This window comes from Lagopus muta, chromosome 1, assembly GCF_023343835.1.
Source record: "Lagopus muta isolate bLagMut1 chromosome 1, bLagMut1 primary, whole genome shotgun sequence".
Classification (NCBI taxonomy): domain Eukaryota; kingdom Metazoa; phylum Chordata; class Aves; order Galliformes; family Phasianidae; genus Lagopus; species Lagopus muta.
The window spans coordinates 186,953,150-187,189,669 of record NC_064433.1 but is presented as its reverse complement, the minus strand read 5'-3'; the positions used below and the strand labels follow the sequence as shown (position 1 = coordinate 187,189,669).

Here is a 236,520-nt window from a genome sequence, read left to right as displayed (position 1 = left end):
GTTTCAACTCACAGCAGCATGTAGCACTCTGGGCAGATGACCGGGCTGATGGGGGCTGAGTGTGCTATCAGGGCTATCAGGGAGGGCTGAGGCTGCAGCATGTTGGGAAGGCACTAAGTGGTTTCTGTTTGTAGCTCATTGTGCCTGTAGGCAATTTCAGCTTTACAGTCAAATATTGTATCATCAAAGGAAGCTAAAGAAAAGAAACCCTCCTCCAGGAACCTGAAAGTGATGTCTAAGTGCATGCCAAGTGGGAATGCAGGGCAAGCTTTGCCTCCCAAACTGTGCCCCAGTTACTGTGCTTTAAATGAACGCATTTTTGTTTGACTTCTGTTCCTAAAAAAACCAACCAAACAAACAAAAAAAACCCAGCTGTTTTGTTTCGAGTCTAATCTCCAAATGAGTTGAAAGTAATCATCAATGACATAGAAAGCTATCTGTGCATTGACGACTTTGCATGCAGGATACGTTAGCGCTCTTCCAGGACTAGTGTGGGATCTTTCTGCCTGTTTGGTCAGGAAGGATGGCTTCAAACCAGTGAACAGCTTTGCTTTGCTGCTCAGGTAACACAACAGCAAAGTTCTGAAATGAGGACGGCGTCTGGGATAAATGTGGTTGTAAGGCGTGGGCATCTCCGCAGCGTGCTGGCCCTGTATCTCTGTGTGGTACCAGGGTGTTTCCACTGCTCGGGCTGCCCCCTGCGCTGACGGTTTGCAAAGTCTTTTAGCTCAGTCCCCTGGTTGAGAAAGCAGGGGCAGTGCAGCCCAAAGAGGGGGGATAGCAAATCCCTTCCGTTTGTCTTGTTGTTTTCTAATGTATGCGACCTCTCTGGGTGGTTTAAGCGGTTTAGGTACTTTCTATAAAAGGGATCTTTTAATGACAAAACTAATGTGATTATCTTACCGAGTGTGAGAGGCGTATTCAAGGTTTAAAGAAAATCTGTTAGAATAGCTGAATGTATCTGCTTAATCCTTTCTCTAATGTGAGTGGACAATGCTCTGGGAAGCAATTGGTCTTTTTTTCTTGGAGTAAATGCCTGATCTCCAGAGGTAGGAACTGTTTGCAGCTTTTATACCCTTATGCTTCACCTTCCAGAGAACACAAAGGCGCAGGAGAGAGGCAGGGAGCTCACAGAGGCAAAGATTTTCCTCCAATAGCCAGGGGTGTAACCAACCCTGGGCCCATCCTGCAGGCTGCTGAGCACCCTCTGTTCCCTTTCACAGAATATGAGAAATGCAATGACTGCAATGTGAATGGAGGGCCCTCCTTTTGCCAACCTGCAAAACCCAATTTCTGCAACACAAAATGCAGGAGGGGTTGCTGAGCACTTGGGGAAGCTGAATTGCAGTTATCTTGTTTTGTGTCACGGAGCAGCACTTTCCATGCAGAGCCATTGGCTTTGGGGAATTCTCCAAAGGTCATTTTTTCTACATCATCTCTTTGGAAAGGTTTAGACTTGTGCAGGGGGAATGTGGCTGTGATGGACAAGGACAGCATGGAGGGGTGATGCTGCAGGATGCAGGAGGGTTTGACTGGTACCAACCTGGCATCACTCAGCTGCTCTGCCCTCCATAGAGTAGTGCTTCCCTACGTTCAAGGGCTTTGTGTGCAGTCTGCAAATTAGGCTGTGTCTTAGCATGAATCTTCTGAATGAAGGGAGAGCAGTTCGTAAAAAGAGGCCTTGGCATCTCCTCAGCAGGCTGCTGTGTGATCAGTAACTGTAGGATGGTTCAGGCTAGGGAAAACTCAGGACCCAACTTCCTGCTCACAGCAGGGCCAGACCAGGTTGCTCAGGGATGTGACCAGCTGTCTTCTGAAATCCTAGAAGGATGGAGCCTGCACAGCCTCCCTGGGCAACCTGCTCCATATGGTGGAAAACGTTGACATCCAGTCTGAACCTCTTGTTGCTGCTTGTGTGTTCTCATCTTTTCACCACGTACCTCACTGGATTTCCTGACTCTGTTCCTTGAGCTTGGTCTCTTTGCTGCCAGAATTCACAGCAAGCCCCAGAATAGCTGGTTGTCCATCAGAAATCCAGGATCTTCTTCACAGAGCTGCTGCTCATCCAATTGGTGCCCAGCTGCATCACTGCAATGAGTTATTCCTTCCCAGGGAAGAACTCTGTGCTTAGTTTTATTGATTTCATGAGCTTCTGTTGTCTCTTTCCTTCAGATTGTCTGAATGGAGCCCTTTCTTGAGGGTATTCACCGTTCCCTCCAACTCAGTGTCATCTATAAGACTAAGAAAAGCTGGAGAACATGAAGCCTGTGAAAAATGGCCTGGTCTGGTGGTTGGTGATCCTACACATAGCAGGAGAGTTGAAACTAGATGATCACTGTGGTCCTTTTCAACCCAGGCCATTCTGTGATTCTTCTCAGTTACAGACTGTAGCTTGGACTGTTCCTAAAAGCTCTTGCTTTTTGAAGTATTTGCAACATTGAGATGAGGCTGAGTGCATTCTTTTCTGACTAGCTTCAGCTGGTAAGACAAGGCAGGACAGCCCTACACTTCTCCACTCTCAGGACGCTGATGTCCAGAAGTTGTAGTGATGAGTTTTAGAAGTGTCATTCAGTCAGCACAGTCTTGGTGTTGTGATGAAAACAAACCCAGCAATTTCTACAAGGGTCTGTGGACCAGCTTTAACAGTTAAGGAAAAACCTGGAATGGAGAAGAAAAACTGCCTATGTTACCTCCTTGTAAGCAGCAAAGAATTTATTTTTGGGAGGATCGTAGAACCATATAAATGTTTGGGTTGGAAGGGACCTTGAATATCATCTAGTTCCTTCTGCTGTAGGTAGGACGCATTGCACTAAACTAGGATGGTTCTTATGTTTAAATGAGTCTTTAGAGAACTGTACCACCATTACTGTATCAGAGGTGCAATGCAACCATTTACTAATCGAGGAATTTGAACCAGAATAAGTCCAGAGAGATCTTAATTTCTTTCTTCAGGAGGAATGCTTATCTTGTGTTCTGTTGCTGCCCAAGTGAGTTGAGTGGTGCTCCGGGGCTGCTCAGTGCTCCCAGGGAAGTTACCAGTGCGTGTGGCCTCATGCTGGGGGACTTTCAGGAATGATGGCAGGCATGGTCCTATGGACTGCTATTTCCATCGCTGGTTCCTCGAGGACCCAGAGCCTTATTTCCATACATGCATGCACATCAGTTTGATAGGAAGCAACCCAACCTCTTGCTGTGTCAGATCCCTGTTGGTGTTCCTCCCAGCATCCCGCAGATCTGCTGCCCAAAGCTTCCCGGCTGAGGCAGGCTCTGGTGCCGTATCACTTTGGTCCAAGGGCAGAATGGTGCCCTCAGCTCTATGAAATGTGTATGCATGTGCAAATGTGCATGGGAAAAATAGGATTCATCCCAGAAAAAAAAGGAGTGACGTTTTCCTGGCAGCCTGCTGTTATGTCTGACCTTGAAGACTGGGGTCCTCAGTGTTCTACTGCGTGACCCAAGAGACTGGGAAAGGAAGCAAGGGATGTTATTTCCTTGCAAGGAGCAGTCCCCCTTCTCGATTACCGTGAACACAGCCACTAAAAAGGCCAGGCCCTTCTGGGACAGGCTAGAGGACAGCGAAGGCTCCTGCTTTTCCTCCCAGCAGATGAAGTCAGCACTTGCTACGCAAACTAGACTAATAAATGTCGGAACAGCGGGAGGTGAGTGCAATCAAGTGCGAGAGCCTGAGTTATAGCAGTAGCCTGCTGAATTCCTGGGTCACAAAGTAATTTACAGAACAACCCAAATGTCATTCAATAATTATTCAGGCAGCCCGGAGCCCAGGGGGCACAGCCTCCTGCTGGGTGTATTATTAATACCATCAACAAGCAGCAGGATGTTGGTGTGAAGAAAAGAACCACAACACGAGCGTGTGAACCTACGGAACAAATGGAAGCCAGTATTAATAGGGTATTGTACTGCTCCCTAACGAGTGAAAAATCTCTCTATCTTGCCCTAGCAAGTTGTTCAGCAAAATCTGAGTGTTTCCACTTCTGACAGTGAAATTGCTCTCGGCGGTTTGCAGCAGAAGGGAGGAAAATTGGTGTGCTGGTGGCCACCTGTTTGTATCTCCCGACCTCTGAGATAGTCTCCATGGAGACTGATGGGGGAGGTGGTTTCCAAGCACCCCAGAATAATTTAAATTAATATCCAGTGGACAATGTAAACCTTCTCTTTGACGTGGCGTGGGAATAAGCGATCACAGAGCTCGAACTGGGTCAGCTGAGAAGGAAGGTGGTGCCCCAGCCCAGGGTGTGATCAGTGCCAGGGGCTCAACCTCTGCTATCTCCCTCCTTCCCTCTCGCCCCCATTCTTCAAAACCCCCACAGTTGGCTGCAAAGGTGAAGTGAGATGTATGGGAAAAGTCTGAAGTGAATTGAGTCTGAATCATAGAGTGGAATCCTAGGATGGCTTGGGTTGGAAGGGACCTTAAAGCCCATCCCAACCCCCCGCCATGGCAGGGACACCTCTCACCAAATCAGACTGCCCAGGCCTCCATCCATGCATATGGGACAGAGGTTTTTACTGGTGACTGGGAAGTGCCCTGGGCATTGAGCACTCCTGGAGCATTGCTGAGGTTGTGATGGGATCAGTACGTCACTTTGACTTGGGATACGTGGACTCGATAATTCTCTTTGGTCCTTAAAAGTGCAGAATGAGTAAAGGCAAACACTGGCACAGGTTGCCCACAGAGGTTGTGGAGTCTCTTCCCTTGGAGACCTCCAAAAGCTGCCTGGACATGGCCCAGGGCTCCATGCTCTGAGTGCCCCTGCTGGAGTGGGGGTTGGGCCAATGGACCCAGAGGTCCCTTCTAAGCCCAATGAGTATGGGATTCTTGAAATCTCAACAGAACTGTGCAGCAAATTGAAGCTGGCCACGTAGAGCTGCCCAAAATGGGCCAGCTCATCCTCCACTGGGTGAACCTGCAAGGTCACCAGACCAAATTGCCCCAAAGGTCCATCAGGAGGGCACTGAATGTATTCAGGGCACACAGGCATAGGCAGGAACATACGTGGATGGGATTTCTGTGTGGAAGCTGGGAGCACGAGAGTTCTGTCCTGCAGCCACAGCCTGAGAAGACGCTCAGCCATACAACCTGTTTCAGTGGACAGGAATGGCTTGTGACTTTTCTTGATCTTTTTCAATGTTTGCCCATTTTTTGAAGATGGCTTTTTTTTGCTTTGCTTTACTCTGCCTGTGTAGAGACAATGCACAGAGGGCTCTGATGTTGCTCCTTTACAGTGGCCCTTCACCTCGTCAACAGCTTGCCAATGCATTGCTTGTAACATCCATTGCCCACACATCTCCCTCCTTGACTTCCTCATCCCAACACACACCATGTCCAGCAGTCACTGCCATTTTGTGCCTGTGCTGTTGGAGGGACCCAGGAAGAAGCAGCAAAGTATATAATTTTCTGATGTTAGCACCTAAGAACAGGATCACCAAAAACACCTTGATTTTCCTTTTTGTGCTTATGTACAGATGTTGCTGCTGATATTCAGAATCACTAATTCATACTCTCTGGACCCCCACTGAAAAATAAAGCGTGTTTTATCCTTGTTCCCCAAGTGCCCAATACAAATGCAAATTAGCTCTGGGCGTGGATGTTGGTTTATTTTTTTTCCTGGCTGCCCATCAGCCTGGTGGGGCTTTCCTCACTTGTTTTGCTCAGTCCCTTCCTCCCTGTGTCTGTGGTGAGGGTCACAGACCTGCTCCATTCCCACACCTCTGCCCTCCTCCTGCTGCTGCTGCTGCCTGGTTAAAGCCCCTCTGGTTATTAACCCTTTAAAAGGTTTTCTTCTGCAACAGGGAGAGCTGATGGGCTAAAATCAAACTGGCATCCACTCAAATTTCCTAAAATCATAGAATCACAGAGCATCCTGAGTTGGAAGGATCATCGAGTCCAGCTCCTGGCTCCATGCAGGACCACCCAGAACCCAAACCTGATGTGTAAGAGCGTTGTTCAATGCTTCTTGGGCTCTGGCAGCTCGGGGCTGTGCCCACTGCTCTGGGCAGTCTGTTCCATGCCCACTGCTCTCTAGGACAGAACCTTTTCCTGGTATCCAGCCCAAACCTCACTGTGGTCAGGTGGGCCACTGAGAACATCAGGGTACTTTATATTATTGCTTTGTTGCATCTCTGCCATGCAAAGTTTGGCTCCTAGACAAAACTGGGTAGGAGGCCATGGCAGTGGGTTGCAAGCCAAAGTCTGGATGGAAGAAAGTGGCTCTGAACTTGTGTGTGGCTCTATATAGGTCAGTGCTATTCAGGTAATAAAATAGCTGAATAGGGGACTCCTAAATGTCCCCACAGAGCTCAGAGCAACCAGTGCTTGGCCAAAGCTGCTGTCCAGCCACCTAGTAAATTCATGCTCTCTTCAGACAGGCACAGATTCTCTTTGCTGCTTGGCTTTTTTGAAATAAATGATTTGTAACTGTATTTAAAGCTACAGCTGAAGAGACCCTGATGCTGGTATCAGGTGTACCCAGGATTACTGCAAAGAGAAGTCGCAACCAAAGCCAGTCTGCATCCAGACAGCCCCAGTGAAACAGCAGACCTGTGCTGAACATCACTGCCTGGCATGAGCTGGCTTGGTGCCACCACATCCTTCTGCAATATAATACTGACATATTCCTGCAGTGAGCTCTGGCTAAGCAGGAGGGAAACCCTGGCAGTAGGGCCTGCCCCATCCCACTTTGCAGGGCTCCACCAGGAGGTTCGCACAGACTTTCTGTCCCCATGGTTCTGGCTGCAAGTTGAGGCTCAGTGCTGAGCTATGGTGTGATCTGGGGGCTCAGGGTTATCCTGAGCTGCCTGGGGTGAAAGATAGCTGCTAGGAGCCACCAGACCCTGTGTGCCTCTCTTGTCCCCTTCTCCACCAGCTCAGCACAGAGCATCCTGCTCTGCAGTGGGTGCCGCAGCTCAGCCACTTCCTAAAAAAGACCTCAGAGTTAAAAAATCCATTTGTGTGTGCTTCCTCTTTTCTTTTTTTTTTCTTTTCATCTTCTTTCCTGCTGCTATTCAGTTAGCATGAAATAACCCTCCAAATCAATCCGGAAGAGATGGTTTGAAACTGTTGCTGTTTTCCCATCGCTAATTGCTGCTCTGAAATCCCATTCGAATCGCTCTCAACACACAGCACAGCGTTCTGAAGCTAAGTGCCTACCAGGTATTTTGCTCACAGGCTTTTATTTCCCCACGAAACACAGCCGGGCTCCCGGTTAGCTTTTAGTGGGACAATAGCATCCCCTCAGTACGTCTTGTTTCCGAAGTAGAGCTGTGTTTTGGCAGGAACCGAACGCTGCAGCTTTTCACAGAGCCAATGGCACAGTTTGGGGCTCGTGGACCCAGAGATGAAGCAGTTAATTGCCCTACTGGGAAGGAGGAAATTTCTTGTAAAAATCCAGAATCTGGTTAAACAATGTGGCCTTTTATTTTTCAGGCTTGGAATCAAGCCTGGCTGCCCTTGTAAACAAAGAAAGGAAAGAATCACTGAACCAACCCAACACATAAAAACTGCCCATGTCTGTCTTTGAAGTTCTCTTTATGTTGTTTGGAAAACTTAGGATTATGGAGGTTTTTTTTTTGTCTTTTTTTTTTTTTAAGAAAAAGAGGGATGTGAGTTAAGGGAAACTTTCCTCTTAAGCAGAGCAGAAGTCATTAATTAAGTATCCCATTCAGCCCTGAGGCACCGGCTCATCAATCAGATTTCTTATTAGCATTCTGATGACCCGTGCGACCCCCCGTCTCTGTACTGTCTGCAGGAGGACACGGAAAACCAGACCACACACCAAACACAGGGGGATTATTTGGTGCTTGTCCCTGCTCTGGGGGTCCAAGCAGGGAAGAGGGATGCTGCCAGATGTTGTTGGTTTGGGTCGAGGCGATCATAACGATAACAATAAGGGGTGGCTGGAGGAACTCCCAGGATCTGGGGAGGGGAAATCGGCAGTGTCTCGGCTGGAACATAGGGATGGTGGCATCACATGGTCCTGCCACACCTGCTGTGGTCACAGTAGCACCAGCTGGAGCACAGAGAGGCTGAGCAAGAAGCAATGGTGCGAATCCAGAATGGCTCTGGAGGCAGCGTTCGTGCTCCCAGCTGGGAAGTGATTGAACTGAAAATGTGTTAACAGCTTTGGGCCAACTAAATAGGGATCTCAGTGTCCTCATGAGGAGTGCGGATGCTACACATAATCATAGAATCATTATGAGGTTCACCATGCTTCTGAGAAAGCCAAGCCACAGCAGCCCCTTTGGCACATGGATTTGCACACAGCCAAGGGGACACTGAATGGCCACAGGGCAGGGACACAGGGGACATGATGAGCTCCTGTCATGCCCACAGAGATCTCTGTGCAGCCAGGTTTTGGGAAGAAAGAGCACAGCATGGATGATGCTCCTATGACACTGTGCTGGTCTCCTTTGGCTCTCAGTCCTGCATATCACTACTGTCAGAGCTCATCTCTGAATTTAGGTGATATTCCCTGAACAGGATGGCCAAAGAGATTGTGGATGCCCCATCCCTGGAGGTGTTCAAGGCCAGGTTGGATGGGGCCCTGGGCAGCCTGGTCTAGTATTAGATGTGGAGGTTGGTGGCCCTGCATGTGGCAGGGGGGTTGGAGATTCATGATCCTTGAGGTCCCTTCCAACCCTGGCCATTCTGTGATTCTGTGAACCACACTAGAAAGTGGCAGGGATTCAGCACCTCCAGGGGACCAAGCCCCCAAAGTTTGGCCCAACATTAAGCAAGAAATGTCCCACTAGGCAGGGAATTAAGTCTGATTTTCAGCTCTTGGGATTATTGCTGGACCTTTCTATGTGGCCCTTCATGTCATGTGCAAATCACAGACATCAGACTCATCTCCACACCCTCATCACAGCAGTTTGCTGGTACACCAAAAGGAAATAAACATATGTTACATATTGAAAAAATCAGGGTGTGTTTTAGATATCTGCAGTTTGTCTCATTTTCATGGTCCTTGCTAACCAAAGTAGCACTTTATCTAGTTCCTCCCTCAGATATCCGCTATGGCCCGTGACTGTCACTTGTCTTTGTGTGCTGTGCCATGCTATTCAACACGCAGAGTATTTTGAATTTAGATCAATTAAAATGCCAGACATTTCTCTGATGATGTAATTTTGCCAGCAGAGTAGCCTGGGAAGCAACAAGTATAAAAGACAGGAAGGGAAGAATGTGGTGTATTGGGTAGATAATGCTGCAAAAAAGAAAAGATGGGGAGAAACTTGCTTTGTGGAAGAACAAAAAAATGCTCATTTTTGAGAAAGAAGGCTCAAATCTCTCTCCAGTACAGCAAAGGAGGATGTCAGTCTGTCTGGATGCAAGTTTGGCAGCTGCTGAGCTGGTCCCTGGGCCATCTGATGCAGTGATCAGATGTTGTTTGCAAACACTGCATAAATTAAATTCCGTGTGCACTGAAAAAAATTTAAACAGCATCCCTGGTGCCAGCAGCTCCTCTTATCGCTTTGAAGCCTGTTTGCATTCCCTGGCAGATAATCACCATGACTAACAGTTATCTGCCACAGCCAATTTTACCAACAAAATCTGTCTTCCGACCTTAACTGACTGTTCACCGAAATGACAGCTCCCACCCCCAGCAGCATAAATGCTAACAAAGTTCTCAAGTCTCCCAAGGAAATAGGTGGGTTTGGGGGACACTTTGTGTATTCAGACTAAGATGTAGTGAGTGCTTCAGACAGCTGGATGGAGGGCTGAGTGCCTTTCACTCCTTGCCTCAGTTTTTGTGGCAATTTCCTTCATCTGATTTTTGTCTTTTGTCTCTGTGTGGTGCCTCTTCAAATATAGAAAGATTGTATTCTAATATAGAAAGATATTGCAGCCGGATGGCTAAACTAGAGGAACTGATGCCTTTCCCTGCTGTTTTCCATACTTTGTTTTGTCCCGCTCTGCTCTGCGCTGTGCAGCCTTACCTCGAGCGCTGGGTTCAGGTTTGGGCACCACAATGTAAGAAGGACATAAACTATGAAAGAGCGTTCAAAGGAGGGTTATGGAGATGGAGATGGCGGGACGGCGTCTTCTCAGTCTTTTCACCATGAGGCTGCACATGATGCTGGGAGCTGGGCCTGAGACCTGGAAAGACCAGAAAAGTTGCACGTAGTTCTGCCTGTGGCCACTACACTTTTCATATTTCTAGTCCAACAGGACTCTGCTGCCCAGATCTATACTCTTTTTTGACATGTATTTCCATAGAAGTCCATTCAGATGATGCACTCTTGTGGGACAATAGCCCAGAAGGCACGGAGCACTCTCTGGCTAGATATAGGAACCTTTGGTACACAATGAGTTATTTAAGCACTTGAGAGTTAACATATCTTTCTCAAAAACTGAATTCCTTCATTTGATCTGCCCATCCCTTCCAAAATTCAGTTTGTTTCATGCTTCTAAGGAAAATCCACATAGTGGAATCCAAATAGTGAGTCTGAAGCTGTGTTCTCCCTGCAATGGTCCATATGTAATGGTCCTCATGTGAAGAGCAGAGCAAAAGGCCCAAAACTGTAGTCTTGAAAATGGTCCCTTGTGAAAATAATCACCATCCTCCAAACAGGACTAAACAAATTGCCTCAGTTATTGGAACAAGCTGGCCAGGGAGGCAATTATAAAGCAGGATTCAGCTTCAAAGCAGACCACCAATATTAGAGCAGAAAAGTTATACCGGAGCTGCCTACTCCTCTCCCTCAACAAGAACAGGAGCTGAGATAATCTTACCCAAGGTCTTCCTTGTCAGACACAACCAGTGGTTTCAGGATTTTTTTAGCTGCTCATTGGAATCTGTGTTCAACAACACCTTATGGACTTACAGAGACAAATGAAGGCTTCAGGGATGGCTGTGCGTGTGTGCAGGCTGCAGTAGCTGGGTCCTACTGCAGTTCTCCATAGAGGGAGCACAGAAAACCTTGTGTGGATTGCTTGAGGAGGGTGGGCAGTGTATAAATTGTAGAACAGAATCAGAGAATCATAGATTCATCAAGGTTGGAGAAGACATCTGAGATCACCTTGTCCAGCTGCAGCCCATCCCCACCGTGCCCACTAAACCACATCCCTCAGTGCCACATCTCCACAGTTCTCAAAACACCTCCAGCAACGGTGATTCCATCACCTCCGCGGACAGATGCTCCATTCTCCAGCAAGGATCCCCTCAAGACCTTCGAGAACAGCAGCAACATGCAAAAAGGGAAAAGCCTGAACATCTTGATGGGAACCCAGGCCCCTGCCAAGATCCAGCCGGCACCTCCCGTGAACCCTGACATACGTGGTGGTGTGGACACACTAAGCAGGAGCAGCCATGTTCCCACCACTGGGCCTGCAGAGATATGACAGCACGCCAGAGGGTCTGCAGGGGCTGAGGGGGGTAAAAACCCCCGATGTAGAATTTAAAATGTGCTCTAACCTTTTCTGCAAACTGAAAGCCAGAAAAATGCTCATAAAACTACTCTTTGTGCACAGAAAGACGTCCGTTTTTATACTGTTGCTAAGTTCCTTATTGTTTTCTGGCTGTTTTTTGTGTTTCTGTGGCAGCCTTTTCTGTGGGCCTCTTTCAGTGACTTAGCTATATTGGCCTGCAGATAATTAGATCAGTGCTATCATTTTCACTGTCCTTTTTCCTCTGGGGCGATTTGCATGATAATGGCAGTTTGTGCCACTCTCTGTCTCCCTCTCTCTTTTAACAAGGCACCATTTCTAAACATGAAATAATTCAGGGGACAATCTGTGAGTGGTTCTGTTTAGAAAAGACTGAAAACATCTGGTTAAGAAAGCCTTTCTGGTAACCAAAACGTAACATTTTTTCAGCTACAGCTCTCCAAACGAATTCTTTTTTTACAGTATTTTCAGACCGTGTGTATTATCTGTATGCAAACATCAGGGAATGCTCTCACTCTTGGTATGTACGTGTATATAATGATTTATTATCTATTTGCTTAGGTAATTTATACATAGTTAAGACGTTGCGATTTCTGTCTTAAACACTGACTAATACTATGAACATTCAAAAGGTAGCTCTGTACCACCAAATGGTTTTGAATGTTTTCTGCTGTGAATGAAGACTTCTGCCCAGCAAGATATGCTCAAAACCCAGCCTGAGAATAATCCCATTGAAACCCAACGGTTAACTTAGGTGGCTGACACTCCGTGCTGGCTTCTGTGGTGCTGATTTATGGTCTGGAGCCTTCTGGGTGAGAAAGATGATCCAGTAATGCAGATATCTCATAGCAATTATAACACAACAGAAAAAAAAGAAAAAGTTTTCTTTAGTAAATACCACCATTTCAGTACCTGAGCCCAGCACAGAGTGAAGCAACAGAGCAGTTCCAGAGGTGCTGGAGGTAGCTACATTTCTGCAGATGGCACTGGATGAGCTGTGGCTGTGCCAGGTTTGCTTAAGAGACAAAAAGGACTAAAGATTTATGACAGCATCGCCATGGGCTCAAGTACCTGAGGTCACCTCCAAATTAGGGACTCATCTGCATGGTTGAAGCATTTTCTTAAGCTGGAGAGGGAAGAAGGGCTGAGCCCTGAGGAAGAAAAAGCTCTGATTAGATTCTAGCTACACAGAGAGAAGATGCCATACATCATAGGAAGATTTTGGCATGGAGTTGCATGGTTCAAGAAAATTAGTTATTCCCAAATGGAGGACAAAGAGGTTGGGACTCTCACTGACTCACTCAATGACACTCAATGGCAATGGCTTTACTGGGAGTGTGCCTTCAGTTTCAGTGTCCACTTGGAAATAAATGAAGACTGTCTTTGCATCATTTCCTAAATCCTCGCCTATTGTGTTAAGTAAGCTTCAAGGAGCATCTCTCCTCCCCGAAACCACACAGCACCTTCTGGCAGAACCTCTCAGGGAGCCACGAGGTCCCATGGATGATTATGCAAAATTTAGTAGAAGACTGATACCTTGTAGCTAATTCTCTTCCTGAATGCTCATGTTTTCAGCATGTATGAAAAAATATTGAATCTACTAAAGGTAACTTCAGCGATGACCTGAAAGCTTGCTTCTATCACCTTCACAATTATCACAGAATCATAGAAGCACAGAATTGTAAGGGCTGGAAGGGACCTTTAGAAACCACCCAGTCCAACTTCCCTGCTTCCTTACAGTGGGTCGCACAGGGAAGCGTCCAGGTGGGTCTTGATTATCTCTAAAGAAGGGGGCTCCACAACCTCTCTTCCCATGAGATCGTAGATAAGGTGTGTAACACAGCTGTGGAACAATACCTAGGACTGTTCAGGTGAGGGAGGATGAGATGGCTCTGATGGAAGAGCTGATTCACCACTAAGCAACCCCAGCTACCTGACTGAAATAGGGAATTCCACCCATAAAACCAGGAGGAGAGTCAGGCCCAGCTGAGTGATGGACCATTCTAAGCATCCAGGACGACTAGAACATGTGGGCCATGTTTTGTCTGAGTCCTGCACTCCTCACATGGGCAGAACCACCCAGATGTCTTACACATAACATGATCCCAGAACTGGGCTATGTGGGATTGGACCAGAAAAATCCCACTGTATTCAGGGAGGAATATATTCCAGAAGAACATGAAAAACACAGCGAGGTGAAGAGAAGGAATGGGAAAATGTGGCAAGGGAATCCAGAGGCTGCAAGAGGGAAACAGGGCTTCATCTGCAGGGTGCAAAGTCTGCATTCCCATGTCTGATAATAAGTTAATTTGAAAAGAGCACCTTAGAAAGCTTCTATAATATGTAGTGATTTCAGGCAGATAGGGACCGGGTAAGCCACAGCACCTTGTATCTGTGCACATACACTGAATTTAGGTAGATACAGTCACTCTGCCTGGCTTCTGTGGAATATGCCCTTCAACCCCACTTCTGATTTTACTGAAGATTTTATCATCAGTTTTTCTGTCTTTATTAGCAAAGAAGTAAATTGTTGTCTTTTAACATTTCTCAGCATAAACTTCTTGAAGATTTTATCCTGTTTGCAGAGATTCGGTGAAATGAAGATTTTTTTAGGTCAACATTTTCTTCTGGCAGACTGAGCCTGAAGTGCACTTTATTTCCCTTTAATTTAACAGCTCCAGCAGCTTTTCCAGTTAAATCGACTGTTCATTATTGAGCCCATTTATGAAGGGCTGTGCAGTGCAGTTTAATGAATCCCTGGCACAAAGCTCCCTTTCAGTGTAGGGAAAGAATAGCAGCCTATTTAGGTCCTGTAGGGCTGTATGTCAAAGGCTGCCTATAATACTTGTCAGGGAAGGGCAGAAATTCCCACTGATATAAGAATGTGCAAGAAATCAACTTGCACAACCAACTCGCAGATTACGACAGGATCAGGAAATGAGACAGTAAGTTTTGGATAGTGACACCTGTTTGGGCAGTGAGACTTTACCATACCTTCATAACCATATCGGTCTGTATAAGGGGGCAGGAAAAAAAAAGAATCCTCCCTTCCCTTCTGCAAAGATGTTCCTGCTTTCATGCTGCCTTCCTGATGCTGCGGTGAGAGGAAAAGGAATGCTGGAGAGTGGGGGCTTGGTTTGCCTTCTACCAGAGGAGGTTTGGTGGTAATGGGATGAAGCTTGGGATGCTTCTTGCTCATGTTCTTGGCATGGGATGTTTCCTGTGGGCTGGATTCTACTGCGCATCCCTGGGTCAGGACTCCACAAGCATCGAGAGGGCTTCTGCAAGTGCTTGCAGCTGACACTGTAAAGCTGGGCAAGGCTTACTGCTTTGCTCTGCCCAAGGCAACCTTTCCTGGCCTGCTCAGCCCGCAGGGGTAACAAACTGTTTCCTCACCAGAGGCCGACTGTGTGGCAAGGAGCTGGATCTGCTGTGCCAGCAGGCACCGTGCATCCCTGCCCCCCTTAAGCTTGGGCTGTCAGTGTGCTGCTGGAAAAAGCCAGCTCTGCTGCCTGCACAACCCTGGTTTAATTTTCAGAGTGGCCTGGAGGCACCAGGACATCTTCTCCAAGTACCTCCATGTTTGATCCCAGCTTGGAGATCAGTGCTTGCTGCTGTGCTTAGGCTGAGCAAGCGCAAGCAGAAGACAATCTTTGGCTCGCCTGGCCACTGGGCACGAGAGGTGTTTTGTGGGAATAACCAAACCGCTACTTCCTTGGAAGAAATGAGATCTCTGTGCAAGTTGTTACATCATGTGGCTTAGCAAATTTCCCTCCAGGCGCTGCCCAACTTGAGGTAATCAGCTCTGCTTGAGAGAACATGGAGAATAAGCATGTTTAATGCAATTATGAAGGCTTTCTAAAGCTCCAGACCTGGTCTAGAATATGTAAATTTGGCCGCCTAGCATGACTGAATGCAAACTTTGCTTTGCATGCCTGACAATTGTTTTAATGCTCTCCAATTTTTCGGAGGTAATAAAGTTTCCCACTAAGCCATCTCTGAGCTCTCAAAGCTGTTTAATTGAATGAATTCAGCCTTACAGAAGACAAGCCAGGGCTTTCAGCTTCTTTCTCTGAGCCACCGGATATTTAGCCACTCTGCATACAATGCCACCCCGCCTCATTAGCAAGCCCCTTTAGGGCCGCTGTGAAATGCTGCTGCAGTAATGCCGAAGCAGCTCCCAACCTGAGGACAGTTCAGATGCTGGGTCACGCTGGCCAGGTTAGGAACGGCCCCGAGCTGGGCAGATAGTGATGTCCTATTTTCCAGGCTTTGGTGCAATTTCAAAGGGTCTCAAAGCTGCCCAGTGGAGAATGCAGGGGATGTGTATGTTGTTCTTTACATTTCCCCATCAATGAGGGAGCTCAGAGCAGGCTGCAAAGCTTGACAGGGCTTGACGGACCGAGGGTAGCTAATCCGTGTCGGCTGTACTCGAGCTAAGCAGTTTAAATCCACCTCTTATGTTGCCATTCTTATGTGGAGAGATATACGTTTCCCATAGCTTGTCCTCTGAAACGGGGATCGATCCTCTCCATGCAGAGATTTTGGCTGCAGCCAAACCAGATTGGAAATACACCCTTGGAAACAATCTGAGTGTTCTAATTCTGTGCTGAAACTTGCTGTGAGCAAGCTGCTGCAGCGAGGTGCTGCGTGAGACACTGAGAAAATCAGCACTTTGGTTTTGTAGAGAATGCTGAGCCTTTTTTTTGTCACATGAAATATGTGCTTTCCTCTTTTCTCACTCCAATACTTGTTAGTTCTGCATTCAACCAGTGCTGGAAACCACAGTGGGTGAATTTGGCTGGACTTTCCTTTTTCCCACTAAGCACAGTCTGAGGAAGGAGCCTACCGCCCTTTTCTTCCACACTTCTGCTTTCTGGCTTTTCCATTCTGCTGCATTTCTAATGAATCGGTGCAGATGAAGGAAATTCATTTCAGTCAAAACCAGATATGCCTCTTTATTCATATGTGGACATACAAACCCATACAGACCCTTTCCCTCACCCTCAGCCGCCCTCCCCTGTCACAGCTCCATGCCGTTCCCTCGGGCCCTGTCGCTGTCACAGAGCTCAGAGCTGCCCTCCGCTCCCTGTGGGAGCTGCAGCCGCCATCAGGCCTCCCCTCAGCCTGCTCTGCTCTGGGCTGAGCACACCAGCAGCTCCTCACGCTCCTCGCGCTCAGACCCTTCCCCATCTTTCTCTGTAGCCTTCCTGTGCAGGGACCGCACCGCTTTGGTCCAGGTCGACGTGCACACGTGCTCCGAGGCAGCCAGCCGGTGCAGCGACCCGATTTTGGGGCACAGCGCTGCGGAGGCCCGCGCACCTGCCTCTCCGGGCCACGACCCACCCGCCCCCAGCGCCGTCCCCGCCCGCCCGGCCCCTCGCTGTCGGCGGGAGGCGGGGATGCCCGCGCCCGGCCCCGCGCTGGTCCCTCCTCCTCTCCCGCCCGCCGCTTTTTCCCCACCACCGCCGCCACCTCCGCCGCCCCGGTCCCGGTGCAGCCCTGCGGAGCTCGGCGCCGCGGCGCCCCGCCGCCGGCCATGGCCGTGCCCGCCGCGCTGCTCAGCCCGCACCACCTCCTCTCCTTCTGCTTCCCCGCCGGCGGCCTGCTGGGCTATGCCGACCTGGAGAAGGGCTACGAGGGAGGAGGAGGAGGAGGAGGCGGCGGCGAGGCGGGGGACTTTAAGGAAGCCACCCGGGACCTGCTGAGCTTCATCGACTCTGCCTCCAGCAACATCAAGCTGGCGCTGGACAAGCCGGTGAAATCCAAGCGGAAGGTGAACCACAGGAAATACCTGCAGAAGCAGATCAAGCGCTGCACCGGCATCATCGCCCCGCCGCCCGCCGCCCCGCCGCCCCCCGCCTGCCCCAAACCGCCGCCGCCGCCGCGCCGGGAGGGTTCGCAGGCGGGCAGCAGCCTGCAGAGCCGCAGCCTGGCCGCCCTCTTCGGCTCCCTGCAGCCGGGCCGGGGCTCGGCGGGCTCGGACGGCGGAGGGGCGGCGGGAGGCGGCCCGCGGAAGGTGCCGCTGCGGGACCGCAACCTGCCGCCCTCCTTCTTCACCGAGCCGGGCGCCAAGGAGACGGAGAAGGGAGGCGGGCCGGAGGCGGCCGAGTTCTTCGAGCTGCTGGGCCCCGACTACGGCGCGCTGCTGCCCGAGCACGCGGCCCCGCCGCAGGACGCCTTCCCCGCCGCCCGCCCGCCCGCCGAGCTGGGGCTGGAGCACGGGCTGTACGAGGCCGCGCCGCTGCCCGCCGCTCCGCACCCGCTGCTGGGCGGGCTGCCGTACCCCGAGCCGCCCTGGAGCCCGCCCGGGCCCTGCAGCCCCGCCAAGAAGGCGCCGGCCGCGGCGCTGCGCCCGCTGTACCCGGAGCCGGCCGCCGCCGGCGACGCCTTCGGTCCCTTCTTCCCCGAGTGCCCCCTGCCCGCCCCGCAGATGCCCTACGAGTATGGCGGCGGCTTCCACCGGGCGGCCTACACCGGGCTGTAGGGCGGGGCCGGCCCCGGGCCGCGGGGGACGAAGGAAGGGCGAGGGAGCGGCGCGGGGCCGCGGCCGGGACCCGCGGGGCGGCGAGGAGAGCTGGGCTCGCCCGCCTCGGGCAGGGGCGGGGCTGGCGGACCCCCAGAAGCGGCCCCGGCTCCCGCTGGAAGGGCACCGGCGTCGGGGGCGTCTCCGTGCGCCTCCTTCGGCCGCGTCGCTCCCATAAAACCGGCCCGTCCGATTCCTTCAGGTGTTTTTCTAGCGAGCGTTAGCGTGCGGTAGGGCTGCGTGCCAGTAGGCGGACGGGACGCGACGGACGCGTCCGAAGTGACATCGCGACCGCTTGTAAACGAGTTCGGTTTGGAAGTAAAACTCGAGTCAACGACCTCCGTGCCGTGCTGAGCGCCATCCCCAGCCTTGCGGGCGGCCCCGCTGGATTTGCAGCCGAGGACACAAAGCGGAGCGAGAAGGAAGCAAAAGCGAACCGACACAAACGCCGCTGCCGCAATGTGGGGTGCGCTGAAATCTGACGGTGTCTCGCAGGATCGCGCGAGCAGAATTTAAGTGACAGCGTCGGTTGTGGACAGAAGCGGACCACGGCTGTGCCATCCCTGCAGACGGCTGGATGTCTTTCAGGAATGTGTCAAAGCTCGGAAAGCAACGCGGCTCGCTCTCATTGTGTACAGGAGATTATTTGATAATCGTTTAAGTTATGTAAAAGAGTCTATGATAGGTCCTGTAAAAATAAAGCTACGCAGTAGATCTAAGAGCCGTGCTTCTTAGTGCTGTCGAAATGCAGCGTTGCAGTGTTTTTTTCACCGATTCTCCGTCTCTGTAAGGGTTTCTTGGCAGCAGTTAAGACGGGCGGTGCTTATTGTCTTTCCTAAATCTTTTGAAACGCTGTATTTTATCCGCAGCGCCCCGTGCTTGTTTTGCCTTCATTTGTACCGGCTGTTGCTTTAACTTGGTTGAAAGAAGGGAATGCTAATATGCTAGAAAGCCCGGGGTTGGAAATGGTTACAGTTATGAAAACAGATCAGAATGCTCTGAGGTCTCCCATTGAGATGCGGGTCTTAAAAGGCAGTCCTGCAGCTTGGCTCCCCGCCAGCCCCGAGCCCTGTTTGTTTTTGAAACGGGATTCACATACGGATAAGCCTGAGGTTTCCCTTCGGCGCTGATAAGTCCTCGTGTTGCCTTCTCACTTTTAAAAGTTAGGTGAAGAGTAAAGCCTTTTTTCTTCTCGTTCATTCAGCTGGATTTAAGCCTTAGGAGACTTAGGGTCAGGATCCGGAAATAACTCGTGAGATGATTTGTTTCTGAAATTGCCTTAATCTTACTTTTAAACAGTAAGAACTGTAAGGTAGATGTAACTTAAACCGCCTCTTTCCACCTTAAGTTTGCCAAGGTGTTGTGCAACTCTATGGAGATGAACCACGATGGATGAACGCATTGCTCCTGTGTCCAATTGCTGGGCCGAGCTGCACTCTGTAAAAGAAATATGCTTCTCAAGTTAATTTAAGCTTCACAGTGTGTGTGTGTGCACAGCAGTGGGCTGCCGGTCCAACCAAGGTGGCTACAAATCAGATTAATCCTGCATGGCCACTGCTTTGGGTGCTGGGCAGCATCCTGCCCTGCGAGCTCCGTGTTGCTGCCCTCGCTTTGGCACAGCTGCCTTGGGAGGTTGTGTGTCTGCATGTAGTCCAAGCACAGCTTATGGGTAACAGCGCTTTGGCCACACAAGGGCAGCTGTGGGGTGGTTTTTGTTGGAGAGGTTTTGTTGTTGTTGTTCAGTCACTGCTTCAAGCATGTGAATTTGTAGCATGGTTGGGTGCTGCTGGGAGCGTGTGAGCTCGATGGTGTTGCACTAACAGACCTCAGTGCCCAGCTCTATCACCTGAGCTGGGCGATGTGTATTTATCAGGGATCTCATCCTCAAGACCTTGTGACCGTCCCTGTCTGTCGGCTGCCTTGCAGATTTCAGTGGAATATTGCTCGAAAAAATATCTAATGGAGGTCTTCAGGAGCAGCCTCAAGGATCTGCTGCGTGGAGGCTGCAAACCTGAATGGTTCAGTTCCCCACAGGCCTCACTCACCCTTTTATTTTAAGTAGCAAACGGAGCTGTAGGTGTCCCTGCTCACTGCAGAGGAGTTGGACTAGATGGCTTTTGGGGGTCTCTTCCAGCTCAAATGATTCTATGACTCTATGAAGGAGAGATTTGACCTGAAGGTGCTTCTTGCTTTCAGGTGCTCTGCTGATAGTCCAGAGACCTGCGGTGCTCTGAAGGAGAGCATCATCCTTCTTGGGTCAGATCTTGTCTCAAAGCAGTGGGAGAAGGCTGTCAGTGGGCTGGGCCAGCTTAGAATCACTCAGAGGGGTTCCTCTTTGTGGACTTGACAGAAGTTGCAGCTCCAGGAGTCATAACAGTTCTCAAATGGGGATTTTCAGATTACCGGACCTTATGTTGGGAAAAAAAAAAAAAGTCAGTGTCCTTTGAAGCACTGCTGCATTTCTGCCAGAGGATGCACTGAGGAGTGCCTGCCATGGAGCTGCGCTGCTCCCAGCAGTTTGCCTGCAGCTGAGGCCAAACAGAGGCTCTCTGCCAGCCCTGGGAAGCATTGCCCTCTGCTCTGTGCACTGCACATCACAGCCCCTTGTTCACTTTTTAGTGAGGAAGCTTACCTGTCTTCGATGGTGTTTGATTGATAAATGACAAAGGGTTCACAATGAATAGCTACTGCTGCAGCTCAGTATTTTGTTACTTAAACAGCTTGCGTCTTGTTCAAAGCACCTTCAAGAAAACAGAAGGATTCTCTTATTGTTTGCATGGGCTCGCTAATTTTGAATGACCTGAGTTTAGGATTGCTCTAATACATTATGATCCTTGATAACAAGTCATAGAATCATTAAGGTTGGAACAAACCACTGAGATCAGCTAGTCCAACCATCAGCCCATCCCCACCGTGCCACCGACCACATCAGTGCCACATCTCCACAGTTCTTGAACGCCTCCAGGGACGGTGACTCCACCACCCCTCTGGGCACCCTGTGCCAATGCCTCACCACTCTGAGAAGAAATGTTACCAATAACCAGCTTGAACCTCCCCTGGCACAACTCAAGGCCACTCCCTCTTGTCCTATCACTGTTAGCTGAGGGCAGAAGCCAACACCCAACTCACCACAACCTCCTTTCAGGGCATGTAGAGCACTATCACTTCTGCCCTGAACCTCTTCTTCTCCAGCCTGAAAAGTCCCAGTTCCCTCAGCTGCTCCCCATAAGACTCGTGCTCCAGACCCCTCACAGCTTTGCTGCTCTTCTCTGGACATGCTCATCTTTGATGAGTTGATGTAGTTGTCAAACAAGGTTAGTAAGGAACATAATAAGTTTATTGTGAAGTCTGCTTGCTTTCTGTCTTTGCCAATAAACTGCATTTGTCAGTGGTGCAAAAACTGAAGGTCATTCTGCAATTATTGGCAGCAAGAGAGAAAAAGTAGCTCTGTATTGATGTGCAAGCAACAAAGGTGGATACAGGAATTGTTAATGCCTACAAGTCTGATTTTCTGAAGTAGGGGCTGAGAATGTCACTGCACTGGAGGGCAGGATTCCAACTTTGTACCAATGGGCTCTGGTGCTCCTGTTAGTGCATGTTTCATGTGCCAGGGTGTCTCTTGTTGGTTGTTTAAGACTGCTTTAGTCTTAGCTAATTGTTATTCAGTCTGTGGGCTCGGCTGAACAAATTCTGGCACATGCTGCTGCGGCAGATGAAGAGGTGACTGTCCCCATTTGCTGTGCTGCCTCTTGCCATAGGTGCCGTCCCTTAGCAGTGTGCACTGAGGGGAACTGCACCTCTGTGGGCTCCTGCCTGTGGTCGTTGCCCACATCCATCTTCACAGAGATGTTTGAAGTGAGCTGGAGGTCATTTGACTCAGCGCTGCCAGCCAAAGCTCAGCCAAGCATATTAGTTTGTGTGCTGGGACTGAGTTACAGGATGACAAGAAGAGAATACTGAACAATTACCTTTAGCTAGGGAATACTGCTGGGTTGTTGTTGTTGTTTTTTTGAGTAGAAGAGAAGCATAATTTTGCTCACCTTTATAAAAGTTATAGGACCATTTTTTAAGCCACAGATGTGCCTGCACAGCAGCTAAATTAATCTTTGATTTGATGTTGCCAAGACACTCTTCAAATGTAAAGAATCCTTTCTGAAGCGGTCTGGAATGAAGGATGGCAGCACAGAAGCCGGTGGCCCAGGTTGTTTTGTCTTCCACGTTTCCTTAACTGTGACCTTAATATGCCGTTACGAGGTAAAGAACGAGTTTGTATGAACTGATCCTCTTGATCCCTGCAATATTGATATGTAGTGGACATGGCCCTTTCTGCAAGCAGACGTCCAGACCTGATGGTGAAGAACTTGAGCCTGTGCTGGACGCGTTCTGGTCTGTAATGTAGCTGGGATAATGCTTCAGGTTGGCCTTGAGTCCTGGAACCTCCCTTGGTATGGCATCCATTGGAACAACTCCTTCCCCTCCCATGTCTCTTATATGTTCAACTCATAAGTGATCTGGATGTTCTTTTCTTCAAACATAATCATAGAATATCTCATGGATCATTGGGTCCAACTGCTGGCTGCACACAGGACCATTCCAATCCCAAACCCAATGTCTGACAGCACTGTCCAAACACCCACTGAGCTCCAGCAGCTCGGGCTGTGCTCACAGCCCTGGGCAGGCTGTTCCATGCCCACCACCCTCTGGTTCAGACCCTTTCCCTCACCCCCAGCTGCCCTCCCCATGCCATTCCCTCTGGTTATACAAACAACCTGGATGACTGAGTTGAGCAGGGCAAATCTTGTTTGAATATTACCAGTCAGTGTTGGAAGAGTGTGGTCAAATCTCCTCCCTTCTTTCAGATCCAGTTCCCTGTCATTGGTTCATCAGTTAAATTCGTTAGCTCTGGAGTAAACACGTCTTTTGTTCTCAATATACAAAAAGCAAAGATAGGCAAAATTTGGTGTCAATTATGAATAAAAGTGAAATTCCATCCTCCTGCCACCATTTCTCATCAGCAGGTAACTAACATGGAATCTTTTTTAGCATAGTAACGCTTCACAGTTCAACTAGGCTTTAAGGATTAGCCATAATTGCTTCTGTGCACTCAAATAATTGAATATAAATCAATTACCACCATTTTAGGTATTTTAACAGCCAAGCCTGCTCTACAAAGAAAAACCTTTCTTTCCTGTCTAATAGCCAGACCTTCAGCTTCTTTGTTTATCCTCCTATCTGGGACAAGTGATTCAAAGTCAGTCATTAATTAGTGATTTTATCAAGATTTTCCTCTCAGGACTGGAAGGTCAGCACACCCTTGAAGTGCTAGCAAAGCAAATGTCTCTGATTCACACATGAAGTGTGAGGAAGAAGCCTCATAAAATGACTTTAAGAACAGAGGTTTAATTTGGGGCGACAGCTTTAGGAACATGCCAAGCACCAACGTGATGGTTGGGTAGCTTGAATTTCATCTTAAAAGACTTCAATCCACATTTCTTTAAAGGTTAGATGAGCCCCACAGGCACAGAGCCAGCTGACAAACACCAGGCACAAGGTCTGAAGTAAAAGGAGCACCGAAGGAGCACGGCTCTGAGCTTGATGCCATTTATTTGTGCTGCGTTGCTCAGGGACCCTTTGCTCAGCTGAGTGGTGGGCTGGCTCCTGGGTGCTGGGGAGCAGCTGCTGCTGCTGGCTCGGCTGATGGATGGCCACTGTACTGGAAGGAAGAGTATGTCATCTTATGGGGCAAACTACTTGACTAATCCAGGCCAGTGGACGCAATGTTGTTAAGCAGGAGTGAGGGAACAAAGGGAACAAAAGGGTTTTTCCTGCAGTGGTCCTTTGGATAGCAATCAATTGCTAGGCTTAGCATCACGTTAGGATGCTGCAGCAATCCTTGAAATAGGTATCAACACTGCCACATTCCTGTATTTGTGCCGTTTTTATCACTGGTTTCAAGTCAGAGCATTATTTTTCAAAGAAAGAGAAAAGGAAGAACTGAGGGATAGAGGATTTGTTCTGTTGCTGTTAGAAAAAAGGGGAACAGAGAAATCCAAAGTGATCTGCTACAGATACCCTTGCTTTAGATTAGAGCACAGAACACAAACAGCCAGCAGCTTCAAGTCCCCTGGTATTCAGCTTGTGTTTTTCTCTGACTGATCGGATCTGCTGTACCAGTTAATGCATCCCATGGAGCAGCCACACAGCAAGTTCAGGTTTTGAAGGAGCTTCACTGTACAGGAGTTTGTTCTTATCCAGGAAGAAGCACTCAATGCCACCGCTTAAATCTGAGACAATGTGATGTACTGCTCCCAGTCCGTCTCAACGAGAAAAACACTGCTGTTAGAAGTCCTCTACAGCCCTCAAGTGGTTCCCTGTGAGCCCTGCACACCCAACGATCCACTGCAAATGGTCAAACCAGAGCTATTCATTTTTCTCTACTGCAGTACTCATTTGGCCCCATTTTCCACCTGTGACTGTGCCACCATATACGAAAACTGGTTTGTAGCAAACATACACAAATAGTGCAGCTTCTGTGGTATCTGCTTCATAAAAGAGGCCGTGTCATACAGAGATGCAAAGACGAGAGGGGACCCTATAGCAACACCCCCCTGTTTCTAAGAAGATGCTTCATGACTGATCCAGGTGTGCCATGGTGCACAGTGGATGGACTACAGAGGACAGGCACAGGGAAGGTTCAGAGCTGCTGTCAGGAAAGCTTTTCTGCCCTTAGGACAGGCCAGCACTGTAACTGGGTGGCTACAGAGAGCATGGGGTCTCTGTCCTTGGAGGTTTTGAAGAGCTGATGGACACAACCTGAGCTCTGCCCTGGTCTCAGAACTGATGTTGCTCTGAGCCCTGTTCTTCTCAGAGCAGAAGAGGTGGCTCTACTGCAGCTGCAGAGAACCACAAAGCATCCGTGGCTGCCTGCTGTGGGCTTCTGCAGCATTTCAGACCTGCCTGTGCACTGCTGGAGGGGCGGGAGAGCAGTGGGAATGTACGGCAATGGCAACTGATGGGACACATGTCAGGACCTGTGATGGTGTCCCCCCCAACTCCCCCACCTTATGCCCCCAACTCCCTGCTGTGGCCTGGCCTTGCACACAGGGCCATGCACTGAGACACAGCAACAGTACTGATAACGCTCTCACAAAGACAGATTAGCAGCCACAAATCTGCCTCATGCTACGGGGCTGAAAGAACTCAGCAGACACCTGTTTCAACAGCTAGGAGCCAACTGAGCATGCACCTAAAAAACACGTATGACTATGAGTCAGTTACCTTACCCCATAAACAAAGAGCAGCACAGGGGGCCCCTGAGCTGGCAGTGAGTTGCATGATAGCATTCCCCCATGAGCAGGGATGCCTCTTGAGTTTTTGCACCTGTGGATACTTAAACCTTAATGCCATGATGCCTTCCTGATACAGATCCTCAATAAGTGACTAATTCACCGAGATCACATCTTAGACTGATGGTAAACTTTGTCATCTTGGATTGATTGTGCACATGCAATCCCTTAGGCATACACCTGCTGTCACAGCAGGTCCAGAATCACAGAATCACAGAATCGTAGGGGTTGGAAGGGATCTCAAGAGATCATCGAGTCCAGAGCGCTGGAGAACCTCTCCTATGAGAAAAGATTGAGGGAACTGGGCTTCTTCAGCCTGGAGAGGGGAAGACCAGGTTGGATGGACCTTGGCCAACCTGATCTGGTGGGTGGCAACCAGCCCAAAGCATGGGGATGGAGCTTTAAGTTTCCTCTCAAACCAAACCATTCCTATGGTTCTTTGATTCTCTGACAGGATGGGGCCTGGCAGGGCACAGGGAAACAGTGCCTTCTGCCAGCAGGAGACAAAATTGAGTCTATTGCCTATGCTGGTAATTATGGACTTCTGCTGGACAGAGAAGGGTTTTCTCTTCCATGATCATCCCTTTCCTCGTGGCTCTGGCAGTTGGGCAAGCGGCCTCTGGGGACAGATCTCTGGCCCCAAGGCTCAGACACTTGCTAAGAATGTGGGCAGCTGTAATGTCCAAGTGAGGTGGGATGGCAGGAGGCTCCTTGAGGGGATGGTTTAGGCCTGGAGTTTGGACAGAATCCTTACTGCCCCCTGGGCACCTGAGCCATCAGATTGCTTCGGGCAGTGGTGGAAGAGACTTCAGAGACATCATTTTTTCACATTAGGCAGGGATTTACCAGGTGAAGGTGCTCACTGAGCAGCTTCTGCTGCTTCTAAGGATGGGTTAATGCTAAGGCCAGCAAGCTCTACCCGTGGGAAGTTTTCTGCCTGAGCAGCCCAACCATGTAGTGCCTTTGCTGGCAAGAGAATCCCGTCCTGGCCAAGCTCTCACCCAGGGCTGCCCTCTCATAGAGGCCAAGGACCATGGATTCAGCCACATCTGGCAGAAAAATGCCTTCTCACGGAGTATTTCAGGCTGTGCCATCTTTCCCAAGGACAGAGGTTTGGTGCTGCAGCCCCTGGCTGCCTGGCAGGCACTTGGAGGAGCGGGAGGGGAGGGGTCCCTCAGACTCTGGGTACACTGTGGAGAAGATGGGAGCAGCAGGGATAGAGGAAGACAATGAGAGAACAAGGAACACAAGAGCTGGCTCCTGGCTGTGCCTGTACACACAGCTGTTGCTGTACCTATATAATTGCCTTATCAACCTGCAACTTTTCTCACTGTTACCCATCTGATTCTCTCACCCACTCCACTGCAAGGGAATAGGTGAGCAGCTGTGTGGGTCATCTGCTGGGGCTGACTGACCACAGATGGTGACATCATTCCTGGCTGACCAAAGTTCTCGAAAATACAGCAGTGCTCTGTGAGATTCTTCTTTTTGGTAAGAAGTCATCAAGCATCTCTTGTTGAGAAAATGAGCCACGTGACCACTTTGTGCCTCTGACCTTCCCTGGAAGATTCTGCTTCCTCTTGTGCCTGCCGTTGTACAGCCTAAATGTAGTGTTTTCAAATCTGGAGAGGGAACACCAGCATTCGTGGTGTCTGTGGGGCTTTAAATGATGGCAAAAGCTGCAGTGCAGACTGGGATGGACTGGAAGCATAGCCTCTCTCTCTCTCATCAGGGTACTGACTTCCCAGTGTGGACTCTATTTTGCCCCCTCTTGATATGCTCCCACAAAGAAAAAGCAGTGACAAATAATAAAAAAAAAAGTACTTTGATTCAATTATTTTTATAATCCCACAAGCCTAATATTCATTTATATCAGCAGTGATGTGGACCATGGGAACCGATGGAAAAAATGAGGAAACAGTTCTCACAACCACTTATACATCTTGTGTCTGCATGGCTGCAGCAGGCCACGTGTAATCATCCATAACGAAGGAATCGTAATCAGGACTATAAACAAGCTGTTTCACAAAGGCTTCTTTGTCTGCTGGCTCAGGGTACCAAGAAGCAAGACCGTGCTTGTAGGCCCAGTTAACAATCTGCAAAAAGACAAGCAGTGTGAGCTGATGAAATAACACTGACACATCACGAAGTTGAAACCAACTACAGTTCAGCCCTGGTTGCATCATCCAACTTTATTTTTTTCCCCCTTCAAAATCATATCCTGTTTTGCTTATTATTTTTTTGACCCACAAGCTGGCTGCACTTCATCCCTTGGGAATGCAAGCTGCTTGCAGCTCCTGTGTTGTGCAACTGAGGAAGGTGAGCAGCCCTTCAACCACCTCCACTTGTACTCTCAAGCTCCCAAGTTACAATATGCATCCTCAGTAACTCCTAGCAGGCCAATGTGATTCTCAGTGGGTGTCCCCTGAATGGGAGTTATAAATTTGATGTACACAGAGCACAAATCCCATCATTAGATAACAAGCCTAGATCTGAACGAATATTTAGGTGCTTAGGTCTCTATCAAATTCAAAAGGAGTTGCCAGAATCTTCTGGCAACTTGCTTCATGTTTGATGTCAATCCTAAACCTGATTTTTCAAGTGCTGAGAAGTCTCACAGCTCCAAGCAAAGAAGGAGATATTTGAGAACTGTGAGGCATCCAGAATCAAGAGGTACTTTTCAAATGTGGGTTTTAATGAAAGAAGAGATCAAAGCAGTAATTCTGTCTGGAAGAATTCCTGAGAAACATTGCTTTAGGCTACAGAATAAGATGGATTAAAGAAAACACAAAACAATAACAGTGCCAGGGCTGGTCCTGCCCTCTTTATCACAGTGAAAATAAATGAGCACTTACTTTGACAGCGATTTTGAAAGATACCTCTCTGATGCTGTTCAAGGGGGGATAGAGTCTTCCCTCTGCAAGATTCTGCTCTGTCACCTCAGCAGCAATAGACTAGAAACAAGAGGAAGGCAGGTTATAGAGGTGGTCTCAAGCATGTGCCACTTTTGTTAGGATTATACAAGACATGGTTGAAACCTAAGCAGCAAAGGAGCTGGGGCTGGAACATAACCTGCAGGAACATAACCTGCAAAACTATTCAAAATACATGTGTTATGCACTTCAGTATAGACTTAAAACTGGAGCCCAGGATGATGGAAATGCTGTGCCTGGGCAGGTAATAAACAGAATCACAGACTGATTGAGATCAGAAGATGGGTCTGCGGAGGCCATCTGCTCCAACCCCTCCTTCAGCAGGGATACCCAGGGCAGAGTGCCCAGCACTGTGTCCCAGTGGCTTTTGGAGATCTTCAAGGAGAGACTCCCTGGGTAAAGCTCCTAAAAAGGGGCGCAGCTGTGGGGATGGCGTGTGGATAATGCAATGAGGGGAACCTTATTGTCACTTGTAGATGCAAGATGCAAGGAAGCATGAACTTTTTTGAGACTAGGAACAGCTATGGCTTTTTTTCTGATGCTGTGCAATTTCCCCAGGCCGATTTCTCGAATTGCCCTCAAATAGGTGCATGTGCCCCTTATAGCTTTTTTAAAAAGTGGTCATTAGCCCGTTGGAAACCTGTGCTGTGATGAGGAAGATGTCATCAGAGATGTGCCGGACTCCACAGGCTATGACTCCCAGCGCCACTCCTGGGAAGACGTAGGCATTGTTTCCTTGGCCAGGGAAGAAGGTCTGACCATTGGGCAGGGTAACCTTTGAGAATGGACTCCCACTGGCAAATATTCCCCGGCCCTGAACAAAGAGAGAGAAAGACGCATGAAAATTCAGAAGGGCCATTTTATATTTCTGCTGCTCCCCATGGTGTGTACTCAAGAAAACTCCAGCGATCAGGTAGACAAATCTGTAGGAAAGCCATCCCTCGCCATTGATACTTAGGAAGGTCTGGTCCCAGAGCCACACATAAAGTCATGAACGAGGCCACTGAGCACTGAGCAGGTGTTTGCACTGCCCAACTTCTCTGCAGTTGCTGAGAAAGTGTCTTTCGTCCTATTGCTATCAACCATATATGGAGTAGAGGGATTTATGTATGGGGTGAAGATCTGGGGGCTGTGTAACTACCCCAGCCAGCAGCACTGAGACAAAGAAGCAGCAGGTGGCAGTGGGGGCATAGGGGAGAATGAGACAAGGCCTTCTATCTCACCCCAAATCAATTATTGTGACAGCTCTTCAGTGCTACTGAGCATGAGTTGGCTGACAGAGCTGTTACACAAACAGATATGGTGGCAAAGTGCAGGGGACAGTAGTCTGAGGGACAAGGGCATCTCAGACAGCTTTATAGGCTCACAATGTGTAGGCTCACAATGTAATTCAGGCTGATGGGGACACTAAGGATATCTATAGTCCAAACTTATGGCAGGGTCAGCTGTGAGGTTGGAATAGTGCTCAGGGCTTTATCCAGCCTGGAGCTGAAAATCTGCAAGGACACAGACTACGTGAGCTCTCTGCCCCCTGCTCCTTCTCCTCACAGTCTGAACGTTTTTCTTTATGACCAGCTTGAATCTCTCTTTGTTCTCCTTATACCTACTGCCACTTGTCCTCCCACCATGCCCCCTATGGTCTCCTTGGTACAGCCATATCAGCAGCATGCCTGGAGCACCCATCCTGTGCTGTGACCTGGTACCTCAGTGAGGCGATAGCACTGCTCTGCTGTGCACTCTGCTTTACTCGTGGGGTTGCTCAGGGCAAACACGATGGGCCTCTCGTTGAAAGCTGCCATGTCCTTCAAAATCTTCTCAGTGAAAGCTCCTGCAATGGCTGCGACACCTAAAACAACAGCAGCAGAGTGAGCTGGTGCTTTCTGACATCAGAGCATTGGACCGATCCCTCCTGAATGCCTCTTATACTTAATGAACCATGGGAGAGAGCCAGGATCCATTTCTAGAGATGCAGGTGCAAATGTTTCTTTGTTATGTTCTGAAGAAATCAAAAGCCTGTCTCAAACTGAAGCCCCTTTGCTCCTCCAGGTAGGGAAGTGGAGGCAGTGCTTGGGCTCAGTGCTTTGCCTCACAAAGTCCTGCCTGAGCTGCCTGTTGTCCTCATCCTGCCCTGCTTGCCTGGGCCCCAGATTCTGATGCAGTGGCACCTCCATTTGCAGCCCATCTGGGAGGGCTTTTACAGAGGGGAAGACTCCATCCCACGGCTGAAGGGAACGATGTGGAGAATTCAACTATGGGCAAAAGAAACCCAATAACTTATTGCATTTTGACTCTGAGAACAAAAGGAGGCCCTGGAAGAAAGATAGGAACTCTCCTAAAAATTGAACCAACATGAAAAGGTCGTGTTAAGGGAACTCCACCTATAATTGCTGTCGGCTTCACTTTCTGCACAACCTCTTCTAGTGTGTTCACACTGGGATGGTCCTGGGCAAACATTTCTTTCTCGTGGTTCAGATGGCTCCTGCCCTGCAAGGGAAAAAAAGGAATCGAACTTTAGGGTTTGGCAATAGGTAGAAAGATAACGGAGTAACTCACCAGTTCATTTCACCTTCCTGCCCTTCTTCTAAGTAGGGATGGGGGCAGGTGCCCCAAGGACATGGGTTAGTGGGCATGGTGATGATGGGTTGATGGTTGGACAAGATGATCTTAGTGGTCTTTTCCAATCTTAATGACTCTATGAAGAGCCAGGGAGGGCAGAGCAGGGCTGGTCCAGGCTGGATCACCAAGCTGTTGTGATGTCCCATATAAGTGACATGCACAACTTCCAGCATTACTTGAGTTTGATGCCACTGAGACATCATCCTACAACTTCAGAGGTCTATACCAAAGTGCTGCCTTTGGGACAGCCAGTGCTGCTCATGCTGTTACCATGAGATCCAGCTCTCTGAGCAGGAACAGCTCTGCTGACACCCGTGAAACCACAGCCTTTGTGCCAGAGCTGAGCAGGGTTCAAGGTGTCTGCCTGCTCTGGCCTCTCTTTAACTTGCAGGAGGTGCTGAGGAAGTGGAGGATAGCTTTGGAGATGAATTTACCTTGACTATCAGTCCCTTGGAGTCCACCATCCATATTTTTTTGATGGCATCTGCTCGTGAAATTCCTTCCTTCTCCATGGCCATGAGGATGAGGTGAGCTATGCCCATCGCAGCCTGGAATACAGTAAATAATCATTTAATTGCGGTATCAGCATCTTATGGGAGAAGATTTTAAACAAAAGATGTGTTGGGTCATCCCCCAGCACCACTTAGAGCAGGGAAAATTTCTGCTCTTGTACATATTGTCCATAGGCCTGCAGGTGGGAAACTGCTGAGCTAGGAGCTGAACCAAGTGCACAGTCCAAGCTTTAGGTTTTTCTTCCTCCTCTCTCTTTGTGCAAAGCACCAGACAGGCACTCTGACTTATGCTCTGGAGGCAGTGCAACTGACTGCATAAATTGAGGTCATGTTCTTACAGTTCTTTAAGTCTAACTCCTTTTGACTAAGTCGTTCAAGAGGGTCTGTATTACCTTAAATACAAACCCTGAGGGCCCAAGCCAGCCTCATGGTGCCTCATAAGGGATTTCCCTTGGAGTACTTAAAGTCCTGTTGACACATGGGCAGCCTTGCAGCATCCATACCACTTGAATGCTGACAACTTCTGTGCAGCATCGAAGTCCACCAGTGGGCCCACTCCTGACCAGTGACAAAAATCCTGTTTCTCTGCTTTGTCTTTGGGAAGCCAAACCTTGTAGGGTGTTCCCTGGTTAACTTTATTTCTCACTTAATTTTAATTAGATGGTATTTAGGAGCAAACTCAAGAACATCCTTACCTCTCCAGCTCCCTGGAAGACAAACTTATGGTCGGAGAGCTTGTTCTTTGTGATCCTTAAAGCTGCAAAGAGGCCAGCGACTGCAACAGAAGCAGTGCCTGAAAAGAGAAAACTGTGAGGGTCATCTTGGCGAAGGATTCCCCATCCTACTGACAGAACCATAGAATGTTTTGAGTTGGAAGGGACCTCAAGGATCATCAAGCTCCAACATCAAGCAGGCAGGGCCACCAACCTCCACATTTAATACTAGTCCACACTGCCCAGAGCCCCATCCAACCTGGCCCTGAACACCTCCAGGGATGATACTGATAGCTGTTACAAGCCTTGTGGAAGGAACTGTGCTCTTAAATCTCTGGGTGTTTGGCATTATTTTCTATCTGAGACTCAGTGTCTCTTTGACTCTGGGAAACCAGTATTCTCCTGCCCTGCAGATGTCTTCTGAGCATTAGCATTTCCAAGTAGCAGTGTTCACGTGTAGTGTTAATCTAATGTCCTATCCCAGGTGAAGGCACAACAAGAATTCAAGTAAGGCACAGGCTAGTGAGACTTCAGGCACTGCTGGTGCCTTTCAGGCTAAGAAACCTGCTTTCACCGGTCTTCCAGTGTTTCCTATTATCCTGGCCATTTAATCAGGTTTTTAATCAGCCAGCAGCTGGGAGCAAAAGGAGAGCAGCTCAGGAGCAAAGCATGACCGTGAGCAGTGAAACCAGCAGATGGTGCTGCTGCATCTGTTGAGATTCGAGAAAATGAGCTCTACCTGCTCCTTTTCTTTAGTGCCACAGCCGAAGCAGAAATTTACTGGTACGTCACGGCAGTGGGTAAAGATTTTCTCTCTCATTATTTCCACGTAAACACAAAACCTATTGGGAGCACAGTTATTCTGGAGGAGCAGTAATTTCTATTGACATGAGTAATTTTGCATTAAGCTGCACAGAAAATCCAGAAGTTTTTGTCGGTACCATCATCCCCAAAGTTTTGCTTTTATAGCTCAGTTCAGCACTCCAAAAAGGGGTCACAGCTGCTACCTAACAGTGACTCTGCTTTAGCAGAGGTGGCAATGGCCGCATCCTTGTAGCAAACGACGGCACCATGGTGTCACACACAGGCAGCCAGGTGCAGAACGGCAGCAGCGTTATCTCTTATTTGTGAGGGCACTGCAAGCATCCGTGTGTCAGACATACAATGAACTAATCTCATGGTTTAATGTTACAGACTGTGGTTTCTTAAACCTCTTTCACTGAAACTTGCTTCAGCACTAAGGATGAGGTCCTTTTGTTAGCTCAGAAAACAGTTTATTTCCAGGCTTAGACCAGCTGGGTCCAATTAAAAAAAGGAGATGATGGGGAGGGAACCTGTCACAGAGTGCTCTGCTGCTTCAATATTAACGATTGCCAACTCAGATGACTGAAGGATGTACACGAGGAATTTCCTCTTGCTTTCCCTGCCTCATTAAGCCATATGTACAGTGACATATCCACCAGTGTACAGTGACATATCCACCTGGTAAAATGCCATGCCATCTGAGTAGAAAGACTGCAGGAGAAAACAGTGAGCGGCCAAGGAATTAATAGGAACAACAGATAATGGCATAGTTCTTAGATTTTGCTTTTTTTCTGGGTGTCTCTGTGCTCATTCTCCAGATTCTGGAGGGTCTGCCATCAGCAGAAATGCTCAGCTTCTGTCGTGCCACTGCTAGAGGTGGGACTCCCTGAAGAAACAGGGCTGGACCCATGCTAAAGCAGACCTGAAGTCTGACGAAGTCTCAGAATCATTTGGATTGGAAGGGACCCTTAAAGATCATACAGTGCAACCCCCTGCAATGAACAGGGACACTGCAGCTCCATCAGGTGCTCAGAGCCCCATCCAGCTGACCTTGGGTGTCTCCAAGGATGGGGCACTCATCACCTCTTTGGCAACTTGTGCCAGAGCTTCACTTAGTGCATCCCAGCACTGTCTGTGTCCCCACTGTTTTCAGAGACAAGATAACCCACTCTGGCAGGCTGAACAGCAAAGAAGAGGGGAAAGATCAGGGTCCCACAGCTCTCAGCAATACCAAGCTTGAGATATCTATGAGGATGTGAACACACTCATGCATGCTCATACACTGTATCCCAGGCTCACTTCGAACAGAAATCCCCAAATCGCTGTGTGGGTGATCAGAGGAAAAAGTCCAAGAGTGGAACAATCAGAATGCAGCAGTGTGTCAGGTCAAAGCGTGAGCAGCAACAGATGCCTGGAAAGCATTTAAAAGCAAGAAGCATAACTGGAGAAATATTTTGTTTCTTTTGGTTCTGACACAGGGAAAATTGCTTTCAACTTTGTGATTGCTGAGAAGGGACAAATGGTATTGGCAAAACCATTTAAACAGCAGGAAAATGTTGGTGGGACTTCCAGGAAAGATACTCTCTGTCAAAGAATCATCCAATGGCTTGGGTTGGAAGGGACCCTGAAGATCATGTAGTTCCAACCCCCTGCTGTAGGCAGGGACATTTCTCCTCTAGACCAGGTTGCTCACAGCCCCATCCAGCCTGGCCTTGAATGCTTCCAGGGAGGAGGCATTCACAACCTCACTGGGCAACCTGTTCCAGTGTCTCACCACCCTCACAGTAAAGTGTCCTTTTAAAGGTGCTCCATGCCGGGATTTGAGAAGCAAGGTGTACAGTGGACACTGCTTCAGCTGTATGTTGGGGAGCCTGGTGGGAGAGGGTGTGCCTTTGCTTGTCCCCTGTGCATACACTGCAGAGAGACCAACAGCAGGGCTCTCCTAAGCTCTACTCTTCCTAATCCTCCCTCTCTCTCCCCCCATTGTGCTTCCAGTCCTGCCACATCTTCCAAACTGCATCTCAGCCCCGTTACTCAAGTAACAAAGTTACAGTATCTTGGCCTCAGCTCAATATTTGTCTTTGGTAATTACAATTTCTGAGTATGTAACAATAGAAGCATCTCTATGCAGGCGAGTGCACAGCTGGTTTGCATAAGGAGTTGGCTAACCATAAGGTTGAATCATTAAGGTTGGAAAAGACCTCTAAGATCATGCAGTCCAACCATCAGCCCATCCCCACTGTGTCCAGCGACAGTGTTCCTCAGTGCCACATCTCCACATGTCTTAAACCTCTCCAGGAACTCCACCACCTCCCTGGGCATCCTGTGCCAATGCCTTACCACTCTTTCTGAGAAGAAATGTTTCCTAATATCCAAGCAATCACAGTGCTTCAATTCCAAAAAGACCACAAAGCGAGATGTGGAAAAAAAAAAACAACCCATCACTACAAGTTGTGGCAAGAGAAAACCAAGTAGCCTTCAACACATCAGTCAATCTGTCTTTCAAAGAGATTGAATCCTGCTATTGCAGAAAACTGCTTCCTCAAGTAATTAGCAAGAGCCAGCTTGGCTGGTCTGTATGTGATGTGAGATAGAGAAGGGCACACAGAGGAAAATGCTCACAAAGCATCCTGTCTGTGTGAGGCTCAGTGGGTGATCTGCTCTATATCACAGGCCAGCAAGCAGCCCTCAGGAATCTCTCTGGGGACTCCAGACAAACAAGGCCAGCAAAGGAAAGAGCATCTGAAACTGTGGTGCATTCAGGAAAATGGCTTTCACAGTAGGAATTTATCTCTGACACTCAGGCATGCTGAAAATATTGTCAGCATTAAAGAACCCCTCTCCTGAGGCTGATTTTCTGCTTGTTCTAATGTAAGGCAGAACTAGCCCCATAGATGTCAGTGGAGCTGCACTGGTGCAAACTGGAGGAAAGGATTTGCTCCGCAGCTCAGCAGAGATGGAAAAGGCAGAAGCACCTGGTGATGTTATCCTGCCTCCAGAGCAGGGGCAGCGTACAGAAGTGGCACAGGTGCAATGGGAAAAGTGCTGCCAAGTGCTGATGCCAAGGCATCATGTGCTTGGGCTCTGGGCTGAACCCAGGCATTTGGCAGAAGAAGCGATCGCAGAATCATAGAATCATTACAGTTGGAAAAGACCACTAAGGTAATGGAATAGATGCTATGTAGTCAACTAACAACCCATCACCGTACCACTAAAGCATATCCCTAAGTGATAGCAGTAAGCAGCCACACTGCTGCCCATTTCTCCTTCTGGCATCTCTGTGGATGGCTTTACAGTGATGGAAAGGATGGCCAAATTCAGCCCCATCTTCCCATTTTTACCCTTGCTCTGCCTGCTTATGTTTCTGCCATTAAAACCATGCCAAGTGTTAGGGCCCAGGCAACAGCAAACACCCATTCAACAGCTCCAGTGAAGGGCAGCCAAGAAAATATATTTAAATGTATGGATGCAGAGGAAGCACAGAGCTTTTCCAAATCCTGGTTCACATGATCATTCAGCTTGTTTTTGGAAAGCAGAGCAGAGATTGTCCAGATGCACTCCAAATGCATAATAAAAAGTCAAATACAACAAAGCTGAAGCAAAAAGCTGTTGAAGCATTTGCAGCTCAGTGTTTCACCCTCATGTCTGCTGGCTATTGTTATCCTTCTCCCACAGGGTCTCTGCAAGACATTAAGAAAATAAACCTAGAAATGGCATGGAGCAAGTCATTGAGAACAGCAGTGAAATGCAAAGCATCAGTGCTCAGGGAAATAATTCACATCCTCCATGAACAGATCTTGGATACTGTTGACCCACATCTCTGGAGAGGGTGGTAAGGGTGAAAAGTCACAATCCTCAAAATAATGTAACATAAGGGCCAGATCTTTAGGGCCCTGCATTACAAAGCCCAAGGCACTGAAGTCCATTCCTACCCAGGAGTTTGGACTGTTCTGATCTGGCTTGTTTTGCAGACAACGAGTGATTTGGGATGAAAGATAATGGCCTTAGGATGAGAGGTAACGGCCGTAAGTTGTGCCAGGAGAGATTCGGGTTGGATAGCAGGAAACATTTCTTCTGAGAAAGAGTGGTGAGACACTGGAACAGGCCGTCCAGAAAGGTGGTGGAGTCACCATCTGTGGAGGTGTTCATGAACTGCGGAGATGTGGCACTGAGGGATGTGGTTAGTGGGCATGGTGGTGATGAGCTGATGGTCGTACAAGACTATCTAACTGGTCTTTTCCAACCTTTGTGATTCTATGATTCTATGGTTTTGTTATTCAGACAAAAGTCTTGGAGCTGGCCCTTGAATAGTTAATGTAGTAGCAGCAAGGGAAGATACAGGAGCCTCTTCTGCTGCAGAGCACAGCAGGTCCAAAAGGCCTTGGCAGTGGTGAGCCCCCAGAGGACTGAGAACATCTTCATCTCTATCTTCAGGCTGGGTGAACCCCCATGGGGGGAGCGTGCTGCTCTGGAGCTGCCTGACAGGACACAGTCTGCTTTGTTCTGCATCAAAACTTCATCCAATGCTCCCTTCCTATTGTGCTCCCCCCTCCTTAGTTTCCTGTGATAATTACTGATGCATTTTCCATGCCAGCTGAAACAACAAAGTAAGATACTGCGACATTTTAATCTGCTGAAATTTGTCTTTGCCTTGCCAGAAACTAGCCCAGCTTCTCAAAACACAAGGAAATGTGCAAAATGGGCCCAGATCTTTGAAGTTGCTCACATTTGCACTGCTGGAACATCAGCCTGTTCTCAACCTCAGGTACAGTAGTGAGCAATGTTCCTCCAGGCTGAGGCACTGCTGCCTGAACGGTCCTGGAAGGCTGATGCTATGGGGTGCTTAGAAGGTTAAGAGATACTAAATTCAAGACCAGGTTAGATGGGCATCCTGATCTAGTGCCTGATCTGGTGGTTGGCAGCCCTGCCTGCAGCAGAAGGGTTGGAAGTGGATGATCTTTGAGGTCCCTTCCAACCTAAGCCATTCTATTATTCTGTGTTCCAACAACAAAGGGGAACCATTGCTCCTATGAGTGGGAAAAGATTGAGAAGTTCTCTGGGAAGAAGTCACTGCTGTGCACAGCTTGTAGATCCCTCTAGTTGTGGAGGGACATTAAGGTTGGAAAAGACCTCTAAAATCATCTGGTCCAACCATCAACCCATGCACACCATACCCACTCACCATGTCCCTCAGTGCCACATCTCCATGGCTCTTGAACACCTCCAGGGATGGTGACTCTGCCACTGGGCAGCTTGTGCCAATGCCTCACCACTCTGTCTGAAAAGAAACTTTTTCTAAAATCTAACCTGAACCTTCCCTGACAGAGTTCATGCTTGTTTGCACGACTCAATCAGCCCTGCCCAGAGGAGGGCCATCAGAATCACAGAATCACAGAATCACTGAATCACAAGGTTGGAAACAACCTGCAAGATCACCCAGTCCAACCACCCTGCCATTCCTATCAGTACCACAAGCACTAAACCATCTCTCGCAGCTCCTCATCCAGGCGCCTCTTGAACACTGCCAGGGATGGCGACTCCACCACCTCCCTGGGCAGCCATTCCAGTGCCTGACCACCCTCTGAGAGAAAAAGTTTCTCCTAATGTCCAACGTGACTGAGTTTTATTAAGCTGGAAGAGAATAAAAGAGGGCATCTGATTTCTGTCTAAATCCACCTCCTGGGAGGATGTAGAGAAGGCAGGGTCAGATTCTTAGAAATGCACAGCAAGAGGATGAGGAGCAATGAACACAAGTTTGCACCTAGGGAAACGACGGTTAGATTTTAGGGGAACAATGCACAATGAAGATACATAAACTTTGGAATAGGTAGCTCAAAAAGAATGGAATGGAATGGAATGGAATGGAATGGAATGGAATGGAATGGAATGGAATGGAATGGAATGGAAGAATAGAATAGAATAGAATAGAATAGAATAGAATAGAATAGAATAGAATAGAATAGAATAGAATAGGAGTAGAATAGAGTAGAGTAGAGTAGAGTAGAGTAGAGTAGAGTAGAGTAGAGTAGAATAGAATAGAATAGAATAGAATAGAATAGAATAGAATAGAATAGAATAGAATAGAATAGAATAGAATAGAACAGAATGGAATAGTTCAGGCATCTCAAATCTCCATCCATGGTGATACTGGAACTCATCAGGCCAGGCAAACCTGACCTAAAGTCAAAGTTGGACCTAACTTTGAGGGGTTGGACTGGATGATGTCTAGAAGTGCAATCCAAATTGAACTGTTAAATGGTTTTATTAACTTCCTGTATGAAGCAGGAAAGCAGAGGATGCCTCAGGGTTTCACAGGGCTTGGCACTTCTGTAACAGTTTTCAGTTGCCTACCTTCTGTTTAGAGCTGGGCACAGTTTAGCAGAGCAAAGTAACAAAAGGAGCACAAAGAGCAGGATTCAAAGCAGTCTCACATCCCTCCAATTTCACATGTGCTGCATTGCCTGCCCTGGTACTTCACAGGGAATCGGGGAGAAGGGACAATCAATTTTCTCCCACATAGCTGAAATTGAAGCTGTTGCCCCTTGCATGAACCCAGGCAGAGCTGGGAAAGGACTGATGTCATCACCCCACAGAGGAAGGAGAACCTCTTCCTTAATGGGGAGCCCTTGTGTGCAGGCACTGCAGGCCAGCTCCTGCTAGCCCTCAGGCTTTCAGAATGAAAGCAATCACCTCGTCCCTATTTGTGGTACCTGGCAGGTGTCCCAGTCAGCATCAGCAGGCTTGGGCTGGGTTGAGCTGGGAAGGGTCTGAATCATTGTGACTCTGCTGGGTTACGATAGATTTGGCAATCCAGTCGTTTGTGTGACCAAATATAAAAAAAATTAGGCTTTAATATTTTAAACTGCTTTCTGTTTGTGTAAGGCCCTGGGACAGCAAGAGGGAGGCCTAAGGGAGATGAAGTGGTGTAATTTATCTTTTCTTCCCACATCTTGCCTCTGTGGGTGGGTATTGGCACACTATATTCACAGTCCCACAAACCAATGCATGAGGCCTTCAATTAGTACAGCTCAGGCCTGATTTACCTTGCACTGCTTGCACCTAAGAGGTGTTTTTAAGTGAAAATATACAGTGCCAGCTCAGAAGCTGGGATTATTCAAGCTTCAGGAGGTCTGCTCCTGTCTGACTTGAGCAAAATAAATGCAAGGCTTTGCATAATTCTCATTAATCATTTAAAGCACAGTTTGCTTTTTTTTTTTTTTTGCAAGTCATGAAACACCAGCATGTTAGAAAAGAGAGAGCCTGAAGGAAAAACAAAGAACAGGAGGGTGTAAGAGAGAGAAGGGCACTGGCTGCCTTTCTCTTATCAGCTGAGGATACAGAGTGGTAAATTAGTGTGGGTGAAACAGACTCATCCAAATTCAAGTCCATTAATGTCTGACATGACTCCAAGGCAGTTAACTGAGCAGATCCAAGTTGTATCACCTTCCTAAAGGTCCCCCAGAACTCATTCCTAACCATGCCTCAGTGTTCCCTTTTCTTTCTGACAGCTCCATAAAAAAACCTGAAGCAGTGCCTTGCTTCCCCTGACTCGTTGTGTATCAGCTCAAAGGATCAGGAGGATTTCTTTCCATACCTACTACTGTGAAACCAGTGCCAGCCAGATGCTTTATCTGAGAATACAAGGGGCTTTAGTAAGATGTAAAATCCTACTGTTCCCTCAAGAAGCCTACATCCAGCCCCACAGATCTGCCTCATCACCTGGACTCTCATTAACTCATCATCATTAACATCAGTTAAACTGATGAGTTCTCTTTCACCCACATAGAGAGCAACTAATGCAAAATAAGCTTTTGCACTGTCTGCTTCATATTCTGGGGTTCCTCTGTTCATCTGCTAGAAAGTTTGAGTTCTTGGCACTTTCATTCAAAACTTCCATTCAAAAATGTATGCCCTATATTCTGTTTCTCAGTGCTTCTCTCTCCACTGAAAGCCTTTCTGGGTAGCAAGAACAAATAGCAAGTCTGCTCATACAGGAATATATGCCTCACCTTCTATGAAATGTTTAAACTCTGCATCTAAACGCTCTTCATGAAAGTGTTTTTGAATGGGACACATTCAACCCACACACCCAACCACACCATATTCCCACAATCCAAGTCTCACTCCCAGAAGAACTGGTTATTTTTGTCACTTGGGAAGTTGCTGTCTCTGTTGGATGGGCAAACACAACTTCCAGTGGTTTGAAGCAAAGTGAGCACCAGGCAGGAATGCCACCAATGTACCACCTGCATGTCTCTGCACACTTCAGTAATTCTGCTGACAGCTGAGCCTCCCGTGGCCTGGGAGAGATGCTGCTTCTAACCCCAGCTGTGATGGTGTCATTGCTCTTTGGTGATGATAGAGCAGTGTTAAGCACTCTAGGGATGTTCTCAGATTACCCTGGCGTTAGTATCCACAGTCAGGAAAGAAACTGGTTTTACCTTATCATTTCTGCACGAAATGGGGAAGATAACAATAGAGGAACGTTGCCAGGATCAGCTAATGACCACCTGGAAACTGGAAGGCTTGTGTAACTGCTAGAATGTCAGTATTGTTTTAGATAGATTATAAGAAAATTAATGGGACTCTGTAAGTTATCTTAATAACCTGAAGCACATGATCCATTTTCCCCATAGAACAACACTGCTGCAGAGAACAACTAAATTACCAAAAGCAACGGAGACTCATTTTTCAACTTAGACAGCTGTGCTTTTGTCTTTTTTTTTTAATGCTTGTGTGATAGCTTGATAAGCTAAAGCTTATCACACATCTGAGTATTGTGTAACAAACACTCGTGCGATCTTCATCATTTCCTCATGAGAAGGTGCAGTTTGCATGTTTCTACTGTACTCACCCTGAATATCATCATTGAACATACAGTATCTGTTGCGGTATTTGTTGAGGAGACGAAATGCGTTAGCATTGGCAAAGTCTTCAAACTGGATTAGGCAATTCATGCCGTACCTGCAAGATAAGGGGTAATTAAAAATGCATGAAGATATTTCCACAACCTGGAATAATACATACACCTTTTACTAGATAATGCAACTAGTAGAGACTCAAGTGCTGAGATGAAAGTATAGCAATAGAAATGTACCATGGTGACGTCACACAGGATCACATCCTTTCCAACTTGCACACACACAGAAATACAGAATCTCTAACTACAAGTGAGTTGTATTCATAATTTGCCCACTCACGTCTGTATATGTGTATTATGTGCATTTTTGGACTATTGTTATAACAAATTTTCAGTGGTATCATAGAATCATAGAATCACTTGAGTTGGAAGAGACCATTAAAGGCCATCCAGCCCAACCCCTGCAGTGAACAGCGGTACCTACAGCTCCATCAGGTGCTCAGAGCCCCGTCCAGCCTGACCTTGAGTGTCTCCAGGGATGGGGCACCCACCACCTCTCTGTGCAACCTGTGCCAGTGCCTCACCACCCGCACTGTAAAAGACTTCTTCCAATCTAAATCTCTGCTCTTTACATTTGAAATCAATTTCCCTTGTCCTATCACTACAGACTCCGCTAAAGAGTTTATCTCCTCCTTTCTTATATGGCTCTCCTTTATTATATTTTGGTATTTTTAACAATACTTTTGGTATATTTAGCAATGATCTTCTCAAAGTGTAGGAGATGATCTTTTGCCATGCTTCAATAGAGCAAATTTCACTGCAAAAACAGCCAAGTGCCCACTTAAACTGCAGATGATGAAAAGATGAGAAAACTTGCTTGTAAGATTACATGGAACTGAGCACTTTGTTGTGTGATTTCATAGTCACGTTTTTGTGCTTTGGAAACACATTTCCCTTCACTGCAAACCAGCATGCAATGAGAGCTAGTGACCCGTACAGACCAAAGACAGGAAATTATTGCAAACCAGCCATAATTATCCAGTAATAGCAGAGCAAGTGTGTAGTCTCTAAAAACTGGGAAATACTCAGACTGCTCCTTCCCTACATACTTCCAGCACTTGCATGACACTAGGTTGCATGAAAGCTTTGCTAATAAAATCCAACCAGGCCATAAATAATCTGTTCCTACATAAGCACTGTGGACAGTGGAATGAGCAGAGGGAAGGAGCAATACACCAATGAGCAACCCTTGGGCAGGAGTCCTGCAGAAGGGCTTTCAATAGCTGCACTCTTCTGGGGTCCTGAGCCTCTCTGGGACTGACAGCAGTGCAGAGGCAGCATCACCTTACATCCCTCCCATTCAAATTCAACACTTTACTCCAGTTAATATCCACAAGGGAGATGATTTAGGTTAGATATTAGAAGGAAGTTTCTCACCCAGAGGATGGTGATGCACTGGAACAGGTTGCCCAAGGAGGCTGTGGATGCCCCATCCCTGGAGGCATTCAAGGCCAGGCTGGATGGTGCAGCCTGGTCTGGTGATTGATGATCCTGCACATAGCAGGGGGTTGGAACTGAATGATCACTGTGGGCTTTTCAACCCAGGCCATATGATTCTATGATCATCCCAGAGAAAGTGCTTTTCTTCCCAGTTAACATGAAATACTGTGACCAAGGCCAACTTCAACTTATCTCTTGTGCAGTCTGAGGACCATCCTAGCACCTGGGTACCACCAGAGATGGTCTGCCATGCTCAGTATGTGGTCTCTCCTCTTCTGAAACAGATACAGCACACAGCTTTTGAGGTGGGTCTGTGATTATTGTGAGCTCTTACTTTTGGAGGTACATTTACTCCACACTCTGCAATGTCAGAGTGCAGTGAAACTTTTCTGGGCAGATGGACAAACACGACTAGTCATACTGGCTAGCAAGACAGCAACTTCTTGACTTGCTGGAATGAGCAAGAGAGAGTCCTGTACAACGTCCCTGTTGTGGTTACACCTCTCCTCCCACCCTGGATACATAGATTTAAGCTTGGATTTTCCAGGGCACCAACAAGCTTTGTAAATCAGCAGGATCTAGACACTAAGATGGGGAAATTCCAGCTTGCCATATGTTAAGATGGAAAAATCCTAGACTTCGTGCCATTTTGCATTTCGTCTCCTCAACAAACAGCTCCAATTGGTTTTATGACTCCGAACAGGACAAATTCTTCCCTGCACCCTATGACGGGCTGTGTTATACAGCTCAAAATCATACAGCCATGGAATCACTGAGGTTGGAAAAGACCTCTCAAATCCTCTAGTCCAACTGTCAGCCCATCCCCACCATGCCCACTAACCGTGTTCCTCAGTGCCACATCTCCATGGTTCTTGAACACCTCCTGATATGGTGACCAACCCCTCCCTGGGCAGCCTGTGCCAATGCCTCACCACTCTGAGAAGAGGTTTTTCCTACTATCCAACCTGAACCTCCCCCGGTGCAACTGAAGGCCATCCCCTCGTCCTATGGCTGTCATCTGAAAGGAGAAACATTAAATGGTGCCTATTGAAAACTTGCATAAGATACTCTTTAATTGCCCGCAGTCTCCTGCTAACTACAGTTACACTGAGAATATCTGAGAAACAGACTGCTTATGCACTTTAAGTCTTCTCACTGCAGATTCTGGAAGCTATCAAGGAGTCATCCAGTAGCAAAATTTCTTCTGAAATACTAAGCAACACTAAGAACACTCTGAAGAGCAATGCATGAAGATTCCCCACTCTCTCTCCATGAAGTCTTGGAACTCAAAATGAATGCTTTGAATATCCAAGGATTTGGTGCGAACAAACAATACAAAAAGGACCTCAGAACATCAGTTTTCTGGTGGATGGTAACAGAGAGGAGACACACCATTTAGAACATCTGCAGCCATCTCACAGCAAAGCATTAGCAAATCTTTAAGCAACTTCTGTTGCTATAGAAACTACTTCTCTAATGTCTTATTACATTGAGGAAATAATAAAAAATTGGACTTGGTGAATAAAATCAGTGACCTCAGCCAGCATGAATGTGCATGTGAGCAGCTTTCCAAAGAGCCTAAGGGGAGGTGAGTGGGTTGCCTGGACTAGAGTCATTTTTATTAGAGTATTAATCTCAATATTACTTTCAGATTTGAGTAGAGAATGCCCTCCTTACTTCCTATACCTGCTCTGCAGCATGAGGCAACGCTCTGAATTCAATCTATTTTATCTTTCATCATTTTGATTAAGCAGAGGACCAGGAAAGCATGGTGACCCATGAACATTTCTCTTCGTGCCTCTCAGTATGAAGGGACTTGTGCTGGAAAGCAAAAGCTTTTCATTGAGATATTTTTTGAAGATTATTTTCTTTTTCTCTGCCACCGAAGCTCTTAAAGTGCAAACCACATTTCTGAGCCTTGATTTGTAATGTGAGAACTCAAGTTTTTGTTGATAAAAATTACAAGTTGGTCATGGCAAGATCCCAAGACCTGATACTTTATATGAAATGTGCCCAGTTAAATCATGGATGAAAACTTTGGGATCGTGTTCAAGTTCAGGGCCTCAGGGACTATTCATCTTACTTGGGTTTTGAGAGGATTTTAAAGAAATTGTGCTGCTCTGGGTCACTGAAGTTAAACATGAAGTTACTGAGTTTTGTCTTCAAAACCAACCAGTTCATTCTTACTGCTCTTTCCTAACAGCCCTTGGTGGCTGTGTGCAATGCTCCTTTCTAGGATGAGCTGTTCAGCCTAAAGACAAATTGAGCATGAGCAAAACAACTCTTGGGGCCGTTTGCAATAACATCCTCCCAAGTAGCAACACGGTGAGTCAGTTCTACTGTCTGTTCTTCATGGCACAGCAACTCAAGGCTTGTGTAACCTGCCTCACCCCACAGGAATTTAGAGCACTCTACCAGTAGTATTTGAATAGCATCCAAAAGTAAATCGTAGCCAATTTAGGAATGAGGGACAGAAGTGCTTTAATATGCTATAAAAACATCCAGCTTGGGAGATAACGTGGAGAATAGTTGTTATTACGAAGGGAAAGGGTGGTCAGAGAGCTGCTGCTTGTACAGGAATTCAGCCAAGAAAAAGCAGTGCAGAGTGGGATTTTCTTCACTACCTTTACATAGCTAAAAGTTGGCTGAGTAATGCTCAGCTAGATAATGTCTCAAAGGAGAGAAAGAGGCACATCCAGTAGCAAGTTGTAGAAGCTGATAACAATTCCGGAGATGCTTCTTTTTCCACATGCTGTGTGAACACATTCTAAATTGACCACCTTAAATTTTGATGTCCAGCTTTATTAAACACCTACATTAGGAGATATAACCCTCACCGTGTTATCTAATCACCACTGCTGGGTTGAAAGACCATAAAACTTAGGTCATGGGCTTATCACAATGCTTTGGTTTCCTTCAAAGCCTGTCATTACTTTCTTTATCTCTAAAGAAATTGCCCTGCTATATCTTATGTGTAGGGATATCCAGATGGTGCCCTGTCAGGGTACATGGAAGCACTTTGGGGTGGAATGAAGTACATCAGCCAGTATGTGACCTGCTGTCACATTTTTAAAATGGAAACTGATGAACCTCTGTCAAATTATTGTGTTTCACTTGAAAAGTCGTCATTTCCATTAAGAAACCCAAATTAGTAATTTGTATACGGAGGAATCATTTTTAGAGAGGTATGCTTCTGTTTAACCAGCGAAGTTCTGCTGTTTAACTTGTGTGTTCTGATCTGAAGGCAGCCCCACTTGGGACACATCTGTGCATTTATAACCTGCTCACTGTCCATATGCACAGGATGCTTCTCCATACAAAAAGTGATTGCAACGTGAATGTTTGAACAGGGATTTCTGAAGATCATTTGCCACATGTAAGGATCCTTACATTTGTAGCTACAGCTGGGAGTGGATCTGTAGCAAGATCTTGCAAACTTCTCTATCAGGAAAAAGCTCCTGAGGTCAAACTGTTCAGTTTTTTGCCAGCTTTCATAGGTTCTCCCACACTTCTACCAACACCAATGACTCATCTAATTTCCAGTTCAGAGTCTGGAGAGTCCGAAGCCAAAAGCAGCTGGTCACATCAGGGCTGAATGCTTTCCAGCTAAGGTTGGCTCCCTCCAAGTCCTGACTCTCAGTGACTCATCCCCTTTACAGCATCACTTTGTCTGGGCATCCTGGACATTAGGATTCAAACACCCTTTACATGAAAGAAAAGCTCCAATATCAGGTTATCAGACTGACAACATCCATTGGAATACAACATGTGCCCTCTCCAATACTCTTTCTTCCATCTCCCAGCTCTTTTTCCCCATTCTCAAAAAAGCTTTGATTTTTGACCTCCTGATTGTGGATTCAAATCTGTTCCTGCATGCAGATCCCTTGGGATCTCTGCAGCCCTACCTTCTGGAACTGAAGCACTCCACTTAGCAGGAGTAACCCTTATCTTTTCCAACTGTGGAAAGGGAAGCATGGGCAGTTAATTTCTGCACCTCTCTGACATGAAGGAATTAAGACATACTGGGGATAAATCAAGAGATACTGTAACAGAGTGTTTTATGGACACTACATATTATCCAAGTTGATGTCTTAAGCACCCATGCATTTTTCAGCAAAAATGAGACCTTAGGAGTTACAGCTCTCTCAGATAAAGCACTCAGTCTAATTCCTCTCTAAAAACAGTTCCTCGCTTCTGTCCTCGCTCTGTCACAGCCACAATAGTGTCAACAATGAATCTGGTGACATTACAAGGTCATTATTGATTTCATTTACTATGTCTCTTGCTTCACTGTTGGCTGCCAGAGCACCATGTGTGGACCTGTTCTCTGCCCTCCCTGGAATTCATCTAGCTATGTTTTAGAATTGGAAAGAAGATGTACTTCATCAGTTCTTTGTTAAAATAATAGTGATAATAGTCATCATCATCATAAGTCTTTCACAGTAAATGTTGCTGTCTCATTTGTTTGCATTTTGGGGGGGTTTGTGCCATAGATGACTGTGATCTAAATTCAGGCTTCCTTACCCACACCTTGCAAAAACCTTCCTGTGAAAACAGCCTCACTGAGAAATGGTTTATAGAATGGCCCCACACATTAATTTCTGTTGGCTCTCCAGACCTCGCCAAGTAGATTTTGCACAAAACTGGATTTTTGATGTAATAGTATCCTATTGATCAAAACTATGGGAAGAGATTGTCTCCCTAACAGTGGTACAAGTTTATTGTAAAAATTACCATCTGGAACTGTTTATTAGGAAGTTATTCTATTTCCTGGAACACACGCACAGGATTCATGCAATTGTTCATCGCTGCACTGTTCTGGTGCTGCTATGATCCACCTGCTGGATTTCTGAGCTATGCTAACTCAAAAGATTCTGTTAGTAAAATCTGTATCCCCTGTAGTGGATAACACACATCTCTCCTGGATGAACACAAAGCACGGAAACAAGACAACGTGAATCCCAGAGGTGGGAGGCAGATGTTTTCCTGAAGCCCTTACTTTTAGCTTCATTATTCAAGGGATTGCCTGAACAATCTCATTATGCAACTTGTTTCTTTCATCCCTGCATGTATGTACCTCTTCGAGTTCATCCAGACTCGTTCCAAGCTATGAGGACACAGAAGAAAAAAATAGTGAGGCTGCACCAGTTGCAGTTTGAGAAGCATTTGACTGACTTGCTCAACTCAGAGCTTCAAGGGTGGCCCGACAACCTGTGCAGCACCTTTGCCAACCAAAAGGAAAAGGGCATTTTTGCTCATTGCAACCACAGCAACCAAAGTTCTGATTTCCAAGAAAACTCAAATCGTCTGTAAAAGAGCCCATCATAATAAGAAAATCATGCTTGGGAAGTAATCATAGAATCACAGAGTCATGAAGGCTGTAAAGACCACTAAGATCATCTAGTCCAACCACTGAGCTGATACCATCATGTCCACTAATCCATATCCCTCAGTGCCATGTTTCCTTGAGAATCTCCAGAGATGGTGACTCCACCACCTCCCTGGGCACTCCAGATGGGAAATATTGGTGGTAGGTGGAAAGTTGGAGTAGATGATCTTAGAGGTCTTTCCAACCTTAATGATTCTATGATTCTGTGATTGTCCTTCTGCATTAATAAGAAGCACCGCTGCACCTCTGCAGTGTTACAGGGGCTGCCATGAGCATGGGTAGAAATGGGGGCATCCAGAGAGAGGAAAGGCAAGTCATTTCCACATGGTCTTTGGAAAATGAGTTTTCATGAATAGAATGGTAGAAGACTAGACGCCTATCCCGTGTAATTCCATGGTTGACCTTGACAGAATCAGATATGCATTTATCTGCATTAGAATAAGAGATCGCAACAGCAGTCCTATGTAAACAAGCACTGGTGCCACGCTAAGAGGCTTAGAAGGAAAAAGTATTCTTCAACCCATGTAAAATGGTGCAAAGACCATGATCATTCTTGCTATTCCTTCACTACGAGTCTTCTGGTGGCAGCAGTGCTGTGGGTTCTTTGTAATAACAGGTAGACAAAACTATAAACATGTCCCAGAAGGCTCAGCCTTTTCTAGTGTCATTCATGTCTGGGAAACATCACTTCAGGACTGTAGTGTTTGCATATCTGTGTGTGTTTCTGGCCAGGAAAAGGAAACCCAGATAGATAGAGACAACAGAGAGATAGGTTTACTACTTGGAGGCAGAGGGCCAGGCAGCGTGCTGCTGACTGAGGCAGAGTTTGTCTGCCTGTGGTCTGCAAAACATAGATAGTACATTTAACATAAAAAAAAGCCTTTAACTTTAACATTTCCACATAGCTGAGATGAAGAGAAGTTCTTCCATTTGAAACATTAAAATGAAAACTAAAATTTTGGTGAATTAAAATAAAAGTTGACCTTCTGATTCTGAAACTCTCAGCCAACATTGTGATGTTATTTTACAGCACAAGTTACATCACTCAAAGTAGAGATTAAGAGATAAGTTAGAAAACGCAACCTTCTCTGCTATTTTACTTTGAAATGGAAACAACATGAGTCAGGTTTGTAGACTGTCAAGTTAATTACAGCACAGTGAAAGCTGGACCACATTAAGAGGTCATTAAGCTGGATCCACATTATGAAGCCATGCCTGTTACAGCAGATGAAGCAGTAACGACAGTTATCGCTGTAAAACACAAATGTGGTTGATTTTATGCTGGAACATGAGCCAACAGATGGCAATTTGGCAAAATCAGGCCAGTTGCAGCCAATATAATGTTTAGAGCCCTAAGTCCTGGATTTAGAAATTCCACTCCAGGGAGCTGCATCACAAACCCAACAGGAACTATCTTCTTAGGCTGCACAATATTTCTAACATTAGGTAGGAGTCTCACTAGGTTTTTCCACCAACGTAAAGACAGCCAGCATGCCCTGAGGCACAGAGCCTGCTGTGGATTTGAGTGCTAAATCAATGGAAGTGACCCTTGAAGCACGAAGATAACAGGAAATCCCTGAATGTCCTGGATCTCAGATTACTGGAAGCTGGGGAGTATGCCAAGGATGTACCATTGCATGCATGCCTACTCTTAGCTGTATCCCTGGGCACCTGCTATCAGCTACTGTTAGATGCAGAATATGGAGCAAGGCCGTGGCAAGCCCAATCACAAAGCTCTTGGAAAAAAACTGCTCAAACAGAGGTGGTCTTTGTGGAGCACACTCTGCCTGTTGGAAAGCACAGGTGACCTGAGAGTGTGTTTGTGGGGAAAGCTACTGGAGAGCAACTGGACAAAAAGAATCAGGTATGAAAAAACCAGAACAAACAAAAAAAAACAACAAAGAAAAACTAACTCAGAAGAGCTATTTTCACTCTCCTCCCATTTTGAGAAGCTGAGCACCTGATCTCCTGATGTCTTCTGTGCTGGCCATATGGCAGAGGCTGATAAAGAGAAAGCTGTCTCACCGGTCACCCTGTTAATGAGCACTGATGGGAAAGGAAACAGGAGTGAAGTTAAGACAGCTTAATGAGGCTTCTGGAGTGTGGTGCCTCAGCCTCAGGCTACGTGCTCAGCATCCATCAGCGCACAGCCGAGACCAGCATCAAAAAAGGGGCCAGGAACTGGGGACAGGATGTCCATCACCACCTCCTGCCACTTGGAGCCACCAAGCTGCACTTCTCATGTATGATGGAACTAAAGGAGTGACCAGAATAAGCCCCAGCACAGCAGTATCTCCCATAGAGTATTGATTTCAACCTTAAATTACTCATCACGGAATCATAGTATTGTTTGAGTTGGAAGGGACCTTAAAGGCCATCTAGTCCAACCCCATGCAATGAACAGAGACACCTGCAGCTCCATCAGGTGCTCAGAGCCCCATACAGCCTGATCTTGAGTCTCCAGGGATGGGGCATCCACCACCCCTCTGTGCAACCTGTGCCAGTGCCTCCCACCCTTAGTGTAAAAGACTTCACCTTCCTCACCGTGCTGGCCGCACTGCTTCTGATGCAGCCCAGGATACGGTTGGCTTTCTGGACTGTGAGAGCACAGTGCTGGCTCATGTCCAGCTTCCTATCCACCAGTACCTCCAAGGCCTTTTTGGCAGGGTGGTGCTCCATCATTACATCCTCTAGATTGTACTGTACGGGGAGTTGCTGCAACTCAAGTGCAAGACCTTGCCCTTGGATTTGTTGAACCTCAGATATGTCGGCCTCAGAAATTCTGCGGGTTACTCTGATCTAATCCTTGGACACCATGGGTGAGTATCTATTCCATCCTACAAAAATGTGCCGGTTCAAGAATGAGACTGCCTTACCCTTTACCATGGTAACTACAATCAGAAAACAGAAGTAGTGTATATTCTCCTACAAAGCCTATTAGTTACTGCAAGAGATCAGCAACTTGCCACGCTGTTTCATTCGGTCAGAGGGTGGGCTCAATGGGCAAAGTTTGCTTGTGCTTGCCTCCCAGTAGGGTCGAAAAGCACAATTTGGAGCTGTTATTAGAGAACTCAGCCATTGTATGTATTTTACGTGAAACAGTAATGAATGGAGATTTAGGCACCATGCAGAAATTTATCCAGGTGTTTCAGAAAGGGCTTTTCTTTCTAAAATTGCCCAGAAGCCAAACTTTATTTCAATGTACTGTAAGTGCTAATTCTGAAGCCTCTGACACACTCCTGGTTTCATTATAAAGTGGCTGTAATGAGACCAGGAGCTCTTTCTGCTGACTGCAGTGGTCTCCAGCTCTAGAAATTTGACATCTGCTTAAGATTATTATTCCATTAGGACAGTAAATCTTCAATCCCCTGGCTTTGTTGTGGATTTGGACACATTCCACGTCAGTGACAAACGTCCCTTGAGCCAGCAGTGATTTGGCCATGTGGGCGGCTCTCCTGCAAAGGAACTGACAAATGGTTTCTGTGAGAAGAAGTACCCTTAGGAAACAGAATTTCTCCACGAACACAAAGCTGCAAAGGAGACTTCCAGACTGCAAGAGGTTTGTGGCAATCCAAAAGAGAAGGAGGAAAGACATAACTGGATCCCCAAACAACTGAACTCGCGTGTGGTATCATCGACATGTGGCACAGGCACAACAGACTTTGTTGCAGTCATCCTCAGGTATTCTGAATGCAGCAGGCAGGGCTGTATGGCTGTGTTTACATTCACAGCTGTAGCGCAGGCTGAGAAGAAGCAATTTTGCACAGCTTGTGGGCACCTGCAGCTGGGAGGGGTAATGGACTGGCCTGCTGTCATATGGGGCATGTCTACATCATGGTGCTGAGCAGCAGAGATCACAGAATCACAGATTCTCCCATCCTAACTGCAGCACTGTACGTGCCCAGTGTGCAGCATAATGCTGCAAGGAGCGATGACATCACGATGCCAAAATTCTCCATGATGCACTCAAAATTTGGTTCATTAGCTGTGGCTGATGGTCCTCAGCACTGCAGTCCCTGTTCCCTACATCCAGATGGGCGGTCAGATCGTACGTGAAGATGTGCTTCTCAGTGGATGGGAAGGGGCAGCCATTAGACACTGGGCTTTCTGCCTCCTACCTCAAGGGAGACTTGATGACCTGAGTGCTGATGACACATGTACCACCCACTCCCTTGCATTTATACAGGAATACACATATGCTGCCAGCTGGAAAGACAGAACGAGGGAAGATCAAACATAGCTCCTTTGGCTGTGAAGGAAAGACCCTACAACACACCTACAATACACAGATGAGCAACAGCCAATGAATCAGGCACAGATACAGCTCTGCCATTCCTGACCAGTGTCCTCTGCTGCTTTAGGAAGGGCAGAAGCTGCTCGGGAGCTTGGGGCTTTCCAGTTATTATTTTCTTCTTAAAGAGTAGTTCTCACTTTCTTCCTTATGGTAACCTCTCCACAAAGTCATGCAGATCTTAATGTGTTTTCCCTTTTTCCAGAATGGGGAATCAGTGCAGTGCCAGAGGTGCACACACAGCACTGAGAAGTGACTCTGCTCCTTTCACATCAGACTCCCTGGTACAGCAGAGACCCCACACCCCTGCGATATGATAGGAGTGGAAACATGCATGCAGTCTGTCCCACCATGAAAACGGCAATGCTCGAAACGTGGCCTCATCACGCCATCAGGGAAGCTGATGTTTTTGCTAAGTGACAGGCTGCTTGCAGCTCTCACAGCCACCATCACACTCAGCAGCATGCCATTTCCAATTAGATCTCCCCCATAATGGTGAGAGCTAGAAACTTCCTGTACAAAACATAAACAAAGTGAAGTTTAGATTCTGCCTATGCTGAATGAGTCTCATAAATGCATGATGGAGACCAGATACAGCCCACGGGGCATATGTTTGACACCTCCAGCCTATATGGACAGGAAATGGTTATAAATAGTCAGTCCCATGTCAGTTCTCTGAAGACATAAATAATTTTGATGCAGAGTGCTCAAGCACAAAGAGTCATTTGTAGGCCACCCAGGAGACCTGCATTTAAACGACCCTTCTTTGCCTGCAACCATCCATCACGTTAATGTTTATTTCAAGAGTTGCAACATTTGTTCTTAAATGGAAGCAGCTCAGAGCAGCCATGTATGTAACACCACTTACTTGTTGGTAACCGCCTGCATAAACTCATCAATCAGTTCGTCGTATTGTTTCCCACGGACCCTCTTGTGTTTCAGTCCAATATAGAGTGGATCACTCAGGAGAGCCTAGGACACAAAGCAATCCCGTTGACAGCATCTCATCCATGGCTGGGTGGAGATTTATGGCCCAGCCTATCCAAGGAAGTCTGCCTGTTGTGGTCAAATTACTGTTACTCACTTGGCAGTGAAGACCAGATCACGTAGCTTTTTGTGAGCAGGAAGTGTAAGAAGTCAGCTGTGCTACCAACTGACTTTTCGTGGGAATAAAGCCAGAAAGGTGTGATGCTTCTTAACTGCAGTGGGCAGTGGAGCTCTGCATCCCCCTGGCAGCTCCACCATGACTCCTTGCTGAGGTATCTCATTCCCAGTGAATAAAGCTGACTTGGTGAGAGGAGCGCTTACTGTTCAGTTAGCACTTGATTTTGCACTGGAGGTTACTGGGAAAGATGTTGTGACCATAAATAGTAGTTTGAGCAGTGAAAATCATCTCAAATGATGACTGACCCCAAACGACTCTGGGCAAACTCATCAAACTGTGGATGTTCCTGCTCATTGCAGGGGAGTTGGACTGGATGACCTTTAAAGCTCTAAAGCTCCCTTCCAGCTCTAAGGATTCTAAGATTCTATGGCTTTTGCATGCTAGCCCAGAGCAGACCAGAACCTGTGATGGCATGCTGAGGTGTGCCCAAGCTCCTCACCCAGCTAGCACTCCACTCCAGCTGTCTGCAGTTGTCAAGGCACATGGGATTTTCACAACAGATTCATTCATTTTTTGGTGCTTGTCGTGAATACAAAAGCAGGCTGCTTCTCCAGACCACCATCCAATCCACCTGATGGTAAATGAGGATTCTCAAGCCATCTAAAAAGGACTGACTCAGCGTGAAAATAACAGATGTTTTGGGGAAAATCATGGGGCAGTGGCAGGACACAGGTGGGCCAACATCTCAGTGAGTCACTTGCAAAACAACCCAACTTCCCTTCTGATTTCAGGAACTGAATCATTAATACGAGAAGGGGACAAGCCATTGCAGACCTATTGTCCTGCAGCCATATGGCCCCAAATATTGGCAGGTGGGCTAAAATTAGATCTGCTTTTACAGCCACAGATGTTTCCTTAGAAGGAAAGATGAGAGAGGTACTTAACTCTTTGGGGTCACGAACCAGAGAGACCCATTTGCATTGTTTTCTGATTGTTCTTTTAGGACTATGGGACTGTTCATGGAGTACAGCATTCCCTCAATAGCAAGCTGAGAAAGGCCAAGCTCTGAAAAGACTGATTTGCTGGCAGTCTACAAAGTATTATGGACTGTCAGAAAGATGAGCTGGGAACTGTTGCTAAAAACATAATATGTCTGATGTACTTTCTCTGTTCTACCTGAGGTGCCCCAGGCTTGCTATATAGCAGTAGGCAGAAAAGAACAGGATGAATTCTGACAGGAGGTGGCTATTTCTATACTGATAAATGAGTTTACCTGTGGGACAGGATGTTACTAGAATGTAGTTAGGGTTGGGTTGGGCTGGGTTTATAAGAAAGCTGTGAAATAATTCAATTACTTTTACTGCAAGTGAATACATTGATTATACTGCTGGAAAGCAGTAACTTCTGTATTTTATTCTCAGCTGTGAAAACTGCTTCCACAGAGAATATTTAGGACATACAAACTAAACTTGATCTTAGGCAGAATAAAAGTGCCCAAGAGAGTGATTCAGGTAGTGCCTTTCTCTGACTTCTGGAGATGCCTCAGAAATCAGTGGTGTCATTTAGAATTTTAGTGTCCCTCAGTAGATGCTAAGATTGAAACAGATTGACATGTATGGTCAGAAGCTTCCCATGGGTAAGGAATAAGGAAGCACTTACACCCACGTGCCTCTGGAGGGGAGCTCAGAGCGTGCAGCACTTGGTGGAGTGCAAAGCAAGAGGGAGCAGGATGAGGAAGAAGAGATGAAAGAATCAAGCTGGAATGCACTCCTTTATGGAGTGGGATTGCCAGAAAGTGAGAAGGGTCTGAACTCAGAACTCAGAAGGTCCAAACACAGAGATTCCAATTTTCAGGAATGTGGATCGGGCTGAGATGGGTTACATCCTAAGTTCTACCAGTCTGCGATAGATCACTATGCCAGAGGGGTAAAACAGCCCTGAGACTGAGATCAAAAAGCTAATTGTCAAAAAGCTAACTTAGATGTCATGTGTGGCCATCTGCCATCTTTCTGTTCAAATTCCAGCAAGCACTTCTGAAAATATCAGGCACTCATGCTAGCATCATGGTAGCATCTGTCTTCATAACAAGCTTAAAGCTTTTACACCCCAGATTTCTATTTCTCTCAAGAAACACGTGTTTGGTTTCCTCAGGGTCAGTGAGGCACAAGTACAATTTACATCAGTGAACAAAGCCTGGCCATCACATATAAGGAGAGCATATTCCTTTTAAAAAAGTTATCCTCACTGATGTCCATCCTGGCATTGCTAAAATGTTGCACTTGCTGAGCCAGAGTCAGAAGGCAAAAAATCTGCAAACGGATGCAGTCCTCCTGTCTGGCTATCACGTGTAGCCAAGTGTGCACACTGACAAAACACTGCAATTAATCATTCCCAAACCACCCAGCAGGGATTCCCTGTTTTCTCGAATACCATCATCTCTGTGCAGATGTGGGTATCTGTTTTCTCACAATTACCACAAGAAGAATGAATCTAGATCTTCCTGTCTGAAGTCTTTTAACTCACACGACCATGCTGAAAGGTGGAGCTGATCCTTCAGCTCCAAATGGCAATGCTCTTCTCTCCAGGGGACCACGAGGCTGTTCAGTGTTCATTTCAGTTTCCAATAAAAGCAGAAGTTTCATGAGCATCACACAGCAATGCAACCTGGTCACTTCCCTGCAGTGCTGGTCTAGCCATCATCTCATCGTGGATGTCTCTGGCTTCCACATTTAGGGAACTAGCCTCAGCTGAGCATTAATCTCAATTCCTTCTCCCCCCAGCAGGTTTATGAAAATCTCTAGGTCTTACCTCATTGTCTGTGCCAACATCCAGCAGGACAGGGAGACACTGCTGAGGGTGAACTCCTCCACAAGCGGTGTACAAAGCCAGCTTCCCCACCGGGATACCCATACCATAACTTCCTAGATCTCCCAAACCGAGAATCCTCTCTCCATCTGTCACCACGATAGCCTAGGAAGATCAAAAGACACTGCTGAATGGAGTTGTCAAGGCTCGAACAACAAAGCCAGCACCGTGATTTTCACATCAGTGCCATTTTGCAGTTGTATTGTGCAATGGATATTTGTTCCTTCTACATAACACCACATTATATATATGACAAAAGGTAATGGTCTATAGGATGAGAAGTAATGGTCTTCAGTTGTGCCTGGGGAGGTCTAGATTGGTTAGCAGGAAACATTTCTTATCAGAAGGAGTGGTGAGGCACTGACCCAGGCTGCCCAGGGAAATAGTAGAGTCACCATCCCTGGAGGTGCTCGAGAACTGTGGAGATGTGGCACTGAGGAACATTGTTAGTAGGCATGGTAAGGGTGGGCTGGGGTTGAACTAGATGGTCTTAGAGGCCTGTTCCAACCTTCACGATTCCATGATTCTTTCTTAGCTGTTAGTGATACAGGGCTGTTCATTTTGGGATGGGGATAATGTGGCTATGGGTAACTGCTCTCAGTGTGGGAGAGCAGCAGCTCTGCTTGCCAGCACTTCAGCACTCACATAGCAGAAGCAAACAGGCATGGCTCTTCATGCTCCCCTGTCTGCACAACCAGCAGCTGCACAGAAGAGATCTGGCTTTGACTTTCCTTTTTGCCTCAAAAAAGAGCTCTGCACAAAAGTACTTGTGCTTATGAAATGCCTCTGTGAAGTAACAAGTTCATGCCTGCCCACTCTTGAAGAGTTGCAGTGGAGTAGCCAGCACAAGAAAACGAATGCAAAACTCATTACATCTGGGTCTCTTTGCTACACCAAACTACAAGACAGAAGCCATCAGCATGGGCAAGCAGCATAGGCTGAGGGGATCCCATACATTACATATTTAACACCAGATACTTTTGCCACCCAGCTGGGATTGCCATTTAACTCTTCATGCAGCTGATTTCTTGCATTTCAGCAATAGTGCAATGTGCTCCCTCTTAAGAATCTCTGTTCCCTAACTTCCTGTTTTTCTCATTACTGTATCACTTCTTCGTGACAAGAAAGAGATAAAATAATAAAGATAAAAATAAAAGCATGCTTACTAAGGTCCAAATTAGAAGCCCAAAGCTGACCTATTCAACCTGCCCTGTGCAGCATTGGGGCCTTAGGAAGTAAAGGACCAAGCAGGTTTCACCAAGCTTTATACATTTTAGGCTAATTACTCTATTTGTCGGTTTTGTCCCCAGGCTCTGGCACTTCAGTGGGCAGTTCAGAAACACAGCCAGAATGGGATGACACTGCAGTGCAGTTCCATAGAGGAGAAAAACTGCAAATACCCCAACAGACTTCCACCACTGTCCCAGCACTTGAAAGTGCTCTCATCAAACTGACTGTGGGCAGCTCAAGCCTAGCTTGGATTTCAAAGGAGAAGACTGCAAAGAAGTTTTTAATTGAAGATCTGCAAAGTTAATGTTAAACTGAAGACACATGCGTGTGCTGTATTAAGAAATAGAAAAATGGGCATTAGCTGCTACCTCAACAGATGGACTTCATTTTTTGGGTGGGGATAATACAGATGTGTTGCTTTAATGCTGGGACAGCAAAGCATTTCCTTGTGTAGGAATGGAAAAAACCTTTTGCTGCACTTTTCTATTTCAGGAAGATGCACACTGATTTCTTTCAGTGTCCTTGCCCTGCATATTTCAGATGATTAAAGGGAGAAGCCATGGAAGGACTTAAAGTTGTGCACAATGAACAATCACACTCTTATTCAATGTAAACTATGTGCACCTCCCAAGGCTATTTTCTCCCCCAACCTAAGCCAAGGTTTGTAACAGACCAGAATTACACTACATTGCGTAGTTCAGGAATAAGCCTGAGGATAAACTAAAAATACACAGGAAACATCCATTCTGCTTTTTACATCTATTTTGCCCTTCAGCAAGAAAAGCCACTCAGTTACAGATTGGTTCTGTGCATGACAAATTCCAGGGTTGCAATGCACACAGGAATAGTGACAACCTCTCTGTAATAAGGATTATTTTGAAATCCTACATGCAGAATGCTTGTTGTCTTGTTGCCAGTCCATTGTTAATATGACTTAGAATTCCTAAAAGTAATTGAAAATTCAGTGAAAAGACCATTAAAACTAGAATGACTAAAAAACCTGCTGGGCCAGAGGCTGAACAAGCCCTGCCATGGGAAATTCATGATCATAACAACGATTTGGACATTTACCCCATTTCTGGGACATTTTCCTATTTGTTTTTCCTTCTGAGTCAGTGTGAAGTGTTGGTGATGGGAAAGACTCTTTTTGGGTGGGCTCCATCTGTTTCTGGGTGTGCGTTCACTCCTTCACCACACCCTGGATGCAGTTGGGACCAGAGGGCTGTACTGGGAATAGGGAAGGCAGCAAACACATGCACTGCTACAGGTTCATCCAGAAGCTGATGCAAATTACATTAAAGATTGTGAAAATTCTGACTGTGCAGAAAAGCCTAAGAACGTCTCCCCTGCACTTATATGCTTGTGAAACAGAGAATATTTCTTCTGCGTTAGATGTGCTGCACCAAGAATCTCCAAAGTAACACTGAAAAATACAAGGAAAAATACACTGAAAAATACAAGGAAGGAAGGAAGGAAGGAAGGAAGGAAGGAAGGAAGGAAGGAAGGAAGGAAGGAAGGAAGGGAGGGAGGGAGGGAGGGAGGAAGGGAGGGAGGGAGGGAGGGAGGGAGGGAGGGAGGGAGGGAGGGAGGAAGGATTTAACATTTAACATTTCACACAATTTAACATTTCCCATTGCCACAGTAAATGCTGTTGCCTTAGCAGCACGAAGTATGAAGTGGAATAGCACCTCCAGATGTTTCTTCACAGAAAGGGGCTTAGTGTTGTCAGTGTTCGGTGTGGTCTGAGCCTGTTCAAGCAAACGGGTCTCACCAGGGACTTAGGTACAGTTCAGGTACTTCCCTACTTATCTCAAAATCTCAGGTGTGTAGATGCCTACCAGGTCAGGCGTGGCAAAGTGTGCGTTCAAACATATAAGGAACCCTGCAGTCCAAAACTGATGCTGGTAACTGCCTTCATAGTCTGACAAATTCAGAAAGCAGAGTGTCTGAATCTCCTTCATGGACCACTGCTCTTCCTATGGTGTGTTTTGGGTGCCAGAGAAGGATATTTCAGCAAGAGTCTGATCTCTCCATGCTGGTTTCCCCATCTGCAAAAACATACCTACTGGCCAGAATGAGTTCTGCTCACAGTCCTGATCAGAAACAAACGGAAATATTGATGTTTTTGGACAGAATCTGGACAAAATATCTAGTTTACATTTGTTCATTGTGGTTGCAAAGACAAGGAATAGAATTACCTTTTCTGGAAGCATTTTAAATTCCCCCTCCCCCCCCCCCCCCCCCTTAAAAAAAAAAGGAACATGTTTGCAAGCTTTTCACAGCTTCCCAATCTCTATTCCTGAAAGAAACTGCTGACTGATAGGGAACGGAACCTCTGTTAATAGGGAAATTCTCAGGCATGTATACTTTCAAACCGATGGAAGAAGGTGATTGACATGATCTGTCTTAAACGTTGACTGTATTTTATGCCAGGGACTTGCCCAGCCCCGAGCCTTACTGAAAAATGCTTCAAAAGATTACTTTCTGGGTGGGGTGCCTGTAATTTCTTCAGCTTCTGGATATCAAATGTTACTTGCAAAGTTGGCAATGCTGCATGGTGCATGACTCACTGGGATAGGGAAGGAGTCCTGCAAGCAGCTCAGTTACAGAGATATCCTGAAGAGTTTTGGTACATCTAACAAGTTGTGAATGAGGCACAGCATACTTTGACACTCAAATGCTACATCTTCACTAATGCCTTTCTGCATGAATTTATTATCACGCAGGCTCTTTTTATAGACCAAGGTCCTGCTGGCTTTAATAAAGATGTTCTTGACTACACACACACATGACAGATTACCTCAGGTTCAACACTAGCCTGGAAACTTTCTGAGACTGGGAATACTTCTTAATTGTCTTTTAAAATAGGCAATTATGTAATTATTCCAAAGAGTGCCATCCAACATCCCATTTTACATACAACTGCATTTAATTTCCCAGCCCAAAGAAGACATGACACATACCTTAATGTTCTCCTCAGGCCAAGAGTTTAGCATTGTTGCAATATGGCCTTTGTCATGGATGGTGATAAACAACCCCCTAGGAAAGAAAAAGATTTGTATTAAAATTAGTTACTCCAAGAAAAAAAAACAACACCACAAAACAACAAACAACAGGTGAAACTCAAAAATTCAAAGAAATGAGGTACTGAGCACAACAACAGGGTATTCACTTGCATGGAAATGAGACCTCAAGGGATTACTAGTATCAAGTTCCATCCTCATTCCAAAAACCTAAGGCTCAAGATCGTTAATGCAGGTTCACTCAACAGCCACTGGTGTTGCAGATTTCAGCCTTGTGGAATGTCTTTGTTTTGGGGAGTAAACTTTGCCTTAATCCATAAGAGTTTTCTTGTTAAAATAGTTTTGCTAACTGCAAAGGAGGCTGACAGTTTTACCTCAAGCCTTGTTACGCGTTCTTCGATGAAGAGCTTGCTGGCAGTTCAAGAGGTGAAAAGTGTGATTCTTCTCACCCAGCTACCAATGTTAACAATTTGGAACCATAGAATATCCCAAGTTGGAAGGGACACATGAGCATCACTGAGTCCAATTCCTGCCAGACAACAACCTTGATGGCAAATGCAGAGCTAGATATTTTGGGTCCCCTTTCTAGTCAGTGGAACCCTAAAAACATGGAAACTCTTCAGGAGTTTGATCACCTGACAGATATGAGAGATGGATCCAGGATGGAGCTGAATTGTTTTCCAGAAATGCTTGTATCAACAGGCTGCATCAGGAGGCCAAACAATGTCTTTTGGTAGTAACAGCTCTGCTGTAAACAACTACAGTTAGATCTAGCCTAAAGCAAAGGGCACCTCTCTGGGTCTGGGGTTCTCATCAACCCGTGCCACACGATGCCAGGTGATGTCAGAGAAGTCTGTTTTGCTCCCAGCAGCAGTATCCCCTTTTGCCCTATGTCTCAAGGGACTGTAAACATGGCAAGGAAAGCTTGGCTTGTTCTGCTCATCTAGCCTAAGCTTGTACGTAGCTCTGGCCTTAAGGCTACATCTGCCAATACCCTTAAAAAGGGATCATATTTAAGAAGTGGAAATTCTGGCTGTCTAAAACATGGGCTTGATAAGCATATACAGCTTCACTCTGTAACTCACTGCTGTTCCTCAGCTGTCACTGTAAAATCAGTGGTCACAATGAATCCATGTAATGTGGACACGCTGGTCAGTATTTGCCATGGTGATCACCTGGACAAGTCACTGAGCCTTACACTGCCTTGTTTTTCCTGAATATCTAACACTGATTTTTGACACTTGTATTCAACAAATGCAAAACAAAAGAAAAACATCCAAAATTACGAGAAACAAAACAGGAAGGTAAATGTTTGGATCTTAGTATGAAGTATCTGCACTGGCAATTGCATACCTCACTGCACTAAGACTAAACACATCTCCACATAAAGTTCACCACTGTCTAAATTAAAATGTCTTCTTCTTAATAAAATTGGAACTGGAAGACAGCATTCTAGAAACATATTTTTAGACTCGTGGTTTATTTTTCTGCTCTTTGAAGTTATTACTGAAAACAATATTCACATTGACTGATCTCTGCACAGATATTCTGAGATTTTCTAATGCTCCTTTTTAGCATCTCTAACCCCAGAGCAGCAGTCTCCTCCATATGTCTTGGGGCAAATTGCTTATGCTGCTCATAGTACCCTCTAATTAGCACAAATCAGGGGCTCTAACTTGATGACTCCTCTTGGCAGGCTGAAGCACACATTTTCTTTGCCTTGTTATCTGCTCACAAAAGCAAGACTTGTACTATTGATGGGCATTGCATGTGGAACAATGGAGAAATACATTATTGCTGCTTACATGTCCCTCCTATTGCTCAGCCCTTGAAAGTTCAGATCAGGTCACCGTTTGGGGTTGGTGAAATATTAGCTAGAAAAAGTCATATTTTTAAAGGAGACTGGAAACAGCTTCCATTGTATATCCACGAGTGATGAATAAACAAAAGTAATTGGGCTGCTCTCCCTGGCAAAGACTTATCTCATACAACTCTTTTGGGAGGGCAGATTTCTTCCCACAGTCTGCTGTGGGAATCCTAATGAAGAGGAGGATCACTTTGAAGAGAAGAAAAATGGAAGTGCTGACTTCAACACTGATCAAGATGCGATCACACAAAAAGATCAGAAATGCAAAAAAAAAAAGAAAAAAAAAGAAACGAATGGTTCATTTATTCAGTGTAATTCTTTAAAATGGTGCCCAGTGAGCTAATCACATGCACATGGCCTATCTCAAAAGCATCATTCACAGATGTTAATCTTCATAAGAAGGGGTGCTGTACTGCTGCCATCCACATTTAGAAAGGAGTTACCAACCAAGTTTTGAAAGCACTAATTAGTAACATCATTGCAGATACTCCAAGTTAAGACATGCTTGTAAAAAGAATGGCATTGTTTCAATGCAGCATATTCCATAAATAATAAAGACACCTACCATTGAGTAGTTGTGTGCCTCATAAATTCAAATCCCATTGGTGCTGAAGGATGTCCACCAGCTATTTAATCTTAGAAGAACACTCACTGCTTGCAGTAGAACCTGAAACCCAACTGCCCACCCACCACCAGTCCTGCTGCTGCAGCATACGAAATGCAGAGGGCAGTGGGATGGTCTCCAGACTCTCCAGATATGGGAGAAGAGAGTCTGGATCTTCCGAAATCCATTGACTGCTCTCAAAGCATTGCTTGGGAGTTGAGTTGTGCCCTCAGTGCTATCACCATGGCATGTTCTGCCTGAGGAAGGCCTGGCTTGGCAACAGTAGTGGGGCTGGTGTCTGAGAACCAGGCAGGGAGAGGCATCCCTCTCAGAATTTGCATTCCCTTTCTCAACAATATGGTTAAACAGGACCTTCCATGATGAATTCCACAGATCCTTTTCTGGGAACAAAACGTCCATGGCACAGATTGACTCTGCATCCAGGCTATGACAGTGCACCATGTTTCTAGTTCTAGCTGCTTTTCCCTGCAGTCATAGGCAGGGAGCAGTTCAGATGAAAAACTGCTCAATATTTTCCTCCAAACTAAATTGGATAGCTTAATTTAGACTAAGAATGAATGGGAAAGGGAAACCTCCAGGAGCAAAAAGGGCCATCCATGTGGGTAAGATGATGTCTCTCGTTGACACAGCCACATGAGAACTGGGCACATACTGAATCAGGCCTCTTATTCCCTCAGCGCTGAATCAGAAAGCCAAGAGCCCAGTTTCAACAAAACAAAAGTCTCAAGGCACCCAGCTGGACCTGAACCTGGTCCAGGCACTCTGGACTCCATGAGGTGTTCAGGCATTCAGAAGGTGTCAGACTTTAGCCAAAAAGTTAAAAAGTGACTTGCTGCACTTAGGAGTCCCAGGTCAGTCCCCATGGTCCCCATGAAGGTCGTGCTCTCCCAGCTGGCAGCAGTGATTACCTGCAGAGATGAACTGGCCAACTTTACCCATTGAAATAAGATGCTTAAAATTGGCTGAGGGTAAATCTTTCATAACATCTCTTCTACAAGCCAGGCAGAAGGGAAAAATGAGCTTTGCAAATTGAACTCAGCAAAGGGCTTGCTGTTGACACAACGGGAAAGATTAGCAGCCAAGTTTCTTTCAAGGGCAGATAGCTTGTAGGGAGAGGTAAAAGCTTATTTATACTTTGAAGGACAGCAGGTAGAGCTCTGAATACTGAGAAATACAGGCCAGCAGTAAATAAGAAACATCCAAGTGACAGAAAAATCAATTAACTTGATCTTTTTCTGCAGAAAAGATGCAGGCTAAGCATTCTGAAAAAAGAATGCAACGTAAGCAACAAATTCTGCTTTTATCACCAGGCCTTCTCCATCTCTCTTGGGATGGCATTTGATAAATTGCTTCAGTGAACATAAAGACAGCGAGGCTGCTTTACGTGATCACGCTTGGGACTCAATAAAAACAGCCTGATTAAAATAAAATGCTAAAAATATAAGTGGTTTCAATCGGGTTCCTTAAGATGGACACCGCGTGAGGCGCATGCACAGCCTAGTTTTCTGACCCAGAAAAATCACCTGCCATTCACCTGTATGTCACCTGTACAGCAACCCACCATTCTGCATGCATTTAGCTGCTCTACATCTCCTTTAGTTACGGTGGACTCATAGAATCACAAACAAAGGTCAGATCTCTGCTAACACTGCACGACACCACTGCTGAACAGCAGTGTAGGAGTTGTGAGAAATCCACAGCGAGATACCACATGTTGTAAAGGGCTTTGGTTTGGAAGAGACCTTTGAGGATCATCTAAAGCTCATCCTTGACAGGCATGATCCCTTGAATTTGGTTGCATTATGCCCCAACCCCAGATGACTGTTAAGTATTTTGGGTGCCCACTACTGCAGTGGGGACAAACAGGAGGCAGGGAGCAGTTGATGGCCTTGGCTTTTATTGCATGCCAACCACAGAAAATTGCCCCTGCTTTGCCAGAAGAACACATCAGAAGACCCATTCTGTGGATTCAAGGCCCGTCTGTGCTAAAGATGTGGTAAAAATGTGGTTCTGTTAAAGCCCTACATTTGGATATATTTATTTACACTTTCAAGACAAAATTGACAGCTTGAGCAACGTGAGCTTCTAGAGATACTTCCACCACCTGCACCCTACTGCTGGTTTTTTGGCTCAGTTCACTGTCAGAACAGAAGAGCCTTCAGGAATAACAAACTTTGCTCAGCTCTTTTAGGGAGCTTGAGATTATACCTGCCTGTGGGCTACAGGCTTTGGAGAAACCATGTGTTAGCATGCACTGTTCTGTCTAAATACAGTGCAATTAATCATCACATTGGACAAAATCTATGTGATGATTCATCAGTTATTCTCACAGATTTGCTTATAGTAAAAGCCAGAAACTTTTTGTTGTTTTAAGATAATTTTCTTTGCAAATTATAGGACATTGAACAGCACAACGAGGTTCTGATGAAAATGTAAAAGAAACAAAGCACAATCAACTATTAATGTAATCTACATAGAGATTTATAAGGCAAAATCCCATAATTTTGAGCAGATTTAATTTAGAATAATCATAATCTGTGAGGTTTCATCAGCGTTACAAATGTTCCTAAAGTCATCATCAGGCAGGAAAACCAAAATTCAGAGTGGGAGCCAGAAGATGCAGGCTCCAAGGTACAGTAGTGAAAGAATCACTGCCCATAACAGCCCCCTAAACCCACACAGGGAAACCTCCATGATCCCAAGGGATGGCAAGCAATTTAACCTGTAGAAAACTGCCAAGTATCAGGTCTCAAAGATGTCTGTTCCAATGCCACTTATGGAAATTGCTGTTGATATAAAGGAAAAAGATAACAGGGTTTGTGTCCCCACTTCTTTGGGGAGGGGAACACAACCCTTCCTCTGACAATTATTCCAACAGATTGCCACAGAGATAGCAGCCAGATACAACGTGTGTTGCTTCACACCTCATTCCTGCTGAGCCCTCGCTAGCCCAGCCCTGGCAAAGAGGAAGAAAAAGTTTCCTACAGGGGGAAAAAAAATGAAAAAGAGGATGGATACAGGGGTCTGAGGGTCAAAAATGTATTGATTGGGAAAGAAAAGGAAAGAATCCTTGAAAAACTGGTGAGGGAAGGGGAGAAACACGAGCTGGTGTAGGTGGCTACAGTAGAGCATAGGTGGATATGGAGAAGGGATGAAGGGGCTGTGGAAAGGAACAGAAGGTGCTGCACATAGGAGGTGTAAGGGCATAGCGGACAGAGGTTGAGAGGAATCCTAAATTCATTGGTTTTGCTTGGAAACAGCCTGGAGAATAAATAGTTCTCTCACTCCATGGAACTCTGATGGAGAAAGATCAGGAAAGAAACTACTGGTAGTGGCCACTGTGCAGCAGTATGAGAATGCAGAAGGTTGGCACGCAGTCCTATTCATAATCCAGGGCTGAGGAGGTGAACAGACACAGACTGCTTCTGGTTTATCTCAAACTGCTCATTCCTTCTGGATTCTCAGAACAAAAGGGTTTAAGCAGAGGATTGTCATGTCATAGTGTAACTCAGAATTAAGTCCTGTTTGTATTTCAAAACTTCAAGAGAACAATTATTTCCATGCCATTTTCAAGAGCAATGGTATTTGAGACAAGCTCTGAGGAGGTCTGTGTAAGGATTCAGCCCCTGGAGCCAAGGCTGGGTGGGCTAACCAGGAGAAAGAGATGCTAGGATGTTCTTAACTACTTTGTCATGCATGTGTAAATTTACAGACATGGGTAAAGACCAGGATTTGAGGTGAGAGAGAAGATCCCACCATGCAGGGATCCTAGCCACCAGCAATGTGGGCATGTCTCAAACACAGTATCCTTCACTCCATTTAAGTTCATCGTGCTGAAGTGTCTTGGGACCCAGCTGAAGAACAGCTTCAAATATAGGGAAACCTGACTCAGCCCTGACCTTTTTCTGCCTTTTTGTAGGCTGAGTTCTAAAGTAGCCTGTGTGTTGGATCCTGGCAGTACGTTAGTAATTGAAAGAGTACTGGGTTGCAAAGAGAACCATGTTGAGATGAGTTGCCCAGTGCTGTTGCCCAGAAATGTTCACCAAGGAGTTCTTATCTGTTTGAACTGCTAAACACATAATATAATGTATTCTGTTTTACTTTATAGTCCAGAGGTTAAGGTGGGAACAAAACTCCCTGGGAAGCTAAATTAAATCCTACTCTCATAACATTTCCTTCCTGTGCTGTGAAAATTCTTCCAAGACCCACATTTTGGCTTTTAGAGTACACTGCAGGGAACCCCAAGATTGAACACAAAGTGAGGACAAAGTTTGACAAAGAAAAAAGGTGTTATTTTGACAATATCACATCAATCAGCTTTCAGATGAAATTAAATGTAACCTAGCGCGTTCTGTCTTAATGAATATAGAACCCATCAGCAGCTTTTACAGTAAGTCTTCCACAGCCACAGACTGTGAGTTGCCTGCTGTCAGAACGTGTGTTTTCACACAGGATTTTCTCTTTGCTGTAAGCAGAAAGGCAGTTCTAAAAGCACAGAAAAAAAAACAACAGCCAAGAAGGGTAAGAATGACAGCATCAAAGCACAGAACCCCACACTCTGCAGACCGGTTGAGGAAGTCCTTGGCAGATGCAGAACTGCTCTTGATTTCTCTTTCAGACGTGGATGCCCTGCTGTGAGGAGATGAGGGTGCTACCTCTGGCATGGCCATGATACAGCAGAATGCCAGATGTCTTACAGCTGCTTTGTGGTATTGCATAAAATAAAATCTCAATAAAAAATTGTCAGAAAAATGTATCATTTTTATACATAAATACTCCATAAACTAATGAGGTGAAGAAGTGTTTCTCCTCACTTTATGGGAGGCTTCTCCATAGCCCAGTAAACATTGCTGTCTGTGGTTTTCATGCTGGCTGGTGTTATTTCCCTTCCGGTTTACATCCTGGTATTCATTATTCTAAATAATTCTTCTCCCTCCTCCCTGTCGGGGGCATTTTTTGTTTAAGGTGCGGTTGTTCCTTGTGGCAGCCACACAGATTTATGCCAGATTAAAGTGAACATATTGTCTTGAATTTCCTTCTCCAAGTCACCCTCTTCTTCTGGCCAGCTCCACCTTTCCCTCTGCGCTTCTCCAGCTAAATCAGGGAATTTCAACAAACTCAAACCATCTCTGACAGTAGAGGTATCTCGGCAGGCTGTGCTGCCCTCAGCAGCCCTGGGCTCCCTCTCTGCCAGCTGGTTTTTCCTTACCTCCTCTAGCCATGCTCTTCTTGCTTCACGCTTTGGTCCCATACTTAGGAGTGCCTCTCAGATGCAAGCTCTTCCAGCCTCTCAGGGCTCCCTACATGCTGTCCCCATGACCCCTTTCACAGATCCCTTTCTTAAACCTAATACAAGACCAGGATCCTCACAGTGATGTTACACACACAGGGATTATAAAACACATCCAGCTTCTACACTGCTTTCAGCAGCTCCTGGCAAAAGGCTGAACCTTGCTGCTGGCAAGAAGAGATGTTATGATACTTGATGTTTTTGCAGGAATTAGAGATCACCTAAAAGGATTTCAAAGCACAAGCTTCCAGATAATTCAAAACCCAGTCTTCTCACTTGCTTTTGGTCTGCACTGGTTTACAGAAGAGAGAGTGCAGACAATTCAGTGACCAGTGGCAAGTCTATGAGATTTACTCTGTATGTTCTAACTTCCACATTTCACAGAAGCATAGAACGGTTTGGGTTGGAAGGGACCTTTAAGCCCATCCAGTTGCAACCCCTGCCATGGGCTGGTTGCCCCCCAGAAGCTCAGGCTGCCCAGGGTCCATCCAACCTGGCCTTGAGCACTTCCAGGGATGGGGCACCACAGCTCTCTGGGCAGCTGTGCCAGGGCCTCTCCTCTGCTCTCAGTGAAAAAACATCCTTCTGAAATATGTCTAGAAATGGAAGGTAACTTTCTTTCCTGTCACCCTGATTGCACAACACACACACACACAAAAAAAAAAAAAAAAAAAAAGCCCTGAGCAGAGCCAGATCTGTTGACAAGACAGTTCTGCAGACTGACTGATGTTTCACTTGCTCATTTTTCATCAGGACAAAGATCATTATTCTGTCAGGCTTAATTTTAGCACCATCTGCATCCTGTTAGCTTTCATTCTCTGGGTTCCACTTCATCTCAACGTGTCTTGCATTGTTCTGCAACCAGTCTTTGAGGATATTCAAATCTCCAAAAGGAGAATGAACCTAAGCAAGTTTTGTCTGTGCCCATGGCTCTCCTCTGGTGGTGATGCACCAACATCTTCCAGTCCTGCTATCAGGATGCCAAAAGCTTTTGCAGAGCAGCTGACAACCATATATTTTCAGATATCAGAATGCTCAGGAAGTATCCAGTATCTTGAGAGGCTATGGGTTTATGCCATTATAATAAGCTGTTCCTCACTATTAGGTTATTGTTATGCCCAGAAAGACTGTGGATTTCCCATCCCTGGAGGTATTCAAGATCAGGTTGGATGGGGCCCTGAGTAACCTGGTCTAGTATCTGATCTGAAGGTTGGTGGCCCTGCCTGTGGCAGGGGGGTTGGAACTTGATGATCTTTGGGGTCTCTTCCAACCCAAGCCATTCTAGGATTCCAGGACTCTAGGATTAGACAAGAACTAAAACTCCGATTCCATGCTCTGAGATAAGTTCCCTTCTCTGCTTTCTCTTTGTGAAAAACTATGGAGTCTCTTTTCAGAGATATTGTCATGATTAAAAAACGATCCTCCAAGCTGAAAAAATATCTTTTTGACTGCAATGCATATGTTCAGATCTGTGCTGCATAAGGGCACCCACAGCATTCACTGTGCACATTTTACATTGGAAAAGAATGAAAAAGCAGAAGAGGAAAAGATCATGGTATGACTATGCACTTTCTTCATTCTAAAGTCACAAAGCATGGTCTTAAAGCTTTCAGTCTGGTAGAAGCCTTGACTGTGTTAAGGGGATCAACTAACTGGAACTCCTCCTCCTCTTCCTTCTTTAGTGTCTCAGAAGGTTGCAGGCTCTGCTCCATTACACTTCATTCCCTCCCCCTACCAAATTTTTGATGAGGACAAAGGAACCTCAGGCTTTGAAAAGCAAACACTTCCAAGGCCCATGGTCCTTAGTACTTAACATAGCATCTCCATTCCATCCAGCTACAGAAGGGCATCACAGCTGCTGAACATTAACAAAACTGCCCTCCATGAGCCTTCAGCAGCTTGTTCCATCTTCTGCACATCTCTTTTTCCCTTGCCAGCACAACTCTTGAGAGAATAACCAGGGATGGATGTGTGGCATTGCTTCCTTCAGGTCCTGTGACAGGCTGGCACGTTGGTGACCCACACGCTGTGTGGGGGCCTTGACAGTGGCCTTCACAATGTGAATGCATCTGCATCCCCTCACAGTCTTTCCAGAACTTGCAGACACAAATGTGACTGAAGATTTTCCTAATACAGCTGCAACCCCAAGACCCTGCAACACCAGCTTATAATTATAGAATGGCTTGGGTTGAAAGGGACTTCAAAGATCACATAGTTTCAATCCCCTGCCATGGGCAGGGTTGCCAGCCACTAAATCAGGCACCATCTCGGGCTGCACAGAGCCCCATCCAACCTGGCCTTGAACACCTCCAAGGAAGAGGTAGCCACAGCTTCTTTTTTCTATTGCTAAACAGGGCAAATCTGTGTTTTCAGACTGTCAGCTCAATGGCTTTTCAAGAGAAAGGAAGAGCAAGTGCCAGATGCCACATGGAGCAGGTGATCTGCTGATACCTGCACAGGATGCTGAATGCTGGTGTGGGAGGAGAGCTCCAAATACCAGCCCCATACATGCACAGGTGAAAAAGCTGGTACACAGAGATCAGGAAAGGTAAAAGAGGCACTGAGTTATGACAGCAATGTGCAGTAAACAAAACCTGCAGCTGTGCCAACACTGATAAACACATTCTGATGAGAAAAGCTCTGCTAGACCTTGTAGGAATAACTTGAGATGCTCTTGTACAAGATTTGCCTTGTAAGCAAGTTACTTATGCTTTAATGTTACCACGTTCAGCCTTGAAATATAAAATCAAGCACTAATGGGACTAACAGAGATCTCAACACAGGGAAGAGGCTCATTGCATTCACGGGTCACTAATTTCTGCTGCTGAGGCTGCAAACAGACTGCATAATATTCTGCAGACTTCCCTCCCCCCTATAAGCTTGCTATATACAAGTCAAGTCATGCTGGTGCACCATGGGATATTTTAAGCTGAGATATCTCACATCTCCAGATCAAGAACATTAAATGTGACGGTTTGGATGAAAAGGTAATTGCTGCAGCAAACATTCCAAATTTCCAAAGAGTTGAGCTGGGAGGTTTAGTGAGATTTTGAATCACTGAAGAGGTGATCCAAAACCAACAAGACAAGGTTCCCAGCAGGACACAGAGCAAGAAGAAATGCACAATTATAAAGCTGCATAAATCTGGTGGAGTAATCATAGCAAAGAAAGGATTCATAACGTGTGCTTCAGGAGATACAGAGCCAAAGGGGAGGTGACCTGGGCAGGGCAGCAACAGTCCCAAGCAGGAAAGCTACCAGGCTGAACACTGTTCCAGTTTCCGCTGCAAAAAGGTTATCATAGAGAGGATTGCATCTGCAGACATCATTCAGGTCAGACATTATGGGAAAAATACTGTCTACTTATGAGTATGAGAGTTAAATACTGGAATGGTTTATGTAGAAATGTTTTATTGCAGATTTAAAATAAAGTGTAATCAGCTAATGAACAGGATTATGATGAGGCTTCCTGCGGCAGCAGAGCAAAACTGAGCAGCTTGGAAATTCTCCCCAGCTCTAGCTATAAGAGGGTAGATTTAGATTAGATATAAGGAAAAAGTCTACTGTGAGGGTGGTGAGGCACTGGATCAGGTTGCCCAAAGGTGTGGTTGATGCCCCATTCCCGAAGACTTTGAAAGCAAGGCTGGATCAGGTCCTGGCCAACCTGATTGAGCTGTGGTGTCCCTGTTCATTGCAGGGGAGTTGGACGAGATGGTCTTCAGAGGTCCCTTGCAACTCTAAGGATTCTATGATTCTATGTTGAGCACTTCCTAAAACAACTGTGAGATACATCAGGATGTAAGGTTTATGTGGCGATCATTTTGTTTTAAAAACCTTCTGATGCAAATAAGATTGGGTGAGAAGAATTGCCTTCACGGGCAATCAGTGCAGCGTAGGGGAACTAACATACGAAGAACTAGAAACTCAAACTTCTCTGAATAATTCCTGAGCTCCCCAAATCTGCAGGTCCCAATGATTTGATCAAGAGGTGTTGGCATGCTACCCCGAGCTAAGCTTCTGGCAGGCAAGCTCCTGATGTCCATAATGCACTCCAGGAGAAAAGATATTTGCTGTAAGACAATAAGACACAGCTACAAAATAAGCACGCACGAATGCTTCTCGTTTTAATCTCATCCCTTTGCACGATATAATAGATCTTCACTTTTTGGAACCAAACCTCTAGTTTGCTAAAAAAAATGTTTGATTAAAACCAAACCTGACACTAGGCTGAAATTCACTCACAGTAGGAACTCCTTGCCATAGGAAATTCAGTGTGCTAAGGGTGTGATAGTCTGCCCTTTACTGCAGAAGACACGGCTGCAATCCAGAGCAGCTCCAAGCCCAAATTCAGCAGTAAAACTCTCAAACTGTGAGAACAGATGTTCTTACCGCACTGGTGAAATAATGTGGGTTGAAAACATGATAAAAAAAAGTGAGTTGGAGAAAGGGGAACTCTCCAATAGCAATGAATGCAGAAGGAATTGAGCATACAAAGACTTTCTTCAGGATAGCAGCATGGCTTGGATGGAAAAGAAGCATAGAATCATAGAATCAGAGAATGGCCTGGATTGGAAGGGACCTCAAGGATCATGAATCTCATGAAACATGCAGGGCCACCAACCTCCACATTTAATACTACACCAGACTGCCCAGGGCCCCATCCAACCTGGCCTTGAAGACCTCCAGGAATGGAGCATCCACATCCTCTCTGGGCAGCTGTTCCAGCACCTCACCACTCTCTCTGTAAAGAACTTCCCCCTGACATCCAACCTAAATCTTACCGTCCTCGACTTAAAAAAATTTCCCCTTATCCTGCAGTTATCAACCCTTTCAAAGAGTTGACTCCCCTCCTGTTTGTAGGCTCCCTTTAGGTACTGAAAGGCTGCAATGAGGTCACCCTGCAGCCTTCTTTTCTCCAGGCTGAACAAGCCCAGCTCCCTCAGCCTGTCTTCTTAGGGGAGGTGCTCCAGTCCCCTGATCAACTTTGTGGCTCTCCTCTGGACCCTCTCCAACAGCTCTCTGTCTTTCTTGTATTGGGGGCTCCAAAAGCCATCTATCCCACTACTTTCAGCTGAAACCACAGTTAAATCCCATGCTTGTGAAATACTTTTAAAATAGTATTGCTCCATTCCTTTACTATGTATATTTCCACATCTCAAGCAAAAGTGTTTATCTGCCGCCTGGTACATTTCAAGAACAAAAGGAAAAAAAAGAGTTTGCAAAGAAAACTGAAACTTCCTGCTGAATTTTCAGGATAGATAAAACATATTTTAAAATGCTAATGAGAGGCTTATCTAAACAATAATCGTTAAGAGCAATTATGCAGAGAAGGCCCTCCAACACCGTGCACAGCGTTTAATGTTGCATCAATTACTCAGGAACTGTTTGGAGCAGTGAGGAAGGCACTGATGCAGAGCAGAATCTCCTTTGAAAACGATTTTTGTGGGGTGGCTTGTGGGAAGCGCACAGAGAAAATAAAAATCAGCACAGTGTATCCCGAATGCAGCAATTACTCAAAAGCCAGCACTGCAGAAGGAGCTCTGTGCTCCCAAGACTGCAGCAGGGGAAGGGGTGCAACCATAAATTCAGAGGCATTTGAAGCTGAACTACAGACTGTGCAGTACTGTTGGAGAACAAAACCACTCTGTTCACTGTTTATAAGAAGGCAGAGCTATTCTCAACTCCCCAGCTCATCATCAAGCATACACATGAAGCTGCTTGATAGCCCATCTTTTGATTAGGAATGAAGTTTGAGATGTTTCGGGCCACCCACATCAAGCACAAAAGCAATATTCACATGAAAGAAGGGGCAAGAATGGTCTTTTCACTCACCGTGGTCTCCTGAAAGTCAGTCCATACTGCTGACACGCCAGGCCAACCGTTGGGGTGTAAACGATGGGCATGAACCTCTCAATGTCAGAGGTCAGCACTCGGTAAAACAGCTTCTCATTCCTGTCTTGTAATGTCATAAGAACAATATACCTTGAAAGTAAAATAAAACAGATATATATCAGCACTTATGGATGTTGGCAGTTTCATTAAGAGAAACAGTTGGCTCCCCCTGCACGTACTCAGTTCTGCAAAGCTCCAACCCTCCTAAGTGCTACAGCATGAACAGCGCTACATCATCCTATGATTCTGTGATCATGAACAGACTCTTCAAGCAGAATTTCCCACAGGGCCTGACCAGCTCTACTGACAGCTTATGGGGTCAACAGAGCTGGAAATCAGACCTACGCATATCAGCAGAATTTTTCTGCATTAGAAAACATGCAATGAAAACATGCATTGTTCATCAAAACCTACCTCGCAATCTGTACGGCTGTATGTACCCATAGCCAAATGTAAGCGTGTGCATTTCAGAGCACCATCTTACTGAAAGTATTTCTGCAAAACCTCTCTCCGTTATCCCACTCCCTCAGTCACAAAACACACGATGATAGCTAAATCCAGCATTCCAAAAAGAACTAACACATATACATCAATGCTGTCAATACACATAATTACTTCTGGTTTTGTTATTTTAGACGTTGCTTTTGTTTTTGCTTCTTTTTTTGTTTTCCCTACCATTTGGTTGGTTCTTTCTGCTCTTCCTTCCATCATTTTAGAGAATATCCTAATGAGCATGCAGATGGGTGCATAAAACATGAGAGCTCTGGGTTGCCTTTTTGTTGGGTACTTAAACACAAAGGAGAGCGATCCGCCAGGTTAATGGCACAGCTGTCCAGCAATATGCTAGTAGAAGAAAGCAATAATAGCAGTGCAGTTTTGGGACAGGAATGGCATGCAACTGACAGCAGACAGGCAGGAATAAACATTAAACACTACTGATGGTTGGAGAAAGAGTGACTCTGAAGGAAACCCTTCAAGTCTTCCAATGGACTTCTAAGAACCATGACTTAAAGGGGAAGGAAGGAGGAAATGAGATGTTTTTGACATACTTGTCTAGATCATTCGTTTTGTTCTCGTAGTTTTTCATGACACGGAGAACCTGAACATCTTGGCTCAAGAAGCAGGGAGGCAGGAGGCCATGAATTCCCAGCTGCAGCCTCTCTTTAAGTGTGAAAGCCATTCCCTGGGAAGACAAAAAGGGAAGGCAGGATCAGTCAGCAAATACACACTGGCAGATGCACCCCAATTAGAAAAGCTGAAGGGATCTGCAGAATGTGTCCTTGCACTGTCAAAATGCCCAGTCCCAGACAGTGATTTCCCTCTATGATGGCAGACAGCACCATACCGGTGCAGGTATGTCTCCCAGGAGTGTTCACTCCTCTGAAACACCACAGCTCTTGAACCACCAGAGCTGCAGTCTCCAGGGAGACTCATTGTGTCTTCCTAGTGCTTAAAAGGAGCTTATAAACAGGAGGGAAATCAACTTTTTACATGGGCAGATAGTGACAGACAAGGAGGAATTGCTTCAAAGCAAAAGAGGAGGTTTAGGTTAGATATTAGGAGGAAATTCTTTACTCAGAGGAGAGAGAGGCCCTGGCACAGCTGCCCAGAGAGCTGTGGTGCCTTATCCCTGGAGGTGCTCAAGGCCAGGTTGGATGGGCCCTGGGCAGCATGAGCTGGTGGGGGGGCAACCAGCCCACGGCAGGGGTTGGAACTGAGTGGGCTTTAGGGTCTTTCCAACCCAAAACATTCCATACCTATTCGTTTCAACGACCTGAAAATTCTGCTACTGCAGTTTATCTTTTATAAATATCATGCTTAGATTTAGACACTGAATACTCTTACCAAATTCATCTGCTTCACATAGTTTCTGTGTTTCCATCAGCCATGCATTTCCAGGTCACAACACCTATTAGTGGCATATGAGGAGCATGGAGGACAGACCTGGTGTATAGGATGCTTTCTCAATGCCAATCTCTTTGTCCACCGGCTCACTTTTTGAAGGCACACGCAGGGTTGCCATACATGCTGTAAGGATGCTCATCCTGCCCACAGCTGAAGATCAAACTCTAGATTGCATGGGAAATCCCTGCTTTTAAGGGACAATTTGACCTTTCGTAAGCAGGAGCCTGAGTGTATCCCACTCCTACATGTGTGTTCAGAGGAGCAGCAGCATCCTACAGTGGGCTCAGTCCGCTGAGCAGCAGTGGCAAATGCGTTCTGCAGTCTGGGAAGAAGATTATAAAAGCTCTTAGTCTTTAATTAATAGGATTTCTGCTATTCTTATACCAAATTAGACAGCAGGATAGAAGGAAACATTTTCCGAAGTCTGAAGAGCTTTAATCCTAATGAAAACTTCACTCATAGCTAGCCAACCGAGTTGTATCTTGATGAAGAGCTGGCAGTAAATTATTCAAAATCAGTAATTATTGGTACGTCTACTCAAGCAAACAGAGAAATGCTTGAAAAAAATCCTAATGAGCAGCTTTATGAGTAAATAGCTGTTAAACTGCTGTTTTCCTCAGGGCTCTGGTGTTAATCTACGGCAAGTAGCTGCTATTAGTGCTGCACAAGGCAATCCGAGGATATATCTGGATGAAGTTGTTTCTGGCAGCCTTCCACAGCCTCCTGTTGCTTGTTCCTGTCCCCGTGCCACCCCAACGCGTGTGCCAGCACAAGCTTTTGTGGGGTCGCATGGTTAATGAGGGAGAGGAAGGAGTGGGATTAAAAATAACCAGGTCATTGAGCTGTGAGCAGCACCCCGGGCTGACACACACAGTCAGTCGTGGGAATGGCTGCTGTGAGAGCTGTGTGCTTGTCCATGGCGTGGCTGCTGCTGAGAACATGTGCCAGGCCATCAGCAGGGACACAGCAACCTGGCAGAGGCCACACGTGATGGAGGGAAGGGCCAGAACCGATTCTCCAATTTGCCAGATCCACGGTTTGTACGTAGTGTGACGCTTCTCCTATTGCTAAGTGGTGTGGTAGCACGAGTTAAGAAAAGTTCTTATGGATTTCATACAATCATAAACTAGAGTCATAGAATCATTACGGCAGGAAAAGACCACTAAGATCACCCAGTCCAGCCATTCACCTACCACCAATATTGCCCACGTACATCAAGACTACATCTGCCCTTTCCTTAAACGCCCCCAGGGATGGTGACTCCTCCACCCCCCTGGCAGCCTGTCCAGTGCCTCATCACTCTTTATGAGAAGAATTTTTCCTGATGTCCAACCTGAACCTCCCTTGGTGCAACTTGAGGCCATTCCCTCTCATCCTATCGCTGTTACCTGGGAGAACAGGCCAACCCCACCTCACTGTGGCCTCCCTTCAGGAAGCGATGAGGTCTCCCCTGATCCTCCTCCAGACCAAACAACCCCAGCTCCCTCAGCCACTCACCATGAAACCTGTGCTCCCGATCCCTCACAGCTCCATTGCCCTTCTCTGAACACACTCCCGGGCATTAACGTCTTTCTTGTAGTGAGGGGCCCAAAACTGAAGACAGCACTCGAGGTGAAGCCTCCCCAGGGCCAAGTACAGGGGGAAAGGACATTCAGCCTCTGGGACACCCAAGAAGAAATGTTCCTTATGCCACAAGCCTTTTCTTAATTTTTCTGCTCTGTATCAGGCCAGAACCAAGCACTTCCCAAATCTTTGATGCAGGACCATGACAAGAGGAATCGTTCCCATTGGCTGAGTAGCAGTCAGCAGATGTGGAGGCAGCGCTCAGGATTTCCCTGCCAAACCCAGGGCAGCTCCACGAGCCCTGTGCTGGTAGATGGATGTTGCACCAGGACGTGGCTGGTTTTGCTGCAGTGTGACATTTCTGAAGCAAATTTCCTTCCCGGACCTGAGAAGCCTTTCTCCTAAAGAGTTTCCCAGCAGGTCTGGTATGTTCCCACAAGATAAAGCTTGAGTTTTTATGAGTCATCTTTTTTTTTTTTCAATTTAAAGAAAAACATTCTCATCAGAAAATTTGCATTCATTTCTATTCTCCGGACCAGAGATTGCTGAAATACCAGACCAAGATCAACACTGGACATCAGCTCTAAGGCACTGCTTGGCTTTGAGCTGACACTACTGTATAGCAGCAGGGAAAACACAGCTACTGTGAATGTCAAAGCTTATCTGCAATGAATAGGAAAAAGAGAAGATAATCACAATTTTAAACCATTTGCTTCCTGCAACCTTTGAACCTGAAGGGTAGATAAGGAATATTTAGATAAGGAAGGACAGAAATATTTGGCACTAATACTCCATTTGCTTGCCCAGAGAATCACATCACAGCAGACCTGGCCACAGCCTGACTCTTCCAAAGGAGAAAGGGATAGAAAAGGCAGAAACACAGCATCCTAGATATTTCTGTCCCCAGCCACTAAAACTCATCTTGTAGCATTTTTTCATTATGTATAAAAAGGTCTTTCAGTTATTTTTCACCTATTAAAATAGTGAAAAGTTTCAATATTTCATCACGTTCACACACTTAATACAAGAAGTTTTCTTCCTAGTTAATCCCAGCACATCCTTATTCAAAATAATGCTGTGATGCCTTACAGAAGCAGCAGTCTGCATGCTTACCAATACCCTTTGTAAGAATTTATTGTATGTTTCACAATTGGTTGATCTCTGTCTGAACACCCCCTCCAAGGCAATGCAGCCAGGAGCATCCAGCTCTCCTTATCCAGGGGTAAATGTGAGAGCTGCCGTCGGTGTGCAGGTCTCATGAAGGTGGAATGCCTGTATTTGGGCATGTGTCCTTCAGGCCCGTGGGGCTGTTTTCTCTTTCTTTGGGGCATTTGCCAGCATGCTGCTCCAGTTCCAGATCTGGATGCCCTGACTCGTTGCATTCCTCTAGAGACAGAAGGGCTGAAAAGTGTGCAGCAGCATGCTCAGTCACCTCCTGAAGTGATATTGGGAATGAAAATAATAATTCATATCATTCAGTAGGTTCAAAAGGGAGCACGGTGTTAGCATCCCTGATCAGTCTGACATCTGACATCACCACCTCACTGCACTTCTGCACTCACTGCATCCAAATGAGCAGAGCCAGTACAAGTTCTCTCATACTGGGGCAACCGCAGCTGTGTGCGATGAGGAAGCTGCTGCCTTCCCAACCACAGACATCTCTGAAATGCTTTTACATACAGAGTTGGTCCGTTGCAGAACAGCTCCATGGCCGGGAGCAGAGCTCTGCAGGTCCAGGAGCAGGACTCCTGGCTGAAGCCTAACATTCATTGGAACAGCACAGCGTGAAATGAATTTGGAAACACACTGCCTCAGATCAAAAGCTGGAATTCATGGACCTCTCGCTACGTTTAAGATTAAAGCTTTTGGGGGTTGGATTTCTTTTTCTTTTTTTTTTTTTTTAAAGGCTGCCTGAAAGCCATATTGTACCACTCTTTTTCTGGTCTTGAAAGGTCTAATGATTAGAAGGTGAGCCACTGCCCTGCAGAGCTAATGCCAGGTGCTGCAGTTCATTTATAAATGTGTGGGGAATGAGTTGTCATGGAGAGGGCAGATGCTATGTCACTGACCAACAACAAAGGCCAAAATATCTGCTGCCCACCAGGCTTCATGCTCTGTGGAGGCTGAGTAATGGGTTTTGTGCTGAAAAAGAACCTCAGATGCTTCTGGTTTCTTATCTCTGACAGCACCAAGCCCATAGGTGGCAGCTCTCTCTTTGCAGCTCAAGTCTGTTAAAAGCCACTTGTTTCAGAACCTGAAGGCAGAGCCAATTCTCAAACAACAATTAGCATTATCACCACTTGCCCTCTCCAGCAGAAAGGGGCTGATTCACTCGGATGAACACAAGCAGGAAGGATCCAAGACTGGCTTAGCTTTATCATTTACTCGTTGTAGATCATACTTCCATCAGTGATACAAAATCATAGTTACTAGCACATCAGGAAACTATAGTTGAGGTGGTGGGGGCTCAGGGAACTTAGAGATTCTGGAGAAGCGTGGCAGAGCCTCATGCTTCTTTTTTAGTTTTGTCCTATGTAGTGTTTCCACTTTGGAAAAGCTGTATTGAAAAAATGTGCATAAAAAGGAAGTGAAGGAGGCACACTGGAAGGGTGAACCTTTACCTTCTCATTTTAAATGTCTTGCAGCTTCTTACTACCTCTAATTTGCAGGCGTGTGTGCTTGGAAAAGAACCAAACCCACAGTGCTTTGGGGTACACGGAAGACATCACCATGTCTTATCTGAAACCTGGAAAGATTTCTCCCTGCATCTTCTCTGCTGTTATTGCTGTGCAAACTTTTGTTGACCATGATTTACAAAATCTTCATATAGTGCCAATCCTTCTTTATGGGTTCAAAGTCACAAGCTGAAAAATCCCACGCTCTTGGCCATCTTCTTTGTTACAAAGTGATACAATCGTGGATTTCTAATCCTTTCATATCCTTGTTCCTTCCTCTCCCACAGAGCTGGAGAATGCTAAAAAAAACCCCTTCAAGACAGAGATAATCAAGCAACTGAATTCCATGTTTGTTTCAGTTCCTGGAGAACCACCTTCAGCACACTCCACTACCAATGGAAGCTGTCCCTACCACTAAAGAGGTTTCACCAGTATATATTTTGCTTCCTTTCAATGGATTAGAGAGGTATGTTTTCATTCCTGCTCTCATCTTTATCTCATCCTGCAACAGTGACTCTTGTAAGAGTGACCAGAACAAAATGGTTTGCCCAGAGATGTGGTGGATGCCCCGTTCCTGGAGATGCTCAAGGTCAAGCTGATGGGGTCCTGAGCACCTGGTGGAGCTGTAGATGTCCCTGTTCATTGCAGGGCAGTTGGACTAGTGGGCCTTTAAGGATCCCTTATGTTTCAAACGATTCTGTGATTGTATGTTTCTATAACAAAGTCCATGTGCCAAACCCCTTACAGCACAGGGAGCTGATGGCTGCAATGGGCATGTGGCAGGCTCACAGGCAAGAAATAGCAGAGCCATGGCGTTCCCACATGTTACTGGAGGTTTATCTCAATGAGTAAGTCTCATAAGCAGAATGTCTTCTGGGCTTTATTCATTAATTCATAGGAGCAATGTCAGCACGAAGCCCCTCGCCATGTTTTCAGACAGCAGGGGTACAGCTCTAGACTGAATTTAGCAGAGAACTCATCACTCTTCCCACAGTTTGCCAGCCTCCAGGGCACTAATTTTTCCTCCACAGAAAACAAAACAAAACAAAAATCCATATGCTAGAAATTATGTGTGTTTTGTCTGCAAACAAGAATCTGTTGCTCTGAGTGAAAGATTTTTCAAACTGAGCTAGACAGACTTCCCCAAAGAGCAGCTGGTTTTGGCTGAGTGGTTTTGTTAAGGCTCTGTAACTTCACAGGTAGTTAAAAATAGCCTTGTTTTCTTCTTATCAGGAAAGGTGGAGATAGCCAATTAATACCAAGTAAGATGTGACACGATACAGTTGTTGCGTTTTTTTAATAAGAAACTCAAATTTGGGCCTAAACTCAATGCTTTGTTTTCTTTCCACAAGAGAAAAATCAAGACCTCATAGTCTTGTGTATGAGTTAATGGGAATTCTTCTTTGCCTTAAGTGAGAAATAGATTAGGATGACTTCTTTTTTTTCTCTTATTACTAGCTTTGAACACGTCTTTACAAGTATGAAGTGCACTGATAAGGGAGAAGTGTAAAGTCAGTGCATGGAGGATAGATAGGACCACCACGCTACAGAAGGACTTGATTTTAAGGGGTGATGCACGGTACCTGCACACACACAGGTAGCAGAGGAGAAGTGCTCCTGTATGGATGAGTGTAAAACCTGTAGTGCCCACTGGATGCTCCTTCCTTTATACTGAATTCTTGATAGAGAAAGGAGTACTGATGGAACAAGTAGTACTGATGTTTTGTGCTACAGAGAAGCACAGGGCAGATTCCTGAGGCAAAGCCCAAATTCTCGGCCTTCTACTAAAATACCCCATGTGACTTCGGCACCCAGATCCCAGTGGATTGACTTCTTCAACTCACAAGAAAAGGAAAACATCCTTGTAACAACTACACAATTCCCAGCCTCCCAGTGCAATTCCTCATCTGTTTCTCACATACCACTGTCACACCTTTTTAATGTCAGTCAGTGAGTGCAACAAGCTAGCCCAGGACAGCTTTGTGGCTTATGGGTTTCTCATTTCTGTCTCAGCTGTGGGGGGTGCTGTTCTTTCACTGCCTGCAGAGAGTGAGCAGGGTAACATCAGTTTCTGTAAGAACCCCACCAAGCACAAACTACAGTATTTCTGTCAGAGTATGGCTGTTCCTATGATGCTGCAGACGCACATTTCTCACAATTATGATGTTTTCCCTAGACAGGAAGAATTCTGCATAAAAACACTTGCATTCCTAAGTCTATGAAAAACAGCCCTTATCCTCAGCTTGGACAAGCAAATATGTCTGAGAACAAAGATCAAGGCAATTTGAAGGCTGAAATGTGATCCATAGCACTGAAAGAATACAGTTTTAAAAGCCAGTTTTACAATGTCTGGAAACTTCTCCCATCATGCATACACACAGCTGGTCATGTGAATTGTGGTTGTGTATAATTTGGGTTCAGTGCTATAGCGAGCACCAACTTCCCTTTGAGGTCGCAGCAAATTACACAAAAGGAGAGCGGCGTGCTTACTGCTCACACGCAAACTGCTTTGTGATTTTGGAGGATGGGAATCTCTCTTCAGCTTACATCTCCGTTGCTGTTACAACTCCAGGATGAGTTCCTCCCAACCTTGAGGTTGCTCCAGAGGTGGGTTGGAGTGTGATTGCCATTTGTGGATGATTGCTGATGGTTCTATTTGGTTGAACACCACTGGCACGCGCTGCCTAAACCACATAGCTGGCTGTTTCAGAAAATCACCTGGGTGGAAGCTGAGCCTGAGTTAAGCCAACAGTGATGTTGTTGCTGATTTTTATCAGTTTATTTCTCCACTGTACCATTCCTACATGCTCATATGCTGCTTCTGCTGAAGCTTTGTAGAAAGGGACAGTCAGCAGTGGCTTCTTGAGCAGTACCACATGCTCTCTGTTCACTCCCATCCAACCACAGCTTTGATAGCTGTTTAATATGTTATATACACCCATCTCAGAGCACTATGGGATAGAGCGTCCAGATACCCCCTCAGATGAAAGATTCTTGAGAAAGACAATGTTTTCCTGTAAAAATTAGGAATATGAGAGATGAGGAAGGGCCCAAAATAAGAAAACTGACACCTCACTGAAACAAATACACTGGAAAAATCAGCAGTCAGATCTCCTCCAATTATATAACCACTACTGGAAGATAATCAAACGTGCAGGTAAACACAGGGCATCCCACAGGAAATCTGTGTGAGCCTCCATTTCCTGCTTGAGGCTCCAGGCCTCTTGTCTTCCCCTCATCACTTCTGCAGTCCATCTCACTGTGAGCTCTCTGCTGGACACCAACACCGGCAGCTAACGCTGGGCTCGGCAGAGAAATGGCTGCCATCATGATGTGTGGGAAGCCCAAAGTATCATTAAGACTGGAAAAGACTACTAAGACCATCTAGTCCAACCATCAACCCACCATAATGCCCAGTGCCCAATGGCTCTGCAGTGCATCAGTGAAGAGGCACATCTACAGCACTCTACTCTTGTATAGCCTATAATAAGGAGACATGTAATATCATGTTGGGCTTTTTTGGGGACATGGTCTGTCTGTCCCTGATTAACGTGAGCCAGGGATCACAGCTGCTCCCCGCGAGGCTCACACTGGCTCTGTGACCAGAATCTGCCCCCAGTCCCAGAACAAATTCCTGTACACAGCTCCTCTCGGGAGACAAGAGGAGGCCTTTGTGCAGCTGTAATAGGACAATAGGCAATGGTTTCAAACGAAAAGTGGGAAGATTTAGATTAGATATAAAGAACTTATTTATGAGAAGGGTATGAAGCATCGGAACAGGTTGGCCAGAGAGGTGGTGGGTGCCCCATCCCTGGTGACGCTCAAGATCAGGCTGGACCGGGCTCTGAGTGACCTCATCTAGCTGTAGGTGTCCCTGTTCTTTGTAGGGGAGTTGGACTAGATGGCCTTTAAGGGTCCCTTCCAACTGAAACGATTCTGTGATTCCATGACATGCAGCACAAATGCATGCCCTTTTCTGGCCCAGCCTCCATCCGGCCCTGTGATGATCTCCCTGCTGACCCCAGGGGCTGCTGTTTTGCCAAGCACATGTTTTGCTTTAGTGCTGAGATCAGTCACTGCACTGTCCAAATGGCTTTTGGCACCACTAAGAAAAGTAGCTCGCCTACCGTGACTACCTCTGACCTGACCCATCGTTCTCCTCCTTCTCTGAATATTTCTTTTTTTCTCTTCCTTTTTAATGCAGAGAGGAAAAGGGAAGATGCATGAAGTACTCATATACGTGTGAGCTGACCTTTCGGGTCTACAGCTCTCATCACTCTGCGTGCACTCTGCCTGCTATCTCGGTCTTTTGTCAACCTAATGTGAGCTGTCTCTAAATAACACACACTCGACATTTCTGGCCCAGATTCTGGAGCATCTGGACTGCAATTTGTACAATAACAAATAGAAAATGATACATCCTTTCTATCAAACTTCCCCCCCAGGACTTCTAAATATTCTTCCAATGATATAGCCCTTTTATTTCCTACTTTCTTTGCTCCTCAAAAGTTTAGCTCTATTCTTTCCATATGGCATGAGCAGAACTATGTCCAAATAGCCCAGGTGACAAAATACTGCTAATTTCATACATGCTTTAATTTTTTTTCCCCACTTTCTTGAGATTGAGTTTAACTACTTCCAATTTCAAAGGTACTTGCTGCACTAGAAAGATATTTACTGTTGACTATAAATCAAATAAAGTTCCTGAGATTTTTCCAAAAAAAGTTCAAAAATGAAAATTCCCATCCTTTTCTTCCAACTGTTTCTAATCAAGGGCAGTTATCCATGTCCAGAATGGGAAAAACAAAAAGAAGTACAAATACTTAGAGATGAAATTTAAAGATTAAAAACCTTTTGCCTTTTGATTTCGTAAGCTATTTGACAAACATTTATATGGAACAGGAACTGCAGCAAGATGTAATAAAACATTTATGTCAGTTTGCAACATGCGTGACCACACGTTGATCGAGACAGCTGAACTGTTCATTGCGACTAGGAAGCTGTACATCATCCTGCTGGCAAACCTTCAAATGAGCTTACAAAAAAGAAAAAAAAAGGTTGTTCTTGATTCCATTTAATGCTATAACTTCACATGCACAAATATTGTTCTTGGCGTGGCTGTTCTGCTGCCTGTCCACCTCAGCACAACGCATCCAGTCTCTCCTAGCTTGGATGAATGTTGGCTAAGGCCAGCGCAGCAGCTTCCTTCATCCAGCAGAACATCTATTAATCTGTAATAGAAACAATAGGGCTAAATGATGGACAGATAAAGCATGACTTTGCTTGCTATCTAGGCAATGGGGAAAAGGCAATCACTAAAGCATCAGTTTTAGCCGTGCACCTGAATTTGTTAGGAGATGCCAGTTGATACATCAAAACTTCAGGTCTGCCTTTAAAAGTGGGGTTTTAGCTGTGTAATTTCTGACTTGGTGACAGATCCTGGTACAGTGAGGGAGGCGGAGGCAGAGCCCACGAGAGTGTGGGAAGGCTGCAGTGATTTTCACTTACAATCTGCTGTGAAAAACCTATATGCAGGTTTTGCGGGTATGCAGGTACAACATGATGGTCACTGGTTTTGTTTTCTCCAAACAATCTGATGAGATCATACACATCTTTGGGAACAGAGCCCCGAAGTTCAGGCTTCAGCCCAGGGTTTTGATTCTCCTCTGTCTTGTACCATGGTCATATAACAACAAGAGAGTAAAGGAAGTGTAAAGTGATTTGGAATGTGCTTCGTGTTTGAAGTAACCGAACTGAAGAGGTAGGTCCTGGATATGCACTGCTGAAAAGCTAGATGTAAATTCTGGGGAAAACACACCTCACACTCCTTACCTTCCCGACCCTTCTCCATCTTTGCAGCCCTCTTTTGGATGCTCACTTACAGTAGCATGTCTTTCTGCTACTGTGGCACCCAAAAGTAATCAGGGCAGCAAGAGGAGCACCCAAGTTTAGGTCCCCTGTGGTTTTTAATTCCATCGTGTCTTACACTCAGTAATTGCACATGGTCAAATCCTGCATGCTTAAAGGCTGTAATGCCAGCGGAAGCAGCACGCTAACATTGCCAAGTGAGTCCAGCCAACTGGGTAATAAACAAGCTTGACAGCCTTCCTTGTCTTTTTTCTCAAAACCAACGTGATGAAAAAAGCAGCACGGCACAGTAAGGAGCAAATGAGCAGTCAGTGGGTTTTGAACTGTGCATCTCTCACAATATCCAGCAGCAGCTGGGAGGGGACATCCCAGCCCCTCAGCATGGCCACGTGCTGCCCCAAAAGCTAGCACTACTCCTTGGCCTGAGGGAGCTCACAGGGAAAGTCTTAGGCATCCGCACTTCCAAGTTTCATCAGATTTTCATTATTTAAGGATTCCTACTGCGTTAGTACAATAAAAATTGTTCATTCCATCCTGCACATCTTTCTCTTTTGCTCCTCTTTCACAAAAAAAGTACTAAGAAGTTAAGTGGCAGAGCTTCATGCTGAAGTTGCTATTTCCAGGATGTATCACTGGGAGCTTCCAAGAATGTCACTGAACGTTCTGTATGGGCTGCAGCAGTCACATGCTGTTATTGTATTTCCTCTGATGATTTCCTGGAGCAAAGTTGTGTTCTTTTTTTCTTCTTCCCTAGCTGTTATTATATATGTGCGTGTCAGAACCTAAGGAAATGGATATTACTAGTGCCAAATCTGTAGGATAACCCTTACCTCCACTTTCCCATTTGCCACTAGAATGTGTTTATTTTCAGCTATTTGCAGCTTGGCTACTTTCATGAAGATGTTCTGTGCGCTGATAACATCAGCAATAAGCACACAGGGATCCTCCAAGCACACACCCCATGGCAGGCAACACACTGTTGTTGCTCTACGCTGTGTCAGCACCAATTTGAAGACGGCAAAATAACTCTGGTTAGCGCAGAGTAGGAGTCTGCTTCATTTGGGATGGTTGTGAGCCTTGTGTTTAACAGTATACACTTCTTTCCAGGCTGCTTCTGCTGCGGTGGTCAATCTAAGGTCTTGCTCTTATTTTTTAAAGAGATCAATGGATGGAGCCCTCAGTTACACAGAATGAATTCTGATAGAGATATTGATCTCAGAATTGCTGCAGTGTCTGGCCCTCAGAGACAGTACTGCATCCTAGAGCAAGCCATCTGTGAGCTGCATACGAGCTATCAGGGGCTTCTAGCTCTGGAAGAAACTTTCAGAAATAGTCAAGTGGATCCAGGGTCTGACCACCTGGTAATGACCCAAAGCCTTTCCTTTCAACAAACCAACCCTTCACAGTTGAAAATAACCCTCGATTCCTAGAGGTCTGGCAACAAAACCCTTCCCAAGCACAAAGCACAAAGAAGAACCTAGCCCCAAGGAGCCCACACTTCCTGAAGGAGAAGGCAGGTCTCCACAGCTCAGCCCCAGGTGAGAGTCAGTGGCGTACAGCCCAGGTGTGAGCAAGTAGGGCCTGCAGCCCAAAGGGCTGAGCCAGTCCTTCTGGAATAAATTTCAGATAGGAAAACTTTAAAGCTAACTCTGAGATTCTCTGAAAAACACCTCTTCTGCCCAAGCCTTGCAGTTTTGCTCTGAGCTCGATACAAGCCTTCATTCAGCAGTGGGCTATGGCAGAAATTATGAAGCTGGCATGTCAGCCATGCAAAACCATGTCCTGCATGCATTGAAAGGAAAGCAAAGTGGACTGAGCTTTCTTTGTTCCTTAGCCAGAGGGTTTGGTGTAGCTCTCAGCCCAACCCATCTGTCCAGCCCAAGTCAATTTGGATTTCAGTGTGAAAACACCAGCTCCAGCAAATGAAATGGCAAACCTCCTGTTGATTTCAAAGCAGATGAGATAGGATAAGCCTTCGAGATTTGTCTGCTAGACAAAAACATAAATGCAAATAACGACAACTATCACATTATTGTTTAAAAAATTATATCTCCTGTAAGTGAAAGTTGAAGTGATGGCAAAACATAGCAAGGCTTAATCATATTGCAGACTTGAGGTTTTAAAAATAAATATAACCTCTTTAACAATAAAAACGTTACATTATTGAGCAACTTTTCTTGGAAGGAAAACTTTTAGGCTTTTTTATATACACAGGATTGACAAAGTTTGGAATTAGAAACTGTATGTAATAAATGCCAACAAGCACATTCTTTCAAACATAAATTCTTCCATTTCTACCAGTCTGAAGTGTTTCACCTTATTGTATTTGGATGTGAGTTTCGCTAGCAGGTACAGAACTATTTTTCTACTCTGCAAGTTGCTACCCATGCAAAGTTGGAAAACCAACTTATTTCCCAATTCCAATCTCTAATAAAAAACAGCATTAAGAATCAAATCTACTCGCTCAAAATGAAAAGTAAATCATAATTTAATGAAAACAGAGCCATATTTTCCAGGAGCCCTTATAGATGCAGAAAGATATCTACTGAGATTATAAAATAAGTATTAGTAGGTGGCTCTCCAATACACACTGGGTTCGGATCCCAGAGATTTAATTTTGCAGTGGCTAAATACGTTCACAACTCAGAAAGGTAACAAGATTCTCTAGTGTGACCTACTCTAGGGAACCTGCTTTAGCAGGAGGTTGGACTTTCTGATCTCCACAGGTCCCTTCTAACCCCTGTGATTTGGAGACCCTGTGATAAGCATACAGACTACCAGACATGGAGAAAAAACCTCTGGGAAAACAAAGAAAAAAGTACAAAATCAGGTTTCCTGCTTGTTAATGTAGTCAGCTCATCTCACCCCAGTGAGCCACTCAGTCCAAGTGGAAGCTGCACGATGCTGTAACCAAGGAGCTGCATCCACTAAAGGGCTTTGATTCATCCAGAGGGCTCGGTGGATTCTGTAGATATGTAGCCTGGTGGATAACCAAGTTCCCCACCCTCAAACTTTGAGAGCCCTCCACAGTATTGGCAAGGCCTCTAGCAGTCAATTTCTGCTATTTAACAATGACCAGTAAAGGGGAAAAAACTGAAACATGACACAATTTCACATGGAGCCATGCGAATGTATTTTTGCCATCAGCCACCTTTTTGGTTTAGAAGAAGAAGAAACACAGAGATTAAGGTGCACTGTAGTGACACATTACAGAGTGTGGGTTTTGTCAGCATCTATTTGGTTAGTTGGGGCTTTCTTGGAGCCTGGAGCAGAGCCAGGCAGAGCCTACTGATGGCACTGAAAGAAGAGAGCACAGTGGAGGTCAGTAACCAGAAGAGAGCTTTCTGCTTCCACATTGCCGAGCTTTCTGATGAGGCGGCTGATGGAAACAGCTTCTTTTCAGCAGTTACAATGCAGTTCTTTCAGGCTTTGTCTCATCTCAGAATTACTGTCTGCACTGTACGCAGGCCGGGGCTGAGTTCTGTAACGAAGTCACCATAGAAATCACACGATGAGCATGCACTGCCCTCCCGGCTGCATCTCCCTGTCCTAAAATAAATTTGAGCTCAGTTATTATGGTGTTTTTGATTTAATAATTGGCTCTTGGGAGACACTCAAATGCTTCAATGGAATCTTTCCTTAGATTAAAGTCCTGTCTCTGTTGTAGCCTATGGGAATTTTGCCATCAGACTTTCACGAGACAACAATTTGGCCATTAATCCATGAAAATTTGCTACTGTAGTACAGTACATTGCACTCCCATTTAGGACCCTGTAGTTCAATTCGCTCTGGATCAGTGTGTTTTTGCTTTAAAGAGAATTGCACAGACTGCAGAATAATTCAAACAACAAATTCTGCAATAGCAGACATTAACTGCGTTAACTATATGGCTGCCGGACGGACACTGCCAAACTAATTGCAGAATACTCCCCTAACTGCAAACAGTTACTGTGTCAATAAAAAAACTGAAGAAGTGTCTTCCCTCTCAATTCAATAACAAGGACTTCCTATGGAGCACAGCCTAGGACTATTAAGGCCTGTCGTTTCCAAGAGAAGGAGCCAATTCTTTAGGTCATGGAACATGAAGAACCGAACTCTGTTCTAGATGTGAACTGAGGATCAGGGGAGCATGCCTTCCAAAATCAATAGGACAAAAGGGAACGGCCTCAAGTTGCACCAGCGGAGGTTCAGGTTGGATATTAGGAAACATTTCTTCTCAGAAAGAGTGCTAAGACATTGGCACAGGCTGCCCAGGGAGGGGGTGGAATCGCCATCCCTGGAGGTGTTCAAGAACCATGGAGATGTGAAATGGTAGGGGTGGGTCGATGGTTAGACTGGATGACTGGGTCTATTCCAACCTTCATGATTCTGTGATTCCAAATTACCACTTCACATTGTGGCTGACATTTATAACATTATCAAAAAAACACCACATTTTTTGGTGGTATTTATTGATCTGTAGGTTGCTGTAGATTTCCCAGCAAGGGGCAAATGATTTTTTTTTGGAAATGCCAAGCACATCATTTGCCGTTTAGCATACAGGCAGTTGGGCTCCCTGGGTTCACAGATTGAATACCTCTAGTGCAGACAATGCAGCAGCATTTCAGAGGTGATCAAGGTCAGGGCAATTCCCATTCATGTCGTCTGTTAGTTGACTTTTCCTGCCATGGCCACTGCTTGTTCCTCTCATTCACAGTTATTTCAAAGACTTCATACCTACAACGTTTTGCAGCACCTGGAGCAACAGTTTTATGAATACAATGGCAGATTTTTCTATGTAAATGGAGTGTTAAATAAGATGATACACAGGTTTCTATGTCTCTGGTCAATAAAACATAAAATTTCTCTTCTCTTGCCTCTCACTGAGCCTGTTTAAGTGACCTGCACATTCTGGTAATGCCCAACAAGGACTCTATTATGTACTCACACTCGGCACAGCAGGTTTCACTGGTCTGTAACTGATTTGTTTCAGATGAAGGAATACTGTTAACCAGCACTGCAAATACAATTGCTTGGTTGATTTCCACATTCTTGTCATTGTTGGCCTGGCTACTTCAGGAACAAGCTGGTGAGGAATTCCCTCACACTCGATAAAAAGAGTCGTCGTTGTCTTTGGATCACACCAGTTCATCCAGGCATGCCTGTACCTGAGGGACAAATGACATGCGAATACTCCCTTTCATACTGCTCCTTTATATTAAAATCTATTCCAGGAGGAGAAAATTGCCAGAATTTGCCAGGGGAAATTGCCAGCAGAAAGAGAACTTCACAGATGGCCAGGATTCTAAGCAAGTGCTCAACATCAGATTCATTTTGTCACAAGTGGTAGGGGGCTTGAAAGGTGTGGGAAGAATTCTGTAGAGTAACCCCACATTCCACCTAAGAGCAGAGCTGTGTGCTCCCACCACAACAAAAGAAAAGCCACAGGTAATTCATCTCAAGGAACCGGACAGTGGGTGGACACAGTTCCCCCTGTGCTGTTGACGACAGAAGAATGTTTCCAGTTCGGATTCCAGTAGCACTTGTGAGACATTGCAAAATCATAGCATATTAAGGTTGGAAAAGAACTCTAAGACCATCTACTCCAACCATTAGCCCGTCCCCACCGTGCCCACTAACCATGTCCCTCAGTGCCACATCTCCATGATTCCTGAACCAGGATTGGCAGCTCCACCCTGGGCAGCCTGTGCCAACGCATTACCACTCATGCATATACCTCCTGTATACACATGGAATACATGTATTCTGGTTTAAAGCTTGTTGAGCTCTGCAGAATAGGAATATTATGGCAAAAGATTTTTACATATGCATAATTGGAGAAGTCTGATGGGAACTGGGTATCAACATACCCTTAGCATATCTCTACTGCTGTTTCAAATCCTGATTCTTTGTTGGTTGTTTTGTTTTTATATCTCAAATGAGGAGATAGTTTTTTTCCATCATTTTTATCACTACAAGTCTGAGATTTCTTCACAATCATTTTTTTTCTTGCATGTGGAGAACTCTACTCCTCTGACTTCATTCTTTTCCAGACACCAGCAATGAAGGCCTCCTGACCTGGCAGAGGCTTTTTGCATTTGACACACTGTGTCAAGCATGCACATAATTCTTTAGAGAATGAGTCCTGCGCTTCCTTTCTTGTTTTTTAACTCACCTCCCTTTGTCATTTATTATCTCAATCTGGGTAGTACTACACTATTCATTTCTCAGTAGAACTCACCTTTGAAAATACGTGGGAAACACTATGGTTTACATCATTTCTAATATTTTACTTAAGTAATTAATCAACATAAACTCCCCTTAGGAAATACATCAATGGTGAGCAGTAGTTAGTACTGAAGACCTTATGAATACTGTTTAATAACAGCACGAACTAATGAGCTTGAAGCACTCCAGGTACTTGAATACTGACAGGTGTGGACAACATAGAAAAATAGGAGCTTATTCTTTTTTTTATAACTGTGTTTTGTTCTGGATTTTGAGCAAGCCATCAAAAATATTTATATTAGAGTAGATGCTGTCACATATCACAGCCCTGTAAAAGAAGGAAATCAAAACAAACCAACAAACAACAGGCTTTGTCCTAAAGAGACAAATGGTAACAAGAGGCAGGAGACACAAGAGAGCAATATTGATGAGCACAATGAGTTTCATCCTCACCACAAGCTTGTGGTATTCTCAGCACACCAGGAGCCAAGCTGGTAAGTCAGCTCCAAAATATTTGTTATGTTAAAGTAATACTTCTGTGCAAGTAGTTTTCCTCAAGGATGACATTCATCTCAGCACTAGAACACTGGATGTTTAGCTGAATTCTTATTGTGCGTGACTCAGAGAAAACACCCTCACTCCAAGACTCTGATTTATTGCCTGTGGCTCCACTGCAACGTCCGCAGAGAAAACCAGGCTGCTCCCAGTGGGCTGCATAACTCCCACCTGAGCATGTGGTGCAAATTAGAGAAGCTCACAGTGCCAGCATTAGCAATAAGTAGGCCTGTTGGGGAACAATGCAGGAATATCAACACACAGTGTGACAGACAGCCAAGGAATGCTTCCTTAGAGGAACTATGCATGTATGAAACAGATCTGTAGAGCAGAGGGGAAAAGAAGCGTGTTACTCTTTGTAAGAAGAGCAAGAAGCAGCATGCAAGAAATTCTCCAAACTTTTGCTTTGCTTCACGTAATTGGGATGCAGTACCAACAACATGATGTATGTAATCAGCATAAATTACTTGATCATTAGCTACCTAATATGCAACAGTAGCCCTCAGAATTAATTGGCTGAAACCCAGCAGGGCAGAATAAAAGGAGAGCTGACAATAACACTGTAAGATTTTTCCTTTTCATGCTGTTTATCTAACAGGAAGGCGTAATGGTGTGATGCTAACAATGATGTGGTGCCAATGATTCTCCACGCTAAGACTCCTGAAATTAGAATGACACAATTGGTACAAACAGGGGTAAATCCTTAGTAGGAAACTGGGGATCTAGGAAGGGCTTGCGTTTCTTTGCTGGAGGCATCATCACATGTCTAGAAAGCAATTTCACGGCATTTACCTGTAATAGGCACATTTCCACTCAACATTTGTTTTATATATATATGTTGGCTGACCAGATTTAGCTAGTTAGAGCAGTACATATGTTACAGATCTATCTACTTATACTAGCATGCAATAGAAATAAAGACATTGAAAACAAGTGTTAAGAGACAGGTAATGTCCACTTGTATGCTCAGAAATCAGACATTTGAATCTTAGGGATATTATTTTTATCTCTTATCCATTGCTAAAGTTAAAAAAAATCAGCAATATGTCATTTGTTATAGGGCGATCTTTCTTAGATCTCAAAGAAGTTCAGATTCCTGCTGTCTGGTATAACTTGTATAAAGCTTTGCGCTGGTGATGGATTGATGGTTGGACTAGATAATCTTAGTGGTCTTTTCCAACCTTAATGATTCTATTTAAAAAGGCTTTTTTTTTTGTAAGATATTCCCTAGTCTGGTGGCTGGGGCTCAGTCTGGATTAATGTTTCTCACCCCATCACACCAGGACTGCCTCATCAGTATTAATGCTGGCCGGGAGATGCTTTGGAATGGCACTGGACCAAAGGGTACAGGGGGCTCATAGCAGTACTCCATCTCCAGAGAAATTATACGTCAGTCTTATTCTCATTCATAAAATTTGTGAATATGTCATGGTCCTACGAATCTGACATGTAGTAAATAATAAGTTGGATATGATCTCAATTCCCCAACAGCTCTCTTTCCATATAGATTTTACTGTGAACACAAAGGTAGTTCACCTCTCAACACTGCTGCCATGCAAAGTTCACAAGCTGAATTTCGTGGTCTTTGGCTGAAGCGTGCAAAATGAGTTTTCCATTTTACAGCACCAAAGGGAAGTTTTTTCCAGACTGCAGAGGAACTGCAGCCAGATATGGATGTTTAGTTCTGCCTTGCAGGAAGGACGAGAAGCACGCACAGAGCATGCTTCTGCCAGCACAGCTCATTAGGGAGGTCAGAGGCTAAAGGTTTACAGCACTTTCCCTAAAATGAGACAGGAATCAATTCATTGTTTCCATGCTGGACAAAAGGTTAAAGAAAATCTCCCAAAAGGCAGGGCTCAGAGGTACGTAGATAGAGCCTACCAAATAAATAATCTGCAAATCTCCTTCTCTTCTTGAATTCCAAGAGCACCTGAGGAGTCTCAGCTGGTGAGGAGAGAGTTGTCCTGGAGGTGGTATCAATAGAGCAAATGCATGCCCCAAATAGCTTATAAAGCATAAAAGGTGATGACTGGTGCAGTCATGCAGGGAAGCACAAGTGTGTGTCTGCAAGAGAAGCAATGAGCTTGATGTATCAGTAGGCTAGGAGGCAGTTTTTGAAGTCATTAATATAGCAACTTTGGTAATACTGAAATAAAGTTTTTCCAAATGCAGGGGTAACAAGAGGTGAGAACAGAAAATACAAGAAGGGAATGAGTGAGGCTCATGTTGCAGGCAGCTTTGAGCTGAGAGTCAATCCCTTGACAATAAATAAAAAGAGCCTTGCAATGATGATCACTTATGAATTACTCTTACAGCAAAGACTGCTTTGATTCACTACAGAAAAGTGGAGAAAAAATAGCGGCACTCAGAAAGACATGAAACAAAGCTGAAATGCTTTGGGTTAATTCAAATACAGAATGATAAAAAGCCTGGATGAAATGATAGCTGTGTGAAAATTGTAGCATAAGGATAATAAAGCCATAGAACCAGCAAGGTTGGAAAAGATCATCCAGTCCAACTGTCCATCTACCACCAATATTTCCCCATTAGACCGTGTCCCTTGGCAAAACATCTAAAAAAGAATGACTGCACATTAGAGATGTTATACAAAAAACAGTTGATGACATGCAGACACATGGAGTGCAACCTGTAGAAAGATCCAAGGTACAGGTCAAGCATCAGGAAGGAGGAACAAATAACAGAAGATTTTCTATCAAGAAGTCAACCAGTGAAAATGCAGTAAGAGAAATAAGAATAGAGGCAAAGGATGTCAGGACTTCTAGAAGAAAAAATTATGGACTTTATTTAAGATGGTTGGCAATGAGATAAAGTGTGTAAAATGCTGACTTTAAACTTTCCCTAAGGAGAGTTCACTATAAATATTGCTCCTAGCATTAGTACACAGCAAGTATCACACAGTTATTCAGAGCACAGATAAATGATACGGTTGAACTTTTATTAAACATGGAGAAACTCCCACACTGCCAGGATTTGGTCAACTATCTTTCAATTCCTAGTGTCAGAGCCATGCTGTGTGCAAAAAAACTGTGACGTGAAGGATTTATGACTTAGAATACAGCTCAGCTGCAAACTGGAGATAAGGAGAAACGTGGAGGCAAATCACAGCAAAACCACAGACATGGTGCCATGAAGCCAGTGGAATAAAAACATGCCAGAAGTGCCAGAATTGTCCCTCAGAACCAGGCTGAATGTTTCAATGCCAAAAGCTTGTATCAGCCTTGAAACAGAGTCTTGTTTAGTCTCTTTTTCTCTGACTTCTACTCTTCGATGGTAAATTCTTTGCCTTCACAAGCCCTGCTGAGAAATATGCCCTGTCTGCACTGGCCTTCAAATTAGGTGACAATTCTCTTGGCCAGGATGCTTTGGTAGAGACTGGAGCAAGGGCATCAGCTGGGCCAGCAGTCCAATGCAGCTCACGTCGCAGCAGAAGACAGCCATCAAGAGGAGATTCTCTGCAGTTTGAGTCTTTCTCCCTTTTTGTCTTTGGATTCCTTCAGAATCCTGCACAGCTCATCACTGCAATTCTTAGATCCACAGCCAAGGCAATTTGAAAGCTCATAACATGCAAGTTATTGAACACTTCTTCCAATAGCAAACATTATTCTTTACAGCCCCCTTGACTAATGTTGGCCCTTCCCAATTGCCAACCTATAAGGCTGCATATTTGAAAGGGGTATTCATTCTGAATTAAAAAGGCATGCCTTAACTGTAGCCAGATGTCAACTGAACTCTGCAAAAAGCTTCTTCCACCAGTGCCACTTGGTTTGCTCTTACATCTGGTGCGTAGCTCAGGAATTAGTAGAATGTAAAATGTTTGATGAATTCCCTCCACTCTCATTCAGTGTTAATATATTCAACATGCTGTTTAAAACCACATGCAGACACACACATGCACACTTTCCCCCATTTCTTTTAATTTATTTGCATAACTTAACTCCCAAAGCAAATGTGGAAAATTCACAGAAATTAGAGAAAAGTTCCATCCACCTATATAAAATGTTCAGCCTATTTCTAGTTCTAGGGAAGATCATTTCCATAGGGTGAAATCTGACTTTACTGGAGTTAGGGGCAAAACTTGGAAGGGCTTCATTAAAAGTAACTGTAGCTCAAAATTATCCCCATGACTCCTCTTCAGTCCCTTTTATTCATGGTTAAGGCACACTATCCATTTTATATGAACATGTTTGAACTAGTATTCAGGAGTTTAAGGCTCCTTGGACTGTGCTCAAGCCTAGATGCACCATGATGGCATCACGTTGGAATTATTATCACTTTCTTTTCTCTGGACATTTATTTTTTGTTTGAGACTGAAATTTCCAATTTTTTTTCTCTCTTTCAATCCCAGGAAGCAAGCACAGGTGTCTTATCTGCCAAAATAAAACCCAAATCACCTTGGTCTTTTGCTTTTGGAAATGAGCGAGAGAAAAATGACACTGTGAAATTACCATCTTACTCCCTGCTGTGCAAAGCCCAAATTGCTTCATATTCTGTATAAATAGCAAGTTTTTTTTTTTTAATTGCTAAAGTAAACTGTGACCCGATTCCAATTTTCTTTGTGGTTAAAAATGTTGCTGTTTGTTGCATGGGAGGACAGAGAAAGCAAGTGCTCAGAGCTGCTTATACAGCTTGGACTTAACAGGATCACTGAACAGGAATTTGCTCCTCTGAGTGCTGCACTTCCATCATTCTGATCTCAGCTTGTGCTCATAGTGTAAGGATAAATCTGCAGATAGCAGCAGCCTCTGCAAATCCTGTACTTCCAACTGAAGCTGCTTCTTTGAGAAAAGTGAATTCACTTTGCAGCCACCCCAGCTGAATGCTTCAAGGGGCAAATCCAGCTGCTCTTTCCTTGCAGAGCCCACATAATGTCACTGCACAGTGGGACAGGGTAGGACATACAACTGAAGGAAGAGATATGGACAATTTTGCACGCATGAGACAATTATATTCTGCCTAATTCTGCTTGAATGTACTAATTCTTCTCCAGAAGTGGGGAGATGGATTATTGATCTACCCAAAGAGATTACTTTCTCCATTATGTTGCCTTGGAAGAGGTTTCATGTCCTTCAAACTCACTCAAGCTGTCCCTCTCCATTGCAGGAGAGCGGGACTAGATGACCTTTAAAGGTCCCTCCCAACTCACACAATTCTATGATGCTATGAAAATATCTCACAGCCACTCTTGGAGTCTAAGGTCCACTCAGATACAAAATTGATGTCCTTCACTCCCCAAATCAGAAGAGCGAAGAAGAAGGTTGGAAGGGGCATGAAAGGGTCATCTTCAATTCCTTACCCTGAGATGAGCTACACTGCCTCCCTGGACAGACCTTTGCTTTACTCCTAATATTCTCCTACATTACAAATTCCATACTGGCCACTTGGTTCATTCAAGAATGACTTTCCCTTCATCCAACATAGCAGTGAAGCTTCCACTTACTGCTCCCACAGCTACCAAATACAATTTATCCCACTATGTTATTGCATTTTACTTATATGAACATCAATGTCATCCTTACTCCTTCACTGAATGACCACATCTTTCTGCTAACACAGAGCCCCATACAGAATCATGGAGTGGCTTCAATTTGGTGAGACCTTGAAGATTATTCAGCTCCAACCCCCTGCCATGGGCTGGTTGCCCCCCAGCAGCTCAGGCTGCCCTGGGCCCATCCAACCTGGCCTTGAGCACCTCCAGGGATGGGGCACCACAGTTCTCTGGGCAGCAGAGCCAGGGCCTCACTGCCCTGTAGAAGTAAAGAACTTCTTCCTAACATCTAACCTAAATCTCCCCTCTTTTAGTTAAAAGCCATTTAGATCCAAGATGGGCACTGACCCCAGCTCAACCACGCAGGACAAAGACAAGAGCTTTACTAAACATGTCTTGCAAATGAACCCCAGTATGAGGACTGCTTTTTTTCACAATAGCATGACATTGTTGTCTGTGTTTGGTTTGAGATCCATCAAAACCTCTCCAGACCCTGCAGAGCTGCTCTCTAACTGTGTTTCTGCCCTCATCCTGTGCTCACACCATTAATTAGTACAAAATCAACTTTGCACGTGCGCTTTTTCACATAATTTCACCAGATTAAGCAATCCATCTTGAATTCTAGTTCTGCCCTCTGGTGCATTCCCAAGCCCTCCAAAACTCACTGCCAGCAGCAATTTTAATGAGAAATGCAAAACTCCGTTGCTTAAATTTCAAAATCACTGCTTCTTCTGAGCCTAAAACATTAAGAAAGCATTTAAAAGGACCTCTCTAAATACCACTGCTAGCATCTGCATTTCTAACAACCAGCTTAGTGATTTCTCTGCTTCTGCCTTTGAGCAGGGCAAAGCACATATGGGCATGACGGAAGGTTCTTTCAGTTTCAGTACCTAAAGGGAGCCTACAAGCACGAGGGGAGTCAACTTTTTACAAGGGTAGAAAATGGCAGGACAAGGGGAAATGGTTTTAAGTTGGAGGAGGAAAGATTTAGGTTGAATGTCAGGGGGAAGTTCTTTACTATGAGAGTGGTGAGGTGCTGGAACAGCTGCCCAGAGAGGTTGTGGATGCCCCGTCCCTGGAGGTGTTCAAGGTTGGATGGGGCCGTGGGCAGCCTGGGCTGGTATTAAATGTGGAGGTTGGTGGCCCTGCATGTGGCAGGGGGGCTGGAGATTCGTGATCCTTGAGGTCCCTCCCAACCCTGGCCATTCTGTGATTCTGTGATTCAGTAGACTTGGGAAAGAGAATCACTGCCTTCAGTGCCAACAGCATTTGTTTCATCTGAAGCAGCAGCATCCACCAGTATCTGATAAATGCAGATTGCTTAACTCTCCCCAGCCTGTGGAGACCTGGGGAGAGGAGTGAATAATGTCAATGGGGAGGCAGCACATGAATGAAATCATTTTACTGTATCATTGCTATGTATTACATCCAAAATGTGCAAAGCACAAGCTGTTCAGGTCAGCAAAAAATAAGTATTGCAGCTGCCACTATCAGAACATTTCACATATTGAGAACCCTGACACTTAACTGCATGTTTCAAATAGAACAGGCTGCCCAGAGAGCTGTGATGCCCAGTCCCTGGCGGTGTTCAAGGCTGGATTGGATGGGCTCTGGGCAGCCTGAGCTGGTGGGGAGCAACTAGCCCACGGCAGGGGTTGGAACTGGAGATCCTTCAGGTCTTTTCCAACCTAGCATTCTATGCTTCTATGATTCTGTGATATAGCAGCAGGTCCCCATCAGGGGAGTTAGCTCAAGGGTTGTTACCTCTGTGCTGAGCTTCTTGAGAGGAATAAGACCTGGAAAAGGCAAAATGGAAAAAGTAGCTTGCTTTACTATTAAAAAAGTATAAAAAATGGGTGGAAAAGCATCTCTAGAATCATGAAACAAAACAGCACGAGTTAAGGGAAGGCAGTTAGGTATCTAGTACACCTCTGCCTCCTTGACCCTCCATTCTTTTAAGCTTAGGCATAGCTGTTAGCACAGACTCATAGAATTGCTTCAGTTAGAAGGGCCATCTGGTCCAGCCCCCCTACAGTGACAGACACCTACAGCTCCATCAGGTGCTCATAGCCCCATCCAGCCTGACTTTGAGTGTCTCAATGGTCAGGGCACCCATCACCTCCCTGGGCAACCTGTGCCAGAGCTTCACTACTCTTATTGTAAAAAACTGTTTTCTTATATCCAGTTTAAATCTCTACTCCTTTAGCTGGAAACCATTTTTCCTTGTCCTATCACAACAGACCCCACTAAAGTGTCTGACTCCTTCTTTCTCACTTGAGGAAGTGGATGATGTCCCACAGTTCAGTGCTTCGTTCCACCTCCTTCTCCACATCAGGGCTGTCACTGCTGCCTTTAGCACAGCTCAGACACATCAGCACTGCCATCAGCTCTGTCCCGCAAAAGCAAAGCTTTGTGCTATGCTGTGATTCAAACAGAGGGTATCATTATACATCTTCCTGGAATCATGCTTTATTACCCTGCCACTTTCTAAACCCACCTCAGGGAACTAACTCTAAATAGTTCTTTCATTCTTGTATTAAACATTAGGTTGATCACGTTTGGAGTTTCATGGGTCTAATAAACAACGTGGTGTTTTGCAGCTACACTTCTGACCCTGTCACAAAGAGAAAAGCACCAACAATATGTTTGGAAGCCTTCCTTTATGAAAGGGAACAAAATGATTTTTGTATCAGTGAAGCAAGAGATACGGGCTAGAACATCTTAATACTTCAGATTTCTGTACGCAGGAGCACAGGAAAGAATTTGCAAACACATCAGGTACCATCCCAAACAAAAGACAGAGACAGGTCAGGGCAGGTCAAATAGCTAAACCTCGCTTTTCAGGCCAAATCTGAATTCAAATCAATGATGTCCAATTCTGTAATTTACAGCTTAGTAGCATCTCCCTCTGGAATGTCAGAACAGCAAGTCAATGTGTAGTCCAGTGCTTTCACATTTCCCTAATGGAGCTATTCACATGTCGAACAAAGTCTGAAAGCAGGCAGGGTAGGGGGGAATACAGGAATCTCACTAAACATTCAGTATTTAAAATGCAGGTCAGAGAATACAATTGAATTTAATTAGAAAAATAAAATAGGATCCTGCATGTTAATGCACTTGCTTACTGCTTGGGTTCATTTCAAAGTGTTCTCACTTGATTGTCCTTGGAGACATTTGTGTTTATATCTAACAAAGGAGATAAAAAATGACAGGAAATATTTGTTCTGGGTGTATCTGTGTAAATCTGCTTGCAGCAACGATGTTATTGCAGCCCTCTGTTACGGCACTGAGTAACAGGAATGGTTGGACACCCAGTGCTGTGTGAACAGCATTCCCTGGGAAAGCCCTTACCAACCTGAGTTCATAGCAAAATTGACTTCCCAGGGCACTGGATTTTGGCTTTTGCTATGTTGGAAAACAGTGACAAGGATTTTTTCAAGCCCTCTGGAGCTTTTCACTGTCTGCTTTTCAAGAGTCGTTATGTGACACAAACCATACATTTTTATAGCTTGATTTAATACATTGTAATAAAAAGATAAGATTGTGTTATGCTTATGTTTCCTTCAATTTCTAACTTGTCTGGAAAAAAAACACCACAACAACAACAAAACATGGGGCAGAAATCAGAGCTGAATTAAATACCATAAATGTACAGAGTAAATAGTTCAGGCTATTTCAAGCCTGGATGAATTAGAAGGGAAGATACCATGGGTTGATTCCTAGTATCTGTACAACAGACTGCTCTCCCTTCTTGATTACGGAGACGTTATGAAATACACCTGTATGATCCATGTGAAATAAATGAATACTTGAGGCATACAATATATAAGTTTGCAACTGACCCAAAATAGTCTAACAGTGTTTTCAGCCTATGCCTGTTTTCCTTTATGCCAGTGCACTTCAAAAGTTTCAGTTATAAAGTAGTCCACTGCTTCTCCATGAAAAGATCTCCTTACCAAGACTTCTCTTGGCTAAAAGATACAGGATTTGATCAAAGCACAACTCCCATCACAACGAATGCCATCATCTTCCCCTAATTTTTTTCTGTGGTCACAAAGCCCATGGCCATACGAGCATCCAGCTTGGACACCACAAGGTGTATCACAAGCAGATCTGCATAGCTTCTTTCCAGGACTGAGTCTCAGAGCTGAGACATCTCTCCAGGCACCCTCATCAGCACCTACTGCTCTTCAGAGAATCACACAATCATTAAGACTAGAAGAGACCACTACAATCATCCAGTCCAACCCAACCCACCCCCACCATGCCCACATCCCTCAGTGCCACACCTCCACAGTTCTTGAACACCTCCACCGATGGTACGCTACCACTTCCCTGGGCAGCCTGTGCCAATGCATTACCACTCTTTTAAAGAAGAAAGGTTACTGGCCCAAACAAAACCAGATTCTTACCTTTACATCCTGTCCTCCTCATTTATGCCTCAGAATTGTATTTGCTTTGCGGATACCTGCTTGCTTGTACTCTGTGTAAGAGAAGTTCCTCTGCCTGCCTTACTGATGTACAGCTGTGGCTCAGGACAGATTTCACTCACCAGCAGCACAGCAGGAATTTGAGGGCTGCATTTTTCTTTCCCAAACTGGAGACAAAAGCCACCAAGTGTTTCTGCTGCTTTGAACTTAGGAAATTGAGAAAAATAAAGCTCATTACTTGGGACATATTTTACCTCCTGCAAAGGAGGTCAAGTGCAGAGACGATTTTAAAGGAAAAAAATAAGCAGGAAAAAAAAAGCAGAAAAAAAGCCATCCACCCCATTCCTGCAAACTCTGAAGGCTGAAGCATTACCCAGCGTTTTCAGAGATCTCCCACTATGGGGAGCTGTAGACCGCAGTGCCCTCGACTCACCCAGGCCAAAAGCAAACGGAGGGGCTTTATTACAGCAGGTAGGAGGTGGATGTCAAGTTTCCTCCTGGAGAATGTGTAACGAATGCTGTGGTGAATGGGGAGTCAAAGTGATGCAACCCCATATGCCAGAGTTAAACTGGTGTCCTGAACAAGCTTCTGGCACATCAGAGAGCTGCAGGTAGCTGATGCCCCGAAGGAATGCCAGCTTTTCCCTTCTTCAGAAACGCTCACAGCTCTTTGTGTGCTGTTCCTGATGGAGGAATTCCCTTCCTGACCCCCAGCAGGCAATCGGTTCAGGCATGAGCCCTGAATGGCAGCCTGCTATTCCAGCCCAAACAGGCTTTTTTAAATCATTCACATTGACACCAGGTTGTGAGCGGCTGTTAAGAACAAATCTGCTTGTTTAAAAGCACTGCCATGGTCAAAAAGCTCACAGACAGTAAGCAGATGATCCTTATTCACCGAGCAGAGAGCACTGAGAAAAAATAAATATCTGTCAGAAGAACACTTGAATGAAGTGAGACAAAATAGCACAAAGATTTCAGCATGAGCTGAATGTGGACCGGGCTGCTGAACTCTACCACAAGCTGCTGGGTCCCAACAAAAAGCCTTCACAGAAACGGGGGATGGTGCAAAACAGGCAGCCACAGAGGAGCAAATCAGCCAGAAGCAGAAGAGATGCTGCTCCTTAGGATACCTGCAGGGATGATGTGTGTTTGGAGATTTAGCTGGAATACCCCCTCACTTACAAGACTCGAGGGTGCACAAAGACACTGACCTCTGAAAAGGTCAAATTCTTAATAAGCAGCAGAGTGAAGAAAGCACAAGAAACAACTTGTTTCTCAAATTCCAGGTGGGACAAATCCAGCCCTGTAAGCAGCAGTGCCACGCTCAGTCCTGCCTGGTGTTGGCTGCTGGGCTGAATTGGATCCAGGCAGTCCCAGGCAGGTTGACTCAGTTTGTACCCTTTACTCCCAAACTGTTGATAATTTTCTAACTTTTGGTCTAATAATAAAAAAGACCCAGTACAAAGAACATAGGGCAGATAAATGGAAGTTGTACCATCTGATAAGGATACTAATGGGACTGGCCTTTCTTTCTGGTAGGAGGGTTGACTTAGAGTTCACTCACAAGGCTGTTTAGCTTAAGTCAGTTTGTTTAGGTTCAGGATACAGGCGATGAAGTATACAAAAAGCATACAGATACAGCAGTGAAAGAAATGATCCCCATAGCTTACCAGGTGGAACTAGCAAGTACTTTTGTTGTACAAGTACGAACTCTTTCTTTCCTTTTTTACTGTATCCAATGTATTTTCACACACAACGAGTGTATAATGTATTGAAAATGTGATTGAGCACAAGCACTGGTGATAGGTGACACATAAAATGAGGCTGAGTTTATATCTGCTCTCTCTCCCATCTGCCTCTCATATCTATCACCAGCTCCCTTCTCTACTTCAAAACTTTTCTCCCTCTCTCTGCAGCTGATTTTAGTAGATTATCTGGAGGAATCCATTTCCTGTACTTGTAGGAGATTCAGTCCATCCAAATGACAGAAACGTGAAGGTTAAACATTCAGAAAAATCTTCTCTGAACGAGTGGTTGGGCATTGAGCCAGGCTGCCCAGGGAGGTGATGGATGTCATCGTCCCTGGAGGTGTCCAAGGACATGGAGATGCAGTACTTAGGGACACGATTTAGTGGACAGTATTGGTGGTAGGCAGACAGTCAGACTAGATGATTACAAATGATTACGTGATTAATGAATGATTACAATGATTATAAAGGTCTTTTCCAACCTTAATGATTCTATGATCCTATGACCAAATAACAAAGGTACATTTAAGTGTCTGCTCATTGTTTCAGAGGGAGTGAGCACCTGAAAGCAAAGAGACTTCCAAATAGCCACAGAACTTGGTGGGCCACAGCACTGCAGCTCAAAGCTCCCTCACCCACTGTGGGAATGGCCCAGAGCTTTATTGAGTTCATATAGCCTAAAATAGGATAACTGCATTCCTGGCAATAGCTGAAGAGCTCTAAAGTAAACAGTTTCAAGGAAAAGCTGATGAAAAGGGACAACAACTGCATATTTCAAATCTGAACACTGCTGTCCGTGCTTATGACAAGCTGCAGTGGTTTCTTTTTCATTATCCTCCCATCACTTCTTCCACAGCCCCGTGTTCAGTGTCACTGGCTGTATTAGCAGCACAGAAGGTGTAGCAGCTATTTATCTGTAGGATGACACCAAAGTCAGAAAATGTTTGCATAAAAGCATGCACTAACATCCCATTAATTTCAGTAGAATTGAAATGATGCTGACATGAGGCCACAGTTTATGTCTCGTTCTGGTTCTAACCAGTAGAAGTTTTTCTTTTGTAATTGTATGCAGACACATGCACAGCTATTGAAGTAGATGTAACAGGAAATGTATTAGCTGCAAAACTCTTAACGTGTTAGAAGAAAATGTTGGTTAATAATCATTTATCTCTCAATGGTAATAGGCATTTTAGCAGGATACATGTCAACGCTTTAGATGAAAACCAGAATATGAAGACTGAGACATTTATCACCTCTACATCTTCTGTTGTTACATGAGTTAAACTTTCTGTGTCTTATCATTAGAAAAATCCCTGTATTTTCTTATCAGAGTGGATGAAAAATAATGTGGCAGCTCACAGACAAGATAGTACAGACACTAGATTAACATTGAATCTTCTAGATTTTAAGGTCCCTGTAGGAACTGCCTTTCTGGACAATGCTGAGTGCTACTCTAATATAAATGTACATTTGCAGCACATATCAAACCTCTGTATTTTCATCTGCAAAAGGAAACAAACTGTGGAACTGGCAGAACATATTCTACTTGTGCCTTGAGGAGAGCACGCTCAGATGCAACAAAACAATCCGTGGTTGCTGTAACAGCAAAATCCCCAGAGGAATACAAAGGGAGGGTGGGCAGATGGGGGGAGTCACTGAGGGTGGGACTCAATGCCAAAGCTGTTGGATATGTACTGTACTACAGAATGTTTGCAGCAAGCTCCGCATGGTAAATCCAGTGAGATATGAGTGCAGTTAAACATCCTGAGTCTTCTGAAGGCTGTAAACAGGAAAAATATGCTTAAAGCCAGAAAAGATAGGGTAACGGAGGAACACATGTTGTGTAAGTTACACAAGGTCAGCAAGGGTTGGAGCAGCCCAGTCTAGAAGCAGCATGGAGAAGCGCTACTCTCCCACAGCCCAGATGCAAAGAGATGAAAAGCTACATATATTTCAACCTATATTTGATGCAAATCCTAAAGTAAAATTCATTTGGAAAAGACTGAAACAAGAAGCCTAAAGGGACACAGAGAGGAGGAAACATCACCCCATCTACAGAAGACCAAGTCTCACCATGAGAGATTGCATGGTTCCACAGCTACCCCAAGTAATGCAAAGAAGGGACTGCTCTTGGCAAACCAGCCCAGTCAGCTGCTTTGAGCCAGGGCATGGGCACTGAAAAGGAAGGATGTTTGCTCACTGCTCTCCACATTACCTTATTATCATCTTTTGTAGATACTCAAAGTAGTACAATCGTTACAACGATAATACCTATTCTGGTCAAAGATGTCCTTGCCTGCCTGCATGGAGGTTGGACGAGATGACCTTCAAAGGTTCCTTCCAACACAAACCATTCTATGAGAAATCTAATCTTACCAAATCTAATTCTCCCCTCTATTTTTGTCTGATCAGAAAGCAGTTTCCAATGATGTGACAGTAACAGGGCACCTTTGGGAGCAGCAATTCATTAAACAGAGTGAGGTAGCAAATACTCTCAGACATCAATTAATTAGCTCTTTAAAACTGGAGATATGCTTCACACCTTCCTGCAAACAGCTGTTTTAGGGACCGGTGGGACAACAGACAAACTTCTTCAGCTCTCTTTAGTGGGTGATACACCATCGCCTGAAGGCAAAAAGCAGGAGTGTAAAATTAGCTACTGACCCTGAAAACACTGTCTCATTCCATCATTCAGAAATTAATATGGTTAAACTAAACGTACTGGGAAGAAATGAGTCACCTGAAGAGGACAGTTTAAAAAGGATGGTTTGGGCATTCAGAACTTTGGGCTGTTATTTAAATTATTTGCAGGGCATGTTGTAAAAATATGTACTCCTATGACTGTGTGTGCAGCAGAGGTAGTGCATGACTGAGTCTAGAAGTTAGTATGAGCTCCAGGCCTTAGGAGTCTTTACGAGCATTTAATTACAAATGCATTGCCCCGGGACAAGACAAACATTTATTTGCCAAATGCAACCAACCTTCACATTTTGACTGCAAAATTTCATTTTTTTGGGGTATTTTTCGTGGTCTTACAAACATTTATAATCAATGTATTGTCTGCATCAATACTTTAACACATAAATTTAAATGAAATAGTTAAGCTCAGGATCTTGCTTAGCAGCATTTGCTGTTCTGTGATTCACCTCTGTGTAGGCTGAGCCTTATTGGAATGCCAAAATCTTTAACTGCTTTGCACGTGAACACAACAGGATCTTGGGTTCAAGGTAGTGATTTAATGCCCTCTCCCCTTTAATGAAGTAAGTCTTTTAAGGGATCTGTGGAGAAAAGGTTAACAGAACTAATACTTTGGACTGCATGGCTTATGGGAGTCCCTTTACTGATCAGCATAAACCTTGATACTTCTGCAGGAACTCTCATAGCAAATAAATGTCAGCATTGGGCTCATTTGGAAATGAGCTCTGCTCTCCTCTGACAATAGCTAAAGGAACATTTTTCCTCAAAACAATGTGCCCAGCTCTCATTAACAGTCTGATTTTCGTATCACCTACCAGCAACATCTGGAGCAACTCCACTGACTTTAATAACAGCAGGGTAAAAGCCAGAGAAATGAACATACAGGCCGAGAACAACAGGCACTGCAAGTTGTGTGTCTATTTATAGAAGATTCAGGCTTGGCCTGGTTGATCTAACTCTCATGTGTATTCATGAAAAACAAGTACGTATAATGCAGGGGGAGAATAATGTTAACTTGAAGAGAATGCACACTGAAATGTTTCTGGCTGCTTGCAATCTCCTCATCTCTTATTTACCACATGAATGCAAATTGCTTTAATATTATTTTTCCCTCAATATAGATAAACTTGAAAATGCCTTTACCTACCTCAGCACTTCCTTCTTTTCTGCCAGACTTATGACAACCTTCAGAAGAACACAAACCATCTGCAAGTTGTACCATATACCCACACAGAATCATAGAATTTGAGTTGGAAAGGACCCTTTAAGGCCATCCAGTCCAACCCCCCTGCAATGAACGGGGACACCTACAGCTCCATCAGGTGCTCAGAGCCCCATCCAGCCTGACCTTGGGTGTTTCCAGGGACAGGGCATCCAATACATCTCTGGGCAACCTGTGCCAGTGCCTCACTGTACTTAGTGTAAAAAACTCCTTCCGTATATCCAATCTAACTCTCCCCTTCTTTAGTTGGAAACCATTTCCCCTCATCCTATCACAACAGACTCTGTTACGGTGTCCATCCCCTTCTGTCTTACAGCCCCCTCTTTACACACTGACAGGTCGCTCTCAGGTCACCTTGGAGTCTTGTCTTCTCCAAACAGAACAACCCCAGCTCTCTCAATCTTTTAAGAGAGGTGTTCTGTCCCTTGGATCACTTTTGTGGCCCTCTTCTGGATGCTCTCCAACAGGTCCACATTTCTCCTGTACTGAGAACATCTGGACGCAGCACTCCAGGTGAGGTCTCAACCAGAGCAGAGCAGAGCAGCAGGATCACCTTCCTCACCCCGCTGGCCAGGGCAGTCGCTTGTAAAGACTGAGGCAAAAAAGCTGTTGAGTAGCTCAGCCTTAACCTTGTCTGTTGTTACCAGCCTGCCTGTACTGCTCACTTGGGGGGCAGGGGAAAAGGGTAGTATGACCTCCTGTACTTTCCTTTTCCAGTTGATGTAAAAATGCATGAAAGAGCACAGATTTACTGTTCTCACATTCCAATCTAAATGAACTCCAACCTGCTCTGCTTTGGAAAGCAAGCAGTGGGCTGATTAATCAGTGGCTAACGTGGCCGCAGGCTCCTGAACTGGTGCTACATTAGTTCTGGCCAGTTTTACAGCACAAATATGTGAACTCAAGTCTCTCTAGATCAATTTCCTTAGATACAGTATGTGCATAACAAACAAACTCAAAAAAGAGTGATACACCCAAACATACAGATGGTGTTGGGGTGGTGATTTGGTGTGCTAACCGAGTTCAGATTGCTGTACGCGACAACAAATCCCTCCATAGATCACTTAGATCATTTTCAAAATTGTCCCTAATTTTGAGTGCCTGCTTTGAAGCACTTTGTGTCTCATTGCTGGATAATTTTCAGGAGATAGTGATGACTTCAATAACAAAATAAAAACAAAAAAGACCAAAACCAAGCAACACACCACTCTTCCCAGCAGATTTTATTTGTCCAAGCATTTCCTCATTCCACCCTTGATTAGATAGCCCCCTACTGATGTATTGATGCAAATTCCCCTGGAACCTTTTTATAACCACTGCCTACCTTGGGGTCTTCAGGAACTGAGAAAGTTTTAAGTGTCAATTCATGCAGTTACTGAATCCTAAATTCCCCTACAGCTCACAGGTTAATGATTGCACTGTCTACTATACCTTAACATCTTCCACAATATCTTCAGTGTTGGACATACTCTTTCCTGAATTTACCCTAGAAAATCCTATGCAGTCCCATCTGTTTCTTCTGTCTTGAACAGCAATGCAAAAAATTAATTTGGTGTCTCTGTAGTGGAGTGCATAGCAACTCCAACAGCTCCTTTTCATTCTATGATCATCAAAAACCCTACAGACCCTCTAGCCAGTTTTTGCTCTTGGTATGTTTGAACAATTCAGGTTGAGCAGGAAACCTTCAGTTAGTCATTCTGTCTTTTTTTGCTTTATTTTTCTGTGTATTCTGCAAGAGATTAGGAGTATTTCCATTTTCATCCTTTCAGCTTCTCCCCATCTTTTCACAACCTAACTCACCTTGCTGTTTAACCATTTCTAATGCCTTTGGCCATTTTCCCAGCCCTCCTCAAGCAGTGATATATACTAGTGATTCCAGTGTTAGCAGTGTTCAGCATCTCCATAATTCCTATAAGAACTTAATTATTTTAAAAGCTTTTTTTTTTGACATCTTTTTAAACCAATTTTCCTCACACGCACACAATTTATTTTATAAAAGCTGACACAACTGTGGTAGGTTTGCCTTTTGATAAAATGGCACACAGCTGGATCTGAAACATCTTGTAGCCTCTGGTACTGAGCAACATTTAAAGCCTCAATATTTCCAGCCAGATCTGTCACATTACTTAATGCCGTGTCAAGGGCCATATTTTCTTTTGTGAACTACTTTGATCAGCAGCTGCATGAAAGAATCACTGGTTAGTATCTGTGTATTTAATCTCTGGATAAATGTTAGACAATACATGTAACAACTGGAATGCTGAGAACTGGATTCTTCAGTGAAAAATAGTATTTTATTCCTCTGAGACCTCATTATATGCAGTCACTGTCACAGTCCTGGTACAGGAGCCAAATACAGGGGCACCATATTATATTTTTCATATTTAAACATTACATTTCAGTCCAGATTGTTTGTAATCCCTGGCAAAGCCTGCTGATTTTTAAAATGGTGTGAGGTTGGGTTTTTTTGAGTGAGCTCAACCACAAATCCATGTCCAGACACAACCATGCCATGAATTAAAGCCTTTCCAGGTGGCAGGTGATATCCAAGTACTGTTCTTCTGCTCTCTCCTATGTCTAAAACAAACTACTGATGACTTAAGCTTCCTAATGACGTTTCAAAAAACAGGTAACCTACATACAAGACATTTTAGAATAAAAACAACTCTGAAAAACTGCTGCAAAATCTGGATTATGTTTGTTGTGAAACTGCTATCTGTAAGCATTTTAACTGCGTGTACGTGAAATGAAATGGCAGGAGCTGTCTGTCAACCTGACTTTCACACAAAGCACTGCCAGGAGATGCTGTTCTCAGAACTCATCATAAACACCCCTGCAGATCTGCACCAAGCACACAGACTCTCAGCTGGTGACCCAGACATATCTGCTAGAAAGCAGGTCAAGCACTGGTTCAAATTTTAAATAATTCAGAGATGTTGGTGCATGAAAATAAGTTGTTAAAGTACTTCATGCTGTTTACCTGTGAAGATCTAGCTAGTAAGAGTGATGACTTTGCTTCTCTCTGCTTCTCTCTCTAATATTAGGTGCACAGGTTTTTTAATTCTGAGAGCTCTGTGTTTAAGGAATACAGAAGGAGAAACGAATCAACAATTCTCCTTGGCACAGATTTATAAAAAATACGCCTTCTGCCAAAAAGTTGTAGTTTAATTTTGGTCTCACTTGAAAAATAAACATCACAGGACATTAAAATCCTACTTTTATATCCCTTAAGCAGCAAAGTATCAATGTCAGCTAAATAAGAAGAAACAAACTTTTTAAATAGCTTGAGTTCAATCTCTAGAAATCAGTCCTCAACCCCTTGAGCTCATACCTTCAAACACAAGGACATACTTGCTCTGAGAATCATAGAATAGTTTGGATTGGAAGGGACATTAAAGCCCACCCAGTTGCAACCCCTGCCATGGGCTGGTTGCCCCCCAGCAGCTCAGGCTGCCCAGGGCCCATCCAACTGCCTTGAGCACCTCCAGGGATGGGGCACCACGGCTCTCTGGGCAGCTGTGCCAGGGCCTCACCGTCCTCTGAGAGAAGAATTTCCTCCTAACATCCAGTGTAAATCTTTCCTTTTTCAGTTTAAAGCTATTCCCCTTTGGGCTATCAATACTAGACTGCGTAAAAAGTCGGCCCCCCATCCCCCTAAGTTTACTTAAAGTATTGGAAGGGCTCAGTGAGGTCTCCCCAGAGCCTGCTCCTCTCCAAGCTAAACAAGTCCAGCTCTCTCAACCATTCTTCATAGGAGAGGTCCAGCCCTCTGATCATCTTAGTGGCCCTCCTCTGGGCCCACTCCAACTGCTCCACATCCTTTTCGTGCTGGGGGCCCCAGGCCTGGATGCAGTGCTGCAGAGGAGGGCAGAGCAGAAGGGAACAGTCACCACCCTTGCACTTGATCCTCTTTCTCCATACATTAGGTTCACGTGGGCCCACTTTTCAAGCTTGTCCATGTCCCTTTGGATGGCATCCCTTCCTTCTGTCATACCAACTCTTCTGTCTGTCTGGGGCAGCAGGTGAGACCAAGACCCAAATGCAATGCAATTCACTGAATCAGAATCTCCCTTGGTTGAATCAGCGTGTGATGGAGCCACAGATTAATTTAGGTAGAAGGGGTCCTCTAGAGGCCATCTACCCTCTGCTCATGGCAGGTCAGCTGGCTCAGGATCATTCAAATCAAGTTTTGTGGCTCTTTGTTTCCACTTGTTTTGTTTTGTTTAAATAACAGAATGCCCAACACCAAACACAAAACATGCACTGTTACCCAGACCTGGCAGGCTTTGCAAGGTGACCTGAACTCCAGCCTCTCTCATCCTGATGAAGCTCTGCGCTGACCCTCGCTGCTCGCGGCTCTGCATCTTTGTTCGGCTGCCTGAAGGAACCAAAGCCAAGCGTCGCCCAATGCTCCCTCTCCTGTCTCCTGCTGCTTGCTTACTGCTGAGGGCAGCAGAACAGTGTCTGTATGTGAATTAACCATAATTATCACAATGGGACCCCCAGGTCACATATGTTAGACAATATAATTATGGAAGAAATTTCCAATTTGCATATTCCCCTTTTGTTTCATTTTTCTTCAGATTACTAAAAAGTTCAACTGGTTGGGCTCAGTGATCTTATGTTTACACACATATCGCTTGGAGGAGGCTGGATTTGTTATTTAAACTTTATTCCCTCCACTCTTGATCTTTCTAAAAATATATAAATGTGTAAGTTTCTTCCTTCTGTCACATTTTTAACTCCCTTTTCATTATTCTAGCTTGTTAATTTTGAGCTATTCAAATAAAAATCCCTGTACTGTGGCAACAGGAAGGAGAGAAGCAAACAGCAGGTAGCTGGGTTTTTATTGTACTTAGTGACTAAGAGCAAAACTTTCTGGAAAAGACGAGAAAATGAAATAAAAATGAAGGAGCTCAAACATTTCAACTTGACCGAAAGTAGGAAATATGTCAAAAAAAAAACCCAAAAAACTCTCAATGAAAAGCTTTGAAAGAGATTTGTTTTAAAGTAAAATGTTTCAAACAGCGAAATAAATAAGTGACAGCCTTGATTCAGTTCTCACATTGGAGTAAGAAAGGAGTATTTCTAGCTGTTTCTATTCACAAATGCATTGGGTTGTCCTACTGGAAAAACTGATGAACATTCTCAGCCGGTTTCAGGCCAAACTTGTGTTCTTGTGCTTTGCCACAAACCATCAGAGACCCACAAAAAGAATTCCAGATTGAGTTCCCTGGCTGCAAATGGGGTGAATTATGGCAACCATAACACAGGCACCAACTACTGTCTGGAACACAAAAAACCAGAAGACCCAACCATGGTGACAAACAGCCAAGACAGATGAAAAACCACACACAATCCAGGGGCTTTGTGGATGAAGAAGCTGGGAAGCACACACACTGGGGGGCTGCTGAGTCATCTGGAATGTGAAACTTGATGTGCTGAGGAAACAGATTGTAGAATTGTAGAATTATAGAATCAAGGTTGGAAAAGACCTACAAGCTCATCCAGCCCAACTGTCCGCCTACCACCAATAATTCTCACTAACCATGTCCCTTAACACGTCTAAATGTTCCTTAAAAGTGTTTCAGTCAAAGCTGGAGGACACTTTACCGGGGCTATGTCCCTCCAGACTGCAGACAAGCTCTGCTGGTCCTACTGGTCCCCAGTGGTGCCTTCATGAACGCTGTCACAATGAGGAAAATGCTGAATGCTATTGCCGTAGCCAACCCAACTCCACTACAGCACTCAGGTCACTCTCATATATCATCTCCACCATTTACATTGTGTAAACCTCACAATGCTCAATGAAGGGAGGGGGTTTTCCTTCCCTGTATTTCCCCAACCAGCAAGTTTTTTTTCCCCTTGGTTCTAGCTTTCCATTTTGTTTTCTTTCACATTATCTGCAAAACCAAAGTCAGTATGAAAGGGCTCAGGGATACTTCTCAGCAAAGCCAGACAGCAAAGAAACACTCAGTAAGATTAAATACAGGGACTGGGAGCACAGATGTTAAGCTAAGTGATGGGCAATTTAGGTAAGATATTAGGAGGAAATTCCTTGCTCAGAGGGCAGTGAGGCCCTGGAGCGGCTGCCTGCAGAGCTGTGGTGCCCCATCCGTGGAGGTGCTCAGGGCCAGGTTGCATGGGCCCTGGGCAGCCTGAGCTGGTGGAGGGCAACCAGCCCATGGCAGGGGGTTGGAGTTGGATGGTGTTTAAGGCCCCTTCCAACCCAAACCATTCTGTGGTTCTGTGAGCATTTGGGTTTACTCCCACAGCTCTGCAGTAGTAGCAATAAGCCGAGGCTGCAAGGTGAACCTGCTGGCATCACATCCACTCTCACCAGCTGATAACGAGCCCTCAGAGCCTGCAGGGCAGTCAGGGCCTTCAAGATACGTGGAAACTTCAAGCCCAGGCTGTGGCAGCACAGCTATTTATTCACACTGAATCAAATCTAGGCTCACAGAAAATAGACATGCACTGTTTCCTTCAGAAAAAAAAAAAAAAAAAATCTTACACAGATTCATTTATTTATTTTTAATTTAAACGTACAAACATTACTGAAAAGACCGGAAGGCTTCTCTAACTGCTTTGCCACCACGGTATTGTTTACTCTTTAAAATTGCTATTTGTATGGAAATTCTATCATATCGAATTATTAGAGATGTTTTGAAGTTGTGGTACTCTCGAAATTACAGCTTTGGTATATAAAAGTAATTTCCATTGCAGAGCTGTGCTGTAGACATCACTTTAGAATTCTTGTTTTCTTATGAAGTGAGGAAATTGACTTCATAGAGCAGCACATTTCAAACTCATTTTCTAGCTCTACTTCATCACACCAGGGCTTTTTAATATCAATTCTCCATTCTCTCTATTAATAAAGTTCTCATTCATTTACCATGAGAATTTGAACAACTGTTTCAAAATCAATTACTTTTAAGAAGTCACTGATGCACTAATTCAGGTGATCACCCTGTGTGGCTGTAGGAGAACCTGTTTTTCCGTTGTTGATTTTTACCTTCAGTTTGACTCAATTCGACTGAGGGGGGTTGGACTATATGGACTTGAGGTCCCCTCTAACTCCTACAAATCTGTGATGTTGTGACTCAAAATTAATCAGGTTCAAAGGGAATCCACATCTCCTCATTGCATTGTTCTCTCACTGGAAGGAATGGTTTTGCCATTCAGAGCATCATGAACGCTTAAGCATTACTAATGAAGAAAGTAGAAAATTTGATAATAAAAAAGAGATTTCCACCCTATTTAGCTAGACCTAGTGATTGGTCCTTTCTCTCTGTAACTCCCTGAAAGGAGGTTGTGGAGAGATGGACGTCAGCCTCTTCTCCCAGGTAACAGCAATAGGACAAGAGGGAATGATCTTAAGTTGCACAAGGCTTAGGTTGAAAACATTTCTTCTCAAAAGGAATGGTAATGCCCAGGGAGGTGGTGGAGTCACCATCCTTGGAGGTATCCAAGAACTGTGCAGATGTAGCACTGAGGGACATGGTCAGTGTGCATGGTGGGGATGGGCTGATGGTTGGACTAAATGACCTGAGTGGTCTTTCCTGATGGTAGTAATTCTATGATTCTATGAACTTACGAGGAGAAGAAGAGGGAAGGGGAAAAAATCTTTCTTCTTTTAAGTACAGTGACGCCAACTTAAAGCTAGGAGGTTCCTGAGCTGCTGGAGACAGCAAGCATGCATGCCTGTCCCCAGTTTTCTGTATGCAGCTGCTGTAGGCTACTGTAAGAATAGGATGCTACAAGTAATTCACAACGCACAGACATATCCAAGCAGCAACACTGTCCAACTACCCGAGACACAAGAGAAGGCAGGATACAAACAGCCACTTTGCTGGCAGAATAGAAAAAAGCCCCAGTTCAGTTCAGGTTTCTCATGTTTCTTTCATATTGTTTCTTGCTGTGGGGCTCTCCGCAGGCATCTTTGGCTCTGATGCTCCCAGGCCAATTCACTGCAGATCTAAGGCAAGTGCCAGGAGATCTTACCACAAAGTTTGAGCAGTAACTGGAATTCTGTAACTATCCAACAGCAGCTTGTAACCAGATCCCCTAAAAAGGCAAAAGTATGTTCTGGTAGTTCTTAAAGCATTGAAACAGCATTGGGAATGCCTCAAGCAGTTGCACATCATGGAATTGATTCCTAAAACCAACAAGCTTGTGCTTTCTCTACAGTAAACTTTGCACTGAAGTGTTCATTATGCAGTGGGAATTGGACTTCCTAAGGGCAGAGCACTGGGAATGAAGTAGTGGAATCTCTGAGATTTCTTCACTTTTGGATTTTTCATTTCCAAGCTGTGGAATGGGGGAAAACAAATCCAAGGGTGGGTGGAGGGAGAACATAACAGAGTCAGCTTGACCAGCCAAGCCCTGCTGATGAAGCCAAGCAACATCTAGCATCAGTTACTGGCCAAAATTCCCTGCACTGACTTGAGCATGTTCTGTAACTGAGATGCACATAGCTCCAGCCACAACAGATAGCCAAAGAAATCATCTTAAGCATGGTGCAGGTAGCGCTATGGAATCCCTGAGGACAGGGATGCATGTATAAGTGGCTTTAGATGAGCACACTGTAAGACAATAGAATAGGAAAGAGGGTGTTTGAGGTACGAGACTGCTGGAGTACAATGCTGCTGTTACTGCAAGGCTATCCAGAATGAAATTTTACTCTACAGAAAACAAGGTGAAACAGCAGCTCCACCTTCCAGAGCTTTATTGGAGATGTACACAGAGAACACTCGAATGTATCAGCATGACTCTGAAAGTTCAGTAGTAGGGGAACTTCAACCAGAGAAGGACTGTACAAAAAGGGGCTCTGTGAGACGTCTCCGAGAAGGGTGGCAATGCACAAGCACCCTATGGAAAAAACAGCATAAAACCCATCGCACCCTGCACTCCAATGTGTTTATATGCAGCCAGCTAAAAGCACTTACTGGATTTATGCATGCTTCCCTCATGTAAACAGTCAAAACAAATGTCTTACAAACCCTACAAGGTAGAAATTAAAATGCAGTACCTCTTGAAGAACGCTTAATGCGTCTAAGAATTGAATGCCTTTCTGAAGTGCTAAAGTTAAATACAGAAAAAGCATGCTTCATTCATTACCATGCCAGAGGTGTCCTAAACTCTCCCTAAACTCCTGACAATGCTTCTGAACTGAGTCTTGCTAAGCATTAAGAGGCAGCTGGCTTTACTTGGGGGTTTAATGAATGTGATGTGTCTCCAGAAACGTCCCAAAACTTTCTATTCACTTTTCATAGAGAAACATTTCTTCTCTGTAGAAAGGAAATTTAATGGCACTCAACAAATTAGCAGTGTCCAGGACTCATAGATGCCGAAAATTCTCCAGTGTTCACTCAGAGCCCAAATCAGCAAGGTCCAACCACTGACGAAGGGAAAGTTTTGAAGCAACATAGAGCTAATTTTCACATTCCCTCTGAATTTGGGTCATTAACTTCACGATATCCATTACCTCATTTCTGAACACAACCCACGACATTTCTGTTGACAAGGACCTTTCTTTTGGAAGGAAGATGAAGAACAATTTATTAAGGGGCTACTCTTTGGAGGTCCATCAGACTAATTGCCTTGGATTTGGGATGTCTTCCACCACTTCCTGTTGCTAATGATGTTCCCCAGGGGTCAGAACCAGGTCCAGGCTAGACTAGGTGATCTCCAGAGGCCCATTCCAACCCCTGAAGTTCTGTGATACTGTGAAATATTTTAAATAATAAAGTTTGAAAACTAAAAAGATCAATACACATGAATGAAGTCATCTGCAATTACCTCCTCAGTGGTTATTATGAAAGCTGAGAAACACCAGTCCAGAGGAACAGCCTCCATTTGCAAGTACTCAGCAAATGCATTAACCATTTCTGTATCACCCATATGCACTGCTGTTCTCATCAGAATTACAAGCTCCTGGCATGTGTCAGTCACTCCAGTAGAGCTTTGCAATGCCAATCATTACACTCAGAACAAAAATGAATAAGCTTTCGGAGTCGCAAATTGTTCTTCAAATACTGGAAATTTCTGTTGTTTCTAGACCATTCAACCAAGCTGCAATTTGTGGCTGTAATTCCTTATGATTCACCAGTGCTGAGGTAGCCCACGAGAAATATAATTTTTATAGATTTCCTTACAAATTTGCGGGTGGGAAATCCCCATTTGTTGAATGCATGCTTTTCAAGTCTGACTCAGCTTTACACTAGTGTGAAAATCAGCAAGCAGCTGTCATACAGGCCACAGAAAAGATGCAGACATACAGGCTTGGGGAAGTAGAGTTGTACTGACACTCGAATAGATCACAACACTTTTTGATATTCTAAACTTTTAGCCACCATTTTGTAAGCTTTAATAAAGCAAGACATTGTAACAGAAAAAAAATAAAGAGGAAGCAAATAATTTAATTTAATTGTACATCCTATTCCAAAGCAACATACCAGCATGACCCAGTACATCATCAGGGACAGTGAAGCAATTTGAGATGCATTTGCATTTTTGGATTTTAAAAATAGAATTAGAAGGTTCTAAGAAATTCTACTTCTATTCTGAAGCAGTTCATGCTGGAATTCATGCACCAGACACTAACCAAGAAGCCAACAGAAGAAATGAGCATCTAGGGTCATCTAAGTAAAAAAACAAAAAAGACAGTATGAAGCTAACTGGCTGAAAAACTGAAATAGTAATGTGAAACAAAAGACTACAGGTAAGGTAAATCACTCACACAATTAAAACCCTTGTCCGTATTTTGAGATCTAAAGAGAACTTTGTTAATAAGAACAAAATTGTGTTAATATGGAAAGTAGAAATGCAGTTTTCATACTAAATTATATTAAAGACAGCTGTAGGGGAATAATTAAAAACATGTACAACAGCTGCTGATTATTAAACATGGTAACTACCAATATTACATTTTAATTGAAAACCCATGATGCCTCCCAAAAACACCAAAGCTTTTACAGCAGTCACTTGTTGTATTGGTGACATTTGGACTGGCCATTTGGGAACTACGACAGCCTGCTTTAGAGGGTAAGGATTTAGCAGTATGGATGCAGACTGTGCTACTTGGCCTTGTGGCAAAGAATGTCTCGCATAGATTTGTTAGTACACATACTGCTTGTTTGTATTTCATTTGGGATTTCTAGATATTCTACTAAGCAGGAAACCAGTACAACACAACATTCCAAGCAGCCCCATCCACAGAAAGTGTTGACTGAAGTGTTACCATGAGACAGGAATGAACTCCTGCTACAAAGCCTGCTTAAGAGACCGTAACCAGATTATGAATGCAAACATTTAATTATGTCAGCAAGAGTAGCTCACACAGCCAAACAGACCATCAGCTGTGGTTTTAAATGAACGTTGGGATGAGTTTGTCAATTAATATCCTAAGGAAGGCTGCCAGCAGCCAAACAGTTGAGATCTGACAGATAACCTGCATGTTGAGATAAATAAGGCATCATATTTGATTATGATTGTAGAGATTAAGCCTAAAACCCTTGTAGGCATCACACCCAGAAAGCTCTAGCCAATTACAAATGACTTCTGGCCACCACTTCCCCAAGAGCTTTTATGTTATTAATCTCAAATAATTGTCAAAAGGTTCCAAACACCCCTTCTATCACCATCGCACCACCAAAACTTGATGTCTGACAAAACACAGTGAAGACAAGCAAGTATTTCCAGGGGAAAAATCCTCAACTGAAATCAAGCATGTTCCTCATGTTTTTCTAGACGTGTTGGAAGGTTTGGCAAACTGTGAACGATTACATCACAGTTATGTTGAGATCCAGTGAATTGTGGCAAGAAGTGTCTGGATTAAAAAAAAATTCTTCTTCCTCTCTTCTTCTCTTGTTAGCTGAAATGGTTGCCAGATGAATAGAAAATTTCTAAAAACTTAAACTTAACTGTAAATTCCCACCCCATTTTAAGTTGTCAGAGGGGAAGAAGAGGGAGTGCACTATGGGCCAGGGCTGCTGGGATCTCATTTGTGATTTCACTTCTTCATGTTCATCATCACACCAGCTTCTGCCGTGGGACCCAACCAAATCTTCTGTGTAAGGGAGACCATGGAACAACAGACCCATTTATTCTCAAGTGATTCTTTAGCAACTCGTTAATCCAAGGTAGATTAATTTTAACCAGGAGGATAGAAACCAGAACACTGTCAGCATTAGCAGACAATCTCCTTTTTAATGTTGAATTGAAAGAAATAGCTGTGTTAAATCCATCAGGTACCACACAGTAATGTAGTGACCAAATATTTAAGTAATCCCGTGATTAGCCTGGAGTCCTGTCTTTTGGAAAATGTCAAGGGGCAGCACTCAGTGATTGCGTCCTTGCCCACAGTTTTGCTAGACTCCAGAATATTTTCTAAAGACACGAAGAGTTATGACCTAAAATTTAACCTTTGTTATTTTCACGTACATGGAGAATATCCCAGTTTTTATTTTTAGGGCTTTGGCTCTGCTGCTCAGCAGCTTCCACAGCCTGCATGGCCTCACTGAATGTGTAGTAAAGATGTCTCATTTCTAGTAGATTTTGATTATGATCAAGAAATTTGAAGGCAAAGAGAAAAAATACACCTAAGAAATGACTAAAATTAAATTATAGAATCATAGAATGGCTTGGGTTGGGAGGTCTCTTATAGATCTTCTCATTCCAATCTCACTGCCATGGGTTGGTTGCCCTCCACCAGCTCAGGCTGCCCAAGATCCCTTCCAAGATGGCCTTGAGCACCTCCAGGGATGAGACATCCACAGCTTCTCTGGGCAGCAGTGCCAGGGCCTCACTGCCCTCTAAGTAAATAATTTCCTCCTAACATTTGATCTAAATCTTCCCTCCTTTACTTTAAAACCATTCCTCTTTGCCATATCACCACAAGACCACATAAAAAGTCAGTCTCCCTCCTGCTTATAAGCTCTCTTTATGTACTGGAAAGCTGCAATGAGGTATCCCCAGAGCCTTCTCCAATCTGAACAATCCCGACTCCTTCAATCTTTCTTCACAGAACAAGTGCTCCATCTTTCTGATCATCTTCAAAGCTCTCCTCTAGACTTTCTCCAACAGCTCCACATCCTTCCTGTACTGGGGGCTTCAGCTCTGGATGAAATACTGCAGATGGGGCCTCATGAGGGCAGAGGAGAGAGGGACAATCCCCCCCCTTGCACTGCTGCACCCTTCTGTTGATGCAGCCCAGGATAGTGTTGGCCTTCCAGGCTGTGGATGAGCACTGCTAGCTTGCACTGAACCTTTTTCTACCAGGACTCCCAGGTCTTTCTCTGCAGAGCTGCTCTCAGTGAGCACTTCTCCCAGTCTGTACGCATATCTGGGATTGCCCCAACCCTTGTGTAACAGCTTGCATTTGGCCTTCTTCCTCATGAGGCTCATGTGGGCAAGCTTCATGCATTTCTGCAAGCATTTATCCGAATTTATCCTATTTTCATGTATTACTCATAAAGAATAACCTATTACAAAATGGTTACTTTAACACTGGAGTCCCAAGCAAGACTGAGTGTATTCATTCTACCTTTGCTCTCCTGTGATATATCAGTAAAGTGTAAGAGAATGATCCTCACCCTGACTTCAGCATGGCACAAGATTCCTGGACGAATTTGCTGCAGAGGGCTGCTGACACAGAATGAATGGGGCATCTTTGAGCCAACAAAGTGTGCTGCACTGCAGCTACAGGGCATTTTATACCTGAAAACTAGGCAGAGTTCACTCCCAGCTCCAATGTAAAGCATCAGCGTAGCTTTTCATCATTCTGAGCGTTTCCATTTGGTTTAAAGATGTATAGCATTAAACTCACTGGAATAAAAATGTTATAAAATAAAGATTTCAGAAACTGAAATACTTTTCTAAGTGCTGCCATAAAGCTAGGTTCAAGGCTTGCTTTATTGACTGTCCTAAAGCCCCTAGGGAAGGTTTATCCCCTAACGCCCTATAGGGAAGGTTTCCAGGGTGATCAGGCTGCTGTGACTGCAGAAAGCTACCAAATACAGTCAGAGCTCCACAGTAAACTCTTACATGCCAATCTGCTGTGGGGCAGCAGGTCCCTGTGAGGTTCAGATGCTTTTCTCTCAACTATCTTCCCAGAGACACACAATGCTTACAGAGAAGGCAACATGTGTTTCTCCCCAAAAGAGTCTGCTCAAGGACATTGGAATTTCATGAATAATCTGAAGTTGGGCTGTTTACCAGAATAAGTGAGCAGAGAGAACCAGGTCCTAGGAGTGCTTAAAGCCAGCTCAAGTACAATATAAATACAGGCACTACACCAAATTGCTTTTGGTATTACTCTTTTCATTTTATTAGAAGACAGAGATTTTTAATTCCCACCTCTTTATCTTACTGTTATCTTCAAATCCTTTTCCGACAAGAATCTCATATTCAAAACAAGGTTGTATTGATGACATGAAATATTTTGGATTTCTCAGAAGTATTGCAAATTACACACAGAAGGTATATTCAGGCTTAAAGCTATGAATGCATTTCCCTAAGCCTTTCCACTCGTGATCTACATTCAACATTTGTAAAAGGAGAGCGCTAAAAGAAAATGTGCAAACACATCCAGATTGTACTGTTTGAAACTCAGCCTTTGGAAGCTGAGCTATTGCTTTACAGAGACGTTTTTACATGGAGGTGCATGAAGTGATGGGCTCATACACAAATGGACAAACATCGTTTTTCCTCCAGCAGAATACCATAAAAAGAACGTGGGTTAATGGCTGATAAGAAACAGTAAATGAACCGATGCCTGCTGAATGGATTGCTTATATGACAAGACATATTCAGTTTCTTAACCTCTAGGCTTGACAGAAGATAAGAATTTGCCTTCGAATGTTCTTTAAAAATCATGAGTACAGAAGAATTTTAGCAAGATGCAGAAGATGCTGATATTTTGCAGATGGCAATAGGAACACCTCTTCCTGCAAGAGAATCAGAAGGTTTTAATTACAGAGAACATCAGGGGTGAATTAGGACTCAGCATAAAGAGGCCAGAATCTGCCAGAAATCATTGTCTAGGCACACTCGTGCTTATGAAACAAAGCAGTTTCAGAGAAATATCATGTGAAGTTCTACTTTGATGAGTACCCAAGTTATACTAAAACTGTCCAGATCCCGTTGGAGAAATATAATTTGTACTTTTCAAAATCTTATTGCAGATTACAACGTTGCGATGAGTTACAGTGCACCAGTGCAAATGGTTTTAAAATAGCTTTCTATTAAATGCAAGATTATAGAATCAGTTATCCCTCCGTCCCATTTATGCAGTTCCCAATAAAAACATCTGCATGCAAGTTGTCCTGGTGCTTGTGTTTTCCCCAGTAGAAGGAAGCAGCTCTGCAAACTCCAAGTTTACCTGAACAACTTGAATTAAAGATTACTTTTTCCTCCAGAAGCCGCCAATTTCTACAGTACATTTGTCTTAGAAGACCGTAAGACCCAGCATGAAGCAAACATTCTGAGCTTATTTTTCCTCATAGAAAATCCATTGAGGATTTACACACAAACCAGGTCATCCACATTCATATTATTCACAGATCTCTCCACCAGTGAATTCTCCCACCAGATCTCAGAAGAATTTATGGGCCCTGCATGTCATTCTGAACACACTGTCAGGAATACACCCTGTTGTATCCCAGCTCCTGACTCTCAGTACTGCATCTAAATTCCAGAAGGATCAAAAAACAATCACACAATGTTGCTGATCTCAACATTTTTTTTGTCAAGGACTGCAGAGTCTTTCTGCTTTTGAATGGCCTTGCATCTTGAAAACAGAGTGAGGCTGCCATAGCTGCAGGCTTTACATTCCTTTTGTTCTATTTTGCAGACAACACTTACCATGTTCCTTCTTACTGCTACATTTGGATTGGTTCCCCCAACTTCCCAAACTGAGGAGCAAGGGAGCTGGGCAAAGATAAGTAGAAACCAAAATGCAAACATATCAGAATATTACGTTTTGTACCAAGACAAGATGAATCAAAACCCAACATCTATTTCTGGGTTACCACGCATCCACAGGAGGGAGAAAGGTCTGAGTTCCATTTCTTGGGGTAGACCCCAGCTCCAAACCCTCTTTAATCAGTCATACTTCAATCAAATGCAGTGACATCAAAGGTGGAAAGGACAGCTCAAACTCCTCTGCTAGCATTAGAGAATGCAGGATGAGATTGACAAGGATCAGTCATAATGTCTCAGGCCTAACTTATGTCTTTTCTTTCATCCAATATGCTTCTGAATTAAAAGAAGAAAGTGAATCAATGAAAAAAAAATCCACATCAACACTGCAAAGCTGAGAGTAAATTTATAGTACTTAAAAGCTTTGACACCTGAAGAGACTGTTGTCACTCTGTAGACTATTATTTGTTTTCAGTCTTTTTTCAGTTAAGTTTTTTCAGTTTTTTCTGTTATTTATTCAGTAAAACAGATGTCAACTGGAGACACTGTAAGTTGTCTGAACCTCATTCTACAAGTCTAGTTAGTTTTTACAGTTGTTTTTCTTCTGTCTGGTACTCAATGATACTGCAATATTATCCTTGTTTTATTTCTCTCTTCCTCTGAATGCAGAGCAGAAATGCATCACCTTCACTTTACAGCCCAGCTGTGCTCCTGTACTGCCACTTCTCAGATAGACTTTGGCCAGAAGACACTGAAATATTCAGTCTTACAGCAGAGGGATACTAAATCAAAAACGTATGCCCCACTTCAGCAAAGCACTTTCTTAAATGTTATGAAGCCAATAAGACAACAACTCTGAATACTTTACAGCAAAGGGCTGCAATTACTCATTTGTTTCCCATCAAATTCAATCTGCTTTGGATCTAGTCCTAGACCATTGCTGGAAGGTGTCATTAAATAAAATGAGAGGAAAATGAGGCCAATAATCTCTTGATTTCTAAGAAATCACTGGCTGCAGCATCTGCCCAGTAAGATGGTTAAGCAGCAGGAAGAGCACACTACACTCAGCTCTCTGTCCCACTAGTTTAAAGCATGAGCATTCAGCTTACCTTATTTCTCCTTGAATCATTACATTAGCAATGCAAAGTAATTACCTCAGATGTATGCAGGTTTGTAATATACACGATGTGACTGGAGGTTTTAAATCGCCCCACAATAAAGACAGAAATTACAAGTGATTAACTAAGCAGATTAATTAAAAAAAAAAAAGATATGCAAGTTCTAGGAATATTTTTTAGTTTTAATCAGCTGAACATCTGCTTGCCAGCAGCTTGTTTTGTACTTCACTTTCGGGAAATACTTGACAAAATGCATTTCATTTTATAAAATGTTGTCTGTTTGATGGGAGGTATGGGACACAGCAGTTGGTATGTAACGTGCTTTAACATGCTATGGCTGAGATCACTGCTGGCAGAGATAAGAGGAGCTATAATATGGCAGCTGACCAACTGGCTCTGCAGAATGAATAGTGAGGAATTGACCTGGAGTGAAAAAGTATCATTTCCACTTCAGGCTTAACTTACAGAAAATTATTGATGTAAGTGATGTTTCTACATAATAGCAATGTTCTTTAATTTGTGGAGCAATAGTATCTTTAAAAATTCTATTACCTTGTTCTTTCATCTAGCATTTGTGTATTACCAAACACACAGATTTGCTCTCTAAAGGATGAAATTTCAGATCTACTCTCCCATATACCAGCATCTCAAGGCACATTCATCATTTCCACCTAGATCTTTCTTTAGGGGATAAAAATGTATGGGCTTTTCCCTTTGCCCCAGGAACATCCAAAAGCTGCCTCAGAGCTACAGGCTTCATGCAGAGTTAATCTGTGAGTGGATGTAACATCCAATGCGTCCAGAAGATGATCAGCAACCCTACATATGCACAGATTATATGCAAAGCAGATGCAAGATGCATGGCAATTCCAGATGTGGCCATAGTGCACATGTGACTCAGCTCCATCTTTTCCAGATGCAAGTTAGTTTCAAGAGCTACTCAAGTCAGACCCTCCTCACATGCACAGCCCAGCAGCAGCAGAAGTGTGCTGCAGAAACTTGCAAGGGCACAGCAAGCCAAGCACAGGCTCAGCACATAGGTCTCACCAAGGGGTACTTCATCTCTCAGAAAAAGCCTGCTTGCAAACATAAGAACCTTGCAAAGTAACACAAACTCTTGATAGGAGAATGTAAGCTCTTGGTATACAGAATATTTTAGATACTGCTTTCCAGCATATTAAATTATACATTTTGCAGTAAAGTTACAAGTGTCTCAGAAAGGTGTCTGATGTCTCCCTTTTGTGTTTGCACAGTACCTATCACCACAGTGCACACACAGTGCTCTGAGAAATGAATGGCATTGCAAAGAGGAGATCTTTCAACCTGCTCTGACGATCGCCTGCATTGAGATGGTGTCACTACATCGGTGACATTCGTAAGGATCAGCCTTAGAAGCTCAACCGCCTCAGGGTAAGGTTGTATGAAAAGAATTATTAATAGCTTTTCTTCAGATTGATTTCAATTCTTTGCAGCCCTTTTGGGGGGGTTGGTTTGCACTGAAGAATGAAATCCTGTCCTTCCCTCTCAGTCACTGTGATAGAGCTCTCAGTATGTAGCCTGCATAAACAAAAGAAGAGAGATTTAAATGTTACTCTCAGCCACAAACTGTTAGTACTTCTGTGCTAAAGTAAGCAAGTTATTGTATGGAAGAACTACTACTGATCACTGATGGAGCCTGAGTAACTCCAGACTTCTGCTCTGCAGTTCTGATGCAGCAGGGAGAGCAGAAAAGGGAAGTGGAAAAAAATAATTATCAGACAGTTTTTACCAATACAGATCAGAGTGCAGCTGATCAGATCTTTGAGATATGGGAGCCAACTTATGAAAGACACATCAGCATCCATTACACATGAAGGGGTAATATTCATGCATGGAAACACACATCTCTTTATCCAACATTTCAACTCTGAAGAAGACAAAGATTGTAGAAGGTGCAATTTGTTCTATTCATTCCCATAAATTGGTATTTGAAACAGTATCCAACTTATATCCCTTAGTTTCAGAAAACACCCTTGCTGCAGTCAAAACCCACAGGGGGCCCAGGCTGGTTCCCTGATCCTCCATCCCACCTCTCCCAGTGAGCTACCTGCTGACATGCAGTAATGAGCTACCAGAAGTTTGCTGTGGAAAAGCCCCTTGGGACACTCTGAAATCTGGGCAGTCAAACAGCTGTGGCTGCCAACACCACTATCCACCTGCCATCAAACTAAACCACATGTCTGCACTGACCTGAAGCCTGCACCAAATTCCAAATCTTCAGAAAGATGAAAAACATGGAGACTTTGGCATGTATTTGATAGGGCAGTACATTCTGGACCCAAGGAAGTTCAGCAATTCAATATGTACATATAAACAAAATTATTGAGATCCCAAAATTACCAAGAAGGTGAAAGAGAAGGGGCTCACAGGACTTCAGGTAGATCTGGTTTGGGGCCCAGATCAGCGTTCATTGCAGTCAGCTCAGACCTCAGTGCAGTCTGGCAACACTAGGAAAATGAAAATCTGCAGAAGACTGACCAACTGACTGATTTATCAACAAGACTGAGGTTTGTGCCTCCCACACGCACACATGATCCAGTGGCACAGCTCAGAGATTAAACAACAATGATGCCAAAGACTCTGAGAAGGACATGAAAGGTTTCAGCTACTCCTTGCTTCTTCAGTTTGTAACCACTCTCTCTGCTCTTCTTCCCTTCACCAACACTGTTGAATATCAGGGTTCCGTGAACTGCTTTACTCCTCTGATGAAAATAAAAGGTTAAAAGCACCCACTTTACTGAATTTGCTGTTCCTCAGGAAACACTGCTTGAACAATTTTGCTCTGCATTACAAATTGCAGTGCAAATATTACGGTCCTGTAAGATAAACAAGATTAATATCCCTTATTCCCTGCTGGAAATCCTAATAAATGCTACAAGGGTTTTCAGCTTTGCAGGCAGTGAAACTGTTTGATTCTCATATACTTTTTATATTTGGCTTCAGTGGGAAACTCATTTTGCAACTCTACCAAATGCCAGTTACTCTCCTACGAGCAGAGCAGTACAGCTGCCAGTCAATGGGACGTTTGACCTTGCACAGCAACCTGAAAGGCACTGGTACAGAACAACGAGATCTGATTACAGTTGCACTCTCACCGCCAAATCCATTAAGGCTTATCTTTAAAATGTAATTAGCTCTTAATAAGTGGCCAACACACCAGAGGTATTTTCCAGCAGCAGCCAGACTCTAGCCGCTCCTTTCCAGCACTTCTGCATCGCTTCTTTTCTATTTATATGACAAAAGATTTAGTTAACTGTATTTGAAGTTATAACACATTAAACCCAAAACACCTACTTGCCTTTAGAGAGTGCAGCCCAGCTCCAGTATCAGCCATGCATTCACCCTTGACCAATGGACATTTGGAAGGTCACAATTCAAAGGCACTTGGGTAAGTTTTATGAAGATGCTACAAGGACTCTGCAGGGCAAACCCGAGCTCTCCATGCTGTCTCACTTAGTGCACTTGTTTTTTGTTCAGCACCTCTTGAGAAGAAGTCCAGTATTCCTTGCCTGCAAGCTGGAGGATTGCTTTTGGCATTGGAAAGTCAACAGAACACTTCATGTTGGTTGCCCCAGAGCTCAAATGGAAGATGAGCTTGGACAGATGAAGCAAAGATAGAGTATCACAAAGTGGAATTTCACACCACACCATCTTTAATCTCATCCTTCCGTGACCAAATAATCTCCCATTCCTCAATTTTAGCAAGGCTGGATGCAAAGCTGACAAACCAGTGGAAAGCCCCCCAATGTGTAAGGTTAAGCCTACACCACCTTTTGAAAGCCAAACAGCAGTGTTTAGGGAGACCTCTGTGCCATACCAAACATTTTTTTCCCTGGATATAAGCTTGTAAAAGCTGCTGGCATCAGCACACGAAGTGAAAGGCACGTCACACGCATCTCCCTCTAATAAATACCACTGCACGTCACAACCTAGGCAGTGTACCAAACGTAAGGGTTGCATATGTGAAATGAAAAACAAGTCCCACTGGTACGTGCACTGAAAAGGCTCCAAACTTAAAGGCAAAAAATACTCCCAGCACTTTTATTATTCTTTGAGCGACCGAGTTTGTGTTTGAACATGGTGTACTTGAGAAGCGTGTAAGATGCCAATGTCAGCAAAATCCCTAGTGAGTATAAAGTAGCAGACTCTGCAGAAAGCAAGCCATCAGCACTGGGATCAGCATTAACTTCTGCTTTGGAAGACTTCTGTAGACACATCTATGTGGAACACATGGTTGATCTCCCATTCATTGCTTCCCACCGCTTTCACCCAACAAGCCAAGCTGTCCGCTAGAGGCAGAGGGAAGAATTTTCAATTCTTTCTCATGTCCTGATCATTCCATACATGTTCAGGTCCTTATGCAAAAATCCCATCTCTCACCCAGAAACCACCAAAACTGCCAAATTATTCTGGTGGAACTATGAGTATTTCTCATAGTTGGAGATTTCACTTTGTGATACTCTATCTTTGCTTCATCTGTCCAAGCTCATCTTCCTTATGAGCTCTGGGGCAACCAACGTGAAGTGTCTGTTGACTTTCCAATGTCAAAAGCAATTCTCCAGCAACTGTTCTACAACTCTGCTGAATTCATACCTGTAGGGAAGAGCTTATACATTTTTAGATTATATTTAGCTTTTCACAGGATTCAGACTTACTACTGCAGCTGGCAACTGTTGTCATTCGGCTCATTTTATGGCCAGGTTTAGACACCTTCATGAAAAGGAAAAGAAGGGGCCCTTGTCCCTTCAACAACTGTGATATGAAGGTCCGATTTAGAGAAGATGTGGTTTTGTGTCAGCAATTAGCTATAGACACAAAAGGCAACATGAACACATTTAGTTACCTCTAGGGTAAGAAATGGCTCACCAGAAAAAAAGTGGGTTTTTTTCTTGTTTGGTTGAGGTTTTTTGTCTTTAAGTTGAACCAACGGATCTGATCTGATTGGGGGATATGATAAAATTGCTAAAAGAGGGGCTATGAACATCAAAATCCCTTTGTTCACATTCTTCTCCCCTCCATCTAAATCAGCTGGCCTACTGACAAACATGCCCCTCCCTCCAGCCCCTGCCCTTGCTTAGACCACCCTGAAAACAGAAGCCCTAATAAAGCAGACACTTTCAAAAATGACATTTCATTTGCAGCTAACCACAGTTAAGATTACCTGCAGGTTTAACATCAAACCCTAGAAATGAAGATTAAACAAAGCTTAATAGCTTCTGTAATGAATGTAAGCACTTGGGGAAATGACAAATCCATTTGCCAAGCCAAAGAGTTAAAGTTCAAGATGCCCTGTCCAGAACACTGCTGTATGTGAAATAACCAACTTCTTCCTCTGTTGCAAAACACAGTATGGCCCTAACTGCGTGCTTTATGAGGCTGAACACAGTTAATCCATACGGACATATTACAAAACAGCCTTATCACTTTATAAACTGGACTCAGAAAAAAAATGCTGACCTTTTATACAGAATATAGAAATTCACTGAAAATTCAGTTGCATAGAACATCAACCCCTTCTCAACATGTTGAGTCAAGAGCTGCAAAGGGAAGCAAAGCAGAAAGGTCTGATTTACAGAAAACTCTGGTGTCATTTTCTTTGTCAGAACCAAGTCTGCTTAGTTTACAGCCGAGCTTTGTGTATGGTATGGAGAACTATAAAAAGCTTTGCGGTTAGAAAATAAAAGAGAAAATATTATTAAGCTGAAAATATCTAAGTCATTCATCAGAATGTCATGTTGTCTGGGGAGAGATAGCAAGCGTCCAGGCCTCAAAGAGGAGGTTAAAAATCAAAAGCATGCTCGTGTTGCACTGGACAACATGGTTCAGTGGGAAACAGTGGTGGTAGGCGGACAGCTGGACTGGATGATCCTGGAGGTCTTTTCCAACCTCAGTGATTCTATGATTCCATGACTCAAAACTCCCAGGGTAATTAAAACAGCCATTTGTCTCTTTGTTCCCTTGAAGTGGATTGAAACCAGTGAAGTAACACAGATGTTTTCAGGCATAAGTCCTAACTGTGCAATAGCACCAGGGCACCAGACCCTCAGCAAGGTGTGCTTACAGAAGGGTAACATGACTTATGTTCCAGTTTATTTTCTTATTAAAGGGAAAACTAATTGGTTACTTTAAGGTTCAGCAGAGACCTAGGAATTATTTATGGATGCAAGGAGGGGAGTGTGAAGATATAAACAGAATATGGCAAAAATATTAGTGCTGTGCATTAATATGAAAAACTATTGTGTTGAATCCCATGTATTGCACTCTAAATTTCTGTAATTCTTACATCCCATGGCATGCTGCACACAAGCTCATTTATAGAAATTGTGTGCTGTGCTTGATTGTGTCAGCTGATGAAATAGAACAGAAGCAAAGTATATGCAACTAGACAGAGTAGATTAAAGGTCAAACTATGCAACTCAGGTCATTTTGTGAATGTATAAAATGAGCTTCCCTATCCAAGTCTACCACAAGCCTAAAAAAAAGCCACTTTTTACCCTCACTAACTTCAGTATAATTCAAGTGACAAAGCTGAGGCAAAGCAGAGTTATTTTTATATAAAACTCTATCAACATGATACCTAAAAATAGAGGAATTACAATTCACTGCTCCTCTTACTAAGGCAGAACTCTGTAAGAAAGGTGACATTAGTCTGTAGGTCTTTCAGGTATTTAGGTCCCGTTCACTAGGGAACACTTCACAGAACATCCTCAGTTGGAAGGAGCCCATAAAGATCAGAGTCCAACTCCCTGCAAGAAGAGACAAGAGCATTGAGACCCAATAGTCCAGACCCCAGGCATGCAGCTCCTTACGCCAGCAGGCTTCAAATCAAAGCAATGAAGTTGCTGACCAGTTTCCATTTCTTGATTCTGATAAAGTGCTGGGTTCTTTGAAGACCTCACCTTTCCCTTTCAGCTCTGAATTAACACTCGTAACAGCAGGTAAGTGTACCTCTGGAGGTGGCCACTAGAGAAGCCAAAGACGAATTCAGTTTATGTTCCATTTATTCAATATCAAGCCAATCTGAATTTGTTCCAGGTCATCCTCTGCCACAAAACACTACAAAGATGCTGAAATATATCTCTGTAAGAACCCAGCTCATACAGCATCCTGCTACTGATGCAGGGCAAGGCTTGGAGGCAGTGGAGTGAGGAGTGCTTACAGGACCATTCCCACACGCAATGAACTTACTCTTACCTTCAGTATCCAAAGCAATCAGCTGGAGGTTTGCCATGCATTTCACTGGATGTAATAAATGGGAATGCTGAACGAGCTGTAACATTCAGCCCTGGATCTATGTTAAATGCGCCAAGATCAATTTTCACAGTACTGACTGAAGAGTTCATTAGTTAAATGTAATTCTTACCCAAGCGTCAAAAGAAGCCCAGCCCACCCAATGAAACGGGCAGCCTTGGCTCTGCCCTTACACCAAAACACACGTGGTGTTAAGAATTAAGTCTTCTCTTAAAGAAACCATAAGATAGAAGGAAAGCAGCATAGGCAGCTGCCAAACTCACAACATTCCACAATTTAAAGGCAATTTTAAAGGCATTTTTTATGGTATAAACTGCTCAGCGAACAAGTACTTCAGTCCAAATCACATTTTATTCCTTTTAGTGTCTTATGGTGGCCACAAGCATAAACCCAGCACATATAAAATCTGCCTGAGAGGTACTTCCAAGCCCCTCATAGCATTTACAGGCACCAAAGGCAAAACAAGTACTGATGTTTGCAGGGTTGTGATTCCATGAACAAAAAGGCAAAGGCACTCCACTCATCTCAGCAGCATTAAGCTGCTTCTGCTCTTCCAAGCTTTTCCACGTTAGCTCTACTCTCAAGGCACTGACAGGATCCCAAAGAAGAGAGCAACTGTTGGCAGGAGATGATGCTGGGGGACAGGAAGGCAGAGGGCTGCCTGGTGCTGCAATAGTAAGAGGGGCTGGGCTCCAAGCTGGGGAAGCAAAGGGACTATTGCATGCTGGTGCCAATATTGGGAGCACCAACAGACTTACTCTGGGCTTGATTTGATGACCAGGCTATTATCTCACAATCCCAAACTGGAAAGGACATGCAAGAATTACTGAGTCCAACTCCTGGCTCCACACAGGACCACCCAAAATCCAAACTATTAAGAGTGTTGTCCAAATGCTCCTTGAACTCCAGCAGCTTTGGGTCATGTCAGGTCCAGGACAATGACTTTGCAGAGAAGTTCATCTCTTATGATTTTATTTAGGATGCACAGTACTTGGAAGATAAGTCCATTACATTACAGTAATGCTTTTACGTTTTCTTAGCATATTTCATCTATAGATCTTGAAACATTTCATGTCATCTCTATGTCATCTCTATATCTCTAAGCAGGGACAGTGACAGATCTGGAAATGAGACAATGAACTGAATCTACTGAAGCCACACATTAAACCTGAGCAATGTGCTGCAGATCACCTGCTTGAGCTGGGGTTGGGCCAGACGGACTCAGAGGTCCATTCCAAGCTCGACTATCATGTGATTCTGTGAGTAAATAGCACAGCTAAGTAGGACATCTTCCCCTCCACCCTCCGTCCTTCATTATTTTCTGTGTGGGGACTCTCTAGGCCATGTGTGTCGTCAGTGTATTTAAGAACCCACAGCAAATAAAACCCAGAAACCAAACAGAAACCCAACCACAAACAGGAAGACCACAACCAAAACAGCAATGATTGACGTTTGGTCTCCTTTAAACTTTGCTGAAGTACAGACTCCTGAAAAAAAAAATAAGAGGACAGTCTCTAAACTCTGCCCATCTCACACTCTTACACTGCAAAACATGAGCAGATGGGAAGTCGACAAATGCTGGGAGTCACACAGCCACTCAAAACCCACAGTGGGTAAATGTCTACTGAGACTGCTAACCAGCCAACAGGAAACTTTAGTTGTAAGAATATAACTACCTGGATTTAGGGAAAAGATTTAATAATTTGAAGGAAGAATCTGCCTTGATTTGACCTTGCCAACAGGCATTTCAGATGCACTGCCCTTGTACCAGTTGCTAATTTTGTCTAAATGCAATCATTTCACTAATCCAGCTAATTTTAGGATGATTTCATCCACGTGCAAGGCTGTATCATCTCGTCTCAGCTGCAATGGCAAATTACTGACACCATGTTCAAAGAACCCTTGATTTGTGTAATTCTGATCCCCAGAAAGCTGAAGGACACACCAACCTGCATCTCAATGATGTGTGCCGTGCCACAGTAGATTTTAACTCTGCTGCAGAAGCCCACAGCAATTCTTCAGAAAGTTTCATTATACGGCTGCAGACTGGTAATTCTGTTTTGATAATTCATTATGATGCTTTCCATAGTGCATAGTGCATAAAAACATACAAAGCGGATAAGATGTGCTAAGGTAACTGCTAAGATAGTTCTCCTCAATGCTGTAGACAGGCTTGTGTCCCAATGGGTCACAATGGGTACTGCTGCCCTGGCAGCAGGTCTCTTACCTAGGCATGGCCAAGGCTTTCAGTAAATGGAACCAACATGCACTTGGATCCCCACAGTGTGGTCCCACCAGTTCTCTGTGGCTGATGTTTTAAAAAATGTTCAGCATTTCCAATTTTGCAGCATTCAAAGGCAGGAAAGGAACTACTTTACAAGATGCTTGATTAAAGCCTGTGACAAGCTCTTCCTTTCTGTTATTTCTGTGGCTGTTTTGTCAGCTGAGAACAACTGCAATTGCCTTTTAGGACCACAGTCATCCTGAGAAGAATGCTGAGAATTCCCAAGACCTGCCCTTGGATCACATGGGCTGTAATAGTCCAAAACACAAGGAAGAGCTGTATTGGAGTTACACAGAAACATGCAGTATGTTCTTCAGCACAGAGGGAGCATAGATGCTTCTGTCTTCCCAGCATCTTCCTACTGCCACATGATTTAAGCTACATGACTTCCTTGCACATTACCTTCCCAGTCCAAAGAAAGTCTGAGACATAACTGATAACTGAACCAAGTCCCAGGGATGGAACCCAGCCATGCCTTAACTGAAAGTCAATTTTGTCCTCTAAATTTTCCCCAAAGCATCCTAGTCAAGAAAGATCTTATGCAGAATGCACAGACTGGCCAAATAATTCAAGAACAGGAGAAAGTCATTTGCTATCTCTGCTTACTATAGTGCTTGTATTTCTTACATCACAAATCCAACTAACTACAGAGTAAACAATGAGCAAAGAAAAGAAATAACTGCAAACTTATGTCCACCAGCAGTTTTTCCTTTTTCCTTCTCAGGTAGGTCTGGAAAACAGATGAGCTTCTCAGTAGACAGCTTCCTTTTACAGGTATTGAGGGTACCTGAGAGGACCTGGCAGCAGTGACTTCAACACCTAAACAAAAGCAACTTTGACACAGCAGTCAAGGAAAGACTTAGATCAATAACCTCACACTGTTAATCCATCTGTGGTTCTGCTGGAGGGATTCAGTCAACTTTGTTGAATAAACCGCCACATATTTCATAGATTTAGACTGACCCTTTAAGCTTCACACAGGAGCCATTGAGCAGCCAGTGCATTGAATAGAGCAGCAGAACACATGCTGCCCAGTGTCTCTCCAAAAAACATTTTCAGATGTTCTGAGGAAGATGTGAGGACTATCCTCTACAGAGCAGCCTTCAATCAGATGAAAACTTAGATAAAAGCAAGGTCCATTTCAGACAAATGGCAATGACTCCCAGCAACTAGAGATATAATCAGTAGTTGCTATGTGATGGGATCACAATAGCTGAAAACCTGTCAATTCTGTCTTACAGAACTGCAGCAAGGCAGAACAAATGGCCATCAATCATACCTCAACCGCATATAGACTGGTTGAACTATCCCACTTCAGCTGAACGCAGCTATTCCTTATTAAACTGTTATTATTGAACTGTTAAGAACAGCAAAGAGTTTGGAAAAGTTTGGGAAGAGCACCTAGATGTTTACTGTAATGATAGTTACATAGGGGCACCATCTCTCTATGCGTATCTCTTACCATAGATGTCAGCCTTATCCCTTCTCACTAGAACACTCTGATGATGACATATTGATGGCTGTCTGGCCTGTGCTGACACAAGAACAAAACATTAACAACAAACATCCAGGTGGGAGAAACAGAGCACACCAGAATTTATTTTACCTCCAACAGAAGTAGTTTTCTTTCCTTCTTCCACACAGACCGAAATTCCAGTTAAAGAGAAATGCTGCCTTTCAGTGATGGGATGAATGCTTTAGAAAGGCACAAAATGAGAGATTTTTTTGGAATGTCCTTCCTTGGAAGTGAGATCAATTTAAGAAATGTGATAGATCCCCGCAGTTATATGTTATCATTTTATTATATTGAGAAATAGTCAAAGTGTTAATGTTTCAGTTCAAGCTGTTACATATAATGCCACTAGAAACATTAGGTATGTTATTCTCCAACCACCATTGTATGATGAAGAGAGCAAGGCAAATACTGAAGAAAAAGCTCTCCAAACCATGTAAGCAACAATAATTCATCAGCATTATGAGCCAGTTGGAAATTCCTCTTCTCTTCAGCCTTGCAGACATTTATTGTCTAATGATTCAAAGAGACTGCCTATAAAGTAGCTCCATATTCAATAACATCCTGTGTCATTGTGCACCTCTGTCCTCTGGGAATGCTGCAATGGCATTTGGAGATGCCAACTACACAAAATTGAAGTTGTAATCCAGTCTATAGCCCAGAGAATGACACAGGAGGCAGATCAGTAGTCACAGCCCCATCAACTATCTACACCATGCTGCAGATTTGAAATACTGAAATATACTAGGCTGGTATTGGGTTTTTAGAAGAAGCGCTCTCTTCTGACCCTTTCTCCCTTCGTTCACTGGGTGAGTGGAACAAATGCTGAAGGCCAATCCAAGCTCTTCCAGCACTACCAGCACCACAGCAGCAGTGGGTGGATGGAAGCGAGGCGGTCAGCTACGAAGGACAAAGTCAACACCAAACCAGAAGGCAACCCCTTGCAACTCGCCTTGAGCTCTGTCCAGTTTGACTCACTGCGAGAGAGAGGTCCTGAGCATTTCCCAAGGGCTGGGCGTTGGGGATGGACATGGATGGAAATATGGATGGTCAGGGCATCCACTTCACAAGCCTTCTGCCAACAGCCCACAGATAGCCACCAGCATATCGCATGGAGTATCTCAAGTTGGAAAGGACCCACAAACATCACTGAGCCCATCCGATGGCTCCGTGCAGAACTACCCAAAATCCACCCCTACATCTGATAGAGCTATCCAAACCCAATGAGCTCCGGCAGCTAGGGGCCGTGCCCGCTGCCCCGGGCAGGCTGCTCCATGCCCACCTCCCTCTGGAGCAGTCCCTCCCTCACCGCCAGCTGCCCCTCTCCAGACACCCGCCGTTCCCTACCCAAAACCTCACGTCGCAGGGTGACACAGGGGCCGGCACCCCGCCGCCATCACCCGGCGTGTACAGGGCGGTGTGAAGCGGCACCTACCTTGTTGAGGTGGGGGTTCCTGGTGATGTCGTAGCCTCGCTTTTTGACGGCCAAGGCCTCGCGGCGGACAGCCGGGCTCCCTCCCGCCGGGCTGCCGCTGCTCCGGGCGGCGCCGAGCAGCAGCAGCCTCCTGCCGGCCCCGGCCGCCCGCAGCAGCCGCCCCGCCGCCCCTCCGCACAGCGGCCCCATGGCTCGGACCTGCGGACGGGGACGCGGTGTCAGCGGGCACGGGGAGCGAGGGCGCGGCCCACAGGGCGGGACACACGCCCGGCCCGGCCCGGCGGCGGTCCCCGATCCCCGCGATGCCCCCGCTGAAGCGAAAGGAAACCCAGGAAGCAGATCCCGGCCCGACCCCGCGGCGGCCGCCCCTCCTCCGTTACCTGTTAAGGGCTCAGCCGCCGGCGGGGGAGGAACGGGGGTGCCCGCCTGGGCCCCGCCTCCACCGGCTGCCTGAGGACGGGGGACGGCCGGCCCCGCAAGTGCACGCGTGGAAAGACATCATCGTCCCGCACGTTCATTTCTCTGGCGTTCTCCCCAGGTGCTGCCCGTCACGTACCTGCGAGTGAGGCCTTTGCTGGAGCCGTGAGAGCAGCGTTTTCTGAGGAGCTGACAGGCCTCTCGCCCACACCAAGCTGAAGAATGAAGTTCTCTCTCCTTTCGGATTGGCGTATTCTCCATTAGTCTTAATAAAGAGCATCCTACGAAAAAACCCAGACCCATAATGTGAAGGCCCCACAAACCTCGCTCCCTTTTAGCACCCATCTTATCCCAGGAGCTGAGATACCCAAACCTATTTCAGCTCTCAGAAACTCCCGTGTGGGCATTCCTGGAACACCCAGGCATCACTGCGTTGGCATCAAAAACACAGGAAAAAGCAGAAGATAAAAATGGATCTTAGTAGCTAAGACAGTAGCTAAGCATACAGTTAACTGTGTCAGCTCTTCCAAAAAATGAGTTATTTTGTCTTTTAAAATGGTAGTCTTGTAATCACTACTGCTCAATCCTGTCTTCGTGTAGATGCTACTCCCATATTGTGGCCCTCTCGGAAATCTCAGGCTGGCTTTAGGTGGAGGACACTTCAAATTCTCTTTCCATTTGTGTTTACAGAATCATAGAACTGTTAATATTGGAAAAGACCACTAAGATCATCTGGTCCAACCATCAACCCATCCCCAGCATGCCTGCTGACCACGTCCCTCAGTGCCACATCTCCATGGTTCTTGATCACCTCCAGATATGATGACTCCACCACCTCCCTGGCCTGTGCCAATGCCTCTCCACTCCTTCTGAGAAGAATCTCTTCCTAATATTTTTCCTAATACACAGACCACATATGTCTGTGGTCTGTGTGCTCATCAGCCCTGCTCCAGAAAGAGCACCAGTGAGTCTGTTTAGCCTGGTTCATTTGCTCTTGCATTGTGAATTGTCAGGAGTCAAGCCCACCATGAATGACGGCATTATGAAGACAGCTGGAGGTGATGCATGGACTTTGTTGCTGCCTCTTTCATTCACCGACTGATACAGAGACAGGATTCCCAAACAAGCTATGGAGAATGGAGAGGGAAAGAGAATTTCAGGGCTGGGCCCTTGTTCTGACACTGCAGCTAGATGGAATAAATAATGTGTGAGGTTTTCAGACCTGCAGTGAACTTTGTTTCCAACCTGTTGGAAACATAGAAAGCTATAAAAGCACCAAATATGATCTTGTGAAAAGAACATTTTGCTTTTACAATCACGTGTTTTTACTGAGGACGGTGAGTGTTGTCACAGAACGTTTTCATTTCCACAGGAACAGTCCAATTTTTCAGTCCAATTTTCAAAATAGTCAATTTTGATTTTAAAAAAAAAAAGTCAGTTATAAGAAAGTGATTTATTGAAATGAGATTTTTAAAGAATCTTTTATAGTGTGAGTTTCCTTTTGTGTTTGATTGACTACATATAATACATTCTTTAAAAAAAAACAAAACACAACCCAAAGTTTCATCTGAAATGTACTAAAATTTTAGATCGGCCCAAATAGGAATCATTTTTATTGCCTCTTCTGCAGAACAGATTGCTTACATTTATTCATCTGCAGTAAACACTGATGAAATAATACCTCTTATTTTTGGAAAAGGGCAGGGCATTGCTGATTTCTGTATCTACGAACCATGTAGTGTCCCAGTTCTCTAAACCTTCTGGTAGACACTACTTAATTTTGTATCAGAGGAGAAATAGACAACTAATAGCTATTAAAGTCAAGGTGTGCAAGCACAGCAGTACCCCAGGAGGCAGACACCAATAGGGAAAACAAATGTATGGTCTGTGCTTGCTTGATAGAGAACAGGGAAGCTGTAGGAGGAGAAAACAAAACATGGAAAGGTCTTTCCCACGCCATGGGGTGCTGGGCAGTCTGACAGCTTTGGGCTGATTCAAAATGACTGTGGGAGATCTCATTTCCTGACATTGGACCAGAGTGAGAGAAAGTAAGTGGGGCTCCTCATCAGGATGGGCTCCAGTTTTCTGATCACCAGAGGAATTTTATTCTGCTTCTTCACATTCCTTAAGGAATCCTTCTCCATTCTCCGTAGCTTGTTTGGGAATCCTGTCTCTGTATCAGTCAGTGAATGAAAGAGGCAGCAACAAAGTCCACTAATCTAATTCTCAGAATTAGGGAGCTACAGCTTGTTGTATGAGCACGGGCAGAGCACGAACTGCCCGTAAGCTAGCATACAGTGAGCTTAACTGAATGAACTCACTGTGATGGAAAAGGTTGCAGATTTTTACTCAAAATAAGTCAGCTCCTGCCTAATACTGTTCAAAAGCACAACAAAATAAAGGGCCTTCGTGTCTTGCACTGAAGGTTGTTGGACAAAAACTTGCCTGAGTTCACTCTGCCTCTGTCTTGTGGCTCAGCTTCCACTGTATCCTTGGGACAGAGCTGCCACATAAACCTGGGCTTTGTACATCTGTCTTCTGCCCACCAGTGCTGGATTGAGGGTCATGACAAAACCATAAAGCTGTGTGTGAACTGTCAGAAGAGATATTTTCTTGGTCCTGAATTGATAGAATTATTATCTTGACTTGAAGAGTGCCTGGAGACATGTCAGGGCCTTACACAGTACTCTCTCAATACAGTTTACGTGCAAGAGGGACAAATGTAGGCAGGGAAATGGAGATGTCCCTTGCTCTGGGCTACACAGCAGGTCAGATGGCAAAGACGGGCATTCCCATACTCACAGCTGGCTAGCAGAAAGCACGAGATGGGGAGGGAAGCAGGGCTGTGTCGTGGTGTCTCGTTTCTAAATGGACTACAGAAATAGCTGCCAATAGGGTCTCCCACTGCTGGCCACGGAGGAGATAGGACAGGGGTTTTAGAAAAGGTATTTTTAGCAAGCTCACAGCATTTTGTATGCTTATAGCCATGTAGACACACATACCGTAGGAAATAAAAACATACACATATATAGACTTTTGTCTCTTGCTACTGTATGGACCCTCTCACTTATTTCTTTCATTTTACATTTTTAGCTTATACACCTCAGGCAACAGGCATATATTGCTTCTTTACGAAAGTAGAAATAAGCCTTTTTCTGCAGCCACCGTCTCCCCACTGCTATGCAGACACTTGCCAAGAAACTGCTCATTTTTACCTCGTGTTGGTTGACAACAGCCTTCAAACTGCTTCAAACTGCTTTTTTATCTTGGTGAGAAACACTCGCATACACTGTGTTTCCAAAATTTACCTGGCATGGATAAACAAAGCTTGAATGTGATTGAGATGCTTTATTTCCACAGATACGCAGTGCTCACTGGCAGATGCACATGAATGCACTTTGTATAACATGAAGCCTCTCATGAATGCAAATTTGATTGAAGTGAGGGTTAAATTCTGATTAAGAAACTAAAAAAAAAAAAAAAGTTACAGAAAAGCTCTAAAAGCAATGAAACGCACACGTATTCAGCATTAAACTCGTAGGATTTTATTTAAGCTATTTTTCAGCAGCAGGAAGGAAACAATGGTCTGTGGAATGGGATTCTATATACACTGAGGGACTTGCTTTTTGCTATAGAATACAATTGAATTTTCAAAGCATGTTATGAGTGCTAATTTATTCCCCCAGTAATTTAAGAAATTTCTTTGTGCTGCAGCCTTGCATTGAGCAGTTTGATCAACAAGAATGCCAATGAAATAAACTTGCTAACAGATGAATCTCTGCCATATAGAGAGGGACCGTGTAGCATCTATTCTTCTACAGCATTATCTTTCCTCTCAGGAAATGAATTGAGCTGCAGCTATAAACTTACATTGTAGTGTTTTCCAAACCACATGCCTTGACAATTCTTGGCATGCACAATGGTTTGTTCCATTTTGCAGAGACTGTATGCTAGCTATTCATGCAGACTTTTCATTTAAATTCACTGTGACACAGGAAGGCTTCCCACAATAGGGGCTGTGAATTTGATCAAGACCTTTCTCGACTGCAAACAGTGGCAAGAAAAACTAAGTAGTAGAAGATTCTGGAACCCAGTGGACAACAGATAGCTTTGGTGAGCTCCTCATATATAAGGCAACAACATCTTCATCTGCTCTAGTATTCTTGTTCACGTTGCTGAATAAAACATACATAAAGATGCACATATATAGAGAGTATCTGCAGTGTAATGCTTAGTATAGTAATGCTTATAGTAAAGTACATGCATTCTAGATAAACATTTATTCAAGGCAGAAGTCCTGGGCTTGCTCACTTGGAGAAGAGAAGGCTCCAGAGAAACTTCATTGCAGCCTTCCTGTACTTCAAGGAGTTATAAGCAAGAGTGGAATGACTTTTTTACACGTCAGATAGTGAAAAGACAAGGGGGAATGGCTTTTAACTAAAAGAAGGGAGATTTAGATGTTAGGAAGAAATTCTTTACTTGTTGGTGGGGCCTTGGCACAGCTGCCCAGGAAAGCTGTAGGTGCCCCATCCCTGGAGGTGCTCAACTCCAGGTTTGAAGGGCCCTGGGCAGCCTGAGCTATGGGGGGCAACCGGCCCATGGCAAGGGGTAGAACTGGGTGAGCTTTAAGGTCCCTTTCAACCCAATAAATTCTATGATACTAGGAAGTTATGGTTTCAATGTATGTGGTGTACACAGGGAGGCAAACTGGGTCAGCGGGATTTGAAGGCTCTACGAGGATCATAGAATGATAGAATCATAGAATGGTTGGGGTTGGAAGGGGCCTTTAAGATCCAACCCCAGGGAATCTGGGGCAGGGACACCTCCCTCTAGACCAGGTTGTCTCACAGCCCCATCCAGCCTGGCCTTGAATGCTTCCAGGCAGGGGCATCATGCCAACCTTTCCCAGCTACAAGAAATTGTATACTTGATCATCAGTCTACAAGGATTCACATGTCATCTCCAGATGCAGCAGCCACAGAATCCTTCTGTTCAGCTCTAACAAATACAGGACATCAGGTGACTGACCAATAGTCACAGATGATCCCAGTTCCTGTATGGTTTTAAAAATCTTCATTTAAAAATCTTCCTGTCCCATGAGGTAAATTTCAAAACCTTTTTGTGGAATACTGACGTGCTCTTGTGCTACATCCATATTGTCTGATGGACATTCCAGATGAAGGGACATGCACAGGCTTCACAGGCTTCTTGTTCATGGTCACATACTCAGACAGTGATGGAGCTGAGAACTAGATCCATATGTCCTGGCTGTCAGTCCCTTGCTCACTTGGTCATCTATCACTGACTCTCTTTGTCACAGTTTATTTCTCTGGCTTCTGCTCTCATGATGTTATTCTTCAGTAGTGAGGGATTTATCTGTCATCAAGACAAAACCCATCTGCATCGTGCATGGAAAGCCTTAATCAGAGCTTCGGACGTCTTTCCAGGCTTTGATTGGCTGTAAATGATAATGATGATGATTTACACTTACACCTCTTAAAATGAAAAATGAACATGGAGATAAAGACACTTCAGTCAGTAAATTCTCCTGTCTTGTTTAACATAAATGTTGGTGGGTTTTTTCTTCTGTTTTCTTGCCATCTCACTACTAATGGCCTGAGCATGGCATTAACCCCATAATGCATGAGCGTGACCCTCAGTGTCTAAATACCTGAAGAGAAATGGACAGTACAGAAAGGAAAACACATCATTTGACATCTTGATTTCTAAAATCAACAGAATCCATTTATAGTGAAACATATGCTTATAACTTGGATTTATTTTAAAACTGATTTGTTTGTAAGTGTAGGTTTTGATCTTCCTCTTCTAGAAGGCATTACAGGTTTTACAATTAGCTTCAATAGGACCAGAATACTGCTGTGGTGCAGCTATACATTTTAGTCATTTTTGATGCAAAAATAGTTCTCAATGCAGTGCAAGAGTACATTTTTTACATTTAGCATAGTGAAAGTAGGTGGATAATCTTTTTCCTTAGAAGTCAGATTGCCGTTTGAAGAAGCATGATTGACCTTGCATCTAGTAATGTGTCACAAGCCTGTCCTGATCCCCTATTTCTGCTGGAAAACTCCGTGCCATTGAAAGATTCTGTTAGCAATATGGATTAATAAAAATGGTGCTGAGTGAGACTTTGCAACCCACAAAATGATGAAATATCCTGATAATGCTTTGTGATATTAAAGAAGTCAAGAATGCGATCAAAGACACAGACCATGAACAAAAGCCATTACACAGGTTACTGAGGGGTAAAATGATTGTGCCAGCTGATCCATCCATGCACATCCCCAGTCACTGCTGCTATGAGGGCAGTTTGAGGCAGCTTAATTACAAATGAAAATACGCTGCAGCAATCTGAGTTACCTTGAGGTGAGCAGACAGTTGGGTTAACCCACTTCACTCTTGCATCTGTCATGGCAATGGGAACTTGTACAGCTGATGTGCAACAAAGATCACAATTTATGGTAACCAGAGTTTTAATGGTCCTTTCCAGCTCTGAGCCAGTAAAACGTTTATGGTTATAACAGTGTTTGAAGAAGAGTTTGGCCAAAGGAGGGTTTGGCAATGATTTGCTGCCACAAAAGTAGGAGTCGTGTTCCTGAGCAGTCTTTGATTGTACAAGAGTGCAGTTAACACTTTATCAGTGGAATCATTTTAAGTCATGTTCTGACATTGCTGCATCTTCTATGGCAACATGAGTCTATATCATGAAGGGATAAAGCAGGGTGAAAAGCTTTTAATGAAGGATAATCATTTATACTTCATATTCATTGCCTTCCTTGACAAAGTGGTTTTTAAGGTTTCACTTAGACGTGTGAAAAGGCGACTTTAGTAAATTACTATTTCTGAATACTACAAAATCAGAAAAAAACCACCAAATTGCACAGAGGATATATGTTCCCCCTGCTCTCTGTGACCAGCAGTTGTCATCCCTTCCATTCCTAGAAGGCAAGCTTTATGAATGCCAAGTGGAACATTTTCCACGTGCTATATTTATGTATGACTCTGTCCCCACCCCAATCCCAAAGATTATCTTCCTAACAGCCAAGCCTCTATCATGAACTGCAGTAAGAGGGATCATAGAATCGTGGAATCATAGATTGGCTTGGGTTGAAGGATCCTTAAAGACCATCTAGTTCCAACTCCGCTGCCATGGGCAGGGTTGCCACCTGCGAGATCAGGCTGCCCAAGGCCTCATCCAACCTGGCATGGAAAAATTCACCTCTTTGAGAATTTTCAGGCTCTCAGATTAACTGGTGTCTGTATGGAATGATGCTCTTTCAGGAATTCCCTTTAATTCAGCTGTCCACAGTATAATTACATCAGCTGTGTGATTAGCAATCACCAGCTATGATGGAAAATGGCAGGCACCACCTCCTCATAAAATCACCTAAATCAGCAAGCATGCCATTTTTAAACACTTTGGCAAGGGGTAAATGACTGCAGCCAATTTCTGTCAGAAAATAACAGCTCACACAGGGCTGCAGACTCCTCCTGAACTCTCATGCACCCAGTTCCATGCTGCAGACCTTATTGACAAGAGTCAGGGCTGATAAAGAAAGCAAACAAATGGAAAGTGAGAAATTGCAGGAAGGGTCGGCAGCAGGGCAGGGCCTGCTGTATCACTGGGGCTGGCTGCTGGCCTGCAGTAAAACTACGTGCAACCTCAGTCAGCATCAAGGCTTTGTGTCCTGTGCAGGGACGAAAGAAAGAAGGGTCAGATTTCTTACGTTGTGGACCAGAACAGCACACTCTTTATGGAAGTACAGCAGAAAATGTTGTTGGTTTTCTCAATAAACAACCATTTGGGGCAATACTTTTTCATTAACACCCTTTTTTGGCATTGCAAGTCTGCAAAGCTTCTATCTATTCTTCAAGTCAGTTCTATAACCTCCATGGTAATCTTGCAAAAAACCTCTGGGTCTGATGTTAGGACACTTTCAGTCTCTTATGATTATTAAAATAAAAGAGGACAACCATTTCCTAAGTCAGCAGGCCTATAGTTTTGACTGATATGAATCTTCTCATACCAGTATTCCTCTTACTTACACGAGCAGAGGTTCTCTTTAACAGACTTGTATCACTGACTTGATTACTTTATTCCAACATAAAGCATTTTTCCTGAGTGTTTGTACTGAGAAATTTATATTTATTACAGAGACAAGGAAATCCAAAGATTAACACATTAAAAAAGCACTTAATAGGAGAGTAGGAAATCTTCAGTGGATAAAAGCCAACTAATCTAGGCAGTCTGCTGACGTTTCTCAGATGCACTGGAAGAGGCTGGGGATAACAGGGCAACACGCAGTCTGCATACATGACCCAGCCATAGGACTGGAGTGAAGGAATGTTAATCAATGTGATCATTTATTAATCAGAACTGCTGCCTATCATTAAAAAGTCAGGGCCAGACAAGTTTCAGCTGAAGCTGGGCTTTGCCCTGAGGCTGCTGGGGACTGGGTGTGTGTTCTCTTCTGCTGACTCTGCTCTGGGAAATGAATTTTTGGCAGAGGGGATGGACAGCTGGCCCTGGTAACATCTGAACTTCTGCAGCACATGTTGTCAGAGCTTGTGTCAGATCACAGAAAGGGTGTTTGGTTTTTTTTTTTTATAAAATAGCAAGAGAAAACAGCAGTCATAACACTGTACCAAACAGAGAGGAGGGCTTTTCTTTGGCAAAGAGAAATCCTGAAAGTCACAGTGGGGATTTCTGGCATTGCAAAGGGGCTGTATAAATGAGAAGGCAAAAGCAGAACAGCCATCACTTGCAGCTGTAACGTGCAGTGGCTGCTAGCACATCAGCACAGGCCAGAGGAGCCATGCAGAATCTTGGAGGCTTCCAGTGGTATTCTCAATCCAGTTAGAATGCTGCATTGGAAAATTGATGCTTTGTCAATTGCCATTTACTGTTTGGGAAAAGCATAGATTATTGTAAATGGTTCATTGTGCAAAATGGCTGATTGACATCAATGATGAACCTTCAAAGATGAACTAATTTGAGTAACTTACAGAATAGGAGGGAAGGATGCGGCAAAGCGAAGGCTCATCCCTAGGGAGCTCATACTACCACCATTAACATCTATTGGCACATGGAATGCTGATGAATATATTCATTTTCCAGGCCTGAGCAAGACAATTTATCACAGCACAGTGAAATCTGCAAGCGGCAAAGACTGAAGGGAATGCTTCTTCAACAAGGAGACACTCCCTTAGAATCTTAAGAACTCCATGGCCAAAGCTGATAGCAAAATACATGTACCAAGGATCTGCAGTGAGTAGTATAGGGAATAGCTGGAAAAAAAGAGAGAGGCACAACTTGGACAGTTGGACTAGATGATCTTGGACCTTTTCCAACCTTAGTGATTCTATAATTCTACATACGTATCAGCTCTAAAATCTGAACGTCTGCTGAGGCCAAAACATTTTCATGGGAAAAATCATAGAATCACAAAGGTTGGAAAAGAGCACTGCGATCACCATCCATCAGTCCATCCCTGTCATGCCCTCTGACCACTCCCCCCAGTGCCACATCTCCACGGTTCTTGAGCATTTCCAAGGATGGTTACTCCATCACTCCCTGGGCAGTCTGTGCCAATGCATCACCACTCTTTCTGGGAAGAAATTGTTCCCATTATACAACCTGAAGCCATGCATCAAGAAGCAGTGTGTGGGTGGTGTGTCTATTCATATTATGCAGCATTGGATATTGCACTGAAACTGAGCTGTGAAGGCAAAGACATCTGACAGACACGCTCCTCTTCTTTGGCAACTGATTTGCAGTGTCTATGAGGGCTCAGTACGCACCCAAGTATTATGGGAACAAATTTGGAACAAACAAGAGGAAGTGATGCCAGCTATCCCAAGACCAACTGTCACCTGTTCAAGTGTCAATTTGCTGATGCAGCGTAATAAAATTTTGCGTGGCAGAAGAAAATGAATGAATGACCTTTCCCAAAACTTGTGGTAAGTCTGGTGTGAGCGCGTTTCTCATTCTAGTTCTGAAACTGAGGTATGGAGAAACTTGGTTACCTCTTGTGGAAGCTGTCTGCCTCCTTTAGTGCAGATTTAGATGCATCCAGTGCAGATTTAGATCCTTCCATGCAGCCAGAGAAGGGCCTCAGCCAACAGCCAATTCCCTTGGTGCTGTATGTCAAGCAGGGAAATCTTTGTAGCTGAAGAGTTAAATCAGGTAAAGGGTGAGGTGTATGTGTGTGCACTGGAAGGAGGGTGGAAAAGATGACAACACACATAAGCAGAGTGCCTTTGGAGAACTGAATGTGCCATCACCTCTGCCACGACTGCCTGCATACCAGCAGCTGTCACTGGAGCACAGAGTAACACAGCCGGCTGCAGGGACGCTGCCTCCCTGACCCACTCAGACTCCCTGAAGCCTGCCTGCCCAGTGACACAAGCTCAGCTGCATTTGGAGTTGCTGTGAGTCACCCAGCGGCAGCTTCTGACTCACTGCTGAGCAATAGCTGAGGAATTAGGAGCTCTGGGGCTCGTGTGTCCATGGTCGCAGTGTTAGACACAGCTGGTTTTCCTGGGAACCCTCCGAGTCATCCCTCTTTTTCGGCATCTTTATGAATGTATGGATTTATGTTTATTTATTTTCCATCAGGGTTCACGGACAGGGTGTTCCTGCTTTCCGGGTTATTTTGTTACCCTTGGGTGAAGAAGTGGACAAACACTGCAAGAAAATGGATTTTATTCATTGTGGGAAAATGAGTGTGTATACAGGGGAAAAAAATGTGTTCCACATTCTCTCCACATGATGAATTTCAGATTCATGTGGAGATAAACCAAAAATACCCATGAAAGGGCATGGGTTTTTTGCATTTCATTTCCACGGGAGATTCCCAGAGTTGTTTGTTTGAAATAAACAGCATAAAAGGAGACCCTCTGCCCACTCTCTGATGGGAAGTAAATAATGGCTGGATCAGCATTTCTTAATTCTTAATTCCACTCTTAATTCTGCTTTTCATATGGTTTGTTTTAAAAATTTGCTCCAGACATGAACCTAACATGTAATAATACTTTGCATTCAGGGAAGCCTTTCATCTGAGCAGTTCCAAGTGCCTTGAAAGTATTAGTCAATTAGGATTCCCAGCATCGTGAGAGATGCAAGCATACTTTCAAAGAGAAACTGAGTCATTCATAGTCACATACCATGGTGACATTTTGCCCAGCAATATGACAAATCTCTGTTCATTAGTTTTGCTAATCATTTGAATCCATCACTGTTTCCATGCTCCATTTAAGGATGCTTTCTTATTTTTCATGCTGTAAACAAATATGAAAAAATTATGTAGCTAGAAGTCTATGTAGATAGATACAGCTTAATTATATAGTAGTAATTAATAATAAAAAGGACCCTGTGGTCTGTAGAATCATCCCAAACAATTGTAACAGATCTCATTAGTGAAACAGTGGGAGTCACCTGCTGTGATTTGCAGCAGGCTTATGGGTGTTGAACATCAAATATTAACAGCACACTACAGCTGCACTGCAGCAGAATTTAAAGCAGATCATGCAGATAGAAATTTACAGAACTGTCCTTATCCCTGGCAGAACTGGCCGTCCATCTTTTGACTATTGAGAGTCTGGGTGGCGCTCAGTCTGTGTAAGTTAGGCAACTATAATTTCCAAAAGCTCATGTAACTCTTCCCCATTGTTGGGCTGGGGTTCCTGTGGAGTCAATGGGGAGAGAGCTAGGGGATGGTGAATGCCTCCAGTGGAAAAAGTTCACAACACGACTGAACTGCAGAAGAAAGACTTACCTTTATGGGACAAAGAAATGAGGGTAAAAAGTCTCAGTGTTTTTTCTTGTTCGTTCTACTCCTGATCGAGTACAGCAGTTGTTGAGATGCTTTGGCTGGGGCAGGGAAGATTACCCAACCCAACCCAGAGGCCTGGGTTGAAAGGAACCTCAAAGATCATCTAATTTTAACTCCCTTGCCACAGGCAGGGTCACCAGCCACCAGACCAGGCTGCCCAGAGCCACATCCAGCCTGGCCTTGAATGCCTCCAGGCATGGGGCATCCACAGCCTCCTTGGGCAACCTGTTCCAGTGCATCACCACCCTCTGGGTGAAAACCTTCCTCCTAATATCTAACCTAAACCTCCCCTGTCTCATTTTAAAACCATTCCCCCTTGTTTTATCACCATCCACCCTTGTAAAGAGTTGTACCCCCTCCTGTTTATACGCTCCCTTGTGATGACACAACTGTGTGCAAAAAGTATTGGCATTTCATCCAATTCCAATCCAATTAATTTGAACTTCTTATTGCATACTGTTGAAATGCCCCAAATCACTGTAATGTCAAAGTTTGCATACAAGCCAGATCCCTGGCCTTTATCAAGACAACAAGCATTTCAACTTAAACTGTGGAGAGACACGAGGAAAGAATATCCTCAATTGCTAACAAGCTCAGAACAAACAAAGTGTTGGAAATATTGCAGAGCCATGTGCTACTGTAGTGGCTTGTATGGGGGGTGACAGCCCAACTATACAGTACACTGATCCCCAAAGCAGCTGCCAAAAAGAAAAACCAAACCCACAATGAGATGATAAATACATATTGCAACTGGTCCTTTTTCATAGTTTCTGGAATTTGTAAGTGAACAATCGGAGGCATGTGAAACGATCCTGTTTGTGTTATTGGTGTGTTCCTCCCAGGGAGCTGCCTGTAAGGTAGTTTTTAACTTGAATTAAGGTTGGATATTAGGAAACATTTATTCTCAGAGGAGTGGTGAGGCATTGGGACAGGCTGCCAGGGAGGTGGTGGAGTCACTGTCGCTGGAGGTGTTCAAGAGCTGTAGAAATGTGGCTCTGAGGTTAGTGGATGTGGGGATGGATTCACAGTTAGACTAGATGATCTTAGTGGTCTTTTCTAGCTTAATGATAAGGAAATTCTTGTTGCAGTCCAGTTTTTCTGTAGGAGATCTCCTCCATAACTGAACAGTGACTTTGTTAGAGACTGTGCCAAAACAGAGGAGTTTCCCCTGCCCAGCCTACTACACTAATGTTCGGATTTTTTATAGGCTCTTGTGTGTCTGGATTCATCCAGAGCCAGTGCTGGTGGCATAAACATCCTTGTGATGGAGGGTATGGGGTATTCCCCAGTGCAATCAAGGGCAGTACGTTCAGCTCCTGTTGCTAAATAGCGCTCCCTTTAATCTCCAGAGGTGGATGACGTTCAGCATTTTGCAATGTGGCAAATGCATCTGGCAATGCTCAGATACGGGTTATGAGAAAGGAACGTATTCAAACATATAAAGCTGCTCTGAGCAAGGTCAGAACAATTCACAATACGTACTTTGGCTCAGCCTGCAGATCTTCTGTGAAATCTGTCTGCAGAAAATTGCAAGCACGACTAATAAAAAATTTAATGAGCCTTGACCAGCAAGAATAGTTTATTACGATTTGTTTTAGTAGTCCTTTCACTGCTCTTCCCTCATGCCAATAAATATCTGCCATTGCCTGCACACAAATATCTTTATGATGGAGGTGAATCACGCGGTGGAACAGGCAGTACGTGGGAAGTGCCTGTTTGTGTAGACACTGTGGGCAGATTTGGCAACACCCAGAGCTGTTGCCTTGATGTCATTTGTGTAAAAAGCTAATTTCAAAGCACAACCTGATTTATAATGGCCTATTCCTTTTTAAGGCCAGTGCCAAAAGATTAGTTGCCTTTGGTTTGTTTTGCCTATTAACAAAGTTAATTTGTTTGTCTGCTAAAAGTCTCAGTCAAACACTTGAGACTTACGTAATCACAGAATTATGGAATGGTTTGGGTTGGGTCATCAAGCTCCAACCCCCTGCCATGGGCTGGTTGCCCCCCACCAGCTCAGGCTGCCCAGGGCCCATCCAACCTGGCCTTGAGCACCTCCAGGGATGGAGCACCCACAGCTTCACTGGGCTGTGCCAGTGCTGGGGAACACAATAACAGGATACAGTCTCATCAGCACTTGCTAATGGTGAACTCCAACACTCCAGCTCTCCCATGACAGCGCATGCTTTGTCTTCAGGTGCTGGGGAAGGAGGCCGCTGCAGTCACCACATGTTTCCACAGAGGACAAGCAGGCAATGTGGTGGTTCCCATGGCAGATGCTCTGTGAACCTGATCCCAACCAGTCCCCATCAGCTTCGTTTATGGTCTGAAGCCCCAGGAATGCACAACAGCATTATAGGATTACAAGGACCCCTCTGCTGGAGGGGAGCTCTGCGGAAAGGGACCTGGGTGTCCTGGTGGACGACAGGTTGGCCATGAGCCAGCAGTGTGCCCTTGTGGCCAAAAAGGCCAATGGCTTACTGGGGTGCATTAAAAAGAGCGTGGCCAGCAGGTCAAAGGAGGTGATCCTCCCCCTCTACTCTGCCCTGGTAAGACCTCATCTGGAGTACTGCGTCCAGTTCTGGGCTCCCCAGTACAAAAAAGACAGGGATCTCTTGGAAAGAGTCCAGCGGAGGGCCACGAAGATGGTGAAGGGCCTGGAGCATCTCCCCTATGAGGAAAGGCTGAGTGAACTGGGTCTGTTCAGCCTCGAGAAAAGGAGACTGAGAGGGGACCTGATCCAGGTCTATATATATCCAGGTGTGGGGGGCAGAATGGCGAGGCCGGACTCTTTTCAGTGGTGAGTGGAGACAGGACAAGGGGAAACGGCCGGAAACTGCAGCATAGGAAGTTCCGCACAAATATGCGCAAGAACTTCTTTACTGTGAGGGTGACGGAGCACTGGAACAGGCTGCCCAGGGAGGTGGTGGAGTCTCCTTCTCTGGAGATGTTCAAGACCTGCCTGGATGCCTACCTGTGCTACCTGGTGTAGGGAACCTGCTTTGGCAGGGGGGTTGGACTCGATGATCTCAGGGGGTCCCTTCCAACCCCTACAATTCTGTGATTCTGTGATTCTGTGATTCTGTGACCCTTTAGAATGGGATGGAGAATGCTTTCAACATGCACAAACTTTTGGATGTTGACTGTGGGGTGGGAACAACAGCCATGCTGGTGGGTGGGCTTTCAGAAGAGCTTTGAAGGAAGAAGAGGGAAGATTCTTGGAGTGTAGCAAGCCTGAAGGGTCACTATGTGTGATTTTTCTTCTCTGAATAACGAAGTTGTGACCACAGTATCTGCCCAGCCGGAGTCTCTGGGATACTGGATGGAGATTATGAATGACTGCAAACAGCTGTAATACTGCTTTTAAATCCCCATTAATAATTCCTGTAGCAATACCACTGTCTTCCCTGCTTCCTTTAGCAGGAAACTTTCTTTCCACCATCTGAATGCCAAAGACAGTGTTTTTTGTTATTATCATACATCAATAACTTGTTTGGAAATCCATTTCTCAGATTGCCCTGTGTGATGCGACACCTACTGAATCAACCTGCAAAGGAGAAGAGCAGCCACAAAGCATTAAACAAATCACTCCACCTATAGGAAACAACTTGTAGTGCATAAGCATCTTGGGCAGATCCCATCTGCTTGCCAATGTTGGACATGGTGGGGCACTGTGGTTGGGTGACAGTACTGGATCCCCAGCAGGATGTCCCCAAGGCCACAGTTGACTTTAGCAAGTCTTCCACAGCTGGAGAAGAGAAGCAGCGTTTGAAGAGGTGCCAACAGGGAGATTTTTCTTAACCCTAAATCACTAGTAAGTCTGCAGCTCTGTGGGTACTGATCCTATCAGTGCCAGTGCACAGGTGAGATGGTGCTTAGTACACCTAGGAGGTTGTGTGCTGAGAGCCAACAATTCAAAACCCTCATCTGCAAAACAAGGAGGCAGGAGCGCACATGAAATAGGTGTTAATCATGTTGTTCTCAATCTGCACATCGCTGACGCATTCCTTCCATTTTAACAGGCTACATCTAGAAAAACAGCACTGGTTGGTGGCTGTGCATCGCCTACATCCTGGCAAGGACACAGCAAGACGGATCACACCTCTTTTTATAGGTGTAAAAAGCCAACAGTAGAGGCATGGTGTGGGTGTAGGTCACCTGGCTTTGCATCTGTCAGCTCAGCTTGCTCCTAGAATCATAGTATCAAAGAATCAGAATCATAGAATCATGGAATCATAGAATACCTGTGAGATATTCTATGAAAAAAACGGAGCTATTGCCATCTTGGTGAAAAACCAACAAATCACTTATGCCCACAACACAGTATCTAACTTCTAGAGGTTCCATGGCTGTGTATTTAATTATTTAATGATCCGTTTGTTCAGAAGGAGAAGAAAAAAATGAGTTCTGATTTGGTTCCTATGAAGAATGGTGGAGTTGAAGTAAAGGTCATATACATGGATGAGGAGCACATCTTCACTGTGGAACAGATTTCAGCAGTGTTTTGGGTGAGCTGGAAGGGATTTTCTTCTCTTGTTAAGTGGACAAAGCCTGAATTCCACACATCTGTACGTGCCACTGAGCTATTGCTTCACATAATGGAACAGAAGGGAGCACAAACATCTCATATAAATCCATGGGGTTTGTGAGCAGTCATAAGGATACAAAATGAACCTCAGAACCTGACCACCCTCAATCCCAGCTCCCCCGGCAGTGTGCTGCAGTGCTTGTTTGTGCCTGTGGGGAAGACACGGGAGAGCACATAGAAATGCCCAACGTTGTATACATGGCATAATGCATTACTGGAAAACAGAACAGGAGTGAATGAATAGAGCAGGAGTGGATAATACAAATTAAATAACACAAATACAAAATAAAGCAAACAAATCTCATGCAAGAGGGACTGCCAGGCTGGGAAATTGTTACCTAAAGGGACAAGAGGAAACTCCACCTCTTGTCAGAACCTCCACCAGATTGCAGAGGCCACTAACATTTACCCATTGGGATCACTCCCTGCAGATCTGGATCAATTCTACAACTTCTGGTAATTAAAAAGTCACAGAAGTCTTTTATAATACATGCAATTCCCATACAAATGCACCGGCTTTCAATTTAGTAAGATAACTTGTCAGAAGCAAACTTCCTCATTTATTTCCTTGAAGACTTGTATAATGCTAGATAAGCAGGATTTAAAAATGGATCTTTTTTTATCTTACAGAAGAAAAAAACCTTCAGTCTAATAATGATTGTCCCAGTTGCTTCCAAACACTGGAACTCAGTGCAAAATATGCCTACAATGAATCATTTGGTGTGTGATGATACACATTTGTCCAGGCCACCAGCCCCAGCTCTGAGCCTCATGCCCTGACAGTTTTCAGCAATTCTTTTAGGAGAATTTTCTTCTAGGAAAACTCCTAGGCTTCAGGCTAAAGGAACCTGCAGGTACTGACTGCATTTTAACAGCCAGATTCATGGGTTATGTTAGAAGGAGCACAGTCCATTGCATGGTTTAAACCTGAGATGGGATTTCCAAAAACTGCCCCATGCAGAATCTCTTGGCAGCACCACTGACATTCACTGCTTGTTCTCCTTACCTCTACTTTGCTCCATGCCTTGCTCCTTCCTACTGTTTCCCAGCTCCTGCATGACTATCTGAGTAAGCCATGGAACAAGCACACGAAGTCTAAGCCCATTTCCTAGAGAAATAATAGTGAGATTTTAAAAATAATTACTGTGTGTTGTCCCTGAGTTTAGGGAAACACTAAAGCTGCAGGATACCCAGTTGCCCAGTACTTAACCTTCTCGTGGTTGAACCAAGCTTCATGTTCACAGCAGTGTCTGCTTTAGTGGGCATGGTTGTGATGGGCTGATGGTTGGAACAGCTGATCTGAGTGGTTTTTTCTAACCCTAATGATTCTAAGATTCTGTTTTCCTGAAGTTTGATCCTTACCTGCTTGAAAGCCAGTTGCTCCCAGTTCTAACTGGGCTGTCAGATGCAATGGTAAATGTGGCAAAACACAACAGAAGATGAGTGAGTTTTACACACATAAACATCCTGAAAAAATGTGTGGCATATGTAAAGAGTATATCTGGGGCATATCTCTGCTTAAACAGTGATTTTTTGTGCTCTTTATACCATACCCTGGAATGAACTTTCCCTTAGAGCAAAAGTGTAGAGGTCTGGGTTTGTTTTTTTTTTTTACTCATAAGTTGTTTTTTTTTTCCCATACAAACATTTTAATGATTTTAGTCCCATAAGCCCAAGAGCTGCAGATGCATTTTTTACTTGTTTGTCATAAGGATTATCCAATATAAAAAATAACCACGCTTTCAGCCAGAATGAGTTTGCACAATGCTTACTATTAAATTGAAGTCAAAACTCTTTTCATTGTACTGAAATAAGTGTTCATAAAAGTGCCATTTGTGAAGCTCTAAAACCAGCAGTGATAAATTAAGAAATGCTTTAACTGGTGTTTAGGAGGTGAACACTAGTTCCTATCAAAGGCAACAACAATCTCTTCATTGATTTCAGCAGTTCTTAGTTTTTACACTGAGATTCAGCTTTCAGCTTTCTCACCTTTTGACTTTCTGAAGTCTCAAATTATTTCCACCCCACCAATATCTCTTTTACCTATCATACATTAACCAAACTACCCTGCAGAGTTAAGTCAAGCGCTTTCGCTAAGATCCTAATACATGAATGAAACCAAGCACTGACTTTTCGAGAGGGTCACACAGCACTGCTCACCTGACTGACTTGTTGTTAGATCGACAAGACGTGGATCTACATGTTCAGCTTCATATTCCTTCCCCTGGGAGCATCCAACCACTTTGATGGGGCCTGGATGTGTATACAGCAGAGGAACCCAAGGGGGTTGAATGACTGTATGGAAATACGTGCATGTACTAAAGACCAAACTGAAAGTGCACTGATTTCAGGAGGCAAAATTCACTGTAATGTTACTAAGAACATGATTTGGATGTTTCTCTTCCAAATATACTTATTTCCATCCTCTTTGTAGTTGCAGAGGGATCTGCAGACTGTTCCACTCAGACGTGCCTAACAGAACATCCATCTCTCCTTCCTCTGTAAGACAGTGTCATCAGTTATCTAATTGTTTTTCAGACTTCTTATCTTTCACTTTTTGTTAATGATTTTCCCATAAGTGACACTGTTTGTTTCTGGAATTACTTGAGTAATGCCCACTTAATTGTCTTTCATCTGTTTCACCTTGTAATGAACTCAGATAGGAACAGTGATTTACCTAAAAGGAAAAGTTCTTTCAGCCTTCAGTTAAATATTTACTCATGCCTTTTTTGGCTTGCCGTGGTGCCTTATTCCCATGCCCTTTGAGACATCACTATCAATTCCTACTGACTTTATGGACACTTCTCTGCTCATTCAGGGTTACTCAATACTGTTTGGACTCATTTTCTGCTACTTGACTGCAGATATTCTTGTATTTATGTTACAAAGGCCAGCAGAGACCTCGTGAAGTACTTCCTCCCTTTCTTCCAAAAGTACATCGACAAGTGGTTATGATTCAGGCATTTCAAAACTGTGTATAGACTGGACTGTAGGACTGGGACAGGATTAAACTAGAATTCAGGGTCATTAAGAAATTACAGATTGAAGGACCTATGTCACACTTCCCTCATCACATCACACTTGCTATCAGTAAAAGAAAGATCAGTGCAGAGGTACCTTGAAACCTCTTGGCTTTCCATAAGATCATAGGGTGTAGGATGTAGAAGGCTTTAGTTGTGCATTACAGTATTTCCTCTTAAGCATTAAGGTTTTTCCTATGGTGTTAGACATCATCTAACATGGCTCCAAAACTTCCACTGGGACTCTAGTATTGATCTTCTGTATCTAAATAAGGAATTTGGTGCCTGAAGTCTGCTGTGAACCTTGACTTTAATGCCTGCAGTCCAGAAAACCATTTTTTGTACACTCCTAGCCTTTCAGTGTAGCTAAAGAGAGGAGCTTTTCTGAGTTTCCCAAAAAGGATCCTTCCTATCCATTCTGTTTTAGCTGAAGGCTCAAGATCTCTGCAGGAGCTGGAGTTCAGTAAGAGTTGACGGCGTGGTCAGCTTTCTGCCAGAGACTTCACCTCCCTGAATGATTTAGCATTACCAGAATTGCTCATTTGCAGAAGCTAACACCCAAGCTTTCTGAAATGCAGTGTGAGTAATTTCTGCTTGTCCATTGCCTATGAATGACATTTATATGGCAAACATACAATAATGAGGCAAAACAGAGATATTACAGGATTGTATCTAAAATGTTTATGAGTTTTATCCTGTGTATTAACGATGACATCCCTACCAACACAGTACAGCATGTTTTTATTCCAGTATTTCATTTTATAAACCACGGTGCTGCTGTTTTGCCTTTTGGCCTTTGATTATCAATACCCTGACCCTTAGGTACCAACACGCCCAGCCTATACACACAGAGTTCAAGGTTTGGTGGCTTTCAAAATGAAACAAAAGGGTATACAGAGTGCTGGGAAGAAGCAGAGTCCCTAAGTTGATCCTTTCCAGCATACAAATTCTTTATACAAACAGCTCATGGGTGCAAAGAGGTTTCCTCTGCCTCTGAGGAAATAGCTGCACTGTCAATCTGAAGAACTACTAAGGGTGGTGGCTGGTTTAGGCAATCCAAACCTTCCCATACGATTACTCACATAAGAGTGCCTCAGGTTAGGCGATATTTGTGTTTAGCTTGAGGATAACAACCGATCAGATTCAAGACAAGCTGGCTTGAACAGGCCTTGCACATGCCCACAGGCATGGAAAGGTATTTGGGAGGGCCAGTGCTAAGTCTTCTATGCGCACGTTTAATCTTTGGTTGCTGGTAAAGTTTAGCAAGTGCGAGAAAAACCTCAGGGCACAACCTGTGTTCTGACAGAACACCGACATGTGGAAATGTTCTGCTCTTCCACTAAAGGGGATCGAGGCAGCAACGTCACAGCTGTGCGTACCTTCCTTCAGAAGGCGCCCAGCGCTGCTGTTCACAGGTGGGTTAATGGGTCCAAGGAGCTTGCTATTAAAAAGTCCCACTGGCTACATCTGTCATAGTAACTGCAACAGACCGGTGATTGCTGCATGGAGAGAAGCCAAAGGCCGTGTTATGACTCATATCCACATGACTAAACGCTTTTCTCCCAAAAAACAGGGCGGCCACACCCAGGCTGCCTATTGGGAATGGCCCCAGGAATGCACGGCTCTGTGCTGGGCTCAGGTGTTGTCTGCTACTTGGTGCTAATTCATGTCAAGAGACCATTAAGCAGTAACAGACGATCACACACCAGTCCTAGTGCTGGTGTCATAGTGCTGTTTAACTTACTAGTCTAGATATAGCCACTAATATCAGGAGTTTAGCAGGATTCTTGAAAGGGACAGTGTATTTATATAGCTGATAAGAATATCCAGAGGGACAAGGAAAAAATACTTCAAAAGGAAAAAGCAAAGCCAGATTAGTGTTTGTGTTTTGTTTTTGGTTTTGTTTTTTTTTTTCATTTGTGGTGGAGGGGAAGAGTAATGATAAAGTACTAAGCTCCTCTGGGAACAGTTTACACAGAAATGCTTCCTAAAGGGTTTCTGGTATCATTCCTAATGTCTGGTGCTGCAGGTTCTTGAGAAGAGGGTGCTGGATTGATGGTCCTGTGCCCACTCTGCCCACCAATCACACTGACACAGAATCACACAGTATGGCCTGGGATGGAAGGGACTCAAGGATCATGAATCTCCAACCCCACTGCCACACGCAGGGACACAATCCTCCACATTTAATACTACACCAGGCTGCCCAGGGCCCCATCCATCCTGGCCTTGAACACCTCCAGGGTCAGGGCATCCACAACCACTCTGAGCAGCTGTTCCAACACCTCACCACTCTCCAAGTAAAGAACTTCCCCCTGACATCCAACCTAAATCTTCCCTTCCTCAACACCATTTCCCTTTGTCCTGCTGTTATCAACCCTTTCAAAGAGTTGACTCCCCTGCTGCCTGTAGGCTCCCTTTAGGTATTGAAATGCTGCAATGAGGTCACCCTTGAGCCTTCTTTTCTCCAGGCTAAACAAGCCCAGCTCCCTCTTTGTAGAGGAGCTGCTCCAGTCCCCTGATCATCTTTGTGGTTCTCCTCTGGACCCTCTCCAACAGCTCCCTGTCTTTCTTGTACTGGGGGCTCCAGATCTGGTCACAGCACTCCAGATGGGGCCTCACAAGAGCAGAGTAGAGGAGGACAATCACCTCCCTGTCCCTGCTGGTCACCCCTCTTCTGATGGAGCCCAGGATACCATTTTGATTTTCATATTAAAATTCCAGCAAAAGCCTTAGGGTGCCCTGGGAGTCCACTGCCCCCTTTGATCTGAGCTACTTCAGATCAGTAAAGCTGTGCTTTTTGTATACGCCTTTGGGAAGGGCTGGTGTAGCTGGGACTGAGGGTCCTTTGGGGACACCAGGAGACAGGGAAAACACTGATTCCATTAGTAATGCATTTTTTATTGCCCGGCATTTTTATATTTGTGGGAAGCATACAGCAATGTTGTGTCTGTCATGAATTTTGACCTGACTCATTTAACTGATCTCCCGCTTAAACTTTTTCCTGTGTTTTCTTATTTAAATGCAAATAAACAAAGGCATGATCTCTCATAAGGAGACATGCCATGGTGCGCCTCCTGGGGAACTGCTTTTAACTCCAGGATGCAACACATCAGAAAGGGCTGAGGAAGCTGTGTAGACATGGCAGCATGGACAGACTGAGCCAGCCAAGGCAGTGATCCTTCCTAGGGGACCACCCATACGATTTCCTTGGCTGGAAATGGCAGCAGGAAGTTTGGAGTAGCTGCCAACAGTATCTGCATCTCCTCTCCTGATGGCAGAGTTTGGGACACAAATGTAGCCATTATATGAAAAAATACAGTGATGCCTAAGTCAAGAGTGAATCTTAGAGAATAATCTGCACAGAAAGATGAGTTCCCATGTGAAGAAGCAGTCTGCTCTGCTGGTGTGACCTCACCTTGAGCACTTAATGCAGTCCTGGGCATCACAACAGAAGGACATAAAGCTGTTAGAAAGCATCCAAAGGAGGGCTGCAAAGATAGGGAAGGGTCTGAAGGCAAGGTGTGTGAAGAGCAGCTGAGGTCCGTGATGTGCTCAGCTCAGAGCAGAGAGGCTGAGGGGAGGCCTGAGGGCAGCTGCAGCTCCTCACAGGGAGCGGAGGGCAGCGCTGAGCCCCAGCTCACAGCGTGGGGCAGACACTACCTCACAGTGTCAGAGTGAAGACACGGATGAAATCACAACAGGGCAGCCTGAACCAAAATGACTCGTGAGACACCACTTCCTTTAGATGAGTGTCTCTACCTTTGATGAGCAGTAATTGGTCTGCGGGCATTTTATGTAGATATGTCTATCTACACTGAAGAGCTATTAGCATAGATAATAAATCCATATGCCCCATTTCAGCACAAAGGCAGGTTTCAACTATGAGGTGAAGCTGGAAGCCACATTCTATGTCTCCCACTGACTCCAAATTCCCATCAGAAAAGGGCTGTGGAAATACAGAATCAGGCCTAGGGAAAACCCAAACGCAGTTTATTCGTGTTCATTCTTCTGAATGATATTCAAGCCACTGAAGGTTAGCACAAAGCCCAGCCAACACTTAAGCCCTTCAGCAGGATGTTTAAGTGGCGTCTGGGCTTTGTGTAGGGTCTCTGCACTAGCATGTATTTTTACCAGCAGGGAGAAGGGTTGCTTTGTCCATACTGAAAAGTACACAGCCAGCCTTCTTGGTAGTGTGCCTCTTAATTTCTTTTTGATTTAATCCTTTGCACTTAGGGGATGCTAGTTGGTCGCCTCTAAGGAGGAAAAGCTATCACTCTGAAGCAAGTGTTTTTCTATCCATGCAACCCAAACTGTTAAATCAAATTGAAACAGTCAAAGAACCAAATCTAGAGCCACTTTCTTAATTGTCACATGAAGTTTTAGTTCCTTTCATTAATATTTTAAGGCAGTTAAAAGCCGTATTTTAAATGCTAAGGATTAAGCAAATATCAGTATATGCCAACGCAAGTCCATTTACAGTGATAAAGGTACCTTCATTTTGCACTGTATATGAAGGTTTTCCTTTGCTGCTATTGTGATGCCATGACCATTGGCTCTTTGGATGTTAGGATATTGCATACAGGTTTGGGCTGTAAAATGGCTGTCATGTATAAAGAGGGGCTGAAAAACTCTGACAAAACTGTCAGCTGGACAATAAAAACAAAGATTTGCTTCAGTGGCTTGGTAAATATTCCAGGAACTGCTCTTCTCTCTATGGCACTGGGGGGCAATCTGCCCCATTTTCTCTATCTCCCTGTGGAGGTGGATGTGTCTGGTATTCATTAGAGGGTGGTTAATGCAGTGGGACCAGAAGAGCTCAGAAAATAGTGGTGAGGCACTGCGTGCTCCTGGCTCAGGCAGGGGGCTGCAACTCAGCTGTCCTGGCTTGCACTCTGTGTTTGTCACACTGACTCAGGTCAGGCTAAGAGCAAGTCCTGGGTGCTCAGATTCCTCTCACCCTTATTCTAGGCACGCATGGCACTCTCCAGCACAAACACTGGTAAGGGCTTCGATAAGAAGCACTCTCAGTGCAAAGATACTGGCATAGAATCATAGAATCACAGAATAGCTCAGGTTGGAAAAGACCTTTAGGATCATCAAGTGCAACCATGACCTAACCATATTACCCTAACTAAAACAACCCTCCATTAAATCATGTCTCTGAGCACCACATCCAAATGGCTTTTAAACACATTCAGACTCAACCACCACCCTGGGGAGCCTATTCCAATGCTTAAAATCCTTTCTGTAAATAAGTCTTTTCTGATATCCAACCTAAACTTACCCTGGCGCATAAAAGTGATGAGGGAGAAGTATTTTACCAAGCAGACCTATAGATGTCAGAATGGGAAGGGGAAGATGGAAACAATAGTCAGTAACCAGCCAACAGGCAAGACTGGGTAACTGACAAGAGCATGGTGAGGAACCCTGACCCAGTAACTGCCAAGTGCAGGACTGCCAGCACAGCATGGGCTTAATCACTGAGCTTAAATCCATGAATAAACAGCTGCTTTCCAAGAGCTCTGAGCACCTAAATGAGATTCTCTTGAGTTCCTATGAAGTATTTGGTTATATAGACTTACCTTGTCAACTTGGGTATTGGGATGTCCATTCTTTTTGACGAGTAGGAGTGTCACAAGGCTGTGTGGTGGGAAGAGTTAATCCTGTCCCTCATACAGCCAAGCAGTCCTAGCACATCTCAGCTAACTTCAGGCACTTTTATCTCAGGAATCACCTTTGCCTCCAGTAACAGACCAAAGAGTGCTACTGGGCACAAGGACTTGAGCTGCTGTTACATTGTCAGAAAGGTCCCTGACATTGGTACAGTGATGGGTACCAGCCCTACCCCAACAATACCTTGACATGAAGAAATGGAAGGAGTGGCTGACTAACCAGAGAAGGATGCTATCCAGAGCCACCTCGACAGGCTGGAGAGTTGGGCTGAGAGGCACCTCGCTGAGTTCAGCAAGAAGTGCTGAGTGCTGGAAAGCAGCTCTGCGGAACAGGAGCTTGACATACAGAACAGAGTCCAGAATAAGCCACCAAGATGGTGAAGGGCCTGGAACACTTTTGCTGTGAGGATGGGCTGGGAGAGCTGGGACTGTTCGTTCTGGAGAAGAGGGATTTCCAATCAGTGTCCATAAATATCTGACAGGAAGTGCAAAGAGGATGGAGTCAGGCTGTTGTCAGTGGAGACCATTGCCAGAACAAGAGGCAGTGCACAAACTGGAACACAGGAGTTCCCTTTGAACACCACGAAGCCCTTCTGTGCTGTGCAGGCAATGGAACACTGGAACAGGTTTCCCGTAGAGGCTGTAGGGTCTCCTCCTTGGAGATCTCTAAAAGCCACCTGGACATGGTTCCGGCCACCCTGTGCTGGGTGGAGCAGGGGTTGGAGCAGATGGACCCAGATACTCTGTTAACCCCTCCCATTCTGTGATTCTGTGGTGACCTGGGAGCTCACCTGTGGGTGGGCTGACTCCCATCTGTGGTCCTCACAGAGACACCTTGATCCAGAAGACAGCTGCATTGGATGCTAGCTATACTGTGCTATCTGCCCTCAGGGATGGAACTTAGATGCATTTAATTTGCTAACAGAGACAAAGCCTAATAATCTGGAAAGATATAGATGCTTCCAGAGACTGAATCAGCCCCCCCTCCACCTTCCCCCCAGCCCTGGATCTGGAGCACTCTTGGAGGTGTCTGTCTGTCTATCTGCATTGGAAATGAAGGTGTTATCTTCCTGTGCAGCTGCCTCAGCCGCAGGCAGAGTCAGGTCAGACAGACTAAGGTATCCAAGGTATATGGGATTAGACTGGAGGAATGTATTTTCTCTTGTAATCCACTGGATGAGAAATTAGCTAAATGATTGTTATTGTTCAATACTCCCATCCTAGGTTTTCGGGAGCTGGAATCATAACATGTAATGCTTTGACAGCTTCTCTGGATGCTTTTAGAATAAGAATGTAAGGCTTTGCATTCACCCAAGGTCACAGACCGCTGTGTAAATTGTAATTCATTTCCATAATGTTCTTAAGAGGACTCTTGAGTAGCAGTGCCCCCATTTGATGAATGTACAAACTGAGGTTCGGAGAGCTGAGAGGACTTTTATCCTGTTTCCCATATAGATCCTCAGGAGATGAAGCTGGAAGAGCAACCCCTGGGGCTTGATTCCTCATCTCCTAAACCTGCCAGTTGAGGATGTGTCTTACTTTGTTTTAATGAAGCTCTGTTTGCTGTTTCATTTTACAGGCTGTTAGCCCAGAATAATGGAACATGGGTACACTGATGGATGACAGGAAGCTTCTGCAATTTGCTGAAGTACAACTAATAGCTGGCAAGCTGAAGATAAACTCTGTCTGTAAATACAGTTTGGGCCAGTCACTCTAAGGTTTCTATCCTTGTGTCAGCAGCAGCTCAGGCTGGAGGTTGAATCCATGAGTGCAGAAGCAATTCTTGACCCTGCAGCCTGCTTATATCCAGGCCTCCAAGACCACAAGTCTTTCACATCTGGTCAGAATAAAGGCAGAGACAGGCAGCAAGGGGCGAGGTCTGATTTCTGTCTCGTACTGAGTTTTGCTGTCCTCGAGCTCTTCTCTGAGGTGAATGTTCTTGCCAGACATTATCAGCTTCAGTGGTTTGGCTCAGAGTTTTGCTCCAGACTCTTTGTTCTGCTGACTTTTGGATCAACTCTGCACTGGCTCTGTTTTGAAAGTTACTCTACCCACATTAATGTTTAACTTAAACAAGTATTAAATCATAAGTCTTAAGTGAAAATGTTTTAGTCTCTGGACAGTTCCTTTCCTTGTTGCTTTTGAGCCATACACAAGCACAGCTTCACTTGCCAGGATTTCTTCTGTTTGGTGCTGGTCTCATGACACTGTTATTACTGCTGTTTTAATGCAGTGAAAAACAAAACCAAACCAAATCAAAATCCAAACCCACTATCATATTGTAGGCAACACTGTGGGCTCTTGTGAATCAGAGCAGCCTAATGGTCAGGGACGGAAGCCTGAAACTCATTCTTTTTCTCCACATTGTAGCTATTTTGTTTCCACAGAGAGTGTTTTGGGGCTGGGGACCAGATGGTAGATCTGAAGGATCTATAAGGAAAGAAAATATCTCTTACTGCCTCTTCTGATCTTGGTCTGACCATTAGGAACCTATATCAATAGTGCTGGCAGAGAAAAACAGATACAAGTGTTACCAGGACAGTACTGTGATGAAGAGCAGCTTAGCTTTCCATATTGGTGCCTGCTTTGGTCCCAATTCCCAGGGAACATGCTGATCCCACTGCCTTCGGTTGCCCTTCAGATCTCAACGAGGAACTTCCAAAGGCTTAATATAATCCATAGCATGCATCTACCACTTTCCTTTTCTGGTGTTACTTTGTTCCACGCCCTCACTTTGCCTGTATCACTCTGTGCAGATGAACACATAGTGGAGGAGGAGGCACTGTTAAAATGCACCACACCATGGTCCTGATGGCTCTCCCTAATCAGTGAGAATAGAAATGTGGACTTGGCCTTCTCCTCACCTCCTGCTCCTTAGGCAGGACAATTGAAAGAGCAGCTAAGGCCTCCCCAAAACTTATACAGACCTGCTTCCATCCATATTTGTCTGTGGAGAAGGTTTTTAGAGAAAGAATGACTTTATTTAATCTTTATTTCAAGCACATTACGAACAGCCCTTCGTTTTGAGTAAACACACATATTAATTCCTTGCAGATGAAAAGAACTATGAATGTGGAGCAATTGCTGAGCCTGGCTGTCCCCTGCTTTTGCTCACACAGGTGACAGTGCCACCAGATCTCACTGCTTCAGCTCTCTCCTGCTGTGTTTCAGCTGGGATTCATGTTGAAGGAAATTCCATCCTTGCAATCAGCCAAAGAAAGGCAGAGCTTCATGCACCAGTCCCAGCTGATAAAGTCAGGGTGATGGGTACGTGTTCATCTGGTACTGTCAAAGCAGTGCAGATAAGTACATTGTGTATAGATTGGAATTTATCTAAGGCTCGGAATTTAACGGCTCTGCTTTGCAAAAAGGTTGTGGGGTCTTCAGGGAGCATGGGTGGTTTGGTCCTCGTATTTCTCTCTCTTCTTCCAGCAGTACATGTGCTGTAATGTACAAGGGATGTAAAACAAAAGTCACTTTCTATGATGATTGGGAGGCTTTCTTGGAGCCTGTCTACTCCCTCCTGATTTCTGCTGCTGCTGACTGGAGCAGATCACAGTCTGAGGGTAACTCTGGCATCTCTGCCTGGTTTCACAAAACAGAGCCAAAAGCCAGCAGCATGAGTAAGGCAGGATCCCATGTGACAGAGTAACCACTGCTTTCCTTGGGAAGATATTTCTCATATTAGAAAGTCCAGTGAGTGGGAGGGGGAACTCTATAGCAGTCATTTGGCTTGGGACTGTGGAAAAGAGATGTGATGCAAGCTTAATCCTGGCCTCTCTCACCTTTACTTGGCATGGAAAAAGTGTCTCTTCTTTCCACTGGCAAAGGCTGTACAAATGGTTATCTGATAAAAGGTGCTGCAGCTCTGTGCTCTTTGCTGTGATTTGTATGCTATTAAATGTGAAAACTCAACAAACTTTTGCTTTGTCAATACCTGTAAATAAACTGGGCAGAACCCTTCCTCTGACACAACCCCCCAGATGAGGAGGAAGGTCGCTCCGTGAACCAAAGGGGTGCTAAGAGGAGCTGTGCACACCTCTCCTGCTCCATCCAGCTATGTGAGATAGCTTGCCAGCCTTCCTCATCAATGGTGATGCATTCCATTTTTCTTCCCATTACATGTGAAGTTTAAATTAATCATAGCAGCAAACAGAGACAGAATCTCTATTGACTGATTTTGGCTGGAAGTACGCTTTCTGAGCTCCAACCAAATTTTTCATGGAGGTTAAGATCATTTTATGATACAAGCATGTCTCACTGTTTTTATGAAAGACAGCTGGATTCTACAGAACAGGTGTCAGCTCATGCTCCTACAGTTTCAGTCTATATTAAAATAATAAAAGGAATACATACGAGGGAAGCTTTTCTCCCCTTCTGTGAAATTGCTGCTATCAGATCTAGCTGAAACCTTAACTTTCCATTCCACAAGAAATGCCAGCATTTTAATTCCAGTTCTATTATGGTCCAAACAAAGAATGCTATTCTGACTTTAGCTTTTTGGAGTATTAATATAATGCAATATAGAACAAAATATGTCCGGGGACAGAAAGTCATTGTGAAATGAAAAGTCAGCTAAAGTTGTTAAACCAAAATATCATCAAAGTCAGCACTGTTACAGAGGGTTTTCATGCAGATGAATCAGAAAGGGAAAATGTGTTGTCAGAATATTTTCATATAGGCATGGATGCAAGTGATGTTTTATCTACAGTTGCATTATTTTATAGGTAGGCGAAGATGAAGTAAATATATGTCTCCTCCTCTTACAAAATCCGGACACTCCGTTCAGATGTCCTTTGGTACCTTTGCACCTTACAGTGTTGACAGAGTGAGAGCTGCAGCAGCCTTACAGCAGAGGAGTTGGTACAATTCAGCAAATAGGTTTTATCTACCCATTATTTTCCACTTATTTATCTTCCAGTTTCCAGGAAATTGCATTTCTGGGAACAGGGTGAGAAGACTTGCAGCAAGCAACTCTGCAGCATTGAGGAGAAGACACCAGCATTACTTCCTAGGATGGAAGAATGAGCTTCCCGAATTTTCCAGGATTTTCTCAGAGGTGACTGCAGTGGCAGCTGCTCTCCTCATTAGCACTTCCCAGAGCTCATCTCTGAATGAGACAGGCTGTGTATCTGTTCCTCAGTTGATATTAGCCCTGCAAATACCTTCACCCTTGCCTCATGTTCAACAGGTTTACAGGGATATACACATAAGGCACGCACCCCGCGGAGCTGCCAGGCTTTGAAGCACCTGTTTCCATCACAGGGATATTTTCAGGCTGCCTGACCCAGAAAAGATAACGTATCTGAGCCACGGAGCAAGAGAAATGCTGACATTTCGGAGCAGTTGGCACAAACCCCTTCCTGCTCACTGGCTCCTTGTCCTTGACACACTTCAAGTTCACCTGGGACTTGGATTTGATTGCCCTACTTTGGCAATTCCTTCCCGCTCCGCAGAACAAACTGCATCTCTCAGTTGCAGGTCCCTCAGTCCCTCACAGTGGTGCTGAGCATCCTGCTGAGCTGGCATGGCCTCTTTTCTGCATATGATGGTCTGGATCCTATTGTGGGAAGCCCAGAGGTGGCAGAAATACCTACTACCTAGTTATTCATTTACTGCCATTCCCTTTTTTTTTAGCTAGGAGTAGTGCTGGGATCCGTAACTCTGCTGAGGTTGAGCTTGGCTGTTGGCAGCTTTTTGGAGAAATCTCTTCTGTTTTGGAACAACAACAAAAAAAGCTATGATCATGTCCATAGCGGAACCGCTAAGTGAAAAAGACTGTGCCCACCCACAGTTATTCACAATTAAGTGCCAAATGACCTCTTCCTTGGAAATCGCTGGAAAACTGCAGGATTAAGGATATAGAATCATAGAATTGTACAGTCATAGAACTGCAGAATGGCTTGGGTTGGAAGAGACCTTAAAACCTACCCAGTTCCAGCCCCCTGCTCTGGGTTGGTTGCCTCCCACCAACTCAGGCTGCCCAGGGCCCACCCAACCCGGCCTTGAGCACCTCTAGGGATGGAGCATCCATGGCTCCTCTGGACAATGCTATCAGGACTGGAATACAAGTAACACAGAGGGCACAAGAACTACCAAAAGCAATAAAACACAGTACTGCATATATGTGAGACACAGACTAATGAAATAACTAGCTGCTTCTATCACTGAACATCAGTTTTTCACGTGCTGTAAATTAATATAATTGAATAGGCAAAGTTGTGACCAACCACTTCCTACAGACCTTAAAAGGCTTTTCTGCTTCTTTTAATTTGTAGTAGTAAAAGGCTACTTCCCCTGTAGAAAATCTGTCCTACTTCCACTCTATCAATTAAACAATTGTCGTTTCATAGGCTGCCCTGCTTTCCTCTACAGATGCAGTACTTCCAAGAAGCAATTGGATGTAAGTCTACCAAAACACAAACTAATTACTGACTGATATTTCTAGATACAAGTGTTTTTTTCATCAGAGGATACCAGGAACTTGTCTTCTTGGCAGTGTCTTTGTAATTCCAGCTTTATCACTGATTTCAGCGGCTGACCAGGAGGAGAAAAAGTTATGTAGCAAAATGCAGGGGGAATGAACTGTGACAAGGGAGAATGGAAAATGTAGGCTGGTCTCCTGGTGAGAGGTCTGTGAGGCTGAAGGATAGTCCTCCGTGGGAAATGACTTGTGGGGAATTGTGGAGAAATTTTGTTTCTAAGGGAGCTCTCCTTTGCACTGAGCACAGCTGTTTTGCCTACCCTCCCTGTCTTTCCTAAAAAGTGAGTGTGAATCTATGGCAGTTCATCTGTGTCCTCCAGCCATGCCAGCATCTCACCATGTACTCGTAACCCAGTGCTGACGTTGCTCTGGAGCTGCAGAGACCTCCAGCTCCTATTTGTCTTCCATGGAGCACAGGAAGGATGCAGAGCTGGTGGAGTAGGTCCAGAAGGGGGCCATAAAGGTCATCAGAGGGCTGGAGCACCTCTGCAATGCAGAGAGGTTGAAGGAGCTGGGCTTGTTCAGCCTGGAGAAGGCTTAGGGAAGACTTTACTGTGGCCTTCCAGTACCTGAAGTGAGCTTATAAACAGGAGGGGGAACGGCTGTTTACGAGCATGGATAGTGATAGGACAAGGGAGAATGGTTTTAAAATGAGACAGGGGGGCTTTAGGTTAGATATTAGGGGGAAGTTTTTCACCCAGAAGGTGGTGACGCACTGGAACAGGCTGCCCAAGGAGGCTGTGGATGCCCCATCCCTGGAGGCATTCAAGGCCAGGCGGGATGTGGCTCTGGGCAGCCTGGTCTGGTAGGGGGGCAACCAGCACATGTAAGGGGTTGGAACTAGGTGGGCTTAAAGGTCCCTTCCACCCCAAACCATTCTATGATTCTAGGGAGGATTATTCCTACCCACATAGAAATCTAATTCAAAGTCTTCCTTGGCAAGCCAGAAGAGGCAGCCCTCAGAGGATTTTGACAGGGTTCCTTTTTGTCACACACTCAAACCGGCTCCAAGGCAGCAGCCAGAGTCAGGCAGCTGGCACTCTGAGGATGTAATCTAAATCCAGTCTTCCAACAGCACCTCTTTCTGACATGTTTATCAGCAGGAAGGCCAGAATGTGAGTAAGTGAGGAAGATCCCGGTGTCCTCTTAGCTGCATTTAGATGGAGCAGCCTGCTGGCGTGTGTGAGATACTTTGGGTCCTGCAGCACCACCAATCCCAGGGGAAGGCACCTGGCTGTTACCTAAACCAGGAGTATCCTTCTGATTCCCATGTGCAAGGTCTCTGTCAAACTAGGAAGGGAATTAGCCAACATGAGGAAACAAACAGCTCCTGAAATAGTTTTCTCATAGAGAACTCCAAGTGCTGCTGTTTTCCAGCTCTGCATTCCTTTTGCTTTCTGATCTTCCAACGTTTCCCGGAAGGACAATCAGCCCCACAGATTTATTTCTATCTCTTTGAGCACATTAGAGACAAATTAACATTTCTGTCCGTCCTTCAGTGGATGTCATGTGGGGTTTTATTATGGGAGCTCTGTTAGCGTCCTGAAGACATTATAGGCATATGAACTATGAAAGAATATGAGATTTCAAGGCAAGTTAAGTTCTAGGGTTAGAAGAGTAGCTGACAATTAGAACTGACAGAGAGCAATACTGCCTACAGGTCTGGGTTTAGGGGAACCTCAGCTTTATTCTATGTTCCAGTAACGCAATGTGCAAACACAGGCAGATAAACTTTCTTCTACTTTAATTGCAAAAAGGGGCAAGAAAGAATTCTTTTTTAATTTATTTCTGTTAGTAATGCACATCACAGTGCAGCTGCAAACTGAATTAGACCTGTGGATTCTGGGGTAGCAATAAAATATAATGCTGTCCTTAAGCAGACAGCTCCCATTTATTTCAAGGAGAATAATGATCGGGTCGTCAGGTCCTAATTAAGGCTGACTCATCTGTCAGCTCCCCCTGCCCAGCTCAGAACAGGGGGCTCAGCAACATCTCCTCATCCTTGTGCCGTGTGCCACCCTCACATCAGAAACCCAACATTCACATTCAGAACGAGATTTGTGATGCACTGATTTAATTCTGACCAGGCCTGGCGTTTCCCTGGCTTTGTTCACGTCTGCGCTTGCTTGGGTGCTGTCCCTTATTGTAAGCCTAATAAGTACATAAAGGGCAAGGAATGGGGATCCGGCCAGGCTCACAGCAATGAGCTTTGAGGAGCTTGTTTGCCCGGGCAGACAGACTGGGTAAACAATTAGCTCCAGCTCAAACGTGCAGGCCCTGTGGAAGAATTGGATGCTTGGCACCGGCCACTCTCTATGACATTCAAAATCTGGCTTTTCTCCAATCCAATATTTAAACATTTGCAATCGTTTGTCCAGCCGCAAAGGAATTTCTGCTGCATTCTATTTTTGTAAATGGAGATTCGGCTGATGTTTACCAAGAACTTTCAAAAAAACCTGAGCTGAGCTTTACAGCAAGGGTGAAAGTTTGTTTGAAAGTCATAGAATGGAACGGGTCAGCAGCTACCAGCATAATACTATAAGCAATGTACACTTAGGCAAAGTCCAACCTGGAGCGTTGCTTTCATGGACCCTTCTGTGTTCACTGACAGCAGCAACCAGACAGCTTTTAATGAAACATAATAGAGAATCTGTTATTTTAAAAGTGCCTTTCCATTTCTAATCGTGCCTGTTGCAGTACAATGGAGAATTGTATCCTTATTCCTCCATGCCAGCAGGGCAGGAAATATTCAGCAAGTGCTTAACAAGTACTTGTTTTAAAATATGTTAACAGAGTGTCTCCAGATCAGTGAAGTTTGTGCATGGTGAGTCATGCATACAAGTTATACCTTCTGAATCAGGACATCGTATTTATTATAGCTCATACCCTTTGTAATTTCAGATTGATAAAGATATACCCATAATCTAAGCTGTGTATCACAAAGCCTATGTTTCATCCTACTTTACTTCATCAAGCTCGACTCTTTAGAGTAGGAGACTTCATGAAGTTCCCAGCAAATTGCTCTGCTGTACGCCGTGGATCTGCCAGCTCAGCTTCAGCACAAGTAGAAAAATAATGAAGTCTGGTAAGCAACAGATAAACAACGGCAAGAAAATACTTTTGTTAAAATACATTTGAAGAAAATGGGGAAAAAGAGTTGACTGTGATTTTTTTATTGTTTCCCTGAGAACAGGAGAGTCATTCTTTCACATCGCCACTAAGCTTGCTACATATTGTTCTCCTCAGCCACATATGCACAAAACGTTCAGAAAGGAACGGGGCAGATGGATGCAGATCTCACAGCCTGCCAAGCTGTACACATTGCCACAAAGAACTCTCAACCTGCTCAAAGCTCACCCAGCCCCAACCCCCTGCCATGGGCTGGCTGCCCCCCATCAGCGCAGGCTGCCCACGGCCCATCCAACCTGGCACTGAGCACCTCCAGGGATGGAGCACCACAGCTCTCTCAGCAGGAAGCAGCTTAGAAGATTGTTGAAGAGATTGGGAAGAACTGGTAAAAGCTGGGCAGAAGCTAGCTGGCAGCTAGGTAAATAGCACACATTCAAAGCCTTGACAAATGTTGGGCTATTTTTCCTTGTTAAAGGAAGCAGTTTATAAGGCCTCTGAGAAAGGCTTATAGATTTCTCTGGGATGAGGCTGTGACGTTAAGCTGATGGGAGCAGAGAAGAGGGAAAAAGTAAAGCAAAAATGCATGCATTAGCATAAAACTAAATGTAACATAAATGAATACAGCAGCCAAGAGACTTAGAAAGAAGAAAATATCCCATTTTAGGCTAATACTCTGAGTCTGGATAATAAGCAGGAGGAATTTGCCTGTTCATTAATAGGCATAAGTTTGACTTAGCTGATATCACTGAATTTAGTGGCAGGATTCCTGTGATCAGACAGTTAAAATCACTTGTTATAACCGAGCCAGCAAGTAATGGTCTCAAAATAGCAGAACTGGTATTGTGTGTCAAAAATGGCTTAGCCTCTTTCTGTCGCTGATAAGGGAAACCATTGATCTCAACTGTGTCTGAACCACGGGATAAATATCTGCTTAAAGCACCTCTACAATGCACAGAGCAAGAGACTTAGAATGATGGAAGCTGAATTGCCCACAGTGACAGTGAGATTTTCTAAAAACTGCTTAGGACAGTTTCCTGTATTGAAAATCCACACTACAAAAAATATAGACTACCATTGCCAGCTAACAGAGGTATCATTTCAAGTGTTAAATATCGTTGTGTACAGCAGTTGATAAAATGAGATATTTGAAAAGGAGTTTTAAAGAGCTTGTCTGGAAGGCATCTTGGCCATTGCAGCCAGTTTCAGTTACCAAAGCAGAAGGAAAACTGCAAAGCTCTGGGAGAAAGTTACGGTGATGCAAGTATTTTAATGGGTTGCATAGAAAACTGTGGGCTTGTCTGCTTGATTCAGATCTCAGATTAAATAATCTGATAGATGAAGTATTTCAGAAAGGATTGAATGAATACAGTTCAGTTTTGTGGAAACAGCTTTTGTCAAAGAACAATACTGCTTTTGGTGCAATTACACTTTTTAGAATAGCAGTAATTGTACTGATACACAATACTCCTACGTGGCCACAGAGCAATGCCTCTCAGTCAGCCACAGGCTGCTGTCTAACACAAGGAGATATCTACACTCTGCTTCTCTTGTTCACGTTTTCAGCGTGGAGCCTGGAGTTGGACTTCATCTTGAGGGTTCTTCCAACACAGGATATTCTGTTAAATTCCAAATGCCCTATGCAGGTTAATGCATCACTCAGCCCTTGGTACCGAGGTCCTGCTCTCAGGTCTGTCGCACCCACACATTCATATGATTTGGCTTCTGTGAGGCTGCGCACTCATCGTGAAGAATTAAATTTATCCACTTAAATCTTCCTTCTTGGCTTAGAAAGAAACTCAAGTTAACTGAAAGAATGTAGACCAAGTGAGTAGACTTGGCACTTAGAAAGCAGACTGTTTTGCTGAATACATTTGAGAGTATTTTCTGAGCACATTCGACAAAAGTATTTCCAGATCACCAATAGGTACCTGGTACATAGCATGCAGTGGCACAAAGCTACTGTCAGACAGTCATCTCTGAGTTTTGATGTATGCTAGTGTAGGAAATGAATTATAAGTAACCCAGACTTGCTATAAGTATTCCTTGTGGGATCTATCTCTGCAAAACATTTTACCAAATGATTTTCCTGCGTGCTAGGCTTTGATCTGTGGATTGCAGTAATTATTGCTAACAAAGACCTACTGGATGACTTTGACTGCTAGAGGATATTCAGGGTCGTTCGCTTTCCTAAAGCTATGCCACACACAGTTTATATATTCTTTAGGAAAAGAAAATCCCGTGGGATAGTATTTCACAACCATTTTGCATGGTCATTTTTTTCCAGTGACACTCAGCTCAGATTTGTCTTTTCTTATCTTGCTGCTTTATACTCTTGTCATTATATTATTTAATGCTATGTGAAATAATTCCTCCTTAGGGCTCTATATATTCCACAGTGCAAGTATAAATAGATTTCTCTCTAGCTAAACTATAAAAATATCCTTTATTTACCTTATTTTTTTCTTAACTACCTCCATTTGTCCATGTCTCACATGGAACTAGGTAGCCAAAACTGCACGAGTACTGCCACTGTAGACACAGCTGAGATGCATAAAAGAGCAATTATTACCTTGCAAATGTAAGATGTCATCTGGCAAGGGAAGGAAAGGATCATAGGTTAGTGAAACAGGTTGCGTATTAGGGAGGAAAATCTCCTTCTCTGTTTTTATAGCTGGATACGCAAGATTTGGAAAACAAGCCAAGCTCATCTTAACAAGATGTGAAGAAGAGATTCCCAAAAGCAATTCTCTGCTGAGGAGCACTTAACTCTGAACACTGTATTGCCATCTCACATAAAAGCCAAACGTCCTCTCCACATGAGTTGTTTAGGCTTCTTCTACTGACATCCCAGAGAAAGTGATTGCTGAGTGCAGTTCATCCCATAGTACCTGCAGCATGTGGTATTACCCTCTGCAGTGGATTACCCTCTGGAGGTGCCTCTTCTCCGATTTAAAGATGACCTTGCTCAGGGTACTGGCATCATTTTTAGATGGCTAAAATTAGCTGAGGTCAATTTTGTTTACTCGTTCCCAAGCTAATCATAACTGACCTCTCCTGCCTCAAATAGGACTCCTCTTCATGTGTCAGACCATGGGCCCCTATTGCAGCATCCTATGTGCTGGCCACGACAGCTAGCTGCCTTCTTTATGCTAGAGGGAGGTGTCCCTGCCTGCAGTGAGGGGGTTGGAACTAGACGATCTTAAGGGTCCTTTCCAGCCAAACCATTCTATGATTCTATGCTCTATGCCCTTACATTCATTCCTCTTGGGAGTACTAATTCATAGCTGTTATGTGGACTCACTGAAATTCTACCAGTAAAAGCTGATTGACTGCAAAATTAATGCAAAGGAATTCACTAAATAGTCCCTGCCTGTTTTACCTTTTTTTTTTTAACAGTCATTCTGGGAAAGTCAAAGAGACCCACTTCCTTCAGGCATCCCTGCAGTCCTACATCCATGCTGGGATGCCCTTGCCAGCAGCAGCACCTTTAGCCCTGATTAGCTTTAACCACCTAACCTCTGCCTGCACTGCCTGGCCCAGAATAGCTAGAGCACAGCCTGAAATAGGATGGGGTCCCTCATGAGTCACGCTGCTAAACTCGGGGTACTCAGGCATCACAAATCCCACCAGCTTTGCTGCACAAGAGGAGTAGCTAAGGCCCTTCCCAGCATTAACACATGACATTATTGCTCATTACTCCATCATTCTTGCCTTCAAAACTGTCTTTGAAGGGTTAGAGAGTATCTTCACACTGAACTTCTTCCTTGCAGAGTTGATGGGCTGGCAATGAAAGATTTGGGCCAAACACTGTGCCCAAATGGGCTCTCATGTGGGGTGACACAAGCTCCAGCCCTCTCTTTGCTGTGTGAGCTGAACATGAGCGTCTCTTTAAACCAGTTGGGCACAAGGTGAGCATGATCTCAAAGAGCTGCTGAAAAGCAGTCTATTAATACCCTCCGTGGTGTTTGAACCATACAGTAACCTTATGGTCACAGAGAGCACTTACAAAGTATTATAGCTCACTATTCTTAGATGAGTACACTGTAAATTCAGAACTGCCAGAGCACTGAAACCTACAGCAGAATCTAAACCCAGCAGGAAGACACAGGCTAGCATGAAGATAAAAACAGCAGTGATGAATGTGATCCAGCTTCACACAACACTGAAGATTCCCTTTTGCAGGAAATTCCTGAGGGTCTCAGTGAGTGCAGTTGCAGCGAATGTTTTATTTTTAAGGTGTTATTTTGGGATTACTTCACTGTATTGATATGCTGTTTATCCAAATGGAAAGATGCAGTGTCTTACAAGAACCTCAGCCTTGCTGGAGCAAATCCAGGTGCCTGCTTTATTTCAACTTGTTTTCACTATGATGAAGTTAAAGGGGCACTGCTAGTCTAAATATCACTTGTCACAAATGTTTTCAGTAATACGATTACCAGTTACTCCCAAGATCTGTAAAGTTTGGAGCATATATGATATATATAGTTGTGAACTTTGAACCAAGCTGAATTTAAAATGTTTCTCCTTGTTTTCTTCTGCTGGTTTGTGTATCTCACGGTTTGATCAAAATCTCTATATAATAGACTCTACTTCAAGCACGTATTTAGAGAACCTGTCACACAGATGTAAATAATCCTAAAGAGCCTTTCAGTTGAGATTTCTGACCTCTCCCTTCTCCCCTCCTCCCCCCCCCCCCCCAAAAAAAAAAAACACCCTACAAAATTATTCCCAAATGTATTAATTGGCCTTCACTGTATATTCAATCCAATGTCACCTCTTGTGCTTTCCACATAGTAGTAGGTTATTTTGGCAGTAATTTCAGAAACCTGTAAAGCTTGGGTCATCTCAGGCAAAGGTGCTCATTTACAGTTATGTCTGTAGATGAAATTGTGCAATTGAAACCTTCTCCCATTAGTGAAATGTGCTGCTCAAATTATTCCCATTAACCCAGGAAGAAGATAGATAAGTTGAGTGAGACTGACCTCGTGTAACTGTAGGCATCTGCAGTTTAACCCCTCCAACCAGACAATGGAAGGAAATGAGCATTTGTAAAGGACAATTACCTGGCCTACTTTAGGATGTAATAAATCAGGGCTGCAAAGGGAACCCACAGTGGTCATGTCTGGCTTGTAGTTGTTCTTATTTGGGCAAAGGAATTCTCTCTAAGGGTACAGAGATCCACTGCATCATGCTGTTGACAACATTTCTGCCAAGACAAGAAGGGCATTGTGTACATTCAGCTGTCAGTTCTCCTGCTTAGAAATCTTTTTCATACGATGAACAACTGAGTTTGACTCCTCATAGGCTTCCTTTAAGAGCTGAGTCAAAGCATCGTTCTTCTGAAAACTGGGACTAAGTGCCTCCCCCCAGCATCCTTGTATCCACACTCTTGGAAAACTAAACATTCTCTCTGGGTGACCTCATCTTATGGCGTAACATTTCTGAGGCCAATGTGTGGCATTCCCCTTCCTGTCATCACAGCTCCCAGTCATGGGACAGCTACTGTATTCATATCACAGTACTACAGTGAGATTGAACGTGCTCTCACACTTGTTGCACAGATCAGGGACCAAGACAGCAAAGAGCTTTCCTGTAGTGACGCAGGGAGTAGGGGCAGAGATGGGGACAGAACTTGCTTCTCCAAAGTCACTGCTCACGCCCTCATTACTCCATCATTCTTGCCTTCAAAACTGTCTTTGAAGGGTTAGAGAGTATCTTCACACTGAACTTCTTCCTCCCACATTTAAAAAGATCTTTGGGAAATGGGGCACCTGTGTGTAGGGTTCTTTGTCCCACACAAGTAAAAGGGAGCCTGCTGAATAGATGCCATGACATGGGGAGCTCCAGCCCTCTTCTGCTGCATTACATCAGCAGTGAGCAATGGGAGGACTCATTTGAGCCAATTGTGGGTTGTCATTCTTCCTTCCAGACTCAGTGGCCTCTGAAATCACTCCATTGTCTGCAGCAGAATCTGGCACAGGCCCATAATGCCAGGTTACTTCACTTCCCTGCAGAATAAAAGATTTCTTCAACCATGAGAAATTATCTCCTGACAGTGCTATTCATTAGGACTCCCACCTGTAGACTGTTTCATTTTCAGCTTACTCGCAAGGTGGTGAAAAGTCAGCATGTGTGTTATCACTTGACAATATAGTGCAGCTAATACCTCTTCACCCTTACACATGTTGTCACTTATTGCTCTTTGCCTCAACAATGGCTCACAGTAATGCTGAGATCTTGGACTTCACCCTCTCTTTCACTGCGCAATTTCTCCAGAACTCTCGTTTCTTAGGAATTGTACACACAGAAAAAAATATCTGCAACTCGTCCATTTTTGTTAATTCTTTTGAATTGGAAAGTTAAAGCATTATATTTTTGTTTGAATGAATTGCCTGAACACTGGTTTCCAAACTTATCTGAGATATCTTACTGCACCCCAGCTGACTTTCAGCTGGTGCTGAAGCCGGGTTTCTGCTGGGGATATCTGGCCTCTACCTCTGGTTGTCATTCTCTCATCCTTTGTAGCTGAGAAACACCTGTCTGAGTACTGATGATTTTTGTACCTCTTGCACTTTGCATCCATCTCTTAATATCTTTTTGCACGCTAAGCAGGGTTGGTGCATGGCCCAAGTAAACGCAAATTTAAAAATCCATTCCTAAGACTTTCTGCTCCCTTAACAGCCCAGCTCCTCACACAGGGCCAGTGCTTGGAGCAGGGCTTCAGGCTTCACTGGTCCTTTGTGAAAGCCTCAGCAAGGAGAAGAGATCAGCAGAAGGAAGCAAATCAACTGGTTTCTGCAAAATTTATATTTCCTTTCTGGGGCAGCGGCCATCAGCTGGGAATTTTGGCAAAAGCCTTCACGGATTATTCTCTCGGAGCTAAAACACATTGCAGGATTTTTGCCTTCTTGGCTCCAGCTCCTACTTTTCCTGCCAGGTATCATTATAAGGATTCAAGCAGGATGAGCAATTAAAACCCATAAAAAGAATGTGTCTGACTATTAAAGTCAAATATCTGATGAGGAAATGGAGGTGACAGACTGCAGAGCTCCTGGACAATGTGCTTCACTGAGGGGGATCTCCCAGGGCTGGGGTGCATGGAGAAGTGATGTGCTGTACCAGGGACCCGAGGTGCTTGGTGACATGAGGGGATCCCAAAAAGCCATCACACCACCCCAAAACTGGGGTGGCATTCAGTACAACTGAGGCTGAGGTGACCACAGACCTGTAGCCACCACAGCACCGCAACCTTGGTACTAAAATGAAACATAAAATCATTACGGTTGGAAAAGACCAATAAGATCATCTAGTCCAACCATCAACCCATGCTGTCCTATACCACATCCCACAGTGCCACATCTCCACATTAATCTTGAAAACCACCAGGGACAGTGACTCCACCACCTCCCTGGGCAGCCTGTGCCAATACCTCACTGCTCTTCTGGAGAATAAATTTTTCAACCTGAACCTCCCCTGGTGTAACCTGAGGCCATTCTTTCTCATCCAATTGCTGTTACATTGGAGAAGATGCTGAGCCCCACCTCACCACAACCTTTCAGGGAGCTGTAGGGAGCGATAAGGTTCCCTGAGCCTCCTCTTCTCCAGACTGAACGATCTCAACTCCTTCAGCCATAAGACTTGTGCTCTAGACTCCTCACAGCTTTGTTGCCCTTCTCTGGACATGTTCCAGGGCTTCAATGTCTTTCTTGTAGTGAGGGGTCCAAAACTGAACACAATACTCAAGGTGCAGCATCACCAGAGCTGAGTACGGAGGGACCATCACCTCCCTGCTCCTGCTGGCTGTGCTATTGCTGACCCAAGCCAGGATGCCATTGGCTTTCTTGGCCACCTGGGCACAATGCTGGCCCACATTCAGCCAACTGTCAGCGAACATCCCCAGCTCCATTTCTTCCACACAGCCTTCCAGCCACTGCTCCCCAAGCCTGCAGAAATCACTGGGGCTGTTGTAACTGAAATGCAGGACACAGCGCGGAGAAGGGACCCACCAGTCAGGGATCCCAGGCACTTGTTGCTTTGCTGGGGCTCCTGCAGAGCCACCGCCACACCCCAAAGCCTCTCACCCCAGGACATGGGTGACCATAGTCCCTCAGCCAGCACAGCAGCACTGCACTGGGACTAAAACCAGCAGTGAGCGGGGGAAAAGAAAAAGAAAAGAAAAAAAAAGAAGAAAAGAAAAAAAAAGGTGTTTCTCTTCAGGAAACGAATAAAAACAGCAGCACGAGGGTAAAAAGCAGAGCGGCGGTGCCCCGCGGGAGAAGCGTGCAGGCGAAGCACGCCGTGCCGGGCCCCAGCCTCGCCCGCTCGGGCAGAGGGCGCCTGCGCCGCCGGGAGCGCTGCGGAGCGGCAGAGCGGAGCGCGGCGGCCGCGGGAACCACCTGCGGGAGGCGCCGCTCCGCCCCGCCCCGCACGGAGCGCGCCGCTGAGTGAGGGCCGGCGGCCCCCCGAGCCCCGCGGAGGCGGCGGGAGGGATGGGAGCGGCTGCGTCGCCGCCGCCAGCACCGCCCGCCTGAGCGGCTCCCGCAGACGTCGCGGGGAGCTGGTCGGTAGCGGGTGCCGCCGAGGGGGGGGACAAAGGAACGGCGGGAGAACGGCGAACTTCGAGGACGGCGCTTCGCCGGGCGGTCGGCTGGGAATTTCGGGTCATTCATCGGCGGCTGACGCCGTCCGGCCGCGTTCGCCCCTCCGTGCTCTACGAGCGCATCTCGCGGGGTCACCCGATGGCAGCAGCTGGGCAGGGAGCTCGGTAGTGCTGCTGCTGCTGCGGTTGTACGGCTCTTGGAACGGCGACGGGAGAGTCTGAGCGGTAGGTTTCTCTTTAAGTTTACGTTACTTTTTAAATGCCTTCATTTTGCTACTTATCCGCTTCTTTGGTAAAGAGGAAGGATCTCCTACGCGCTGATTTTTTGGCTTCTTGTTATGAATAAGACGTTTGCTGTGTTTCATTGCAATTACGGGCTGGTTATTACCGGAGAAGACACGATCGCAGAGGCGTCCGTCAGTTCTATGGTCTGCGAGTGCTGCCTCGCACCTGCGGCCAGGTATAAACTCACAGCTGTGCTTTATTGCCGAGGGCTTTTACTAGCGTTTCAAACAGCAACAAAGGTCTTCGCAGGGTGAAGAAGGCGTTTTATCGCGCGTCTCTGTGATACGATCAGCGGGGAGGGGTGGGAAGGCTCGGAGCCGTGAAGCGCGCTGAGTTCAGCTGTAACGCAGCTCAGCCTAAGGACAGGTACGGTCTTTCCGAAGCCTTTTTCTGGGGGAACTAAGTTGTGCTGCGGCTCCTGCCTCGTTCTCTCCATCGGGCGGCTGCCCTCTGCTGTCTGAAACTGCCTTTCCAGTGCTGGAGTGCTGCGTGGGGATGGCAGGGAGGTGAGCAGGGCGGGCTGCAGGTAACTCCTTGCCTTATGCTGTCGGAGTGCACTGCTGGAATCTCTTTGCTTGTGCCAGTACCCCACAGGATGCTTCCAGCTTTCCCCTGCCGGATAAATTAACCTGACGACTTTTAGATCCAAGAAGAGTGATTTAAATTGAGATTACATTGACTGAAAAAGCTTCAGATGTCATTTAAGGGAGTTACTGTGGTGGGAAACAGATGACAGCAGACTGCATATGAATATGTGCCTTTAATAGTGAGATCAGTTAGCTGATGCACAATGTCAGAGCAATTTGGTCTGGGGGAAGCTAGCAGGGTCCTCATGTCATAGGTTAGGGCAGCTAGCAGTTAGCTAATGCTGGTGTATATTATCTTTGTGGGGATGGAGAAGTGACACATCACTGTCATTTTTTTTATCTTATTTTATTTCCCTAATCACTGTTACACAGCAAATACATTTGATATACATGAATTGTTTCTTGTTATATTGCTTGGAGACTGTCTAATTTGATAGCTTGCAAAACACAAGCCAGCATCCAGTGTTAATCTTTGCCATAGAAAGAGCCAGTTTAATGATAACCTTTGCAGAAGGACATGCAGCATGTCCATGATTCATGAATACCTTCAGGGATGGTGCTCACCACCTCCCTGGGCAGCCTGTGCCAGTATTCGCAACAATGAAACAACCCAGGCCCAATATTTGAGCTGGACACCTTCGGACTTTATTGGTCTGCTGTGTCTGAAGTCTTCTTCAGTGACCCTTTAGGGTTGGAGCATTCCTCTGCACAGCACTTGAGGAAAGGCGTTTTCTTTTTTGTTCTTAGATAGCTGTGGTCGTCTCTTGCCTGATTTGCCTTAGTTTGCTTGGTTGAGGTATTTCAGGAATGATCCCACAGTTGTGATCAACGTAACCCCAGCAGGGTTTAAATATGTGTAAGCTCAACATAATTATGAAGTTTTGTTTGAATAATCTTTGTGTGAGGGAGATCCTGGCTGCCTTCTTGCCCAGGGTGCGCTGCCTCCTGCCGTGATTCAGCTGTATGGCTAATTTTCAAGTAAACTGAAGTTACACGTTTTCTTGACACAATACTAGTGCACGCTGTTCTCTGCAGCCCAAGGCGCTCTGCCTGGGGTTCATAAACACATTTACCTCCCTGTGCTCAGAGGGAGGTTGGTTTGCATCTCCAATTAATTAAGTTTGTGAAGGAATAAGTATGTTAACTGAAGATTCCCTCAGGAATTGTAGGCTTGCTTCATTAGCTGCTGTGGTGTAATTTGTACCATCCTTTCACACATAAGCTGAGGGGAGAGCAAATGCTGCATGGAGCAGAAATCTTCCTCTGGTGTGAGCTGTGATGGGAAGCGAGCTGCCTGTGCAGCACTCTGCAGCCCCCTTCTGTTATGGTGCTTTTCTTTTTCCACCTGCCCGTTCCTGCTATCAGTGTGACCTCTCAGGCTGGAACAGCAAACTGTGAGGTGGCTGAAGAACCTCTCGGTGGAGTCAGAAAGTAGGTGGCAGCTTTTTGAGAATTTCAGAGTGCTGTAATCTAGTGACTGTAAGGATGTGTGTTGTGTGCAGGAGTTACAGGATGTGGGGATTTATGCATAGTCTGAGTTTTCTTTATGCTGCATGAAGGCAAATTCTATGGCTTGTCACAGAAGCTAGGTGGCTCAACATACTCAAGGGTTAAACGTTTCATGTGCTAACCAAGGATGCTTGTTTTAAGGCACAAGTTAAAGCATTAGCTTTACGCTGAGAAGCTTGAAGAATTTTGTGGCATTTTTGCTGCATTCAAATCATTTGACTCTTATTTTACAGTAGTTAGCAAACTATTGCTTAGCAAGGTAAATGAGTCTTGGAACAATTTGGGGTGAGTAACTGGGCTTTCTTTTGCTTTCCACAGAGTGGTGTTCAGAATGGCTGGCTTGTCCACTCTAATCCTCCTTTTGTGTGCTGCTAAAGATGTGATGCCCTCCGGTCCTCACTGGAAGCCCACTTGGCCCTCTTACAGAGTTCCAGTTATCCTGCCACAGTCTACCTTTAACTTGGACAAACCACAGTTTGATGCTGAAGCCAGACTGGAAGTGGCATCTCCGTGTGGCCCAGAGTGCCACAAAAGTTCTCCACTTCCAACTTATGAAGAAGTGAAGAACTACCTGTCCTATGAAACCTTGTATGCTAACGGTAGCCTCACTGAAACCGAAGTGGGCATATATATTCTGAGCAGCAGTGGTGATGAGTCTCGAGGCAGATCTCGAACTAAGAGGCAGATCTATGGCTATGACAGCAGGTTTAGCATTTTTGGGAAGGACTTCTTGTTGAATTACCCATTCTCCACATCAGTGAAGCTATCTACAGGTTGCACGGGGACGCTAGTGGCTGAAAAGCATGTGCTTACTGCTGCTCATTGCATCCACGATGGCAAGAGTTATGTCAAAGGAGCTCAGAAACTGCGAGTGGGGTTCCTGAAGCCTAAAGTGAAAAATGGCAGCAAAGGGGCCAACATCACCGGCTCGGCAGTGCCTGAGAAAATGAAATTCCAGTGGATCCGGGTGAAACGGACACATGTCCCCAAAGGATGGATCAAAGGCAATGCCAATGATATCGGCATGGATTATGACTATGCCCTGCTGGAGCTCAAGAAGCCTCATAAAAGAAAGTTTATGAAGATAGGTGTGAGCCCGCCAGCAAGACACTTGCCTGGAGGGAGAATTCACTTTTCTGGCTACGACAACGATCGACCAGGAAACCTGGTGTACCGTTTCTGTGATGTCAAAGATGAAACGTACGACCTGTTGTACCAGCAGTGTGATGCCCAACCAGGTGCCAGTGGGTCTGGGGTGTACGTGAGGATGTGGAAGAGGCAGAATCACAAATGGGAACGTAAAATTATTGGCATATTTTCAGGCCATCAGTGGGTGGACATGAATGGCACCCCGCAGGATTTCAATGTGGCTGTTCGCATCACACCCCTCAAATACGCACAGATCTGTTACTGGATCAAAGGCAACTATCTTGACTGCAGGGAAGGATAAAGATACAGAAACTCCTTGAAAGCACTTAATGACTGGTTTTAAATGAGGAAAGGCTAGACTTTCGCTGCAAATGTGTGTGATAGGGTTTTGTAATGTCAGGATGTGATATATGGCTTTTCAAGCGAGCCACCTTGTTGTCGGGACAGAGGCTACGTGGTGCTATCATAGCAGCTAGAAACTGGGGTGTAAAGGGGCATCTTCTGGGTGGGGGAAGGAGCAGGTGGACTTGCTGGGTTTGCAGCTGAGCAGCTGAAGATTAATTAGGGGCGGATCAGTAAACAGTACAAACTCAGAACCATCTCCAAAGAATCCTATAAAAGGGACGCTGTTGACTATCTCATGCCTACAGTGTTTGTTTTAATAAATCCTAGGATTAGTGGAAGTGCTTTGATCTGAACTTTTAAAAGAAAATATTTCTATGCTGTTGGGGGCTGAAGAGGGGCATTTAATGGTGTTTGCAACCCAAACATTACAGCTTTGTGTTCCTGCATGAGAAAGGGAGTGTGAAAAGGGCAAAGCATGCGCTGTGGGAGATGAATGCCACACAAATAGCATGAAGGGTAAATAACTGCATAACACTTGTAACCTTCTTTCAGCCTGAGTGATTCAAGACTTTATTAGTAACATAGTTAAGAAAAATGTTTTTCCAGCAGACAGACCTTGATGTTGTAAGGTCTTACCTTTGAAGATGGTGTTGGTCATAGGAGCAGAGCCATTGCATCCTGCTTTTGGAAATCATATCTGGGCTTAAATCTTTATAGTAGCTGGGGTGCAGCCTTACACCTGGTAAAGTCCCTATGAAAGCATATGGGACTGATACATGTTTTCTGGTATGTCTTAAATTTTTTTTGTTTTTTAATGGAAAATCTGATGTCAGCAACTCAGAGGAGAAGCCTTTCTTTGCTCTTGGTGGCCATCTGAACTGCTGACTGTAAGGCAGACAAAGGATAGAGGAGGACAAGGGTTGCTCTGAAATTTCCACCCTTCTTGTTGGAGATCCATGCTATTCTACCTAAAAATAAGCATGGTAGAGGGATCCTAGATTTGTGTCTCTCTTTTGTATCCCTTTCACGTTGTACTCTGTAGAGCACTTTGACTTCTGTTTCTTGTGTTGTTTGAGTCAGGGACTCCCGTCCCAAGATCTTTGAGTTACAAATAATTCTTGGCAAGTGCACTGTTCAGTAATTCTACAGCTGAAGTGGAGCCAAATTACAGGATGCAATATGAACTAGTTATGAAGTGATGCTCTACTGTCTCTTAAAGATGTCAGCAACTTTTACTACAGCAGAATTTTAATTTAAAACAAAAAGTGCCTTGCATAGGTAAAATCAGTCCAGACAAACACTTGTGGCTTAGCAAACAGCACTGGGAGATCAGCGTGGTCTGTAGAGCTGTTTCTCAGGTGGCTTGTGCCACGCAGTTGACACATGCTGCCAAGACAATACTGTTTTTTTGAACAGGAGGATAGATGCTGGCTCCATTTCCAGTCTCAATTCCATCCATCTTCCACTGTCTCCTAAAGCTCACCCAGTTGTTCTGTTGGAAGGTGTCATGGGGCAAAGCCACGTCTCTCGTGTGAGATGGCAGAGCAGGGAAGGAATGATTCTGAGCAGAGCTTCCCTGTGCTACAAGGAAAATGTTAATTCAGCTAAGCCTTTCTTTCACTCTTTTAATTACTAAGGCATTTGTAAACATATGCCTGATGGTGCTTTCTGTTTGTGATGGCTTCAGCTCTACTTCTGAAAGCCATTTCTTGCTAGAGCTGCCTATGATTATTACTTTTAGAGGTGCAGCATACAAAAACATGGATCCTCGTGGAGTTTGGTGCACTCAGATACAAGCAGTTACTAATGCTTTGAAATATGAATAATCGCCTCGTGTATCTGACGTCTTTTTCTCTGCCATTTTATTTTAATTTCTTTACTCTATGGCTGTTATCTGGAGCACTTTTGTTTGAATGTATCACAGTGAATAAAGAGAAGTTATGGAATTTCAATGCAGATACTCTCGTATTTGTGCTATACTTGGGTTTTCTTTTCAATCCCATTTCACAAGTACTTATTTGTAAAGGCATTCAAGCACTTAGAAGTTGTATTTACATCCTCGGTGATGTTTATTTTCTTATAGTTTTCTTTTTTCTCCACCTGTTACATAAATATTTTTGTTTTCAGTGAGCTTAATTACTACTGTATGTTTTGGGGCAGTAATAATCAATCTTGGCTTTTGTGTGATTGTTGTGGTTCCAAAGCCAGTCATGACCTTGGATTAGTTAAAGCTGGAAATAACATATTAGACTGAAGAGTCACATTGTTTTTATTAACTTCAGGGGCAATAAACTTTGGAGGAATTTGAACCAGTCAATATAAAGACATAAATCAGGTCCATCTCTTTCTTTCAGTTGATGCGGTAAGAAAAAAAATTCCTTTGAAGCCAACTGGGAGTCACTGCTTGTAGAGGAACACCAGAGAGCAGAAATGTTCTAGTTTGTGCTTTGGGAATTGCTACCCATATATTTCCTTACCTCTGATCGTGGGCTTGAGTGCATTACTCCTGGTCTATGTTATGTATCTCCCATCTGCTGGGCCTATATTCTCAAGTGCTTGCTTGGGCTCTAGGCTGAGATCTTTTAATTCGTTTGAGGTGTCTGGCAGAGTGGAGTTGTGCTGAAGGCCAATAAACTAATGCAATAGGAGCAAGTTAGGGTTTTGGTCTTTTTATAAAGTTGTGAGGCAAGTGTAGAGTAATGGAGGAGATGTGTCTCTGTATTGTACGCCCAATAAGAATATTCCAGGTTGTTACTGGAAAGAAAATAAAATCTTGGATAATGTGAACAGAATTTTGGCTAATGCTCTTGTGCCCATCTGGGCTTATGGTAATTTAGCTGCAGATTTGTTCAGAACTAGGTTGGGTCGCTGCTAAGCAGTTCTGGAAACTGTTCTCTTTGCCTTGATGATGTAAAGGGGGCTCTTCCAAGACCAGATGTGTTTTTAAAAAAAAAAAAAAAAAAAAAAAGTGGTGAGGAAGATAATCACATAGCCAAAGTAGTTGGCTATCAAGGAAACACGTGTAACTAAATCATACACAGGCATGGCACTAGAAATGTAGTTGTCCAGGTTATCATCACTGTTGCTGATCTGCAGATCTGAATTGAGTGCCTCATAATGGTTGTACTTTATATCCACCTGCTGCTCTGCCTTAGAGAGGCTGTTCTGGGTGTGAATGGGAAGGATTATAATCTTCTGTTCCTGCATCTTGAAGAGACTGACACAAGATAGATTCTGGTTATTACAATATAAACCCTCAGAGAGCAGTGCTGGAGATGGCAGCTAAGGGCTCAAGAAGACACAGAACGTGCTGAGCTCCTCCAGAGCACAGCAGTGAGCATGGTTCACTGGAGGCTGCAGAATATCATCACGTTCCTTTCTCAGAGGAAAGGTATTTTCCTTGCATCTGTAATTGTTTTGCAACCGAATTCCCAGGCCTGCCTGTTTAGAGGGCAGCCCTCGTCTTAAAGATGCATGCTGAACTCCAAGCAAGTATAATACATGCTTGAAATTCTTTTCCGTGTTTCCACTTAATCTGCTATTTGTTAGCCGGGTTTGGTAGAGTGCCAGCCCAATGTGCACAGCCCTTCAGAGGGGAGGCTTTCAAAGAGTGGATCAACTATGACGGGTGGGTAGAAACCGCTCTGCTTTCTCATAATGAAAAGGAAGCAGAGAAGATTTATAGTGAATCAGTTGCTGTGGGTATGTGCACATACAGGGCTGTGCACAGCTACTGGTTTGGTGTATAATGGTGTTCATTTCTATTCCCTGTTCTGCTAGGTGTAGAATAAAAACATCCGAGCTGAACTATGTTAAGCTTCTTAAAATGAGTGTGTAATTGCTAATCTGTGTGGCGCTTACATGTGAAAGATGTAGACTGTGACCCATCTGTAGGTGCACAGGAAAAGCATAAATGTCAGTGATGAGAGTTAGGAATTCCATCTTTTCTAATTTCTGGATGCTTTTTTCCTGCCTGATGTGGTGGCTGTTTGGTAGTGTGTGGTTTGTATCTGCTCTTAGAACTAGTCTGGGCTCTTACAGGTAAATGGCTTAACAGTGCTGGAAGAGGAACAACTGGAAGAGAAACATCGTAGCATACCCTGAATATCATTATCAACACTGATTATTCCCAAGATAAAATGGAGTATTAGCACATACAGTGAAATATCTGATGCCTGTTAGCTGATGGTTGCTTGTTCTCAATTTCTTCAGTTTTGGAAATTGCTGTTCATGCTGATGTGGTAAGGAGAGAGTGTTCTGCTGATGACCCTGACCATCTCCAATACAAAAAGTGTCATTGTAATATCTTAGAATGGTTTAACTTGGAAAGGACCTTTAAGATCATGTAGTTCCAACCGCCTGCTAATACCAGACCAGGCTGCTCACAGCCCCATCCAGCCTGGCCTTGAATGCTTCCAAGGAGGGAGCATCCACAGCCTCACTGGGAAACATGTTCCAGTGTCTCACCACCCTCACAGAAAAGAATTTATTCAGAAATATTGGTCTATGATAGGTGTGTGCAGGTTGTCAGCTATTAATTGCAGTGACAGCAACAGTAAAGTACAATACAATTGTCCATCTTATCCTGCAGAATCTCCTATACGTGCTTTATGCTGTGTTATCATGGATTTGGTGATTTTTCCACAGCCTCCATAGAAAAGAACTTGCTTTAGTGATGACTTGGATTTTTCTTGACATCTGCTATCAGCAATGCAGGTGTATTTGCTGCTGCGGGCAGCTCAGAAGAGGACAAAAATGTTCATCTCTGCAGATGTTCATAAAGGCTTGTATAAAGTCCTGCTTCTGAACTGAATTTAAATTACCTTGCCTTCATACAGAAGGGGATAGGTTTAAATGGGGTTGTTTAGTTTGTTTTAAGGCTGTGCTGGCTGGGTAACAGTTCCTACTGCCTCCATCTTTCTCCTTCTGTTCCTTGGAAAAGAACACTTCTCCTGATGGAAAAGAATGGTGACCCTTAAAAATGAGATGTAAAAAAGATGATGCCATGGCTACTCAACTGCAGCCATCGTGTTTCTCTTGTCCATGATTTGCGTTTTACTGACTTCCTGCAGTGTTGTTCACTCTGAATGGAGCACCTGTGGGCTTGTTTCAGTGTTGGTGGGGGGATGGGCATGCAACAGGCACCAACACAGTGAGCTGAGTGTGGGAGCAGGGACGACAGAAACAGGTGGGACCACTGGGGCTTTCTGTCCCCATGTCACTGTCACTGGAGCTTTCTGTCCCCATGGTCTCACAAAAGTTTCAGTCACTGAAGAAGCGTGGGGTGGAAGAAAATGTCACACTGGGCTCAATGCTGCACCCTCCAAAGCATGCTATTGTGTTTGGTGGGAGCGGATCCCTGCGCAAAGGGACTCACCAAAATGTCACCAGTGTGGGAGCACGGCTCGGCAGCCGGCCCTCTGAGGGGTCTTTGTGGGTGATGAAAGAGCAGGGAAGGCTTTCCCAGCCTGTGTGGGTGGTGAGAGTCAACCTTTTGTGCTTGTGGGGGCATTCCAGATGTGTGGATATCTCTGAAACATTTTCCTAAACTACAGAGTCAGGGTGGGAGAGCTTTGCAGGTGGAGGGCTGCAGCCTTGCTCGGTGAGTGAGCTCAGAGATGTTTTTAACTACAGCTCAGTGGGGGTTTGGCCACCTTCTGGCCTTTCTTGATGAACTTTGCAATACCTCCATCTAATGGGAAGTCTTTCTTTAATAGATCCTGCATCAAAAGATGCGTGGCCAGCAGGGTGAGGGAGGTGATCGTGCTCCTGTGCTCTGTGCTGAGAACTCACCTGGAGTACTGCATCCAGGTGTGGAGTCCTCAGCATAGGAGAGAAGTAGACATATTGGAGAGGAGGACTACAAAAATGATCTAAGGGATAGAACATCTCTCCTATGAAGACAGGCTGAGAGAGCGAGGCTACGAGAAAGAAGGGTACAGACTCTGTAGCAGGGTCTGTTGTGATAGGACAAAGGGAAATGGTTTCAAATTAGAGGAGGAGAGATATAGATTGGACATAAAGAAGAAGCCTTTTACGATAAAGGCAGTGAGGCACTGGCACAGGTTGCCCAGAGAGGTGGTGGATGCCCCATCCCTGGAGACACTCAAGGTCAGGCTAGGCAGGGCTCTGAGCACCTGATGGAGCTGTAGGTGTCCCTTTCATTGCAAGGAGTTGGACTAGATGGCCTTTAAGGATCCCTTCCAACTCAAAGAATTCTACGATTTTATGAATTGTGGAATTGTAGAATATCCTGAGTTGGAAGGTTATGGTCGTTGAGTCCAACTTCTGGCTCCACAGAGGACCACTCAAAATCCAAACCCAATGTCTGAGAGCGGTGTCACAACACTACTTGAGCTCTGGCAGCTTGGGGCTGTGCCCACTGCCCTGGGCAGTCTGTTCCATGCCCACTGCCCTCTGGTGAAGAACCTTTCCTAAGTCCTCTGACCCTTGCTTAACTCAATTCCATTCCTGTGAAGTGTATCTGCAGTTACCTGCGTCAGGAAGTCACAATTCCCAGTCTTTATCACAGAACCAGGCTTCCTGTCTCCTTGTTTGGACCTGAGCTCATTGTGGCAGCATGGTCCCCTTTAGAGCGAACAGTCATAGGGTTTGTATAATTGAGTATTTTTAGAGTATTTTTCAGTAATTGGATCCCTCAGTTCTTCCTGTGCGATATTTATTCTGCTGCTCCCCCCCCAGCCTTTAGTCATCACTGAATTTCATCAATGTGTCTCCTCATGCACAAATGAGCCTGGTAAATGTATTTAGTGAAGATTGGGTAAGAATGGTGCTTGAGAAGCTGCCTGCAACCTCCCTCTCCGACAGTTCTTCTTTCAGCACCTTTTGTTTTCACTCCAGCCAGACTCTCTTTTACTAACAATTCACTCCATGGCACCAATTCAATTGCTTTGCTGAAACCCAGTTAGATTCACCAAAAACAGTTACAAAAATTAAATCATTGCTTGAGCAATGCTAAGAATCTGCAATAAATCAAGTACAAAATAACATATATTTCATCACATTTACTTTAGGCTCTTTTTTTTAATGCTTAACAGAAAGAAATACTTCAGTTAAGACTGCAATACTGGGGCAATGGCTTTTGGTTTACTATTATCAAAATAATTTGGGGCCTTATGGGACACAACCTCAAAATTATCCAGAGTGCAAGCCTAGCAAGAAGTTGTATACGTTCATTTTTGTTCAGCAGTAATCCAGACCATATGAACTGCATTTGTTCTCTTTCTTCCTATAGCTGATTGTTTAGAAGCTGATAAACCACAGATAAAGCCTAAGGACGTAACTTTGCATTAATGTTTTTTTAAATTCTCCATAGCTGCCTTATCTGGGCTGTTACTGATCCGAGCAGATGAAAGATCTTTAATGTTGTCATGATGATAAAACAGCTCATTCTTTTGATGTCAGATAAAACACAATTTTGATGTAATCCCAAAGCCAAGAGTCATAGAATCTGCTGTCACAGTATCTTCCTCTACAAGTGAAAAGGCTGTGAGACGCACAAAAGTAGTGTTGCCATCCTATTCCTCCCGGTTTTGGCTCTTGCAATATGGAAATTACAAAATCAGTCTGTGAAGTCAGTTTATGGAAAGCTTTAGTAGAAATCCTCTGTTTGGGATAGGAAATATTTTGCGTATTTGGATGCAAGATTTAAATCAAGAGTCACAGTTCTGAATGTCACTGGCATGAGGTCGCACAGTCCCTTTATCTCAGCACTGCTGCTTGTGCAAGGGGCACCTTTCTCCCCTCCTCACCATACTTCTGTTGCATGTTGTGGTGACCTGGCATGAGCTGGGGGTTGCCAGGACCCTGCTTTGTCCCTCCACAGGGCAGCAGGAGCAGCCTGGCCACTTCTGGCTGCATGGCACTGAGCTGGACTTTGTTCCTTTCAGCACCATCGCAGTACCACAGCCAAAGTCATGTATCCACCTGATCTGAACAAATCCTATTGCCTCCAACTGACTTCCATAGTTCCTTATTGGGTAACTTGGATTTTGGTTTGCTTATCTCTGTTAACTGCTCCCAGCTGTCCATAATGATGTCTTGAGAAACTGCAATCTATGGACTGTTGTGCAGTGAGACTTTTGGCTTACTAGTACCAAACTCTTGCCCCATCACTGTGTGGCTTGCTGTTATGTGTATTATTTTTCCAAAACCCTGTTGCTGACTCTGGAAGGACCATCCATATGAAATAAGGGAACCATGTGCATCAACTGCACAATTGCTTTTGTGAAAGATCTGTGAGCTGAAGGTGAAATGGAAAGAGGCAGCAGGAATTAATGAACAATTAGACACGATCTCTCCAAATTTAGTAGATATGGAGGCTGTAGGTGTTGCAACAGGTGACCAAGTACTCCATTACAGCATTCTTTAATAAACCTGCAAACCAAGGTCTGCAGCATCTGAGTTCTCCACACATTTTTGTTGCAAGTCTTTTCACACAGAGCACTGGAACAGGCTGCCCAAGGAGGCTGTGGATGCCCCATCCCTGCAGGCATTCAAGTCCAGGCGGGATGTGGCTCTGGGCAGCCTGGTCTGGTGGTTGGTGACCCTGCACATAGCAGGGGTTGGAACTGAATGAGCATTGTGGTCCTTTTCAACCCAATATGATTCTATAAGTCTGGTTTGTGCACGATAAGTATGTGCTAAGTGTTCTCACCAAGGCAGAACATATTATATTAAAAGGCATATAATGAGAAAGCATGGCTTGCTTGCTTTGATCTTAGGGCTTCTCCCATTACTTGCCACTGAAGGTTTACATTTGCTTTTCATGCACTATATGCAATTTGTTTGGCTTTCAATAAAAATGACAGACAGAATTAATAACAGTCCTGATATCTCATCAGGAGATGCATTCCAGAAATATCTGTCTATCTGCACAGTCTGTATAGGATCCTTGTCAATAAAATTCTTCTTTCCTCACAGAAGTTTCATTAATCTGGAAGACTCATTTCCTCATTACCATGCCTCACTTTCATGTGTACAGTTATTGAATGTAACAACTGATCATTTCTAAAGAACAAACCTTTCATACTACTACTGCCTAGGTTTGCTTTTTGTTTATTAAAAGAAATTATTAAAATAATGCTCTTTGTGGCAAAGGATGAGGCTACACTGTAATGCTCTGGGACACTGAAGAAAGCACAAAATACACAGCATGCTGTGTAGTTAAGGGGTTTTATCAATGAACATCAACCTTGAATTAAAAACACTTCCTGACAACAAAGGAATGGTTAAACTTAGGACCCTCAGATTCCAATCTCTGCTTTAATGAACAGAAATTCCTCTCCATATTTTCCTGCCAAGTTTTATCTTGTCTGTTCCACTCCTCTTTCTTCTTCATCACTACCATCTGGTGCTGGAAATGTTCCACTTTGTGTTGTCTAACTGGTTATCAGAGAGTTAATGAGTACCTGGGTAATACGGGAAGGAGTCATGCTCCATCCTTCCCACACATCCTGTTCAGTCAGTGGGATTTCCCCCCCTCCTCAGCTTTATTTGTGATGCAGTAAAAATAGCTCAGCAGAGTTCCATGCAGTGTTGTGAATGGATTTTATTTTTAATCCAACAATATGGTTGTTTCACAGAATCATTGATAAAACTGCTATTAAACACCTCTGAAGTTCTTCATGCCCTCCAATCTCAAAAGGTCTAACAAAACAGACCCGTTACAACCTTTAGGTAAGACATAGAGAAGATGAGTAGGAGGAGCTTGGAAATAAAACTGGTTCCTTCTTTTCTGGAGCATTAGACAATTTTTCAAAGGCCAATGGGCATGAACAAGCCCAGCCTTGGGAAGGAAGGAAGGTAAGGACATGTTTGGATGTAATCTGTTCTCAAGAAGGCGAGGCTGAGAGATCATCTTTCTCAGAAACAAAATCATACTTTCTCATCCTTGTGTCAAGCCCGAGGACTATCTTTATACAAAAAAATGGAGATATCCACCAGATGCTGTGAGATCTTGGTGCCAGCACGTTGAAAACAGGACCTTGATTTCCTGAATTTATGCCTAGTGAGTATATATTTTATGTCCAGTAGGGTCCAACTGCAAGACCACATCCAATCACAAGGCAATTCATGACATTCAGCCCTTTGCTTTGACTGCTACATGTGCAAACACCGAGAGATCTTTCTAGAAAGGTCAAAGTTGCTAGGTGTCTATAAAGGTGCTGAATCAGGAGGCTGGGAAGAGTGGGCTTCTGCCAGGAGGCAGCTTGGCTTTCACAGTGAGCAGCTGATCTATGAACCAATGAAAAGCCCATCCAGACAGAAAATAGACAGCATTACAGATTAAAGTCTTGAGGTCACGCTACACAGGCTTGCTTTGAATGAGCCAGCCCAAACTCTTCTCCATCCCTGAAGTATATCAATGGGAAATATTCCTCCCCTGTATGAGTGAAGCAATTAGTCAAAGCTACAAGTTCCTTGGAGAACAGTGAATACAAAGCATTTACAGTAAGGATGAACTCTTTGAAGACTGTGGTTATTTGTACAGAAGAAACTTTTGTAGAGCATATATATATATACATATATATATATGTATATATTTATTTATTTTCTTCTGAGAGCCTAGGGGTTCCTTAGCTTTTGGGCAGACATGAAAAAACAAGAGGAGAAATACAACTTCAATCCCCTGATCTGCTGAAATATAAGTTTCTCTTCTAAATCCGGCAGCACTAGAGCAGCCTTTTTTTAATCCAAGGTGTAAATAGTGTTTTAATCCTATACAACAATCCCTTTCAAACCCTTATTTTGACCCAGGAATGAGTGATGTATACAAGAATGTGTCAGCAGAAAGCTAAACATCAGAACATCACTACCTACGGCTTGAATTTGCTATCTAGAAGTGGATAGAAACCATTCCATTCCCTGAATGAAGGGGAAGAGTTGCTCTACCAAAAGAAGAAAAAAATGGTGTAAAGGCATAGGAACATTAATAAAAGGAAGATAAAGGTAAAGTAATTCTTTCTTTGGGAAATGTTAATATTAAGAAAAAAAAGAGAAATTTTCTACAAAATTAACTAACTGGGTGAACTCATCACAAAGCAATCCTATAAACTGTTATCACCTTATTGTACAATTTCATCTGACAGAAGAAATTGACAACTCAAACACTCATAGGGATTTTTGACAGGATTCAAACATAAATTCTCTGAAGCAAAGTAATCTGGGATTGGGGTAGATGTTACTTTAGACAGATTTGGTCTGCTTCAAAATTGAGACAAATTAGCGTTGAGGTTAAGTTTACTATGATCAGACAAGTAATTGAATTCAGAGTAGGAATTCTAACATAGGAGAAATACTGAGAATTGGCCTTCTGGTTGTGTTTCTACTCTGTTGAACACAAGAACTCAAACCATAGTGGCCTGTCTGGAAAAATAGTTGTAACTGAAAGAGAAGCCAAAAACAAACTGTTTCTGACTTTATACCAGGATGTAAGAATAATCCAGTGATCAGAGGTTAACCTGGAATTCAGACCTGGATTTATTTTTCCCATCTGTGTAACCATGCACAGATTTGGAAGATGTTTAAATATCAATCTCCAGTGAAATAAAGAAAATTAGATGTGGGCTTTAGTTTCTCTGGATGCAATTTGAATGGAGTAAATACAGATGTCTACAATGTGATAAACACTCCTTTGCAGTCAATGGAGAGAAGAAGCCATCTTGTAGTCAGGATCCAAGTTTCCTTGAAGTTGACATTTAAAACAGGGCAGATGAGTCACTGCATAAAATTGTTTCTCTCTATTGTCACTCAAAGGAGCTGAGGGCTTCCAGCTCAGTTACAGGAGGGCAAAACTTTCCTGTTTTGGAAAGGTAGCCGACAGCTAAAACTTAAATTTGGAAGATACTCAGACACTGGTCTACCAAACATCAATGTACTATAGATAGATTTAATGAGTCAGACTGCAACATGCTTTTCCTCTTAAAATGCAAAGGACTTTGAGTCAGATGTGAACTCCAGTTTAGGGTTCTGCCCATCTTTGAGAATTGTTCCTATTTTCTGGGATGCAATGACAGTAATTGATATGAGGGAGGAGTGGGAAGCCAGAGAGAAACGCAAGCTGTAGCACTCCCTCTTCACCAGACCCCACATCACTGGGGCCTGGGATGGGCCCAGCACACTCTCTCCTTTCTTTTGCCACAAGACTGTGTTACAGACCTCCAAATTAAGGAAACTTTAACAAAAAAACAGTGTAGGGAAAAAAAATAAATTGAAATTGTCCCTGACTGGCTTAGTTCTTAGCTCTGCATAGTTTACATAATTTGCATCACTCCATTGTTCTCTGTAAGTGCACTTTTCCTTCCCACACTCAGTGCCTCCCTCCCTCTGTCTGCAAGGCACACTTGTTTCATGTGGCTGCAGCTCTGCGTGCACGGCCCGGCATCACGGCACCCACTCTGGGAACCACCTTGAAGTCAGGAAAATGGAATTTCCTATCTAATTCCACATTTGGTGTTGTTTTGATCCTCCATTCACATCAAACGCAAGCTGAAATAACCACATTCACCTAAAGGAATGCCTCCTTCCACCAAATCTTTTCTGTATTGGTCCAGGAACAGGAAAATTGCTTTGACCTTCAGAGAGGCTTTCCTGTTTCTCTGGCACCATTTTTAGGTGCTTGCCTCTATCCCAAATCCCTGGGATTTTTACAAGAAAGGCTCCATCACATCCTGCCTTGTTTCCTCCCAGATGCTTTCTGCAGCACTTAGCTGCTGACCACTCTCTGCCTTCAGCTGCCTTCTTTGGCCTTGCAAGATATTACAGTATGAATCTCCAAGCAACAATATATTCTGCTTTTTCCAGGCGGCTCGCAGCACCATTTCCAACCTGCATTATTTCTTATCTTACCTTCTCCTCACAAAGTTCATGCATATCCTGTTGTTCTCCAGAGCTGATGCCATGTGCTGCTTTAATATGCTGTAAAACACCCAAATTGAAGACCTTGTGCAGGGATATGCTGCATCACCAAGCCTTGTAGTAGAGAAATATAACTCCCAACCTTCAGAAAACCCAAATCATATGAAGGACTGCCCATGTTCTTCATGGGATGGTGAGACTTTTTGGGGGAAATATTGAGCCAATTTTTTTTTGCAGCTCCTGACAGATGTGAGGGTTTCATGTGTAGAAAATCAAGCGTCTGATACGGGCAATAGTAACCTGCTCACTTTCACATGAATCACCTTCCCATGCAAGACTCTTGGAATTCATTTAGCTGTTTTTCACTGGTTTATATGGCTTTTCTCCTCTCCAGCTCTGAGCAGAACCCCACGTGTGCTCTCTGTAGCTACTTTTTGACTTAAGTAATATCTCCCTTTGCTGTAACTTTCTTCCCAGCAAACTTCCTTCTCCTCTTCTCCTTTTTATACTATTGCCTGTAATTCACCTCTTCTCACCTCTGAAACACCAAGATCTTTCATCTTGTTGGTTACCTTGCCTACAAGGAAGGAAGATGGCACAAGATGCTCTGGGACAGGCTGAACAGGGATCTGAAAGCAGACAGAGCTAGAACAAAGAGATTCAGAGCTGTCTGGACATGTTTTCCTATAACAAGCCCACCAGAAGGGCTTTTGGATGCAAATTCAATAGGGCATGAACATGAGCAAGTTGGGTGGTTCTGTCCTGTAGGCAGGTGATTGGCTTTCCACCATCTCTGTTGCTTCAGGTTCTTACTTCCACATTTTGAAGACTGTCAGTTTTCAGTCTTTTTCTTTTCCAGCAGTTTTGTGGAATTCTAAAAATTCACAGGACTACAGTTTTCCCTGCACTGGGTACCAGCAGGCCTGGCAGTTCCTTTAGCTTTTACAGCTGCTGGTTTTTTTCCTGCTTTTTCTTTCTTGCAAATCTGACAACAGTCTTAAAAGTCTCTTCTACTGTTATGCCCTTAGTAGCACTCTAATAAGTTTAGCATCACAGACAGTAATGGCAAAATAGATTTATTTCATTATCTAGTTCATCCCTCTGCTGTTGCACAATTATTCCCCAGGGAGTACTTCAGGCTTCCATCCAAGAAGTTTTAGTGCTTAGCTTTAATCTCAAAAGCAGCCTTGCAAACGTGATAGCGCAAGGCTCATTGTCTGCCTTTCAGCCATTTCAAAAATTAATTTGCCCAAAGTACAAATAAAAGGTAATTTTTTTCCCCCCTTCCAACAGTCAGGCCCATAAACTGTTTAAAACATCAAAGCCAAACTGGATTTCTTCTGGCTTTAACTTCATTAATGAGAAAGAATCCTCCTCTGGAAATGAATCTGCAGCTGTGTTGATGATTTGCAATCCAGAATTAAAAATCACCTCCCTTTCTTATAGCTCCGTTAGCACTTTAGAGAAGCCAGGAGGGGAAGATAAGGAAATTATACTGTAATTAACACAGGTAGTTATTTTAGAAAAGCGATCTTTACTGAGTAATGTTTGTATGTACCAGTATTTCAAGGAACTGCATTTTTAACAGGGTGCTGAACTCTAACAGTCAGTTTTCTTAAGAAATGAATCACAGTTCTTTCAGATGAGGCTTGAGTTGGACTCAGTGATCCTTATGGGTCCCTTCCACTTTGGCATATTCTATGATTCTATGTTACTTGTAAGCAGGAGCAGGGACAGGTGATTAACACAGCGCTGCAAGGAGGAGACAGGTCTCTTCTCTTGAGTTACCATGGGAGAAGTTACTTTACCTTGTCTTGATAAAGGGATACAGGGGTGCCTTAGGGACACAGTAAGCCCTAACCCTAATTTTGTTAATATTCATGGTACAGCCACTCGCTTTCTCTTGGGGTATCACAGAATCATTGGATTGTTTGTGTTGGAAGTTTAAAGGCCATCTAGTCCAACTCCCCTGCAATGAACAGTGATGCCTACAGCTAGGTCATGTTCCTCAGAGCCCTGTTCAGGTATCAGCCACTCTCAAAGAGCTCAGGAAATGTTTTATAGGATTCTCACCCACACTCATGACTCGGCTGGTGTGAATATTAGCTCATGGTTGCTGAACGTGTTTTCAGGAGTTCTGGACATCAGTAGCAACAAAACTCACACAGCCAGAAATGGTAAAAATCACTGCAGATGCAACATATTTTTCACATCGTAAAAACAGATTAATCTAGAGATAAATAAACACCACGTGGAGGTTTTCCCATTGCTTTCATCAAAGAGTAGTTTCCTTATTGTTTAATTTAAGCCTAAAGGTCTGCGATTCCTCTCACTTAACAATCACATGCAGTTCAGTCTAAAATTCACTGAGCCTGGAAGGTCTCCACATTTCCCACTTCCCTTCTTTCCATCACCTGCCCCTTGCACCTTTTACCGCAGATTTAGCTTTGCTCAGATGGTTTTATCATAGAATCACCAAGATTGGATGGAAAAGACTTTCCAGGTCATCCAGTCCAACCATCCACCTACCACCAGTATTTCCCACTAAACCATGCTCCCTAGTACACCATCTAAAAGTCTCCTGAACACCTCTGGGGACAGTGACTCAACCACAACCTTGGGCAGCCCATTCCAGCACCTGACCACTCTTTTGGAGAAGAGATTTTTCTTCACTAGTTAAGTGGAAAAAGGGGCTGATCCCCAACGCTCACCTTGCCACAGTCTCCTTCAGGTAGTTGTAGAGAGCAATAAGGTCTCTGTTGAGACTCCTCCAGACTGATCAGTCCCAGTTCCCTCAGCTGCTCCTTGTAAGATTTGTGCTACAGACCCTTCACAACTCCGTTGCTCTTCTCTGGACACGCTCCAGGGTCTCAATGTCCTGAAGTTAGCAGCCCAAAACAGAACATGATACTCAAAGTGCAGCCTCACGGGAGCTGAGTACAAAGGGACCATCACCTCCCTGCTCCTGCTGGCAACACAATTTCTGATACAAGCCAGGATGCCATTGGCCTTCTTGGCCACCTGGACACACTGCTCAATCACGTCCAGCCAACTGTCAATCAGTCATCCTAGCACTCTACCCCAAACCTGTAGTGTTGCCTAAGGTTGTTGTGGACAAAGTGCAGGCCCTGGCACTTGGTCTTGTTGAACTTCATCCCATTGGCCTCAGCTCAGTGATCCTGTCTGTCCAAATTGCTCTACTAGGTCTTCCTACCCTCAGGCAGATCAACACTTTCTGCCAATTTGGCATCATCTACAAACTCAGTGAGGGTGCACTCAATTCCCTTGTTCAGGTCATCAATAAAGATATTAAGCGGAGCAGGCTTCAATTCCAATCTCCGGGGAACATCAGTTGTGACTGGTCACTAGCTAGATGTAACTTTATTCACCACCAATGAAGGCTGAATGAAAATTATTCTGGGAAAGCCCCTGGCTTAGCTTTCTGAATGAAGTGCTAAGTGTCTGAACCCGGAGCCCTTTGATGGGGCTGCTCAGAGGGGTTCTCAGTTCTGTGGTCCCTTTTGTTAAGAGGTGTGATATGGCCTGCCTGGGAGTCCTATCTCCACCTAGAACTGAGTGACCTTCCAACTCAAGCCATTCTATGACTATACTCCTTGGGAGACCCATGCTTACTTTGGGTGTGTTTGCAGGGTGGAAGAGGATTTGAAAAGGGTTTGTGACTGCTCCACCAAAGGCTGTTCTCTAACAGATGTGCCTGAGGCTCCACTATATTGTTATGGAGCCCTTGCTGTATTAGGAACTAGCAAATTACCTGTGCTTAGAGCTGCATTTGGACTTAATACTATAATTCTCTTTGTCAGTACATGTGCTTTAGGAAGCTCTGAATGCTGCTCTAGTGCAGAAGATGGGAAGTCAAGGCTTAAGAAACAATTTTCTCTTAAGACGGTTTGTGCCCCTTGGAATGTACTCTCTCCTTCTGGTCTGATCGTTTGCAAAATGTTACTTAAAAGAGATATAATGTAAAATCCCAGCTCCAGATGCACCCTACACTTAGTCCAAATATAATCAAAATCTGAGGCTGGAACCACATGCCAGTTTTGCAACTGGCTGCCTGACAGCAGTTGAACTATAACCACGGAATCAATCAGCCCAGCACTCTGGGAGGTTGAAATCCAGGCCAGATTTTGAAATCTGGGACCTCTCTTTAGTAGTTTGCACCATACAAAAAGAAATTCAATAATAAGCCTTGTTTAGCTTCCATAAAACCTTCAGGTCAATAGAGAAGCATTCCACATGCTCAGATCTGTCTGGTCCCTATGCTCTCTGCAGCGAAATGCTTGCACAGCACGATGTGAGACGAGTTGGTATTTTCAATATATATTATATTTTTTGCATGGATTCTAAGCTAATTCCCCTTCTTCTCACTGAGAAAGAAGAAAAATACAAAGAAGGAGGTTTGCTGAGCAGCAGAGCAGCTCTATATAGCAACTGCATGTGCCACAAATGGCATTACTTTGCTGGGCATATCAATGAGCCGTTCAGTTCTACCTCTTCTCTTGAAGCAGTGGCTCTTTCCTCTCACCCAGGACTTCTGAGACCTTTGTTCTGCAAATATTTTAGGGTAGCAAATTCCTTGAAAAACAAGAGTTACTACAGTTCATTAAACTCCTGTTGCTTGTAAATTTACAGCTGGGACTTTTACCAAATGCTGTCATTTTTGCCCTATTTTTCTTGTGCTGTCATTTTTTGATGATATCTTATTTATAGTGAAGAGAAGGTCTGTGAAACAGCTGCCAGCAAAGTGGTGGTAGCCAAATAACATCTGTACATGTGAAAATCTTTCAAGATGATATGCAAGGCAACGCTATTAGAACAAGTTTTTCTGGAGTTCAGAGGGTGCTTCATGCAGGAGTTGTTCTGTTGAAGCCTACGTCTGTTTTTTTGTTTTGTTTTGTTTTTTTAATTAAAAGACATAATTAAACAAGAATAGTGAAAAAGTTATTGGAATAATTTTTGATTAATTAATTAAGTTATTCTTTCCATACCTACCTGCATGTAATTTGAAAAGAGCACCTATCTTTGTTGAACACATTCTTTGTAAACAGTAATGTGTTAACACTGCAAGCAATCTGGTGAAACGATAAGGGCCATTATATCCTCACCCTGCTGCTGGATATATTAGGTTATAAATGGCATAGCCAAAGGTTGGCAACCCTGCCTGCAGCAGGGGGTTGGAACTAGATGATCTTTGAGGTTCTTTCCAATCCATTCTGAGATTTTATGGTTCTATGGGGCTATAACTCCCAAATCTGATTTGGAGAATGATTGTTAAGAATGTTCAGGTCTTTTAGCTGAGCTAGAAGAAGCCATGAAAGTGCATAGATGTGTGTATATCAATCTATTCAGGTTCTTTGTTACTTTGGATACAATTGCCTTACTTGGCATTGTGACCCTTTGCAATCGGCTTTGTTGCTTTCTTAATCTTAGTCTGAAGAGCAGGGTTATAGAGTCATAGAATCATAGAATAGTTTGGGTTGGAAGGGTCCTTAAAGATTCAACCCGCTGCTACAGGCAGGGACACCTCCCTCTACACCAGGATGCTCACAGCCGCATCCAGCCTGGCCTTGAATGCTTCCAGGCAAGGGGCATCCACAACCTCACTGGGCAATATGACATACAACTTACCATGATATAGCTCTTTAACCTGATTATATCTATATTAAAACCTGAGCTTTCACTTAACCCTTCCCTCCAGAATCTAAAATTAGATGCAGAATTGAGTTAGCTGATCTGGAAATGGAATCCCTCTTATTCGGAGAACATGCAGACATCTTCAAGGAGGTCTTGAAAGTCATCTGTCTCAATTCAACTCGCAGCAGAGAGACCTGTGCCCAGCTGCATCGCTAGCAGGAAGGCTACAAGCTGGAAAGGCTGATGTAGTGTATGAAAAGAACTTTGAGAAGCGTGCAACAGCCACCATTGGTCATGGGATCCCCACATGTGCACTGAGTATATCCAGGAGAAGCAAAAGTCAGGCTGTGTCCATGAGGCCAGGTTGGGAGTGAAGAGTGACCTTGGTATGGACAGAGCAGTGTCACATGTGGGCCAAGTGCAGGGACTGCCTGTGTCGACCATCTGCCAACCATTAGACTAGGCCAGGCCTAGGGACAAAGCTAGCATTTGTGTCCAGGCAGCCAACCTAGTCAGGAGCAAGTGGAGATGGGGACAGAGACAGGACTGGGGACAAATGTACTTACTGAGCAGGTGCAGGGTGATCTGGGCAATAATTTAAGCTTGTGGTTGTCCTCGGGGCCTGACAATGGTTTGCCAAAGATCACTCATGAGCAAGGCAGTGTGATGGCAGGTGAGCCCTACTCTGCAGAAGAATGCTGCAGCAGGCAGTCGGTTTGGTCAAATGAATCTCTGCCTCACCTTTACCTGCTCTGCTTCTGTGCCATCTAGCTCTGTTATCTTGGCCTCAAGTCTCAAAAGCCTTGAGCCAGAATCCTTGAAAGTAATTTGGATTCTTACCACTGTCTTCATTTTTTTTTTCTGAGCTAGCCAGTTCCTGAGATGGGTTCTTCCCTGTCTCCCAGCTCTGCTGCCAAATGTGCAGTATTTTGTACTAACCAAGAAGGCATCATCAGGGAGAGGACCAGGCTGGGTGTCAGCCAGAGCTGTCTGCTCACAAGTGACTGTAGGGAGCTCAATTATTAGAAATTAAAACCACACCATGGAGAGATGCAAGCAACTCTTGATGCAAGTGCAACAGCATCTGGTAGCCAGAAGACACTACTCTGATTTCGGTCAATTAAGTCAAATTATCCCCCCCAAAAATGGAACTTTTCTGGAATGACAAAATGACAAATGTGGCCTGTGGCATAATGCTTTTATAGGGCTGAACCTGTGCCTGGTTGTGTTTGTTTTTTCCTGGCTCTAGGGAGGGCAGGAGCAGCAGTGTCCCAGTCCCTGGGCTGCTGGGGCTAACTCTGTGCAGAGTCTTGGCTGAGGAAGGTCCCCTCTCTGCCCTTGAGCCAGATGAGGGCAGGGAACTGCTTTCTCTAACAGGAAAAAAACCCTTGTCTGTGTTTGTCATTCTTCATTAGCCTTATCTCAGCCTCTCTTTATCCTCCCTTGTCCCGTGTTGCCTGGCCACTGTAGCCCTTAATACTTCCTCTCTCGATAAAGATGTCTTGTTCGAAGTGTATTTATATCATTGACTTCAATTGCCTTACTTGGCATTGTGACCCTTTGCAGTCGGCTTGTTTGTTGTTTTCTTAATCTTGGTCTGAAGAGCAGGGTTATAAAAATATAATGGATATTTGGTGAGGCCCAGCCCTTTCAAGGAAACATTTCCAGGCTTTCATCTGTGCGTTCTCCTATCAGCCCTGTGGGATCATGTGAGGTCCATGGGGCTGTGCAGAGGGGCAAGCACCACTTGGTGATCAGTGATTCTTCAGGAGGCTGAACCCAAGCAGCACCAGAGCAAAAAGCAGAGTGATCATCATCTTTTTACACTTCTGAGCTCTGTGATGTCTTTCACAGCAAAGGCAAAGCTGAGTGCTTTGGGTGTTTCTGATTATCAGCCTTGCTGCAGTGCTTGCAGCATCACATCTGGTTGGGCTGCATGCTCCCCCCTGCACAACATTCCTCATCCTCTCTGACTTTTAACTCTGAGGACCTTGGGGCTGATTTTCCCATCCCTTCCTGGCCTTTGTTGCATTAGATTAGATATTGAAGGGGAACTTTATAAAACCCTTGATTCCCAGTGTCACCCTGCAAAAATTTGTAGGTCCATGCAGCAGGAGCCAACAGTCAGGCTTCAGCTATAAGTTACCCATGGAAATAAAGGATTAAGAAATAATAATCAAAAAAAAAAAAAAAAAAGCAAATCCTCTGGATAGTTCTTGGAAGCTCAGGCCACTTCTCAGATGTACCAAGGGAGATTGCAAGGACTGGTAGGACAGTGTGTATGTTTGGTTTCCGAGTCTGAATTTCACGAAAACAGCATGATAGAAAGTGATTTTGGTCAGAAGTCTCAATGTCTTTTGTTACAGCAGTTTGAGGTAGATAGATAGCCCATGCAGCCACTGCAAGTGCTGGCTTCACTTCCTCGTGATCAGAATGCAAACTGCAGGCTCAGGTTTTGAGTATGCAGGGCATGGTAAAACATTTCTTGTGGTTTGAGACTAGGCATTTTCCACGTGGACAAAGCTTGAAACTCTTCTGGAACTTTCTTTTGAGCCATGGTTTTCATCTCTCAGGTTTCATTCAGGGCTACTTTGAGAACCTGTTTTCTTGCTGTGAAGAAATATAACTTCAGAAGGAAAAAGTGGTGCATACCATGGAGTACCCTCTGGAGGGTATCCATGGAGTGGATGCACTTGGGACATATGAGTGGTTAGACATAACTTGAGTCACGTTGACTACAATTGCACTAATGGCTCGTGTTTTGTCATCTGGGTGGGATTCAGTTAGACAATAAAACGAAGAAGTGCGTGTGTGTACATGAGGACTGACTGTCTATGCTTCCTTTATAGTCAATGGAGATCCAGCCAACACAGACCACATAATTTAGTTCACCCTGAAGGAGTCACCCTATAGTCAAACAACTCATTTCCAGACTGTGTTAGTGGAGAATCCATCTTTGCACACTATAATGAAATGTTAGTTCTTAGTCCACACGCAGACACCTACAAGTACCTTCCTGAATCCCACACCAATTTCTACTGTAGTGCACACCTTTGATTCCTGTTCAGATATTTTATAGGAGTCAAAATTTTGAGCATCAACATTATCTTTCATCAAAGTCCACCACCTTGGATACATCTCTTGGGCACCTGAGTTTCAGAATCCTGGCCTCTGTTTTTATTCTTGGATTTCTCCCTTTAGACAGCTCAGTTTGTCTGGTTCTGGATGTGGAACAGAAACCTAACACCACGATATTTCTCCAAGCTCTGCTGGCTTCTGCATGAATACCATCATGTGTGACTCACGCTCTTTGGCGTGGATGAATAATTACATTTCAAATACAGTTCTGTAATTTTATTTCCAAATAAAGCCGAGTGGAAAAATATTATTTATCTCTGCACATTGTGCATTAAGAATACACTAACTTTGTTACAATAACAAAACTGCTTAATATCCTACATTAAGGAAAAGGCTTTTACCAGTCAAACAAATCTGAGTAACTTTCCTATTAGTGAAATATTTTCTCATTAGCCATGGCAGGGGAATACTTCCTTGCTGTCCCTATGGAGTAAAGCTAAGCTTGTGCTACCTGAGAGGCTGTTTGGGATGCATCTTAGTGGAGATTATAAGGAGCTATAACGCTTCTGACCTTTTAAACACTAAAGCGAAATGTGAAATGTCTCTTAAGTATTCACAACATTAAATCTCAGGCCGTGTCTTTAAACTTATCTTTAATTAGACACCCGAGTAATATCAGCAGAAATAACCCAGTGTGTCAGCACCAACGTAGCCTTCAGCAGCAGACACAGATTCTGTCTGGCTGCCCAGCTCCTGCACTTGCATTCCTCCTATGTGCACTCAACTTCCCCGCTGGTATCTAACACTTCACCCCAGGCTCCTGTGTAGGAACAGGGAAAATCATGAAGAAACTCATGATAAAAATTATGAGCTTGGTAAAGCTGCAGCCAGCACAGTAAGGAAGAAAAGATTAATGCTTTAAGTGCACCCTATATTTTCCAAATCCAGGTTGGAAAATGTGGGGTTTTCATGGCACTCTTCATAAGTGTGCCCTGTTGTCATCCCAACCATGGCTTTATAAGATCTGTGTGACCGGGAGATCTCTCCAGAGCCTTTTCTTCTCCAAGCTGAACAAGCCCAACTTCTTCAGCTATTGGTATCAGTAAGGTTATCCTTTCTCCCTGCTCTTTGCTCTCTCCCTCAGCTGCACCAGCAAGGAGGAAGAACACAGCCTCGGCACCATGTGAATGCAGTCATGCAATGTTGGATCAGAGCTTGCTTCAATTCTACCTGTCTTGAACACTGGGAAGCAACTTCATGTCTGCCCTGATCTCCCATGCAGATTTATCCAGAGTGACTGCACCTGAATGCTGGAAGTCATTAATGTGCTGCACTATGCAGGTTCATTTATTCTTCTTCAATAAAGGCAAATGGCGTGTGAAAAGAAGGCTATTATTCAGCTTCCCTGACAGGACATTTAGCTGTGAAATACTTCAGCCTCTTTAACATTAATCTCTTTGCAATTATGAGAATTGCCTCTTACTCTAAGTACTTGCACAATGCTTATCTCACAGGAGTTCTTATCTTTATTGCTTTCTGTAGGTGTTGTTCTAAGGCTGACAATTATAATACAAAGCTTTGGAAAAAATGATGTCCTTGTAATGGTGTTTCCTTCACTTCTTACTGTGTAGGGAAATTCATTTTGTTCCTAGTAGCGTGTTTTATTTACGAAATTCATCTTTTATAAGGGATATTGCCTTGGAGGAAGGGCTGGTTAGACCTGTGTAAAAGACAAAGAGCTGTGGAGGAAGAATCATAGAATCATAGAATGACCTGGGTTGAAAAGGACCACAATGTTCATCCAGTCCCTGCTATGTGCAGGTCGCCAGCCACCAGACCAGGCTGCCCAGAGCCACATCCAGCCTGGCCTTGAATGCCTCCAGGGATGGGGCATCCACAGCCTCCTTGGGCAGCCTGTTCCAGTGTGTCACCACCCTCTGGGTGAAAAACTTCCTCCTACTATCTAACCTAAACCTCCCCTGTCTCATTTTAAAACAATCCACCCTTGTCCTATCACTATCCATCCTCATAAACAGCCGTTCCCCCTCCTGTTTATACGCTCCCTTCAAGTATTGGAAGGCCACAATGAGGTCTCCCCGGAGCCTTTTCTTCTCCAAGCTAAACAAGCCCAGTTCCCTCAACCTTTCCTCATAGGAGAGGTGCTCCAGCCCTCCGATGATCTTAGTGACCCTCCTCTATGCCATCATCATTTGCCTTCAGATGGCAAATATTGATCAAAAGCAAATATTTTCATCTGGAGATGACCTTGTAGCTGGAACCGAAACAACAATTGCTTGCACTGACAGAGACTGAGTCTTCTTTTGGCAGAGCTGATCCAGGCAGGAAGGGTTTACCTAATTTCCTAAAGGTGCTCAGGAACTAAATTTGTTTGATCTTCCTTTCACTCCAGTGAGGAAAAATAAATAAAAACATATTTTTGTTTCATCTTGAGCTTGATCCTAGCTTTTCATTATTCCTGAGGTCACACTGTGGTTCCTGAAGTACAGTGGGCTTGACTGCTGGTATCAGAAGGTGCCTGACAGCCAGCAGAGAGACCTGTGCTCATGGAGACCCAAAGCATGGAGAAAGCAGTATGAGTTCTCTTGTCTTCAAATTGGGAATCACGGCATGTGAAATGAGAGGTGATGAAGACATGGGTCACTAAAGCCTCCTCTGTCTTGCCAGAAATGAAATAAGGTGCTTTTCAAGCTGAGCCCTTGAGAAAGGGCATCCAAGTCTCAGTGGAGGCCACAGCCATAAAGAAAAAAAAAAAAAGCCAAAAAAGTAATTTTTCATGGTACTAGAGAGTCTTTCTTTTCCCCTGGTGATGTATTACATGTTCTCAGTTGGTTTTGTTACCATCATTCTTTAAGAAGTTGACAACATCCTCACATGGCAAAGGAGTTTAAGAAAAAAAAAAAAAAAAAGGAACTGTATCTATTGGTAAAGATGTTTTAAAGGTTTTCTTTTAGTTGTTCAGGCAGAGACACGGTGGTGTCACTGCCACACTGGTGGTTCCAGTTATGGAGAGGAAAGAAAAAGTCCCATGCCTGATTGCAAATTGGAATTTGCCGTGCATAGGCAGAGGAAGGGCAAACAGGAGCCCATCACTTCTGAAATGCAGCCAGGCTATCTTAAAACGTTTATGAGAATTTGAGGTACAGATGGAAACTAAGCCAGCAGGACAAGCAGGCAGAACTGAGCAAAAATTTAGCATGGCGTTTTTGGGTAGGTTAAGTGTAAATAACCATTTGGTGGAATTTCAGAATATCAGCTAAAGCTAGGGAAGGCTTAACAGGAGCAGGATAAAGTCTAAAATCCAGGTGGGATTTCGTCCATCGGAAAGCATGCAAAAATAGGGGATTTTGTACATGGTGGCTATGAAGTGACTATGGAAACATGTAAACACGTCTGGCTTTGGCTTATGCAGCAGACGGAATTCCTGCATACTCAGGACCTTACCAATGGACTTGGTTGGCTAAAATAAACTTGTACTGCTGCTTCTCCTTGTGAGCTCTGCACAGACAACACAGTTCACAGCATTAAAATGTGTTTATGGTTTATGGTTTATGAACACTATTGTTTATACCATTCCAAACCGATTATTGGTGATGGAAAAGTAATAAAGAGCCAAACCTGATTGCAGATTTGGATTTGGGTGCAGTTTAGACACCACAGGAGAACGTTTGGGGTGAAATCCTGAACCCACTATATCTGATTGTATATTGTTTGGTTCACTGGAGCCACCTTTAATTTTCTCATTAACTTCATTCTCTTGCATCAGAGATAGCAAAGGCACAGATAACCCTGACTTCTACTTCCTGCTAACAGCAGTGCATACACTCTTCAGGCTGAAAACTGTAATTTACTCAGGTCTGAAACAACCATAACTCGTTATGAGGAAGATAAAAGATTCCCATGGTCTCAACTGGTGAGATGTATAGAGACCAAACTGTAACAGGAGTGTGAAGAACAGAGGAAGGAAGATTCTTGTTTTATTTATAATTATTATTTTGTAAATAGCCATCTCCATATTCAAAAAATCTGTTTTATGCCAATATCTCAATCTATTAGATGGGCCAAAAGGGGTGTTTGTTTTCTTCAAGATATTCGCTTTGGTTTCTCTAAAGCTTACTATTATGAAAACATCTGGAACTAATAAGATTTCCATTTATTTACAGCAGTGTCATTTTGGGCGGTGTTTGGGCTTTGATTGTATTAGGACTGACTCTTTGCAAGGACTCATCTCCGTGTGACTCCTGCCCATGCTTCCATCACAGACTTCAGCAGCACTGTGGTTGTCCTGGGATGCTTCTACACTGCAAGCTGCTCCAACTTATCTCCAGTTTATGTGGCTTTATTTCAATGCCATTTCATGTTGATTTCACTGCAACAATTAAATGTCCCTTGTGTCATTTGTGTTTCTATCACATGAAAGCATTTATTGGCAAGGAGCGTTTATTGACAGCTGAATGCCTTCCTGGCCTCAGCTTGGATCATTCTTGCACACACTTTGATTTTGTGCTATTTTTCCTCCAGAAATATGTTGCTTTTTGGAAGCTGATTTGCTTGTATAGAGCACAACGGATCTCCAAAAAGAATGACTGAGGGGCTGAGAGATGTCTCCTCTCTGGAATGATTGTTTCACACTTTTTTGAGAATGTGTCAGGTAGGATATTAAGAACAAATTCTTCTCAGAAGGAGTGGTGAGGCACTGGAACAAGCTGCCCAGGGGGGTGGTGGAGTCCCCATCCCTGGAGGAGTTCAACAAAATGGTAGATCTGGCCCTGAGGAACATGGTCTAGAGCAGTCATAGTCATGGGCTGCTGGTTGGACTGAATGATCTTACTGGCCTGTCCAACCTTGATGATTCTATGATTCTGTTATTCTATGGGAATAGTAGGAACTCCCATAAGGATATATAATTACTGTCAGAGTCTCATGACACTAAACTGGGAGGAGCTTTGACCCTCACAAAGGTAGAGGAATTGTCCCCTCTGCTCTGCAATTTGCAGCCTCACCTTGAGCACTGGATGCAGGATTGGGTGCCATGATGTAAGAAGGACATAAAACTACTAGAGAGAGTCCAAAGGAGGGCTATGAGGATGGAGAAGGGTCTGGAGGGCAAGTGGTGTGAGTGGAGGCTCAAGGTCTCTGGGTTTGTTCAGCCCAAAACAGAGCAGACTGAACAGAGCCCTTATGGCAGCTTCAGCTCCTCACAGGGAGCGGAGCCGAAGCACTGTGCCTCTGCCAGAGCAGGCCCTACTTTCACCACTGCAGTTCGAGTATCCATTTCAGTGCTACAGTTATTGCAAAATGGCACAAAAGCAGAGGATGCATATTGCCTCCCCGCCTCTTGGTGAGCCCAGCACAGCTGGAGCTGGGACTTTACCCTGCCCAGCTGCTAACAGAGACTTTAGTGTCTTTTAAGAGACTCACGGAGACACGGAGAGGCAGTGCAAATATTTAGATTTCTAATTACATTAGCATTGCTTCAAAGGACTCGCCTTTCCTGTAGACAAGTGACAGCAGACTAAAGGTGGCTGGCAAACAGCACTGAGAACCCACTTGGCATTCTCTTTTTCACCCTTCATATTTGACTTTCTATCATGGAAATATGTTAAAAATAAATGTTAGATTTGCAAAGAACATTCTTAGTATGATCAAAACAAGCCTCAGGGACCTGACCTGCTGCCATCCCAATGTTTTCCCAGTGCAGCAGATAAGGCAGGACCCACCACATTCCCTTTGGAGTGTAATGGCTGGGACACAGCTGGCAGCCTCCAAAACTGGATGCAACAGGCACTGGGTTTTGCCCACCATCCCATCAGCGCTGTCTACGGTGGGGCTTGTTAGGTAATAATTGTGCTAATGTGGATGTGCTGCTTTGCTGAACTGGTATGGGCTCAGTGAAACTTGCATTATGATCTTTCTGCAGTACTTTGTTGCATCAAAACCCACAGCCTGAAAGGATAGGCAAGACTGCAGTGAGCAAAACCTCGCTGAAGATGGCCTATCAGCAGACATCTTTCAGACATGGTTGAAAAAATATGGAAAGAGAAAACGGAGGAAAGAAATATTAGTTTAAATGTGAAGAAATAACACTCCATAAAAGAGACTGGGGATGCTTACATTCAAATCACATAGGTTTCAACCAACACTAAGTCAGGAAGGCAAAGCAAAGGCAAGCTGGAGGAAACCAGCCTGCTTCCAGCTCACTGGTGCGACTCGCAGTCCTCTCCTGCAGCAGCTGAAGGGATGTCAGGGGTGACCCCGGGCAGGGCATTTCACACCAGTCTAATCTGCCAGGAGGGACATCAGACACCAGCACCCCTGTTTGCCAAATCCAGGCTGACTAATGCTTCCCTGACCTTGGCTGCTGCCAGCCTCGAAGAGCAGGGGAACTGGCAGCGTGACAGCCACACAGGCACTTCATCTTCAAGGCATTTTATTTAGCATTCCTGCAAGAAGTGGGGGAGTGGAGAGGCTGGGCTCAAAGGCGACAGGAGGGGAGAAAGGGCTGTGCTTGGGTGCCTGGGGCCATTGCTTTCAGGGCTGGAATTTGGGCTCAGGAATGTCCAAGCCCTGCAAGCATCTCCACAGTTCCTGCAGTCAGAAAACAGGCTGCTCTTTTTCTAATTAGAAAATAATCTCATCAAGGCAGCAATATCACTGTCATTTAACATCTTATCTTAGTTATGGTAAAACACAGAAATGGGACTAACCCTTTGTGCTTCTCTATTCTAATAGAAAGCAGAATTTGGACTGAGATGGGCAGCAGGGTGGAGTAAGAACATTTCTGTGTTTTCTTTTTTATTATTATTGCTATTTTTAAAGGTTGTTCAAGACCAAGGAGAGGGATTAAAGATATAAAAGCTCTATTACAATATTTTGAATCTAGGATATTTTCTTGACGGTTTGCTTGCACTGTGATCCTCTGCCTTCATTTTAGGGGTGAGGGAGGCAGGAGGGGTTGGCTGATTTTTGGAAAAGCAATGAGACACAGCATTCATCTCCTCTGAAAACAGTATAAACGTGAATTGGACAAAAAGGCTGTTCTGGTGATAAACGTTTGAAGTGGACTTCATGCTGAACAAGAGATGTCTCCTACCCTTTGGGCAGGGAGGTGCCGTTCCATCATTTCATCGTTTTTCTCCGAAGGAGGGCAGCCTCCTTCAGCCTTGCTCTCTGGCTTTCCCCGCTGCCCCTCCGGCCCCCGGCCGTGTCACCTCGTCTGTCGCGTTCGTGCATCTCCCCCTGGCGGCCACCTCCGCATCGTCCTGGGACGGAGCCCCACGCTGGGTTGGGTTTTCATGGAGTGGAATCAATCGGAAGGGATCTTCAAAGGCCATCCAGTCCAACCCCCCTGCAATGAAAGGGACACCTACAGCTCCATCAGGTGCTCAGAGCCCCGTCCAGCCTGACCTTGAATATCTCCAGGGATGGGCCATCCATCACCTCTCTGGGCAACCTGTGCTACTGCTACACCACACTTATTGTCAAAAACTTCTTCCTTATATTCAATCTAAATCTCCCCTCTTTCAGTTGGAAACCATTTCCTCTTTTCCTATCACAACAGACTTGCTACAGAGTTTTTCTGCTTCTTTCTTACAGCCCCCTTTAGATACTGAAAGGTTGCTCTCAGGTCTCCCCTCTTCTTCAGGCTGAATTCATAGGAGAGGTGTTCCATCCCTTGGATCATTTTTGTGACCCTCCTCCGGATGTGCTCCAACAGCTCCATGTCTTCTGTACTGATATTCTACATCTGGACTTCTTTTTGTAAAGACGTGTGAGTGAAAAAAAATTCTTCAATATTGGCTTAAAAAGTGAGGACTAAGGGGCAAGATTTCCTTATCTCCTCAGATCTAATGCCCAGATACACTTTTGCTGACTTCTTCCAGACTCCTTCTGAGCTTCGTGATGCTTGGTCTTACTGTCCCATGGGGTGTCACAGGTCTAAACATAAACCAGGCCCATGTTTTTCTGTCTCAACTGGCACCTGAGCTGGGAAAGCATCAGTCTGCTCAAGCACTGGTTGTGTGTTCTTGTCTGCAGGTTGATAGCAAATATGGAAGCAAATCCCAGGGCATGAGAGAAGTGCCCATGCCTCCTAGGGCACTCCTCCAATTACTGAACTACTTATCTTTCTTCTCTGGTTAAATCAAATCAAGTTACTTGCTGAGTGGAGCAGGTCCCAGTGGAGGAGGAGAAGGAAAATGCAGCTACATCTTCAGCTGGGTGGCAGGGCAATGGGAAATGTTGGTGTAGGTCACAGAATCACACAACTGTAGGGATTGGATGGGACCTCTAGAAATCATCAAGTGCAACACTCCTGCCAAAGCAGTTTCCCTAAAGTAGGTCACACAGGAAAGTGTCCAACTGGGTCTTGAATATCTCCAGAGAATGAGACTCCATAACCTCTCCAGGCAACCTGACCTACTCTAAAATGTTCACCAGAAGGTCAGTGGAAAAGCATTTTAGGCTTCTCAAGCCCAGCCTACAAAGGATGATATCCTTGTTCCAAGCCAGAAGTGCATCACCAGCAGGATGACCACATGTCAAAATGAAACTGGGCAGAGGAACCTCCTTGTGTACAAGCAGAACAGGAACTTGGAATGAAAAGGACCCAAACACACCAATAATCAAGCAGAATCAGAATTATGCATTTGATGACTTTATTTGGGGATATCAGTCTGAATAGTTCAAGATGTGTGAAAAGGTTTCAATGAAAACAGTCCAATCAAAAGACTAAATAACACGTTGTCAATACAGCTGTCAAAATATTGTCAACCACCAGCATATATTTATAGCTGCCAGCAGAACTCGTGGTCTTTTCTTGGACCACTGATGTTTGCTGGATGATATTCACAAATAGCCATCTGGAATGAAATAAGGAGCCATGGAAATTTTTACAGATAAAAACACAATGGTCATTTTACACAAAGAAAGAGAAATCAAGATTTATTTTGTTTTCTTCACCAGTATGCACAGCTGTGAAGTAGATTTCTCAAGGTCAGGCTTCATCTGGTATAAAACAGCTCTTACTATTAGCAGTGTAGCTACACACAGCTACTGAAATACATTGAGATTTAAGAGGCAAAACACAATATGCAATGTTTACTTGGCACAACAAATGACCATTTATTTGAATGTAAATACTGCTGATAAACAGCAGGTGAAATCTGAATAAATATAATGTATTTTATCCATGCAATGATATCCAGATCTGAATGCAGGCCTGCTTTTTTTTTTTTTGGCTTTCTCCCACAATAACATTGGTTCTGGCTCCTGTATTTCATCTTCACAGTTGGGATTAGGAGCACTGGATGCCCAAAAGACATAGATTAAGTCCAAAACCCGCCTGGCATCCAGTGTTGGCAATCCAACTCTTCAAAAACTGTGAACTGGCTCATCCCACACATGCAGATTTGTAAAACTGAGAGCTCGTTTCTCTTTCAGATTTTCCTCATGGGTGTTTCAAATATCCCATATTTTTTTGTGCTTCTTACTGTAAAAACAAAGGCCACAAGTGTTCAGGTTTTGTTTTCACTGGGAAGTGATCATGCTAATGGTAAACAACACACATTTCAAAGACTTGATGCCAGTGGTTCACAAACAGGCCATCTCTGGATGTTTTCTGTTATCTATCTGTACTTCTTTTCCTTTTGGATCAGCATGGCAAACCCCACAATTTCCTTTTTCTTCCAAAAAAGTTTTTCATTGCTTCCCTGTTCAACTGAAGTTGACACACCTCAAGAAGAACCATTAAACTGTTATATTTTTCTGAACACCATTTTCTCAGCTGATCCCAGGAAAGGATCCTATGTGTTTGCTGCCAGAAAACTTCACGTTCATTTTTTATTTCATCCTTCCACCCACACTCCAGCTAATGTGTTTCAAGCATTCACTTCACTGGATAGAACATGTAATTGGAGGAATAGCATTTGCGTGGCCATAGCGTTATCAGCTGAGAACTTTACAAAGCGTTCAATACATTTGTGGTGCTGATGGATGCCCAATAGCTGCTTGGTTACAAGGCAAATAAGGAATGTTTTCACAGCATGGAGAAAGCAACGCAGGACTTTTAGAGATCTATTGCTGCCAGAAATGTGAGTACTTGTTGGCACATATTTAATGTCAGAGGATCACTAGATCATCTATTTTGCCCTCTGACATAGTGCAAACTGTAGTGTATCATCCAGATACAGATATATGGAGACCAAAGTCTGGGCTTGGAGCTCCAAAATTCTGTCCAGTTTGTGTCTGTTAAATTCAGACACTCTCAAGGTATCCAGCCCTGTTCTGTGTCTCTCTCACTGAGCCTATAGAGAATGTTTGGTAGCAATGGCAGATCTCTGGAACTCTATGTTCATTATCAAATATGAATGCAGAGGAGTATCAAGGAAAATGCACTGAATTATATTTTATCAGAGAATGAAAGACATTTTCAAAGAGTGCCAAATAGTGCTGGAAAATGTGACCCATATTAGCAATTCACCAGAAAACTTTGGAGGAAGATTCTTTATACCTAGGAAAAACCAACTACCTGTACAAAGGAAATAGAATGGGAAATCCTTCATATTAAGTAGAGCAAACATAGGACAGAACAAGCCAAACATAGAATCATTAAGGTTGGAAAAGACCTCTCAGATCGTGAAGTCTAACCCATCTCCACCATGCCCATTAAATCACATCCCTCAATGCTGCCATCATCCATGAGAAATTCTGAATGTTTCATCCTATGTGTTCTAGGTTGAGTACTCTGTCATCCTAGGACAGCAGATCAAGATCCAGTTAGAAAATGCTCCCTTATCATTACACTCAGCACAGCAGAACTAAGTACTACTTCATTCCCTCATGCCTCTTTAATGTAAAAACAGAATCCTACAACTAACTTACATATAGCAAATTTCAAGAATAACCATTAAAAGGTTACTCCAGCTGAATAACAGCACACTCATGGAAAGCACAGGGGTTACAGAAAGCATAGTTAGTTGTTACTCATTGAATAGCAGCCTCCTTTGCTTTCCTGAGCCTTACCACAGCTCAATAATCACCTGATATGATGCTGAGGTGAGGCTAGACTTGTTCTTCAGACCTGCTAGGATCAAGTCTTCTGGTAGGTACCACCTGGGTAGCTTTGCAGCATCCAGAGCAGACGTATTTCAGGAAACACAGGTAAGCACTCCCAGATATGATGACGGTGACAATGATTATGACTGTTGCACTGAGAACTGGTGACACCGTATCCCCTGGGGCTGAGTGCTGTCCTCCTGTTGCAGAGAAGGGAGGCAACTCCGTGTTCTCACCTGATAATGACAGAGCAGTCACAAATCAGAAACTGCATTAGGAGGCGAACAAAAGCCCTTAGCCTTGCACAGAAGTTACTCAAAAAGAGCCACTACTTCACAAAGGTACTTAGAAAAGGAAAAAAAAAAAGCCCATGAAATGGGAACATGGCATTCAGTTCACTCGGTTAAGTTCAGAAGTTCTCATGTGAACATCTGAGCTGTTGTCTCTCAGCTTCCTTGCAACAGAAAGCAAGAAATGGGCTCTTCGAGGGCACAGTCCATGTGCCTAACTGTAGCTGTCTTTAGCATGAGACAAATCTCTCCCTCAAAGAGCTTTTTCTCTGTGGATGTTCTAAAGGAAGTCAGAAGCTGACTAGCTTGGAAGCAGATGGCTATATTTGGTCAAATGAATCCCACACATGATGCTTTTCATTCTTGGAAGAAGAAAATATGAAAGCTTATTAAAGCTGGCTCTGTGGAAATATCCCAACGGGTGGCATGGGAATTGAAAACAAAATCAATGCAGTGAATGTGAGGTTAGGCTGCTATTGTACCTGGAAATGTGGCTGGAGCGTTTCCTGTTATTGAAAGGTAAGATGTTTGACATGCTTTGACCTTGATTTAGCTTCACCAATTCCTTTGGACTATCCTGGACACTGGCCCTTACCCTGGGGTTACATGCATGCAAGAAATAACCTCTAGAACTATGGACACCCAGGATGGGACACTTGGACAATGCACTGTGGAAATGCAGTGATCTTTTTGGCTATGATTTTTTTAAAATCAACAATATACTGCCTTTTCTCCAAAATATTGCTTAAAAACAAACAAACAAACAAAATAATAATAAAAAAAAGCTCAACAACACAATATTTCAGCAGCTCAGACCACATCCTTCTTGTCCATTGAGTTGTTACTCTATGTCCAAAGCAATGCCAGATATCAATTCAGAGCTCTGCAATACCATTCCTCTATGATCATTGGTGTAAAGCACGTATGTGCTTACCCTAACTCCTGTGCTTGGGTTAAGAATGTGATCGCATTGGTTTAAAATCTGTGTCTAAGCCTGCTTTCTGTTTTCCTTTCCAGTTCCTGGCTTATCAACATTCCTGAATAATTCTATACTTTACAGCACAGATATTTCTGTCTATGGGTTATAGAGAACATGTCATACTGGCATTATTTCTGAAGGTATTTGATCACTTTCACAAAGAGGGCTGATTTTCAAGGCAGCATATTTACTCCTCTGCCCAGCCAGCTGTAAGTCTGCACAGATTCATACTCCCTTAGCAAAGGTACAGTGATTTTGGCAGGATGTGACCATGCAGAATCCTGCTCTCAAATTTAGAGCAGAAACAACATTCAGCCCATTTTTTGGTCTTCTGCTTTAACCATGAGCTTATTTTCTTTCCTTTGACCCAGATGATTTATTTTTCTATATATTAGTTGTGCATTCTGCACACCTGGATCTCTCTGCTGTTAGCAAAAAGAAGAGCAAGCTGTTAGATTTTCCATGTGCAATTTCATCTAAGTTCAAAGGACAGCATGCTGTGTTTTCTAAAGGAGTTATCCTTATGTACATTTCCCAGGGGAATCTATCAAAATAAAGAAACAGAGCTTTAAATAGGATTTTCCTTTGGAAGCTTTACTAAAATCACCATTTTAATTGAGAGCTTTTCTTTAATAGGGGCCAGATTTTTCCATGCCTCATCTTGTGAGCAGAACAGGGATTCTGATTAGATGGAAGTCTGGAATATTTGGTGGCTTATATTGGTATTTCTCATCTACAGCTTCTTTCCCCAGCACTTCAGCTACTTTAAATGGGAGGTCTTGAAGTGCAGCCACTGCTCCTACTGTGCTGACATCCCACGGATCTCAGGATCACACTAATTAAACACTCATCTCTGTTATGATGCCAGACAAAACACTCCCCAGCAGAGCCAGGATGTGGGCTTGATTCTGGCTACATCCAATATGGTTATAACTGGCTGCATTGATTAGAATGCCACTGTTACTTTCTCCTTTTCACTCATTTTGTTGTTTTTTCCTGCTCTTTGTGTTGTCTCACATACAGACTTCAAGCCATGTTGTTTAAGGGCTCATTAAGTGGGTGCCCAGTGCCTCCAAATGGAGAAAGTGGGTCTGTGAGTGGGGTGACTTCTTGCTCCTGCAACAGAAATACACAACAAGAGCAGCGTTTGCATTGAACCAATGGAGAAAGCAAAGTTGGTGCAAAATGTGAAGCACTGCTAAAGAATTTGGACAGTGACACAAAGAGGCCTGGCATCTGCGAATGACAAAACAGCCCTTCATTTTTCTTAGTACTGTCCTCCAAGTCCAGGTTCATTTTTCACCTAACTCATGTTTACTTCTGCATCTCAGTGACTGCAGAAAAGTAAGCATGGCAACGCCGCAGAAAGAGGGAATGCGACTGCCTGGGACCTTTTCTATTGAAGCTGCTGTTGGTCTACCAGCCCTCTCTTTCAGCAAATAAATGGTATGCTAATTGCATGCTCAGCCTCCCTGCATAGATGTAAGAAGTGGCAGAGCTGTTTGTCCTGCCCAGGGAGAGCACAGAGGGCTGTTCAGGCTTGTTCTTTCTCTGCGCTGTTGACTTTTCCTATTAAGTTTCTCTGCCCCTTGATTTAATAACAGATTGATTGCCAGCTTGGCTACCCACAGTGCAGACTTTGCTGTTCTTTGTCAATAAGATGTTCCACCAAGGAAGGGAAAACAGCAAGCGTCACTCTTACAGGCAAGGATAGGGAAAAAGGCTGCACAGTGTAGAAGAGGAGGCTTAGCTTTTATTTCTCTGCTGCACCATCCCCAGGTTGCATGTCCTCACACCCAAGAACCTACACATCTCTGCTGACCAGCTTTTGTCTTCATCAAGTTGCTCCCAGCAATTTTATCTCATATTCATTGAATCATAGAATCATTTTGGTTGGAAAAGACCCTGAAGATCACCAAGTCCAGCCACCAGTCTGTCTTCCCCAAGCCTTTACTGCTGCATGGGCTTGTTATGACCCAAGTGCAGCATCTGGCATTTAGCCTCGTTGAATGCCATGCAACTGGAAGCAGCCCACTGACCTGTGCTGTCCAGATCCCACAGCAGAGCCTTCCTACCCTCAAGCAGTTCAGCACTCCTGCCCAACTTGAGTCATTTGCAGACTTACTGAGGGTGCACTCAATCCCTTTATCAATATTGTTGATGAGTATATTTAACACAAATGGCCGTATACTGAACCCTGGGGAACACAGCTTATCTTTTTATATTTGTTTTTATATTCCCATGGTCCTATTTACACTTTGCAACTCTGATCTCAACTCTAAGGTTACAGTCTTTGGAATTTCTCTTGAAGACCTAATCCTCTCTCCTTCTGAAATCAGCCAGCATGTGCTGGGTGGAGTGCAGATCTGCTCTACTTACAGCATTTAAAATTGAAGAAGCCATAAAAACAGGCTGTTCACATAAGCAGAATTGTGTCTGCTTTGTCTGTCTTCTCACCTACTCAACTTCTGCTGTTTGTCTTCTCACACTAAGGACAAAACTGCCTCAGTATATTTAATGTGTTACTGAATTGTAGATAAAGCCCTTGGTCATAGAAAGGCACATCTGCAGAACTGCATACAGGAATTTTTGCTATTCTTATTTTTCTTTGATGTAAATCAGTGCACAAAAAGTGACCTCCCCCATGAGCATGTTAAGCAATTTGGAAAGAATTTGGGATGAGCATTTGAAGTTATTTTTTACAACTTGTTTCTTTAATGTGAGTGCTGTGTGCATTGCTTGGGATCAGGATGTCTGAGAGAGGTAAAGTTGAACTCAGGCTGAGGTTAAGTGATTGTCCTCTTAAAGGACATCTCTTCTGCCAGAACACATTTTTTTGAATGACCCAAAGTTGTGTTTGTTCATGGCAGAATGGAAAAGACCAGTGCTGCCATCCCTTCACAGAGAAATGTTTGTGGAGCAAAGGTAGCGCTTACAGCTCTGGGTTCCTCTGGGTTTGTCTCCACTCTTTTGTGTTACAGTATCAGTCACACCTGATATTTAGATTGTTCTGAATGCAAACCTCTCCTGAAGGTAAAGCCTGTATTTTGGCCTTTGGATACCCTGTGAGATGGCAGGTGTGTGCAATATCTTGCTGTGGTGCAGTACTGAATGTGTAGCACAAGGTTTGCATGCCCAGTGGAATGAGATGTCAAGTGAAGTCTGACACCCACATTTTACCACAATTAATTTAATTTTTCATTACTAGGATGCAAGTACTAGTGCTACTTCAGGAGACTTCTAAGGATACACAAAGTCCTTTCAAAATTCCTCAGATACTAAGAGGAAACACATGGGCTACAGCATGTTCTTTACTCAGATATGTTGATGTGAAGACCAGGGATGTTTTCCCTCTTGAATGCCCATAATACGCTAGAGAGCCCTCACTGAGATCATGTGGCTCTTTGCAAAACAATTCTGTGTCCACACTAAACTGTTTTCCACACAGAGGGTCTGCAGCTCTCCCATCTCCTTGCTCAAGATAGATTTGATGCTCAGGTTTTCTGGCCAGTCACCAGACACTGCAATTCCTTCTGTCACAAATTTCTATGCCAAGAACATCCCAGTAGAGATGAGATTAGCAGTAAAGTCTGCAGCTGTTTACAAAGGTCTCCATCTGACATTTTCCCACTCCAAACCTGTAATTCACCCTGCAACTCATCAGAGCCAATCTCAGCCACCTGTTCATTAAATACTGCCTAACAGCGTGAAGCCACTTCTTGTCCTGTGGAGATGACTATGCTCAGCAAGTCATTGCCACCTCCAGTTCATAACAGTCATTTCATAATGCCTGTGATGTGTAAGAATGTGCTCGATGAGCGCAGTACAGTAACTTCAGGTATGAGATTGCTCAAAACTCATGGCATCCAGCTAGCAGAAGGCTCTCTGTACAGCTCCACTGAGCATGACATGTTCTGCAGACATAAAGACAGAAAAACAAATGTTCCTATATGTAAGTCAGCTGGATTTGTAAGAATTAACACAATAGGTCAGAAGGCAGGAGATGTGATTGAGTGGAAATAAAGGGGAAGAAAATTCTGTGGATACATGAGATAGACTATCAAGAACATTTTCTAGAAGACACAGGTTAGGATCCATGTGCCATCAGGCTGCTGGTGCTGATAGTAAGAAAAGACAAAAAGCTTTTGCTATACTATGCTGTAAATAGTGATTAGCATCTAAGCACACATCTGAAGTAGAAGACAGGTTCATGACTACAATTTGCACTGAAACACTCTGCAGACCTCCTCACCCCATTCTTTCTACAAATATTTTGCCTTTTACTCAAGAGAATGAAATCCAAAGTGTTTGTGAAAAATATTAAACATCTCTTAATTTCTTATTTTTCTTAGTGCTTCTATTGTGCTAGAAAATGTATGAAGCATTTTATTTATTTTTAATTTTATTTTATTTTATGGTGGAGATGGATAAAATCTTTCTTTATGAGTGATATTATATAAAAATGACACTCCACAGCTGTTAAAGAAGTGACAGGAAAAACAGAAGCCCTCCATGAGAGAAGTTTTAGACTGGATGTAAGAAAAAAGTTGTTTACAATAAGAGTGTTGAGGCACTGGCACAAGTCGACTAGAAAGGTGGTGGATGTCCCGGCCCTCAAGACAGTCAAGATCAGGCTGCATGGGACTCTGAGCACCTGATGGAGCTGTAGGTATCCCTGTTTATTACAGGGGAAATGGACTAGGTGGCTTTTAAGGGTCCCTTCCACTTGGACTGTTATGTAGACCAATTGCTCCAACACTTAAGGCTTCAGAAAGTCTCTGTGTTTCATAAAACACTTGAGAGCAAATCTAACTGCCATCCTTCCCAGACTCTTGACTTACATTTTTGTTTAGCTCCAAAGCAAACAGAAAGTGCCTGGAGAGTTATTTTTCATGGCAGCCATCTGAGCAGAAAATATCGACGTGTTTGGATTATATGAAAACAGGTTGTTCAAACAGCTTGCTTAAATACTGAAGTAAAATATTGATAAGCTCTCTAGTAACATTTCTATTTGTTTCTTCCTTACTGCTTAGCTGAAACTCTATTATTCATCACATAATATAAGGAATACTGATGAGACTTGCACCTGGTTTCACCTTGCCCATGTTATGAAATTTGGATCCAAAGTGTAATCCTGTTGTAGGTAAGATTTCAGACCGCCAGTACTTTGGATCTGGGTCAGATACAAAATAGCCAGAAGACCGTGCTTTGGATCTGGTTTATTTGTGCCACTGTAGGGGGACAGAACTGCAGGAATTATCATGTCTAATTTTGCAAGGTGAGTGCAATTGAAAATGATGACATCCTTCAGGGAAATTATTCTATGAAGCCTCCACCATGTGAATGGATTTTATTGGCTGGACTATTAAATTCCAAATGCAGTTTAGTTCTTCACATTTCTTTGAGTTGTAGTCACCCAAGCTATTAAAGAACACAAATAAGAAAACAAATTTTAAAATGATATCCTTGAGGGCATGTCCCTTATGTTTACAGTTATCTGCAAGCTTACTCTGTGTGTTTTTCATGAGTAAGAAGCTCTGTAATCCACTGGAACATAAAGTGTTTGATAAAAAAAATGCATGTAACTGAACTTCTAATGGTTCTAATAAATACATTAATTTCCTCTGATTTAACATCTCCATTGCCATCTCTGTTTGTAAAACAAGTTGCAATACTCTATTTTCTGAGTCACTGGCAAAGAGTTCACCCCACATCAAAAGACAAAGCAAAAGGTGGAGATTTATGTGTAACACTTAGCAGCAGAAAATGCCAGGAGCCCCAAGGCACATTTCTGCTTGTACTTTCTTGGGTAGCCACTGCAAATGTCCCGGGAGCCAAGAGCTAATGGTCCTCCAGAGACCAGGAAACAGAATCTCTTGCTCTTTTTACTGCATATTTAAGAAAATAAGTGTCTTAGTAGGTAAACACAACCTTTGGGTCTTAACAAAGTTGATAGCCCTGAGATTGATACCACAACCCACAGAGCACACTTCCTGGCTGCTTCGCTGAGCCAAGCTCTAGGGTTGCTCTCTGCATGATGCTGCTGGTAATACTGGAACATAGTAATTGCCACAGCTGGGGTTGTAAATGATCCTGGCTCTGCAAAATGGCTTGGAAATACAAACTGAGAGGAAACAAAGGTGTAAAAATCAGTCGGCAAATAGAAAGATGCAATGGTTTCTCTTTAGGGTGAACCACTCTTAATGGTGTTGGGTAACTTTGTCTTGCAGGAAAACACGCCTGCAGATGCTCCTCTCCTGGCACATTCCTTTGTGCCACACCATGGTCCTACTGAGCTAGTGACTTAAGCTGTTTCATGCTGACTGTGACCCCTGCAGAAACCTGAAGCCTACTGAAGGAAGAGATGCAGCAGTGGCTTCCATCTCCTGCCATTATAGAAGTGTCACATGCTGGGCAAATGGAAGGGAGAGGGGAGAAAATGCAGTGCTTTTGCTTTGGGACATTAATGGCTTAATTAGATCTCCAGAGGTGGGTGAATCATCCCTGATGTGTTGTACCAAGAGTGTCAGCCACATGAAAAATAACCAAGACAAAATTAGCTTTCCTGCTTTCCTGCCTGTCCCATCTACAGAATGACTCAGGGTACCTTTTTCCCTGGGTATTTACTATCTTTCAATGAAAACTCCACTTCTATTTCACATTTGATGCAGTCATAAAGAAATGGCATGTAAAAGAGAAGGCAGTGAGATCATGATAGACCACTAAAGCAAATGGAGTCTGGGAAGAGGAATGAGTTGATTTGCCCCTTTTAAACACTGTATAACACTACCTATATGGTTATTTTATTAGAATTGTGTAGATTTATAGTGCAGCTTTGTTGCAACACTGACATAGCGGTCAACGTTAATACACTGTTCAGATGGGTGGCAACAGAGCAATGGAAAGACGTTAAGGGACTGGCAGATACTTAGAATAAATTAGCAATTAATTACATATTAGTGACACAACCAAAATGATGTGCAGTAGAAAAAAATATTTTTGAAATGTAGCCAAAGATATCATAATTTAATGAGAAGAGTCAGGGGACAAACAATGTCGCTACCATACAGAATATGTAAGTTTAAATTTCAGAGGGACGATAAGCCATGAGGTAAGACTATGAGTAATAGGATGAAGTTATGCAAAGGAAAATTTAGGATGAATTACAGGAAAAAAATAATTAGTTTCACTGAGGTAGTTCAGAGTCATAGATTCCCAAAGGAAGGAGGAAAATCCCAATATATCTGTCACCTGGAAACAATCTCTCAGATATTCTAGCCAGCTGAGATCAGTCCCTCAGCTCCTTCTGTCAATTACAGTAGATATCTAAAAGCACATTTTAATCAAGCTAGCTTTCTATGAGCCTGTATGTCCACAGGCTGAGAGCAGACCTTCTAAGGTAGCTGAATGTCTAAAGAAGCATGGAATTGCTTGTAGGACTTTTACATGCAGCTTAAAATAAAGATTTTGTGTCCCATATGTCATTTTAGTTCCTACATATCTTTGGGGTGTAATTTTTAGTTTAGATAAAGAGTAAATGAGAGTATCATTAAATCAGACTTGCAGAGAGCAAAATCACCTTGCAGCAAGCAAACCATTGGAGAACAGATGAAGAAAACACTATGCTTCAAATGTAACTTGGCAGTTTCTTGTAATTTCTGGTAGGACTAATCATTGCTATCATACAGGAGAGTAAGCAGAGCATTCCCACTTATCCTCTTGGTATGTAAGTGGAGATACTACTGGGGGTCACTCCTTTTGTAGTCTGTGAATGATAAAAAGACATTTTCCACCAAAGAGTGGGTGCATCAGAGCAGTTCTCCAATGTTTGGAAGGTGATATAGTTTGGAAGATGAAGTCACACAAGTGCTTTGAAATGTTTTCTTCTTCTCCATGTATATCATGCACAGCTTTGAAAGTACCAAACACCCATAAAACCACTCTTAAATTATTTTATGGAATCATAGAATTGCTCAGGTTGGAAAAGTTCTTAAAGATCATGGAGTCCAACCACAAAGACTAACCATACTGCCCTAACTCTAACAACCCTCTGCTAAATCATGTCCCTGAGCACCACACCAAACGGTTTTTAAACACATCCAGGATGGTGACTCGAGTTTATGAGATCCCTAAGGTACGTTACAGAACTTTAAAGGGATTTGTTTTAGAGACTTACAATAGATTGTAAGTCATTTCTAACTTTTTTTACTTTCTCCAAAACCTGCAGGAGGTTCTTATTATGGTGATCCTATCAAACCTACTTCAAACTGTTTCCTGGCTTGTATTGACTGGGAATCCCTTAGGATGTTGTGATTGATTTTAATTCCCAAATGATGGAGAATAAAAACTGCGAACTGAGACTCTCAGGAATAATTCCTTCTCCCTTCATATTCTGTGTACAGCTACATACTGTAACTTTCATTGTAAGATATGAGGGTTATGATATTTTATTCTTTTTTAAATTAAAATGAAGGAATAACTCCTGAAGGAATGCTGAATGCAACTTATACTCTGGTCTCAGTTTTAATTAGAAAAATATAGTAAGTACAGGGGTAGGTATGATGTCCTTAGCTGGCATAAATCAGCATAATTGCACTGAGTCCAGTGGAATTACATCAGCTCACGTCAGCTGAGGATCTGACCCAAGATGCAGGGTGATTAATCTTCCTCACATACTCTTGTGGAAATTACATCTTCATGTATATGCCATCCCTTCAGCACCTGCCAGAAAGGTTAACAAATACATTCACTGTGTTGTAACCCTAATGTTTCGTACTCCTTACATACAGAAAACATCTGCTATAATATGTCATTCTCAACATCTGTCACCCATATTTACTAAATGCTAAACAAAGACACACTTTTTCCAGTAATGTCTGTGTCCAAATATTTCCTTGAACATGCTTCTTCTAAACAATTATTTCCAGGTCCACCTCCAGGTAGAAAAGTTAAATTAGCCAAACAGGATTAAAGCTGCAGCATGTCCAGTGTAACTGCAGAAGCATCCATACCAATGAAGGAAATAAAAACCATAGAGTCACAAAATGGTTTGGATTGGAAGCAACTTGTAAGCCCACCCACCCCAACCCCTGCCATGGGCTGGTTGCCCCCCACCAGCTCAGGCTGCCCAGGGCCCATCCAACCTGGCCTTGAGCACCTCCAGTGATCGGCCACCACAGCTCTATGGGCAGCAGCAGTGCCAGGGCCTAGATGAAGAAAAAGTTCCCTTTTCTCCTGCAGGGAATCTGTTGAAACAAAATACCTGAACAGTTTTCTTATCACAGGTTGCATTTGTAGGAACACCAACCGCTTTGTTGCTCGTTTTGTGATGACTGTGAGTGTGATTCTCCATTTGCTGGAGCTCATACTAATCCATCAATCAAACCTCTTTGCATCTATGGCAGGAGAAATAGCTTGGAACAAAGCTTACATTCATGGATGCAGAATAATCCAAACAGGAGACAAACGGTCACAGGAAAGCAGGTTCCATTACTTCTGCTGCTTGTGGAACTACTTATTTATATTTAGTTTCCAGGTAAAACAACAAACACTGAGATATCTCAAAATGTATTTGGCATTTTGAAATAGATGTGGGAAAAGAAGAATCTGGAATTCTCCATCCTGGTTTCACAGATTGCACAAGAATTTATCCAACCTTAGCTGCACTGAGAAAGGAAATGGGGAGAGATGGAATGGCCATGGAGCACAGCACAGAGGTTCTGTGGTGCATCTGGTCCCCTGACACTGCTCATAGAACCTTGGGCATGTCTACTCTAGTAACTTCAGCTTAAGACCTAGACTTCAGTCTACTCCACTGCAGGAAATTTGCCTTCTTTGCTAAGGCTGAATGCAGCTAGATTCCTTCTTCTCCTTGTTCTCGAATGGCCCACGGCTCATCAAAGAGAAGCACGGATTCCTGCCCTTGTGTGTAACAGTCCCAGGTACCAGCATGGGCTGGGGGCACTCAGCTTGCAAGCAGTTCTGCAGAAATGGGCCTGAGTCCTGCTGGACACCAAATTGAACAGGAGAAAGTCCTTACTGCTGAGAAGGCTACTGATATCCTGGGATGCATGAAGAAATCTATTTCCAGCAGGTCAAGAGAGGTGATCCATCCTCTTTCCCCTCTGCTTAATACTGGAGAGGACACATCTGGAATCCTGTACCAAAGCTGCCTGGACATGGTGCTGGGCACTCTGCCCTAGGTGTTGCTGCTGGTGCAGGGGTTGGGCCAGGTGACCAAGAAGTCCCTTCCGTCCCCAACCACTCCATGATTCTATGTGCCTGAGCTGGTTGTAATAGCAGACAAATGGATCCCTAGGTCTCATATCTTGGAGAAATGGTGTTTATAAAAGAGCAGTGTGGAACCTTTCTCAGATGCAGAGATATCTGGTTCATCTGTTGATTCTGATGGACCAGCAGAGGTACCCATTGGTTACTTCTTGGAGATTTTAAATAGTGAACTAACAGTAAAGCAAGCTGAGGATGCTCAGAGGCTTTGCAGTTATCTGAAGTTAATTTGTGTAAAGTTGGACTGTAATTTGTTTTGTTCCACTGTGGTCTCCAGTGTTGTGTCATTCATTAGTTTTCTTCCCAGCCAAGTAAATCATCTGCTAGTACTTGTGTGCTTTTTAAATTTACTTAGATTTTTATTTATTTTTTTTAGCCTTGCCCAGTATTTAGTTTATTTAATAGCTTCATCCAAAATCAGATTTTTCCCAGCTCCCTTGCAAACAAATTTAAGAAGAGCTATGTGCCTCTGGCTAAGTCTGAGTAATTTTCTTTCTTACAAGATTCTTGAAACTTAAGAGGGAAATCCATGTAATCAATTCTCAGTACTTTATGAAACCATAAGCTATATTTTCATGAGTTTTGAAAACACTGAATTTACTTCTGAATCTACAACAGTCCTCCAAGTAAACATGAAAAATGTCTCTGTGACAAAATCAAGCTATCCCATTGATTCTTTTTCATAGTAATCAGGAGACATAAAGTAAAGAAAAGAGTTTTGGGGAAATATTTAACTAGTCCTCCACATAGTAAGCAAATGGGTCAGATGCAAAAGTTTATTAGGCACAAGGAAACACAATGTGGTGCCTTGAATGTGTTGCCTTGTACGAGCAATGGTACAAGAGCAACTGATGGTACAAGAGCAACTGATGTTCCAGACACTTAACCCAGAAGCATAGACTTCCACAGTAAGTATTTGTCATTAGAAATGAGACAATGTGAAATTATCATCTAAATAAGCAGCTATAATGTTAATATGTGTTTTTAATAATACAAATGAAGGTATGAACCATATGCCAGTGCATTAGCATTTTGCTAGTAAGCAGGGTCACAATGCACATAAATGGTAATTCTGGAGCACTGTTCAGAAGAGAAAATATTTCATACTTGGAAAGTTCTAAAAATAAATCCATGTAAATGAAGGAAAGAGATTTATGGCTTGGTCACTAGTCTAAACCTTGGGACATCTAACTTCGAGCCAGGCTGAACAAAGGTATGACAGAAGTAAAGAATGAAGTGCCAGTGATAGAACCACGGCCATAGGTCCAGACCAGTGTTTTGGCTTCTATGCAGGGTGTTTAGGACTGGCTGCCACTATCACAAAGATGCCTGGGAGAGAAAACTGAGGTACCAAGACTCCCATTCTCAAATGGAAATTAAAGTACTTCTCCATAGAACATTTTGAGAACTGAGGTGGGCTGAGCATTGGAACGAAAATTGGCTATGATCTTAGCTGAAGACAGAGCTCAGATTACCTCCACTGATTTGCATGATGCAAAGCATCTAAAGATTGACTTGAGGTACAACAAGTTTAAAAAAACATCCTGGAGACCTCAAAATCTGGTTAAAAAGTAATGAGAGATTCTTGTCTCTGAGATGCCCTTCAACAGAGAACATTCCCTTTCAGGAGATGTTCAGGTGGGATATGAGGAAAATTTCTCCTTCGACAGAGTGTTGAGGCATTGGCACAGGCTGCCCAGGGAAGAAGTGGAGTCACATGTCTGGAGGTATTCAAGAAACATGGAGATGTGGTACTGAGAGACATGGTCAGTGGGCATAGTGGTGGTGGGTTGAGGTTGGACTGGATGATCTTTTCCAACCTTAATGATTTTATGATTCTAAGGGATAATGACTAGATGTCCTGGAGATTGTTTTTAAGATATCAGTAAACAATCACAATATGTAACATTCACTTCCTCCAGAATAACCTAACTAGTACTTTCCAGTTAATACAGAAGGGGAAAATCCTGACTGTGATGAAATCACTGAGAGTCATAGAACCATAGAATGGCTTGGGTTGGAAGGGACCGCAAGGATCATCAAGTTCCAACTCCCCTGCCAATGCCAGGGCCACCAACCTCCAGAGAAAGAATCACCATTAATTAAAGAGAGTGAAAAAATTCACTGTAGCCCTCTCTGCTCCTATCTACTACGTTACTGTGAACTGTGGCAACCTGAACTCTTTAACTCTTTTCCTAAAAAAATAAAATAAAATAAAATAAAATAAAATAAAATAAAATAAAATAAAATAAAATAAAATAAAATAAAATAAAATAAAATAAAATAAAATAAAATAAAGAGGACAGAGCAGATAATAAAGCATGGGCCAGACTTCTTTTCTATTTTTATTTTTGTAAGTAGCAAGAGTCTTTAATGTACTGCCAAATCAGTCTGTAGTAATTGGGACTCCAGTTCCCTGGATAAATGGGTACTGGACCACCTCCAAAGGATTTCTGTTATGGCAGCAGATTGTTTCTGTGAACAGCACTGAGCAGTGGTGCTTTCACAAATGGATACTCTATAGTTCAGATCCCTGATAGTATGGTGCTGAGAGCACCTTCAGTCATCAGAATGTATCCCTGGGTTCTGGAAGGGCTTGGGGTGCACCAGTGTCTTTTCTGGACAGTTGAGTAGTTTCAACTATGCATAAAGAACCAAGAACAGACGTGCATCCCTAATGGGCACAGGCCACAGGGTCCAAAGGATGCTCCACTATTAACCAGTCTCGAAGAACATTCTAAATCTTTTTTACATGGCAGATGACTGCTTCCCACCCAAATCACAATGCTCTGACTGGCCTGTTGATAGAAACAAATGCAAAATACTTTTTACAGCAGGCGGCAGAGAGAACAGAAAAGAGCTCAACTGACATTCTGTTACACTGTTTATTAGGTGAATTGTTATTGTCCAGAGGATCTATGATTGGTTACAATACAACTTGACAAGCTGTTAACTGCATAAAACAGATACTACTAATGTGTTCACTATACTTAGAACAGCTGTTAATGGTGCATTTATCTCATTCAAGTTGTTGGCAGAGGAACATTAATTTGAGATACGATCAAGAGAAAGTAAGTCTACAAGCACAGTCAAAATTGGGTTGTTATTTTAAAGCAGGAGAGATCTCCATGGCAATGAGTTTCATGGGAATATAATTATTCTTTCTTCTGGTTTTGTGTTGTTGTTGGTTGATGTTAGCTTGTCTGTTTTGCTGTATTCTCTTATATCATAGAATCATAGAATCATTTGAGTTGGAAGAGACCCTGAGAGGCCATCATCCAACATCCCTGCAATGAACAGAGACACCTGCAGCTCCAGCAGGAGCTCAGAGCCCATCCAGCCTGACCTTGAGTGACTCCAGGGACAGAGCATCCACCAGATCTCTGGTCAGCCTGTGCCAGTGCTTCCACCATTGTTCTGTCCCTCTAGCTATGGCATAAGAACTACTTTTAATCCACAGCTATAGCTTATCAGGTAGCAGAGTGGACAAAATGTTGTTATTTCTTTCCAATTCGTTCTTTCCACCAACATTAAACCTTTTGGTTGGTTCCAGTGCAATTCTGAGCATTCCTTCTAACAGTATTTATTTTGTGCTCTTTTCCAGCTGGAATGGAAGCTGTACTGACTTGACTCGAGAGCTCACAATTAAATGCACTGTGAAGGCATTTCGCTTTCAGGCTACAGAAATATTTGTCTTGGAAATCAGTATATGGCTCTTATATTTCTATATGTTTCCTAGATTGTGAGTAAGAATGTTTCCACCACAGCTATATTTTATAATAATTACGCTGTTTTATTCCTGACTCTTTCTAGGCGGTATGTATAAGGATCATACATTTCAGCTGTGCTTTCCTCTCCAATGATCACATAAGATTTTCTGCATCCACAGAGGAACAAAAAACAGATAGGAGAGAGATATCTAACTCTAAACTAACACAAATGCCTGTTTGGGAGATCCTGACTGAGGTATGTACCTGTAGCTCTGGAGCATCAGAAGGAGAAAGTATGGGGATTATGAGGATCCATGACATTGCTCCTTTACCTTTGAAGCAGAACGTACGTGGTTATAGCAATGTTTCCATCTTTTGCAAATGGCTTATGGGATAGAAGAGGAGATGAGAATGAAGAAGTTAATGCTGAATAAGGGAGGAAAATACTAAAGCTCCCAAGCATCTTGCAAGGTGCACCTCTCTAGATAAAACTACAACTGCAGTGTTGTAATTAAACAGCCAAGGAGGAGGGCGGTGGTGGTGACCAGAGAGTCCCAAAGCTGAGGGGGTTTGGGGCAGGTTCAGAATCACAGAATGACTTGAGTTGGAAGGGACCTTAAAGACCATTTTGTTCCGGGGTTTCCAACTATACCAGGTTGCCCAGGGCCCCATCCAGACTGGTCTTGAGCACCTCCAGGGATTTAGAATTCACTGCTTCTCTTCATGAGAGGGTGGTCAAGCACTGGAACAGCTGCCCAGGGCAGTGGTGGAATCCTCATTCCTGAAGGTATGAGATACATGGATGTGGCAAAAAGGAACATGGTAATGGTGGGACTCCGAGGGTCATGGAATCATAGAATCAGTAAGGTTGGAAAAGACCTCCAAGGTCAACTAGTCCAACAAATCATCTACTACCAATATTGCCCACGAGACCAGGATGGTGGTTGGACTTGGATGCACATAAAGGACTTCTCCAAGCTGAATGATTCTATGACTCCAGAATGCACGGGGGTGAGGGCAGGAAAGGAGACCTGGAAGTGTCTGCTCCTATTCTCTTGCGGTAATGCAGCATTTAAGTCCATATATAAGTATGTAAAGGCTGCAAGAGCAAAAAGGTAAATCAGTACATGGCATCTAGCTCTTGCCAAAGAGCACACTCCTGCTTCCAAACAAAACAAGCAAATAAAACCCTATTTGCTCCCATCCAAGTTCCTCTCTCACGCTACTCCAGCAGAAAAGGCTTCGATTTTTTTACATATAATAATAACAATTTCTAAACATAATAATAAGAAGACGACAAAGAATCGTGATTATATCGATGCCTATTTTACACTCTCTTCCAACCTTGAGCACCCAGCCTCCCGCAGGGACATTCAGCTCAGCCCCGCACCGGAGCGGGGGCTCGGGCTCCACTGGGGGCTGTGCTCCGTTCTCTTCCCACCACCCCGGGACTCTCCCGCCTCATCTCCATCTGCAACCCCCCGCACTCACCCGCCGGCCCCGGGCCGGGCAGCGCCAGCAGCAGCAGCAGCAGCGGGGGTGGAGGCACGGTCCCGGCCCGTCCCGCAGCCATGGGGTGGGCGCCCGGCGACAGCAGCGGTGACCGGCGGCGGTGGAGAAGCTGAGAGAAGAGCTGCCGCGTCCCTTCGGGGTAGGCGGGAGCCGAGTGCCCCCCCTGCGGTATTCTATCCTCTCCCTGGTGGTGAAGGAGGGGGATGCGCCCACCGCCGGTACAGGTGTGGGCTGTACGCAGCGCTGCTGACCCACCGCGGTGCAGGTGGGGCGGCAGGGGGTGTCCCCACCCCTACCCCGAAAACGGAGCACGATGGGTTGGTTGCGCTTATCAGCTCCGTGCCACACTGCTGGATGTCCTCAACTCTCTCCTGTCTCCGGGGAGGGGCAGGTGGTGTTTTCCTGTTGATTGGATTTACACGGCAAGCTTTTGTCGCAGGGGGTGAGGGCTGCCCTCTGCGTGCGGGGCCCAGCGCTGTCCCGTGTCAGAGCAGAGCAGCTCCAGCTTCTGCAACAGGTCGCCACTGGGCAGAGCTGAGCCATGAGCAGGCTGGGTGTGCTTCTGGGAGAGCAGGTTGAGGGAGAGTAAACAGGGCTGTGCAATTGCAGCTGGAAGAGGGGGGGTGAGAAATCATGGAACTGCAGAATCATTAATGTTGGAATGGACGTCTAAGTTCATCCAGTCAACCCACCCCTACCA

At 44.3% G+C, this 236,520-nt stretch overlaps 3 protein-coding genes across 6 annotated transcripts; 2 read left to right on the top strand and 1 right to left on the bottom strand.

Moving 5' to 3' along the window:
- Positions 1-16,881: 16,881 nt before the first annotated feature.
- Positions 16,882-18,654, top strand: FAM181B (family with sequence similarity 181 member B). The gene has a single exon (XM_048940266.1). The coding sequence runs from the start codon at positions 16,941-16,943 to the stop codon at positions 17,886-17,888; it is 948 nt and encodes a 315-aa protein (XP_048796223.1). The 5' UTR covers positions 16,882-16,940; the 3' UTR covers positions 17,889-18,654.
- A 118-nt stretch (positions 18,655-18,772) lies between these two features.
- ME3 (malic enzyme 3) lies at positions 18,773-139,436 on the bottom strand. 3 transcript variants are annotated; one of them, XR_007375929.1, is made up of 16 exons: positions 139,281-139,422; positions 138,725-138,922; positions 75,837-75,970; positions 74,728-74,877; positions 61,055-61,130; positions 56,805-56,966; positions 53,760-53,863; positions 41,706-41,815; positions 32,030-32,127; positions 31,257-31,370; positions 30,585-30,690; positions 29,910-30,052; positions 28,847-29,020; positions 28,129-28,227; positions 20,560-27,369; positions 18,773-20,335 (listed from the first exon to the last, which is right to left on the bottom strand). XR_007375929.1 is itself a non-coding variant. In XM_048940116.1 (15 exons), the coding sequence occupies exons 1-15, from the start codon at positions 139,419-139,421 to the stop codon at positions 27,208-27,210; spliced, it is 1,971 nt and encodes a 656-aa protein (XP_048796073.1). In that variant the 5' UTR covers positions 139,422-139,436; the 3' UTR covers positions 18,773-27,207. The 3 variants fall into 3 exon arrangements, 2 of the variants coding, with proteins under 2 accessions (XP_048796073.1, XP_048796086.1); XM_048940116.1 differs by having other exon boundaries at positions 18,773-27,369; positions 139,281-139,436; XM_048940129.1 differs by lacking the exon at positions 139,281-139,422 and adding an exon at positions 139,105-139,131 and having other exon boundaries at positions 18,773-27,369.
- Positions 139,437-182,293: 42,857 nt separating this feature from the next.
- On the top strand, positions 182,294-188,312 carry PRSS23 (serine protease 23). Of its 2 annotated transcripts, none has more exons than XM_048940229.1 (2): positions 182,294-182,710; positions 185,185-188,312. In XM_048940229.1, the coding sequence occupies exon 2, from the start codon at positions 185,198-185,200 to the stop codon at positions 186,314-186,316; it is 1,119 nt and encodes a 372-aa protein (XP_048796186.1). In that variant the 5' UTR covers positions 182,294-182,710; positions 185,185-185,197; the 3' UTR covers positions 186,317-188,312. The 2 variants fall into 2 exon arrangements, with proteins under 2 accessions (XP_048796186.1, XP_048796195.1); XM_048940238.1 differs by lacking the exon at positions 182,294-182,710 and adding an exon at positions 183,005-183,136.
- The last annotated feature ends 48,208 nt before the right edge of the window (positions 188,313-236,520 follow it).

Coding starts and splice junctions, on each gene's coding strand:
- FAM181B (XM_048940266.1), top strand. CDS start 16,941: ATGGCCGTGCCCGCCGCGCTGCTCAGCCCGCACCACCTCCTCTCCTTC.
- ME3 (XM_048940116.1), bottom strand. CDS start 139,421: ATGCTCTTTATTAAGACTAATGGAGAATACGCCAATCCGAAAGGAGAG. Junction 41,816..53,759: donor ATGCAGGCGGTTACCAACAA/GTAAGTGGTGTT, acceptor CTTATCTTGCAG/GTACGGCATGAATTGCCTAA. Junction 29,021..29,909: donor AGTGCTATCGCCTCACTGAG/GTACCAGGTCAC, acceptor CTCTTTGTTCAG/GGCCGGGGAATATTTGCCAG.
- PRSS23 (XM_048940229.1), top strand. CDS start 185,198: ATGGCTGGCTTGTCCACTCTAATCCTCCTTTTGTGTGCTGCTAAAGAT.